Here is a 288358-nt window from a genome sequence, read left to right as displayed (position 1 = left end):
AAAAACATGGAGTTCAGAACTACATGCTGAGTGTTTGAGGCAGAGAGGGTTATGAAATATGGTTCCTGCCTTCAAAAAGCCCCAGTCTAATACACAAGATTCAAAGTTTAATACTAGCTCAAGACTCTCCTTACCTGAGAAGCCCTTCCCAGACCACCCCTACACCCTGTGTCCAGGATGAAGACTGGGCCCTACATACACGGCCAGCTTCTCTGTCTACCACGCCCAGGGGAGCAGGTAGGCCACGTGTTTTTCCCTTTCTTACAGACTTCAAGAGGTTAAATAACTAAGGGTCAGTGTCTTCGTAAATAACTAAACCAGCAGTAGAAAAAAAACTTCTGATTCTCAGAGCATATTTTCACGATTGTGGCTCCATGCCCAAAGCTGGAGGATATATTTTCCAAGTCAGTTAATCTTTAGTATTTTATTGCTTTATATTTATAATTAACTCCTGTTTTGTTTTTGTTTTTGAGTAGCTGACATTACAGGTGTGCACCACCATGCCCAGCTAATTTTTTTTTTTTTTGAGACAGAGTCTCACTCTGTTGCCCAGGCTGGAGTGCAGTGGCATGATCTTGGCTCACTGCCACCTCTGCCTCCCGGGTTCAAGGCATCCTCCTGCCTCAGCCCCACTAGGAACTTGGATTACAGGCACAGGCTACCATGCCCGGCTAATTTTTATATTTTTAGTAGGGACAGGGTTTCACCCTGTTGGCCAGGCTGGTCTCAAACTCCTGACCTCGTGATCTGCCCACCTTAGCTTCCCAAAGTGCTGGGATTATAGGCGTGAACCACCACGCCTGACCTTTACTTTGTATCTTTTATGGTTAGTACATGGGGATAAAAGTAAGGCAATCCTCCTTTAGAACTCCGAGTATTAAATCCATGACATCAACACAGAATAAATAAGATAGGCAACCTGCAGAAATCATCTAAACACAGTGGTCAGAGCCAACATGTGCTGATGTGCAGGGTGTGCACTGTGCAACCTTACACACTTCCAGTCACAACCTACAAACCACAGCTGGCAGGCTTGGGAGTGATTTTCTCTCAAGTCAGGGAAGGAAGACCAACCCTGTAAATCAAATCTAGGCTCTACAGAGTATAAACAAAGGCTGAAATTATCAAGACTGCTGAGATATCTGAAAGAAGAATGTGTGGCTGAAGGGCATGAGCCTCAGTTCCAATCCTGCCTTCAAGACTAGAAGGTAAACGCCTTTTTTACCAAGCCCAGGCTCAGTCTTTTTGATCCCCTATATTTTCCCAATAGGCCCTGCAGGTCATGACCTGCAATCAATGTTCAGTGATTTATTTTCTCTACTGGTGCTTTGTAAGAGGCAAATTTTATTTGGGTTAACAATAACCACAAAATAAATACAAGAAGCCTCTTTCAATTATAAAGTACTGGGAAAATACTAGAAAAATGCTATTAAAACACTCGGTTGGCATGTGATTGGAGCTCCATGTCCACATTTTAAACATGAATGGCTCTTAAGAAGGACAGCTTTACCCAGTTTGCTTGCCCTGATAAATAATTTAAAGTAATCTGAAAAGCTTCTGAGGAAGTTTCCTTCTAAAGAGAGGGAAAAAAATCAAGTTACAAGTTATGACACAGCTTTAAGTAACCGTGTAATACAATTCAGAGTGTTAAAAGACATGTCTTCTCCACCACACCTCTGGCTGTTTGCCTCTTCCTGGTATGGCAGGCATTTTTGTTGACTTTTTCCTTGAACAGCCTGTCAGTGAGAATCCCCTGAGAATACAGGAAAATTTTATCAAACATTTCCTCCAACTCATATTTGCCTTCAGAAGGGGGAAAAAAAACTGGGAAACAGTAATTGCATTTTCAATCATAGTCATTCAGCTGCAACTTCTAGAGTCAAGGCTGGTTAATTCTTATTTGCTGACATACAGGTCTTAACCAAGTTCATATTTCACCCACTACAAAAAAAAAGAAAAAAGCAAGAAATGTGTGGGCTCATTAAGCCCTCATTACTTTTCAGACATGACACAGTGTAATTTGTGAAATGATCTAACTTCACTGAACCCAAGTGGTGAGGCCGGGACATTGGCTCAGCACTTGATTTTTACCCTTCTTTTGGTCATGACTTAGTCCAATCTGATTTTGAGACTGTCTTTTCCATTCATAAAAATTAGCTATATCATCTCAAGAAAAAAATGCTCCATAATCAATTCGATTCAAACACATCTTTGGCGCTTATTTAAGCATATAGCTCTTTGCTCAGCCTTTAGAGAATGCATATAAGATATGGTTCCTGCCTTCACGGAGCATACAATTTCCTTAGGAAGGCAACACACACAGACGGAGAGTGAAATAACAGTCGAGGGCAGTATAGACTGAGAGCCAGTATAGGCAAAGAAGAGGGCAGATTCTGAACCAGATTGTTTTGATTCAAATCCGAGTTCTACCATCCTGTGCCCTTGGGTCAGTTACTTAACCTGTCTGTACCTCTGTTCTCAACTGCAAAATGGATGTAATAGTTATACTTACTTCATCTGATTGAGTGAGATTAAATGAACTAAGAGAGACTTAGAACAATGCCTGGCATATAGTAGTTACTCAGAAAGTAGTGTTATTCTATGATTAAGAGCCAATTCATGGAATGACAAGTGCTTTATACGCCCAAATGAGAAACAAATAGCTGTGGGTTAATCAAAAAAAGTTTATTCAGAGAAAATGCAATGTTACCATCTGGAATAGGAATTGAAGAACAGAGCCTCATTCAACATCAGCTCCCATGAAGGAGAGAATAAGCCAGAAGAATTAAAAAACCAGAAGTAGGACAATCTAGTTACAAAGATTTCTTTCATTGAAAAATAAAAGGAGATGAGGTTGAAGGATGAATGGCAAGTCCATTGCAGAAAAGCTGGTCACCGGGACAAAGACTGTGAATTTTACCCTTTGGGCAATAGGCAGCCCCCAAGGGTTCTTGGACAGGAACATTACAGAATAAGAGTAGTATTTTTACAAGGTTAATTCTGTGGCACTTGGAAGTGAGGTGCGGAGGGGAAAAAAGACTCAAGGCAGGAGCCATTCATGAGACAATCATAATGCTCCAGATGTGAGGGAATCAATTAAAAAAAAAAACAGAAAAGAATCAGCACAGATGTTATTATGAAAGAACTGTCAAGGGGCCTCAGTAGATCAGATGAGAGAGACAGAATTGGAAGACCACATGAGTGACAAGAATAAATGTCATCAGAGATTTTGGCCTCTTTTCCAATCACAATGGCAGTGACACAAATCACAAATAGGTAAGTCAGGAGACCTAAACTCTTTTGGAGCATGTTGGAGGAAACCAGAATTCCATTCTGGAAATAAAGATTTTGGGGGAACAGAAAAACATCCAAAAAGAAATCTCAAAAGGACAGATGGAAATAAATTATTGCAGAAGAGAAATTTGGGCTTGAAAAATAGATTGGGGATCTTCAGCTCATAGAAGCCAGAAGAGTGGATGAATTCACAGAGTGAGATCCATAGATACAGATGCTCCTCTACTTACAGGGCAGTTATGTCCTGATAAACCTAAGCAAAAAATATCATAAGTCAAAAATACATTGAATGCACCTAACCTACCTAACATCATAGCTTAGCCTGGCCTACCTTAAATGTGCTCAGAGCACTTATTTTAGCCTACAGTTGGGCAAAATCATCTAACACAAAGCCTATTTTATAATAAAGTGTTGAATATCTCATGTAATTTTTTTAATCCTTTGCCAAAAGTGAGAAATGGAATTACTGTTTACCCTCGTGATCACCTGGTTGACTGGGAGTCACAGCTCCCTTCTGCTGCCCAACATTGGGAAAACTATCCTGCCACCTATCACAAGCCCAGGAAAAAAATCAAAATTCAAAATTTGAAGTGTCATTTCTACTCAATGTATATGACTTTCACACCATTGTGAAGTTGAAAAATCATGAGTCAAACCACCAAATGTTGGGGACTATCTGTACTAAGAATGACTTTGTAAAAAAGTCATACGTGCAAGAGAATAGCTTCCTCAAGGAAAGAGTTTGGGCCTTTTTTCCTGCCACAATGGTAATGATGGAGAACGACGCAAAGTGATTGATATGGTTAGGTTCTGTCTCCTCACCCAAATCTCTTCTTGAATTGTAATCCCCATAATCCCCACATGTCGAGGGCAGGACCCAGTGTGTGGTGATTGGATTATGGGTGCAGTTTCCCCCATACTGTTCTCATGATAGTGAGCTCTCACGAGATCTGATGGTGATGTAAGGGTTTGAAAGTTCCTCCTACATGCAGATTCTCTCTCTCGTCTCTCGTCTGTCGTCATATATGACATGCCTCTTCCCCTTCCGCCATGATTTTAAGTTTCCTGAGGCCTTCCCAGCCGTGCAGAACTGTGAGTCAATTAAAACTTTTTGCTTTATTAATTACCCAGTCTCAGGTATTTCCTTATAGCAATATGAGAACAGACTAACACAATGATGAAGGATAACAATTGATGCTTATGTTTTGATCTAAATCAATAAACAAATGTGTGGAGGGAAAGACTCTGAAGTGAAAGTTACGAGAGCAAGGAGTTCTGTAAAATGACAGGTATGTAATTAACACAGAGGGGCCCTTTCAACTGTAAAATTCTATCTGATTCCTGTTATTTCTAGGTGTATTATTATGAATAACTTTAATTATTCCTTTTGGATTATTTTTGTTTTCCAATATATCTAGTAAGAATGTTTAACTTTCTCAAAGAATGAGAAAAAGTATTCTAAAAGCTTATAAGACATCTGTCTATAGGAATAAGTGTTTAATAACTTGCAAAGAAAATGTACACTATAGTTTATATAAATATTTATAGAAATAGGTAAACTATAAGAAATTTACATACCTAATTTATATAACTAGTCAATATAAAGAGATTTGCATATTTTGCTATGTGCATTTAAAGAAATAAAATGCATACCCATTATTTATTTATATTTTTAATACACGATATGCTTAAGGCAACAAATTACTTCTTTAAAGAAAAAAAATAGGCCTAAGGCCTTTCCGTAAATCTAAAAATACTCAGACCTTTCATTTATTCAGTCAGTCAGTCAGTGAATACTGAATGAATTGGTAAGAAAAAATTAAAAAGTGATCCTCTCTCTACACAGAGCAATGATAATTTTTTTCCTCCTTGCCATCTTCTCCTTCATTCCCCACTGCCTAATATAGCTTAGTTGTGTATAACTGACTTTGAAACAGGGTCTCACTCTGTTGTCCAGGATGGAGTGCAGTGGTACAATCTCAGCTCACTGCAACCCTTATCTCCTGGGTTCAAGCAATTCTCAGGCCTCAGCCTCCTGAGTAGCTGGGACTACAGACTTGTACCACTATGCCTGGCTAATTTTCATATTTTTAGTAGAGATGGGGTTTTGCCATGTTGGCCAAGCTGGTCTTGAACTCCTGGCCTCAAGTGACCCACCCACTTCTGCCTCCCAAAGTGCTGAGATTATAGGCATGAGCCACCACATCTAACCAGTATAATTGACTTCTATTGACCACTCATGTTTAAGGGAGGAACATTACAAAATAGAAAGCATAAAGCAGAGTGTCACACATCACCATCTTAAAACCTCTTTAGCCATACCTACCCCTTGGAAATTCTCACCAGCTCTCTTCCTCCTCAGACCTTAGCCTCCTGCCATGTTGCAGGGCTCCTCTCCTCTCTCCAGGAATCTTCCTCTGTACCTGACCTTCCCAGGGACATAACCAGTCTTCCTATCTCTTCCACCTGCCAATAAAAAATTCAAAAATCCTTTTTTTTATTATGCCCATGATACTGTGTCATTTAGTTATCCACCTCCCTCCCAGACATGGATTAGCTTGCATGCATTCTACATCTAAAGTCCTAAAATTTGAACACATATTAGCATCATGAGAAGGGTTGTTAAAACCAATATTGTAGGGCCTCATCTCCAGATAATTTGCATTTGTAATGAATTCTCTGGAGCTGCTGGTGATCTCTCACACCCAGAGCCACTGCATATGAAAGGTCATTTAACAAGTTTTCCTAGCAGTAGAATCTCCTACATGTTCCTGGCCTCATCATTAGCCATATAAAGGAAAAATTGGAGCTTTCAAAATAAAGTCTTCCTCCTGGATAAAGAAAATGTCGCACATATACACCATGGAATACTATGCAGCCATAAAAAAGGGTGAGTTCATGTCTTTGCAGGAACATGGATATAACTGGAAACCATCATTCTCAACAAACTGACACAATAACAGAAAACCAAACACCGCATGTTCTCACTTATAAGCGGGTGTTGAACAATGAAAACACACGGACACATGGACAGGTAAGGGAACATCACACACTAGGGCCTCAGGTATGGGGAGCTAGGGGACGAATAGCAGGGGGTGGGAGGATTGGGGAGGGATAGCATTAGGAGAAATACCTAATATAGATGATAGGGCAATGGATGCAGTAAACCATAACCATGGCATGTGTATACCTATGTAACAAACCTGAACAATCTGCGCATGTACCCAGGACTTAAAGTACAATAAAAAATAAATAAAGTCTTTCTCTATCTCAGACCTGGGTAAGACACTCTCCCCTTGAAACATTTTCTGAAAGTGGAAGCCATTCTTAAATGTTCTGCCCTCTGTCCAGAGCATTCCTGTAATGAAGATTAATTCCATTGCTAAATGTTTGACTGTCAACAGCTGTTAACCTTCACCTTCCTTTTTCCTCTTGTTTCCCACATCTAGGCAAGCTGATGAGAAAGCTTGGGGGCTCCCTCCTTTGGCATTGGTGGGAGATTCACACCTTGCAATCCTCTTTGCAAGTGAACCCTCCCCTGCACAATAGGGAACCATCCCCTAACAGCAATAAACACCCATTCCAGTCTCCTTTCCTAGCTTTTGGAAGCCATTTAGGATCTGCTTGAATGGTCTGCCCTGCTCTTCCTAGAGACCTCAATTCTATAAGTAATAAACCTTTCCATAGCTTTTTTGGTATGTATGTGGCATCATCAGTCTCAACATCTGAACCAAACTTTGTGTTGGAATCCATCCTGCTTTTACAGGGTGATTATCACAATTCTCCCAGAGCTCAAAGGTCCCCACTCACTTCTCTTTACATTGAAAGAACCTAAGAAAAATCATCCCATGCAATTACATGGGTATAATTAAATAAAAGTTTACATATCAAAGTTGAGGACCCTTCCCCTCCCCGTTACTGAAAAGTGGGTACAAACATACCAGGAAGAAGATTAGAGAATCTAGAATTCTATACGCACATTATTGAATAAATGTCAGAGTAAAAATATTTTCTAATAGTGTAAGATAATCTAAATCTGGAAATTTACACTTGCTGAAGAAAAAAGTCTTAAGGATACTGATATAAAAAGATGGTCTTATACTGATATAAAAAGATGGCCATGACAGCCAGTCTAATTTACAGGCATGAACCTTCCAATGAGCTTTTTAATGTTCCATTTAAAAATGAGTAGACATGTAATGATCACCAGGCATATAAGGAAAGTATCTCATATGAAATAGATCAAAGAAACTGAAAAAAAAGGAACCTACAGGAGATAGATGCAATACAGGAAGAAAAAAGTCTTCAAAAAGCATCCCTAAAATTCTCAGAAATAAGAGAATGTATTACATCCATGAATTAAGAATAAGACACTAATAAAAATATATGTAGAGGACAAAAAAGAGTTCTGAGAAATCAAAAATATGATAGCACAAATGTATATAACTCAGTAGAGGGAAGGAGAAATCTTCCAGAAAGCAATATGAAAAGACAAAAGGATAGAAAATAGAAATTCATTTAATAAAAAATAGAAAATTAGGAAAGTCCAGTAGGTCAAGGATCCAAATAACAGAAAATCCAGAAACAAAGAACACAGAAAAGAGAGAGTAAATAGTTAAGAAAGTAATATAAAATAATTTTCCCATAATTGAAGAAAATTCATTTTCACATTGAAAGGGACACAATGTTCTAATATAATGAATGAGTATAGACCTCAATGAAGGCATATCATTGTGAAATTTCAGAACAACAATAAAGCAGAGAAGAGCCTAAAAACATCAATGTTCTGTTCTTTTTGATTAAGAGGCAGAACAGCATTGCATATTTCAACAACACTAGAAACTAGAACTCAAAATTATAAGGGAACAAGATTTCCAATCTAGGATTCTATATCTAAACTATTGAAAAAAATTTCCAAATAAAATAAAAATATTTTCTGATAATGTAAGATCTGAAAAGAAAAACTTATTTTGAAATACACCTTTCTCAGAAAGCTACCAAAGGACATGTTCAACCAAAAAAAAGGAGTAAACTAAGAAACTGGAAAACAAGGGAACCAAAAACAGGCAACCTACCATAACAGAGAAATTTTAAAAATCTATAGGAAGATGGGGGAACTCCCAAGAATATAACTCTGGACCAGGTCTTAAGAGCAACTAGGAGAGTTTAGGACAAGTTGGAAGGCCCCAAGAAGAATTTTTTCAAGAAGATGACTAGACAAAACTTAATGTTGCTGATTAAATTTGGACAACTGACAGAATTTGAGGTTGAATTCGTGACAAACATAGAAAACAACTAACTAAACAATGAGTATTAACTCCAAGGAAAATAAAATATTTTACAAGAAAGGAAGAGTCATCATAGTATACCACATGGCTTATATGTAAATAGCATTTTTATAGTCAAAATAACATTGAATATTGATCGAACCAAAATTGTGCTCTAGCTTCATTGGGAGGGCTGGAAAGGAATGAAAGTAAGCATGTATGATAGGTCAAAAGAGAAGCTGTGAAACAAAGGGTATCAAGCAACACATTATGACTAAAACTACAAAAGTTTAGTAACAATAAAGTTGTAGCAAAAGCAGTGACAATATAAATCTGCTATATAGAGATATGGAAAGAAGTATTGTTAAGAACAGCTCTATGAGTTGAAAACGCTGCAGAGGAGTAGAAATTTGGGAGAATGGATAGGAATACCAGTGAATTGCTGTTTTTAGTTAAAATCCCTGTAGAGGAATTTCTGATTTCTTAACCTATGGGCATATGTAGCTTTAAATTGTTTAAATATAAAGTACTTATTCTCTTTAAAAAATAATTTATCCAATGAAAAGATCACTAAATCAGTTTTCTTACCATGAAGAATCTGGACTTCTCTTACCATGAAGAATTCAAAGTGGATATCAAATATAGTATATACACAAAAAGGTAAGCACAAATTTAGAAGAATATCAAGAGAAAGGAGAAAGAATACAAGTTTCTTAAAGAATTACCAAACTTATAGTTACACTTTGTCACTTTATTTTCTAAGCTGAAAGAAATGAACACATAATAGCTACTGTGATTTTGTGTGAGGTATTTGTTTAGTGTTCCTTTATTTTTATGGGAAGGAGATCTCTGTATTTTTTTTTAATGTTAAAAAGCTGTTCTCATATTTCCAAAGGCTGAGAACCACTGAGCTAGAAAATTGTTTATGACTCACAATTTTGAGCTGATCTACTTTTCGAAAGTGACTGCATCTTGTAAATGTTCACATATCAACTCTACTTCTCCCAAAGGACAACCACACAAAATAGAGGCAGTTTTTTTTCTGTAGGCCTCGGGGTGTTTTTAAAATATATATGCACAAGTGGAATGTCTCCACTAATGCTACTAATCCCGGGTGCATTTCTGCAAATGGGGATTTCTGTGAGTCTATTCCTCTGAGAAATAAGCATTTTTACATCCACTGTGTTTTCTGTTTGTCTAAATTATAGATGTAAAAGCCTAGGAAACTGGCAAGGATTTGTGTTATGGCTTTTAAAAAAATAATATTCAAATTACATTAGGTACACTCTGAGCTCCTAGTAGTGTGCCGTGTTTTGTATTTTCTAACATTCGCATTTATTAAACCAGAAGCTTAAACTGCAAATGCCAAAGACATGAATTTGAATTTAAAAGTTCCCAGGTTTTTTGGTTCTGAGTCGGTTTGTTTTATTTTCTAATATTTGTATTTTTCTTCACAAATAGCTATGATTTACCTAATAGGAAATTCACCAAAATATTAAGGGACATTGTTCATTTCTTTATGTAGAATCTGCATTTTCTAATACATACATTTGAGACGTCTGCATCATAGAGGTTGCACTTAAAGCCAAGAAGATTCCTACAGTCACTGAAAGCAAGAGAACACAGTGAATAAATAGAAGCTCAAAGACTGAGGTCTAAAGAAATGGAAAACTTAAAGGACAGGTAAAAGATAAGGGAGACTCCAGAAATGTAGGAAGGAAACAAGGAAACCATGATGCTCAGGGTATTTCATGAATAAAGGAGTATCAGTCCTTAGATTCACTAAGAGGAGTTGAAATTGCATCTGAAGTTGGCATACATATCAAGCACATAAATAATGGTTGAGGTTGACAATCATGAATTGATTCATAGTGCTGTTATTCTACTGGATTGTGGTTTTCTCCGCCAAGGTTAGAAACTGACAGAGAGTAAAGAGTTGGGGTCATTCAGTGTTAGGGTTAGCCAGGCAAGTGACACAAAAGAAAAGTAGACAGAGGAACAAAAGTATTTACAAGAGAATGATTATAATAATACATTATAAAATCTGGCCTGGAAAGGAACAAAGAAAAAATATATTTTTCACTTTGGACAGATTGATATTAAAAATAGCCTAGCAAGAAACATCTTTTGTTTATTATTTTTCTTCATTTTTTATATTTTCTCCCTTAGGATACATTTCTAAAAGTAGAATTATTAGACCAAATGGTATAATTTTTTTTAATTATTGATGCATCTTGCCAAATTGCTTTCAAAAATGTTCATGGCATCTTAAACTGATCAGCAAAGTATAACATTGCCAGTCTCCAAAAACTAGTCGAATTCAAGAAAGTTAAATATACATAATATAAGAAGAATAATACACAAGCAGGTTTGATTGACTTTAAAAGTTTATCATCTTTAAAACCAAGTAAATAAGCCCCTACACTTCCTTTACTCTCTTCCTACCCAGGCATTTCTCTTTCTTGATATTTTTTAGTTTCTATTATAAATTAACATTTTCCACATTGAGTAATTTTGCTTCAACTCAAAATCCTTAAAGTAGCTGTAAGTACTTTATTCAAAAGAAAAGTTGAGCAAAAAGTTTTGAAAGATGATTATATGAACAAAATAACTGGTTTTATTGCAACAAACATTCTCCCTCTTCTCCCCCACTCCCTTCTTTCTCTCTCTCTCTCTCTCTCTCACTCTTGCTCTCCCTCTCTTTTACACACTCTCTCTCTCTCTCTCTCTCTCTCTCTCTCTCTCTCTCTCTCTCTCTCTCTCTCTCTCTCTCACCCTCTCCCTCATATTTTCGGTCACTAAGAATTTAAGAAAGAAATAACTACAAGTGACTCTCACTCTTCTCTCCCTTATGGCTAATTTGAGTCAGCATTTTCCTAACAGACCTAAAAGTTTTATAGAGATCCTTAGGTCCAGAGCTTATTCCTAAGTGAAAGAAGAAAACCAGGATAGAGGCAAGGAAACCATGTCAGTCAGCCCATGCCTAGATTGCCGAAGAGTTTTTATAAATTAACATATGATGATGTCTTCTATATTCATATGTTGTTCCAAAAAATGATTACCAGTTCTACGGCTTGCATAACTTAAGAGAAAGACCCTTATTCCCTGCAGACTCTATAATGATCTATGGAACCAAAGGATGATAAGAGGAATAAGATATCATATGGCTCAAAATCTCTCCTTTTTTTTTTTTTTTGAAACAAAGTCTCACTCTGTCGCCCAGGCCGGAGTACAGTGGTGCAATCTCAGCTCATCGCAACCACTGCCTCCTGGGTTCAAGTGATTCTCTTGCCTCAGACTCCCAAGTAGCTGGGATTACACACGCACACCACTGCACCCAGCCAACTCTTTGTATTTTTAGTAGAGATGGGATTTCACCATGTTGGCCAGGCTGGTCTTCTGCTCCTGACCTCAGGTAATCTGCCTGCCTTGGCCTCCCAAAGTGCTGAGATTAAGGCATGAGCCATGGCACCTTGCCTCTAAATCTCTTAAAGAATTAGAAACTAAAATCCAGAGCAGTTAAGTACCTGGTTCAGGAAACACACCCACTCAGTAACGAATTTCAGGTAAAGACCAAGTCACTGTCTCCTGAGCCAGTTCTGCTCTTGCTGTCCTCGTATTAGGTAGATGTAGGCAAATTGGTAGGCAATAAAGATGTTTCTAGGTATAAGTGGTGAAAACATCAATAACCTCACATCAGATGTTACAGTACAAGATAAACTTCTCTATATTATACTATCATGCTAAGAAAATTTCATTTCTGAACACTGAAAATAACTAGTTGAATTAGCCTGTTCTCATACTGCTAATAAAGACATACTTGACACTGGGTAGTTTATAAAGGAAAGAGATTTAGTTAACTCACAGTTCCACATGGCTGGGAAGGCCTCACATCATGGCAGAAGGTGAACAAGGAACAAAGTCACATCTTACATGGTGGCAGGCAAGAGAGCTTGTGCAGGGGAACTCCCATTTATAAAACTGTTAGATCTCATGAGACTTATTCACTACCAGGAGAACAGTATGGAGGAACCCACCCCCATGATTCAATTACCCCCACCTGGCCTTGCCCTTGACATGTAGGGATTATTCCAATTCAAGGTGAGATCTGGCTGGAAACACAACCAAACCATATCACTAGTAGTTTCTAAATATGTGGTTCCAGAGAAAACAACTGTAATATTAAACTGTGTGTTTAAATTGTGAGTTTAAACACAAATTAATATTTAATACCCATAAGTACCCTAATACTTAATACCCATAAGTACCCTAATACTTATGGGTATTAAGTGCATGTGCATGTATGTATGCATTCATGCACACACACACCATAGCACATGTGTGTGCATATATGCACACATACTAAATACCCATATACACCAATGAGGCCACTTACCATCTACATGGATGCTTCTCAGTGACAAGATGGCCACATATTTCTGAGTGGATTGCTTGACCTTTAAGGATGGCTATATTTGTTCTGTCACTTGTGGAATCCAAGTAACCTTAAGTGTCTCTAGAGATGTTGCTAGACACTAATACAATGTTAATAGAAGCAGAAACCAGAGAAACTGACCTCTTCATGTTGGTCACAGACAAAATGTTTTCTTCAGATGTAGCTTCTTTCCCATGAAAAACTTCCAGAGTTTTGTTTGGTTGCTGGTGTTAATTCTAACAGCCAGGCACTGGCTCTGCTTTGGATTTTAAGAGGAAAGATATGTGACACACAGCTTCTAAAACTATGCGGAGTGACAACATTCATTGAACAATATTTGCCCACCATGTTGGTAAATACAATTCTAAGGCATGAGAGCATCTTTAGCAGAATATTTTCACTCTCTGCCATATTTCATTCCACCCCTTCAAGCATTCTGCCCCTCATGAACGGTCCTCCTTTCCACAGCTCCATCCTGTCTGGAAGAGAGATGCCTAGGTGCAGTTCCTTTTTTTTAATACATTCAAGTTTCAAGTTTTCTAGGTATTTTTAAAATTTAGAATACAGGCCCCCCCAAAAAAGGATTGCTTAGAAATAGAATTAATTATTTCATTAAACTTTTCAAAGGTAATTATTTGGGGAAATTTTGCTGCCTTTATGTGCAGAATTTTTAAACCTAGAGTTACCAAAATGGCATGCAATCTACTACAATAATCAGCAAACAGTTTTAAAAGCTAGGTAATGCTGAGAATAATGAATAATGATAACCATAAACTTCTTTGAGATGCACAGAAAACCACTATAAAGGAAGCAACTTTCTTTCCAAAAGGGCTTGCTTCGTCTTAACAGTGATGTCCTGTAAGAAACAATACTATCCCAACTGACCATATGCAATCTAAGAAGAAGATAGATGTCTAAATCCTCTAAGATAAACTTTAGTATTAGATCAGGTATTGGAAAGTTCAAACCGCACTTAAAAGATACATTTAAAATGTTACAATATGCATGAATACTGTTTTATCAGGGGATTATTATTAATTCCTCTGCATACAAATGGCCAATATTTTCACCATTATGTCACCAACATTCATGAGACTCATTACATGAATTAGAGTAGTTAAATGATATTCTTCCCTCTCTCTGCTCTCTTGCTAATACTGAGCGTATTTACAGGCCCATCTGCAGGAAGGCAGGTCTTGATGATACCACGGCAACATGCTATCAAACCGAAAGAAGACCAGTCCTGAGAGAATGGAGAGAATCAATGCAACCCACCACTAACTAGAAGAAAAAGACTCAAAATGATAGCGAGGCAATGCTACCAAATCCACACCACACTTTTTGGACCAGAACTGGAAGTACATTTCTTTCATTATTATTTAATTGCATAGCTGCAAAGAGAAAGGTCTAGAACTATTTTTTTTTAACCTAGTATAGTCTATGTTAAAGGAAATATTCTGTCTGTTCTGACATGGGTGATCTCTTTCCTTGGCTACTTGTTCTTGACTGACTCTTCTGTTTTTCATTAGCTGATCTGAGTTTGTCCGGAAAAAAAGCATAATGAAAATGTTTCTTTCCCTATAATGAGTTCCAGCGGGAATTTTGCAAGTTAGCTCTTAGGAGATTTCAGAAGCCTCTTAGCCACGTCCTGAGAGGACAGACAGGACCAGGTGATTGGCCTCCTCACTAATATTATCCTACACGAAGTGCTACTGACACCAGACCCAGCTGAGGCTGAGGCTGAAGAGAGTTTAGAAGACTTGCGGAGAAGTGCCTGTTAAAATAGAAGTGCAGATGTTCAGGGTCCCTTACTCACAGAAGGGGAAAACAAGGAAAAGAATTCACTGATTTTAAAAAGTTCATCTTGCCATTTTTCCTTCAATGCCATTAAATCACTGGATCATATTTATAAAATACCTGAAATTATATTGTGCCTCAGAGGCACCAAAAACATCTCTCTGGACCTTAGAAGAGTGAATGGCATTTCTTCACTCAACATGGAGTCCTTGAAGACTGTGTGCAGATCCCCACCAGGTACTGGTGACCCAGCAGGGGCAAGGAAGGCAGGAAATTTGTATGGGCCAGTATCTTCCAACAATCCCATATCAGGGCACTCTTATCAGTAGATACTCCTCTTTTTATGTGAAACACGTAAGTAGGGGCTTAAATAGTGAAAGTTCAGGCTGAGTCCCACCTACAGATGTATTAAATTCAAGTAATACAAATTAAGCCTGGCCTTCAGCAACAACACTGGTAATCTGTGACAACACAACATGCACCATCCGAAACAGACCCAGGGTCATAATTACTGAAACAGATTGTGGATGTACTCGAAGCACTGAGTCTTTCACGCTTGAGAATTCCACAGCCAAGTATGCAATGGCGCCTGCTCTACTCATCCACATTCCTTTCAGCATCAGATGAAATTCCAATCTCTAAGACATTCTACAGCCCAGTAGTTTTTCAGCTGCAGACTTTCAGATGCCTATGAAGATATTTTTTAGAAAATATAACTTTTTAAAAAAATTTAAAGTTGTGCTTTCATCTCAAAGATGGTCATGCTGAAATTGCTTAAAGTTGATGAAATTCCAGAGAATCTACATAACAATCTCCTCGAAGAATGTCCCAGGCTATCCCAGCCTTGCTCTTATGTCTCCATGATAATTAAATCAGCAAAATATATGCAAAGCACTTAGACTATACCATGAACACTGAAAAAACTTTACAAGTATGACTTATCCATTTCACACAGTATTGTCTGTCTAACTTGTACATCTGATTTAGTTTTATAGCCATATTACACTTGTGAGTACATAACTCATACAAGGAGTATATAATGTCTTATGTTTGTATATATTGATTAAATTTAAATCAAAACATTGTCTAGTCGACATAGGTGAATGAGAATTGTTTTAAAGAGTTGCATACACTACTCAAGTTTTTACAAAATCTTTTCCTAGCTATCACTTAATCCGTAAGCCTCATATGTTGCATAATGAGGATAGTATATTCTAGTTTCTGGAGGGAAGTGTGATTTTCCTATCAAAGGCAACCCTGATAGATGATAACCAGGGATTCCTCAGGCAGTTGCATTCTCCCAGATACCTCCCAAATTAAACCAATTATGGACAACCTATCATCCTACTGTGATTTTGAAATATAATTCACTGAAGGAGCCACATAAGCTTCTAACAGAAAAGTCTCTAGTGGAGATGGAAACTCCTTCCCAGACATCTGAGAAGAAAGCAGCTATGACCAACACCCTGAATTTATGTCTTGGTCATTTGAAAAAACAGGTCAACTGATCCCTGCATCTTTTGGTTCCATCTCTGACTGGCCTAGCTTAGTTTCAACAAGAAGACTGTAACTATGTAGAAACATGACTCCTCTGCTGGATTAGATGTGAGAGGCAGTTCCAAGGAAAAGGGATGAGGAGAAGGCAGACCCCCTACACTGGACCTCATATATTCCAAAATCACATTTAGTAAACAATATTAATCAATATTGAAACAGCATGCTGATAAAATAGAAATTCTAAAAATTAATAAGAAAAGTAAAATGCCCAATGTAAATGTTTTTAAGAATATGGCTAACATCTTGATGCAGCAGCAAAACCAGATATAAGACAGAGAAAGAAATCAGAGAGGACCTTCCCTCGCTATACAAACTGTGTTATGGAAAGATTTGCTTCTTCTTCTGGGAAATAAACAGACACTTGAGGTTTTGCAAAAGGAATTTTAGTAAGTGACTAAAGTAAACATGACAAGGCAATAAAAATACCAGTTATTAAAACAACTGAATACACACAAGGTAGCCAGTATTTCAAGCAAAGATGGGTTTTCGTGAGAATATAATGAATATAATGCCAAAGAGAATACAATGCCACATTTATCTAGATAGTGATAAAAGAGAGTTTAGCTTGCCATGGAATTAGCAGGAATGGAGAAGCTTCAGTCCCTTATAAAGCCACTTCTTCTGTAATTAACAAATGCAAGAGCCTACCAGTGCTAGACTGCCCAAGTTGCATAGTAAGCCCATGCTTAGAGAACGAGCAAAGCAAGAACGCATATAGAAAACACGATGGTCAGGCTGCAGTGGAGGACTTCCTGCTTCATAGAAATGTAATCATGTTTCTAAAATGGGAAAAATCTAAACTTGGATAGGCTTTTTCATGCATATTTTTCAGGTTTGTATTATTTTATTTTGAATCCTATGTGACAGATGGGGATGAGGAGCAATAGATACTTTCAGATGATAATTTAGATGTTAGTTTTCTGTGTTTCATGAGCATCTGTGCCTACAGAGTACTATACTAATGATATTTGCTGACAAAAGTGAGAAGACCCTTGAAAGGAACTTACAATGACATAGGGATCCACCCCAAGCTACTTTTTTCCTTCTTGTCTATATTTAATTGTGAAAGTGTTCAAATATATTAAAATGTTGAAAGAATTATGCAATAGACACCATATACCCATGCTATAGACTGAATGTGCCCCTCCAAAACTCGTATGTTGAAATCTGAGTCACGAAGTGATGGTATTAGGAGGCTGGATTTTGGGTCGCTAATTAGGTCGTGAGGGTGGAGCCCTTATGTGTGGAACCATTGCCTTTATAAAATACACCTCAGAGAGCTCTCTTGCTTTTTAATCTGATCTTGATCTCATATCTTGATCTTGGACTTCTCAGTCTATAGAATCAAGAGTATCTAAGCCCCAAGAGTTGTTCACCAGGAGCATTTAAGCTCCAAGAGTTGTTAGAGAGAGAGGTGACCTTTATAAAGCATCAGGGACTGTGCCTCTGTTTCCATTGAGATTCCCGTTAGCTATCTACATTCCTTTAGAAAACTTCTCAAGGTATTTTGGAGAGGCTGCTTCCTGGTCATCTTCTCACAGTATTGATTCCTTTTCAAATGAATCAACGGAACTCCATTTCCCATCTTCCCACCTTCACTCCTTTCCCATTTCCTAGGAAGTACCTCAAACCAGGGTAATACATCCAGAGATGTATATTTACAGAATAGAGAGCTTTCTGGAATTATTATTTTTTAAATGTAACACCTAGAAAAAAAATGTTTAGAAAGCCCAACAGAACAATGGTGGAGGTAGATGAAGAAGAATGAAGGATTACTACAGGACAGCCTGTGTTTGGTTTAAGCTCTTGGGCTGTTGAGTCAGCTGCTTAGATCTCAGTTCCAGTTTCACCACTTACTAGTTCTATGATCCTGGGCAAGTTAGTTAATCTCTCTGTGCCTCAGTTTTCTAATTGTGAAATGGGTTCTTTTTCAAATACAGTGTTCACTCACTCCCAGTAATATGACTGCTAGACATGAAGTGAAACCTTACCTGGCAGAGCTTACAGAAAAATCTGGAGAAAATCAACTGGCCAAGCACCAGGGCCTGGAGAATGTCTGGGCCCAAGTCAGGAGGGACACATAGGAGATTGAGCAAGAGAATCATGACTTTCAACGCTGAGATTCTCACATCTACAGTGAGTAAAATAGAGCCTCTCCAGCCTCCCTCCCTCATAGAGAAAGCAAGTAGTAATAGTCGCCTGGCTATTTTTCCCTTGTCTCTGGTAAATTGATTGGAGTGGGTCAATCTTTTCTGCAAAATTATTAACTACAATCTCACAACAAAATGGGTTTGGGTCTGGAATTCACAGTACTTGCATGATTTCTGCAAAGCCACAATATGAAAATTTAGCTTAAAGAGATCCCTGACCCAAGTACTTCAAATTCAGAACCTCAAAGATTTCCCACAGATAAAGGTTTAAAAAAAATCAGACCTTACAATTAAAAAATGGAAAACACAAAGGAAGTAAGTCACTTGAATGAGAATCAGCAAAGTGATAAACCCGAAGAGAAGACCCATAAACACTTCAAATGCTAGAATTATCATAGAAAATCAATGAAGTGAGACTTAGATTCGAAGAATTTATCCCAAGGCCATCAGAGAGAAATAAAGTGATGAAAAGATATGAGGAAAAGGTGAGAAGACACAATAAGTAATTCAGAAGGAGGCAATTGAGAGAATGAGGAGAGCGACACTCAAAGATAGTACCTGACAACTTCCTAATACTGATGCAAGATTCCAGTCCTCCCATCAGGAAGCCACGCAGGCTGAACACAGAGAAATGACACTTAGATTATGTTATCATGAAGCTGTAAGACACTAGAAGAGGAAAAAGATACTAAAAGCTGTTAGAGAGAAAAGATAAGTTATCTACCACGAATTTACAGTTTGATTAATAGCAAACTTCTCACAGAATAATGAAGCCAGATGCCTGTGATATAATACCATCAAAGAGCTGAAAGAAAATAACGGTCAATCCAGAAACCTAAACCCAGTGTTCAGAGCTGGTGCACAGTAGAACAGCTATAACAAACATTAAAATGTTGAGATCTCTGTCCTTACTGGCTGGTACAGAGCTGCCGAACTGAGGCTGCCCTCTGACCAGGCACCCACCACATGACGACCACTGCCCCCTTCCTGGGATATCCTCTATCTAGCAACTAAACGTCAGTGGGTCGTACAGTGGGGGGCCTCCAGAACCATTACACCCTCACTGGTCCTCTTTCCTTGGCTCTCACTTGTCCCTGTCTGTCCTTATCCACTCCTGACTCAAGCAAGCCTACTGCCCTGGGGAGAAGATGGCTGCCTCTGTGGGATGCAGGCAATTCCCCGGGGCCTTTATCGTTCCCCAGGCTGCAGCTGCCCACCGCTAACAAGCTCTCTTTCAGAGCCGCTCTTCAGTAGCCACTGGGGGGAGCTGCAGCCCCTGTGGATTTTGTCTCCAGGAAAGCTGGAAAGGAAAGGAGGACAGCAAGGTAATAACGGCCTGCCAGCTGTCACACAACTTGGACTCTGCCGGTACAGCAGGCACTCCCATGGTGAGGATCTTTAATGATGGCAGATCCAGCCTATAAATTAAATCAGTAGTCACAATCTTCTCACAAAGAACACACAGGACCCAGAGGGCTTACAAGTGAGCTCTCCTGAGTATTCAAAAAACACCAAGCTTATACTAGTTCTTTCAAAGAAAGAACAACAGGAGACACTCCCCAACTCATTTAATGAGGCTTGTGTAAACGTGCTGTCAAATCAGACAAGAACATTATACGAAAGTTAAATTCCAGGCCATTTAAGAATATAGATGCAAAAGCTCTAAATAAACATCAGCAAATCAAGTCAATAAATGTATAAAAATGATAATGCATATAATCAAGTTGAATTTATTCAAGGTATAAAATTGGTTCAACATTAGAAAAACCTAGGCATGTAACTCACCACAATAACAGATTTAAAGAGAGAAACTATCTGATCATCTTAATAGATGCAGAATAAGCTCTAATAAAACTCAATAACCATTTATGACATTTAAAAAATCTCCGGCCGGGCGCGGTGGCTCAAGCCTGTAATCCCAGCACTTTGGGAGGCCGAGGCGGGTGGATCAGGAGGTCAAGAGATCGAGACCATCCTGGTCAACATGGTGAAACCCCGTCTCTACTAAAAATTACAAAAAATTAGCTGGGCATGGTGGCGCGTGCCTGTAATCCCAGCTACTCAGGAGGCTGAGGCAGGAGAATTGCCTGAACCCAGGGGGCGGAGGTTGCGGTGAGCCGAGATTGCGCCATTGCACTCCAGCCTGGGTAACAAGAGCGAAACTCCGTCTCAAAAAAAAAAAAAAAAAAAATCTCCTAGCAAACTAGGAATAAAAGGGAATCTGCTTGATCTGATAAAGCATACCAATTTTTAAAAACATGCAAATATTTTGCTTAGTGCAAAACATTAAATGGATTCCCTTTAAAATCGGAAACCAAAGAAGCCTAATTGCTATTTCGTATTTATTGTATTGGAGATACTTGCCAGGGCAGGACAAAAAATATAAATATATACTGTAAGGTTCAAAAATAATGAAATCTCTCACTGTTTGCTAAAAATATAATTATCTCCATGGAAATTCAAAATAATTTATATATAAAAAGCTAAAAATTAATGAGTTTAGCAAGTCTGCAGGGTAGATGATTGATGCATAAAAACTTATTTTATAAAGCCATCCACAAATAAAAAGCATTTTAAAAGAAGATACAATTGGGGACTCTGCTTCTAATAAAAGCAAATAAAATGAATTTAATTTTCACTAACCATCCTCTTAAAATAACTAGAAAATCTGTACCAAATATACAATGTTATAGCTCGTAGGGAAATAAAATAGTAAAGGGTTCTCCGCAAAAATATTTTAAAAATCTGGCAAACCATAATAGTTTCCAGGAACAGGGATTCAGGAAGACAAAATGAGAGGAAGGAAAAACCTTAGTGTGCCCTATTAGTATCACACAAAGTAGACACTGAAGAAAAAAAGACTTTAAGAGGCAAAGAGGGACATTCCATAATGATAAACATGTATTTAATGAGAAAGAGTGAAGTTTAAATAATAATATGGACTCACGTTGCTGCCTGATTCCATTTCTATAAAGTGCTAAACCGTATTATTTAGAAATTCTTACAGAAGTGACAAAATTGTGGAAGGACAGGAGGGATAAAAGGAAATGAGGCAGTTTTGTAAGGTCTGAATAATAATTGTGTTTCAAATAGAGGAATTGGGTTGTGAACAGGGAGAGGCATTCTGCAAGCTTCAAGCAATGTTCTGTTTCTTAACCTGAGCAGTGATTATATGCGTGTTTATAATAATTCATTAAGCCATGCAATTGTTATGTATGTTTCCTATCGACACTTGTAATAGCGGCAAAAATAAAGCTTTGCAGAAAATTACAACTCTATGAAAAGGTATTAAAAAGGCCTATGTAAGAGGAAAAACATGGACAGAAAGATTCAATTTTGTAAGGCATCAATTCCACCCAAATTATCATATAGGTTTAATGTAATATACATCGAAACCCAAACATGTATAAATTACAAAATAAACCTGATAAGTTGATTTTGTAATTTATATGAAAGAGAGAAGAATGCATAAGTCAAGGCTCAAACAGAGAAACAGAGGAAGAATATATATACATATATATTAATATATACGTGTGTGTATACATACACACACATACAGAGAGAAATGCAGAAACAGAGAGGCAGACATAGACAAAGAGAAAGAAGGAGAGAAGGAGAGATATAGAAATTTATTGCAAGGAATTGGCATACATGATTGCAGGGGCTAAACAAGTCCCACATGCACACAGAGAGTGGTCATGAGCACAGTGAGACTTCACAGGAACAAGTCACAGCCTTCATCCACAGGTGGAATTTTTCTTTTCTTTCTCCTGGGGAAACCTCAGTCCTGCATTTAAGGCCTTCTAACAGATTCAATCAGGCCCACCCAGATAATCCCAGATAATCTTCCTTACTTAAAGTCAACTGATTAAGGGCTGTAATTCCATAGGCAGAATTTTTTCACAGCAGCACCTAGATTATGTTTGCATAACTGGCCGTTGACTGGCCAAATTGACAGATCAAAAGCACCATCACAAACAGACAACACATATCTGCCAAAATAGGTAGGCCTAACTCCCCAGGTATCCAGGCTTATAACCCTATGTTCATCAGGACTATAGAATGCTTGATGGACTACCAGTAAAGAGATACACAGATGCACTCTGCTGGCATGCCAGGCTTCCTGTCCCGAATCCTGGTGCCAGGACAGCCAGCCAATTCAGATATGAAATGTGTACATAATCCTGCATTTTGAGTATCATACATACAAACACACACACAAACATTCACACACACACACACACACACATTCCATGTGGATTAAAAGACTGAAATGTTAAATGTAATTTTTTAAATATTTAGCGGAGAATTGATTTATGACTTCAGAGAAGGGAAGGATTTCTTAATGCAAAACATAAAGGAGAGCATTGGTATATTTGACCACATTAAATTTTTAACAACTTCTATATATCCTAGTCATCAAAGACATCACCAAGTTAAAAGACAGGTCACTAACTGGGAGACAACATTTGCAATACACTTGACAAAGTATTGCAAATTAGAAATGTCTATTACATAAAGAGAACAATAAACTCTATAAAAGCGGTCAAGACAGGAATAGGAATTTCACAAAAGAGGAGAAGAGTACCTACAATTCCTAAAAAGATACTCACCCTTATGAAGTCAGGAATTGGATTAGTCAGAAAATGCAAATTAAATATTAGGTATAAGTTCATGCATTTATTGTGAGAGATCAGACATCATTTTACAAATATATCATGAAATATGCATATACAGAGAGAGAGATTTCATACCCACCAGATTAATAAAAATGTAAAGTCTGACAGTACTGACAGTAAAGGATATGTAGCAATAGGAATTCTTAAGCTCTGATGGAGTGATTAGTAGAAAAATATCTCGGTGTCCCCTAGTAAATTGGGCATGCATATACTCTTCCACTCAGTAATCCTATTGCGAGGATTGTAACCAAAGAGAAACTCTTTCAGAAGCACTGCAGAAGTCCTGTTCAAGAATGACCATAGGCTGTTTGTGGTGGTTTACAACTATAATCCCAGCACTTTGAGAGGCTGAGGTGGGAGGATTGCTTGAAGTCAGGAGTTCAAAATCAGCCTGAGCAACAATGTGAGACTCCCAGCTCTACAAAAAATAAAAAATAAGAAAAAGAATAATCATAGAAGCAGCATTCATAATAAAAAAAGGATGATATCTTGATGTCAATCATGAGTAGAACTAATATATTAGTTTTGATATATTCATGCTAAAGAACATTATACAGTGGTGAACAAAAGGCCAACTACCAATATTAACATGATGAATCTCAAAAATGTATGTATGAGTACAAGATACGAAAGAGCACAGACTATATATTATATAAACCTCAAAAACAGGCCAAACTAAACAATGTGTCAATTAGTAGAATATGTATATGAGGTAAAACTAAAAAGAGAAGCAAGAGATGGATAAAAATTCTGGACAGTTGTCCCAACTGGAGTATGGGCAAAGAATGGTACATGATCAGTTAAGGCAGACAGAGGAATTCAAACATTGGCAATGTTCTATTTCTGGAGATGGATGGATATACATGGGTGCTTATTATATTTCTATTATTCTTTTACATAAAGAATAAGCTATGCGGGCATTATATTTTAAAATAACTTTGAAGTTTAGGACTACATATGCAAGTTTGTTATACAGGTAAACTTCTGTCATGGGGGTTTGTTGTACAGATTATTTCATCATGCAGGTATTAAGCCTAGTGCCCATTAGTTGTTTTTTCTGATCCTCATCTTCCTCGCACCCTCCACTCTCCAATAGGCCCCAGTGTCTGTCGATCCCCTCTATGTGTCCATGTGTTCTCATCATTTAGCTCTCCCTTATAAGTGAGAATATGTGGTATTTAGATTTATCTTCCTATATTAGTTTGCTAAGGATAATGGCCTTCAGTTCCATCCATGTCCTCGCAAAGGACATGATCTCCTTTTTTATGGCTGCATGGTATTCCATAGTTTGTATGTACTGCATTTTCTTTATCCACTCTACCCTCATGGGCATTTAGGTTGATTCCATGTCTTTGCTATCATGAGTAGTGCTGCAATGAACATATGCATGCATATGTCTTTATAATTAAACGATTATATACCCAGTATTGAGATTGCTGGGTGGAATGGTAGTTCTGTTAATAGGTCTTTGAGGAATTGCCACACTACTTTCCATAATGATTGAACTAATTTACACTCCCAACGACAGTGTAGAAGTGTCCTCTTTTCTTTGCAACTTCACCAGCATCTTTTATCTTTTTCTTTTTTTTTTTTTTTGTTCTTTATTTTCTTTCTTTTTTTGTTAATAATAGCCATTCTGACTGATGGGAGATGGTATCTCATTGTGGTTTTGATTTGCATTTTTCTTATGATCAGTCATGTTGAGATTTTTTTCATATGCGTGTTGGCTGCATGTGTGTCTCCTTTTGCAAAGTATCTCTTCCTGTCCTTTGCCCACTTTTTAATGGGTTTTTTTTTCTTGTAAATCTGTTTAAGTTCCTTATAGATGCTAGACATTAGACCTTTGTCAGATGCATATTTGCAAAAATCTTCTCCAATTCTGTAGGGTGTCTATTCACTCTTTTGATGGTTTCTTTTGCTGTGTAAAAGCTTTGTTGTTTAATTAGATTCCATTTGTTAATTTTTGACTTTGTTGCAAATGGTTTTGACATCTTTGTCATGAAACTTTTGTCTGTTCTTATGTCCAGAATGGTATTGCCTGGGTTGTCGTCCAAAGTTTTATAGTTTGGGGTTTTATATTTAAATCTTTAATCTATCTTAAGTTGGTTTTTGCATGTGGTGTGAGGGAGGGGTCCCATTTTAATCTTCTTCATATGACTAGCTGGTTATGCTAGCACCATTTAGTGAATAGAGCGAGTCCTTTCTCCATTGCTTGTTTTTGTCAGGTTTGTCAAAGGGTTGTAGGTATAAGTCCTTATTTCTGGGCTCTCTATTCTGCTCCATTGATCTATGCGTCTGTTTTTGTACCACTCTCATGCCGTTTTGGTTACTGTAGCTCTGTAGTATAGTCTAAAGTTACATAGCATGATGCCTCCAGATTTGTTCTTTTTGTTTAGGATTCCCTAGGCTATTTGGGCTCTCTTGATTTCTTAAAAATGTTAAAATTGTTTTTTCTAGTTCTGTGAAGAATTCCATTTATAGGAATAGCTTTGAATCTATAAACTGCTTTTGGCAATATGGCCATTTTAATGATGTTGATTCTTTTCATCCGTTAGTATGGAATGTTTTTCATTTCTTTGTGTAATCTCTGATTTCTTTCAGCAGTGTTTTGTAGTTCTTATACAAGTCTTTCACCTCCCTGTAAGCTGTATTCCTAGTATTTTATTCTTTTTGTGGTAATCGTGAATGAAATTGCATTCCTAATTTGGCTCTCGACTTGATGGTTGTTTGTGTATAAGAATGCTGATTTTTGTACCTGATTTATATCTTGAGACTTTGCTTAAGTTGTTTGTCTAATCAAAAAGCTTTGGACTATGGGATTTTTTAGGTATAGAATCATATTTTCTGCAAATAGAGATAGTTTGACATCCTTTATTTCTACTTGAATGTTTTTTCTCTCTTTCTCTTGCCTGATTCCTCAGGCTAAGATTTCTAGTAACATGTTGAATACGAGTGGTGAGAGAGGGAATTCCTGTCTTTTTCTGGTTTTCAAAGGGAATGTGTCTAGCTAGCTTTTGCTCATTTGGTGTGATTTCAGCCATCTCAGCCTGATTCCGAACCCTTGCTAGAGAAATGGCATGGTTGTTTGGAGGAAAGAAGGCACTCTGACTTTTTGAGTTGTCAGAGTTCTTGTGCTGGTTCTTTTTCATCTTTGTGGACTGATGTTTCTTCAATCTTTGCAGTTGGTGACCTTTAGATGGGTTTTTTTTTAATCTTATTTGATGACCTTGAGGGTTTAATTGTGCTATAAGGTGGTGAGTCAACTGGCTTCATTTCTGGAAGATTTTAGGGTACCAACACTCAACTTCCAACTCCTGGACTGTGTGCTCTAACTCTGGGGAACTTGTATGAAGCCTGACTTTGTTCTCTGGCTCCTTGAGGTTAGGAATTACCTGCACTATGAGAGCCAAGGTGCTCTTGGACCACTGGTCACTACATCTCAATGTGTGGTGTCAGCCAAAGGGTTTTGTAGTGTAGTGGCAGCTGGGTTCATCCCTGTTTGCATATGCCAGCAGCAGTGGGAGTGGTAGCATAGCACGGTACACTCTCACTGGCTGCAGCAGTGTGCTACTGGGTGCCAGGGTGCCTGCCTCCATGTGGGCACTCACAACAGTGGTGGAGGCAGCATAGCTCAGGGAGCAGGGTGCCACTGCTGGTGACTGCCCACAGATGCACTGGGGGTGATGCTGGCACAGGGTCAGAGCATTGGTGGGCACAGGTCTGTGTGTACTCTCTGTGAACCATATGCAGGGGTGGTCACTCAGAGATGGAAAGAGTCTGCTGTTCTCTCTTACTAGTTGCACTCTTGAGGCAGTGTTGGTGTAGGGATGGGGTAGTGGTGGGAATGGGGCTGGCTGGCTCTGTGCCTACCCAGTCTCCAACCGCAATGGAATTCCTCTGGAGAAGGGAGTGCACTCCCACCACAACAGTGGCAGGACAGGGTGCATGCACGCATGCACATAGGCAGCATAGAAAAGGCAACCCCTTTGCCCCCCTGCATACACACCATAGCAAAGGAATGTGAGGGGTGTCCATGGGCCTGGGGGAAGCTGCAGCAGATGGAGGAAGTGGGTGGGCTAGTGCATGGCCATGGGGGCCACCCCACTGGAGCTCTCTGCTTGTCAGACACTGTCTGCCAGCACAGGAGTTATGATGCAGGCCCTCAGAACACCTGAAGCTGCCTGACAAGCAGGTGTGGTGAGCCTGGGGTCTGGGGAGAGGCCAGCAGATCACGAGTGCTCAAGTTGGACTGGCCCCATCTGATAGGCAAGACCACGCTACAGAGTTCAGTTTTGACAGTTCCTCTACAGCCAGAGTCTCTTCTGGGAGCAAGTCAAGCCTAGGGGGATGGGTGTCCCTGGATGTACTCTGCTACAGATGCTGCTGCACCAAACCGTTGGGCTCCACATCAGCTGGTGTGCTGCCCCTACCACTTCTCTAAGCAGTGTTTGCCAACTCTGTGCGGCAAGTATCTGTGGTGGTCAAGAGGATTCCTCCTGCCAGGATTCCAGAGGCCTATGGCAAGAGTTGGTTGCTCCTTACCAGTTCAACTGACTCATTCCTGTGGAGCCATTGTAGACCAGGAATGAGTCCTGGTACGTGGTAACCCCATGCAGAGTTCCCAGCTTCCTCCACTTTCAGCCCAGCTTCTGAGTCTTCCCGTCATCAACTCTCAGTGCCTTCCCTCTGAAGATTTGCTAAAAGTGTGCTAGTCATCCGGGTCCCTCAGTGGCAGCTGTTCCACCTGTCTGCATAGTCAGCTATCTTGCCCACTACCACCAAATATTTCTTGATATAAAAATAAGTTTAGAGGTAAGATGTATGTCTTAGAAAGGATGGGTGTTGGTAGGCTCCAGAATCAACATGCTAGAGATAGAAGAGGCCTCCTGTTGCATTCTCAGAGCATGGTGGGGGTGGTGTAGGCCTGCTGCAAACAAGTAGCCCTTTCACAAAGCTGTTTCTTTCTGACTCACTCCCACTGAGCCTGCTTTCTAAAATCAAGACCTCAGTTCTTGAAGCCAAGCTTGCCCATACTTAATTCCATAGCAACAGGAATATTTATTCCACACATACCTTGTAAAAGGAAGGCATTTTGCAATTGATTTGTGGCAAAATGAAGGTGATGTTCTATCCATTGACATCACTGTCACTCCCAAACCTGTGCAGCCACCAGCAAACCTCAGCTGTAATATTCCAGGTTGCCGGTTTTCTTCCACTTGGCTCCTTTCAGCAGCCCAGTTAAAGCTAGGTCTGAAGATATTTTATCCTCTTGGCATTTTAGCTTAAAATGGATTTCAAATCAATACACTTTGCCAGGGAGAACATGGGGCTTAAAGCCAAACTCCTCAGGAGGTTTTGCTCTTAACCAGAGTGTCTTCTGTACTTCATGAGATTCTCACTACCTGCATAGATTCCCTGTGATTCTTTTTGCTTTCCTCTCCAAAAAGCTGCAGAGGAGTGAAAAATAACACATATTCCTAATTTTGAGATGTCTGAAGTGTGAAAGATACTTTTATGAAATACTATTAAAGTGTATGAGAAAGTAGTTAACAAGAAAATAGGCTCCGTTCTGACTTTCCCTGCATAGTTTTTTTTTACTCTTAGCAAATAATGCCTTTGTTCCCAACACAACCTCAGTTCTAACAGCACATTATTTTGCCTTCCATCTTTCTTTCCTTTAATTTTGGCAAGAAATTACTGGGAATAATAAACACGTTACTGTCTTCACAAGTTAAAAATACAGGTGAAAAAATTTAACTGATTGAATGAACAAGCCTGATGCAGGGAAATGTAATCATAAAACAGTTTTATGTTTTTGTTCTGTGCTTCTCCCAGGCCCTTGGTGAAAATACAGGCTGTCCTTATGATTTTTCTGGTCACTCATAGTGAATGCAAACATCCTGAATGCAGAAATCTGAAACTACAGGACTTTATCAGAATCTAAGCAGGCACAGGACATACAAATTGTGCCTTCTCCCTTTCCTCCAGCAAGGCCTGGTCTTGGGCTGGACTCCAGTCCTGCAGAAAGGGCAGCGTCAGCATCTCTCCCTTTCACCAGCCAGCGTTTCTCCTCTGCTTTTGCCAGATTGCTTGCCTGGTGTTGGACTCCCCTCTGTTGCTGAAGAGAGAGGGAGGGGAGGTAAGCGGGGAAGGAAAGTTCTCCCAGTTGGCACTGCTGTAAGCTGGCTTCATGCATTCTGAGCCTGGCAGTGATGTAGAGCTGACTGTTTCTCTTGCTGGTGCTTTTGTGGAAGTTTTTGGCAACCTCCTCATCACTGTGGATCTCTCCCTGCAGTTCTCTGACCCAGGCCTGTGCATCTCTATCCCAGCTGGTTGTCTGAGGTTTCTAGGAATCTAATTCATCTACAGCTTCTCTCTGCAGAGCTATATTAGTCTCTCCAGGTAGCCCCCTTAGATAAGACTTGAGGTGACCCCCCTGCTGCATCTTTCATTTGCACCTGGTTATCGTCCAGGGAAAACCGCCTGACAACCTCTGGGAGGTCTGGTCCAATCCTGATGCTGCTCCTCTTCATACCTCTGCCCAGCCAGTCTCTGGACCTTTACTCAGGAGAGTGTCAGTCTTCAGGCCATGCTGACCCTATAACTCTAGGAGATACATATTTGGCTCACTGGGGGTGGGCCACTGAAGCTTCTGCAGGGCTTGGAGATGGGGCAGGCACCCCTCACTCCTCCTCCCTGGTGGGGTTCCTGGGGGAAGGGCAGACTCACAGCACATTTACACAGGAGCTCTTTGTACACAGGCTCCACAACTCTCTTATTTCCTAACATCTCACCCCCTTGGTGTGTGAACAAGGTTTAGAAGTCATCAATCTAGCTCTGACCCCTCACTTTTGACAAACATTATAAAAGGGGATGGTCTCTCACACAACTAACTTCTAAAAGTATCTCAGACAAACATTTCACTTAACATCCCATTCCACCCAGTCCACCCAGTAAAGAGCAAGGTGACTGTCTTTGTGCAGAGCAACTGGACACACAATATAAGAAAACAAAAGACAGAGTGAGATTTCCTCTAAGCAGGATGTGGTTTGGGCAACAGTGTTTCAAAGAAGACCATTGCAGACATGAAGGCAAAAGTGAGTAAATACAGAGCAGAGGATTTTTGCTGTAGAGATGGGCAGAAGGAACAGATGCTGGAAAGGAGGCGGGTAGGTTTTCACAAGTGGGATACAAAAATGAACAAATTATAGATAAATACACCTTGTGCAGTACAGTTAGTCTATGGGCCTCCTTTTATCCTTTCCAAATAGAATGACCTATTCTGCTCTCTGATTTTATAAATAATACGTATTTCCTAAGTAAAGAGATCCTTATACTCTTCCGGAAGTAAAGAGGTGAGGAAAGAGGTGCTCAGTCATTCAGGTATGTATGGAGGTTGTTCTGTGCTAGATCTAGAGGAATGAAAACCTAAAAGATACAGTCTCTGCTTGCAGGTAGTTCATTTCTTAGCAGGGAGAGAATCTAGAAGGGCTGTTAGAGGAGACCTGGAACTGAGCTGTGAGAGATAACTGAAGTGCAATGAAAAGCCCTTGTTGGGAAGGCCCTTCCAGCCAGAAGGGGCGGCACAAACAAAAACCTCTCTGAAGATTAGCGTTGCCTGTAGCATAAACTGAAAAGGTAGACAGCAGGTAGTTAGATCAGGGTCTCCTCTGGCTCTCTCTCAGATTATATTTCAGTCTTTGCAATGAGTAAACTCAGAGCATTTTAAGAAGGAGAAAATGAGAATATTTCTTGAAAGGCCCATCTTGGTGACAGGTTGAAGAGTGAAACACAGGATTTTGAGACCAGAAGCAGGGACACCAAGTGAAGACCACTGCCAGATTGGGTGAGATTAGAAGTAGATGAAAAGTTGGGCCAGTTAAAAAACTTCTTGGGGAGTTAATCCATAATGAAGTCTGCATTAATTAGTATGTAGGCTAAGATGCTATAACAGGAAGACCTAAAATAATAGCTTAAATGTCTCATAGTACTCCAAACTTCTGTGAATGGGCTAGGGCAGGGGTCATCAGTGACAGGCTGGGGGTCAAATCCAAACTACTGCCTGTTTTATAAATAAAGTTTCATAGACTTTGGGAGGCCAAGGCGGGTGGATCACAAGGTCAAGAGATCGAGACCATCCTGGTCAACATGGTGAAACCCCGTCTCTACTAAAAATACAAAAAAAAAAATTAGCTGGACATGGTGGAGCGTGCCTGTAATCCCAGCTACTCAGGAGGCTGAGGCAGGAGAATTGCCTGAACCCAGGAGGCGGAGGTTGCGGTGAGCCGAGATCACGCCATTGCACTCCAGCCTGGGTAACAAGAGTGAAACTCCATCTCAAAAAAATAAAAATAAAAATAAATAATAATAATAATAATAATAGAAACCCAACCAGGCCCACTCATTTCCCTGTTGGCTATACCTGCTTCCCTTCTACATAGCTAGTTGAGTAGTACGACCATGACCTTATGGCTAGAAAGGCCTAAAATATTTGCTGCCTGACCCTTAGCTATCCAGTAAACCCCTGGTCTGGGACAAACAGTTGTCTCTGAGTTTCATGTCATCCAGGAATCCAGGCTAGGGTGGTGAGCTCAACTGTCTCCAGCCAGGACCTTCCACCCTGGGTCCAGGTGGTCACCAGTTCCCAACCAGGGAACCCCATGCCACTCTCAGCCTAGTAAGTCACTCAACCCTACACAGCTACAGAAAAGACTGGGAAATGCAGACTCTAGCGACTTGGCCATAGGTCCAGCTGAAACATCACTGCCACTGTCTACTTTAAGACACACATATTCACATTTTGATATCTCTGAAATCAGCATTCATTTTACAGTCACTGAGCCTGGACTAAAGTTGTGTTTTTCCAGAGTTTCTTCACATCTGTTTCTTCCAGTAATCTGGGGTTATTCCCAACATGGGATGACTTTAAACTGCATTCTCTGGCTGACAAAAAAAAAGTGAAGGAACAGGGGGCAAACTAGCCCTTTTATAATAACATTCAACCCACCCATGAGGACAGTGCTGTCATGGTCCTATCCCTTCCCAAAGCTTTCCCCACCTCATATCGCCAAGAGAGCAATCAAACAAATTTCAGATGAGTTTAGAAGAGGACAAACATTCAAATCATAGCAATATCTAAATGATATAAGATTAGTATCTTGAGGAGATGTCTGCACTCTCATGTTTAGTGCCGCATTATTCACAATAGACAAGAAATGAAAACAACCTAGGTGTCCATTAACAGATGAATGAATTTAAAAAGTGAGATGCGTATATATATATCTATCTACCTATCTCTCTATCTAATAAAATATTACTCAGCCTTAAAAAGGAGGAAAATCCTGCCTTTGCAACAACATGGATAAATCTTGAGGAAATTATACTAAACAAAATAAGGTAGTCATAGAAATACAAAACTGCATGAACTCACTTTTATGTGGAATCTGAAAAAGAGTAGATAGAACTCACAGTTACAGAGAGTAGAATGGTGACACCCCATGGGTTGGGGAAATTGGGATTACTGATCAAATGGTAGAAACCTGTTGTTAAAAGATGCATAAGAACTGGAGACTCAAGGTACAGCATGATGATTCTAGTTAATTATGTCTCGTATACTTAACCCTTCCTAATAAAAAAGATCTCAAACAAACCCACCTGTATTAGTCCATTTTCGCTTTGCTGATAAAGACATACCTGACACTGGGCAATTAACAAAGGAAAGAGGTTTAATTGAGAACTCACAGTTCTGTGTGTTTGGGGAGGCCTCACAGTTATGGCGGAAGGCAAGGAGGAGCACGTCACATCTTACATGGATGTCAGCAGGCAAAGAGAGAACTTGTGTCCCATTTTAAAAACCATCAGATCTCATGAGACTCATTCACTATCATGAGAATGGCCCAGGAAAGACCTGCCCCATAATTCAACCCACAACCACCTGGTTCCTCTCATGACATATGGGAATTGTAGGATGAGATTTGGGTGGGAACACAGCCACATCATATCACCACTACACCAAAAGAAAAAGAAGAGCAACTCAATGAGGTAATTGATGAGCAGCAGGTGGTTTGGGCAACAGTTTAATAACCTTCCTTGTGGTAATAATTTCACAGTGTATAAAAACTATGTGTAAGGTTGTGTACTTTAAATACATATAATTTTTATTTGTCAATCATACTTCATTAAAGGTTGTAAAGATTAACTGTAACCAAGCTAATATGTGTGTGTACATTTTATTTGAATCCATTTAAAATAATTTGTAGATTAAATGTAAAATCCAAATTGACATAATTGTCAGTCAAAAAAGTTCTACTGAGGGAGCATAGTGTTAAATCTAGAATTAGATATTTAGTTAGCGAAAATGCTTTTAACAAATGAAAGTAAATTTAAATGTTTTCAAAAGTTAAAAGAAAGAAGAATTGGCTCAGGGTTCTTGGTAGTACATTCTGTTTTATTTGTGTGTGATGATTTGGACAACATAGATGAAATTGCCAAGAGAATTAATTTATATAGTCTATGCATTCATAATCAAGACTTAAAATCTAAGTACACTGAATTAAATGGTATAAATTTTATCTTTCAACGTCTCTAAGAAATGGAAACAATCACCCTCACTTTTTAACCAGTACTTTTTCTTACAATCAACCATAAATGATTTATAAAAGTGTCCTGTAATAATTCAAGATATCTTGTTCCCAATGGTGATTTTAAAATGAATACCTTTGTGGATAGGTAAGTGAATGCATTTGTAAATAATAACAGTATTCAAATAAATTTGCAAAAATAAATTCTCTGCTTGGGATTTTTTTTTAAAAAAAACATAGTTAGTATGAATTCAGACCACAAATCTAAATGACTAAGAACTCTTAGTTTAAGTTCTCAGGGGAAATTTTCCTCTTTCATATCTCTACCAATGTAAAACGTGTTTTTTTCTTGCCTCTGTTTTTCTTCTGGTGGATGGCAGGCATACTTTTGTTTCTCCTCCTCTGAGGTGCAGCCTTTGATGTACCATCTTTGTTTGGGGGTTTTTCTTTCTTACTGGTGAAATAAAACATAATGCATCTCACTGTAATGGTATCTCTGATTTTTAAAAACATGGCAAAAGAATAAAAAAGGAGAATGTATACTAGTGGGCAGTCTAACAGTCTACTCCAGGTGTTAATACATCCACTAGAAGTTTTATAAGATGGGAAGAACAAAATATTTACCCAAACTCTTCCCAGAGACAGGATTAAGTGAAGTTGGAACAAGCATTTGGAGAACGGCTGTGTAGTGAGGTCCCTGAGGGCCACGCTTGAACCATGAACTGCCTTCTAAGGTATGTATGGGGGTGGTCTGAGTTTATTGCTGGATTTTATTGTGCTAAGTGGGGTATGGAAAAGTGGAGCACCATGTAATGGCATCAGATCTTACAGCAACCATGCATACCAACAGCTCTCCTTCCTCCACTCCTCTCCCACACAACCCCATCCTCTAAAACAAGTGAAAATAGATGTGAAATAACCGTTAGTAGGGTCCCCAAACAGCTCATCGGCCTGTAGTGGCCACATATCTGAGTGTGGTCTTGAATGAGAGGTGATGAGGGCAGGAACCAGGATGTAGTGCTGGAGATGTCGAGGCAGGAATGAGAGTGGAGGAGGTAAAGGTAGTAGGATGGATAAGCAGAGATAGTGGTGCCCTTGGTTTCAGGCTGGGGTAACTGTGTGTGTGGCAGTGCTATTAACTGCACAGAAAACACACTCAGAAAAAGAAGCAGATATGGGATATTGTGTGTAGAGAAAATTTGACGTTTGGGGGTCAGACTATATTTGAGGTATTTGCTCATTCAACAGGGAAAGGAAGCAAAGATGCCAGGAAATGCACACCCTAAACACACTGAAAAAAAAAACCAGTTTTTGTTTACATGCTAAAGATCATTCAATAATCAATTGGGAATGGATGGAGGAAAGGTGACATCCCTGAGATTTAGATACAAATAGCATGCTGAAGTTAGTCAACTGAAAATATTAATAAAATTAGAAATGCCATTAATAAATAAGTGTGTCATATGACATATGTTTGTCATTCCTACTCCAAGAACTCCATATGATTAAACACTATTGTATCCTTTGTGGAAAAGAGGTTCCAAGCTTTCAAGAAACTTGTCAAGGACACTATAGGTCTCAGCATTATCACCACAATGCTTAGCACATAACAGGAACTCAGTAAGCATCAGTTAACTGACAGCTGCATAATAAGAAACTAAGCCCCGATTTGGACAGATGTCAGAACTCATTCCACCAGCCAGACTGCCTCACCTGGTAGAGAGTTGCTCTTTTCTTAGCACCATTTATGGTCTTGGTCTCCAGGATGTCTTCTGCTGTTTATTGTTCTCCCAAGTTTCTCTGTCTTTTCCTTCACTTCTCCTCCTGTTCTTCCTATCCTTCTTCCTTGGTTCCATAGCCATATCTTGATCTACTAACAGCTTCTTCTCTTAGAAATGACCTAAAATGATTTATACATCATGGAATTAGCACAGTAAAACATGTTTTAAAAAAACAAACAATAACAAAAAGAATCAAAACAAAAAAGTGAGATCTTAAAATAAGAATTCATTTACTTCAAAGCTTATATAAGACAAGTTTAATTTTTCAAATAGAAACAAATTTACATGAGAGAAAATGCTTTCCCAGAGCATGATATATAAACATTGTGAACTGGGAGCATCATCGCGATGAGGCTGATATCACAATGTGGTTACAATCTTCTCTGGGTATACATTTTTTTTGTTAATTTAGGGTATCCCTGTTTTACTGCTGATTAGTTCTAACATTTTACAGAGAATTTTCTCTTCAATTATAATGGCCATTATTGGCCTTCTTCACAACATCTTATCACACTTCTGCTTCGAATTTTGATTTGAAGAAACATTTTCTAGCATAAGCACCATCACGAAGCCCATATTTGTATAATGTATTGTTATAGGGATATAAAATAGATTTAACCTTGTTAATAGGGACAGTGGTCAGCAGAATTCCCTACACTGTGGTTCACATGATTGTGCTTAGGAGAGCAGTTATTTCTGTTTACAAGATAACTTTCACCATGAAATGAAAATAGCATGAATGTATTTAATCAATTAGCTAGCTTTTTTGATAGGGAGAAAGCTAATGGATAATTAGAATCACTTCCATTTTTGAATATAAAGTAAAACTTAATTTCATGTGACATTATTTGACATACACTGTAACTACATACATTTGATAAAAATCAAGGGGGTCTTGCTTTTCAGGACTTTTCAGGAGGATGAAAAAGATTATTTCTCCATTCTCCTGGCATATCTCAAGCAAAATGTTGAATGTACACACTGTTTTTTTTAATTCAGTGATGATGGGAGAGCAGAGAATGTAGGAAATTAAGGAAACATGGGGTCAGTCAACTGTATGCCATCTTGTAAGATTACTTTCTAAAAATATTCTCTGAAAAAAGGAAAATAATCCTATTTTTCCAGCCATCTGATTTACTAACACTATTAATAACAAAATGTACCATCAAGGGTTTGGTCCTGCAAAGGCAAAAGCCTTTACTGGATTAGAAATTAGACAATGTAACAAGAAAGATGGGGAAAATATAAACTATGCACTTCAGGCTCACAAGATAAATTATGGCATCTGGAATCAGAAGACAATTTAGTTTCACAAATTAATAATTCCTAATCTCTTGTCATGAACAATAAATACTAATAAAAAGTGAGGTTTTTACATTTGTTGAACTACTTTACACTCCCACCATCATATAAGTGTTTCTTTTTCTCTGCAATCTTGCCAGCACCTATTACTTTTTGTCTTTTTAGTGACAGCCATTCCGATTGGTGTGAAATGGTATTCCATTGTGGTTTTGATTTGCATGTTTGTAATGATCAGTGAAGTTGAGCTTTTTTATTTATATGCTTCTTGTCTCCATATATGTCTTCTTTTGAATAGTGTCTTGTTCATGTCCTTTGTCCACTTTTTAATGGAGTTGTTTTTATCTTGTAAATTTGTTTAAGTTTCTTATAGATGCTGGATGTTAGACCTTTGTCAGATGCATACAGGCAAAAATTTTCTCCCATTCTCTAGGTTGTCTGTTAATCTGCTGATAGTTTCTTTTGCTGTGCAGAAGCTCTTTAGTTTAATAAGATCCCATTTGTCAATTTTTGCTTTTGTTTCAATGGCTTTTGGTGTCTTTATCACAAAATCTTAACAAAACCCCATGACGCAAGTTTACCTATTACAAACCTGCACATGTACCTGTACGACCTGAACTTAAAAGCTTAAAAAGTTGGGTTTTGTTTGTTTTGTTTTGTTTTCGATGGAGTCTCCCTCTATTGCCAGGTTGGAGTGCAGTGGTACAATCTCGGCTCATTGCAACCTCCATCTTCCAGCTTCAAGTGATTCTCCTGCCTAAGCCTCCCGAGTAGCTGGGACTACAGGCACACTCCACCATGCCCAGCTAATTTTCATATTTTTAGTAAAGACAGGGTTTCACCATGTTGGCCAGGATGGTCTCGATCTCTTGACGTTGTGATCCACCAGCCTCGGCCTCCTAAAGTGCCTCACAGGCATGAGCCACCATGCCCAGCCCTAAAGTAAGTTTAAAAAAAAAAAAAAAAAAAGTCTTAGAAGAGAAATTGTTTGAAATTTAATACATGCTCAGAAAATAACCAGATTTAAGATGACTGGAGTGGACTAACACATCTGTAGTGCACACTGTAATGTACAGCTGAGATCCCCTTCAGAACTAAGGCGCTCATTCCCCCAGCTGTCAAGTGAGTCGGCTGCTCATTGCTCACAGAAACTGCTGTCTACCACAGGAAATGGCCTTGCCCAGGTTTGTGCCTCCTTTCCAGTGGCAGTCTACATCTAATTATTTGTTGTAGGGTGCAGCCTGCTTTCTTGCCTCAGCTGGGATCCTGAGCTCCTTATTAACCAGCTGAAGCCTCAGTTGCAATTGCACTGCAGTTCCACTTTCCCACTGCCCAGTTTTGCTTTCCTCACTCCTTACCAGTGTTGCCGAGAGCACTCCCCAGTAAACCTACTGCATCCAAATGGGCATCTCAGAGTCTATTTCCCAGGGACTCAAGTTACAAAAACAGTAAAGCAAAAAGTAAATTGGTTTTTAGAATAAGTCTTCATGTAGTAGATCAAAACACAATTTCCCTATTTTCCATTCAAAGATTACAAAGAAAATACTTGAGACAAAGTCAAGTAATAAGTAACCACAAGGATTTAGAAACAATGCCTATCAGGGCCAGGTGCAGTGGCTCTAGCCTATAACTCCAGCTACTTAGAAGACTGAAGCAGAAGGATCACTTCAGGCCTAGAGTTCAAGACCAGACTGGGCAACATAGTGAGACTCCTATTTTTTTTTTTTTTAATTAGCTGGGCAAAGTGACTCACTGCAGTGAACTATGATTGCAGCATTGCACTACAACCTGGGTGACAGAGACCCCATCTCAACAAAAAAAAAAAAAAAAGGAAAAAGAAACAATCCCTTACATTTGTTCAATCCTCAGAAGAGGGGGCTGCACTGAATCTAAAAAGTTAACTGGCAAGTTTATCTCAGCTGTAGTACTGGAAAATCCAGTTTCTTAGGCTGATCTGTTCTCCTTGAAATACTGTCAGCCTAAGAAGCACACAGAGTTCTCCAATGATTAACTAGATGTGATGCATAAATGCAGTGGAGAAATCTAGTCTGGAATATACTGTCAAGTGGCAAAGAAAATGGGGATCTCTACTGAAAATGCTCCAGCTTTGGTGACGTTTCTTCATCAATCTTTAATTGGGCAGAGAAATACCATATGTGATTCTTATTTCATATTAATACAATCTCTTTCTTCCAAAAGTTACAATAGACACAATGAAATAATATTTCCACTTTGAAAGTTAATTTTCACAATAGGCCTGTCTAGCAGGCAAATTTCTGTCTCCTGCTTTTGTAATCATCCTCTTTACCTCCCTACATGTTCTATTTACAAACCCAATCTTCCTTTCATCACTGCCCTTTTTCACCCCATCAACACCCACGAACACCTATTACATCTCATTTTTCTTTACCTTCCTCCCACTCTGATCCAAGCTAATGAGTTTCCTCCAACACAACTTCTTACAGCTTAAACTGTACGTTCGATGCTAATCAACTGATAAGAAGCTGTCTAGAAACTTCCTTACTCATTACAGAGGAAGGCGTGTCAAAAGTGTAAGGGTTCAAGCTGCAAGACATGACCTGTTAATGAGTTATGAAATTAATTTATTTGATTTTTATGAGCAATGAAAAATAATAAAATTGGAAATATAAGAATTCCCTTGCACATAAAGTACTATGTTGGGAAACTTCAGTTTCAGCTGTGTACACGTATGTGTTCACTGGGTTACTACCTAACAGGTTCCTTTAAGAATGCTGAGTAGCAGTCAGAAAAATTGGAAAAGCACTGAGGTAGAAATGTTGAGAAGAAGGGAGCATTCCACAGAGTCTAATGCAGCAGACAGGTCTAGAAAGGCAAGAACTGAATCAGTGTCCATCAGATTTGGCCCCAAAGAGGTCTGCTGACCTGGCTAGAGCTGTTCCACCATGCTGTGTATGAAAGGTAGTGCGTGAAAACTTAGAAGTGGGGAGAACAAGAACAGACCTGTCTTAAGAACCTTTGCAGAAAAAAGTAAGGAAGACAACGATGGAGGGGACTTAAGAGTCTATTTCTCGGGGACTCAAAGTTAAAAGCAAAAAGTCAACTTGTCTTTAGAATAAGTCTTCAGGTAGTAATCAAAAAATAATTTCCCTATTTGCCAATTCAATTCCCTATTCCCAATTCAAATATTGTAATGATGGTGAAATGAAAACACGTGAGACAAAGTTGAGTAAAAGCCACAAGGATTTAGAAACAATGCTATTAGAGCGGGGTGCAGTGGCTCTAGGTTTTTGAGCTAGGTGATCAAGTCTTTTTGCTCATTTAGAATGGGACTCAAACATGTTTATAGAAGCTGCTGAAATACGGGATAAAATGGATCATCAGTGGAACAAACTCTAAGAAAAAAAGGATCAGAGAGTGGCTGGAAGAGCTACCTGGGATAAGGAATGAGGTCTGGGAGAGGAGAGATCCATCAAAGGCATTCTGTGGCTGTGGGTAGTAGGGAATAAAATCTGGCAATTCACTCATGAAAGCCTTTATTTCCTCCATAAGATAGGGCTGACATTCAGTATCTAAATGTGCAATGTGCTGCCTTAGCTATTCTTAAAATATTGCATCTCTTCCTACAGGATGCTAAATAGTTTCAATCACGGGGTCTACACATCATGCTATGATGTTGCTCAGCCAGGCATACAGCCCATCCTTTAAGACAATTGAATAGCAATGTAAGATAACTGTAGGGACCCCAAACATAATAATAATGGGATCCAAGAGAGTGTTGATGGTGTGCTCCAGCTCCTGAGCAGCCTGAGAAGGGGGTGGCCCCAGGCATTTGCTGCAAAGCATCCTGATGTTGGCAGAGCAAGTGGCAGGGCAGGTCATGCTGTTGGTAGGGAACAAGGAACAGGATCTCTGAGTCCTGCCCATTTGGAAAGCCTGGTTGTTCAGACAGGTGTCTGGCTGTGATTACCAGGTGACACATCCATCGCCCTCTGGTGGCAAGAGGTAGCAGGTTGCACCTATTGACTAGAGGCAGAAACTCCTGCAAACTGTCTATAAAGGATCAAATAACAAATATTTTAGGCTTTGAGTGCCATTTGGTCTCTGCATATTTAAAAATGGACATGGCCATGTCCCAAGAAAACTTTATTTATAAAAACAGGCAATGGGTCATTGTTTAAGAGCCCCTGGACTTGAGTATTTCCATAGGAATACTATCATAAGTTTGACGTTGTTCCTCACACAAATAATGGCCCAGGGAAGGGCATCATTTAGATAGCAACCACCTAGGTAAAAGAAGCCCTAAAGTTGCAAAAATTATCTGAAAATTAAAACATGATTAAAGATTAGAACTACTACTCAGATCTCTAGGGAAGTAGTTTTATGATACATATAATATTGCTTTAGATAATAAAATGGGACACTTTTAAAAATGTGTTTATTGATCTATATATTACCATATATTTCCATACCACTTTGCTATTTTGAGGATCATCCTTAGGGTGACAAGGGGATAATGAATTTGGAGAGAGTGATGAAACCTTGGAACAGTTGAATAAGGCAACTTTTTTTCCTAAGGACACTGAAATGATTGTCATGCTACGTGCAGAATACAGATGAGGTTGGAGATCCTGAGCCTGGGTGTCTCCCAATCTAAAGTACCAAGATTGGAAGATTTCTCCCAAAAGTCCAGGTATAAGGATAGATTGTGGGTTGGGAGGTTTTTGACCTGAATGTCCAGCACAGACATGCAAATGAATAAGATTTGGTTCCTGCTCACTGAAAGTTCAGTGTGTGGGCTGATACGACATCAGGCAAATCAGGAAGGGGTTAATATATTCTAAACACAGCTGGCCATCTGCATTTTCAGTCTTTCCCTTGGGCACTCACCCAGAGGTCAGCATGCTTTCTACTTCTGTTAGCACTTTCTCTAGTTCTATTAGCTTGTATAGATTAGCAAGAAGAGCCTAAAGGTCAGCACATGGCTAAGGAGATCAAATGCTCTTATGCCTCCCCATATGGAGCAAATATGATGTGTTTCAGGAGAGCAGAAAGAGTGGCAATTGCTGAAAACCTTTGATGTGCTCTGTCATCTAATTCTCCAGAAAGTCTTGAAGTAAGTATTATTCCCACTTTACAGATGAGTTCACTAAGACTGGGAAGTTAAGAAAAACCTTTCAAGGTCACAACATTAAGTGCCATAGCTGGACTTAAATTCAGGTCTGCTTAACTCCAAAGCTCCTGCTCCCTCCAGCACACTAGAGCAGTGGTTCTCTAAGCATGTTCCCTGGACCAGCAGGAGCAGCAGCACATAAGAACATGTTAGAGATGCAAATTCTCAGGCCCCACCCCAGACCTATGGAATCAGACTCTGAGAGTGGGGTCCTGCAATCTGCTTTAGCACTGCCCCCGGGGATTCTGATGCATGCTCAAGTTTGGAAACTACTGCACAACAGCCTTCAAGAAGAAGAGGATACTCCAGTAGGTGCCAGGCTACATGAGAGTGAGCAAGACAGGCTCAGCCACACTGAGCAGCCCTGGAGTTAAGGGTGGAGATGGCTCTTCTCCACCTGTATGCCTGACTGAGCAACATCATTGCATGATGCGGTTTTTCTGCCCCTCACATTGTACTGGTTCTTTAAAGAGTAAGTAGTGATGATAGAAGAAAAGGAGCATATCAGAGCTTCATATTTGGTTGTCAACATCATTTCTTCTAGAAACCTAACTGCTACATACATTTGCTATTCTTGAGATGTGGAATAAAAGGTTAGGCAATTTACCCAGGGTCATGTGACCACAGGTGACAAACCCTGGGTTTCCCGAGGATTGCTGCTACCCAGGTCCCAAGGGCAAACCCCTTTTACCTGTTGGCATGCATCAAGACGACAGGCAGCCACTGATGGGGAGGAAGTCGACATCAAGCTGGTTATCTCATATAGCTTGGGATTTTCCTACACTGAACACCTTCCAGGTACCTAAGTGAGAACACAGCATGCATGAGGCCTTACTTTACATCTGTCAGAACCCTGGCAAATACCTTCCTGGGTGCCTCTGCCATTCTCTGTGAGAAAGAGACAGAGCCAGAGCCTGACAACTCCCATAGCCATCGATGGCAACTCTCCTGACCCTCAGACATTCCAAAAGGATTAAAACCAAGAGCAACCCCAACCTAACAGACCCAGCCCATAGCTTCTTCTCGAAACTTCCCAAACTAACACCGAAACTTGCCCCACCTATTATGCCTCTGGGCCAATAGGCAGGACCAAAATTCAGGAAGAACATTCACTGCCCAGACAAGTAAGCCAGTTGTTTTGTTTTTCCAAGCAGTACTGAGTGAGGTTTAAACAAACAAGTGCTCACACCTACAGCCAAGGAAGGGCAAGAAGCAGCTGCCAGGTGTGTGAACATGAACACCAGACACTCGGGATCCAGACAGTCTCCTCGGAGAGCCCATTTCCAGTGAATATTTCCTTCAGGTGCTCAGTTAAGTGCGTGTGCATGGGCAACTTTTGGCAAGCTGCTTTTTTTAAAGCAGTAAGACCTCATTTATGACTTACCTTGAGACAGCATCAAAAGAGAGGCATTTGCAGACTCTGCATTACATGGCATCAGGTGTGGGGTGTCACTCTACTACACCCTGTTACACGTCCAGTTTCTTGCTATGGGAAGACTCCATAGGACCTCCTCTATCACCAGGTGTTGGAGCAGTTTCAAATAATAGTAAACATTTCTTAGTCACACAAGTTTTCTATTCTTCCTGTTTTCTGCTTCTTTGATTAAATGAGAGTTCCTAAAGGAGCAATGATTATTTGTCAAATCTTTCACAACAATGCTTTATAAAAGGAGGATTTGAAATAATAAATTATGAGTCATCTTTCTTATTTCCCCCAAATGGCACAAAGGTTAAGTTGCACCATAGATTTCCAAGTGTTCAGGATCTGTCTTTCCTCCAAGGGTAGGCTATTAAAGGTAGTGAGTATTAAAAGTCATTCCTGACTAATTAGCTCACTCTCGAGCTCACTGCCAATTTTTGGAACATGTTGAAGCTTTCTCAGAGCTGATTACCAAACTGTCACTCTAGTTAATGTTGAAAATATCAATTTTTTTCCCACTAGCCAAATACTTTATCTCCCAAGTTGCTTAGTATTTGCATATAGTTTGAGATGGTAGAACAAAGACCCCATGAACATTTCCACAGCACTTAACCCAGGACAACACACAAGAAGTGAGTGAAGGTGGCGGGAGGGTTAGAGCAGGGATTTCAAACCTTTTTGGCACCAGGGACCAGTTTCATGGAAGGTAATTTTTCCACAGACCAGTAAGGGGGAATGGCTTCAGTATACGTGCATTACACTTACCATGCACTTTATTTCTATTGTTATTACATTGTCATGTATAATGAAACAATTACACAACTCACCATAATCAGTGGGAGCCCTGAGCTTGTTTTCCTGCAACTTGATGGCCTCATCTGGGGGTGATGGGAGACAGTGACAGATCATCAGGCATTAGATTCTTATAACGAGCGTGCAACCTAGATCCTTCGCATGTGCAGTTCACAATAGAGTTCGTGCTCCTATGAGAATCTAATGCTGCAGCTGATTTGCCAGGAGGCAGAGCTCAGGTGGTAATGCTCACTCATCCACTGCTTACCTGCTGTGTGGCCCAGTTCCTAACAGAACAAGAACTGGTTCCTGTTCCTGGGGTACAGGTTGGGGACCCTTGGGTTAAAGAATGCAGAGTCATAGTGTTAGCAACCACTAGGCACAAATGAAGGCCCAATTCTGCATCAATTTCATTAAATTTCACTCAGTTCCATGCCAGTCTTTGTCTATAACTTTGGCCTATATAATTTTGATAAAAACAGAACCATCACCATTATGAGAAATACAACTCTAAATGTAATTACAGGTTCACAGTGCTTTGGCAGGGGGAGGGGAGCAAAGCAAAATAAAGCAAAGCAAAATTTCAATCCGTTGATTGAAATGTCAATGGAGATGTGAATCTGAATTCCAACTTGTCCCTTACTGTTTGGTCTTGGGCACATTCCTAAAACTATTTGAGTCTTAATTATCTGCTGCACACAATGAAATCCCACCACCTGCCTCATGGTGGTGTTCTGGAAAGTTGAGGCTGTGTTCAGCTATGTCAGTGTGGGGCACGTAGTAAGTACTCAGTGAATGGTTACTGTAGTTCATAGTACTAACTTACCATAAAAACGGCAGCTCGTTTTTTGTTTAGAAGTTAAATATTGATGCCGCAAAAGAAATCTTCTGGGGCCAGGCACAGTGGCTTACGCCTATAATCCCAGCACTTTGGAAGGCTGAGGCAGGTGGATCACTTGAGGCCAGGAGTTTGAGACCAGCCTGGGTAATATGTCAAAACCCCATCTCTACTAAAAATACAAAAATTAGATGATAGCATGCACCTGTAATTCCAGCTACTCGGGAGGTTGAGTCAGGAGAATCATTTGAACCTGGGAGGTGGAGGTTGCAGTGAGCCAAGATTGTGCCACTGCACTCCAGCCTGGGTGACAGAGCAAGACTCTGTCTCAAAAAAAAAAACTTGGAGAATCCACCAGTCAGATTCTTGTCCAGTCAGAACTCAAGAGCCCTTGGCTAAAATCCATGCCTGTCACAATGACTGCCCACTCTCAGAGTTGAAAGTTACACTATCCTTCTGGCCAACGGCCAGACACAAAACCTTGTCTCCAATCTTCCACACAGCCCACTGAACACAAGTAACAGATCAGGTTCTTCTGGTTTCCCTTTCCCGCCAGCTGTCTGCTTTTTAAGAAAGAAACCACTCCAGCAAGATGGGAGTGTTCTCTACATGCTCCAAGTCAGGTTGTACTAACTAATTTGTTCCAACAGGTTTTTCTCCCTGGATGATCCATGTCTTAAATTGACTCATGCCTCCTGATACATGAAACCCTCCTTTGAGAGAAAGAAGAGAGAACAAAGCAAGAGGTGAAAAAAGAGATGTTATGCAAATGCAGGGTGATTCAATCCAGAGATAAGGCAAAATGAGCACCAGAGACCTGAACCTAGAAAACCGAGGATATGACCAAGACGGGGACATTTTCTGGAAAAGGAGACCCTTTTCTCAACTAGCTGTCTAATGGCTTCCTGGTTTGATCTAGTTTTACCTTAAGGATAGCTAGTTAGTAAGCCTTGTGAAAATGAGTAGGTTACCATGAGACCACTGCTACACCTACCATTACCTGCATAGGTAAGCACACAGGACTAATTAAAATCACCATCCATTACATAATGCAGGAGTCTATATATAAAACCACAGGTGAAACAGTTTTCAAATAAAGTTTCTCCATCAGAACTAGTGTGGGTCCCCATTCCTGAGAACACTACCCATCTGATGATACACTATTGGCTTGGCAGCAGGAACTGCAGAGCTTCTAATAACACTACTATAACAAGAACAACAGCACGACCTGTAATAACAGCAGCCACCCACTTCCTGAGAGCTTGTTTTATGTATCCACTTAATCCTCACTCTAAGCCTATAAAGAGTATTACTGCCCCATTTTAGAGATGAAGTGCCTGAGGCCCAGAGGGATTAAACAGTTTGTCCAAACTTACGTGGCAGGGCTGGATTCAATCCTATATCCATATGCATGATTCCAGTGGCATGCTATGTTGACTCAAAAACTAACTCCAGAGCAGTTTTAGAAAGCATATTTGCTCGCTTTTCCAGAGCTTTTTAAAAAAATGCTGCATTGTGCAGTCACTTTCTTATAGATGTATTTTAAAACATGATATATGTTTTAAATACATACATAACACATTTGATTCCTTATAAATGCCTTAGTCTTGTGTTGCTAATTATTGAAGGTGAGTGATAGCTATAGCAGGTTCAATGATGATTCTACTTCTGTTATGTTTTGAATTACCTTTTTTTTTTTTTTGTACGTTTTGAATTTTCTATGATGTTACCTGGTTTTTTTGGAAAATTGGATGAGGGTAAGACAACAATAATGATGAGGTGAGATTTCAGGTCTCCACGGATGTCAGTGAGCAGCAATGTCCCTCATCACCTTCTATTAATAAGCAGCTGCAATGCACAGTCCCTCGTTTGACAGCGCTGCTGCAGCCTTGCCACACACTAGCAGCACGCCCAGAGCAGAGCGTCAGCCATTTTCTTTTTCTTTTTTCTGAGATAGTCTTGCTTTGTCACCCAGGCTGGAGTGCAGTGGCACAATCTTTGCTCACTGCAACTTCCGCCTCCTGGGTTCAAGCAATTCTCCTGCCTCAGCCTCCTGAGTAGATGGGATTACAGGTGCATGCCACCATGGCTAATTTTTGACTTTAGAAGAGATGGAGTTTCACCATGTTGGCCAGGCTGGTCTCGATCTCCTGGCCTCATGATCCACCTGCCTTGGCCTCCCAAAGTACTGGGACTACAGACGTGAGCCACTGTGCCTGACCAAGCGTCAGTCATTCACCAGAGTAGAACTGGCTGTTCAGAGTAACTCTCAGAATCCGAATTTTCCCAGCCTCCACCCTACTCACTAAGCATGTCTTGTTGGGTGTGGTAGATTTCACAGGTGATGGCAGAAGTGCCGCTGTGTGAGGCTGGTGCGAGTGATCAACTTGCCTGCTCAACTCTTTGACAGCCAGCTAGTATGCTTTTAGACAGAAAGATTGGGTCGGTCAGGACCATTACTCCAAACTTTCCAGAAAACAAATATACAAACAATATCCAGGCAAACATTTTATAATTTCTTACCAGTCCCTCTTTTCATTATCAATGACTTTGATTATTTCACTTTCTTTCATTTTTTGGCTATTTTACCCACTGAGACATAATTTTCTTGCTAAAAAAAAATAACCAGCTATGGGGAAAACAAAGTAGTTGAGCAGATCATACTAACCTCCTTTCCTGCTTTCAACTGTCACTCCCACAAGACAAACAGCTAGCCATACATACACTGTACTCCTCCCTTTCCTAAAGGAAGGGCTGGATGGAGTTGGGGGGGTCACTGACAGAGAAAGGTATCCTTTCACACAATCAAGTTTTTCTTATAACTACGAGAGGGTACTTCTTGGAAAAGGCTTGGCCTGTTCTCAAGGTAGAACTGTCTGGTTGGTGCTGTTTCCACTGTGAAGCTTCAGTTTGGTTCCAGCATCCTGAAGTTCCAGAGCATTGCAGTGTCACCAGCATAAAAGATTAAGATGAAAGTGACATTTCCCTCTCAAAGGAAGAAGGGAAACAAACAAAATCTCCCAAACTGAAAACACAAAGCAAATCAAGTGAACATGAACTAATGGAGACAGGCCAAAGGAAATAAACTAGGTACACGACATTTCCTAGGAAAACTTAAGCACACATACACACCATTCTGACTCCGGTCCACTAAAGCCATGATGAACTGATAGCAAACGATGGGCTTTATATAAAAACAAACAAAACACACCATGCATGTTCTAGTTGTTCTTCCACATCAAGACAATTCTCATTAAATAAAACCAATTTGCTTATATATAATCAGCCCATGAGTTAGTGGCATCATCTTTATAAGCATAAAACAAAATAGAGGATGTCAAAAATCTTAAAATAGAGACAAGAAAACTGGCATACACAGATTACGGAACAAGTATAAAACTGACTAGCCGAAACTCACATACATGTTACATACTTTCAGCTCCATAGTTAAAAAAAAATACACACATATTTACATACACACAGCCTAAACATCCAAGTGAACCCAACAAATAAATGTGTAGAAGTAAAAGAAAGTATTGTATTTGGCTGGTTGAAAATGGGTTTCTAAGAAGTACAATTGGCCAGATAGTCACAACCCAAAGTTACAAGCCAGAGTCAAAGGTAATTCTGGGTTCTGCCCTGTGTAAATGCAAGTTCCACAGAAGGCTACTCATAACCGATGGGTAATTTAGATATTTAATAAACCAGAGCACATTGTCAAAGAATTTGGCTACCTGCTATCACTTGAACATACAAAGTAAATTTTTAAAAAGCTGTATGGCCAATGTCCAGGATGAATTTATTTCATGGAGAAAAAAAAACAGAAAACAAGAAACATGATTTTCCTAGACAGCACACAGTGGCTGGCACTTTTCATTTCTCTTTTATCACAGCATACAAAAAAGAAACCAACAGAAACCCAAAACTTATCCCAATATCCCTTAAATTAGCAGATTTAAAATTAAATATTGAAGCAGTATTTTGTGATACATTGATTCGAACTCTATTTACAAATTAAATTGCACTTATAAAGGTAGCAACATTTCTATTTTGATAGTAGGTTATTTTGTTTTATTGTGGCTGTATATCTGGATATAAAACTTTTAAAGCTTTCTCGAATAAAAATCATTATTTTGCAGTACATAATTTATATGCCCACTGAATGTCTGAACCAGTTTTCTCTTTTTGTAGTTTTCTGCTCTATTTTATTTTACAAATGGCACATACCATCAAAGTAGGCGGAGTCTGACACTGAGCTCATGATGAGAGACTTATTCAGAAAAAGTTAAAGTGTAAGGAGTAAAATATTAGCAGTCAAATCCTTTGGTTCATCTTTAAAAAAAATCAACCAATATAATTACAAATCATGGATAATTCATCTTTTTGGTTAAAAACAAATCCACCAGGTGGATTACTGATGAAAATGCAACACTGCTTTAAAATACCACATTCCTATTCTCATCGCACTGCTGAAAGATGCCATTGTCTACAACCGATTGGACAGGACACGGGATACAGTAAGGCACAAGTGGATGGTACAATAAAAACGAATACTTTAGGACTTGTTTTTCTGCACAAATACTAAAATACGTACCGTTTTTAAGATAAAATAACAAAAAGGAAATACATATTTTTGTTATGAAATACCTATACAAAATTTTAAAATTTACACCATCTGAGCTGCCAAAAAAGGTTTAAAAAGTATCCATTTTTTCCCCATACATAAAACTATCTCTCATCAGTAGGTCCAAGGGAACTTGGGCTCAAAATGTCCCAGCACTTTATGGAAGGGAGGAGGATAAAAACTCCCCTTCCTGCTCTCCCTTACCCCAACATAAGACAAAAACAAAGGTCGGATGTTTACAGTAGTGTATTCTACTTATTACAAACAACTGAAATTAAAAAGAAAAAATCACGCCGGGAGACCACTGATGCGCTGACTGGTTGCAGGTGGAGTAAGGCACTTCCTGGGAGACAGCAGCTTCCCCACACTCCACGGGAAGATGGCGCGCTGGGGCTGGTTAGGACAAGGAGCACTTGAGGCTCCTCAGAAGAAGACAGGAACGTCTCGACAGCAGAGGAAGACACAGGAGGTAAGACTTGGAGGTGAAACTCTACACAGAAGTGGTCACTCGGTCAGTGGCATGATTGACCTCGTTTTTGTTTGAGTCCAGTCCTTTAGCAGCATTCATGTCATTCCGTAAATTCTCCACCGTCTTTTTCATGTTCTTTAACTCCCCTGGGTGTGGGGTGGCTCGCCTTAAAAGGGTTCTCTAAAAACAAACAGTGGAGTGAGTGCTTTGGTTTTATTCCATTACTTTTTCAAAACAGTCAGTTTCAAGACATTGGCATTCCAATACAAATGTTACCTTCTTAGAAATTAAGAGTTAAAGTAGGTGGAAAAGCTTTCTTTGGAGTTATGTAGATTTATCAACTGCTCACTGGTGTAATTAGAAAGGGAAAGTGTTCCATATAACTTATCTAGTTACAACAGAAGGATTACTTTTAGAATACAAGAACACTTTAAAAAATATGAAATTACTGTGAAATAAAAATAAGTCTCCATAAATAGCAATAACATTTTAAAATTTAGGATATAATTGTAGGGTGTGGGGAAAGAAAAAGATAACAGAGTAAATAAAAATTTCTAAATTAGAGTCACTATAATGTTCTACTATTACCCAAAGCAATTCTGGCTTCTTTCAACCCTTGAGTCATGGGAGTTAAAGAAAAAGGAAAGCAAGAGGCGAGTATTTCTTTTCCTATTTTGCTGTTGTGTATATTATTTCTGTGACCTACTGATGAAAGTTCTCATTCTTCTAATAAAGACTGAAAGTTAAGTAACAGGGTATGAGTAATTTAAAAAACATTATTTAATATGTTGCATAATCTTTCATAAAACAGCATGTACATCTTTTAAATGGCCTATTCTAGTTTGCTTTAGGGGTAAGCAAACTAGGTTAACAAAATGCTGGAAGAGGCAAGGAAGTAACTGATGATAATCACACTCTTGTAAGTCTTGAGGTAAGCATAAAACAGTCATTGACAGTGAAGTGATTTTGTCACTCCTAATTTGCGTATTGCCCTTTACTACTGTAAATGCCTAAAATCCCATTTGGTGACAGCTGGAATAACAAAGCTATAGGCAATAATACAAAAAACTGCCTTTGTTTTGGGGGCTGCAAGTGTTCCCTTTAAGCTCTGCTTATGAAAAATCTCAATGAGTACAAGGAATTTAAGAAGCCAAAGTCAACTGCTAGGAAGAAGTCAAGCTTTCTCACCAACACCTAGAGATGCGGATGTCTGAGAGACATTTTCGAGATGAAAGTAAGGGTGACCGGTAATTTCTAATTTCTGAACAAAAACTTGCTAAGTAATCCAACTAAGATCACAAGCCCTCTGTAAGAAGGCTAAGGGGAGCTGGTTATATGAAGAAGACACAGAGGTCTGGCACTAAGCCAAACAGTGGTGAATCAATGGAGTCAACATGGGAAGAGACAGCATTCACCAGGAACAATAAAAAAGATTCTCCATGTTAAGAAAACAGTGGGGGCCGGGCGCGGTGGCTCAAGCCTGTAATCCCAGCACTTTGGGAGGCCGAGGCGGGTGGATCATGAGGTCAACAGATCGAGACCATCCTGGTCAACATGGTGAAACCCCGTCTCTACTCAAAATACAAAAAATTAGCTGGGCACGGTGGTGCGCGCCTGTAATCCCAGCTACTCGGGAGGCTGAGGCAGGAGAATTGCCTGAACCCACGAGGCGGAGGTTGCGGTGAGCCAAGATTGTGCCATTGCACTCCAGCCTGGGTAACAAGAGTGAAACTCCGTCTCAAAAAAAAAAAAGAAAACAGTGGGATGGGGAGGGGAAATTATCACAAATAAAGGAAAAGAAGCACCATAAAGGCAGCACAACACAATAAAAGGCCAGGTGCAGCGGTGCATGCCTGTAGTCCCAGCACTTTGGGAGGCTAAGGCAGGTAGGTCACTTGAGTCCAGGAGCTGTAAACCAGCCTGGACAACATGGTGAAACCCTGGTGAAAATTTTTACATTTTCACCTTGGACAACATGGTGAAAATATAAAAATCAGCCAGGTGTGGTGGCAGGTGCCTGTAGTACCAGCTACTTGAGAGGCTGAGGTGGGAGGATGGCTTGAATCCAGGAGGTCGAGGTTGCAGTGAGCTGAGATTACTCCACTGCACTCCAGCCTCGGCAACAGAGGGAGACCCTATCTCAAAAAAGGAAAAAACAAACAAACAAAAAACCCAAGAGTTCTGTTTGCCTCATTTACCTTTTGTGACTGAATACCTAGAATTACCTAGTTTTGTCTTGTAAAAAATTCCTAAATGCTGAAGGCAAAGAAGAGAAGATACGAATTGAAAATAAAGAATATCCTTATTAGGTGCCATTCTCAATCTTAATTCTGAACTTCCACAGAATCTCCATTTCCATACCGTCTCGTTGTCTTCTTCATCTTTCTCATCCTCTAAAAATCGGATTGCACTGACTCTGTTGACAGCACGCTCATTCCAGGCTTCATCAGAGACATCATTTACCAAGCTCTCCAGCGCACCACAGCGAGGCAGATTCTCTGCAGTGACAAAGACCACATCAGCAGGGAACTGCAGTTCATGTGATGGGTAAATGCTATCAGCTTTGAGGCTGACAAGGCAGAATCTATACGGAGGACCAGGGGTAGAACACCAGAAATAAGGGGAATCAAGTTTGGCTTTAAAAAATAAACAAATACAAAATTCAATAAGAAAAAGAAAAAGGCCTGGGACAAGGTTGCCCCTTCTTTTTTAATGATGTATAATTGTATTTGAGATCATATCAAATATCTGCTAAATTAATGTTTAATATTTCATCACAGAATGTCATAATTTAGAGCCCCTTTTAAAATAATTATTTTATACAACTTCAAAAGTGTTCTGACAGTGATGTGGCTGCACATGTTGGACTTTGCTCAGTAACACACTCTACATGTTTCTCTCTAGGACCTGAAAGTCCTCCCCCTGGGACTCCCATTCCCCCAGGGCACTCCAGTTCTCCTCCACCAACCCCAGCTCTCAGCAAAGGGTTTATTACCATTTTGATGTTAATATGAATATTCTGTTTTACCACGCAATTTACAAAACAAAGATACAACGACTCAAAATAATTCACTGGCTTAAAAACGGTATGCCAGTGGTATTAAGACTAATCCTCTGAACTATCAGTTTGGATTTTAAGAGACTCAGTTACCAGTTTTAGAGTATTATATTTTCAGCCTTAGCTATAACTCAAAACCAAAAGGCTGGTTATGGAATTTCAGACATGATAAACAGATATGAGCGGCCCTTCTTCTGCAAGGATGTAGGGTAACCTTCCCAGAAGAGTCCCACAATGGCCTCACCTGAGCTGGCTCTAGGTGCAGACTGGAAATAATACAATCACATGTGGAAGTAAGAGGCCTTATGGACAGACATTATGTCCTACTCATTCTCATGGCCCCATGCATACTGTCCTTAAATTAAATTCACCTTGACAAGTAGGTTCAGAAGGCAGCTGAGGAAGTAAGACACAGGTTAAAACCTTCTCTCCTGTGGTGTAGTCTGTGTCTGTCTGGAATGTAAGCAGAGGCTGGGACTGGTTGTCAGACAGCCACAGAGCCTTCAACTTCAAGGCAGTCAGGGATAAAGGCAGATGCAACAACCTAATTTTTAAAAAGAGGAGACATCACAACCTCAAATTTTGTAATCAAATCAATCCCAATGAATAAAATCAGGAAAAAAATTTAAAGGACCTTCCTGAGATCGGATTCAAAATGCAAAAACGATGTTATGTTAAGACACTTGACATACTCTTTGCAAGTGGACTCTTCAGTAGGTTCCTGTGCTTCCCTTTTTCTGCTCTCACTTCTCCCATTAGAACCTCCACATTATAAGGCAAAAAAAGGGGGGGACATTATAGGACACATTTTTAGGGTCTTATTCTAGGTTTCAATGTTAAGAGAGAAAAAAAAAGTCAAGGTGATTTTGGAAGGAGGGATGAGTTCTCTACTTCCGATGGCCACAGCCTCCCTGAAAGGGCTAGTGTGAAGCTGTGAAATCACCTGTTTCATCAGGAGCACTTGATGAATCAGGCCAAGAGGAAGGAGATGCCTGGGGTGCTAAAGAGTTTAAGTTGCAGCCGAAATGAAGATTAAACACCATTTTGCATGGACTCCATTTGTTTACTCTAGGGAGATTATTTCAGGTATTCCATTTTAAACCTTTATCTCTCAGTTTCTAGAGGCTCTTACTTCTCAGGTTCCTAGGTGATAATTAATATCTACATCAGATTATTTCAGTTTCAAATGAGGTAGTACATATAAAAGTACTTTAAATGTTATAATGTGACACCTAAAGATTAGTTTTATATTTATGTTTGCACAAAGATTTCACAAACTGGCTGCAACCAATAAACTCTATTTAGTAAAGATCGTTGCCAGAAATCATAGGTGCACCTATATCCAGTTAACATTAGCAGGAAATCTTATACATCTTACCAACAGATTAATAGTGAATTATCAGACACACATACCATCTGAATTGACAGAACTTATGGGAAATAAACTAGAACTCTCTAAAGATATGGAAAGAAGCTGCATTCCAATAATACAAACTAATCAGAGTAAAAGCGAGGCATAAATGGGTTAAATTACTTGAATAAAAGAAGTTTAAAAAATCAAAGAGTGCATAGAGAGTATTAACAACAAATGCATTATTAGCAAACTGTTCACAGTGACAATACATTTTGCAAAAGATTTCTGGGTTAGTTTCAAATCTAAGAAAATATTTTCTTTTCCTTAACAATCAGTCCAGTAAAAGCTTAGTCCATCTCATGCATATGCATTGGGTGCAATACTGAGGAAGTACTGTGAAGCTGTAACTTAAGTGGGAGTGAGGTTCTTAAGCCAGTGCATCCACGAGAACTGCACATTAGAGTGCCCTTGGAAAGACCATGAACTGTACAATATTTCACTAACAAGAGCCATATTGGGTGAGAAATACATATTTTTAAATCCTAGGATCCACCCAGTGCCACCATGTGCTCATACCAAGAGAAGAACACCTGAGGGAACCTAAGGGAACAGCAGATTCACAATTCTATTTCTTCTTACTGTGAGACATTTGTTCGTTAAGGGATAGAAATGAACTATCTTGTGCTTATACAAAAATTCTTTCTCCTCCTATCCAAAGGATGCTGCATACATATAAATTCAAATGTAAGGAAGTTAAAAATATGTATTTTCCAGGTTCTGTGGCAGAATTTTTTTTTAAATAGTCATTTTACACTGTTAAAGCTTCGAGTACATTAATTAAACTCTTTCATTTTATTGAACAAAAATATAATTTCTTTTCACTTTTTCTCCTATATATTTTAAAAGAGGAATCAAGCTACCGCCCACTAGAATGTTTAAAGTTTCATCTATTGGGCAAGACACAGTCAGCATCTCTACCTGTCTTACTCATGAGAACATAGAGAAAAAAATCAAGACCTGAAAGCTGGCACAAAACACAGATACTCAAACATGGTCATTGTAACTTCTCAGACTAATAACTGGCTTCCCAGTTGAATGTTAAAGCAAAGTATAAATAAGAGGCTAAAGAGAGCATCAATAATATTAACAAATAACAGCTTCTAAGGATGACAAACCATATGACAAAAGCCAAATAAATTACTAGACTCTACAACAACAAATCTTATCATCATATTAATGAGTTGCCTGAAATACCAGTCTTACTGCAAAGAATCAAAGTGTCAGCTTAAATGTGACTGCTGTGACTGAATCCACACCACACATTAGCTGCCCACTGTCTTGTGGACAGAAGCATTGCCAGTGGTGTCCAAGAGAAAAAAAATGCCCTCTTCCTTGAACAGTCTGCGCACAGAGATTCTGCAGGTTGGCTGATCTTCTCACTAACTCACTACAGCCTGGGGGCAAAAAAAGACATACACATGCTTTTCTGTCTCTCTTGGGTAAACCATTCCAGCTACAAGTCAGGAAATAGATGAAAAATATACTCCTGTTTTCCAAAGGAGCTAATAATACATTTTTGGTTTATTCTGGTACCTTCTGTACACTATACAATCAACACACAAGAAACCACAGCCCTTAGGCATCTCTGTGTTCTATTTAGGACCACATCCCCCCAGAAATAAAAAAAATGTGTGGTTACTATTCACACCAGTGGTACAAGGACTAAAGCAAATGAATAACCATACTGTCAGTCTCTTGTCTCCAGTTATATCCATGACCAGCCCAGCCCCAAGTGACCTTCCATGCCTGTGAACTACTACAGCAACTGCTTTCTCAAATGTATTTAATATCTAAGCACAGCCTACTGATTAATATTAACCAGTGACTGAATATATCTTACAATGTGATGTTTCATTTTTCTGTTACCTTCTGCTAGAAGTTTTAGTCTTAAGCAAAGTTTTCAAAAATGTTTAAAAATATACATAAATTGAGAACATAACTGGCAAAAAAATTAAATAATACTATAATATCTAAAATGAAAACTCCCTGCAGCCTCAAGTCTCATCTAGGAGAACTACTATTATATTTGGGTATAATGCACAAATAAGTGATTTTCTTTTTCTTTTTTAGGAAAAAAAGCCCACCAAAATGACAGCTCTAGTGTTGAATATTTTCCCCTTTCACTCAGTATCTTGGGTCTCCTTTTGTGTCACTATACAGAAAAATAATATCTCATTCTTTGAATTCTTAGTATTCCACAACAGTATGCTGTTGTCTTTTAATTTTTTTAATTTAAATCTTCGGATTGGGTAAAACATACATACATAGTACAAAATTCAAAAGTGTAAACTATTTCCTATTTTCTAATTAACAGCCATTGTTTCTAATATTTGGTACTACTAATATTTCAAGTAAGGAAGATCCTCAAATACCCAGTTTTGCACACTTGGTGGATAGTCCTATGGGAGAGAGTCTAAGTATTAAGGAATTTTGTGTTCTGTGGCTGAGTAACTGATAATATAAGACATCTTTCCCTTACCGTCACAGACAGTTTAATATTTGGTTTCCAAGTGACAGGTTATAGTCATCCTTGCTATAATTTATCCTACCAAACTGCAAAAGAAAGTTTCTGGAAACTCACAGTGTAGGCTTCCAGCTGCCTTGTGTTATTTTCATATACTTGAAAGAAGAGGCAGAAGCTTCTGTTGTAGTTAGTATGATTTCCCATGGTATGACATTTCTGCAAGCTAAAAGGCTGACAAGGTGGCCCTTTTATAAAAAATTAGTTTCTATACTGATACTTTAAATAACTAGTGATTAAATATTTTAATGGGCTTAAAATTTGGTTATGAATCTATATATGCATGGACGAAATGACACACTTAACTGGCTCAAATGACAGCTATGTAACTCAACTTATGTAACTCAACTTTTTAATTGGTTTTTCTCCACCCTAGGCCAGGCATAATAAAAATTTAACTTTCTCTTTTTCTGAGAACTGGGAAAATGAGGCTTTCACACATATAAAAACCGTTTTTCAGCATCACAGCCATCTTTCTGCTTAAGAATTAATGATGCAAATTCATGCTCACTAGTGTGTGAAGAACCAGCGAATGTGGACTCATTGTTTCTACTGCTAAAGATGAGAGATAGGAAAGAAGTACCCTTCTCATGTCTCTTTACCTTGTAAAGGCTCATGTTATGCTTACTTCAGCAGAAATCTGAGGTTCAACTCAATTTAATCCTGGGTTCCAGCAACCAGTTAGTGGTCTTAAGAATCTATCAAGATGTCCTGAAAGCATTAACTTTTAAAAGGTGAGCACTCCCTGAGGCTATAACTCATCTCTAGATTCCAGCTGAGAACTGCTGTTTATTTAGCCCTACTGTCTATAATCCATTAGCAAGAATAAAAAATGGTGGCCTGTGCCTGACCAAAATGACCAGCTAGTCAGCACTCAGGAGACAGCTAGCTGCCCACTCTTTAGACTGCTGGCCTTTACCATTTAAGGTCATTGATCATCTTCTCCCGAGCAGTTGAACGTTTTTCTCCTCTCTAACCATATCACACTCAAAAGCAATTTTTAATTCCTTTTGGCAAGGAAGTCTGTGATATAAGCCATTCTGCAGTGGCCTGCTAGTCATCCAGTAAAACTATTAACATTTTCACTCCACTGAAAATATTTACCGGGCATCTGCTATGTGCCAGGTACTGTGATGGGACGAGTGATACAATGACACATAAACTAGAGTATCTCACTTTAGGTAACTTCAGGCTTAGTAGGGTTACCCACATGACAACAGACAATTCTCATATGGTACTGTGACTGCCACGGTAGGGGAAATTCCCCAAATGCAGATTCAGAAAGGAGGCATTCTGGAGAAAACAAAGCTTGAGTGAGACAGCCAAGGAGCCAGAGAAGAGGGCCCCTGATAAAAAAAAAAAAAAAAAAAAAAAAAAAAAAGCCTGTTTCTGTTCACAGAGAAGGCACATATGACATTTGGGGTGCTGAAATAGCTCAGAATGACTGAAACAAATGTATTCCATGAAGATGAAGAACAGGCATATTCTAGAAACTGGCATTCCGTCCAACATGACCTCTGCTCTGCGACTTGAGAAATGGTGATGCTGTGGCCATGGGGATACTAGTACGGCAGCTCTGAACTTTTTTTGGATTATGAATCATTTGAAGATTCCAACATTAGCTGTAAACACTTCCCTAAATACAGAATTTTGTTTGTATTTTCAGGGGGTTCAGAGTCACCAGCAGATTATATCAAGATCCCCTAGTTAAAACTGAGTTCAAACTCATTTGCACTCACTTTGAAGGTGAGGAAACTCTGAAGCTCATGAAGACTTCCAAAAGCTACTTAGAAGAGCTAAGCCACAACCCGAGTCTCCCCATTCTCAGGCCACAGCTCTTTCCCTGACATCATTGTACTGTTGTTCTGGGAAGCATTTCTACGAAAGTGTCCACTGACACTTTGCCCGGGCAAGGAAAACCACTATGCTCAGGTTGTCCCTGACCTTCTCTGCTCCACTGGGCTCAAGCACTCTACCTGTATATGAAGAACTCCCCGGGGTTTAGGGCATTTGAAAAATCGAGATTATATTCTGTAAGATGAAGCGAAGACAAAAATTTGAAAATGCACTGCAAAATTGGGATAGATGTATATTTGTTTCTCTCAAGCAAAGCAAACCACAACAGGCTTACCTGTTCCCTGCCAGATCCAGGACATGAAGTTCTGTCGCCTGCGACACCTCTGCAGGTATCCGAGTTAGTCTATTGTCACGCAAACAGAACACGGTGAGGCTGCAGCACCCTCCGATCTATGGTGAGAAAGAAAATACAGCATGTTTTTCAGTTTTCTGGGGGAGATGGAGTAGGATCAGAGTAACTCGTTTACCAAACAGTATAAAAAGGATGCATAAACTTATACTACATAACTCACTGGTCTTACTGATGACCAACAATCATTAAGTTAAATCATACAAAACACAGCCCCGTATGATCATAAAAATCTCTACAAAATGATAGACGTACATGTTCTAAATTAAATCAAGAAAATCAATGATACAGTTTAAAACTTTTATTCTTAAGAGGAGCTATTTTTCCACCACTGATATATAACACAACTGCGTCTGTGAAGTATGTTAACCAAACTATACAATCTGGAAAAATACTGTGTGGTAATATGGAAGTTTAACAATTCTAGTTTCAAAAGTTATGACAAAGGTGATACTGATGCACACATAATTCAAGACTTCCCCATTAGATTAACTTCAGCATGCTCAGTGTTCCTTTTTATTTTTCAAAAAAGAGGGATATCTTACAGATGATACAGTACATTAATTTCCACCATACACCTTTTAATAGTTTTTGGTCATTCACAAATTAATGTGATAAATTCACTTTTTTTGATGAACGTAAAATGAACAATATTTTCACAAAAAGTCAATTGAGTAAATCTATACATCCATTTCTCCAGCTATGTTCTGCTCACAAAAGCACACAAATCAACATCAGCATCCACACCAAATTTGATTACCCCCCCTTTTTTTTTTTTTTTTTTTGCAATTTAAAGGTAACTGAGCTTTGTATGTGTCTGGTCTTCAAAGAAGAACATAAGCACACACACACAACATCCAATAATTCTCTTGAACAAATTGGTGGTGGTTTTTACAGTCAGGAAAACTGAATCAAGAGGGTGGAAAAATAGCTCTGTCCCAGACACAACATTCTGCAGGACTCCATGAAGTACTACATTCTTCTTGTATTCACTCTCCTGACTACGGGCAACTGCTAGAAAAGGCTCATGAAGGAACCTATTGATGTCTCCCCAACACATGGAAAAATACTACTGCAGAGCCTCCCACTTGAGGAAGAGAACAAGACTTGAATGGTCAATGATATCTGAATATATCCTCTGCCCTTTTCTATTTATGCATGTGTTTAATATATGTATATAATATCCTAAAAAGCAGAATGCATATTTGTGAATGGCTACATAATAACCTTTTTACACAATCTTTTTATTTCCTCCCTTAAAAATGTAAAGACTTCAAAATAATGTATTAAACCACAATATTTAACCATAATGCATGTAAAAGAAAAATAAATACATAAGTAAATGTAGACTAACATTTGTCTCTGGTCATGCAGAAAGCACCCAGATATGTAGAAAGGCTTTTAGATTGCCCCCTTTAGTCCCTGCATTCACATATTTTTCATCCCAGCAAAAATGGTCTACTCATTATACTGTAAACACATTGTATATTTTTGATTTCACTGTTTTTAATAGAAACGCCTTTCTTTTTAAAGCTTACCAATGATCCAAAATTAGCTAAACATCCTCTATTCCTCCACAGAGTCTTCACAAAACCCTTTGGTCCACATAATAAAATGCTCTCTGCAGTTATTTCATTATTATGGTCTAACTCTCTGACAGCACAAAATACCACATGAAGAACCCTAAGATCATTTAACTGAGTTACTGTTGTTTAATTTATATATGCTTATGTACACTCAGGGTGCTTGGCATGTATAATATTCATCCTATCTACCCACCAAACACAGCCTCTCTGCCCACTAAATTTCTCATTTACATATGTTTATACATTTTATTTACTTACTTGTGAAAGACCTCTACTTAAAAGTTATCTGCCTCTGTATGTAGCAGCGAAGACAACAAAACTCTTTTTTGTTCCAGTAAGAATCACCAGAGTCGCCTCTCCTAGGTTTTATAAATGTGTAGCCCCAATATGGCGTCCTATAAGAAATGTGCAACTGGATTTTTCTACGGCTGAGCACATCCTCCCTCCCTTGAGGAAGGGAGTCATCAGTTCTACTCAGGTGACCAGAAATATCATGGAAGGAAAGCAATCAAAACCCTGATCCTTTTGACAATCAATATTAGTAGAGTCTCTGATAAATTTAGACAATCCTGACAAAGAGCTATTCATAGGAAAGAATGACTAGATTCCCCTGGCACACCCTTCCTGCACCCCTACTCCAGGTCGAGGAGCTTCTGAGGGAGGCTGGGGTTCAGGGGTATGGTTACATGCCCCGAGGGAGGGCTTCCAGGTCAGCATTTGGCTGAGGCTGAAGATCAGCCCCCCTAGCAACCTGACCTAGCTTTGAAGAAACAGGATTTATGTGATGACCCAAGGAAGGAAAGCAGATAATATTAATTATATGATCATCCGGATGGGACAATTAGCTCCTGGAAGGCATATGGAGCTGGGACTGCATAGTAATTCTGGACATCTTGTCATGAAGCTGTCCACTGCCCTCCCACCACAACAACCTGCTAAATATCTGTTTTGGGGCCCTACTGCTATACCATGTGAACATTTTCAATTTGTATCATGTGTACATATGCAGCCAAAAAATTAATTAACTTAATTAAAGTGGGTCAGAGGAAACTCTAAATAAATGTTCTGAACAAGCTAAGATCCCGTAATCATTTGGGAATATATAGTGTAAACTTCAATGAAGTGTGTGAACTGTCTACTGTGTTTATTGTTTCATTTTTCTTTTTCCTTTCCCACTCTAATCTCACACCCATTTGAGACATCAAGAGGTAGAAAACAATTGCGTACAAGAGCTTCTTTGGCCCTCTGGGTTGTCAAAGCAGGCAGTGTGACCTCCTGATCTCTATTGTCTGTGGATTTTTTTAAAAACAATGCCAACAAAGAGCACATGTTGTTGCAGAGTGTGCTAGGGATGCCTTAATCACCCGACAGAGGCACATGCTGTCCCAGCAAACATTCACACAAACACAGCCCTCTTTCCAAATCAGCCAGGAAGGGATGGTACAAACCTCTGGTTTTTAGAAAAGATTATTAAGCATTCAAACCCATAAATGAAAAGATATACTTCCTTATAGACGTCAGAGGGAGATATGGTATGATGGAGGGAGCAAATGCTTTGAGATCATACAGACCTGGGCTAGAATTTAGACTTAGTCATATGTTTTGCGGGTTTGGGTATGTTACTTTAACCAAAAGTAACAATAAGGAATAAATTAACTGAAACCACATATATAATTTGGTGCCTATCATAGTAACTGGCCTATTGCTGCTGCCAAATAAATGTGGTAGCTTCCCCCCCCCCCCCACCAGGAAGTAAAAACCTCAGATCCAAATGATGAGTGCAATCAACACCTGAATATCTTACTATGTTCTTAGAACTGTGCTGATGCTGGCAGTCTCTTTCTTGAACTTACCTGAATGTCTTAAAAAAACCATCTCCTTAACGATGTATCACAGTGACATTTTGTTTTAATAATAGTGAAGACTGACATGAGTTCAGCATTTTACACATCATTCATATATATTTTGGCTTTCCCTTTTGGGTTCAGGAGGCAGAGTTTACAGGTTCCTTAGTGGTCATCAGGACAAAATGTCTGTATCACTTAGAAGTTCTGGGAAGCAGAGTCACTGTTTAAATAACTTATCACCAGTTATATAGGAAGCTGATATTTTTAAGCCTCCCTTAAACCACATAATAGCACCTTCCCAGAATATGAGGGGTTGGACTTGGATTCTCTGAGAATTATAGAATATAGCTGAGAATCTTTGTCCAGCCATTTTGTGTTTCTCTTAATTCAAAATGATACTGTCCTTAGCTGTTAGGCACTGATCTAACCTATCTCAAGAAAATAGGATCTGCAGATTCTTGAGCAAACTTCTGCTCTGGTCAACTTTCACTAAGTATTAATTGCCTGCAGGTTAGCTCGCCCTAGGGGGAGATCATTGGACAGATTCAATGATTCCAAAAGGGAGCCTATGTTAGTCATCTTTGTTTATATTCCATTTTTTAAATGCTTACTTTAAGTGTAAGGGAATTTTCACTTTTCTTCAGTATATTCCTTCTAATATTATTTGTAACATAATTTAACTTACATTCCATTGGCAAAAAAAGAAAAATGTACAATAAGCAAAATCTGGCCAAAATGCAATTTGAATAGAAATAATATGAAGCATAATTTTAAAATCTCATCATCTATGGCATAATATTCAAATGTTCCCTACTTCATAAATATTTTTTGAAATCTTGTGGCTTTGGGATTCTTTGAATTCTGGGGCTACTGACATCAAAATATCTACTAATTGCTATGGAATTCTTTTTTTTTCTGATTACAAAAAAGTACCTCTGATTGATTAGAAAATAAAAACCAAACATACACACACAGGAAAGCACAATGGAAAAAAAATCAAATCTTACCGCAAAAGAATAATCAGTATTAACACTATGAGGTACAATCTTCCAGTACCACTTGCCATGCATTTGTGATTATACATATGCATTTCAACAATGTTTCTAAGAGGACTTTTACTGACCACACAGTTATTTCCTTCTATGGATGTATCACAGATTATTTAAGAAACTGCCCAGGTTAGACAATGATAGTTAGGTCTACTACTTCTTTGCTGTGTGATTCTAAGCAAGTTACTTAACCTCTCTGTCTTAGTTTCACAGTCTGTTGGGCATTGATAATGATTTACCTACACCTCATAGAACTGTGGTGATAATTAGATAAGAATAAGTGCAAAAGCCCTGGGCACTGTGCCTGGCACATGTTAGCTGTCCCTTTGCACACTTGGTATGGTGTCTGGAACATGAGACCAGTTCCTGTTCATAATGTGAGAAATATTCTTGTGCATCATTCTTAGTGTATATCCATGAATGTTTTCCTTGAAGTGGAATTGCAAAATCAAAGGGTATACATGTTTCTAAAGTTTTTACTGTTACTATATTCCCTTCCAGAAAGTCATAATAATTTATATTTACATGATAATATATACTTCCCTCCACCCTTGCCAAAATTTGGTATTATTAATTTTTTTTTTTGTGAATCCTGATGAGGCTGAAATTGTTTCACATTAGTTGCCATTTCTATTTGTTCTTCTGTTGATCACTTGCTGGTTTTTGTGAAAGTTTCTTTGTTTTTGTCCACTTTTCTATAGTAAGTACATCTTTTCCTCATTGGTATAAAGAACTTCTAATAGAGTAAATATAGATCTCTCATTTAAGATACTTAAATGTCTCCCAACCCCCTTTCGAAAAGGTAAAGGCTGTCTTACCTTCTTGAAAATCAGAAATCTAATTTTCCTGTCAACAAATCCATCAACTAGTTTTTTTATGATGTATTTCAAGTTTAGGAATGCCTTCTCCATCTTGAAATCTGATGGTCAACTATATTTTATCTCATATTTCTATATTCCATATTATGTCTTTAATCAATAATTCATTTTAGAATATAATGGAAACTTATACTAAAAGAATTTTAAATTGTAATAATAAGAAGGCAGAAAACTATCCATGAAGTGGATATCACCACCATTTCTGAGTATCATAGTAATATTTATAGGTAATTAATATTTACAGGTTGCCTGATTAAAAAAAACTTTGGTGAATGATCTGCAAATGCTATCTTGTCTCATTTGATTGGGTAAGTGTGGCTTAGTTGGTATCACTTCCATTTGGACTTAATGGAAACAAAAAGAGAAAAGGACTCTAAACTTGAATATAAGCTCAATTTCTTCTAGCCAGAAACTCTTTATGGTCTGGCTCTTGTTCATCATACTCATGCTCACACATATACCACCGACTCCATCTATCATGAATCAATCATACTACTGCACAGTGTGTTCCCTAACTCTTCTCTTCACCAAAACTCTGAGTTTTTAAGGAATCGCCTTTTCCCAGAAGTATATATATACTTAAGCAACAGGATGAAAAATATGAGACACAAATAAGTGACTTAAAAAATCATAGGCATGCCAGGTGTAGCAAATAAAGCAAATCTAGCCTTTCTATTAGAGACAGATTTGTGCTGACAAACTTACAATTTAGTGAAGACAGATGAGCTGCCAAATGATGCCTTTTAGAATTTCTGAATAACTTAAAATGTAATTCACAGAAAAGCATTCTTTTGAGAGTGAATAATCTGAACAAACATGAAAAACGACACATAACAAAATAAGGTTCCAGGCCATGCAGTCATTTAAAAAAAAAAAAAACAAACAAAACCGAATTTAGAGGAAAATGTCCAATATTTTACAATGAACAGCACACAAAGCTGTCAGCCGATTTGAATCTTCATGCATTTAAGAAGCAAAATGGAAGTTAGAGATGCAACTGTGGTCTGAACAATACTTACAAGATAACAAGTTTACCTGACTTTTCTAAATTTCCAAGCAGCTAACAATTAAGAAAACAAAAGACATTCATTGATTTGCAAATGTTTACTACAAATAACACCACAAAACACAAACAGAATCCATTATTGTGACCCACACAGTACAAATATTTTCCCCTCAATCATTTGGGGAACAAAATGCAAATAAATGCTGCTACAGACTAAGGAGCCGTGCCCTAAAACTGGCAACACACAATACTATAAAAAAACTTTTTTAAAAGAACAAACTATGGGAAGAACTACACAGCATACCAGACTAATGGCAATTAATCCAACTATGGGTTTTTGGCATATGAATTGAATCGGTCAGCATTTCAGTTTAGATATGAATGCAACTTAACTGTTGAAGAGAAAGCAATAAATTTTTGGAAGAATCCAATGGGGAAAATGCAAGATTTGATTTAATGGCATCAAGCTTGGAGGCAGAGCTAGCATACACACAATCACAGGGCCTACCACACTCACTGCATAGAGACTCACGACATGACAGTGCTGCCCGGGCCAACGTGATGCAATGAGAGGTCAGGAGCTCTCAGTGGTTTGGCTGCTCAGCACTGATGGTCAGAGGCAAGCACTCAACCATTTCTGCTGGGCATCAAACTGTGACCCTCAGGAGAATTGCAGACATGTGCTCAGCACGTTTCCTACTCTGGGATCTGAGGGTGTGTGAGTAGGAGGTGAGCCAGAAAAGATCCAATTCCTAAAAACCTAACATTGTCTGCTTTAGCAGAGAATTGAAGGGAAAGGCACAGACTATTTCTTTCTAAAACGCCAGAAGCCAGAAAACACCAGATGCCAATCATAATTTCTTAGAGAATTATTTCTAAAACGCCAGATGCCAATCATAATTTCCCAGAAAATGGACAGAATATAACTAAAATGATTAAAGTTAGAAATATTTTCGTAATAATTTTACTTTTCACATCATGAAAAATTGTCCTAGTAAATTTAGTGGACATATAGCATGGACTAGACATAACCATCTAATCAGAACATGTGTGTGTTTTAGTCTTTTAAAGTGAAAAGAGGACTGATGCTGAAATGATGGTGAAAGTTTTATGAAAGTAAATTTCCAGAGTTCTCATCTAGAACGTAATCTTGTGAAAGAGAAAGTCAGAGGGTCAGGGAAGCTGGGGATGGGAGGTAAAACTTGCTGGGAATTAACATTAAACCTAAAAGTGCTTTCCTCACAATCTGCCTTGAAAATACACCTGAAATGTATTAATTTTCTGTAGTGTCCAAACCGAAGATACTTTGGCCTTTTCTTAACAAATCAGGGGCTTGCCTTACCTCAGGGTCACACAGATGGAAAGGCTGGGCTGAGCCTGCGTTATCTAATGGTCACGTCTTAATTGGGAAACTCATCTTTGGAGTCAGGTTCTACCAACTCCTAGCTGTGTGAGCCATAGTAGGAAAAACTACTCACTGGCCTCATTTTCCTCACCCATAAAATGAGGAAATCATCATCACTGCAAAAGCTGTTGTAAGGATTCAACAAGTACAACAAATATTTGAAAGCATCTAGTACAGTGCCTGGCATTAAAAAAGAAAGAAATCTTTTCTACATCTATATGTGTATTTACATGTCCAATCTACTATCGATGTGCAAGTGCTATTTGGCAAGAGCAAATTTAATTGTTGAGAATATCAGTTCTGTATTTTGGTTTATTGCTTAGAAACTAGAAAACAACTTTTTTAATTAGTAGAATCTCTTAGTTGTGTCCCTGTTTAGCTGAGATCAGACTTAAGTCTTTTAACCAGAAACAGTTTACTTAGATGCCAGTGTTCATATTAAGGATGTTTTAGAATATGATCATGTTTATAGTAAATCGTCTCATGTCTCCATTTAGAAATACTGGCCACCCTACCCAGGGAGAAGACTGGGACACTGTGGGCAGAACATCAAGATGAGGAAAGGAAAGAGGAAGTTCAGATACGCTGAGACATGGCCCTAGGAAAATAAGAACCCCTCATGTTCTGACTGGTTGGACGGCAGCTTTGAAATTATTCCAAAATGGATGTTAGAAAGGTCAAAACAGAAATATGAAGCAAACTACAGCTGGCCAGTGATCACATCAAACAAGGAAATACCGTGCCTTTCTAGAGGAGGACCCAGCAAAGAAGAAGGGTCCAACAGCCAGTTTTAGGCCTTATTACCAATTAAAAAAAAAAAAAAATCAAGCTCAGTATTATCTTTCTCCAACCAAGCTCTTTTAGTGCCCAATAGAAACTATGCCTTCTTTTCTAAACAACACACTAGACACCTCCTTGTTTGACCCACTGTAAACTTCCTCTTCATTGTCAGCATTTCCATCTCCCTTGTCAGAATTTAAATGCCTTAAGTCCGCCCAGCTACTCTCCACAACAGATGGTGACGTCTCATTTTCTCATGCTTAGATCACTGACCAAAAAAAAAAAAGAAAAACTAGGAAGCTGGTTTTAGCCTCCCGATTCACCTTCCTCTATGTGTACGCCTTTGTGAATAGTTTGTTCACTCTCATTCATCCAAAACATGAACATGCCCAAATGCGCAATGTAAATCTCTGCCCAGATATTTGGTTGTATTAAGATCAATTTTTATAATTCCAACTGCTTATGTGACAGAGCTTAATTTTACATTAAATTCAAAAATCAAACCCAAAGTCATCCATTTCCTCTGCCAAACTCCCAAATTATCCATTTCTGCCAATGGTGTCACCATTCTCTGCATGTCAAGGCCAAGATGTCAATCTCTTTCCACCATTTAAAATCCTATCAATTCACCTTTCCTAACTCTCCTAAATGTTACTGATGACCATTCTTTGACGTAATTCCTCCAGTCAGCTTTATACTCACAGATTAGAGCTCACACCTTTAAAAAACAACACATACATCTTTGCAAAGCAGTTGACATTTTTGATCCTTTATGTATTATTATTTCTTCATAATTATTATCATGTGATTTCTCTAAAAGCACATACCTCTTTTGGTAAGGACACTAATTTATTTCTGTCTGCATTCAAGTTGCTCAACTTCTTTAGTTTTCCAATGCTTTTAGGTAGGGTCTGTTAAAATGACAATTTCATTATTAATTTAACACATATTTTTAACGTGGCTTATAGTAAATAAGATTTTTGCAAGGACCCAAAAAATATAATCTCATCCAGCAACAGAAGCAATAGTTCTTGCTGAGTATTAGACATTTGTAGTGTCCACTTAGGGGGTGCAACATTAAGAATTTTGAATTTTTCTTAAAATGATACTCTGTTTTAAAAGAATGAAGGCAAAAGCTGAGACCTGGGAAAAGGGAAACATCTTGTAAAGGGAATGAAATGCTGTTCAACTCAAGTAAGTGAGAATTTATAGCCTCAAGATTCATTCCTGCCCCACCTGCACCTTCACACTGGGACAGTGGCTTAGATGCCGGTGGAAGCCAGGGCATGGGAGCAACAGGGCAGGGAATCAGCACCTGGGGTAGGTGCCACATGGGCAGAGGAAGGTGAGGGCTATGGGAATGGGTGAAAGGTGAGCATCCTGGAGTGGGGAGCAGTGCTCTACCAGAACCAAGCTGGCACCCACATGGGGGACTTGAACACTCCAGTACAATTCAGGGGTGAATATTATTTTTAGAGTTGGTAAGCCTAAAGTCACAAAGCAGGACTGGAAGATTTGGTAGCTCCCACCACACCTACCAGAGCCTGGCTGCTTAAGCTGCCTGGGGACTGCCGGGCTCCCCACCCTCGTCTGTGCACTCCATCCTACCTTGCTGTCCTTTCTGCTCTTTCCACCTAAAAGAGCATTATTTACTCTATTTATAGAGAAAGGAGAAAAGTGAAAAGGCAAAGGCAAAAGAAAAAGAGGGTTAAAAAACAAAGTGACCAAATGAAGATGGAGAAAAGAAGAGAGAAAAGTAGGAGAATAAATTGAAGAAAAGGGAGTGGCTGTATGACATATGAAAGAGGGGGGAAGGAGAAGAAGAGACAGCTGAAGGACGAACAAAAACAGAGAGGTCTGCTGCCACCGTGCCCACCCACCCTTTGCCAGGGGGTACATGCATCACCCCTGCCCTTGTCTGGTGGAAGTCTGGTCCAAGTGGAGGACCCCTCTAGCCCCCTCCACTCCCAAGTTCTTATAAGAAGCAGCCTTAACCAGAGCCCATCAGATGCCATCCTCTAGCTCCTCGATCAAGAGCGTTTCCCAGCCCCCATCCTGCCAAGGCTTTTCCTGGCCAACCTCCATCTCTTTACTCTTCTCTGCTGCTCTTCCCATTTCTTCAAAGAACCCAGGAGAGGCCAGAGGAATCCTGACAAATATTCCCGGTAGTGGTCTCTGGGCACCACAGCTGGGGGGCATCAACACATCCGGCAAGAGCAGTTTATCCCCACAACTCACTGGAGACGTCTGTGAGGCATTTGTTCAGTCCCTAAATTCGAAGTACCACAACTGGGACACAGGCTCAAGAGGGAAACCTAAGCACCACTTTCTTTGCTTTAAGCAGGTTAAAAACTGATCTTTAGGTCATATATTTGCTTTCCAAGACCCTTTTGGGATGTAATGTGAGGAAATTTCCATGTAGTCCACTCAAGTCACAAGTAAGTAGACTCTGCTCTAGTAAGTCTTTATGATATATATGCAAACCACACTCACCAGGAGCTGATTTTCTGTAAGAACTAACTCAGTGAGACTTTCACAATCCCCAACTGCTTCAGGCAACTGTGTGAGTCTATTCTGATCCACCTTCAAGATTGACAGTTTCTTTAGTTTTCCTGGAAAAGCATTATTATTATTATTAAATTCATTAGTAACAATTGTTTTCCTAATCACTGCTTGGAATTTCCTATTTATGCTGTTCTTTCCATTTTAAATAGTTACTTATTTTTTCTTCATCCAGCTTTTCACATTATAAAACTGTATCATTTTCATTTAGATCACTAAAGATTGGGGGTTAAAATAATTTGTTTAGAACATTAAAAACATTCAATTAGAAACAAAACATTTAAAAAAGCATAAAAACATCACATCAAAGCCAAAAAAATTTACAGAAAAACAAAACAGCTTTCTCTGCATGGAGGTGTTTCATGCAGAGAGGAGACTTTCATTTTACTCCAAGAATTATCCTTACCATAAACAAAAAAATAAATAGTTTATTAAATCACCTATGAATGAAAATGACTCAGTGAAGATCCCTACAGTGAGGTATTTCTATAGCTGCAGAATAAAGCAGTAACCTCTGGAAAGCCATATTAAGGACAGAGTCTATTTCACTCAGGGCTGGAAGACTTGACGTCCTCGTGATACCCACTGTCCATGGGAAAGAAGAAGTCTTGGTGCGGCCTCCTTAGTCTTCACTAGCAAAGTCATTCAGATCCTCACTTCAACAAGTCACGGGATTAAGCCTACAGATCAGGTGCCCTTCATTCCCTACTGAGTGGCTAACACGCTGACACTTTCTCCACTACATCAGAAAACAGTCTCTTGGCTGAGTGGGGTGGCTCATGCCTGTAATTTCAGCACTTAGTGAGGCTGAGGTGGGTGAATCATGAGGTCAGGGGTTCGAGAGCAGCCTGGCCAATGTAGTGAAACCTCGTCTCTACTAAAAATACAAAAAATTAGCAGAGTATGGTAGCACATGCCTGTAGTCCCAACTACTTGGGAAGCTGAGGCAGGAAAAGCGATTGAACCCGGGAGGCAGAAGTTGTGGTGAGCCAAGATTGTGCCACTGCACTCTAGCCTGGGCAACAGAGTGAGACTTTGTCTCAAAAAAAAAAAAAAAAAAGAGAAAACAGCCTCTTTCCTAACACAGACATAAAGCAAAAAAGAAAAATAATGGAAGTTATATCTTGCCTTATGTGCAGCCACAGGGCAAGATAGGAGAACTAACCAATTCTTAAGCTCTTTATTTAGCATAATCACATAATCACATATTTAGCCTAACACTGTCATACCCTCACTGTCAGGAGACCCACTAGCATTTTCTGCAGGGTATACTGAATACCACAACCAAGCACCAAAACATCTTACCCCAACAGAGAAGTCTCCTGGCACATAGTCTTCTAGCCTCTCCTTGGATACTTCTAGTGACAGGGTACTCATTTTTTCACTATGCAACCCAAACTAATTTGTACCATATCTTTGCATTTTTTTTTTTTAATAGAGACAGGGCCTCTCCCTATTGCCCAGGCTGGAGTACAATGGTACAACCATGGCTCACTGTAGCCTCAAACTCCTGGACTCAAGCAATCCTTCCCCCACCCCATGGGCTTCTGAGTAGCTAGGACTACAGGCGTGTGCCACCCCACTTGGCTAATATTTTTATTTTTTGTAGATACGAAATCTCACTATGATGCCCAAGCTGGTCTTAAACTCCTGGCCTCCCAAAGTGCTAGGATTACAGACGTGAGCCATGCCCAGCCATTTTCGCTTTTTAAAGCTCTTTCTTAAATGAAACTGAGCTTCACAATCCTTTCATTTTGCCCATTTAAACAGCAAGCTGTAATATATCTCTTTCTCTGGCAGACAGTCCTTCAAACTTTTGAAGTCAGCCATCTCATGCTTGCTGCTGCCCATTCCAAGCAAAAAAACACACCCAGTCTCTACAACCCTTTTCAGATGCCATAAATGATTCTCAGTGAACATCTCTGCATAGAGTCAAAATCCCCATTGATTTTCCAGCTGGTTTTAACCAAAATGCAATGTCTGAATTTCTATTGAAATTTTCATCTTGACCACATACCATGCAGGAAGTGGTCCTCTGCCATACAACTTCTCCTACTACTAAACATCTTTCAAAAACTTCCTTTAATGTTTTGAATAAAAGTTAAAGACAGCAATCCTATGATAACTCCATGGTTAAATAGAGTCGCTTACAACTTCTAAGTGGCTTTGCTCCAACGGAGCTCCCAAGTCCGTATCTGTTTATACCTTCTCTGTGCTTATTTTCTCACATTGGACTAAGTTCCTTCACAGTAGAGAAAATGTCTGGATTGCTTTCTTTGTTAAGAAAATAGCACAGGATGATTAAAGAATTATCAATGTCCTAAAAACGCCTCAATTCAATTATACCACCCTTCCCTCAGCTGCACCTTCCCGGGGTCATGCAATAAGTCAAACTTATTTTCTCATAAACTATTTAAAATACCAAAGTAGAAATTTCTTAGTGATTGCTCATATGCCTTAAACACAGTTTATTATTTGGGGTAATCCCTCATGAAATCATTGAGAGAAGACACAGATGAAATAGAAATGAATCGATGATTAAAAGTAATCACAGCAGTAATAGATACCAACCCAGGATGACAGACACATCGGCATATAGAGAAACTTCTGTTGTAATAAATGCTCTTTGCTTTCTTTAAAAACAAACAGCAAGGAGGCTTTAAGGAGCCACATTCCCAGGATCTGAAAAGGGTGACCAAAGGATCAAATTGTGCTCCAAACACTCAAGACGACAGCAGGCAGCATCTTCAGCAGTTAGTTATTTCCAATGCTTACCAATGCCATCCGGAATAGTTTCTAATAAGTTCTGGGAAATGACTAAATCCGTTAATGAAGTCAGGCCACTGATTTCTTCAGGAAGTCTTTCCAACCTGTTTTCAGAGACATCTAAGCACAGCAGGTTCTTCAGATTTCCTATTTCCTATAACAACGACATGGAAAAATAAACACACGCTTAAACCTGCCACCGTGCAGAGGCATTTGTTCCAGTGATTTTTCACAATCAAATCCCAAGGCAGTCCTAAGGATGTTATCTTTAGCATGAATCCAAACGTGAAAGCAGGGCCAAATTCCTAGATTCCCTCCCAATGAAAGTGGGAAGTTGTACGAATCACAGACACAGAGCTGGGAGGGACGCAAAGCCCTGTATCTTTCAAGCAGGTCAGGAATCATTCCCACCTAATAGGTGAAGATACAGGAGAACAAACGGCTGCAAGGTCACACAATTAGAAAAGAAAAAGGAGGCTAGGATCCAGCTTTTCAAGTTTGTAACTATCTCTAGTAAGCAGCTTACACTGCAGGGTGACCCTGGGATTTCCTCTGCTAAGAATCTACCTGATTTGTATTTTCTTCAGGTAGCACTTGTTTGCACAAACATCAATGCAATTGCTCCCCAGCAAAACTGGAGCATACAGATCTATCCATATCTTTAACACTGAAAGAAATATACTGCCTTTAGTGAAAACAGTCTACCAGGATAAGGTAAAGTACCTTTATGAGTCTAACATTCTATTCAAGACCTATCTTTCCTTCCAGTCCCAAAGTGCAAGATTTCTCTCTTATCACTGCCCCTACTTTTCCATTCCACTTCCCAGTATTAAACCTTACTCTCATTACTCCCTAACCCTGACTGCCAGCTCCGTCTCTTGGGCTCTAGTCTTGACTCCCCCTACCTGAGACCATTCCATAAACTGGGCTCCCTCACTTCCTACCTGAAACACAGCTAGCTAGGTCCTATAATCAGACCACCTGTTATTCAAAAAACATCGTGTGGCTCCCTGATGTCTAAGTAAGTACAAATTCCTCCATCTATATTTAATTTGGTCTGATCTCTTTTTTTCAGCTTATCGTCTACCTGATACTGCCTTATGATCCTGTCCCTGCATTTCCTGTCTAAAGGAAACTAGACTACAGTTCGACTCATTTCCGGCCAGATCCATGAAGCTGTTCCACTCTTCATTAATTCCTTTTAACAATGCCTTTGTATCTTTCTCTTTCCATCATCATTGAACATAAGAAAAATCATTCTAATTATTTGAGTTTTTGATGTGTTTAGTGCTGATTTAACACAACTTTATACTATAGGAGCAAACGAGATTTATAAATAACCATTTATAGTACAATTGTTAGAATTTTATTTTCTTTGTGTTAAGAATATCACACTTTGCACAAAGTCATTTACACACATGTGAACATACATAACTCTTCCCCCTTTACGTCCCACACCTGATGTTTTATTACTTTCCTTATAACGTCATGGTATTTTTCTCCTATCCTTTGACTCCTAAAGTAAACAGCATTCTCTCAGTCAGGATTTCCCACATATTTCCTAGAGAAATCTAAGTACCAGTCGAACTCTACCCACCAGAGTTGCTAATCTGTCTCCTTTTCCCAACTGTAGCCAAGATCTCATCAACAGACTTAAAGTAGTTCCTTAGCTCCATTAGTCATTAGGTGACATTATGGTAACTTCAGTGCTATAACTATGACAACTAAAAATTTACTACAGCACTTTCTTCTAGTATTAGGCTTCCTTGCACTGATATGCCATTCCCCACTAAAAGTACAGAGCCCGTCACAACTGGTCAAATGAAAAACTGGCTATGACACAAAAAAGCAAAATTCAGTAACAGCTGGTAAAATACAAGAGGAAAACGCCTGTTGGTTTTTGTTTGTTTTAGGTTTCTCAGTTTCTGTCTCAGAATGTGGGCCTGTCTGCTAAGAATCCACGAGATGACTATGTGCACAGAAGTCTATATAAGACTCCACTTCATCTGGGACATGGTTCTCCACTTGGGAACAGTATGAAAAGCCTAAACCCTATCACATGCCAGCTAAACCATAGCAACATTTGGAAAAATATGAAATAAAAGCATTTAACATTGCTTTTACATGATCTATTATGGGGAAAAACGTGGTCAAATTATCCCAAAGCGCTTGGGACATCAGAGTGGCAAAAAGGTATATCATCAGAAACATGGGTCCTGGCAATTTACTAATCTGCTGGGCTTGAAGTAAGCTAGATGGGTAGCAAGCACAAAACAAAACACAGATTTCGCAAACTAAAGGAAATATTTACTATATTTAGAAATGGTGGGTGGAGGTTTTCAGTTTTTATATGGCAGTGGAGAATGATGAGCGCTCAACCAAATGTGCATTTGCATCAATGTTTTTGGTTTTCAAGATCCTTTTATAGCAAACCTTATGTGGCAGCAGGAAATACACAAAGCTGATTGCTGCTGTTTTATGTTTCAGGGAAATGCTATGAAATTACCACTTACCTGAGGTAATTCTGATAGTTGATTTCCATCCAACCAGAGATCTTTTAGACATAAGAGGGCTCCGACTGATTCTGGCTAAAACAGAAAAAAAGAAGTTATGGTAACAAAGATTCAAATTTCAGTCTTTCCTAAAGAAAGAAAGAATCTGAATTCAGCTGTTAACAACTGGGTACCTTAGCAGATGTTCATTGGTACTGCTCTAACATCAAGTCACCTTCCTCAAAGTGCCCAAACTTTCCCTAAGAATGCCAGTTGTTTCCACCTATGTTCATTATCTCTAGCCTTCCCCACCCATGAGTCATAATTCCTAACTTGTGTGAAATGAAGCTTGTTGCCTATTATTCCCAAGCTACATCTGTGGAAATACTGGCTTCATACGGATCCCTATAGGACTCCCCCAAATACTGTGTGATCACAACTAAAAACAACATTAAATGCAAATCTCTAATAGGGACTTACCAAACTATGTATTTCATTGTTTCCTAAATCAAGTTCTTCTAGTCTCCGCAGCTGGGTAAGAGAGCTACTTAAAAAAATAAAGAACACTTAGAGAATACTCAGAAACGGTGAGCAACAGAGTATCCCTCACCTGGACTAGCTTCAAAAAGATTCATTTTTATTTTTGTGGTAGAAAATGTTGCACAGAAAGAACTGGTAAGAAAAGGCTGGCTGGCATCCCCAAACTTCCCAACACATGAAACATTTCTGACATAATACTGTAGTCCTATTTTTTTTAATATATAAATTCATTCTGTACAAAATATCCTCTTATTTTCCCCAGAGACTCACTCAGGAAGATATGTAAGAAGATTCTCTCTTAGTTCCAGTGAAGTCAGGTTATAAAGACTAGAAATGAACAGAAGAAAAAAAAAAAAGAATATAAGACAAATTCCTGAGATTCTTCCTACTCCCCCCACCCATACACACACACTAGACAAGTTGTGTCCCTTAATAAAACCTAGTAGGTCACTTCTCAGGGTAAAAATACCTATCACCACCACCCCCTACACCCATTAAAAACAATATAATCTCTACCTCTCAAATTGTAATCTTAAGATATTAATAAAATAATTAACAAAAGAGTAGTGTGTCATGACTACAAGGCACCTTCATTCAAATGTGATATGCGGAAATAACTCTTCAGCAAATAAAACACAACCACTCTCAGGACTGAGACAGACGCCGAATGTGTGCTTCTAGACTTTCGAATGACAAAGATGCACTGTTACGTTTAAAACAGTAGCACCTTTAATCTTGGAGAGCTCAGAGCTCTTCTTCCCAATATCAGTGAGAGACCATCCGTGCTTTAAAGTAGGGAGCATCTCAGTCCAGAGAGTCCAAGTTGATCTACTTAAGATAGTAAATTCATGGAGCAAGCAGCAGCTGCACTAAGGAAGTAACTTGCACGTAAATGCATTCAGGATCACGTCATAATGCATCTCGCACAGTGCCCGGAACACAGACTGATTTAATAAATGGTAGCTATAATAATGTTGCTTTTAGTCTTATTGAACTCTAGAATGAGTCTCTCTTCATCAGATTCTCCAGCCTCTCCGGTGTAATCCAGTCTCTTAGCAGCGCAGTGAAATGGGACAGATGTTTGACAGATGGGTCAAATCTTGACAGGCAGTGGCAATTCTGCATCACCAGAAACCCTCATGAAGTTGTGTTGGCACTGGCAAAACATACTGATTCAGAAAATAAGTGACTCACTCTACTGCCCCTACAAGCACTGTACTAAACTACACCAACCAAAAAGTCACATTTTGCTAATATCACCATAGTAACGTCCAGATGTGGAGGAATTTCATTGCCGAGTGCACAGAACACAAGGAGTCAGACATTATCCCAACACTCTAATCTGCCTTAATCCTCCATTCTCCCTCCTTCCAGAGGGAGAAATGAGAAAAGCCAGAATCATGTGTACTAACAAAACTGGTTTCATAACATCTAGAAATATAAACTTAGATGAACAGTGTATATACATGCTTAAAACCTGTCTGCCAGAAAATATATTTTAACTGTACTATGAAATGTACATATCCTACATCTCCTTTTCCAATGTTACAAAACTAATAGTTTTCCTACTTAAAGCAAGAACAAAACTTTCGATCTTTTTTTAAAAATCAAACTCCCTGCCAATAAGTGACCAGGAGTTTAATACCAATGTTCAAATCAAATATAACTTGGTGCAGAATTGCAGTTCTCTGGTTCTACTTTTTTTTTTTACCAAGTATTTATGTAGAAGAAGCAACAAAGGGAGGGAGAAGAGGATGCGATGTACACCACCCAGTATCTCCTTCCAAAAGCAATCTGTAAATAATTGTAAATCATAATTTTACTTGAAAAGTAAAAATTTAAAAACAAAGGGCTTTGTTTTCAGTTTTAAATTTCCATGTAACATCTAACCAATTTTATCAAGAAGTCAGTAATCCCTTGGTTATTTTCACATTTAAGTTTTAAAAAACAATGTTAGGATGGTCATTTTATCTCTTCTATCCATGGCCTTCACACCTATTTTAACAAACCAAGGACACCCACTAAGGAAAGAAGGAAAGTGCCCTTCTTTGCATCACAAACTTGACTCACTGGGCATCATTGAAAGCATCTTGCAAAGCAGTTTCACTCAGTCTCATGCTGAGTGTTGTGCCAAGTTTCCACAGCCATGGTCTCAGCATCTCCTGCCTGAAATGTAGGCCACGGCATCAGGCGAGGAGCACACCTGCTAAGGCAGGAGGAGCTGTGCAGGGTGCCTTCTGTGAGCCATGTTATCTGGTCAGTAATGACCCACCAAGTTGATAATGCTACCATGACATGATTAGGACCGTGAGGTTTTGTGTGAGGCCTATTTGTTAGAAACAGACAAAACCACAATTCGACTCTGGCCAAATGCCAAAGCTCCTGCCCTCACCCTCACTGACTGAGGCATCTCCAGGTGTCTCCCTTCTTCAGAACTCTCTCATTTAAATTTTTAAAATACCTCTCAGTTTTAGGTACATAAGTAAGTCTTACCTTCTTAAACACACCAAGAGACACTGAAATTTTTGCTGTTTGATTTTAAGAATATGGTACACATTTTAAAAGTATCTTTAATTTTTGTCTTGAGAGCAAATGGCATAGGTCACATTTACTATAAGGAATCAACAATGGAGCAAAAATACTGCTGAAATGCCCCAGATTTGTGGCATAGTTCCCACCCCCATCATGCTAACACCCAGACAGAATATCCTGTTAAGTAAAAAGGTTCTGGCTACAAAACTTCTTAGTTTCTACCATTTGGGGGAAGTAAAGTAAATGTGGATGTGTGGGTTTTACATCAACAGCAAAAGATATATTTTTATAACTTTTTGAAAGTAAAAATTAACTTAAAGTATAGGCTAAGTATCCCTTATCTGAAATGCTTGGAACTGTTAGTGTTTCAAATTTCGGATTTTAGAGTATTTGCAATATACTTAATCTGCAATCCACAATGCTCCAACAAGCATTTTCTTTGAGCAAATGCTTGGCACTCATAGTTTCAGATTTGGGTGCATTTCAGATTTTAGATTTTGGATTTGGAGTGCTCAAACTGTATGTAAAAGGAATCCTTATATTCTGAGATAATACTTCCCCAATTATTTAAAACTATTTAAAATAAAGAAACTTGGCTATTATAATCAGACTCTATAAACCCACTGCTGAAAGCCACTCTAAAAAGAGCACATGGAATCTGAGGGGCCTGAGACACAGGCTTGAATCCCGCCTTCCCTCACTAACTAGCTAGGCTTGCTTGGCTGAGGTGTTTACTGCTGAATCTCGATTTTTCCCTAAAATAAATATAATCATATCTATTATGGTAATTAGGGCATACTACATTTTCCCTTCAACTTAACAAAGCCAATTCCTTGCCTTATTTCCTTAAGACAGCCTTTGACCCTGAGTGCAGCTGGGTACCTTACAAATGTGTGTGCCTTGAGTCAGGGTCTTCAGAAAGATTGCTGCAGATGCTATTAATCACGAAGTCATCTCCACTACTAAAAAACTCTTTGAAGGACAGGCCCTATATCTGGCATTGGCATATTTTTAACTTAACAAACATTATCTGTAACTGGACTGGAAGAAATAGAAAGCAAACAAAGCCTTTGACTACAGACTCCTACCTCCTATATGAGCCCAAACCTCACAGCATAATCTGGACAAATCAGTCTCAGTTCCAAGCATCATTAAGTGATTCTAGAATGAAACTACGGGTTTGGGTCATCACATCAGTAGCTTGCCTTGGACATTCCTATACCAAAATGCAGAATCCAACCAGCCCACTCTAGAACATGGTTCTCCAGACTGTTGTAGTGACAGAGTTGACCTAAAACAGATCAGCCTAAGAAACATGCTCCTGAGCAGCTTAGGGAGAGGGATCCGAACTTAATCCTGTGTGCTGAAGAGCCCAAGCTTTTAATCATGAGGTCAAGAGAGACAAGAAGACCCAAACTCCACAGGTCTTTATCCATTACTTCAGCTAAACATGGTATCACAGAGATACATGAAAGAACCAGGCATTTCTAATATTTTTACAAATGTGATAAAAAAATTAAACACTTTAATAGTTCTACTAATAATATTGGCAACTTACTCTATGACAGATTTTGTTGTAACTTCTTTATGAGCATTAACTTAAGGGATGAGAAACTAAGGCATGGAGAGGAAGCTTGAACAAGGTCTCACAAAGTTGTCAAGTAGAAAAGCCAGGATTCACTAGGGAATCTGCATTCTTAACCACCATGTGGTGCTGACTCTCACTCGAGCTTGTAAGTCAATTTTGCAAATAGGTAATAACATATTTATGTACACATCTGTGTGTGTGTATGTGTGTGTGTGTATGTATATATATGTGTGTGTATATATATATACATATATATATTTTGTGTATATATATATATATACGTGCATACACACACACACACACACACACACACACACATATATACACATACACACACACATATTTTTTTAAGACAGAATCTCACTCTGTCACCCAGGCTGAAGTGCAGTGGCATGATTCTGGCTCACTGCAACCTCCACCTCCTGGGTTCAAGCTATTCTCCCACCCTCTGCCTTCGAAGTAGCTGGGACTACAGATATGCGCTGCCACAGACGGGTAATTTTTGTATTTTTAGTAGAGATGGGGTTTCACCACGTTGGCCTGGCTGGCCTCAAACTCTTGACCTTAGGTGATCCACCTGCCTAGGCCTCCCAAAGTGCTGGGATTACAGGAATGAGCCACAACCCCAGCCAATTCATATATATTTACAACAATATATTCAGTAAAGAGCTCCTTCTGCCTTTTTCCCCCATCAATCCAGTTTCCTGCCACTAAACCATTATCACAGGAAATCACCTTAAAAATTTAAAAATTTCATATGGATTTATGCAAGGCTTTCCTCAGGTGTGAATGTATATTTTCTCTTTTTTTTAAACAAGAAAGGTAGCATTCTATATATGACCAGCACTTTGCTTTCCTCACTTGCCAGATTTTCTTGTTTTATTTCTTATTTATACAGACCCGTATTTTGTAAACAATTACACAGTATCTTACTGTCTACGGATACCTTAATTTTTTTAACTAGAACTCTATTAACACATTTCATCCTTCAGTTTTAATTTCTGACAAATTAATTTCTACACAAGACTATGGAATGATCTCTTCTTCCTCCTCCTACCAAAAAGATATGACTTTCTATCCTCTCTGTCAACTCCTACCATTTTTACCACCAAAGCAAGTTGTGGGCAGGGGGATACACCTAACAAGCAGGAAAAGAGTGCATGAAGTATTTCTACTCAGCACACTAATTCTTAATGTTTTACACTGTTCATAATAACAGGGACAAAAGTTGCATTCTTTTGTAAGTCAGAATGTAGGCCAACTGTATTTTTAGGATTCTATTTCAGGGACTGGATGGTTACTTTTAGGAATTTACATCTGTTCTCCACTGTTTTCAAAACCCTTTTTAGCTAACTTGTTGAGTTCACTGCTTTTCCATTTTAGTGGCCAAAATCATTAAGAAAATCAAGAGTAAAATAAATTAAGGTAGACCAAACAAACAAGTGGTAGTTTACTGTAAAACCATTAATATATAAAACAACAACTACTTATGGCAGCATTGTTTGATTGAGAAAAACTATTAATGGGGGAATGAGGAGTTGCTAATACCTTCATACTACTTATACTCTTTCAACATTAAATTATTATTCAGGAAACCTCTGGTTACAAATTTTCTTATGAAAGCTTTGCTCTAGAAAACTTTTTAAAAAAATCTTTATGTTTGTTTTTTAAATAATAAGTATTTTACAGTAATTCCCAGGCCTCAAAAAATGAACATTAAATATGGTAATATTTTAATTTTTTAAAGAGAAAAAAGAAAGAAAGGAAGAAAAGAAGAAAGAAAATGAGAGAGAAACAAAGAAAAAACAAGAATAAAAGAGAGAAAGAAAAAGGAAGAGAAAGAGGGAGAGAGAACGGGAATCTTCCTCTATTGCCCAGTCTAGAATGCAGTCTAAAAATGGGTATTAAAAACCTCTTTTATGCCAATAAATGTGCTTAACAATGGAGACAGGAAGGAATAAGGGAGGAAAATAACAAACAAGCAGCCAACCAATATTTCATTTAAACATGTGAAATGCTATGCAATTGCTGAGGAGTGATTTATTTCCAATTTTGTGGTCACTATTAGAATAGGTGTGATGTGATACTGAGAAAAATGTATGTTTTGTGGATTTGGGGTGCAGAGTTCTGTAAATGTTTATTAAGTTTACTTATTTCAGGTCTGAGTTCAAGTCCTGGATATCCTTGTTAATTTTCTGTCTCATCGATCTGTCTAATATTGACAATGTAGTGTTAAAAGTCTCCCATTATTATTATGTGGGAGTCTAAGTCTCTTTGTAAGTCATTAAGAACTTGCCTTATGTATCTGGGTGCTCCTGTATTGGGTACATATATATTTAGGATCATTAGCTCTTCTTGTTGCATTGATCCTTTAGCTCTTCTTGTTGCATTGATCCTTTTACCATTATGTAATGTCCGTCTTTGTCTCTTTTGGTCTTTGTTGCTTTAAAGTCCATTTTATCAGAGATGAGAATTGCAACTCCTACTTTTTTTTTCCTCTCTCCATTTGGTTGGTAAATCTTCCTCCTTCCCTTTGTTTTGAGTCTTTGTGTATCCTTGCATGTGAGATGGGTCTGGATGCAGCATACAGATGGGTTTTGGCTTTTTATCCAATTTGCCTGTCTGTGTCTTTTGACTGGGGTGTTTAGTCCATTTAAATTTGGGTTTGATATTGATATATATGAGTTTAATACTGCCATTTAATGCTAGCTGGCTGTTTTGCCCATTAGTTGATGTAAATTCTTCATTATGGTGATGCTCTTTACCTTTTGGTATGTTTTTGGAATGGCTGTTACTAGTTGTTCTTCTCTATGTGTAATGCTTCTTTCAGAAGCTCTTGTAAAGCAGTCCTGGTAATGAAATCTCTGAGTACTTGCTTGTTTGCAAATAATTTTATTTTTCCTTCACTTATGAAGCTTAGTTTGGCTGGATATGATATTCTGGGTTGAAAGTTCTTTTCTTTAAGGATGTTGAATATTGGTCCCCACTCTCTTCTGGCTTGTAGGGTTTATGCTGTGAGATCTAATGTGAGTCTGATAGGCTTCCCTTTGCGGTTAACCAGACCTTTTTCTCTGGATGCCCTTAGTATTTTCTCCTTCATTTCCACCCTGGTGAATCTAACAATTATGTGCCTTGGGGTTGCTCTTCTTAAGGAATATCTTTGTGGTGTTCTCTGTATTACCTGGAGTTGAATATTGTCCTGCCTTGCTAGGTTGGGAACGTTTTCCTGGATAATATCCTGAAGAATATTTTCCAGCTTGGATTCATTCTCTTCATCACATTCAGGTACACCTATCAAATGTAGACTAGGTCTTTTCACATAGTCCCATATTTCTTGGAGACTTTGCTCATTCCTTTTTAGCCTTTTTTCTCTAAACTTGTCTTCTTGTTTTATTTCATTAAGTTGGTCTTCGACCTCTGATATCCTTTCTTCTCTTTGATCAATTCGACTGTTAAAACTTGTGCATACTTCATGAAGTTCTTGCATTGTGTTTTTCAGCTCTATTAATTCACTTATATTCCTCTCCAAATTATCTATTCTCATTAGCATTTCGTCAAACCTTTTTTCAAAGTTCTTAGTTTCTTTGCATTGGGTTAGAACACATTCTTTTAGCTCACAGAAGTTTCTTATTATCCACCTTCTGAAGCCTGATTCTGTCAATTCATCACACTCATTCTCCATCAGGCCTCGTTCCGTTGCTGATGAGGAGCTGTGATCCCCTGTAGGAGGAGAGACACTCTGATTTCGGGTATTTTCAGCCCTTTGCACTGATTTCTTCCCATCTTTGTGAATTTACCCACCTGTCATCTTTGTAATTGCTGACTTTCAGACTTGGTCTCTGAGTGGACGTCTAGCTTGTTGGTGATGAAGTTTTTTCTATTTCTTAGTTTTCCTTTGGCAGACACCCCTCCCCCACAGAGCTGGACCTTCCCGGGTTCAGTTGTGCTCACTGTGAAACTCTCAATCTTCAGCGCCTCCAATTGCTGGTTTTTTGTGGGGGTACTGCGCCAGCTGAAACAACGGCATTGAGATTCATGGTGCTTTTCTGCCCAGGAATCTCCCAGTCTAGCTCCCCGCTCCAGTCCCTCCTTCAATCAGCTGAATGGGCGACTCTGCCTTCCTGGAGCTCCAAATGCCAACTAAAAGGACACCCAGTCCTGTACACTCCATACTGAGAACCGCCACACTGGGGCGCCGGCAAAACAGCTGCACCAGCCAAAGAGTCATGCTGGCGACTCATGGGGCTCCTCCTCTGGGAATCTCCTTGTCTGTGGGCAATAAAAATTCATCTGAAAGTGTGGTGTCCACTCACTCTCTGCGCTTTCAGTGGGAGCTACAATCCTGAGCTGTGCTAATTGGCCATCTTGGATCTCTCTCCCAACAGTTTTCAAAAACAAGATTTACTCCTCTTAGGCAGATGCACTTCTAATATAATATAGGTAAACTGTCCAGCACTAGGCCTTGTGAGTAGGGGCCACGTGGCTCACTTAGTTCAAGCTCACGTAAATTAAGGTCACCATTCCCAAGGGCAGCAGAATACATAAAATCAGACCCATATGCTCTAGTTCAATCTTTCAGAGAACCTAGGGTCTACTCACTTGTTCTACTTCTATCAGTGACTTGTAATAATTAAATGTTTATTGATAATGACCATTTAGTGACTGAATAACTGTTTTGTGTACTGGACTATTTTACTACCCATATTACATCTCCTCTAAGAATGCTATTTTTGGAGAAGACAATTCAGTTAAACAGGGCATAGAGATATTTAGGCTAACATACTTTAGGATGTTCATTTCTTTAATGGTAAAGGATATGGAATCTCATGGAAGGGTATACCAAGTTAAGACAAAGCAGCATGCTCCCAGACACAATCATAGGCTTCCCAGATCTTCAAAATTTTCCATCAGATGCCACTGGAGTTTTTGTGTCCTCTCGACCTCCACTCTCACTCTATGTCACTTGAGCATTTTAGAGACTCTGCCTATGTGTACCTGCCTGATCACCAGGAGCAAGTAATTAAACAAAATGATTTTGGCACATTACTTATAAGGTTACATTACAGAGTATATCCTGTAAAAATAAACTAGGTCCGTTTCCCAGGTATAACATCATCCTTCAGCAGTACCCAACTTCAAACTTGCCTAAGGTCCATTCTTTTTCCTGAGATATAATTCACAAACTATGAAATTCACCTTTGAAAGTGTACAATTTGGTGGCCTTCAATATATTTATTCAGAAGGTATATAAACATCACCACTCTCTAATCCAGAAAATTTTCCTAATACCAAAAAGAAAGTTCATACTCATTAGAAGTCATTCTTTATCATCTTCCTCCACCTCACAATTCCCAACAACCAATAATTTAATTCTGTCTCTATGGATTTGACTATACTAGGTACTTTGTAAAAAGCGAGCCATACAATATGTGATTGTTTATGTCTGGCTTCTTTTACTTAACATGTTTTCCAAAGTTCATCGAGGAATAGTATTTCATTGTATATGTATGCCACATTTTGTTTATCCACTGACCCACTGGTAAAAATTTTGGTTTTTTTCTACCTTTTTGCTATTATGAATAATGCCAATAATAACCCTGCTATATAATGCCAGTAATAACCCTGCTAGATTTTCAATTCTTTTGAGTATACATAGTTAGGAAGGGAATTGCTGGGTCACATGGTAACTATGTTTAATTTTAGGGAGAACCTCCCCAAACTGTTTTACAAAGGGGCTAAACCATTTTATATTCCCGTCTACAACACATGAGGACTTCAATTTCTCTACATCCTCAACACTTGTTAGCATTTATCTTTTTAATTACAATCATCCTAGAGGGTACAGAGTAGTATCTCATTGTGGTTTTGACTTGCATTTTCCTGATAACAAATGCTGTTAAACATCATTTCATATACTTATTGGTTTTCTGTATATCTTCTCTAAAATAATGCCCATTCGAATCCTTTGTTCTTTTACTATGGAGTTGTACGAGTTCTAAATATATTCTGGTAACCAGACTCTGATTAGATATATGATTTTCAAATATTCCCATTCTGTGGGTTATCTTTTCACTTTCTTGATAGTGTTCTTTGATGCACACAAGTTTTTTAATTTTGATGCAGTCCAATTTATTTTTTCTTTTATTACACAGACTTTGGTGTCATAGCCAAAAAACTACTTCCTAATCCAATGTCACAAAGATTTACCCCCATTTTTTGATAAGACTTTTATAGTTTTAGCTCTTATATTTAGGTCTCTGATTGATTATGGTTTAGTTTTGTCTGGCGTGAGGTAGGGGTATAACATCATTCTTTTGTATGTTCGTAGTCAGTTGTCTCAACAGCATTTGTTAAACAAAGACTGTTCTTTCCCCACTGAATGGTTTTGATACCTCTGTCAAAATCAATTAGTCATGTATGTAAATATTTTTATGGAGCTCAAGATGAGTCTGTAGATTTACCTGTAGAGTATTTCTCTATTAACAATATTAAGTCTCAACCCATGAACACACATTATCTTCTTCTTTAAATCTTTCAGTGATTTTTTTTTGTACTTTGCATGTACATGTCCTATATTTCTTCTGTTAAATTTATCCTAAGTATTTTATTCTTTTTGGTGTTTTGTAAATAGAATGGTTTAATGCTGATATATAAAAATTTAACTGATTTTTGTTTCGTAATCTTGTATCCTGCTATCTTCCTGAACTAATGGATTAGCTCTAATAATTTTTACAGATTCCTTAGGATTCTTTCTATATAAGATCATGTCATCTGAAGAGTAACTCACTTTTTAAAAGTAAAACACAAAGTGTGTGGCTTACTTAAATAGAACCTGAAACAACTGATCCCAAGAAAAATATTTTCAGTATTAAAATGTTCTTTTGAAAGACAAATTCATTCACACATTATACCAACATTTCAAAACTCCTTAAAACAAAATTATTCTTCCTGACCCTACCAGTGGAATCTTCCAAGTGTTTATAGTGATAGTAAAGTAAGAAGCCATTGTTCACTAGGCAGTGTTTTTAAGGGTATGTCTAAAATATCATATTTGTTTTAATTCAGATAGTTTACTGAAAGCCTGTCCAAGACTTGGACCTCGACTCAGTAAGACCACACTGCATGCTCTTCCATGCCAATTGGCAGCTGCAGTGATATAGAAAGTCATTCACTTAATTATACACCAACTTTTTCTAAAGGAGATTTAAATAAGGCTTTAAAAATTCCAAATACACAAAAAGGTTCATGAAATAATATTGGGCCATGAAAATTGGGAGACACTAATGTGTTCATTATGAGAAGCACACAGTCAAAAAAATGCAGCATCTTCAAGGAAGAAACTCAGTTCAAATACCAGCTCTACCACCCACAAGCAACGCACACCTGGGCAGATCACTTATCTCCATTTCACAGAGGAAGCTAATAAAGCTCAGGATGGGTAAAGCTAGCCTCAGGAGGAAGGGTGTCATGAGACAGTGTATGTGCCTCAAAGCGTCCCTACCCGACTGAGACTTTCAGCATCACCTCTCCCTTCATCGCACAGAAAGGAACATAGCTGCTCTCACTGGTCATTAGAATCAGCTTTAAGCTTACTGGCAACAAAGGCAGGAAAATAAATGTTAGAAATGTTATTAAAAAGGAAAAAGCTTACCAGTTCTTTTGGTAAAGCATTTGTTTCCCTAAAAATAATTTATTGTCTCCCTATATTAATAGACAATAATTACTTTTTGTTAGAAGGTTTTAGAGCAACATAAGCTGTTTTTTTAAATAGTTCCTTCTTAAAAAAAACTTTTTCTAGCATAAACTTCCAGAACCTGAACTTGATGACCTGTGTTGGAAGCAAGTGGAATGAAAGAGGCAATACTCTGTACCTTGTCATGTGTATTTGTTTAGTTTGTGAGAACAATACCAGGGTAGGTACAGACACAAAGAGAGCAGGACAACCAAGGTCCCTGCAGTATCAGAGCACCAGGTGATCCAAGTACATAGGCCAATTATATACATACAATTAAACAATGAACAACTACACTTCCATGTAAAGACAAAGGACTAAAGTACTTATTGTGTCAGGAGTATGAGGTAGGTCAGGGAACCTCCAAGTCTGGGATTTATTTCACCTGTCAGTCACTGGAAAAGGCATGATGAAAGATGTAAAATTTCAATCATTAAATGAAACACCCCAGCCAGTTTGGAAAGAGACAAGGTAGGCAAAAAATTTTAACATTCACCTGAACTGGAATAAGTGGGGTGGAAAATGAATAAATGAACACAAATTATTGTAAAATAAAAAATTAACAAGGTATACGAAAATCACACAAATGCACAAAAAATGATGCAGTACAAAAGTAATCAGTGAGCCTACCCTAGTCATGATTGTCTTTGAAATGCACCATAAGAAGTGCTCCTTAAAATTTTTGCTTTGTAAACATTTATTGCTTGATTTAACCTACCACCATTATAACTGCCATCCCTCACTGGTTCTCCAAAAATTAGGTAAATAATTACCTTATCTGTTTTTATTAATCTTTCTTAAATGTATGTATAGCTCATATTTATGTCAGTGTTTAATATTAGAAGTGTTTGGGGGTTTTATTTGGAAGTTTGATTATGTTTTTGTGATCAGAAATATGCCATAGTAACTTAACTCTTGTTTATATCAATTAGCCTATGGTAAACCTGGCTTCATAATACTTTGTTTCACTTAATGTCACAGTTTTCAAGAACCTATGGATGATGTTATGTGAGAACTTAATGTAAATAATTGGGAATATTTAAGAATGAAATAAAAATATGTATTCTTTCAACTTATATGTATAATTTTTTTCAAACAGCTACTAGGTTGTTAGGACATAATCACTTATTAAGATGATTGGACCTACTTAATGAACCATTAGATATTTCCAGGAGTACTAAGAGAAAGTTACTGAGCCCATAAGGGCCCTAGGAACTAACTGCCCTATGCCAATGGCAGGGTGGAGTATTAAAAAAACCACAGGACTGGGACCTGGAGAGCCATAGTCCAGTTCCAGCTCTGCCATCAACTTCTAAAAACTTCTTCAAATTAACTGACCATAAGCAAACCAAACACATGATAGGAGAGATGTGTACAGGTGCCCCCAGGTTCAAGGCACTGCAAGTCTGCTCACTCCATCTATATAAAGGCTTTTGCCCTCCCATCCTAGTCTGAGTATCCCTGCCGATCCTGAGGGGGCCCAAGTCCTTAAGATTGCCAAAGCTTTCCCAATCAATGCCAAGTGCTGTGCTAGGTGCCAAGAGGAGAATCGAAGTCCTGTCTTCACTGATGCTTGAGAGGCCAATGCTAATGTGGTTTACCCATTTGACCACATAAGCAGAGGTAATTTATACAAAGATTCCACCTCAGACTCCACAAAGATAACAGTAAGAATCAAGCATTTAAATGGCCATTCCATGTCCTTTCAAATTTTATGGAATATTAAATAGATCATCTTCTTTACAAAACAATTCTATCCCTGAGAAGTGCTGGTTACTAAATATTGGTTAACTAAATGTGTTAAATGCTCTAAAGAAACTATTAGAGAATCCTTTGAGAAACGAATGAAGTCTTCCCATGTGGAAAGCTTGCAAGTTTCAAATAATAATTTGCTTAAAATGCAGTACACTTATGCATATATGAGATTTCCTCAACAATTCTGTTTCAGCTGTTTCAAGTGCCTTTTCTACATGGTCTTGGACGCCAGGGGTGCCCAATCTTCTCAAAGAAAGAATCTGTTCTTTGATTGTTTCTTTCTGGTATATGAGAAAAGGCCAGTACTTGAGCACGCATGAATCATAAATCCAGTAGGAAGAAACCATAGTTTCTTGCTATGGTAACAAAATTATTAACAACTAAGAATAGAAAAGTCTCTCTTTTTCATTTCTTTTCACAAACTGACCTAATAAGAATCAGTTAATTTCAAGCTCAAAGCATTTCATTCAGTAAACAATTGGTATCTACAATGCTATAATAGTAACAGAAGCTGATTAAGTCTACAATCCAAACAAAACAAAACAAAACAAATCTTGAACATCGTTGACAAAAACAGGTACAGATATTAACAGAAAATATGTAATAATGAACACTGTAAAAGTTTATTCTAAAATAATAATTTCCTTTAAAATAGTACAGTAGATGGTGAGAGGGACACTCTGGTTTAATAACATATTTTATCTCAAAGCATTAAGGCTTTTCAAAACAACACAAAATGGAGGAAAAAAGGAGAGGGGCAGGAATCAGAGGCTAGAAAGGAGGACCATCTGACAGCTGTAGACTAAGAATGAATGGAAGGGAGGGTAACAAGGAAATTAAACTCCAGAGATCCTGAGGAGCAAGAGGAGGACAGTGTCTGCTTGGGTGTTTAAATGGCCACTATATTTAAGAATTTTGGCATGGGGGCGGAAAAGGGAGATGGGTCTTGCTCTGTCACCCAGGCTGGAATTCAATGGCACAATCATGGCATACTCCAGTCTCAACCTTCTGGGCACAAGTGATCCTTCCTCCTCAGCCTTCCAAGTAACTAGGACTGCAGGCTTGCGCCACCAGAGCCAGCTATTTTTGTTTGCTTTTGTAGAGATGAGTTTTCGCCATGTTGCTCAGGCTGATCTTGAACTCCTGGGCTCAAGGAATCCTCCCACCCCAGCCTCCCAAAATGCTGGGATTACAGGTGTGAGCCACCGTGCCCAGCACAAGAATTGTTAAATCATAAATATCCGACACTTGATGCAGCAAAAGTGAAGTGTACATGCACAAAATTCACACCACTGTTTTCTCTGCAACTGATACCACAAACCTAGAGTGTATTGAAGGCTTCTTGTTTTCTTCCCCCTCTGAGAGTTTAATGGCAGTTTTCAATTAGTAAGTCTAATGACATAAAGATAAAACATCAGTGTGCATTTCAGAAAAATACCAACTTGCAGGCTGAACAGGTGTCAGCTAGTTGTCTTCTGCCTTAAGTGGATGGAAAGGAGAGGGGAAAAGGTGTCTGCAAATACTCTCATACACCTCTGGAAAGAGGACTTTTGCAGAACAGACACATCAGATAGACTGTGCTCAACTGCTTACTGTGGTTCTCAAAGAGCAAGTTTCTGTTTTGTCTTATAACTTATGCAGGACAGGTACAAACAAGGAAAATCATTTATGATGCTTGGGAACACTTGTCTACCGGGTTAGGGCAGACCAGTCAGACTTCTATTTTAAGTGGTTAAGCATGAGCATCAACCTGATTTAACCCACGGTATGTCCTGGAGAAGTAAAAAAGGTCTGCAAAGATAATTCAACGAGTTCATCTGTGGGAATGTCTAACAGAAGACTTATTCACAGCAGACATTGTCTTCGGTGGATTCTACTTATTGCCATGGCTAGGTCCTCTACAGCCTCTAAGCAGGCAACATGGAATGTGTCCAATCATTCCATTCCTCTCCCAATTCCACTCCCGCTCTCCAAATACACGATTCTCATTCCCTATTCTTGGATCCAAAGTTCACAAATACTGTCTGTCAGACATAGCTGCCTTTAGAGGCACAGAGTTTATGTTTTTAGTGGAGTTGTTTGTTGGCTTTCTAGCATGGTTTAAAATTACTGAGTGGTTGTTTCTACCAGTATTTACTGGCCACCTACATGACACATAGTTCTTGGCTTAAATTACTACTTAGCCATCAATCGGTTTAAAGAGCACTTCCAAACAATTTAGGACTTTTACTAGTAATGAGTAGCAGCACCTTTTTAACCAATAAAATTTAGGGACAATTAGATGCAAAAAATATAGGTGGCTGGCTATAATCTTTCCATTGAAGTATGAGTAAATGGCTTTCTGAGTAGACAAACAGAAGCTTTAAAAGGAAAGGAGGTTAGAGCTGATGATATAAACCCCCTTTTACTCTGATACACCCAAACTTCACAAAAACTTACTTGCCAATATTTTCAGGTAGAGACTGCAGGGAGACGTCATTTACAGAAAGACATGTTAAATTCTCTAATTCAGGAAAGCTTTTTGGCAACCTAAAACAAAAAGACATCTGTAAATTAAAAAAGAAAAGTTCATGTACAGTACACACCAAGCATAAGTATAATGATTTATTCTATGTGCTAACTGAAGTAACCTCCTAAAAATGACCTTATATACAGTATGTTTGCCTTGTCTTCCTACAAATAAGATACTTGTAAGGAAAAAACGAAGACTTCATGTACATAATAGATCTACAGGGCATGATAAATACTTATGTTTTTATGGTGATCTAGAAATAACTAAAGTAGAAAGATATGCAAGCTCTAAGAATAAAGGCAAAAAAATGTTGAGACTACTGAACACTCTATGAAAGAAAATGATGAATTATTGCTGCAGCTAGAAGTGCCTAAGAGTAAAAATATTTTATTGATTAGCAGAAAATAAAGAGAAAGTTTCATCAGCCCCTGAGATTACAATAAAATACAGGACAGCTACTGCATAATTATTTTTCTTCCAGTAGTTTATAATATTCAAGGGAAAGCTACAGATTAGTTAGAATTGATCCGCTGACAGACAATTGCTACTTTCTTAACATTTTTCTTTTAGGTCTATTTAAGTTGCCAATCACTTGAAATCATTTTATGTTTTACTATGTTCTACACAAAAGGATATTTTTATATGTCCCTTAAACTCTACAGAATAACAGCATAATAATACAGAATAATAATTTTAAATAAATCATTATTTAAAATTTACAAAGAAAGTTTAGTTTTAATATTTCTATGGTTACTCTATTTATGGAGGGAAGAAAAACCTAACTAAAGACAAAGAATCTCATTGCATCTAAAATGCTGAAAGTTATTAAACAGATCTGCTAATACAGACAAGAGAACATGTAAGTATCACTTTCTCAGTGAGGGAGAGACTTCTGGCTTTAGTGATGGTCTCTATATTAGAATCTTTCATTTTTATCTTTCTAGGTTCCTTTTAAAAAAAAGTCTACATAACAGTTTGATATTTAACATAGGTTAATTCCAAACTTACAACCAAATCCAGACCCAAAAGATCAGGGTATTAACTGGAATATTTATAATCACTGGAACTGGTTCTGAGGAACAATTAACAGAGGTATGATTTTTACTTATAATTCAAAAGATGCAACTTATCTGTTATACCTGAGTTTTTACTGGAAAGTACATATCATTTTATAATTTAAAAACTAGCTAAGATTTTCTTAAACTTAAGAAAAATATAGTTTTAAATAGCAGATTTAAATAGCTGCTTTTTTTCTGGCTGTCATCGTAAGAACTAAACTAGTACAGATGTGACGAGGAAGGACAGACATAAGGTCAGGAGACATGAACTGTAGTCCAAGCTTCCCACTCATTAGCTGTATGATCCTGAAAGGTAATTTAACCTACATGTGCCTCAGTTTCTTTAGCCATAAAATAAATACTAAGCCAAACTAAGTAATTGTTAAGGTCCTTTCAACTTACAGATATCATCTTAATTCTTTAAAAACAGCACACCTACCAACTTAAAATGGCTTTACTTTAAGACACCTGCCAAATAGAAAGCCAGAATAAAAACAAACAAAAAACAGCTAAACCTCACACAATCCTGGTGTGTTCCAGTTGAGAGAGCACTGAAATAATAGTAAAGTCAAATGTCATCAGACATTAGAAAAGGAAAACCGAAGAAATAGAAAAAAGGAATAAGCAACTCAGTGGTTTTAAAAAAACTCAACAGCAACAGAATGAGAATTTCTCAGCTTGCCAAACCCTGTAAACTCCCTTAAGCTTAGTTCAGTTCAACAAACATTTACTGAGCACTTACTCCATTCCAGGAATGACAGTAGAGTTGAAGATACAATAATAAATAATAGAGACATACAAGCAACTTCCTCAGGTTAGTCAAGGAGTCTCGGTCAGAGAAATAACTTAAGGGTAAATTTCAAGTGTTATGAAAAAAGTACATATAGAGCATTATGGGAGCTCAGAAGAGGGGCCTGTGGGAGCAATTGCATAAACAACATGTGATGCTTGAACTGCATCATAAGGAAGATGAAAAGGTTGGTGCTGTCAGGAAGACAGAGGCATTAAATGAACTAACTAGAAGCACTTTATATTACAGCAGAGAGCGATGTCCAGCACAGGCAACTGAGGGCAATGAAGATCAAGAGACAGACCAAGGTCAGACAGAGGGGCAAGAAGAGGCTTGCACAGCACATGGAGGAGCTCTGACTTTATGTTACAGAGATGGGAGTTATAGAAAGGTTTTAAGAAAAGAGACAGTTGAATGAAAGATGATGAGGAAAAAGGATAAGGTTGGAGAGACAGTGATGAGTAAGAAAGCTATTAGAGTATAGCTTACTAGATAACTATTTTACAGTAATAAATTTTACATGTAACTTAATCACTACTATTCAAAGGAGGACAATTAGAAATAGTCTGAAAAATAAATGTGACCAGGTGTAGTACCTCACCCCTGTAATTCCAGCACTTTGGGAGGCCAAGGCGGTCAGATCATGAGGTCAGGAGTTTGAGATCAGACTGATCAACATGGTGAAACCCCATTTCTACTAAAAATACAAAAATTAGCCGGGTGTGGTGGCATGTGCCTGTAATCCCAGCTACTCAGGAGGCTGAGGCAGGAGAATTGCTTGAACCGGGAGGCAGAGGTTGCAGTGAGCCAAAATCTCACCACTGCACTCCAGCCTGGGTGACAAAGTGAGACTGTCTCAAAATACATACATACATACATACATACATACATACATACATACATACATACATGCAATAAGAAGGTATTGGAAAAATAAAACTAAATAGTGCATTCTCCAGCACTCCATAACCAAGAAGGCCCAAGCAGTTTTGAAGGGGGTGAGATGACTCAGAAATTTTAGTTTAATCTTAAGATTTCCTAGATCAAAAGAAAAAAGACAGAAAAGAAGGGAAGAATATATTTCCTCTGAGGTTCCTTTTAGACTCTTGAGAAATCTTATAAATGGACTCACCTGGCCCAAAGAGACCTCTAAAACAGACTCCCAGGGGCCATCTCTGCATTGCCATGTGGGCACAATTCAGTTACAATGGCAACAAAAAATGCCTGGAAGCCCGTGATCAATGGACTCATGACTAAGCCAGAAGCCATATGGAACAGCTCACAGCAATGCCACTCAGCCATGCCTGGGCAACAGACTGTGTCATACCAGGAAGGGTAAACCTGGAATTAGTAAAACTGACATGGTAGCTTTATTTGCAGGAAAAAACCCAAATAAATCCCCACAGCTATTGCTAAGGAAATAACCAGGTTGATAGGGTTTTTTTTTTAAATGGAGTATTAGAGAACAGTTGAGACAGTAAAAGATAGTAAACATGTTTCATGACTAAAGAACAAAAAAAAAACTGTAATATAACTTCTTGGATAACTTTGTTGTAAGTTCTCTGGGAGTTTAAACCGTCTTATACCACAAGACAGAACAGATCAATAGGGATTTATAAACTACTAAAATTCTTCACATTCCTTTAGAAATGCACTCCTCATCCTGTTTTGTACACTTCACTGTGCTACCCCCTCTCCCTACAACATCCTTTGAGGTTTCTATCAATAGAAAAGCATGCCTTTCATCGTACAGGGCTATTTATAAAGAAGTATCTGTGAAAGTCAACCATCCTTGATAAAGCCAGTGATCCCTCTAGGTACCTCCAAGATAGTTAACCTGACTGTGTTGTTTGCTTGGCTCTCAAAAAAGACATCCTTACTACTATAGATAGAAAAGTAAGCAGAAAGCTTACCTCATCAGTGGGTTTCCACTGAAGTCAGCGATCTGTAGTGCTTTACAGAATGAAATGCTTTCTGGAATTTCAGGAATATCTGTAGGAGTAGAGAAAATGTCTATCATTTGCCACCATTATGAACAGTTTTCATCATGTCAAGATGGATCACACTCACAAGAGAATATCCGGAAATTCCTACCTCCATTCAAACATGACCTAGATTTATAAAGTATTTTAATACATTTATATGTGCTTTTCTAACATAAGATATATTCTCAACAGAAGCACATTAAAGAAAAGCATTAAAAACATCAAATATTAAAAACAAAATTATAGCTATAGGAGCAGTAAGTTCTAGTGTTCTATGGCAGGGGTCCCCAACCCCTGGGCTATGGACCAGCACCTGTGAGGAACCAGGATGCACAGCAGGAGGTGAGTGGTGGGTGAGTGAACAAAGCTTCATCTGTATTTATAGCCTCTCCCCATCACTTGCATTACTGCCTGAGCTCCACCTCCTGTCAGATCAGTGGCTGCATTAGATTCTCATATCAGCACAAGCCCTATTGTGAACTGCCCATGCATGGGATCTAGGTTGTGTGCTCCTTATGAGAATCTAATGCCTGATGATCTGTTTCCCATCACTCCCAGATGGGACTGTCTGTTTTCAGGAAAACAAACTCAGGGCTCCCACTGAATCTACCTTATGGTGAGTTGTATAATTATTTCATTATATATTATAATGCAATAATAGAAATAAAGTGAGCTATAAACATAATGAGCTTGATTCGTCCCAGAACCATCCCCAACATTAGTCCATGGAAAAACTGCTCATATGGTTTGGCTGTGTCCCCACCCAAATCTCATCTTGAATTCCCATGTATTGTGGGAGGGATCCAGTGGGAGGTAACTGAATCATGGGAGCAGATCTTTCCCATGCTGTTCTCATGATAGTGAGTAAGTTTCTTACAAGATCTGATGGTTATTACCAGGGGGAGTTTTCCTGCACAAGCTCTCTTTGCCTGCCACCATCCACTTAAGATGTGACTTGCTCTTCCTTGTCTTCTGCCATGATTGTGAGGCCTCCCTAGCCAGGTGGAACTGTGAGTCAAATTAAACTTCTGTCTTTTGTCAATTGCCCAGTCTCAGATATGTCTTTATTAGCAGTGTGAAAACGAATTAATACAACTTGTCTTCCAAGAAACCAGTCCATGGCGCCAAAAAGGTTGAAAACTGCTGTTCTATAGCACTGTAAGATGACTACCGCTAACAATAACATATAGTAAGGAGTTTCAAATGGGTGCAAGGAGGATACTACAGGTTCCTAAGACAAGGAAATAATAAATCTTTAGATGAATATGCTAATTACCTTGATCAGATCATAATATATTAAATGTATCAAAACACCACTATGTAGCCATAAATATGTACAATTATTTAACAAACCAATTAGATAATAAAATAACAAAAACCACCACTACCGCCATCAAGTCCCACCATTCTATCAAAAGCACTGATGGCATTCTGTTGTAATTACCCTTAGACTTTTTTTCTTATGTTTTCATGTGCTGGCATCAGTAACAGGTGTTCTAAAGTAGTGTACTTTTAAATTATTTTTTTTTCTGATTACAAACATAAGTATTTGGAAAATATACAAAGAAGATAATAAATACCACCAACACTCTCATCACCTAGAGGTAATCTTTTATTGTGGTTTTTTTAACAACCTGTCACACACACACACATGTGTGCACATACATATGCACACAAAGAATGTGTATACAGATATTTTACAATACTAAGTTAATGATTATTTTTTTCACTTTATAAGCTTTTTTCTCCTATCATTATTTTTCCAAGTAGTTTACCATTCTTAATGGCAGAAAAGCACATTGTATGATATTTCCATACTTCATTTAATCAATCCCCCATTGCTAGCCATTTAGGTGTGTCAAAGTTCCTGATGTTAGTATTATAAGATGACTACAGTTAATAATAACATATTAAGTTTCAAATGGGTGAAAGGAGGATATTGAAAGTTCCTAACACAAAGAAATGATAAATGCTTTAGATGAATACGCTAATTACCTTGATCTGTTCACAATACCTTATATGTATCAAAACATCCCTATATACCCACAAATATGTACATTTATGTGCATTCCCGATTATTTCCTTAGGCTAAGTTCCCATAAGTAGAATTACTGTGTCAAAGGCATTAATATCTCTACAGAGCTTGAAAAATATTGTTAAATTGCTTTTGCAAGGAGGAAGTTACGCCAGCTTATACTTTTATCAGCCTGTACAAGATGCCCTATTCAACATCTTTACTCCCCTTTTCTTTCTTTTACATTAAAAAAAAAAGCCAATTGTATTGGCAAAATAGTATTTTATTTCACATTCTTTTATTACTAATGCAACATTTTATTTCACATTCTTTTTATTACTAATGTGGCTGAATATTTCTCCTCATATTTACTGGCCATTAAATACTGTGATTTTTAAATGACCAAAATTGTCATTTTAAATTCCTCTCTTGATACAAAACTTGAGGTTATAGATTTTAGGCCTTTAAAAAGGTTAGTTTGCAACATTTAACTTCAAATATTCATTTATTTTGGACATTTTAACATTGAGAAGGGCTAAAATAGAAAGATTTCTCCTGGTCCCTGCTGTTTCTTTCACCAGTCTGACTAATGCAGTCTGAGCCAAAATATGCTGAATGTTTCTAAATTGTGGCTGGTGGGGAAAGGGGAGAATTAAAGGAAAAAATGGATGTCTTGCTCCAACAACCTCACAGTAATCAGACGCTACATGAAAACTTTCAGTTCAATTTAAAAGTGTAAAACATTTGGATGTATGCCAACATTTTCCCCACACTATTTTCTGTCTTGCATGGTCAAATGAGGTAGCGAAAAACAAACACTATGGTCCTAGTTTATATAAATATAATCACTTATTTATTAATGTAATAGCATAAATATGTGGGCTGAGTCCAAATTCAGTTATAGCACTTTTATACACATTATCTTATTTAATCCCCTCACAATAAATTATTTTACCTTTCATTATACAAAATGGATACAAAGGCTCAGAGAGATGAAGTGACTCATCCATCACTATAGGTCTATGTCACTGAGTGTTGGCCCTCCCATGCTCAAGTCATGGCATTGTCATGCTTAAGAATAAACAAATTCATTACAGGATTAGCATCACTGTTCAGGCAAGCGAGGCAGCGACATGCCATTGGCTTGCCATGGTCCGAAAAGTACTGGTCATACTCCAGATAGTCTCTCTTCTTGTCACTATTTCTGGTCCTGAGGAGCAGTCTATAAGGCTCAAAAGAGGTACCTCATTATCTCAGCACAATAAAGGCCACATATGACAAGCCCACAGTGAACATCATACAGAAAGGAGAAAAGCTGAAAGCTTTTTTCTAAGATCTAGACAAGACAAGAATATCTACTGTCACCACTTTTATTCATCATAGTACTGAAAGTCCTGCCCGGAGATATTAGGCAAGAGAAAGGAATAAAGGGCATCCAAACTGGAAAAGCAGAAGTTAAATGGTCCTTGTTTGCAGATGACATAATTTTACATATAAAAAACCCAAAGACTCCATAAAAAACCTGTGAGAAGTGGTAAATAAATTCAATAAAGTTGTCAGTAGCATTTCTTTATATACCAATTGTGAACTACCTGAAATAGAAATTTTAAAAAATTAATCCCATTTATAATAGCTACAAAAAATAAAATACCTAAGAATAAATTTAACCAAATAGGTAAAAAATCTCTACAATGAAAACTATAAAACGCTGATTAAAAAAAAATTGAAGAGGACACAAATAAATGGAAAGATACACTGTGTTTATGTGATAGAAGAATTAACATTATGGCCAGGCATGTAATCCCAGCACTTTGGGAGTTTGAGACAGGAGATCACTTGAGGTCTGGAGTTCAAGACCAGCTTGGCCAACATGGTAAAACCCCATCTCTACTAAACATATGAAAATTAAGCTAGGCACGTTGGTACATGCCTATAATCCCAGCTACTCTGGAAGCTGAGGAAAGAAAATTGCTTGAACCTGGGAGGTTGAGGTTGCAGTGATCCGAGAATGTGTCACTCCACTCCAGCTTGAGTGACAGAGCAAGACTCTGTCTCCAACAAAAAAAAAAAGAAAAAACTTGTTAAAAGTATCTATACTGTCCAAAGCAATCTATAGATTTAACGCAAGAGCTATCAAAATACCATTGATATTCTTCACAGAAATAGAAAAAAAAAAATCCCCTAATTCTCTTTTTTTTGTTTTTGGATGGAGTCTTGCTCTGTCATCAGGCCTGAGTGCAGTGGAGCAATCTTGGCTCACTGCAACCTCCACCTTCTAGGTTCAAGTAATTCTGCTGCCTCAGCCTCCTGAGTAGCTGAGAGTAAAGGCATATACCACCATGCCTAGCTAATTTTTGTATTTTGAGTAGAGACAGGGTTTCACCATGTTGGCTAGGATGGTCTCAATCTCTTAACCTCATGATCTGCCCTTCTTGGCCTCCCAAAGTGCTGGGATTATAGGTGTGAGCCACTGCGCCCAGCCCAATCCTCTAATTCTTACAGAACCACAAAAGACCCCAAAGAGCCAAAGTAATGCTAAGCAAAAAGAACAAAGCTGGAAGCAAAAATACTACCCAACTTCAAAAGGATGCGAGAAAAGGAAATTCTTATACACTGCTGATGACAATGTAAATTACTATGCTACAAAGCAATAGTAACCAAAACAGTATGGTACTAGCATAGAAACTGACACATAGACCAGTGGAACAGAATAGAGAACCCAGAAATAAATCAACTCACTACAAATTGGGTTCAGTGTACACTGCTTAGTTGATGGTTGAACCAAAATCTCACAAATCACCACTAAAGAACTACTCATGTAACCAAATACCACCTGTTCCCCAAAAACCTATGAAAATAAAAATTATTTTTTTAAAAGAAAAATAAATCCACTCATTTACAGCCAACTGATTTTCAACAAAGGTGCCAAAATCACACATTGGGTGTGCTGGAAAAACTAGATACCTACATGCAGAAAAATGAAACAAAATCCCTATCTTTCACCATATACAAAAATTGACACAAAATGGGTTAAAGACTTAAATGTAAGACCTGAAACTATGCAACTACCAAAGGAAAACAGGAGAAATGCTTCACAGCATTGGTCTGGGCAAGGATTTCTTTGGACAAGACCTCAAAAGCACAGGCAATGAAAGCAAAAAGCAGGTTAGGTGCAGTGGCTCACGCCTGTAATCTCGGCACTTTGAGAGTCCAAGTCCGGCAGATCACCTGAGTTCAGGAGTTTGAGACCAGCCTTGCTAATATGGTGCAACCCTGTCTCCACTAAAAACACAACAATTAGCTGGGAATGTTGGCACATGTCTGTAATCCCAGCTACTCAGGAGGTTGAGGGAGGAGAATCACTTGAATCCAGGAGGCGGAGGTTGCAGTGAGCCAAGATCACACCACTGTACTCCAGCCTGGGCAACAAGAGCAAAACTCCGTCCAAAAAAAAAAACCAGACAAATGGGATTTTATCAAACTAAAAAGCTTCTTCACAGCAAAGGAAAGACTCAACAGAATAAAGAGGCAACCTACAGAATGACAGAAAATACATGCAAACTATGTATCTGACAAGGGATTGTTAATATCTAGAATACAGAAAAAACTCATTAGCAAAAAAGAAAAATCCAATTTTTTAAAATGGGCAAAAGATCTGATCTGAATGACATTTCTCAAAAGAAGTTATACAAATGGCTAACAAGTATATGAAAAAAATGCCCAGCATTACCAATCACAAGGGAAATGCAAATCAAAACCACAATGAGATATCATCTCACTCCAGTTATTAGAGCTATTATCAAAAAGACAAAAAGATAACAAATACTGACTAGGATGCAGAGAAAAGGGAATTCTTATACACTGTTGATGGGAATGTAAGTGAGTATAGCCAATATGAAAAACTATGGCGGTTTTCAAAATGTAACTACCATATGATTCGGCAATCCCACTATCGGATATATATCTAAAGGATATGAAATCAGCATATCAAAGATATATCTGCACTCCCATGTTTATCACAGCATTATTCACAAGAGTCAAGATATGAAATCAACCTAAGCGTCCCTCAGCAGATGAATGGATAAAGAAAATGTGGTATATTTCACACAATGGACTACTATTCAGCCATTAAAAAAAAAAAGAATGAAACCATGTCATTTGAGACAACATAGATGAGTCTGGAGGACAACATGTTAAGTGAAATAAGTCAGGCTCAGAAAGACAAGTATCACATAATCTCACTCAGATGTATAATCTAAAAAAGTTGATCTCATAGAAGTAGCAAGTTGAATAGTGATTAAGAGAGCCTAGGAAGTACAGTGGGGTGGAGGCATGGGAAAAAGGTTAGTGGGTACAAAGTTACAGTTAGATAAGAGGAGTAAGTCCTTGTGTTCCATTCCACAGTATGCATTGTAACTAGAATGAACAACAATATATTAAATTCAAAATAACTAAAAGAGAAGATTTTGAACAATCTTACCATAAAGAAATTATCAATGTTAAGGTCACAGATATGCCAACCACCCTGATTTGATCACTACACATTTTATAAATGTATCAAAATACCATACCCGCACTTAATAAATATGTACAATTATTATGTGTCCATTAAAGATAAAACTTAAAAAGGTACCTCCTAATAAATTATGGCACTGAGAGAGAAAAATTTGAAAAGAGGTATCTCACAAGTACTGAGGAAGAAGATGAAGCCATACATTAAAATATAAATTTTACAGTGGCTTACTACTATATCAATGAAAAAAAAAAATCAAAGAAACAGAGGGTAAAGACAAAAGGTATGTCTATTAGAAGCCTTTAATATTACTCAGAATATCAGATGCATCTCTGAGACCTGAAAAGATGGGCCAACCAAGAAATCACATGAATAGTGGCTGTAAGAAATTCTGGTGGAGCCGGTCTGGAATTCAAGGATCAGAGGATAACAAAAACAACTGCCACAGAACACAGCTGGACTAAGTCCAGACACAGCTGACCTAGAGGTCTGCTTAATAGGAAAGTGAATTCTCTCTCCAGGCTAAATTGCTTATATGCATAAAGTAGCAGATAGTAAAGAGAACGCAAGTCTCCTGACTCCCAACACCACTCCTTTCCATCACATGCATGTTTCTAACTTGATCCTTTGAATATATTTGCCTGTAAAATTAAAACTTTAGACAAAAAAGGCAATAGTGTTTTTTTTAAAGTCTTGATTGGTTTGCTTTGAGCAAGATGCTTACTCTGAAATAAATGTCAAATCCTCAGGGACACTTTCCTTGAAATCCAAGATTAGACTGGGCTTTCCAGCTCTCAAGTACCTTGGGCTTCAGGTTTGTAAGATCTGTTACTGTTTTAATTAACTAATTGTTTGACAATGGTAAATCTCTCTTACTAAACTCTAAGGTCCCTGGGAAGAGAGACCATGTTGACCTTGTCAGTTGCAGTTTCTCCAGAGCCCACACAGTACTAAGCATATTGTAAGCAGTTCATAGATTCTGAAGGAATGCATGAGAAACTACATGCAACAAAGACTGTATGAGAACATGGTTCTTTCACGTGGTACATATTATTTCTATTTTACCACTAAGAAAACTGCTTAGTGCCAGATCTCTTACAACAGATACTATACAGCTTGCGGGTTATTCGCAGCTGAAATCACTTTTAACTGATACCCAAATATTCTGCTGAGGATAAATGTAAGGCTTCAAGGTCTGAAGAAAAAAATATCTCAGTGAGGTCTTGCCTGACCACAATACCCCATTAAAAATTGTAATTTGAACCTTTTGCCCCAGGCTCTACCATTCCCCTCTTTGACATTCACATCCAATTTCCAAATCCTTTTGATATTCTCTAATTATCTTTCCTATCCATCTTTTTCTGTCCACTCCTATTATTATCAAGCTAGTTCAGGCCTGGATCATCCAGATGATGACAACAGCCTTTTAAATGGTGTCTCTCTGTATTCAACATATCCTCCATCAAATCCGAACAGCTAATAGAGTTTTCTGCACTTACTAGGTTGGTGCCCCTGAGGAAACTACTTAACCTATCTGTGCCTCAACTTCCTTATCTGTTAAATAGATAATCGACAAGTATTTTTAAACAATGCTAGTATATCATAATGTAAGTGCTGCAGAAGTTGAGAACGAAAAAAACTAGGCAAAGAAGGACCCCGTTATGCTTTGAATCAAATAAGAGCAAAGGAGAAGCACAGGTATGAATGCGACATTTGATGCACAGTGAGGAGAGGGTGATCCCTAGGGAAAGATGGTACAGTCTGCCTGCAACAGCAGGATATCAGAATGAGAGCATCTGAAGAGAAGGCTGGAAAGATCTCTTGATAGCAGATTACCATATGCCAGCTTGATCTATTTACAATTAATCTAATAGGCAAAGAGTTCCCTCTCCTATAAAGAAGATGATACACCAACTTACAATCTAAGTAGGATAAAGGGGCGTAAAATAAATGGCACACTAGAACACTGAGGGAGGGGATCAACAGAGATGACCACCGTTTTCCATCCAAGGCCAAATAATTTGAAGAATAGCATAATATTGGCTGGGCACAGTGGCTCATGCCTGTAATCACTGTACTTCGGGAGGCCAAGGCGGGTGGATCACTTGAGGTCAGGAGTTTGAGAACTCCTAGTCAACATGAGGACACCATGTCTCTACTAAACATACAAAAACTAACTGGGCATTGTGGAGCATGCCTGTGATTCCAGCTACTCCTCAGGAGGTTGAGGCAGGAGAATTGCTTGAACGGGAGGCAAATGTTGCAGTGAGCTAAGTTTGGGCCACTGCACTCCAGCCTAAGGGACAGAGTGAGACTCTGTCTCACAAAATAAATAAATAAATAAACAAATAAGTAGCATTACTAATAGAAATAACATTTAAAGAATTTTTGCTAGTTTTAACTACTTGAGAAGCAATAATGTTTAAACTCTAAATAAGCATCTATGTACATAAAAGTATTAGAAATACTTATAGTTAGTATCCTAATAATACTTGGAACTATTAATGAGATTTTCATCTACTCGTTAAGGAATGCAACCTGAAACTACTACACGCCAACTCTCAGTTCAAGCTTTTACATAAGGTGAAACAAAAAAAATAAATAAATAAATTTTTTTTTGAAGACATGGTCTCATTTTGTTGCCCAGACTAGAATGCAGTGGCACAATCACGGCTCACTGCAGCCTTGATCTCAAAGGCTCCAGTAATCTTCCTACCTCAGCCCTGCAAGTAGCGGGGACTACATACAGGTGCATGCCATCATGACCAACTAATTTTAAAATGTTTTGTAGAGAGAGGGTCTCACTGTCTTGCCCTGGCTGGTCTCAAACCCCTGGGCTCAAGCAATCCTCCTGCCTAAGCCTCCTAAAGTGTTCGTATTGCAAGCATCAGCCATCACTTCTGGTTAGAAAAAAAAAATTAATCATATTTTTCATTAATGCAAATTGGGCTTATTCTACATACACCAAGAATAAAAGCATAAAATTCATTTTTTTATAAAATGTCTAAGAATGATTGTAAAATTAATCTTTTCCTGCAACTTTCTTAAGCTAACCTTTAATTCTGACCCATTCTAAGCTATCATTATTTTTGAATTAGAATTGCTTTGAATTAGTGAGATTTATAGTCATACTTTAAAAATAAAAATATGAGGCTGGGTACGGTGCCTCACACCTGTAATCCCAGGCCTTTGGGAGCCTGTGGCAGGCAGATCACGAGGTCAAGAGACCGAGACTATCCTGGCTAACACAGTGAAACCCTTTCTGTATTAAAAATACAAAAATTAGCCAGACATGGTGGCACGCGCCTGTAGTACCAGCTACTTGGGAGACTGAGGAAGGAGAATTGCTTGAACCTGGGAGGCGGAGGTTGCAGTGAGCTGAGATTGCGCCATTGCACTCAGGCCTGGGTGACAGTGTGAGACTCCATCTCAAAAAAATAAAAAATAAAATAAAAAATAAAATAAAAATAAAAACATGAAATGTGTAGTTTAACAATATAAACATTATACAGCCTATACACACACATAAAAAGTCATCATGAGCCTTAAGCTCTGTCTGTGCAAAGTGTCCTTCAACATCGCCAGGAGAACAGTCCTGTCACCACTTACCAGAGGGTTTCTGAGATAGCATATAGCTTTCACAGCAGATATCATCACTTAAAAAGTGATTTAAAAGAACATTCCCTGCCCTCCTGGCACTTATATTCTTTCCTCAGCAGCCATTTTTGAACATTCCAAGCTGAGATTCCACCCCACTCAATCCTAGAAGTAATGCCTTAGATTACTTTTCTGTAAGAAATTAGGGCATTCTTCCCACATCCCAGAATCCTTATGGTGTATCACGACCTTTTCTGAAAAGCTATCAACATTTTAGAGTCCCTCCTGTGATGGAGGCAGACTGGATTAAGTGACTTCTCAAGTTCCTTCTACGTGTATGTGAGTTTATAAACTCCTGGTCATTTCCTTTCAGGAAGGACTATGGGCAGACAGCATCTCTTTGGTCTATGACAGTATAATAAATTCTTTTTGAATAAATCAATTACTCACTGGCATCTCTTCTTGTTCTACACAAATAGTCTCTCTTCTCTCCTGGCTTCAAGACCCATCTGATGCTAGCAAATTATTATACTATGTTCCTTCCACTGGGAATACCACGGAATGCAAAGCAAAACAAACTTAAGTCTTACATATTTTTGTGGCTATTCTCTAAGATCATCAAACATTTTATGGCATTTGTCAATAGAAAGTTAAGTTAAAAAAAAACTAAAATGGCTTAAAGAAAGCAAATTATTACCTTCTTCAAGTAATGTGTCTTTCTGTAAAATCACAAAGGATAACATTTAAAACCTCAGGACCTATGATATGGAAGGTAAGTTGAAGTTTTACTACTGAAAAGGGGCCAAGCGCTGTTTAAGCAACTATTCACACTTACTGCATTGGCATGACTCTCCCCACAGGAAGATGCTGTGTTCGCCTAATTAGTACAAGGGGCTAAGAAGGCCAGGGTCCTGGATTTGGTCCAGGCATAGACCAGTTTCTTTCTCCTGGTTCTAGCCTCACTGCACTCAGAGGGCCCTACACCACCTTGATCATAAAACTGCAGTGGCAGAACTTCACTGAGACTTAGTGTGAGGCAAAATGCTAAACACTTTGCACAAATGAACTCATTTAAACCTTCACAAAAACGTTAAGGTGGTTCAATTCTCTGAATCAGCAAACGAAGGCACCAAATGGGTAAGGGCCTTGCCCAAGTTTACACATCTAAGTGGGAAGGCCAGGATTTGGCCTTATGCCATCTCAGTCCTGACCCACAATCTTAACCATAAAGCCATCTTGCCTCTGAAAAGAACAAGTGAGGGTCAAGAGACACACCACCTGCCAAAGCCAAGGATGACAATGCTGTCTCTGAATCTTCAGCAGCTCAGTCTAAGGGAATCAGGGAGGAAGTGGATCATCTGAAATTTTTTCTTTACTTAATTCTTCAGATTAAACTAGCCAAAATAAGATTCATTTTCAAGATACATAATTTTAAAAATCAAAGTAACAAAGAAGAAACTTAAAAAATTTGAACCCTATTTAATTCTTAATATGATGAATCTTTATCAACTTTGGATCACAACTTAGTATTTCAGTATACAATGTTAAAATGTTTCACAAGTATTTCTTAATGTAGCACTACAGGCAAAAAGGCACTATAGTGTCTTATATTTTCAGTTAAATTTTCCATGAATCCCCCAAATAATGAGGCCTTCCATGGTGCCCAATAGTCCTTGTTTGAAGCATTTTTCTCAGCAGTGATTATCTATAGAATCTTTTCAATAACTTTCCCACTAGATGTATCCTCCACTACATCAAGAACCAGACCTATGTTGTTCTCCACTGTGCCTCACCATCGCCACAGTGTGGGGCCATGGTAGGCATCCAACAACACATACTGACTAAGCCCACAGGGTCCGGAATCAAGACCGACTCCACAGCCAGCATCTTCATTTAATACAGGTAAACTTCTACCATTTTAGACTTCTGTTTCCTCATGAAAAGGATTTGGAATCTCTCTCTCATCCACCTCACAAGCCTACTGAGAGGTAAAATGAGAATGTATGTTATAACTTGGCAAAGTACACAAATGTATAGGATTAAAAGAAGGGAGAGGAAGGCAACCTTCCCCAGGTGGCCCAGGATGGTTTTTACGTGTGGGTCATTTTTCATACCAACTGGTAAGGCCTGGGGCATATGCCTTGTTGGTCTCCTCTCAACCTGGACTCACTCAAACCAGAGGAAGGAAATATCAAGAACTCTGTCAATATAGAAAGAACTGAGTCTTTAAGTACATTCCCTGTCATTAGGATCCAATATTAGATCTTTAAAAAATACGTAACTATGTAAGCAATCAAGAATTTGAAGACAGTACCTCACTGCCACATCACTGATGTTAAAACAAATCAGAGGAAAAAAAATAATATGGCATAAACAAATAGTACCCTCACAAATAAAACTGCTCCACAAACCGCCCCACAAAGAGGTCCAGATGCAGAGGCAACCCTAACAGGAATCAGCAATTGCATGTGGACATCAAAGACTAACAACCTTCTGCACTGACATTCTTTACATCACCTCGGGACTTGTTCAAGATAACCAATTCCCCCATTTCAGTCTAATTACATTTGTGTTTTGATTGTTTAAAGAGAAAATATTTAAGATGTTATCTACAGGTAAGCCCACTTGGGTTGTCCTTCTCATGCAAACTATTAACATCTGTACTGAGCACCTTCTATATTTACCAATATTAAAGTGCTATGGATAATGCAAAAGAAAGATTATATAGAACTTGATCTTCTTCCCATACAATACTGTCCTATACTATGAGAGGACAGGAATTAATCCAGCAGATTAATATTCTTGCTAGCACACTGAATTCTCGAAATGTTAGAGCAAATCCTGCTAAGAAGATGTGCACTACGGCTCTTCCCGGCCTATGCTGAGCTGGCACCTGTGCTCTCGGTGGCTGCCATGGTATCAAGAGTGCAAATGCAATTGCCTCCTTTCAGCCATATGGACACTTCATATTGTTTAAGCACAACATTTCTATTTCCAATGAAAATTTGGAATTGCTTTCCAACTATCGATTGCTCAAAAAAGCTTTGTCGAAATTATAGTCACCCGATAGCTGGTGTCACTGCCACTTTAGACATAAGTGGTAAGTCCTAGGCACTGGGACAAACAACAGGGGACAGGCTCAGCTCAGGAAAAGTGCAAAGAGGAATTACTTCCCACCAAGCCCTCTTTGACTATATAACTCCAAATAAGAAGAGTTGCCATTTTTGAGGGTCTGTTATGAACCAGGTATCGGGACTGACATTTTGCATGCATTATCTCTAATCTTTGCCACAAATATTGCAAGAGATAGCAGGCGTCCCATTAACAGATGCAGAAGCAGGCTTGGAAACATTAAATAAAATGTCCAAGGTCATTCTGCTGACATGTGAAAGAGCAGGGCTGGAAACTCCAGCCATCTGCCTCGTGGCCAAGGAAGACTGCAAAGTAACAGTTGAGGGTCTGAAGTCAGATTTGATTGGCTCCAGACACACTGCAGGAGTCAAAAATGCTGGAGGAATGCATACAGAGAGACAAAGTGAGGAGTCAGAAACACAAGCCCGAGGTTCCAAGATGCCATTTGGTACTCATTTTACAGGGATGGGAGTGGATGAGCAGTGTGAGGAGACAGGAAGCTAGTTTACAGGGAAGTGAACCTGCTATTATGAGGAGGGGAACGAGACACGGGCTTCTGTAGAGACCCAGGAGGCAGAGGGGAAGAGAAGAACTGCAGAGCAGTCCCAGAAGTCAAAAAGCAGAGACCCCCAGAGGGTGGATCACTGCGGCAACACAACGGGTAAACAGATGCAGGCCTGGCTGTCAGAAATTTGCAGTCACCTTTGAGAGGACAAGGGCAGAGTGGTTTGAGGGGATGCCAAACTATTAATACAAAGATTGAGAAGGCAGCGGATAAAGAGGAGGCAGACAGCGAGCGTAAAACAGTAGTTGTCAAATTCTAGTCGGAGACACAGTATTCATGGTTGGCAAAATGAAAGAACTGGAGAGAAAGGTTTTCTGATAATAAAGCTGAATTTATATACTTAAAAGAACTGTTGTTTAATCTGATATTATACCCTGACTAGTAGGTTGAAATTTCTTTGTCTTTTACTAAATAATGGTGATAGTTTTTATTAACAAAATAAAGAGTTAGCAATCCTGTGTCAAATCCTATTAAAAAATTACACCGTTCTATTAAATCTCCACCTCTGAGAACATGGGGTAGAGTATGCCTTCAAAAAGCCTGGCAATCAGAAGGGAAAAAGGGCAAATAGCTTGAGGAGAACACCAAGGTCAAGGGAAAGTCCATTCTGATGTGTCTGGGTTTGATTCATCTGAAAAATCTGAGCAGCTAGTAGAGAGGTAGACAAATGAAGTCCTTCTTCAGAAGGCAGCAAGGACAGTCATAGAGCTGAAGGAAGGACTTGATCATGAAGACTTCAGAGACCCACCTATGGGAGCGGAAGATCTGTAACACTGTAAGAAACCCCATACATCAAGACAGCAGGCTCTTGGGATGAGATTCATTCATCCACAGAAGAAGCAAATGGCAAAATCTCAAGATCTTAAGAAGGAAATGAGCTGCCACAATAGGAAACCCTTCTTGGCAAAAATGAACACTGCATCTACTTGGCAATGCTATGCGGAGGGAGGAGGGCAGGGAAGGAAGGGCCACATTGGCAGAAAGCACAGGATCCTATTATGTATGTAAACCAGGAATCCAGACCTGGCCAAGGATGGAATTCAAAAGCTACAACAAATAAAACAACTAGCAGTGAACAGAACAAGCATGTAAAAAGAGATGCTGACAGGCTGTAGTAAAATACTGAATGCTGCGACTCTGGGTACATTCAGTACATCATATTGCTTCATTTAGAATTATTTACTACTAGGGTAAAACAAAGTCCTTGTGTGCCAAACAGCCTCGCTGATTAAGACAGTTTGAATGCTGTGCTGTGGGCTGCTTGACTCAATCCTGCTTAAAAATATCTGGAATTGTCAAACAAGACTAAATATGAATGTGAGCCAAGTCTGCATTTGCTACCACAGCTGTTGTTCTGGGTGTGTAGGGAAAAGAAATGCTAAATGGAGAATCTTTTTCAAATGCATCCCATTTATCATATTATTCCAACCACCACAGACTCACTAAGGAGGCAGCCAGCCTTATAGACAAAGCCATAATTCCAAGCAGCCTTGACAGGGCACAGGCAGGCTGAGTGACATGGGTCTCTCCATAGCACAGAAGGGGAGGCAGGAAAGAGAGAGGTCCTTTGTAAAATGTTGTTTTGTACAATTCTTGGCACTTGCACTGGCAAAAATTTTTCCTAATCAAAAAAGTTTTCACCTAATTCCAGTCACAATTGCCAATATAACCCTTATACCTCAGCTTTTCCTCCCACACAAAGTTGGCTTAAATAAACATGTCTTGGGGTACAAGATGCTGATTCACACATACAAAAAGCAAAGATGAATTTCAGAATATTAAATGCTAGGTTTTGTATGGGATAATATGCAGAAAAAAATGTGGACAGTTTGGCACTTTTTACTCTTCTTCCAAAACTGTATATATAAACACGTATATACACACACACACACACATACACATACAAACACACACACACACACACACACGAATCATATTATTCAGGTTAATGGCTACTTCAAAGAAAATAGCAATCAAATATCAAAAATGAGGGGGGAAAGTTATATTCATCAGATACATACTTTTCACTCAAAATTACATCTCATTTTAATGATTCCCATTTAATATGGCCAAAATTACAACCACTGGTATGTTTACACCAAAATTCTCTAGAGAAATGAAGTTTTCCAGTAGATGAATGCTTTGATGCAGAAATGAAGTCTCTAAATTTATCCCAAGTTTTCTCTACCTTCCTTAGGCCATGGGAATCTTTTCCTCCCCTGTATTGCAAATAAGCCTTTGTGGTCAGGCTTATCTTTCGGTATGAATTCTATGGTACCAGCTTCCATGCCCTCTGTGCTGCCTTTCTAAGCATCACTTAACTTTCCAAATAGGATTTGTAATTCTTGTCAGCTGGGATAGACATCCTACTATGTGTTCTCCTCTCACATGCCCATACCATAGTGTTTGTCAATTAGAGACTCAGCCACAGGCTTAATGACTCGTTCAGACACTGAAAACATTCTCTGGGCAATATACAGAGTAGGTGAGAGGAGGGTGCAGGGCCAGGAGTGAATGCACTTTTTCAGAAAGGCACGAGAAGCCCTTTGGCCCAGATAAACTAGCTAGAACACTGATTCTCAACAGTCTCACCAATGTTTTCCAAAGCACATCCCTAATCCAGGTTTAGTATAACTACTGGGGATTCTCAAACGTCAGAGCACAAAAGAAGCATCTGGCCCACTGAAAGAATGAATGGTCTGGTCCCACTCCTAGCAATTGATTCAGCAGATCTAGGATGAGGGGAAGGAATTTATACTTTAACATAGCATTACTGGATATTCAGATAAAGGAGGTCTAATGGCAACCTCTAAAAAACATTGAGGCATTTAACTTCAGTGGTTGTCAGCTCTGGCTGAGATCAGAGTCATCTGGGACCACCATCACCTGAGAGTTGGAAAAGTCAGCCTGGGGTAGGACTTGGCACTGTTATTAAAGGAGAATAACAAAACCTACATGCAAGTAGGTGAATCTAACACGCAGTTCAGAACGACTGCCAATGAGGACCTGGCCATTTTATCTTGTTTTTATTTGTGACTTTTATTTTAGGTTCAAAAGGTACACATGCAAGTTTGTTACATGGGTAAATTGCATGTCGCAGAAGTTTGGTGTACCAGGTAATGAGCATAATACCCAATAGGTAGTATTTCAATCCTCACCCATCCTCCTACCCTTCACCCTAAAAGTGGCCCCAGTCTCTACTGGTCACTTCGTTGTGCCCATGTGTACTCAATGTTTAGCTCCCACTAATAAGTGAGAAGATGCATTATTCTGTTCCTGTGTTAATTCCCGTAGAATACTGGCCTCCCACTCTGTCCATGTTGCCCTGCCCATCTTAGTGTGGTATCTGACAGTTACTCATGGCTCCCAATCCACACTTCACCCCTACAATAAAGCTATTTCTGCTCTTACATGCAAGCAGATCCAACTTTTACAGCCTGCACTGAAGACTTTGTTAAACTGCCTCCAATGGGAAGTAACAATAGCAATGTGACAAGGGAAAGCTATTTTGTTTAGTTGTGGATGGGGAAAGGAGGTGGTGGGAAAGGCATGAAAAGCAGGACTGTTTGGATCTAATTTAACTGCCTTCTCATTTTGAAATAAAACTGAATTTTTAAAAAAAAATCCTTCTTCAATAATACAAGCACACCTTTTCAACAGTAACCCTTTAAAAAAGAGGTTAAATCAGAAAATGGAATACAAAAAGCATTTTAAATAGAACTCAAAAACATGTTCATATTTTTCAAAGAAATACTATAAAGAGCTTAAGAGCTTAAAAATTATAAGTTGTCAACTGGCAGATGAAAAGGTAAAATATTTCTAATACATTTAAACTTCTTAAACATATCAGAACATACACACTGAAACTGGCATTATCCCCTTCAAAGTATTCATCAATGAAGCATGCACATACATTCTTCTGGCACTGCCAATGATTGAATGTTTTAGAGTCCTTTTTCAGAATTATCATGAGTGGTGCTTATGATGTACTGTTACAAGAAAATTTTGCAGAACCAGTGCTATCTTATGAATTATAGCAAATTCAATACTAACAATCAGAATAAAATATGTAGTGTGTTTCAGCTGAATCTCACTCTGAAAATGATATACTGTGACATATTGGATCAATTTCTATGTCCTAAGGCAATTCTCATAGACACTGTCATCCAAATTCAGGGTGAAAGGGAGAGAGAAGGTGAAATGCTTGCTTTTGCTAAGGTGGGAGTAACCAGTCACCAGTTCTCTCTTGGTCATCGGCTATGGTTGTGACTGGCATGAACTCTGGCCACTTCAGGCCTGCTGTTTCACGTTAAGTGTTGAGGACCACAGACAGATAGTGTTCCCCCCTTCTAAAATTCTAATATTGCCTTTATCCCATTGTGTTTCCAAGTTTATTTCACTCTGGAATTTTTTTTTTAAGTTGTAAAAGAAATGTATGGTCATTATAAAAAGTCAATAGAAACAAGTAAAGGAAAGGTCAACAACCTGCCCTTCCCATTTCCAGACTCTCCCTGCCCTGGCAGAAGGTTGCCAATGTTGGAGTCACAATGGCCTAGTAATGCAGGTCATTAAAATAGATGCTTGAATTCTGAACGGGGCAAAAATCATTTTCTGGATTTAGTAAAGCCATTGTTCCATAGATTTATCTGAAAAAGATCATAATGTAAAGACATCCTTTTGATCTAAATGCTATTTAGGGTCTTGACCCAGACAGGAAATGTTTAGATTCTGTCATGTTATTATATGAGTGGCTCCTAGCTGCAATTTAGAGTTGCATGAATTTTCTTAAAAATTAAAATGCAGACTCCTGGGTTCCTGATCTGGAAATCTGGATTGCATATTCCTTAGGTGAGGTAGAAAATAGCAATTTTACAAGAATTCTATGTAGTGGTGGTTCCAGAGCCCGCTTGGAGAAACAACTGCTCCAAATGAAGGAAACAGGCCATAATCCAAAATCTAAGTAAAAAGAATTCTCGCTTCCATCATTCCTGAATGTCCCCTTTTTCTCTGGTCTGATAATCTGCAGGACATTCTGATTTGCTGACCTTCGACATATTTTTCTCTATCTTTTTTTCAGAACGACAGAGGCAGCTTTGCCTGCATGGTTGGACTGTCTCTGTGAATAGGACTGTGTTTTGTCCTCTCTTAGCCAAGATTCTTCCTTCTGCTATACTTGTGATAATATCCCAGTGCCTGACATGCAGAGTGCATAGTAAAAGTTTAGTTCTAGACTATATAGAACTAATATAATTACTAATTATAAGATGTGATATTTATAATACATTTTAAGTTTTTTAAATTTAAATAGTAAATTAGTTCTAGACTACATAGAACTAATATAATAACTAATTATAAGATGTGATATTTATAATACATTTTAAGTTATTTTAAAGAGGCACTTTAAAAGAAGCATTTTTAAAACTTAAAATATATTACAAATATCACATCTTACAATTCCACAGATGTTCGAAGCCCATCATCTTTGATTTATTCTCTGCCAGTCATCTACCAGTTTCTAAATAAGATTAACTTTATCTACATAATTCAAGAATCTGTGCCTCTAGGCTGAATAAAGGGGCTATAGACCCTATACCTTGGCACACAGTGCCATCCATATAATAAGCTTCCTACAAATGAAAAAGTGACAAAAATGGTGCTCTCCTCTTGTATCCAGATTCTCCCTAAAATTACAATGAAAGGAATGAAAATGATGGTCCCAAGGGCAAAGCCTAAGAAATCAACCCATTCACTCATTCCATTCACTCACTCATTTATCTGATTATTTAAGCAATTGATATGTGATGGGCCCTGATTACTTATGTCAGGCCATGTGGCAGAAGATAAGGAAGTGAAGGTGAGTAAAAGAGAAATAGTCTCTGCCCACTATGATCTTATAACACAGCGAGGGGGAGGGTTGTCATAAAAATAAGCCTAAAAGAGTGTGACACCAACATTGACAACCCTCCACCAGGGCAGGGAGAGACTGGAAGCAGGAAGATCAGTCTGTTGACTTTCCTTTTACTTGCCTCCTTGACTTTTTCTAATGACCATATACTGCTTTTATAATATAATTTTTTTATTTTTTATTTTATTTTATTTTTTTAGAGATGAGGTTTTTCCATGTTAGGCTGGTCTCAAACTCCCAACCTCAGGTGATCTGCCCACCTCGGCCTCCCAAAGTGCTGGGATTACAGGCATGAGCCACTATAATTTTTTTTTAAATCCCAAAGTGAAATAAACTTGGAAACACAATGAGATAAATGCCATTATTAGAGTCTTAGAAGGAGGAATACTATCTGCCTGTGGTTCTCAACACTTAACATGGACTAACAGGCCTGAAATGGCCAGAGCCCACCTTGATCCTAACCATGGCCAATGACCAGACTCAGGAAAGAGATAACTGGTGACTGGCTACTCCCACCTTTTGCCTACTGGGTCTGCCTTTCAGTGGCAGCAGCAATGCCAGGACGGCTTACACCCATCCAGACACTGATCAAACACATACACATTATGAGCAGAGTGTTATGAAATTCATCCATTAATTATATCATTGTTAGCTGTCCAAGACACATACCGTCTGCATGATTGCTCATATCCCTTAGAACTGGCAGATCCAGCAGGAAACAGTGATTGTTGCTGTTTCCTCCAGGTAATTGTGAATATGTTTCAAGCCTTCCTCTAATCTCTCAAAAAGAGTCAAGGGAAAAAAACATAAAACAACAAGCAGTGTGTGCTGTGAACCACTTTTGACACTGTCTTTGCTGTCATAGATGACCTCCCAAATGCCAGATCCAACGGAAACTTTTCAGTGCATGTTTATTGACCGCGCTGCCCCATTTTACACCACAGCCCTTCTGAATGTGCTGCCCTGCCTTAAGTTCCATTATAAAAGCTCTCGAGAATTTCTTTGTTTCCCTGTATGCTTCTTCCCAGTCTGTTACTCAAGTTCCTTTCACCAGTCCTTTAACAATGGTGCTTCCCAAGGTTCTGCCTTTTTACATGCTATGCCTGGGCAGTTTCATCCATGACAACAGCTTCATCCATTAAACTGCACACTAGCTCCAGCCCATGCAGTCAGTCACCCCATTAAGGTTTAACATGACCTCTGCTCCGTCATTCTGTTGCTTGCCCCACACTGTACCCAGTCCCCACTGCTGACCAGTCTTCCTGCCGTTCCTTCTCAGAATTTTACAAGGGCCTCTCTTTCTCTGCTTTCCCTTGAGCAGGGATATTCTGCAAGCTCATCTGCCCTTCTGACTCCATGTCTTCTCCTGACTGACTTCATTCATACCTGTGGCTTGAACCATTACCGACAGATGGATGACTCTCAAACCTGTATGTCCTACTAAAGTTTCTCCCCTAAGCCTCAGAACTTTATATTCATCTACCTACTAAACAGCTCCATCCAGATACCCTAATGGCATCTCACCCTCCACATGTCCACAAATAAACTCATCTTTTCCCCTCAGACCTCATCGTTTCTTCAGCCTCTTCCATCTTGCCTGTGGTGGGAAGTGGGAACTTATCCAGACCCCAAACCTCTCCCTCCCACTCTAGCAAGCTACCGGCTAGTTGTACTCATGTCTGGTCCAGGGTCTTCTCTTCCCCTGATCCCCTCTCAAGTCCCTCCACCCCTCACATGGATGCCTGGCCTCCCACATCCAGGCTGTCCTTAATCAACGTCATACTCTTTGCTAGGGCCAGGGTGATATGTAAGCCACTCCCCCTGCCTGAAACCCTTTCATGGCTCCCCACAGCTTTCAAGAAAACATTCCTTAGCAAACACGCAGGCCTTTCGTGATCTTGCTGTTATCTCCCTCTCTAGTTGTATCTCCTTCCATCAGCTCCAGTAATGTCTTGCATTTCCCCAAACTCATCAGGCTATTTTAAACCTTCAGACACACATTCATGCTATTTCATATGCCCAGAAAAGACCTTCTCACACGTCTTTGTCTCTATGTGCAACTTGCCCCTCAGAGCCTAAGTGTCATGTTTTCCAGGAAGTCTTTTTGATACCACTTACTTCCCCAAAAATGATGAAGCATGCCCCCACAACCTCCCAGCTCCTTCAGGCATACTTCTGAGACAGGACTTCCTACACTGTCCTGTGTCATCAGGGATGGACATGGTCCTTCCATCCTTCCAGCCTAAATCCTTCAACAGTCACTGCTAAACTGATTTATTTCTAGCTCCTAGCACAGAACCCAAATTCATGGCACTGATTAAATGTTCACGAAAGAATAAAACTCATTCTAAAAATTCATTTTTGTCCCTATGTCCCTTATCACAATGACGCATACACTCTAGCCAAGACTTTCACTAGTGCTTGCTGTGCTATTCATAATGAAATGTGTGGCCTTTATAAAACCATTCAGGACATAGGCATAGGCAAGGATTTGATGACTAAAACACCAGAAGCATTGGCAACAAAAGCCAAAATAGACAACTGGGATCTAATTAAACTCCAGAACTTCTGTACAAAAAAAGAAACAGTCATTAGAGTGAACCGGCAACCAACAGAATGGGAAAATTTTTTTGCAATCTACCCATCTGACAAAGGGCTGATATCCAGAATCTACAAAGAACTAAAACAGATTTACAAGAAAAAAAACCAAACAACCCCTTCAAAAGTGGGCGAAGGATATGAACAGATGCTTTTCAAAAGAAGACATATATGAGGCCAACAAACATAAAAAAATGCTCATCATCACTAGTCATTAGAGAAATGCAAATCAAAACTACATTGAGATACCATCTCACGCCAGTTAGAATGGAAATCATTAAAAAATCTGGAGACAACAGATGCTGGAGAGGATGTAGAGAAACAGAAACACTTTTACACTGTTGGTGGGAGTGTAAATTAGTTCAACCATGGTGGAAGACAGTGTGGCGATTCCTCAAGGATCTAGAAATAGAAATTCCATTTGACCCAGCAATCTCATTACTGGGTATATACCCAAAGGATTATAAATCGTTCTATTATAAAGACACGTGCATACATACGTTCATTGCAGCACAGTTTACAATAGCAAAACCTGGAACCAACCCAAATGCCCATCAGTGATAGACTGGACAAGGAAAATATGGCACATATACACCATGGAATACTATGCAGCCATAAAAAACAATGAGTTCATGTCCTTTGTAGAGACATGGATGAATCTGGAAACCATCATTCTCAGCAAACTAACACAAGAACAGAAAATCAAACGCCACATGTTCTCACTTATAGACAAGTGTTGATCAATGAGAACACATGGGCACAGGGAGAGGAGCATCCCACACTGGGGTCTGTTGTGAGGGTAGGGGAGGGACAGCAGGGGGTGAGGAGGTTGAGGAGGGATAACATGGGGAGAAGTGCCAGATATAGGTGATGGGGGATGGAGGCAGCGAACCACCTTGCCATGTAAGAACTTTTCTTTGAGTTTATCTCTTTCCATCTGGATCCCTAAGGAAGGAAAGAACAGTTGCTAGCACAACTAGCACAGTAAAGAAGCATTTTGGAGATACGTATAAACTGAACTGGCAGTGAAAAAGGGCTCCAGAAGACCAAAGCATCTGCTCAGAAAATGCCAATGAACTGCAAAAAGGAGCCGTCTATACCATGCTACAATTGGTCAAATCTGAAGGCTGACTAGTTTGAGACAAGACCCAAGGGCAGGGCCCTGATCTAGAGGAAGAGCAGAAGGAATTTATCTTTTCCAATGAAAACATGCAGAACTCCCAAATAGAGCAAGGACCTAAAAGGGACTGGGGTGGGGTAAGAAAGGCTTTTTTTTTTTTTTTAAGATAGAGTCTTGCTCTGTTGCCCAGACTGCAGTGCAGTGGCACCATCTTGGCTCCCTGCAACCTCTGCCTCCCAGGTTAAGCAATTCTCCTGCCTCAGTCTCCTGAGTAGCTGGGATTATAAGTGTCCGCCACCATGCCTGGCTGATTTTTGTATTTTTAGTAGAGATGGGTTCTCACCATGTTGGCTAGGCTGGTCTCTAACTCCTAAGCTTTTGATACAGAGGAAGGCCTTCTTAAAGCAAAGATGCTCCCTGTGATTGCGGTAAAACATGTTTCTGTGGCATTCGACTCCACTTATGGCTAACTTCAAACAGGCACGGGTCCTTGCCATGCTGTGGCCCATCAGTTCCTACCCAAGTAAACAGGCAGACCACAATACAGGCAGCACATTCAATGTAAGATGAGGAAGCAGGAAGTTCCGAAGACTTCCTCAGGTCCCCAGGTGCTTGCTGCTGTGCTGACTTCATTTAGGCCTCTGTAGGGAGATCTCAGTCCTCCTCAGCCCCTCAGGTGTTAGTTACTTGGGTTTCCCCACTGTCTCTCGGCTGCCTTTTGTGCTGGGCATGTGTTGAGTTACTGCACTCAACCTCCCAGTTTTGCTTAATTTGCTCAGACCCACTTGTTCATCTTCACCCAGCACTCATTCATCTACTCCCTGAATGGAAGGCCTGCTTTTTAACATTTTGTAACTCTGTTAAACAAAGGTTAAATACTTCAAGACATCAACTGTTAATGTTCATGGTATAATACTTTCACCAAGCACCTCTACAAGCAGAGTGTATTGTTAGGTAAACACAGGCCTGATTGCTTCAGAGTATCTTTTAAAACCTACGCATTTGTTTGGCCTGCCTCTGGCCACATTCTTTCCCTCTGTACCTACATGGCCCTGGGGGTAACTGCCTCCCTAACTTATTTCAACACAAGAAGCCCAAATCAGGTAAAGACTTCGAAACTGCTTACTCACCTCTTTCTTCACTCTGTGTGGCTGACTTTTAACTTACCACAACCTTCTGGAAATTCCCTTGTCTTCTCGATTATATACCATACACCAGTCTTTGAAACCTAATAGCTTCCTGCTGGTGTTCATGTTATAGAAAAGGCAAAAGTTATTGATTAATCTGCCTTTTTAAAAAACTTGTGCTTAAGTGCAAATAACGACACAAGAAATGCTTACAACCTATGTTAAGGTTGAAGAAGAAAAAGCAAGACAGGAATATCTGTTTGTTAAATGATCCCAATTTTGTAAAACAAATGAAAAGAGAAAAAGATAAATAAAATGTATAAAAACATTGATGATTATTTCTGGGTAGTGGGATATAAATGTTTTTATACTGAGGAGACAGAATTACGATTTTAGAGTTCAATAAACTTGAGACCAAATACCAGTTCTACTACTCATGAGTCACACAACCAAAAGTTTCTAACCTAAGACTCGGATTTATCACCTGTAAAAAGGAGATGGCAAGCTTATTTCTTGGAGACAGTTTGAAGATTAAATGAGATAATATACTACGTATCAAGTACTTAGCCTCATATCTGGTACACAGTAATTACCTAATAAATATGTTGATGAGGAGGATTCACACCATTCTCTTTGCTTTTCAGCAATGTTTCTTTATATTTCACTATTAATTCTCAACAAGGAACATGTACTTTAAAGAACATAAACCAAAAAATACACCATCCTAATAACTGATTTCTCTACCCTTCTTAGAATGCTCTTTGTAGTCTTCTCAGGGATAGGCCAAATGTAACTCACTTCGTTGACACCAAGTTAAAACAAGGAAACCTGCTGAATTAACGCTGCTCTATATTGCAGGGAAGGACTTCAAAGAGGGAAGCTCACTGGCTGCTTGAAACAGAGGTTCACGTAATATACCACCAGTGAGACAAAACTTAGTAGCAAACCAGGTCAGAGTTAACCAGTTGCTAAGTCAGTCAGTTTGCCCAGAGAAGATAGGACTATGGAAATATGCCATACTAAGAAAATTTCTTTGTGACTGAATGACCAATATGAATGCTAATGGAACTAGGTACTGATGTCACCACATCAGCATCTCAGTTCTCCTCAGCATCCATATCCCAAAGTTAGATAGATGTCCCATCACAGTGCTTACTGAATATCCACACCCTGAGAAAGGGGATAATTTCATCATCGCTCATCAGAGACGGACAGTCATCTTCATAGAAGAGAGCTATACCTGCTTCCAAGTGACCTGGGATACTCATGTTATCAAATCTCTTTACTTTTCCTTCAAATGTAAAACCCATACATTCCTACTTTTTGTCTTTCCTGAATATCACTACACTTATGGGAATGTTTCAGTCTTTTGCCAAGACAGCATAACAGTTACCTCTGAAATGTTATATCAGATCTTTCTGAGAAAGCTCTTCTACTTTGTATTGGACGATATCCCATTTCTAGCCATAAAAGATTTACAGGCCATGTTCGGTGGCTCATGCCTATAATCCTAGCACTTTGGGAGACCAAGGTGGATGGATCACCTAAGGTCAGCAGTTCAGGACCTGCCTGGTCAACATGGTGAAACCCTGTCTCTACTAAACATACAAAAATTAGCTGAGCGTGTTGACGGGAGCCTGTAATCCCGGCTACTTGGGAGGCTGAGGCAGGGGAATTGTTTGAACCTGGGAGGCAGAGGCTGCAGTGAGCCGAGATGGTGCCATTGCTCTCTGGCCTGGGCAACAAGAGCGAAACTTTGTCTTAAAAAAAAAAAAAAAAAAAAAAAAAAAGGATTTACGAACCACCTGTTACGACCTGAATGTTGGTATTCCCCAAATTCATCTGTTTAAACCTAATACCCAATGTGATACTATTAAAAGGTACAGCCTTTGGGAAATAAGTCATGAGGACTCTACTCTCATGAATGGGATTAGTGCCCTTATAAGAGAGGCTCAACTAGAGGAAGATGGAGCAATAAAAACAAAATAAAAGGGGGTAACACAACCTCCCCTGCTTCTTCCACAATGTGATGACACGGCAACAAGGTGACATCTTTGAAGCAGAGAACAAGTCTTCATGAGATGCCAAATCTGCCAGCACCCAGATCTTGGACTTCCCAGCCTCCAGTACTGTGAGCAATACATTTCTCTTGCTTATAAATTATCCAGTCTAAGGCATTTTGTAATAGCAGCCCAAACAGACAAAAATATCACCTTTGGGCCACTTCTACAGGTGGTTGAACTCATTCACTAGTGGTTTTGTGGCTTTTTTTTTTTTTTTTTTGCAAGTTTAACTGTCTTAGAATAACGTTTTCCAGTTTTTATCTTCAAATTCAGCGGGAAACTAGTCTATAAACTGTCTATCCTTTCTCTCAAAATAGAATAAAACTGACAGCTCTGCCTTTATCATCTTCAATAAACTCCAAAAACAATGAAAAGCACCACTCCTCCTGGGTTCCTTATCTCAGGTCTATCAATAACTAGGAGTATGATTTGGGGCACATGAAAACTTCTTCAATGCTCAGTTTCTTCATCAGCCATCCCTGAGATGCTAATAGCCACACCTCACAGAATTCGTGTGTGGATTAAATGGCACATGTGGTGAAGCAGGACAATGCCTAGCATATGGTGCACAGTATCTAGAAGTTGTCTTGAGGCAAAACCTCACCTGTATCACTCTGTAACTCATGCCTGCTTGTGTCCTCAGCCACCCTGCATTCTTGCTTGCACAGTCCTCTCGCAGTCTTAGTTCTGATTTTCATGACCCAAAATGAAAGATGATAGAATTACAGTACCTATACTGAGTGTTCATTCTATACAAGGCACTGTTCTGTTTATGTTAATTTTTCTAGCAAAAACATACTTTGAATTTAGTGGAGGTATTTACATGCACAGCCTCTTTTGAGAGTAAAAAACCCTCTATAAAGTTGGTGCTATTAAAATCATTTTACAGATGAATAAAATGAGGCAGACAGAGGTTAAGTAATTTAACCAAGGTAGTGATCCTTGGGCTCACACACTTATAATGACATATTTCCTAAAGTGAAGTACTTCAAGGATTCCTCAAACATAAACCTCTAGTTTCTAAAATATATTTTTTAAGAATGCAGTTTCAAAAACTTCAAATAAAAAAGTCACAAACACTTACACAGGTTTTATGCTATTAACTTATCAGTGTCCATCAATCATGTTAATTTATGTCTAGGTTTATGCATTTATGTGCAGTTGTGGAAAGGCAGGCTACCCCCTCCTCTTTGGACAGGCATCTTGAGTTTCTTATAAACATGTTACTCACTAGGAAGTTGTGAAAGTGCAATGGGATTGTGTGTGTGTTTGTGTGTGTCCATGTGTGTCTGTGGTGTCTATGTTTACTAGATGTGATGGTTATTTTTATGTGTTAATTTGATTGCACCACAGGATACCAAATTAAGCCATTATTTCTAATTTCTAGGTGTGTCTGTCAGGGTGTTCCTGGATGAGATAAGTATTCAAATTGGTAGACTCAATAAAGCAGACTGCCCTCCCCGATGTAGTGAGCACTATCCAATCTGTTGAGAACCTGAATGCAACAGACAGTGGAAGAGGCAGGAATTTGCCCTTTTTGCTTCATGCTTCCCTGTTTGAGCTAGAACATCATCTTCTCCTGCCTTTTGCCTGGAATTTGCACCCCTGGCTCCCCTGGTTCTCAGGCCTTCAGACTCACCCTGGAATTATGCCACTGGCTTTCCAGCAGAGGGCAAATCCTGGAACTTCTCAGTCCCCATAACGATATGAATCAATTCCTATTAAATCTCTCAGAGAGAGAGAGAGAGAGATTTATTAGAAGTTGATTCATATATATCATATATATGACAATATACATGAACATATATATTGTCATATACATATGTATGGTGTCCTATTGGTTCTGTTTCCCTGGAGACATTTAATACAGTAGGCTTGAGTGTGATCAATGGCATAAAACCATACAACTCCAGCATTCAATTAAGTGCCAGGTGCAGCAGATGATCTACTGGTCATTAATGGTCATAGTTCTTCTCCTCTTGTAGCTAACTGAATTTCCCAGCTCCATTCAATTAAGTCAGGGACATGAAATTGGCTGTAGACTATTGATAGAAATGATGTATACTATCTTGTTGGCATAGTTCATAAAACATTTCCTATGTGCAATTCTCCGTTTTCTTCCCCTCCCATAAAGACCTTATGGCTTCTAGTTGAATAAAGATGTGACATCACAAGAAGAAAGAAGCCTGGATCCCTGAAGGACTATATGGAGCACAGCCTCTTACCACCTACTTCCCCAGGTAATAAACACACACACTCTGTAAATTGTAAACTGAACAGCAATAAAATTCCTCACTGTGTTAATCCACTGATATTTTTTAAACAATAGTTAGTCTATGCTAATGCACAGAGCTTAACATTTCACCTAGCAGAGCACACCCTTTGCAACACAGTAGTCAGCTATACAATAAAAAGAGAAAGAATCCCATGACAATTTATACGACTTTAATTGTTATTATTATGTACTTGTTATACCGTACCGAGCATAGAAAGTCAACACCATACAAAAGTATGACAAATTGCAGGGATTATTGCCAGCGACCACGGAGGACTCACGTCTCTCCAACCCATGGCTGAGAAAGAAGGATGACAAGACCTTTTTATACCCGTAAAACCACCTTGGGAGTGGGGGTGAGGAGCGGGGATGGGGATGAAAGGCTTCAGACATTTCAAGGGCTAGTGAGTTCTATAAATCACCTCCTGGGCCGGACATTCCAAGGGCCAGGGGACTTTTGTCATTCCGATTGTTACTTAAGTGGTTTACAGAAGTCAAGATAAACATTAGTGTATACATTATCTGGGTAGGGGTACAAATTTTAGTTACTTATTACAGGTTGCAGGAGCCAGGATGGAATTATCTTGGGCTGCTGATTTTGGTTATTACTGGTAAGTAAAGGCTAGCAACTCTGGCAGTTACTGATAAGAGAAGTAAGCAGCTTTACCTCTTTGCATTCTGCAAAGTAAACTAGCAGTCTTATTTACAGAAGCCAAGGCCCACAGTTAATGGGGCAGCCTTTACAACTTATTTCTGAAAAACAGCTGTCTTTTATAAAATGGCATTGCTCAGGTTCCAGCTATAGCACATACTGAGTTTTAGTTATGTTCTTTGATTTTTTTGATGAACCTTAAAATTTTCAGTAAATAGTTAACAGAGAACCACTAAGATATTTGCATTTATATTGTTGACTCCATAAAGCTACAATAAACATTTGAAATGAATTTCTAACAAACAACAATGACAACCCAACTGAGAAATCCACTCATTGACTCCCTCTAAATTTGCTACCAAAGTATAAGAACTGTTAGACTGCTTCTTACTGGCATGGAAGCAAAAACGCACTTTCCTTCTTTCATGTCTTTTTCACATCAGTTGCTACTGATACTAGTTACTGACACTTTTCTGAACATAATGAGCACTTCATTTATACCACAATATAACAGTCATTATATTTGTCTGCTGTACCTATGGAGTTGTTATTTTCTTAAGGGATAGAACAATTTAATTGTTCTATCCCTTACGTTTAGTAAGTACTCAAACAATATTGCTTGAAGTAAAAAAATATATGTTATCATTGAGATGGAGTCTCACACTTTCACCCAAGCTGTAGTATACTGGTACAATCTTGGCTCACTGCAACCTCCACCTCCCGGGTTCACACGATTCTCCTGCCTCAGTCTCCCAAGTGGCTGGGAATACAGGTGCACACCACAATACCTGCCTAATTTTTTGTATTTGTAGTTGAGACGGGATTTCACTACATTGGCCAATGGGTCTCAAACTCCTGATCTTGTGATCTGCCCACCTCAGCCTCCCAAAGTGCTGTGATTACAGGCATGAGCCACCATGCCCAGCCAAAAAATTATTATTATTATTAACTACAGTTCTTAACAGTAAGGATTTCGTAAAGTACCAAAGTTTTAGGCTTTTTCAAACTGAAAAGAATACAGAATCTTTTTTTTTTTTTAGACAGAGACTTGCTTATCACCCACTCTGGAGTACAGTAGCATAATCATAGCTCACTGTAACCTCGAACTCCTGGACTCAAGTGATCCTCCCAAACCAGCCTCCCAAGTAGCTGGGACTATAGTCACACACCACTATGTTTTTAACAATCATTATCATTATTCACTTTGAGCCGACACCCTAGTTAGATCAAGGGCTTATTCAAAAACTTATAAAGCTAATTTTAAAATCATATCATTTCTATATTTAATCCTCAAATTGCAGTTCTCAGTACTGCTTTTCATTCCCTCTTTCCCTCTCGACTTATGTCCCTTTCCAAGAATTGTTTTTTCTAGCTTAGTAAGAGGAGAACACTGTTTGCAATAGTGCGAGCATGTTGCTGTCACCATCCTGACAAAAAGATGCCATCTAGCCTTCATCTGCCTGGAGGCTCAGCACCATTTGGCTCAGCCAGATTCACATGACAAAATGAGTGACCTCAAAATCCAAATGATGCGAGCGCTGTGACTGGAAACCATCAACCAGATACCTACAGAAATTGCCTGATTAAAAAGTAAGCAGAAATTATCATCCCATATGTTAGGGTTTTGTTTTATTTCAGAAGAAAACACTGCAATTATTTTTCCTTCCATAACTTAGCCTGTTTGGTTTTAGAAAATTCAAGATCTAACACAGAACATAGCATGTACAGATAAAGTGAATGAATGAGCTAGGGAGAGATGGAGGTAGGAAGATAAGGAGCTATTTAAAATAGATAAAACATTTAGAGAATCTGTAACTGAATGAAGAACTTCTTGACCTGAAAAACATATTCAGAGGTGCTGTTCTCAAACTCAGATCTATTACAATCTTGCCAATTAAAAAAAAAAAGAGTAAGAGACAAAAGTTATATAACCTACAACTTATTCACCAGTCACAACTTTTCTGATTACAGAATATTAATATTAACAGAATAAAGAGAAACAGTAGTTTACTCTTCCATATACATGTTCTGACGAAGCAAATGGATGGAAGACCACTTGACCCTTTGAAGGCAGACCAAAAGACCCTTCCAGATTGAAGCAGAAAAGGAATATGAAATGGCAAGAAGAAAATAGGTAAGAAGTGTAAAATATACTCATCAAAAGAGACGTATTTGTAAAGTTTATCCCAACTTTTTCAAGGTTTGAAATGGCTTCCATATATCTTCATGTTTAAACAATGCTCACTGAAATTTGCAGAATGGAAAGGTGATTAGAAAACATCACAGAAGCCTGATTCCTCTTCACCCCCACTTTAAAGATAATTATAATCTGTAATTAAAATGTGTGTAGAAGGCAAATATATATTTTTTTCTATATTAACTCTTCTTCCTAACAAAAGAGAAGGAAAGGCTGGGCACGGGGGCTCATGCCTGTAACCCCAGCACTTTGGGAGACCAAGGCAGGCAGATCACAAGGTCAGGAGTTCAAGACCAGTCTGGCCAATACCGTGAACCGCATCTCTACTAAAAAATACAAAAATTGTTTGGGTGTGGTGGTGGCACGTGCCTATAGTCCCAGCTACTCAGGAGGCTAAGGAAGAAGAATCACGGGAACCTGAGAGGCAGAGGCTGCAGTGAGCTGAGATCACGCCACTGCACTCCAGCCTGGCAACAGAGTGAGATTCCATCTCAAAAAAAAAAAAAAAAAAAACAGAGAGAGAGAGAGAAGGTAAAAGTTAAGGCTGAGAGGAGGCTCACAACGGGAAAGCAGATGTACTTGCAAAGCAAGAATGCAAGCTCTGGGCTTAACACTGTCCAGCCGGCCAACCTAAGGTACACTGAGCACAGAGGCATGCTCTCTTTACTGAATGTATCCTGTGATATTTTAACAATGGTAGTAACAAGGAAACTCTCCTACTGTAATGTATGAAGTCCAGCCACTGGGGCAGTTTGCAGAAGGAAGTGCTAAATTTGGGCCCAAATTAGGCAGCAAGAAGGGAGAGAACAGTGGCTTAACTGTGGCAAGTCTGAAGTCCACATGGGTAAAAACTCCCTTCTATCACACTTCTGGTGTGTGTATATAAGTATTACAAACAAACAAAAAAGGCTAATTGATCACAACTAAGTAGGAGGACTTTTAGGCACACTAGAGTTACCACTTGCCAGAAAGGGCTCTTTTCAGGGCATAATCGGAAGTACCACAATTTGATGCTATCATTTCAGCAAACCTCAAGATTAGTTTTAGATTTTATGAAACAAATCTATGGCTACGGACCAAACATTGATCAGCATCTTGTGGTTGAACAGAGGACAACTAACTCAATCATGTACTTGAAATCCACCTTATAGAAGAGGGTGAGACAATGTGCCTACTGGTAGGCAGTCCACTTAGTCTGCAGTGCTGTACTGGTGCTAGTTATGACTGTACTAAAACTATCTTACATTTAAGTTCTTGTTAACTCCAGTTGACAAAATAATTGGTGAAAGTATGCAGTCTCTGGACATGTTTTTTCTATCTGCAGTTCTATTTGCCCCATAAGAGAAAGAGACTCATGACCTCTTTGGTATGTCATGCTAATACTGACAAGTGTTTCCTTAACTTCAGCCATCCCTATTCCACCTTCACAATTTTGGCCATTCTGGTGCAGCCCCTGCATTCTTTATTATTTGCCTCATTCTTTTAAACTAACTTTTAAAATTTGGATGAGATTTATTTTTAAAGGAAAATTGTTTTAAATCACTAACATGAATTCAAAACTATTATCAACACTAGATATAGAACATAAATATAACAGATACAATATGGTGTTATCAAATTTTACAGATGCAATCCAAAAGGAATAAAATTGAAAATAAAAGGATAATTTTCTCACCATGACTCAAAATTTAAAATTGCTGTTTTGCAGTACCACTTAAAATCATCTCCAGCAGTGCTGGTAGTATACGCCTTACACTTTAGGAAAAACTGAACTAAATGGATAATAATATAGTACTGTGATGTAAGTCAAATTACAGCATAGACTATAAAATTCAAATTACTAACCCTTGAGGCAGGAACCATGAGGCATTAATAAAGTCTGCCCTAGATTCTTGAAGAGCAAGATCCTACTATGTGATAATATCACTTCTCACACAATCAGAGGTCATTTTCCTCAAGCAGCTAATAATCAGTGAGCAGAGAAAGCACATATAAGGTCCAAGCATTGAGGGATATGCATTTCACCACAGAAAACTGCTGCAGAACTTAATTCTAAGTCTGTACACTTTTGTGAGATGAAACGTTACCAGCCAATTCAGATATCTAGTTCATATACTCCAATCTATGTTCAGGGAAAACACCTAGGTTTTTTTTTCCCCCTCTCATACATATTTTAGACATTTGCCTGTTTTTTAAAAAAAACAAAAAATTCACCAAGTTAAGACATGAAAAGTGTGTTGCTTTCCTCAAGTCTCACTGGGCTTGTACAGGGAGCAGGGTCTTGTTCCACTCCACAAAACAAGGCCCAACAGCATCAGAAGGGGCCTGCCCAAAGTTACCACGTGCTGACAGCAGAGCCAGGGCTCCACGCCATGGTCCTCTGTGCTGAGCACATCTAGGCATTCTGGGGATTAAATTACATGCACTGTGCCCATCCCACAGCACTCTACTTGTCCCTAAGGAAAAATATATCCTCACAGCCTAGATAATCCATAAGCACTACCCTCCTTTTCCCTAAACTCACGCTTCTCTTTTCCAACACAGCACACGATTCCCTTGACTTTGTGCCTGAAATGTCAGAAAACAAAGCCACAAAAGTCAGTTTGGAGGTCTTGGCAGTCCTTCTTGGCCCAGAAAATGAGCCTGTAAAACTTCTCTCTTCATTTACAAACTTTTTTAAAGAGAAACGCAAAACCTGACTTTTCTCCTCACTTGAGCAAAGACACATCTGGAAAGGTAAAATTTTGCTTTTAGAATCAAAGCAAACTTGAGCTAGAGTCAGCTCTAGCATCTGATCCTTTAACCAGGTATGGAAGGATAGAATGGCTGGAAGATCTCCCACCTTTCCACATGGGAGGGTGCAGGGGTGCCTGAAGGGAGTGAATGTGGGCTCCTAACCACAGGAATCCACTGAAGGAAAGTTAGCAGCAAGCCTTCGGGTGGTGATGTCTAAGATCTTTCTCCTCGGTGTAGTTGGGGGACCAGCAGGGTTGGCATTCCCCAGGAGCTTTTTAGTGATGCAGAATCTCCAGACCCACTCCAGACCTACTGCATTAGAATCTTCATTTTAACAAAATTCTCAGATAATTCCTTGCACATTCAAGTATGATAAGCATTAATCCAATGAACTTGATACCAAATAACCTTCCCTTCCTCCTCCATGACCAAAGCAATGCAAAATCAAAAACTAAGCAAGGTCCTATTATGACAGTGACCAGCCCTGGTTATAACCCTGCTACAAAACACTTGGGCTAGGTAGGGACCCAAAGGAACAGCCTCTGTTCAGAAAGTGGGCACTGTCAGCTGAGGCAACAGAAGACCAGAGGCCCACACAGGCCTCCAGGCACCAGCCACAAATCCTCACAAATGCCTGCACCTGTACAAATTCAGGATTTCACATTGCCTCTCCAAATCCAGGCTTCGTGACTTTTATTTGCCTGCTCAGTTGCCTAGGGTATTTACATTGATATGATTTTATCTATCCAAAAACTGAGAGAGGAAGCATAGTGAGATCTACCTGACCACGAAATGGCCTAAGCCTCCTGTACCTGTTGGTTACAGTAAATGGTGACCTTTTTCTTCTGCACTGTCATCTGTGCAGATTCATTCATTCTTTTAACAACCTCCAGGAAAGCCCTGAACCTTCCATGTCTTCCCTTTTACCCCAACATCTAACACACACATCATGCTACTGAGCCAGAGCCAGGCCCTGGCAAGAAGGGAAGGGAACAGTTAACTCCCTCTCAACATTTCTAAGACAGCAGTATAAGAAGGTGAAAGTGCTGCAGGATCCTTCACAAAACTCCAACACTTGCAGCAGGAAAGGTTGAAACATGGCAAAAAAAAAAAAAAAAAAAGCAGGGTAGGTGTCACAAGGAACAGAAACATTTTTGGGTCCTGATACTGTCTTCAGCGAAAGCCTAGTTTCTTTTATCAATGTGCTGGAAGGTAAAAGTGGACACACAGGAAGAAGCATGCAGCCCTTTCTAGCTACAAATATCTGCAAAGAGCTGATATGCGAACTGATGAAACTGGCGACTGACCAGCGCTGACTTCCCAAGGAGCATCCCATTAGAGTTAATTATGGACTGGGAACTTTTGAGTTGTATGGTTTCTTTCCTCCTGAATAGAGCCAAAACTTTTTTTCTTAAGTTTTTCTGGATCTCTGTTTATTTCTAATACCCATTTCAAATTTGCAATGCATTTCTTCAGATTTTGTGACTTCCGTGACCATTTTACAAAGTCACTGCTTCCTTGCAGAGTTAATAGCTAGTCATTCTTTATAACTTAGATAACTGCTAAGACAAGAGAAACATTTCAATCATGTATACCTTGGGTAAGTACTACACAGGCTAATTTCTGAGGCAATTCTGGCCTGGCCAGACCTCAGATACCCACCTCACCCCATACTCCAGTGTAAGCAAAGCTGCTCATCAATAACTTCTGTGCTGACAGGCAGGGCCATGCTTTGTACTGGTTGCCATCCACCTCCCAGGGAAGCAAACCCTTAGAGTGGATGGTGACCTGACATGTACCCTATGTCTTATGGTTGGCAAAAAGAGGTAACTTGGATTAACTTATCTTACCCATTCCTCACTGAGAAATCCTTCACTGGCAAACAAATGCTACAGCAGGGGCAAAATCTAACAGTACATAAAGAGAAGTTATAAAAAGAGGCCACAAGCCAGTTCCAACAGAGCAGGTCAGTGAGGAGGGAAGAACAGAGGACTCACAAACAGAGGACCCACAAACAGAAGTAGACACACTGGAAAAGAGAGGCCATGAAACCCACAAGATAGTGTCAAATGCAAGCTTGGTGCCGCTGCTTTTGGTGTATGTTAATTCCACTTCCTTCCTTACATTCAAATCCACTTTACCTAAGTAGATCTGGGTTCCCTTGCAACCAAATACACCACTCTAAAACAAGCCCCCACAGCCCCCAAAAAAAGTTTTGTTTTGTTTTGTTTTTACTTTTTCTAGTAACTTCAAAGTAAGAAATAATTTTCATGCAAAATAAAAGCATGTCACGATCACATGGCTATGCCAAAAGACAGTTTTTAATTTTTGTAATGTAATAGATAACAGCAATTTAAAACCTACTAGAATTTGGCAAAATAAAAATCATTTTTTCTTCACTGTGTTTTCAACCAAGTATTGATTACCACTGCTGCATTATAACAATGATCCACAGAAGAATACTACGTCTGGGACCTGAGGTTTCTGTCAAAGACATCAGACTGAAACATATAGACCTAAAGATAATTGATTCAGAAGGAACCTATAGAATTTTGTAGGAAAGCAAAAGCAAAACACAAAATAAATCAAGTGTATAATAGTAGAGAAATAAAGGAATTACTTTTTAATAAATAATTCAGACCATATTTGAGACTATCCTGAGGAAATTATACCAGGGTCCTTATAAGAATTAAATTCCATCACTAGATAGGACCACTGGGAGTTGCTTCTTTAATTTAATAAATCAAATATGCTATAACAAGGAGCAGTACCTGCCCATGTGGGAAGTACTCCAAAGGGTATAAAACTCAGGGTTAAACCAAGGTACCCATTTAGAAATGAAAGGCATTTGAGTATCCCGTTAGGGTATCTATTAGGATGCCCTATTCAAATGTTCAGTAAAAATGAATCTATAGTGGGATCTGGAAACTTACAAATATACCACACAAATTGAAGTAGGCAAAACCACCAGCAGCCTAATTAGAAACAAATTAAGACAGAAGATGCCTGAATGCAAGCAGTTCTGTTCACTACAGGGAAAGCATACCAAGCAACCAAGCCACAGGTAAGAGAAACCAACCCTTCCCCAGGACAGGTTTCCCTTGCCATAGCAGCACCCAAGCACTGGACAAAAACCATGCCACCAGTCCACAATACCATGTTCAGCAAAATGAGTGGGCAAGGTTAAATGGTTTCCCAGACCACTCTCTAACTCTAGGAATCAGATTAAACTTACTTGGAGAAAGCCATCTCCTAAAATTTGTGTTACAATTTTTTTTTTGAAAAATGCCTAAAATTTAACTGACCTATTGAAAAATGGCATTAATTTCACCCCAAGAATCATATAGTTTTCCCAAAACTATCAGAGAAAGCACTTCCAATAATATTTATCTAGCTATATTTACTAGCTATATTAAAACTGCCCCCAGCATCTGAAGAGACAAAGGGGCAACCCAAGTGGAATCTTTCTTACCATTTCGAGACACGTCTAGTTCCACCAGCTGCATGAAGTTTGCTATTTCTGGAGGGAGCCGCTGAATCTCATTATCACTAAGTCCAAGCTTTCGTAATTTGACTAGCTGGAAAAATTGCTGAAAGACAAAAGAGTTTCATACAGATTTCACATATATTTGTATCATAAACTTTTGGGCTACTACGAAATGTAAAACAATATATTTTAAAAACTAATGAAGATTGTACCAACATCAGTTTCCTAACTTTGACTGCCATACTGTAGTTGTAAAAAGATGTTACCATTGGAAAGAACTGGGTATAAGGTACCTCTCAGTACTATTTTGAACTTCCTATCAATCTACAATTATTTCAAAATAAAAAAGTTTTTAAAAATTAATGAGCAACTTAATGAGAAGAGCAGACACTCCTTTAAGCTATCCAGTAGACAGAAATATCGACTTATGAAAATTGACATTAAATCTGCAATATCAAATAGACATGTAAAAATGTCTTTTAAAGTATTTTTTAAATACTTAAAAATATTAAAATATTTTAAAAAGACATTTTAAAATAAATTATTATACGTGAAAAAGTATAATAAATATTCCGCAAATGTGTACAGACAAAAAATGTATTTTTGACCAATGTAAAAAAGTCTTTACTGGATACTTCCATCAACCATTGCAGACTGAATATGTGCTCTTTCCCCACACTTTGTAAAAACTCTATTAAAATGACACAAGGAATTTATAAACAGATGAACATAAACGTAATGTGAAATAAGCCCATGAAGACAAAAAGTACAGAAAGCAAACTAGATACACAACAAAATCCTTTAAGCTAGAAAACAGAGGGATGAATGGTAACTAATAAACAAATCAAAACAAAGCTGAAATTTAAGCCTGTGGGAGTGAGTAGCCAGTAAGAAACTAGGTCTAGGTACCTCTGAGGAAAGGAGAACTGATTGAAAATTTATATAAAGAACAGTTAAACTGCCATATTCTCTTCTCCACCCTGGAGAGCCAGGCAGGAGCCTGGAAATTTTCCCTCTATAGAAGAGTTAAGTCCAAACACAGCTAAGCACAGCTGAAGGCAGGGGTAATGTAATCCTGCTAAAAACAGGAGACTGAATCAAAGCCTGGTCAGTGAGATCCCACCCTCTCTTCTCCCCACAGCCTGGCTCTTGGGCAGGAGCACAGACCTGCAGACACTGATCTTCCTATAGAGAAGCTTCAGGTTATAAGCTTCAACAACACATGGAGATTCCCAACAGGCCCACCTCACCTCATCTACAGCACCACATGCAAGAAAAAGAATGTGTGATGTGTGTACACAGACACACACACACACACAGACACACAAACACATACCCCACATCTCAGAAGAAACAAATATGATGCAGGAAGCAGGGAAAAAACTTCTTTAAGCAAAAAATAATATCCTCAGAGAAATCACAGAAGATGAAGCAGCACAATGCCATAAAAAACATAATTCAAATAATTAGAAATACGATTTCAGAAAGTAAAAAATATTGTAGCATTGATAAAAGAATCCCATAAAAGAGGCAAAAAATAAAGTTAGTAGATCCCTCAAAGGTGGAATAAAAAGATGAAAAGATGGGAAAATGGGAGAAAAAAGAGAGGAAAACTAATGGACCAGCTCACAAGGTACTACAAAATAATTCATAGTTCAAGAGAGAAATACAGGGAACTACAGGACATACCTTTTCTGGTTTGAGAGGGCCCACCATGCGACCAACAAAATGAATGAAAAAAAGTTCATTCAAGTATTCAACTAATACTATAAAATGTTGGAACTACAGAAATTAGATTCTAAAAGCTTCCAGAGCCTGGGAAATAAAGGAAAAAAGTCATAACAAATAATTGGGTATCAGAATGGTACTGGACTCAAAAGCAACTTGAAAGTAAGAGGGCAATGAAGCAATGCCTTCAAAATTCCAAACAATCGTAATTCCCAACCTAAAATTATATACCCAGCCAAACTATCAATTAAGTATGATTATAGAATAAACACATTTCAGTCACACGGTCTCAAAAAGTTTAGCTTCCCTAAACCTTTCTCAGGAATTCATCAAAATATGTAAGTAATCTTAAAAGAAAAACAACCTGAGATCCAGAAACAGAGACTCAATAAAACAGAGAAAGGCAAAGGAAATTCCCAGGATAAAATCATGATGGGAATTACAAGATGTTGCTTGAACATCAGGCCCCAAGAGCAACCCATCTACACTGGAGCAAAATATGACAGCTCCCAGAGGGAGGTTTTGAAAAAATAAATAAAAATACACCCATGGAATTATCTGATATGTTTGGAAGTATCCAAGGAGATTTACAACTCTTTCAGAACATTTAGTGATAATTTAGAAACAGGCATAGAGAAAACAAAGCAAGCAAAAGGAAAGAAGGTAATTAATTCCAGGGAGAATATAAAGTCAAAAATATATAATCACAATATAAAACTTGATTAAGAACAATACTTACAGTCATAACATTATAATATCTATATCTGTAAAACCAAAATTTATGTTATGTCAATATTGACAGAATGGGAAAGAAACTAAGAACTAAAGCCTCATCTTCCATAAAAAGAAATCCATAAATAATTCAAAGAAGAAAAAAATTAAGCTGTAAAAGTACGCCATTTAGCAATATGGAGGCAAATATTTGTAGAAATGGCCAAAAGCCAGAAACTGGAATAGGGAAGGAGGCAAGAGGCTGCTGTTATTCATTGTCACACTAAACAGCTTATTAGATTTTTTAAACTATTTGCATACATTACTCTGCTAAAAATAGAAATTGAATTTACAAACAAAGAAGTCTCTACTGAGGTTACAGGATGCTCCAAATGTTAATTTTGTAGGATACTAACACTTAATAGACTTCATCTTTCTTTTTTTGTTTTGGTAAAGACCGTATGTTTATATAATCATACAATTGCCTTTTGGAAAGCGATTGGGCAATATGTAAAAGAAAAAAACTTGTCAAGTCCACTGAAATATTTCTGGGCATCTGTCCTCATAACTGAAAATAATGCACAAATACATATTTACACTATTATGGGTAAAAATAAAAAGCTAGAAAACATACGTTTCAAATAAGAAATGATTGCGTATTAGTAAATAATTCAGTATTATACAACAACAAAATAAATATTATAAAGACCATAGAGTTTGAAAAAGATTTGCCATGCAAATATAACTAAAAAAGAAAACAAAATTGCAGATACACTACATTAAAAAAGCATGGGTGCATGCGGACTGACAGGAAGAGAACAAGGAAGAAAAAAGCAGTTATGTTAGGTGGTAAGGATAATGCATGAATGACTTTACTTTTTAATTAAAAAACCTGATTATTTAAAAAAATAAAATGAACTATAAATCTCAGCAAATGAATGCTACCAATTAGCCATACAAGATAATGAGGAAAGTGCTCAACAAAAGGACTAATCCTTTGGATTTCTTTACTCTTGCAGTTGAGATTTAATTTCTTAAGGAAAGATATTGAAGTGTCTTTATGCTAGCTGTACTAAAGCATCAGCCAGCACAAAAGCCATTCAATAGAGTCACATATTTGAATAATTGAGCTTAAGCCAATTGTTCAGAGTCTGACAGTTTCATAATACATCAATGTGTTTACTCAAGCATGAAAAGCTCACTTTGTTTTCCAGGAAAGGCCTAATACCAAAACTACAAAACCCATCACCATTTCCATACATCCTGGGGCCATTCAGAAACAAGACAAGAAATCAAGTCAATAAGGTACTTAGAGGTGCAGTGAATAGTAAGTTCACTTTACGTCTGTGGAAACGATAACCTACAAATCCTCACATTCAACAGAAGTCATAACAGCACACAAATTTAAGGTTTGGTTCTGCATGTTAACAGCATCCTCCACTAGAGCCTGTCACAAATACTACTTTATTCAACTTGGGAAGTACATGCCAGATGTAAAAACAACCCCATCTGATATGATCCCAAATGAAACCAGTAATTCCTTTAATCCTTCCCTCATTATCCTGATGTGATCTTAATATGGTATCCAAAGATCAACACAATGCCACGGAAACTGTATGAAATTCTCAAATATTCAACTTCCTTGGAGAGTCAGGAAAAATAACTCACGAAGCTATAAACCCTTCTGCCTTGTCTTTGAGATCAGCCAGAGCACGTGAAAAACAATTCCTGTAGCTGTCTTGGCAGGATGCCTCAGCACAGTGAAACCATGTGACAGAACACACAGACACCATTCTTCAACTCTACCATGTTTGATTATAGCTCACTGACCCACTTAGAGCACAATTCTGTACAATTATATGCAAAGGAACCCAAATTGCCTTGGGTTGTTATGCTACACCCATCTTCTTATAGCCACCATTGGTTTTAGTAGATACAGCCTTTAATTTGGCTAAACAAAACGTTCTCCCATTCTCCATATCTGACAAGATTCCAGTCCTTCTTTTCTAGTAGAGTGTTAGTACCTCCCTTCTGCTTTTTAGAAAGGCACAATAAAAATCTGTCCTAGAAGAGCTGTATCCTCTTTAATTATCATATGGCCAAGGATCAGTCAATTATTCCTCGGTTGCCCCAACTTCTCCTACATAATAGAGAGAAACATAAACCATTGTTACAGATTCACTTGGAGAACACTGGTGTAAAGAATGCTATCAATTCCTGAAAAACTGTGGGACTCCTAAGTAAAATGACACCAAATTTACTCACAGATTTCCTTCCCAGAGACATTCTAATCCATCACATAAATCTTGACCCCTTTTCATCCTACATAACCCTCATCCCAACCCTACTCCTATCCCCATCAACCTAGACTGCCTTTTTGGTCAACCACTTATATGTGGTTGTATGATAAACCAATGGTTCTAATCTCAAGGTAAGTTGTACAATATACATCATTTATACCATCTGGTATTGCTCTTTTCTGTGAGACTTGCAAAAAGTGACTGTGACTTTATTACCCAGAAATTGTACTACTAGGTATAGATCTTTTAAAAAACATATATTTTTCCAGAATACATATATAAAACTGTGCTTGAATTATTTATGATACCCCCAAACTGTAAAAATCCAAACACCTATAAATAGGAGCTCTGATAAAGATATTATACATTATTACAATAAAATCCTACACAGCAATGAAAACGAAAGCTTACATTAGTCACAATATGAATGAATCTTAACAGATAATGAATAAAGCCAGACACAAAAAAATGCATACTATATTATTTCATTTATATGTTGAATAAATCACCTGAACTATTTTGTTTACAGATGCATACAGAGGCAATAAAACCTGTAAAGACAAGCAAAGAATGATTCCTATATAATCAGGTTAGTGGCTACCTCTAGAAATAAGAGGGGAGAATTATGATCAGGAAGAGCATACAATGGAAGCAGAATACACAATTTGATGCAAGTGTTTAGAGTCATGGTAATGCTCAATTTCTTAACCTGAATGGCAGTGACAGATGTTCACCTTATAATTTGCTGTAAGCTGTACATTTATGCTTTAAGGACTTTTCTATATGCGTGTTTTATTTCACAACAAAAAAACTTTTAAAGTTGTAGACTACTTAATCATCAGGGAGGAAAATACCACATAGTACCAAGAACATCCAATTATTTAATTCATCAGAATTAATAATAATAAAAAGCAATGGCATTCGATATAGAGGAGGAGGAGGGAGAAGTGACCATTACAACCAAAGCAACAATGATACTGATAATTATACAGCTATCTACTGAGGGACACTATTTTTGGCAGTGAAATAAAGACTTTACGTGGATTACATTTCTTAATCATTCCAAGGTTGCCACAGTGCTGATACCTACACATACAAGTTAGCTTTTACTGCATAACAAACCATCCCAAATTGGGTGGCTCAATACTACATGGATTTTTTCTTATTTCTCACATTTCTGTGAGTCAGTTAGGCAGTTCCCCTGCCACTCTCACTTGGACCCATGCATCTACGTTTGCCTAGTGTCAGAAGGGCTGGAAGATCCACGCCAGCCTCACTCTTACATCTGGCAGTTAGTGCCAGCTGTGAGCTAGAGCTCCTCTGTGCTCCCGAAGGCCTCTGTCTTCCTCCCTTAAGCTAGAGTGGCTTTCTTATATGAAGCTCTCAGAGAAGCATTCAAAAAGGGCAATGGTAGAAGTTGCAAGGACTCTTGGGGCCTAGGCTTGAAATCTGTATGATGCTGTTCTTTCTGCCATATTCCACAGGTCAAAGCAAGTCACAAAGTCAGCCCATATTTAAGGGAGTAGAGAAATCGTTTTCATTTACAGATGGAAGGAATGGCAAAAATCACATAAAAAGAGGGAGGGGGTAGATTAAATGAGATAGAGCCTCAGATATGCCACAGAACACACATAAAAACTAGGTAGATTATGTACAGAATTCTGTGGTTGATTACAGAGTAATGGCTTTTCTAAAGCAAATTAGAAGAGAAAATACACTGAATAAACTTTGGCTAAGATTCTTTATATATGAAAAAGATACAGACAAAAAGAAAAGGCCAAAAAATATTCACAGAATAGTGAAAGAACTACTTTGGTTAAGGTAGAGAATTCAAATAATCATACATCACATCCAGAATTTGAGTTTGAAAGGGTTTTAGCAAACACTCATAAATCAGATGTATTAAATAAGTGTGAATAAGACAAGTTTTTTCAGTGTGTTTGGTAGAGGTGTGAAATAGGTAGAAATATCCCTGGGCGAATCAGTTAACTTCCCTGGTCCTCTTGTTTTCCCGTGTAAAAAATAAGCATTAAATGATAAAGGGCTCTTTGTAGCTCTAAAAATTATAGAATTGCATTTCAAAATGCTTTCCATGTACCAAAAGAAAAATGAAAATCCTATTAGCACACAATATAACATTAAGCATGAAGTTACAATGCATAAAATTACAGAAAGTAGATTAGTGGTTGCCTAGGAAATGAAAAATGACTGCTAATGGATAGGAGGTTTCTTTTCGGTGACAAAAATATTCTAAAATTGATTGTGGTAATGGTTGCACAACTGTGACTACATTGAAAACCAGTGAATTGTGCACCTTGGGTGAATTGTATAGTATGTAAAATTACATCTTAATAAAGATGTCAAAAAATGCACAGAATTGGTAGACATTAATGAAGAAATTCCTATTAGTAAGAAAAGACTGGGCTGGGGATACACAGATACTTTCATTTAACTGAATCCCTTTAACCAAGTGAGGTAGAGTTTTTTTTTTTTTTATCTCCAGCTAAAAGATAAGGAAACTGAAGTCCAGCAATTTTATTGGCTTCCCTGACACCAGTTAATAATATTCTTTAAGAAAAACTCCCAAACAGAGCCTTGCTGGAGAATCACAGAGTACAAATCCTCAGTTAACCACCTGATAAACAAAAAACACTGGTGTGAAACTACGTTCTAATCAGCTAACCAGAACTAACTCATGCTGGGGGTGGAGGCGGGAGGGTAAGCTGGGAAAGAAATAACTACCAAAATCACCAATGCTGTCAGATTTCATCTTGATTGACAAGTTGCAAGTGGAAGAAAAGAACATGCTAATGAAACCTACATGTGAGAGCACATAAGTGGAGTTGCTGCCAATCCAATCCAGCCAAAGAGAACAGACATGCAAGAAATCTAGACAGATAAGAATGAATCAGCTTCTAGAGGATCAGAGGCACAGAGACATAACAAACATTCAGATAAAGCCTTGGGCAAGGGAAGGCTGAAAGAAACAGGGAAACAGAAGACAAAATTTGATACAAGTTTATCATATGATACAGCAAAAGGGCATACAAAGAAAAAAGCATCAACTAAGTCTAGTTTCTGAAGGCAAAGTGGGAGGTATCACAGAGCACCAGGGCAGTCCTGGTGAAACTCAAAAAGATGACACTGTTCACCTGGGAATTCGAATTTTAATAATGCTGAACAATTTTCAGAGACACAGAGTGGAATTCAAGAGAATCACAAATACTTAAGAATTTGAAATACTGATTCACAAAATAAAAAGTTTATATTCATATACTAATAAATATATGATTATTCATTAGTAATAGACAATAAATATGAAATAAGATAAAGGGTTTAATCTCTGAATAAAACTAACCATTTCTTCTATAATCTGAAACAGAAAGATACATTTTTCCCTGCCCATCTATTTGCCCAAAAGACAAATACATACAATAGATCACAGGGGGGAAAAAAGCCTCTTCAGATCTCAAATATAATTTTTAATAGGTTCATGTTTCAGAGGCACAAGTACACTTTTCTTGATGCAACAAAGAATGCTGACTCCCTTCCTTTCATGGTACTAAAAAGCTGCTGGTGAACCAAATTTCAGAGAAGCAAATTAGTTTCCATTGAATGTTAGCATGTGTGTGCTTAAGCATTTATAATAACGATACTTCCATTTATTTTGTTCAAAACATTTGTTCAAAATATGTCTCCTTCTAATTTTTCTGGCCTCCCCTAATGATTTTATCTTCTCATTTGCTGGTATATTTCTTTTTTTTTTTGAGATGCCTTCTCGCATTATTAAGCTGTCACCATTAATGATCCCAAACAAAGATACAAATGCCCCAAGCTTGCCCCCATAATTAAAATAGCTCAAGGGTGAATCACTCTGAAAATCAAGAAACCAGGCATGTTTTCTGTATTGTGCCATAATCAGAAGGGTGGACCCAGACTGGTAGTGGCAACTGCAATCACTTAGAGAAAAGAAGCTTTTACTAAAAGCAAGATGAATCAGGACAGTTTACCAGATTACTTTACTGGTAACTTGACTGAAGGGATGAGCTTTGACCTGGGAGAACCAGACTGATGGCACAGATGGGGAACCGGTGAGAGCTGGTCTAAGCAGGGTTGCCACCGCAGAGGGAAAGATCAACTATGATGAGAGAAAAAAAGATATTGAACTGAAACAATAGGGAAATGATTAAACACAGGATGGTAAATACATACAATGAACTATTATATGGACATTAAAAATCATGTTTCTGGAGAATATTTAATAATATAATAAATATGTTCTAGGGTTAAGAGAAAAATGTAAAATTATATATATGTACAGTATAAATCCTATTTTATTTAAAAATGTAATCAAAATTTTAGGGGAAAAACTGTTTTAAAAAGATAAATCTGCTGAGAAAAAAGAACTTAAGCCAGATGACTAAGATCATTCAACTTCTTGGTATTGATGTTTTGTACCACAGAAAAATCAAAGATTCTACTTATGTAGAAAGGGCTGTTTTTCCTGCACATTTTAACCAAATGTATCATCAAGTAAAACTTGAAAAGTGGGGGTATAATCTGTTTACATACAGAAAAAAGAAGTTCTTTCAATAAGCAGTCAAACAGATATCCAATAAAGTTTATTAAAGTGTTTTTATATTTTGATGTAGGATTTTCGATAAGGTTGCATTTTTCACACGTTGTACTCAGGAAAGCATTATATGACTCAAATGGAATAAAATTTTGTTTAGTGGGCATTGTGCCATGGATTCAATACAATTTAATCCAAGCTAACAGCCACAACAAGCACTACATACATACTGTGCCTACTATGTGCAAGGTTTGAAAATGGAAGAGATTACAAATAAAAAGTAGTCCTTATTGAAAAGGACATCCAGGAAATAACGTAGGACAGGTGGATCAATAATTAAAATACAAGGTAGAAAATGAAAATCATAATGAGGCACAAACTGCCATAAAAAGGTAACAAATGGCCCTGGTCATCATAAATTATATCTGTTATGCTTCTTCCAAGGAAAAAATAAAAGTCAGTTAGACTATTTTATGGTCAGTTACATCATACCAATAGGATCAAAGATTCCTATGAGGCATCAAATAAGAATGGATTGTTCAGAGGAACTGTGTTAGGAAGATTCTTTCTGAATTTTCTCAGCAAATACACCGACATTAAAATCAGGACTCTGAGTACCTTCTGATGTGACAGGCCTAGCAAAGAAAAAACTTACATGGTCAACACTGACAAGTCCTGATCATAGAATACTTTAGGATTACCTAAGCAATATGTTGATAGCACCTCTAGTCAAGGTTTGATGTTTCTGGACAGCAAGCAGGAAATGCAAGTGTCAGGCACTGATACAGTACTTCAAAAATTAATCTGAGTTGACAGATTACAATCACTCTAGAATGGCCCACAGGCTGGGTGCAGTGGTGGCTCATGCCTGTAATCCCAGCAATTTAGGAGGCCGAGGGGGCAGACCACAAGGTCAGGAGTTTGAGACCAACCTGGTCAATACGGTGAAACCCCGTCTGTGCTGAAAATACACAAATAAGCTGGGTGTGGTGGCGGACTCATGTAGTCCCAGCTACTCAGGAGGCTGAGGCAGGAGAATCACTTGAACCTGGGAGGTGAAGGGTATAGTGGGCCAAGATCATGCCACTGCATTCCAGCCTGGGTGACAAAGCAACACTCTGTCTCAAAAAAAAAAAGAATGGCCCATAATTTTCTAAGGCAACATTTAATGGCACTTTGAGTGCATATAAATTGTGAGTAACAGAAGAAAGAAAAGGACTTTATCTCTTATTCTGAGTAATGCTGAAGATGACCTAACTGTTTTAAACCATTATCAGGAGATCTTGAAGGGTCAGGGAGGGACCTGACTAACCAGTTAATTCAACTTACTGCAGCCAAGAATTCATCTCTTAACAAACTGCAAGATGGATTAAGCCCAACAATGGTAACCATGATACTGCTGTATTTATTCAGAAAAGTTTGTTTCAAGGAATGCCAAAGCACTTTTCCAAAAGGGGAGGGAAGGTATGATCAAGCAATAGAATATAGCAAACACTAGGAGAACAAAGAACCCAAGCATCAGGTGCATAAAGACTAAAATCCCACAGAATTCCAAACAATTTGAATATGCAACTTGGCTTTTTGCATTTACAAAGAAGTCACGTGAACCAGATTGACTGTGTAATGCTGTTTGTTCAGATTGTTAGGCCCTAACCAGATTTCAGGTATTTAGAAATATAATGATCTAATTACAACTACTATACAATTTAATAGTGGAGAAGGGCTTACCTTGCCTCAAAATATCTTCTAACATATTATAAATATAAATAAACCACAACATATACTGTGGTATTTCCATAATCACAATTTAAGACTAAAATTGTGTGATTTTATTATATTGGTGCAAAAGTAATTGCGGTTTTTACCATTGAAAATAGAAAAACCACAATTACTTTTGCACCAACCTAACTGCACAAGGGTTCCTCTCCACCCAGATAGGTTTACATCCCGAAGTGTTTATAGCTCCTCTGAGAGGCAGCCTTGTACCTTGAAAATAAATCCTCTCTTACATTTAAATTCATGCTAAATTCACAGTTTCCTACTGGTTTACCAAAACAGTTCAGCAAAAAGGCAAGATGGAAAAAACTGAGAGTATATTTCCTAGCAACTCACAAACAGTTATGCAAAAACAAAACAGATCTCATGCTGATCACCACATTTTGGCTTCACAAACAGAACTTAAATATTAAATTCTAATATTAATCCAGATGAAGAACCACAAAGACAAGGCCTAACTGCAAAGTTTTTGAATTGCCCTACTGTTTAAGGAACAAAACAGACCATTCGTATCCAACAAATTCTACTCAACTCCCATGTCCTGAAGTTCCATCTGATTAGATGGTAACGTCTAACAAGTCTGCTTTCTTTGTGACAAGAGAAGGCAAAGCTCTTTCAGAGCCACTTCTTTAAACACTGCTCCTTTCGACAGTCTTTGAATTTGATTTTTACTGTTTACCAACAACTTAGGTAAGAGGTGGAACTAACACTCTTAGCTTTCACCTAATGTAAGAATGTGCAGAAATGTTGGGTAGTGGCCTGCAGGCCACCCAGTGAGCCATCTCACTACCACAGCATCAAAGGACACAGTTCTTTCACTGCAACTCAGCTCCTAAAATACACCCTGGCAGTGTGCTTATATTGCTGACCTCCATAGAAACACTATCTAGTGAGTACCCTGTTCAGCACATCCCCTCAAGAGTTCTCTGAGTCAGAAATCCCTCTTCGTGACAAGCAATCAAAAAGAATATTCAAGAAAAGGGGAATGCAGGAATTCTATTGGAAACTCCCAATCATAATCCCAAAGTAAAGCATACAAGAAACAGCACTCCCTCACCAGGAAGCAAGCAACAGCTCCCAGGTATTCAGACCAAAGGGCACAATCCATTCTCAGTAAGCTCCCAGGACAATCTGCTGAGGTAGCTCAGTAGCTCCAAGAGCTTCTTTGATACCACCTCCCCAGGTTCCTACTCCTAGCTGAGAGTCAAGTTTTTACCTAGATGTGTATAATAAAAGAAAACGAGATCATCTGTGTCATGGCTCACCATATCATATCATCAGTACCAACCAGAGAGAAACCTGGTCCTGGTACCATGGTCCCCTTTTCTCTCTTTACAGCACCTTCCACAGCCTGGTATTCCAGGCCCACGACTCATAAAAGATTTCTTTCAATGAAGAACATCTCATATGCACGAGTGAGAGCAATTTAACATTAAAATGCTTTGTTACTAGATGAATTTTGAAAGTCTAATTTTAAACGCTTTTACAAGAACTTCTCTAAAATAATGAGAAATGCCTCTCAAGTGCCAGATACTAGGCCAGGAGCTCTACATCCGTAATCTCATTTAATCCTAAAGGCAACCCTGAGCCAGGCAGTTACTTTGATTTCATAAATGATCAAACTAAAGCACAGAGAGATTACGTGCCTGGGTCCAGATTACATCAATGTGTCTGCACCAGGATTCAGACTCATGTTCAAAGTCCCAACATGTCTACTATAAAAAGCAGGGCAAAGAAGGTACACTATGGAGCACAAAATCTATAAGCCCAACTCCCCAGTAGACTGGATGTTTCTGTGACCTCATACAAGCTACTTAATACAGTGAATACAGGTTTTCAGAATAGTATGTGGCATATGAGAAATGCTTAATATATGTTAACCTTAATTATTACTATTAAATCACCACATACCACATCTTCCTATATATCCAGACTACTAAAATTTTTCAAGAGTAAAGAAATTAGATTCAATGATAACACCTTGTGGCCTGTGGAATATACTGCTAGGACGAGGCTAAGAGCTATACAAGAATCATGTCAACACATTTTAAGACTTCCTTCATTTTCAAAAACAAAGAAGGACCACAAACAAAAAGATATTAAATGCAGAAATCAACAGACTGCAGGGACCAACTGTTTAAAGGGTCTCAGGACAAATTAGCAAGTCTAGCAACCCAAACCAAGTATTCAAGCTACTATTCAAACATAGCATGTAAATTCAAAAAAAATTGTTTTTCATACTATTAAAAACAAAGCAACAAGTGAGCTAAAACAGACTTGAAGGGAATAGAAGTATTTCAGGGAAGCTCAGCAACTTAGCCAGTGCGAAGTCAGTCAATACTGAATGAAGGGTGGACCTAAATTGTGTACAAAAGGAACACAGGGAGAGAGGGGAGGCCTGGATCCTGCCCAGGAGAAACAGCTGTACACACTGGAGGATGGAGACAAGCCTGGCTAGGCCAGCCCCTCCAGTGTTAGCCTGCCTGGTTCAGAACCAGATGCGTGCTGCCCTGTGACAGGGCTCCCAGGTCCTGGCCCTTTGAACAACTAATATGGCACCCAATTTGGCAAATGAACTTAACTAGACCTCTGGACTCCCTTCCAGTGTCAACAACCTGTGATTCTCTATTCTCTAATTATGAAAAGAAAGGAAAGCAGGTAAGAGAAATTACTTGTTTCCTTTTTTGTTTGTTTGTTTTTGGCCTTTGAACTAAGGGCCTCCAACTCTCTAGTAGGTTCTGTTCCAAACATCCATTTGTAGGTCAAAGCTGGAAATTCAGAATGTACTTCCGCATGCATAGAACTATTATATATTGTGATTATGTCTTTAATTAAGCCTATAAAAGTCAGTCTGTCCCCTAATGCAGCATAAAAAGGTCTTCTCAAAGCTTTCCAATGGCCAACCACTGATTACAGAACAAAGTACAAACTCCTCATTCAGGGCCCTCATGACCTGACACATAATAATAATACCATCAACATTTTTGTAGGTTTCCAGAGCTTATAAAACACTTGCTCATATCTCACGCTACCAACACAACTGCCCAGTGAGCAATCATTATCACAAATTGAACTTTGAAAGACAAGCCATGTAAGATATCAGAGCCACACCTTCAACAAGCCTCTCTGGCTTCAAGTCCAGTGTCCTTTCTAACTTCTGCCCCACAAATATATGTGGTCTTTCTGACTTCATTTCCCACAACCACAGGCCCATGCACCCCATGTTCCAGCCCCAGTGAATCATTCACTGTTCATTATGCCTTCCCTGTTCCCAACAACCTTTTCCCAGCCAGCAGCATTTTACTCATCCTCAAATGCCATGACCTCTCTGAAGCCTTTACCCAATTACCTGGGCAAAATTAAAGGTGCTTCTCCAATGCATTTTGTCTCTGCTTCTGCAAGAGATTAATGAGCCCCTGCAGTAATAAGCCATATTACACACACCAAGGCATCCCTCAGAATATCCACCACAGTTTTACTCAATAGATAATCGATGCCAGTTGTCCAGTAAAGCAACATGACACTATTTCAACTGTTTTTTTATGAAAGTGTTTATTCAAAATGCATTTCAAGTTCCAGGTCAGGATATTTGGAGCACATCTATGCTTTGTAAGCAACTTCATTCCCTAACCCCACAACTTCTAGGCTGGAAAACAGGCAGAGAGAGTAGCTTTTGGGTCAGAAGAGAAAGAACCAAATCTGCCACGTTTTAAGAATTACGGAGGCAATTGTTAAGCATATGAAATCTTAGTGCATAGTCTCCAGGCACAAGGGTTTGGGAATACAATTGCTTAACAAGCACTCCCAGTTACTTCTTATGATTGAGTCAGGTTTCGGAAACAGTGGGTACAATCACTGGGTCATGAGCTTGCATGCACATTAGAGTCATTCGGTTTAAATACACCTCATGCAAGGTAGGGCTAGGGTTGGGCAGGTGGGTTAAAACATGTATTTACAATAGTTAAAACATGTATGTACAATAGGGGCATTATAGTCATCCAGAGAGGAAGACTAATGCGGGGAGGGAGAATGTTAAAAAAAAAAAATCACAGCTGGGCATGCTGGCTTATGTCTGTAATCCCAGCACTTTGGGAGGCCAAGAAGGGCAGATCCTGAGGTCAGGAGTTTGAGACCAGCCTAGCCAATATGGTGGAGCCCCATCTCTACTAAAAATACAAAAACTAGCCAGGTGTGATGGTATACACCTGTAGTCCTAGCTACTTGGGAGGCTGAAGCAGAATTGCTTGAACCCAGGAGGCGAAGGTTTCAGGGAGCCAAGATCATGCCACTGCACTCGAGCCTGGGTGACAGAGCAAGACTCTGTCTCAAAAAACAAACAAAAAAAAACACACAGCTATTACAATGGTTTGTGTTTGTTCAAAGGGCCACAGTATATATGCAGAATACAGTACATCAGTAATGTTAAGATTTCATAATGGAAGGGGAGATTACAAAATATATGTCTAAAGAAGCACGGACCGGGACCTAATGAAAATAAGGTTGAGGAACACTAGGTTAAGATGATGAAAAAAGTCAATCACTCTTGACATTTGCATAAAAGAAGATTTTCCCCTTACCCCAAATACTTGTCCTACAGTTGCTCTGAGTTGAGTAAAAATTTGCTAACTGAGAGACAGTTCAAAGATGATATGGACATGAATGCTGGATGACGACATGTGCACCTTCAGAACAGGGCACCTTATCAAATACAAGCTTTTAATATGTTATCTATGAAGAGTGACAGAGGCTGTCTGTTCCCCTTTTGTGGTCTCTCTTTAAGGGGGCAGTGGGACATCCTTTGTTATTTCAAGCTGGCTTGGAAAGACTGGGAAGGTTCCTCTAAAACATAAACCAAATTGAGGCCCTAGGTTTCAAGAAGGTATAGCCTCTTTAGGTTTACAAAAAAAAGTTAAAATAAAAAATTCAGATCTGTTTCAAAAGCAATGCCAGTACAGCTGTGATGATCAGGAGTCCAAAAAAAAAAAAGACAGATATGTGGAGGAGATATAAAGATCATGCCTCAGCAAGCCCACATGCAGGCAGAGTGCTGGCAGGAGTGTCTGGCAGCCCTAGCAAAAGGATGCTCTGATCTAGTGTGTTCTTTCTAGACACACTAGAAATGTGGACACAATGGTCATCACAGGCCAGAAAGGACAGGAATGAAAACTGTGAACATGTCATTCCTCTGCTTGAAAATCTTTGAGGACACTCAGCCAGTAAGTTACTCAAATGGGTAAAACAAGCCAACGATAACCACAGAAGGAAAGTGAAAGAACGCAGCAATGGAAAGAGAAGGCCATAAAAAAGCACAGACCATAAAAAGCAGAAAGAACGATCAAAAGGATATAAAAATAGTCATTTCAGGACCAGAGAGTGGCTTAAAGATTATCTAGTCTGTGGTACTAAAAGTTGGATCATCACCTGTTCCCCACTAGTGCCTGTAAAACCAGTTCTGAGTCTGCTCCATCATCATCAGACTCCTGGCCCCCACATTACTCAGTAGGTCTGCAGTGAGGCAATGCACTGCAGTTTACAAAGTTCTCCAGGTGACTCTCAAGAGCAGCCAAGTCTGGGATTCACTGTCAACTTTGGAGACAGCCCCCTTCCCTGTTTCTACAACTCCAGGAACATATAGTACACGTATAATGTTTATAAAATCCCTTATTTCCCATGCCAGTGACTTCTCTGCCAATTTCCAGTGTTAACTTTCAAAACAGTGGCAGTAGAGAGAGTTCATCGAACACAAGAGGGAGGGGCTGACATAGTGCCCAGGCTTCTTGGTCTAGCAGGACTGACCACTGCCCAGATTGGCAGGCTCTTACACAATTACATCTTTAAGGTGAGGCAGGCAAATTTTGGATCTAGGTCACTTTTCAAAGATTTATTCCTCTACATAGACCCACAAAACTCCACATCCAAAGTGCATACCTCCACCATGACATAGTCAATACTTGGAACCTCCTGCCATTACGAAGTATACCTAAAAACCACATGAACAAAATTTCAAAGGAAAATTCAATCCTCTCTCCCCATGCATGGTTTACTGGCAACACTGAGTAGTGCAGACAGGACACTGAAACACACACTGGAACACACCCAGAGAGCAAGGCTAGTGATGAGATTTCGAAGAGAAGATTTGCAGGGAATATCAAATGTCCTTTGAATATGTAAAATCTGTCACAAGGTGGAAGAATTAGACTTGCTCAGCAGGGCCAAATACCAGAAAACTAAAGAAAGAAAAATGTTCCCCTACATATGGAGCTAAAATGTGTCAGGGTCCTCTGGGGATACAGTGAATTCCCCATTCGAGCACAGGCCAGGTGACACTTAGTATGGTTTTACCAAAAAAACTAAAAAACTGGATGGTTGATCTAGAAAGTGCCTTCTTGACCCTAGGATTCTGCAAATTCAATTTCCATGCACATTCCCCTCTTCCTACTCAAAATTTACCAAGGTTCTTAGATAACAGCACCTGATATGCACTTTGGCCTAAAATTAACTAGCACCAAGTACAGCATTTGCATGAAGCAGAAAAGCAATCTTCAGGTTTTCTAGGTTCATAAAACAGCATCCAAAATTCAAGTTAACTGGAAGACAACCTTGGTAATACCATTCTGGACATAGGAACAGGCAAAGATTTCATGATCAAAACACCAAAAGTAATTGCAACCAAAGCAAAAATTGACAAATGGGATCTGATTAAACTAGAGAGCTTCTACACAGCAAAAGAAGCTATCAACACAGTAAACAGACAACCTACAGAATGAGAGGAAATTTTTGTAATCTATGCATCTGACAAAGGTCTACATGCAGCATCTACAGGGAATGTAAACAAATCAATAAGCAAAAAACAAATACCACCATTAAAAAGTGGGCAAAGGGCATGAACAGACACTTCAAAAGAAGACATACATGTGGCCAACAAACATATGGAACAAAAAAGCTCAGCATCACTGATCATTAGAGAAATGCAAATCAAAACAACAATAAGATACCATCTCACACCAGTCGGAATGACGATTATTAAAAAGTCAAAAAATAGGCCAGGCTCGGTGGCTCATGCCTGTAATTCCAGCACCAAAGAGGCTGAAGTGGGGGGATCATGAGGTCAGGAGTTCAAGACCAGCCAGGCCAACATATTGAAACTTTATCTCTACTAAAAATACAAAAAGGCTGAGGCGGGAAAATCACTTGAACCCAGGTGATAGAGGTTGCAGTGAGCCAAGATCGCACCACTGCACTCCAGCCTGGGCAACAGCACAAGATTCCATCTCAAAAAAAAAAAAAAAAGTAAAAAAAAAATAGGTGCTGGCAAGGTTGTAAAAAAAAAAAAAAAAAGGACATTTAAACCCTATTGGTGGGAGTGTAAATTAGTTCAACCATATGGAAAAAGGTATGGCGATTTCTCAAAGACCTAAAAACAGAACTACCATTCAACCCAGTAAACCCATTACTGGGTATATAACCAAAAGAATCTAAATTGTTCTATCATTAAGACACATGCAAATGTATGTTCATTGCAGGACTATTCACTATAGCAAAGACATGGAATCAACCTAAATGCCCCTCGATAGTAGACTGGATAAAGACGATGTGGTGCATATACACCATGGAATATTCTGCAGCCATAAAAAAGAATGAGATCATATCCTTTGCATGAACATGGTTGGGGATGGAGGCCATTATCCTTAGCAAACTAATGCAGGAGGATAAATCCAAATACTGCATGTTCTCACTTATAAGTGGGAGGGGAACACATGGACATGTAAAGGGTAACAACAGACACTGGGGCCTTCCATAGGTGGAGGGTGGGAGGAGGAAGAGGGTCAAGAAAAATAACTAATGGGTACTAGGCTTAATACCTGGGGGACAAAATAATCTGTACAAGAGTGACAAGAGTTTACCTGTATAACAAACCTGCACATATACCCCTGAACTTAAAAGTTAAAACAAAAAAAGTCTAAAATATGATGTCACAGTCCCTGGTTAATTAGGAGAAAAATAAAGGAAGCATTGACCAAGTCAAGTAGTAAAAACTCTAGCACTACTTTTCATGAGTATTAGAAAGGAGGAGAAAAGAAAGCTTTTGCAAGACAATTATCAACTTCGCCTTTTCATGAGGATCCATGCCACAATATATTAAGTTATTTAATAAGGGAATTCATGCACTCCCCTCATGAGTTACAAAGAACTTTTAAATATGAAATTTTGATTCCTATCAATATAGTCCACATTATGACAAACTTGTTTTATTTTTAAATTTAAACACCAAGCCTCACAGACAAGAATAGCATGTGACTGGTAATGACACGTCCAAGTGAAGAGCTGTGATGCCTCTGACCAATAGCATCCTATCCAAAACTTATACTCCAGAGTCACAGTGAGGATCAGGAGACCTGGAGAATCTTGAAAACCTTAATATCTCAAAGTTGGGAGATGTGTCCAAACATCCATGCTATTTTTATGTATTTGTGATGCCTCCGCTGGAAAAGCCACAAAGATGGTATCATATGACAGCGTTTGCTCTGACGACCCTTTCAAGGACAGGGGAGGGCATACACCTTAATGGGACTTGGTCTTCCTCACTCATGGGACTATGCCTACATCTCCCAAGAATATACATCTGGGTTAAATGTCTGCAAACAGTTGCAGAGAATGAATTCTTTATATAGACATTCTTCCCCCACACTACGAAGAAGCATATTCTACCAGGACCAAGAATGGGAAAAGAAATGAGTAAGAGAGAATTTAGTTACAGTCAGTGAGATTTCAATTCTTTGCCAGTGACAGATGAGGTGGCCATTTTTCTGGTAATCCTGCATGAACCACAGTCAAAATGCGAACCAACCATTTCACTGTCCACGAATTTATCAGGGCCTGGCCTACTGCCCAGCAACTATATGAGCATTGGAAACCTGCCCTCCCCAGCAACCATTAGTAAGACATCCTTTCACTGCTCCAAGTCACTTACTTATAAGATAATGGAAATGCCAACAACTTTCCTGGCTCTCAAAATGCTAAAGCTATCCTCCTGGGTTAGGCTATAGCAACACTGACGGAATAAATCTCACATTAGTTCTCCCTGACCTCTTCCCTTCCAAGAGTGTACTTCATTAAAATGTACTTTCTCTGGCTTCATGTGGACCTTTATTTCAGATGCCCATCTGTTTAAACACTAAAGAGGCAAGTATAAACTATGTTCCTTGGTCTCTCTCTGGCATCTGAGCCTTTGCTATTGCTGTATCCTCCCCAACTCCTCTGCAATTGTCCTCCCTCCATTGCTATGTCTTCTTGTCAAGGATCTGTACTCCTTTCTAGCCAACTGACATTTTAACACTGAAGGAGCTATTCTTACAGGACCTAGAAATACACAGCTAGGGTAACAAAAAAGAGAAACAGTCTTTCAGCACGTGACAAGTACAGTAATTATATTTTCTTTAACAAGTTTTATTTCAATATCACCACCACAGACAATGCCCAAATGCTTTTGACTGATCCCATTCAAAAAGCAAAAGAACATAACAATCTCACCACATTAATAAAAAATTTTAAAAATAACCAAACAGAAACAAACAGAGAAAAAGAAAAGGAAAAAAAAACTAGCATTACTAGCATTAGAAGGCAAAACATTAACCTTCAGGTCCTTTCCAAAGTCAGTTGCAAAATGCTGCATCTGTAAATGATCCAAAGCAGCTACTGAAAAAAATTCCCTTAAAGCCATCTTTCATAGTGCAGGAGCTCTGAGAATCTGAGAACGTCTGCCAGACAATAATAATCTGGGAAGGGGACAAGAGAAAATGTATTAAGAGGAGAAACACAAGTGATTACGTCTCAGATAATAATCATGATGGTCCAATAATCTAAGAGTAAATGAGGATAAAAACAGAGAGGTACTGCCATCATAAATCACGCACACCTCAGCATGCAAAGGGGGCTCTTTGTGACAGGCACTCCTGAGGCCCCAAGCTGAAGGACTTAGCCATTAGGCATAGAAAGCACAGTGCTGAGGGGCCCATGATACTTTCAGGGCCTTCAAACAATGATTTCTTTTAAAATCAAAATGAAAATAAATATAATAAATATTTAAAAATAACATTTGTCTAGTGCAGTAATAAAATATAACCCATAATTTTTTTTAGCAGAGAAAGGAGCCCATGAAGGAAAAGTGCCTATGCCAGGGTCCAGAAAAGTTGTATGCAGCTCTGTCTTCAGAGAGAAAGAAGATGCTAGCAAGGCAAGTTGCTTAAGGTCCAAGGCAGACACAGGAGAACCCACAAAACATTCAAATTATGTACAGCATTATCACAAATGCTTTTCTGCAGTGAGAGCTGAACAGTGAACCCTGCATATTACAACAGGCATAAAGGAAAGGAAAAAAATAATTGTTTGCTTTCCATTTTTCAAAGAAAGCAAGTTGTAAGTGACATATTCGCAAGTGCTCTCTGGAATAATAAAGAGAGAACAAGCTGTGATACCTGAATAAAGAACAAATAAGTCAACAGGTTCTTGAGATCCTCCTATGTGGCTGGCACTGTGGAACACTACAGTAGGAGCCCATAGTGTCCCCATAGTAATTGTTGACATTCTAGTATGTGGCCCTGTTCTTTTTTCTCCTAGTCATATCTGCTTTACTTTTAAAAAATATTTACCAAGTTTTCATTTTACATGTACACTTCAAATACCAAAAAACTAACAAAGAAAAAGTTCCCATTTTTCTCAGAGACTTCAATATCTTATTACATATGTTACATCACAAATAATTTCCTATGTCCTTAAATGGAAAATCTGGAATTCACTAAGGTAGGGGATAACCCGAAAACCCCTCTTACAGTATCCTGAACACAATGCAGAAACGTGGGCTGAAGGATAAAATGGGGGCAGGGAGGTTCAAAACTGGTTAGCAATCAAAGTCAATTCATAGAATGCTGATTAGTGGGCTCATGACTTAATGATCGGCTTGTTGGAGAGTATGGTGCAGGCTTCACATTGTTTGATATTTTAACTTGTGAATTTGATATTGACCAGCACTGTGCCTACCATGCGCAAAGCTCCATACTAGATGCTGTACACATACTGACTTATCTTACCCTGTTAACAAGCCTGTGAAATAGAGAATTCTCCACTTCCTATCTAGGAAAGCATATGGGGATGGAAGCTCAAAGAAGTTAACTTGCTGAAGAGTGTATGTCTAGCAAATGGCAGAAGTTTGAATTCAGTCTCCAGCTCTTAATTTCTTTCCATTGTATGACATCTTTATTTCATTTTCAGAGTTCCTGAAATTAGCCAGTAAGGTGTATGACAATCAAGTGGAAAAAGATCTCTTTAAAGGCAGCTGCAATGAAGCTAATGTGCTAATCTAATAAGATTAAATTTAAACCTGAGAAATGTGAAATCTTGCATTTAAATACAAAAAACCTAACATTCTGTACAGAATCATGGAGACCTGACCCAAAGGCAGCATGCATGAACATGCTGGGATGGATTTAACTAGAAACTCAAAGTGAATCCAAGAGTTATGCATACCAACTGAACTATAAACTCAACATGAATCCAATAGTTTTATGTACATATACATATATATACATACACACATGCGTGCATGCACACACACACACACACACACATTCATATGCTCTAGAACTGCATTCATAGAAGTATTAAGCCCAGGATGAGGGAGCTGACAGTTCTCTGCCCTGGCTAATACATTTCATTTGGGATAGCATATTTTAAGGACTTTGGTTAAATGTGGTATCTCTATAGTAGCATAGCCATACGAAATAAATGAACTAGAAAATCTTTAACTTTATATAGAATAGGGTAGGGTGAGTTCATGGGTGGACAGGATGGCGGCGTACATCGTTCAAATATATATAGAGCCTCCCAATGTGCTCTTTTCCTTCCCATTTGACTTTACATTCCTGTGGTCCACAGAGTGGAGGTTTCCTACTCTTTACAAATGCCAAGTAGACATAGTACCTCCTCAATCCAAGACTAAATAATTTAAGTTTCTGCTAACAGAAATATAGATGTTTCCCCAGGACTCAGTATGTATTCACTTAATAAGTATTTAGGCATTTCTGTGAATAGAGGGTAGAAACATAATGTCTTCTTCAAGTACTTTTCAAGGCCCTTAAATGACATGTACCTCCTCCTCCTCCCTAGTTCTACCTGCCAGAAGCATATATCCAAGTAAGGATCAGAAGATAAATGTGATGGGCAACAGGGGCTGTGTTAGGATGTAAACCCGGAAAGGATATGCTAACTTCCTTCCTCCAAAAGGCCTTTCTATTTTTAACCTTCATCGTGGCATCATTCTGCCACTTAACTCACCTTTCTGACAAGACACTCAAGTTATCATCTGACCCTTAACTGCCTCTCTCTCTTCCACAGCTCTTAGCATTTCTAGTTTCCAATCCCATAGAGCTTTAACTCAGGTTCTGATCATGCCCCACATGGGTAACTGCTGTCACCTCTCCACTCTTTCAGCCTGCAGTGCAGCTAACTGTGCTGTGACCCCCACAGTCCTGTACTCTTAGCTACTATGAAGGTCAGCGCCTCTCTGACAACTTGAAACTCAAGGTGCCTTCATTGTATCAAAGCATTTAGTTGCTCTACATGAGTTGTTACGCTCTGTTTTGAGTGATTCACACCCCAAAAGATAAAAGCATTTATGAAATGAAATTAAATGAGGTGAAGTATCCACCACCATTTCCTAGAAGTAAAAGGAAGTAGATTTGGCAAATCACTTCAATTACCTTGATACCTATTCTGGAGAAGATTCAAGGGCACATTTTTTTAGAATTTTAATTTAGAAAGCATTTTTTACTTAACCCTACCGCCATTATCCTTCTCCATGTTCATACCATAACTCCTCCCCACCGTTATCTCTCTCCACGTTCATACGTAACTCCCCCCGTTATCCCTCTCCACGTTCATACGTAACTCCCCCCGTTATCCCTCTCCACGTTCATACGTAACTCCCCCCGTTATCCCTCTCCACGTTCATACGTAACTCCCCCCGTTATCCCTCTCCACGTTCATACGTAACTCCCCCCGTTATCCCTCTCCACGTTCATACATGACTCCCCCCGTTATCCCTCTCCACGTTCATACATGACTCCCCCCCGTTATCTCTCTCCACCTTCATACATAACTCCCCCGTTATCCTTCTCCACCTTCATACATAACTCCCCCGTTATCTCTCTCCACGTTCATACATAACTCACCCCATTATCCCTCTCCACGTTCATACATAACTCCCCCCATTATCTCTCTCCACATTGATACTAACTCCCCCGTTATCTTTCTCCATGTTCATACCATCGTACATAAACATCCAGTCACACGCAGACTTCAGCATTGCTTTGTAAAAACAGAATTTCATGGAATCTTATCTGCCTCTTGCTTTTCTTACATAAAAATGTATCAAGAAAGTTGCTCAGTGACAAATAATAAAGCTTTATCTAATCTTTGTAAGGACTGCACCATAGCCATGGTAAGTATGCACCACAATTTATTCAACGATTTCACTGACAGGCATTCACTGTACTTCCTTTCTTTTTTCACATGACAAAAAATGCACTATTGATACAAAAATCCTTCCATTTCTATCTTGATACACTAGTATTTCTATTTATAAAATAGAATGCCATAACTGGAATTATTAGGCTAGATTTTTAATTTTAATAGATAAAGCCAGAATGACTTCCAAATGAGCCCTATCATTCACATATCTACCATTGCCCTACATCCCAAAGGCAGGTTTTGTTTTAAAAAAAAAAAATAGCCTGTGTGTATACAAGCATGAATACAGATTATCTTCGGAAGGATGCAAAGGTAATAAAAGAGGGGCCTTCTCCTTAGAAAGGAAGCACAGACCTGGGACAGGAATGTAAAGAACACCCACTTTTCATTGTACACGCACCTTTTGTGCTGTATACATGTCTTACCATGTCCATACAGTACACATCACACATGCAAAATATAAAATGCTCTTTAAAAATTTGTAGACATTTCATAAAAAGAGCCGATCATACAGCACACATAGCATTGGCTGTATCCAATTGTACAATATGAACTCAGAATGCATAGAATGTAGTTTAATCATTTTTTTAGTACCTACATTACACTAGATTCTAAGGATACAATGACTGAGGCAATCTGCAACAAGGAGAACATGATGTATGCTAAGTAAAAATAAACAAAACACAGAAAGACAAATACCACATGTCTTAACCCATTACGCCTATAGCATGTGGAACCTAAAACAATTCAGTTCATAGAAGCAGAGGGTAAAATGGTGGTTACTAGAGGCTGAAGGTAGGGAGAATGGGGAAACAGTAATCTCCATTCTTAAGGGGGTATAAATATAATCCCCATTCACCCTTAAGGGTACAAAGTTTAAGTTAGGAGAAGTGAGTTTTATTTTTTAGGTCAGTTGCACAACATGGTGAATAAAGCTAACAACTGAGTACTGTACACTTTACTATCACTGAGATAGTACATTTCAAATGTTCTCATCACAAAAATGTTAAATATTTAAAGTGATATGTTAATTAGCTTATTACTTTGAACCCCATAAATACATACGACTATAATCTGTCAGCATATAATTATTTTTTGAGATGGAGTTTTGCTCTTGTTGCCCAAGCTGGAGTGCAGTGGTGAGATCTTGGCTCATTGCAACCTCTGCCTCTTGGGTTCAAGTGATTCTCCTGCCTCAGCCTCCCGAGTAGCTAGCATTACAGGCATGAGCCACCACGCCCAGATACTTTTTTGTATTTTTGGTAGAGACGGGTTTTCACCATGTTGGCCAGGCTGGTCTTGAAATTCTGACCTCAGGTGATCCGCCCACCAGGGCCTCCCGAAGTTTTGGGATTACAGGTGTGAGCAACTGTACCCAGTCAATATATAATTTTTTTAAAAAAGAAAGAAATGAAGAGTCTCTTCCCTGAAGGAGCTTAGACTCTCACAGAGAAAAAGACCTGTGTGCCAGATAAGCACTATGCCACATGATGCTGGGGTGAAGGATGCCCCCAGGGCTCATGAGGGAGCCAGCAAGGTAGTATGCAAGTGGGTCATCAGACAACCAGCATCTTGGATTGAAATTAGGGGTTGCAATTTAGGTGGAGATTATGGGTGACTTTTTAGTTTAATGTCATTAAACATTTTTGTATTTGTCAGAGTTTCTTAAAAGGGTATCAGTATCATGTCCATAATTGGGGGTCAAAAATCTCTTTCAAAAATATCAGCCAAAATGAATGTTTTTAGCTCCTAAATTGAACCAATAATTAAAATTCCAGCTATCTTCTTTGTCTTAAGTGAAGCTAATGTGTTGAAATGTCTTAAAAGGGAAAGAGAGCTGGATTTTTAGACGAGGTTCTGACTTTCAGATTTTTCAGCATATATAAAAATATTCACAAGAAGTTGCAGAGGAATTAAAAATACAAGGAAAGAAGATGTGTTGTGCACATTTTTTATCCATCCCTCTAGCCCTCCATGTGATTATTTTGAAATAAATATTCCCTTTACAGAGTATCCTAGAAACTATATAACATCTTAAATAAGGAACTTTAACCTATGATTTATATATTCTGATTGCAAGAAAACTATATTCAAAGGCAATGACTACAAATGTTACCCTGTTTTGATTTGGGTAACTCTAAAGCAACATTAAAAGGCTTTCTACCGATTTCTACAGTCACCCGGCACTTAGCATTTCCAACTCAGTGATTTCTGTTTCCCACATGTTTCTTTTACATGAGATTCAAGAGGCTTTTGAGAGAGATACCAAGAGGGTTGATTTCAATCTTAAAATATGCCTATATATTCTGTCAGGTAATGAACTCTCAATTTTTAACACATAGTAAGTAGAGAACATAGATCCAACATCTATTACGTAGTCCAAGACTAAATTATCCTGAATATAATTACCGAGCCAAGAATCAGAAAATATACCACACAGAAAAAAGTGTGCCTTTTAGTACTGTGCTCACTGTAATTTACATACTAAAAATACCTAATAAATAGCCCAGTGTCGAAAGCACCGAAGATTAAAGCCTCTTTTACTTTTTAAAAAAGTGCCTCTGAAACTGGAATCATTTTAGACACACCTTCATGCATTTGCCAAAAGAACTCATGTTATAAATGCACAACTTTCAATTAAAATTTTAAATGATTAGCAAGAAAAGAATGCAGAGTTATTCTACTTCAAAAGTTGCAAAGGGGAGATGAAAACTAAAAGCAGCAACATGCTTGGGTACTCGTTAAACCTACTTATATCCTGGATACGGGAAGCATTTTGTTTTGACAGCAGTATGGGCCAAGACCAAAGAATTACTTTTCAGTGCTAGCATTGAAAACAAACAGAAAAAAAACATGTTTAAAAACTAGCCTGCCTCTCTTCCAGGAAGATCAAGATCATACTGGTCAAAACAAAAACTTTCACAGGGATGACCATCTTTATACAGCGAACTCTTATCTTCACAACTGAACGCAGGAGAGAGAGAACCTGCTCATGTTTGTCCACTGAAAACAAAAATGTCCTAAGTTCCCTACAGGCTCAACACGCCAGGTCAAATCTTACAGTCTGGAGAGTCTCTGGGCCTTGGCAGGACAAAACTCAACTGTCACCATGTTTCAATAACCTAACAGGAGAGGACTGGACCTGAGGCAGGCTTTGGGTACCAGGTCCTCAGGACAAGCTCACTGTACGTGCGTATGCAAGTAAATGCGGAGGAAAAGGGCCTATGGGTAGAGGAGAAAAGAGAACAAGAAAAAAAATCTCAAGAAATGGCCCAGGAAGGGGCCCAAGAAAAATTCATGACCTGGAGCTATAAGCCATGCTTGATGAAACCATCATTCTCACTTAAAGGTGAGAAAAATGAGGCTCAGAGATACAAGTAGCTTTGCTAGATCATATAACCATTAGAGGGTAGAGATAAGACATGAACCTAGGCCCATTCAACTCCAAAGCCTACTGACCACTGTTTCTCACAGTGTGGCCCCAGGACCATCAGCACTGGTCGCCTGGGGCACTTGCTGAAATTACAGATTCCTGGTCCGACTCACCACCCCCTCCCCCATCCCAACAAAATAGGTGAGAATTACTGGAGATGAGGCTCTAGAATCCATATTTTTTTAAAGAACTCCCCGGGTGCTTCTCGTAAAGAATCATGTCCAAACCACTGTGGTGCTCCCCACGCAAGTGACCAGCCAGAGAAAGACAGCCCGGTTACTTACAGGCAACAGGTTTGGCGGTAAGCCTAATTTACATGTGTGTTCAACAATTATGCTGCCACACAGCCACATGCACATCATTCTTTAAAATCATCACTTAGGGAAGCCCACACCCCAATATTCCCTCATCTACCATTTCCAGAGCTCAAAGCACCCAGAAAGACAGTAATGCAGGTTTCAAAGTCTATCTTAGTATTTTGAAGGCCAAGATAAATTGCACATTTATCCCCAAAAGACTAACCAAAGGTCTAACTAAAATGTCTGGAAATAAGACAATTTAACTCTTCGCTTAATAAATACAGCATGTTTGGAAGCAAGGTTTTCTAAGCCATGCTAGTAGCACATACTCCGACCAGGCTGCGCTGTGCAAGCATCTGTGCACCTCCGTGTTTGGACCAACCTTGAGAACTCACTCACTGCTGAAGAGAACAATAGACACTGTGTCAGTACTTCATAGTCACATCTCTTGCTGTTTAGACTTAGTTCTTGGTCTGTCTCAACCATCAAATGTAAACATCTTCAAAGAAACAAAGATTTCCAGACACCAGCAATGGATGGATATGTGTAGGTGCATGAGGATAATTCGCAAAGACATTCAATGGTGCTTTGATATTTGAGTAAAACCCACAAAGTGATTAATTTGAAGGGCAAAATACGTGTGTAAGCACCTTTTTATCTGCTAATTTTTTAAAAAAGTTTCACTACCATCTAGTAACAACTCAGTTAATTCACTGTTTAAAAACTAAGAAAATAGAAGATTTTACTAAAAAAAAATACAAAAAATATTTGACCTAGACATTACTTTAGCCAACTAAATTGAGCTGAACCCTATAAAAGATGAGTTAGAGAAGTAAATGAGCAATGAAGAGAAAAGCGAGTAGAGAAGAAAATGCTGTGAATGAGCAAAAAAGGAAGTACGAATCAAGAAACAGTGAGAGCCAAAGGAGACTGTACAGAGGAAAGGAGCAAGGATGAGAGGGTTTCAGAAAGAGCTAGCAAAATTTCCAACACAATCTGCAGTTCCTTTGAGTCACAGGCTTCAGATTACTATCATCACCTATTAGCTCTCACTGAAAAACTAATTTAGCTACTTGCTTAGTTCCTTATCTTTCAAGCCTCCAAGGGAGATGAGATGACCAAGAAAGCAAGGTGTTTCAAGACTGTTAGAATTCAATTCAAAATCACCTCTCCACTGCACCTCCTCGTAGGCCTAGGACCTGCAGAGGTATCTAAAGATTAGAGGGTGAAAACAGGCACCCCACAGAGTCAACCCCAACCTGTATACCTGATTCCTAAAGCTCACAGTGCAATTGTCAAATAGTTGAATAATTGTCCATTTTTAATTACTGAACACTTAAAAATCAGGAAACTGCATATAAAAACTGATTTTAGGAAAAAATAAAAATGAAAACACCGAGCGAGACAGCAACAGCAGCCCCACCTCCCACCTAGCAGTGTTGTCCTCTGCAGAGGGGGCATGCACTCTGGTTTGCACAGGTTTGTCTATAACTAGCCCACCCTATCCTACAATTTGCCCACTTGGCCCTGCCTCAGGTGTTTGATTTTGTGGCTCCTCATGGAGCTGATCCACCCAGCGAGCAAGCAAAGTAATTCCTGGGCTCCCTTAAGGGCAATGACCGTCACACCCATCCAATCCACACGGTCCACTCCTGAGTCACACCCCAGAATATGGCCTCACCCACAGCTGCTTCCTCTTATGAATCTTCAACTCCAGTATCCTGGATCTGGCCATGACCTCTCCCATCCACTATGCTTCTGTTCCCTTTTTCTCTCTGCCCACCCAACCCTACCGGAACTCCCTGCTCTCTCTGTCCAGCATCCCAAGTACTTTTTCATCAGCATCCTCAGTGGCCCCATCCCACCTTCTCATCCAGCCACTCCCTATTCCACAGGTAGAACCAGCACCCATAATCCACCTTTCTCTATCCTAAGCCTATAGAGTTCAGCACTCTAGAGGAAAAAAAAGGCAAAGCCGGGCACCACCAAAAATTCCTGCCAACACTAGCAATGTCCATTAGCTTCCCCTCTCACTCCTTCCCCTCTACCACTCCCGAAGCACCTCATGCTCCATCTCCACCTCCCTCACCTATACACTGCCCTATCTTATCCTGAACTGAGAAAACAAAAGCCACCAGCTTTGATCTTTTATTTATCCACAAGCATCCTTCCCCTCTTTCTTCAAATTCTGAAGGTGTAGGACCCAGTCACTCAAACCAATAATCCAACTATTATCCTTCACTCCCCCAACTACAGGACTCTCGGCTTCAAATTCAGTCATTCAATAAATTCTGTCCTGATTTGCTTTCTAAACATTAACCCTATCTCCTCCAGTCTTGTTCCCCTCAAATCCAACCAAAAGCAACCCTTAGGCTGAGCTCTCTAAATCAGTGTCTAACAAGACACTCCTCTACCTACAAAATAAAAGTCAAACTCCTTAACTTGGTATTCAAGGCTACCCATGACGGGGCCTTATCTCTTGACAGCCCCTCCTTAAACCCCATGCTTCCAACAACACTTGGCTTGGGTACCACTGCCTGTGCATGTGATGCCCTCTACCTCCAGAAAGATCTTGCTGTTAGCTTCACAACACAGGCTCACCATGAGCTGATCTGCTCAGGTGTCAAGGCAGGGATTCTGCGCTTACTTTTGCAACCCCAGTGCCTAGGGTTCACAGCAGGCCATCAATATGCATTCACTGCATGATGATTTCAAGGCTGCTACCCAATCGACAGAGCCTATCAAATTAGTACCTTGAATGTAAAAGCCTGGGCCTTTGTAGTCTAGCAGACCTGGACTTAACCCTATCCTGGGATTTTCCTAGCTACGTGACCCTAGGCAAAGTGCTCAGCCTCAGTTTTCCCATCTGTAAAGTGTGATTTAAAAAAAAAAAACCTCACACATAAGGCTGATGTGACGGCAGGACAAGATCTGTGTAAGTGCCTAGCTGTACATGTGGAATACTGTAGCCAGTAATAAAGAGCTGCTCTTGGTATTTTTAAAGTTATAACTGATGTTTTATTCAACCCTTCCTATCCTGTGTGTGAGTAGCTCAGGTCCTCTCTTTTGAGAGAAATCTCCCTGCCTTTTGGCCAATCTACTCCTCATTAACACCTCAACTAATAGGCAAGAGAGAGAAGAAACATCCTTCTGTCAACATGACTAATAACACATTATCTTTCCGTGCTACTGTTGACCCTCTGCCAGCATGACGTGCTGACTCAGCCCGCATCGGTGCGACTGCTCAGGTGGATAGCAAACAAATGTTAACACGCCTAGCTGGAGCCAGCGCTGTGGTCTGTGGCCCACAGAGTTCCTCCCGAGACGGACGCCCGGCTCAGACAGAAACTAAGACTGTGCTCCTGGCATCACTGGGGTCTCAGAATAACTCATTATACCAAGGCGCTAAAAAGGAGTGGTCAGACATAATAAGAATGTAGAAATAACTGAGGCTTTATGTATCCAAACTACCCCACACAAAATGTATTTTTAAATGAGAAAATACACTTTTTGAGTATTTCTGTGATTAAGGCACTGAATTTCCCAATGCCTGGGGCAGAAACACATAAGTAAGCCCCTGATGATAAGCGCATAGAAAACAAACAGATACACAGCTAAGTCCTGTCCTGATGAATCTCATTAGAAAAGTAAACCTCAAAGACTGGGGGAGCAGAGAGACGTGGACAGACTGTAGACCTGGGAGGGCTTCACAGAGGAGGCGGCACTGACATTGGAGAACAGTATTCTGAGCAGAGTAGACAGCACTGAGAAAGGCACAGAGGCTGAGAGAGCTAGTCCAATCACCAAGAGACAGAAATTTAACAAGTCAGAAACTAAGTGTACTGAGCACTCTACTTTTTATTATACCCTATTCACGTATGTTTTTATTCTCTCAAAACTTCTCACACAGGTAGTAAGAATGGAATCTAGGAAAAATGTCTACATGTACAAGCTTTTTTTTTTTTTAAGAATATTTTGAAACAGAAGTCATTCCTGCTAGAGATTTTTGCTGAGCAGATGGCCCTTATCTTTTTGGCAGAAAACATAGGGTTAAATGAGAGATATAACATTTATCTACTAATCCCTGATGGGAAAGAAGAGTATCTGCAAGAACCAGGCAGGCTCTCACCGTCTGCCTTCCTGCCTTCCTGCCTTCCTTCCTGCCTGCCTTCTTACAGCAGACACTGCAGAGTGCCTACCCCACATCCGTTTCCAAGCCCTTGTTCCAACTATTCCTTGCCTACCTGCTTCCTGCTACAGAGACAAAATTTAAAATAAAATAAAAAAGCCAGACACTGTCACTGTCAGCCTTGCTGGTGGCCAGGGCTGGCCTGACTCTGTCTATCCCTTTCCTCTCTGCTCAGGGTGCCACCATGGGAGGAAGCCATGGAGAAGTCACACAAGTGCCTGGCACTGCCCCTACCTTCAGGCTTCCTAATGTATGAGGTCACTAAATACGTGTTTCATTAAAGGCATTTTAGGTTGAGATTTTTGTTACTTGCAGTCTAGAGTATTCCACATACATTCCTCTGTCTCTCCAGGGCAGAACCCTCCACTAAGGAGAAACTACCAGTGAAGTGAAACCACAGAAGTTGCTTCTCTTGGACCAGATTTACCTTATACCTAAACCTGAAAATTGAAATAAACATTTTAGAATATATAAACCTTTTGAAAACTATATAAAGTACACATTGCAAGTAATTATCTTCTGCTATACCTACCTTACCAAAACCACCTTTATACAAAATTTCTCTTTAAACAGGAAGTTACCAAAGAGGGATGGTGATGGGGTAAGGTTGAAGAGCAGAGATCTGATTCACTTTGCTACTGGCCCCATCAATTTCAGTGAATCACTACAGTCAACAGCGGTGCGGGGCATAAATAACACTGCCCCCTTCCTCTTCCTGCCATTTTTCAATGAAATTATCAAAAAATCAAGGTATGAGAATCAGTGTAATATGTTATGAGGTTTGATGAATCTATTGTAAAATGCTTGTTTTCCCCTACCTATTATTAGCATCCATTTGTAACAGCACTGAAATATGCATAGTGCCAGAAAGCACATTAGAACCTCTTTATGTTACTGACCTTTACAGTCAAGACTAATAATTTCCTCATAAGCTAATCACTTAATAAACTTTGAGAACTGGAAAAAACAGTGTAACAGCTGAATAATTATGAGCAGACTTACAATGGGAGTGCTGCCATGAGATAACAAATGCTCACTGCTGTTCAGTGAGCTTCCTATTGTTTTCCCAGACGGATGTGCTTTGACTTTAAGTATGTATATAAAGATTCAACTGTAAGTTCCGTCCTGAAAGTAAGAGATCCAGCACCGAAGAATGAGTGTCACTAATCCTTGAAAGATCATGCTTGAATGAGCTCATCAATATTTACTGACCCCATTCTTTAAGTGATATTTCAGCCCAGTGCTTTTTCTTTTATTTGTATTTATTTGTTTTTGAGACAGGATCTCACTCTGTCACTCAGGCTTGAGTGCAGGGGTCATGGGTGTCCCTCTGTTCCCCTTCACAGAACAGACACAACTCATGGCTCATCAGGTGGCTTCTGGTACAGATAACACTGTCTCCCCAGGTCTGACCTTGAGGCAGAAGGTCCAGTGATAAGGAACACTGGCTCTGGAGCTAGACTGCATCACTTCAAATCACAGCTTTGCTACTCTGCTAGTTAGTAGCTGCGTGGCCTTTGCAAGTTATTTACCCTCTCTGTGTTCCAGTAGGCTCATCTGTAAAATAAACCTGTTTATGTGAAATACAGCTATGGTTGTAAGGATTAAATGAGTTAATCACAGGAAGTGCTTAAAGCAGACTGAGGCACATCGCTCATAAAATGTTGACTATCATTATTATAATTTTCAATCAGCCCCTAAAATCTAGGTCTCATAAAAACTTATGCCATGACTCAAGTACGTTACAGTTCCTATACTGCAGTTCCCTTTTCCAGTCCTCCCTACATCAACAAATAATTCTGCCACCCCCTCCCTATCAATAAAACCAAAAATCTACATCCTGCAAGTATTGTCCACTTTGCTCCCAAGCTATCTCACTATTTACTGCTACCCCCTTAGTCAAAGTCAGCAACAGCAAAACCTTTCAATAAAAGCCCCCTCTCCCAGCCTCCCTGTTTCTTCTCTTCCTCCCTACAGTCTAATCTCCAATCAGCAGGCAGAGTGAACTCTCTAACATAAACCAGGTATCTTACAGGCCTATGATCTGCCACGCTTCAACTGATGAAAACCCATCCAATCTCCTCACCAGACCCTCCAGGCCCTGCCAACATCCTCACCTGGATTTCCTACTGCCCATGCCACAGGCTCCAGCCGCACTAGCTTCTTTCTGCCCATAAACTCACTAAGTTCATCCCCAAGACTTTGCAGGAAGCTCTCCATATTGACATGGCTGCCCTACTCCACCGGTGCAAATGTCACTTCCTTAGAGAGACCTTAAATAGAAATCTCCATTTGCAACACTCTCTACGGCATTCCCCTGTTTTGTTTTCTTTATAGCTTTTGTAACTACCTGAAATTCGTATTTTCTTATCTGTTTTCCATCCTTACCTAGAATGGAAGCTCCATAAAGACAGAGATTTCTTTGGCTTTCTAGATAGAGCAATGCCTGAAGCGCAGCCTGCACTCAATACATGAAGGAAGGAGGAGGGAGGGTCTGTCAGAATCCAGCAGAAACCCATCCCTAGTCCCCATTGCTGAACCAAGATGCCTCTGAAGCCTGACACTAACATCCCACTAGATAAACCAGCTATTCAGCAGGAGACTGGAAAGCTATAGCCTTTGATCCTAACATACTTGCAAAGCCACCTCAATCTGACAGTGACCCACAGATATTTCTAATGGTCAGTCCCCAAACTAAGTTTCCCAAAATATAATCTCCCAGCTACTCAAACCAACACAAAGGGAAGTTTCAAACAACCTCCTCTGAATTGCTTGATTTCATTTAATAAGGACACAAAAGAGATCCCAGCCAAATTCATCCATTTTGCCTCATTTCAAAAACCTGGGAAAATGCATCTGACAAAGGAGAAACATTTCAGTGTTCAAAGGTTGTTGGGGGTTAGGGAGTGTGAGTGTTTTAACCAAAGAAAATCTGCTGATCTTTTTTCCTTAATTGGTTCTGGGAATCAACAACTGACCACAGGAGGGTAAGTGTTTGGAACAGCTTTTCCTTATTATCAAATCCTTGATTATAATGATTAAGCCTAGATTTGTGGTTCTACTAAACCTCACGAAGCAACCTCACAGAGTATGTGCACAACTGTAGCAACACTCATCAAAGGTTCACACTAGGACATCAAGTCATAAAATTAGCATCAGAGAAGGTCAACACACAGAGGGACCTTGTTGACACCACTCAGATAAGGAAACTGAGGCTCAAGAGAGTACATGATCCGCCCTAGGTCACAATGCAAGTGTTGGATAGGGCCAGGACAAGAACCCAGGGCTGACACCCAGGCCAGTGCTGTTTCCACTCCATCATGTTGCCACCCATACCCACAAGGAATACAGACAGCCGACTCTCCTTGGTGTCATCTTCGAGCTCTCCTTCACAGGTCTGGTTCAAAGCCATTACTAAATCCACTCCCCAAAAGGGCTGAAAACTTCCCCCAAAAGGCCCTTCAAATACGTATTCAGTGTCTGCTCTGTACTAACCACCCTATTAAGCAGCAGGAATGCAAAGATGCTTGGCTTTAAGAAACTCACTTTGATGAGGGGCAGAGATAATTACAAAGATGCAGCAATCAAGTCAGAGGTGTCCCCAGTGACTACAGAGGAGATGGGAGGGCTTTCTGGAGGAATGTTATCTCCTGAGCTCTGTCCAATTGGATGAGGAGCAGTGAGACAGGGAAAGAAGTGGGAAGAGTACTTCACCGAAGGCGGAACAACAAAAAACAAAGACCAAGAAGCATGAAACAATATGTCAGCAACTAAGGGCAGCTAACTGGGGCTGAAACACAAGGCTGAGGGAAGGTGAGGAGGCAGGGGTAGGCAGAGGGCAGAATGCTGCCAGACCATATCCTGCAGGTGCGGGGAAGCAACCAGAGCAGGCAATCTCTGTCGCAAAGATCACTCTGACCAAGTATTGAGAAAGAATTTGAAAGACGCACAGATGAAGTGTGGGCCTCTCCCACAAAAGTCAGTAGTTAGTACTGATAACAATTATCAAACTGTACTGGGTACTTTCTACCTCCCAGATACTGTTCTCAGCAGTGTCTACAGATTAACACATTTAATTTTCATACAATTTCATGAGGTAGGTACTATTATTACCTTCTTTTTACAGATGAGTAAACTGAAGTACAACGAAGACAAGTTACCTATCCAAGGTGTCGCAATGAAGAGGACAATCTCCTAACAACTATGCATACTTTATCTTCAAGTAAGGGGATCTGGCCTGAATGGAGACTTCAGTAGAAGATGCTGAGGTTGGGGTGCTGATCCATGCAGTCATCACAAGTTAATGCCCAAGCTTTGTGTCCCCAAAAATCCTGCACACCACCCTGCCCTCTTGCTCCAGAAAGAGAACCAAGTCAACCCAGAGTAAGAATCTATGCTCCAAACACAGCATGTCACCTCACATAAGCTCCCTGTCTGCAATGCCCTCCTCCCTCCCCAGCCCGTCTAAGCCCAGCAGCAGTGAAAGCTGGATCCTGCTTTCCTACACCTCAAATGCAACAAGCTTCTGACAAGGGCCCACAGCAACTCTTGGCATGCACGTTCATGTGGCAAGAATTAGATGTTAGTCTTCCAAAGATCTGGCACAAATACTTGCTCAACTGACTAAAGCCTACCCGAGGCCTTTTCTAGACCTATGGAAGAAAACTGCAGTCAAGAATAATGGACACAGAGATTAAAAAAAAAAAAAAAGATAGCCTCTAGGCCTATTTTTCAAGTTCTTCCAAGGATCACAGGACTTGGATGTCAAGAATCAGAAATGTGCAGTCCATATCTTCATTCTCCTTTAATACATGACTTTACCTCACTAGACTTCAGCTTTTTAGATGAAAATGACAAATGATTAGATTTGTACAATGTCTAGGCCTCCATCCAACTCGGACTAAAAAACTGAAAATCTAGCAATATTTTGTAAAGTACATATCCTTTGGTCCAGCAATTATAGTTCTTGAAATTTATCTTAAAGAAACATTTGCACAGGTATATAAAGTAATATATACAAGAACCTTTAATTTAGCATGGCTCATAATTGCAAAGCATTGGAAACTATTTAAATACTCAGTAGCAGGAGAATGGTTAAAAAATAAGTAACAGTGGTATATCCAATACAATGGAATACTACAGCACTCATAGCAATGCTATAATCCTTCTATATATACCTATATGGAAGATGTCCAAGATATGGTGTTAAGTAAAAAGAACAAGCAGCAAAGCCATTTATATAATGGGAATCCTATTTTTGTTTTAATAACAACAAATATATGGTGATGTATGATGAGGCAAAAAATCCATAAGAATACATCCTAAAAACAAAGGGAATTTTAAATGTCTTCACCACAGATAATAAATATGTGAGGTGATAGGTGTGTTAAGTAGACTGATTTAATCATTCCACAACATATACATGTATCAAAACATTACATTGTACCATATACATGTATGCAATTATTTGTCAATTAAAAATAAAATTAAAAATCTTAATATAATCAAATTATTAAGGGATGGTATCATTTCAAGGAAATCAAATGAGTCTTCTTTTTTTCTTGTTCTTTGAATTATTTTAAGCATCCAAAACATGCTACTCTTATAATAGGATAAATATAAGAAAATACCATAGCCCAAGGCTATGTGCACTAATAGCATGGGCCTCAGAGGCCTTTATCCAACATCTTCCAGATCAAGTCAAGCAGCCAGAGCCTATATCACATCCTGAGAGGTTTGAAGCCACTTTCTGGCCCTCACAACTGCTCATTTGATTCAGGAGCCTGGTTCCCACCACAAGCCAGTGGAGAGCGCTCCTGATTATCCCTTCCCAAAAGTGGGGGTGGACTGTGGAAAGAGAGGTGACTAGGGTGGCCAGATGGACGGAGTCCTCTCAATCCAGCCACACAATCAAGGAATCAGTCTAGAACATGCTGTAATTAGGTGTAACACCTCCTTCCACCCCCACCACATGGCAAATCCATTCCGTGAGGTTTTTAGAAACAAAAACACCAAAATCTTCCAACTGAGTCAACTTCCCTGAAATCTAAACATTATAGTCTAGATCAAAATAATGAGGAGGGAAAAATTTTAAACATTACATCTTATTTTAGGAGTCCAAGGTATTTTACACTATATGTACACTCTCTCTCTCTCTCTCTCTCTCTCTCTCTATTAGATCTTCTAAAATACCACATGTAATAGTAAATTACCATTGCTGTCCACTAAATTATACCCAAGAGAAAGTTAATGAACATCCAGAAGTTTCTCCTATGCATTTATAAAGCTCTGGCCCATGGTCTCATCACCCCTCATAACTATCTTATGAAGTAGAGGCCAAACATTTCTAGCCCTGTGTTCCGGGTAGAGTCCTAAAATAGGTGAACTTGCTCTAGACTTCAGTAAGCACAGTGAGAAGCCTGCAGCATTCACTGGATCTTCACCCAAAATGAACAAAACACCTCATTCCATGGCAGAGCAAGACCGTGTTTGGGATCTGTCATCATCGCAAAGAAATGTTTACACTGTTATTTCTGATACTCTTGTGTAAATCTCAGTAATGGCTTACCCCTAAAATCTCAAGTCTGTGGTAAAGGGTCCATTTTAAGAAAATGCCAAGTACCTACTTGTTACAGTACAGAATATGCAAAATTCTGGCAAAGGGGTAAATGTACTGGAAGCCTGTGAGGTGGAGTCAAAGTGCTCCCTTCCTGCTGGGAACCCCAGGAAAAGGGGATTGGGGGTTGTGGAAGCAGGCTCATTTTGCTGTTTTACCACACTGAAAGCATGACTCAATCTTTTGTCAACTCTCACAAAGTTTCATTACGCAGATGGGTTTGTTTTTCTCTAAGACTTGAGCTACTTTTTAAAAAGATACACAGGCAATGAGTTTTAAGTTACTCTAGAATAATAAATATCCTCCAAGTATTTGTCTTTGAAAGCATCCTCTACTCCAGCACAGGATGATGAAACTAAAATTCACCGTATAGAACAAACATAAGTATGAATTCACATTACTCAGAAAACTAGAACCCACAGGGTTACCAGGGTCACTGCTGGTACATTTTTATAAATTTAATGATCACATTCATCTAGATAAAACCAAAAATAAGCAAACTCTTCCCACCCATAATACATCTGGTTGCCCAGCTTCCTCCCAAGCCAATGCCTACATAAAAAACTTGCCAGGTTTTAGTGAGCATCTTAAAAGTTGAACACAAGGGCATGCCACAGTCAATGAAAGTATGTCTACAGAAAGGAGGACAATGCTTTGTATTTGGCATCCCACAAATTTGTGAAGCACAGGGCTTTGGATAGCTCAGCACAACACAAGCCGGCACAGCAGAAAGAGCGCCAGATGAGAAGGGAGAGGCTCCCAGTGGAGAAAACTTTAATCACGTCATCTCCCAGAGTATCCCACAGGTACTCTCCCTTCTCCTCCAGCCTACACCACTGCAACGGGCCCCTGCCTGGTCTCCCTGACTCTATTGGCCCAGAATGATCTTTCTAAAAACAAAGATCTTACCATACTTCACCTCTGCTTAGACACCTTCCCTGAGGCTCCTCTGCCTACAAGACAGAGTTCATCTCCTTAGCTGCCATGGCATTCTACAGAGGCTCTTCACACCACCATGCCTCCTTGCTCCTAGGCGGGCAATACAGCATACCGGTAAATGCACACATGTGGCAGGAGTTTCATGGTTGCTCCACAACTAACCTTGACCAAGTTTCTTAAGCCCTTTAAATAAGTTTTTTAAGACTCAGTTTCTGCATTTGCCAAGCTGAAATCATAATGGCTACAGTGAGCTGTTATTCCATTTGAAAGAAATTATTTATGTAGAGCACTTCATACAATGCTTAAAACTCAGTTAACCCTCATAAGCAGTGACAGCTATAATTATTATTAATACATCACAGAAACTCTAAATGTTTCTTCATTGAAAAGACTCGAATCTCTACTAACCCATTATAATTATTATTAATGTGTCACAGATACTCACCAAAAGTTTCTTAACCAGAGACTCTAATCTCCACTAACCTTAGACAAATGACAACTTCTCTAGGTCTCAGTTTTCTCACTTTCAAGTATCAGAGGTGAGGAGAGGTATGGGGTGAGGGGTGGGGGACTAACACAGAAAACAATTAAATGCTAAACTGTGTGATAGTAACAGGGTATCTGAGAAATGAGAAGTGTTTCCCTATCTTGAGAAATGTATAGATCAGCACTATAAAGGGGGAAATATTCCTTTGGATGCCCTTTCTCCTAAGCATTGACTTAAATTACATTTATTACAATGTTATTGAAGTACGTCCAAACATAAAACTAGGTTATGTCTTTTCTACGCTTTAGCTCTCACAAAATTGTAAGGTAAACACTTTTCAAATCGGATAAAAACACAAAAGAAAGCTCAACATTAATTTAACATGACAGATAACAATGATGCAATTTTACAGACACTGTATGGCTGTGTGCAATGTACTAAATACAACAGTAACATGGAACAGGTAGCCTGAATTCACATTCTGCTTGTTGACACCACTGTGGATTGAGACCCCTTCAGCTGCCCAACACTTTTGTCTAACAAATTGCCATGAAACCTTTGTTCATATAACCTTCAGCCATCTTCTGATACCAACTAATCATTTCAGTAATAAGTTCACGTCTGTTCTTCCCCCATTAGCTAGAGACAATTAAAGAGTTGCTCAAACACAGTCAATAAAGTCTTTGGGCACTGCTCATTTATAAGGTCATCAAGATGTCACAGAATCTGTGATTTTTTAAAAAAGGTATTATTGGAAAGAACATTAAAAATATAATTCTGGTTTTAAAAAATAACTTACAAACTCCCAGAAAAATGTCTTCAAACTCCAATTTAAGAAACAGTATTTCAGCCAGGCATGGTGGGTCTTGCCTGTAATCCCACAACTTAAGGAGACCAAGGTGGGTGGAACACTTGAGGTCAGGAGTTCAAGACCAGCCTGGCCAACACAGTAAAGCCCGTCTCTACTAAAAATACAAACATTAGCTGGGCGTGGTGGCAGGCGCCTGTAATCCCAGCTACTCAAGAGGCTGAGACAGGAGAATTGCTTGAACCCAGGAGGTAGAGGTTGCAGTGAGCCGAGATGGCACCACTGCATTCAAGCCTGGAAAACAGGGAGACTCTGTCTCAAAAAAAAAAAAGAAGAAGAAAGAAAGAAAGAAAGAAAGAGAGAGAGAAAGAAGGAGGGAGGGAGGGAGGGAGGGAGAGAGGGAGCGAGGGGCATTATTTTAAAATAAACAGATCTTGCAATAAAAACATCTTGCATCCAGAAAGATGTTAGGACATCTCAGATCTAACTCTGTGCTGACACTTTAAGTGCTTTACACATATTCTTTAATAACTATAACCCTATAAGATAAGCACTGCTCTAACACCTGAGGAAACAGAAGCTGAAGAGAGTCTCCAAGTGATGGGGCAGCATTTTGAACTATCTGAATCAAGCATCTTGGCTCTCTGCCCTTTCAAGACAAGCCCTAAAGAGCCTCGGCAGAAGACAACCAACAATGGACAATATAAATCCAGATGAAACCAACCAGATGGGAGTGAGGGGGTAAGAGAGGAAAGATGGCAGTGTGAAAAAAGAAATGGCAGGACTTGGCAACAAAATGGAGAGGAGAAGGAAGGATCTGAGGTAAGTCTTTGGACCTTTGAGAGGGAAAGAATGGCTGCCCTGCCCCCTAGAAATGGAACTTCTGGGAAGAGCAGTCAGTTTGGAATATGAGACGTAAATTGAAACATGGTTGGTTTAAGGCAAAGGGGACTTTACCACAAGTGGAGGTGGATATTCCCTTAACAGATCACAGCTGGAGATGTTAAACTTGAAGTCATATTTATAGAAAATATGTTTACAGTGCATGAAGATTCTTTCAAAGGTAAAGCAATCAGAGGTGTTCAGCACAGAAGACATAGAAAACAAAAACTGGCAAGATAAGAGCACTGGATTCTGAAAGAAGACTTTATGTCAACAATAGTTTCAATAGATTGGTGCACAAAAGTCTAACCATAGGAAGGGAAATTATGATGGCTAAGAAACATGGGCCACCTACCCATCTTAGGACTAATTCATGCATCTTTGTGCCCGCTATGTGTCCATTCATGAAGATCTCTGCCCTCATGGAGCTAATGTTTTAGTCAGGGAGAGAGACAAAGAAAAAGAAGGCAACTATATGGTCTGGAGTCAGGTGATGATATGTGCTCTAAAGGACAGGAAAAAAAAATGAGAAAGAATGATGTAGGGGGCAGGTATTTGAGATAATGCCATCTGTCAATCAACAAAAGATCAACTGAACTCCAAGAAGAGATGGCAAGGTAAATTCAATTTTTTAAAGCTACGAAGACTTAAGTATATATTCATTCAAAATACGTGCTGCCTACTACTACATGAAGCACTATATTGGTGCTGGAGACAGGAAAACACACATATTTGAAGGTATCTGAGAATTGGTACACACTGAGGAGAAAATCAATGGCATGTAAAAGGCTGAGGAAGTACAGAGGGTAAGCCAAGGTTCTTGCAGGGCAGGTAAGACAAAAGTGTCCCCCTGCGAATGAGCTTTTCTTCTGAAGTTGCTTCTAATTTGAAAATTCTGACTGTATTAAAAAAGAATAGATGCTGGAGCAGTGATATGCTTAAGGGAAGAGAAAGAAGCAGAGGAAGATTTTTATAAGATTCAGCAACATTCATTCAACAGATAAATAATGGTTTATTGAGCAACATAAATAACTGTTTATTGGTACTTACTGGGTGCAACTAGGCTGAGATTCTGTGCTCAGCAAAGGTAAGCAATAACACACAGACATCTCAAGAAGGTTACAGTGAGACTGTCTGTGTTAGCACAGAGCCAAAAAGGATAAAACTGTGGGTAGTGGAGGAGGAGTAGGCGGATGCAAAAGGGATGGGGTATCACCCAACTGGAACCAAGCTGAAGATGAGAGTTCTGATGCAAAAGGTTAAAAGATTAGGAAGGTAACCATCAAGTCCACAGCTTAGGAGTAGCTTAACTGTGGTGTCCTTTCCACCCCACACTAACAATCCCCACATCTGGATTAAATCCCCACATCTGGATTAAAATCATTTGCTGCTTCACAAAGCTGTGAATCATGCCTCCTTTAATCTCTATATTCCCAGTAACTTGCAAATAATGGAGGCTCAACAAATGCTTGGCTAACGTCAAGTTATAATGACATGAGTAAAATAGGAGAGACTAGGCTGGTCGCGGCGGCTCACGCCTGTAATTCCAGCACTTTGGAAGGCTGAGATGGGCAGATCACCTAAGGTCAGGAGTTCAAGACCACTCTGGCCAACATGGAGAAACCCGTCTCTACTAAAAAATACAGAATTAGCCAGGCATGGTGACACATGCCTATAATCCCAGCCACTCGGGAGGCTGAGGCAGGAGAATCGCTTGAACCTGGGAGGCAGACATTGCAGTGAGTCGAGATTGTGCCACTGTACTCCAGGCTGGGCAACAAGAACGAGACTCCATCTCAGAAAAAGAAAAAATAGGAGAGACTAAATAAATGAAGGTTTGATGGCTATGGGAAGCAAGACAGAAGATTCCTGCTAGGTGTCCAAAGCACATCTGGATGAACAGGACGCACCAGCAACTGCATCTAACTTGCTGGATAACCCTGAGAAAGTCACCTCAATTCTGAATCTCAATTTGTGAAATGAGGATATTGGCTCAAACCAGAGGTTGCAGGCCTTTCAGTGGAAAGAAGGTGGCTGTTATTACACGAAAGCCTGGAGAGAGTGCATATCTTTGCAGTCTGGGTAATGGGTACGAGCTTCCCCTTTAAGCTCTGCTTTCAAACAAATTATAGAGAGAACATATAGCTGGTATGGCCGCCAAAATAAGGAACTTTGAGGCTTATCAACAAAAGAGAACTGCTTTGATGTGGCAGGTAAGGAGACAGGGGTTTGGAGCAGGAGCAGCAGAGAGCAGTGGTAATAAGTTTTACAGATCTCAGAGGTGACACAACAGATAACCCAAGGAAAGACTGGATTAAACAGATACATTTGTTTTCAAGGTGGTTCTCATGTGTGGCATGTACAACCCAGGCACCAAGACACATAGTAAGTCAGGGAGAAATAGATTTTACACAACCTAAAAACTTTAATACTAATTTAAGAGCTGTTAGAGCAATAATAATCCATTAGCAAGATCACTTGTAACCTTTGAAAAGCTTGTTTATTTATCATATTTATAGAGTGCCACAGACTATATTTTGAGCTTCTGACAAGTTTCCATTTAGGATCACAGAAATACCTGACATTTTGGCTTGGCATCGGAAATTACATAATTTCCCATGCCAAACTGAATTCTCCAACATTACAGGAAAACCCACAAACCCTGCAGAAGGGAGTGAAAAGCCAATCCAGTCAAAGGAAATCTTCCAGTTCTACAAAAGAAAACAAACAAACAAACAAATACCACAAAGAGCAATGAATCATTTCTACTGAATAACTTCACTCAATCTTTAATAATGTCATTCTGAAGCCCCGAAAAGTATTAAATTACATATTCTATATTTCTGGTGATATCACTGCCTAAAATTATACAACTTAAAGCAGTGAATTAGCTGATAACTGTTAAGTGAAATCTTTAAAGACATGAAAGGCCAGAAAAAAAACATGTGCTTGAAAATGCCTTCAAAATAATAAAAGCCCAAGGGAACTGGATAGCTTTGCTGCTTCTAAGCTAAATAAAGCTTGGGGGGCTTTACAAAGATCCTAGTGAGGATAATCTCTATGATTACACAGAGCAAACATCCAATCAATTCCACATGAACCAAGGAAGTTAATCCAAGAACACCACTTAAAATATTGAGAAAAACACAGTACTGATTGTACTCCATCAGCGTTGGAGAACGTATCAGGTCATTCTGACAAGCCAGAACACTTGACTACTGTTTCTGTGACAATGATTTGGCTTGTGTTAACTAAAGGACAAGCAAGATATTTGAGTCCAACGCTCAGGCCTTAAACAGGTCCGATCCCGGACTCCCAACAGTCTCCCTACTTCCTGCACACCTTTGGATTATTACACACTGACTTCCTGTACACACCTGGGTTTGGGATACCTTCTCCCTGAAGGATTACTCTAGCTAAGTTCCCAAGGCAAGCTCAAGGGACTCTCCCTACTCTCGGCGGCAGTGGAGTGATTACTTTACGTAAAAGACTGAAAAGATAACGCATCACTACAAGGACAGAAGCAAGCAGGGTGACTGTGGCCGCTCCGGGAAGGGCGGCTGCAAGGCTGGCCCGCGGGCAGAGCCTCTGCTGACGTCCACCGCGGCTCCCACCACGCAACAGGTCCACGCAGGCAGGGCCCGGGCGGCTGGCGTCTGGGCACCTGCCCCCAGCGCTCCAGGCCCAGCTCTCCCCTGCCCCCAACCCGCGGCCACCCCGTAGCCACGGCAGGCCGGCCGGCCAAGCCCACCCGCGATAAAGCCTGGAGCACATTCCTCCCAAGATGCCGAGATAGTGCGGCCCGCTTGTGCGCTGCCCAGGTCACAAGGTCCTCCCCGAGAAGCCTCGGTCAAAGGAGAGGCGCGCCCGACTCTTGGTAGGGCCCTGGGGAGTGGAGTGGGGCGGAATGCGGTGCTCTGTAGCCTCCAACAGAAAAACAGCCCGTGTCGCCTGACTTCTCACCTGCCCGGGCACAAATGGCAGGTGTCAGTACCTAGACATGGCTCTAAGTTACTTAACAGTCCAGAACGTTTCTCCAATAGCACGAGCTCTAGTGACTACGCGAAAAATATCCGGTCACTTTGAATAAAATGAAAAAGAACTTTACTGGGGAAGGATGGAGACACGAGGAGAGGCCGGGCACGGGTGGGAGGCCGAGGCGGGCGGATCACTAGGTCAGGAGTTCGAGACCAGCCTGACCAACATGGTGAAGCCCCGTCTCTACTAAAAATACAAAAATTAGCTGGGCATGGTGGCGCGCTCTTGTAATCCCAGCAACTCAGGAGGCCGAGGCAGGAGAATCGCTTGAACTCCAGTGGAGATGCAGTGAGCCGAGATCGCGCCACTGCACTCCAGCCGGGGCGACAGAGCGAGACTCCGTCTCAAAAAATAAAAATAAAAAAATGGAGACACCGGGAGAAAGAAGCAGGTGAATGCATAAAACAAGTAAGGTTCCCTCCCGCCGGACCAGGAGGTGGAAGAGGCAACGAGAGAGGAGGGGAGCAGAAGGGACAGCAGACGAGCGGGCAGAGCGCGCAGGTGAGGCCGGACCCTCACTCACCTCGGGCAGCTCTCGGAGCTGGTTGGCGTCCAGCAGCAGCTCCTCCAGGCTCCGGGCATAGCGATAGATCTCCTCCGGGACGTAGACCAACGAGCAGTGGCGCTTGTCGATGGTCTCCACATGACGGTTGCACCGCCACAGGGGGATGCAGTGGAACATCGCCGCCCCCGCCGCCGCCGAGCCGGGTCCCGAGCGGCGGCGACTCGGGCTCCAAGCCCGCTCTGCCCTGCGGCTCGGCTCAGCCCGCTGCCCTCTCCGCGCTCGTTGTTGGTTCCCTGGCTCGCTCGCTCCTCGCGCCGGGCTTCGCGGTCGGAAGCGCTCCCAGGAACCTCGGGCGGGAGCCCCTACCCCGTCCCAGCACTCCCGCCCGCCAGCCGGTGCGTCCCCTCCCACCCTCCAGTCTCAGCCACCGCCACCGCCGCCGCCGCCGCGGGGAGCTTCCTACTCCTAGCCGCCGCGCAAACTGAGCATGCGCGCCAGTGGGTGCGCGCCGAGGGTGTTTCCCGGCCCGAGGGATGCTCCTCTCCGGGTTTTCCCGGCGACCTCGATCCGGAGAGGGTCGAGGGATCTGTGGGCCGGCTGCCCGGGGTCCTCTTACTCCGATGGGAACGGGGGCTCGTCGGGCCGTTTGAGGAAGGCAGGCTGTGAAAGGGCTTGGGGCAAGGATGAGGCAGAGTAGAGGCGGCCTGAGCAGAGCAGAACAACTTTTGATTTTTAGTTTTATTTAACTCGCACTCCCCTCTTTTCTCCCCTTCCCCAAAACAACTTTCTCTTCCGGGGTCAGGCAGGACCGCCCCGAAGCGTACCTTGCGCGCCGTGGGCGCCAGGCGCTACGGGATTCCGTGTAGTTTTGAGGTGTTTGCGCCGCCCTCGCTGCTGCTTTCGTGGCTGCCCTTATGCCCGCTGCTCACGGCTGTCCCAAAAGTGTGAGCGGGCCGCGCCTGGCCCTCTGGTCCTCGGGCACCGCCTGCAGGCTTTGTAACCTGGGAGCACTTCTTCGGTCATCACGGTTTATGCAGTGAGTGACAGTAAATCCTCCCCGTACCACCAAAGGCATAGGAGTCAGAGTCTGCGAGATTCTCACAGATGTGGATACACCCCGCCAGCAGCCCAACTGCAGAAATAAGCCGGCAGAAGTGAGTTTCTGAGCCGGATCCAGCCCGGCTCAGATGTTGGCCCAGGGGGTGCGGAGGGAGGAGCGAGGAAAGAGGGGCAGATCGAGGCTGCCAGGTGAGCATCCTCCATACAACTCCTGCTTTTCTGCTGTCACCCCTGTCCCGTCCAGCCCGGATGACCCAGGAGGCTTGCTATTGGGTTATCACGACCATTCCCTTGCGCCGATTGATTTACCGCGGACCACTTCGCCTGTAACTGTTTACAACACAATCCCCATCTCCGAATATCCAAATTTTCTCCTTTCACGAAGGGTTGCACAGGTCAAGGTCAATCACAATGATGAATTTTTCCTCGGGGGCTCCTCTGACTCCTCACTTTGCCGCCCCTTCGTCCCACACTTTCCGTTTCAAGCGTACTCAAACTTCAGGTTCCACCTGTGGCCTCTGCCACGCTGCCACGCTGCCACGCTGGCTCCCCCACCCTCACTCCCGCCTTCCAGCTGCTACAGCTAAAATCTGGAGCCACGGAGTTCACTTTTCTATAGAAGACAAGGCTGAGCATGCTCAGTAGTCAAGGCAAAGTTTGGTCCAAAACTAGTTTTTGCATTAGACTCTCTTGGCTCCAGACTCTCCTGTCCCATTGTAACTGAGCACTGGAGGGTTTCCCCGGTGAAATGAAGAGGAGGACACTTGGTCTTTTCGATTCTACTAAGAGGGTTCCTTTCTTCCCAGTCAGTAAGGAGGGGTCTGACTTTTCATTTCTACCCCAGCGTTATCACCTGAGCTCTCATTCCAGTCAATCCCTAAACTCCTGTTGCCCTATCCACTTCACCCTCTCTTTTGTTTGTCCTGATTTGATTCCTGCATTCTCACAGAGGGCTACCTGGACTTTGAACCTCCACCCGCCTTTTTACATTTCAGAAACATAAGATGCTCATTTCTGCCACCCTTCCTAGAAAACTATGGTTCCTGACAGAGACGTGTGGAAAGGTAAGCAAGTTCCTGTCTTCAAGTTTTCCAACTGCTTTAAAAAAAAATTTTTTTTTTAAGGCTGGCTCCCTTCATTTAATCTAATGTTGATTTCCATAGATTATCACACTAGATTATTTTAATGAACACCAAATGTATTTTAAAGATGTGTCCAGTCTTTAAAAAATTCAAATCTCCACCGGGTGAAGTGGCTAAGGCCTGTAATCCCAGCACTTTGGGAGGCTCAGGTGAGCAGATCACCTGAGGTCAGGAGTTTGAGACCAGCCTGGCCAACATGATAAAACCCTGTCTCTACCAAAAATATGAAAATTAGCTGGGCGTGGTGGCAGGTGCCTGTAATCCCAGCTACTGGGGAAGCTGAGGCATGAAAATGGCTGGAACCCGGGAGGCAGATGTTGCAGCGAGCCAAGATCCCGCCAATGCACTCCATCCTGGGCAACAAGAGTGAAACTCTGTCAAAAAAAATACAAACCTCAATAAGCACTTTTTGTGTGCCTCTCCATGGTGCTTCAGCTTCTCTGTGTTATTATTTTTGTATCACCTTAATCCAAAAGAGATTGTGACTTCTTAAGCAATAGGTACTGTCTTACTTGCTTTGTAGGTCTGGGAAACTGCCACAATGCAATATGCACAGTCAATGACTAACAGTTTTTGTTGAATTAATTCAGGTAGTCAGTGGGAGAATTCTTGAAATCCCTTGTTTCCAAGGATTTGCCAAGAATTTGAAACAGTTTAGTAAGAGAGAAAAAAATGGAACACCCCGAGGCGGGTGGATCACGAGGTCAAGAGATCGAGATCATCCTGGCCAACATGGTGAAACCCTGTCTCCATTAAAATACAAAATAAATTAGCCGGGCATTTGGCATGCACCTGTAGTCCCAGCTACTCAAGGCTGAGGAAGAATCGCTTGAACCCAGGAGGTGGAGGTTGCGGTGAGCCAAGACTGCGCCACAGCACTCCAGCCTGGCAACAGAGCAAGACTCCGTCTCAAAAAAAAAAAAAAAGGAACACCTTGTCAACTACAGAATAGGGAAGCAATTAACTTTCTATTCACCTGAAGAATTTTAGGGTTTCCCGCCTGATATAATATCTGGTTTCCTCCACCACATACAAATGAGTTTGACTCAATTTAAACGAAGTTTAAAAAGAGCACCTAAATCAATTTATTCTAAGAATTATGTAATTCTTCTATTCATTTATACTGTGAGCCATGTTTTCACAGCCTTTGGTGTAAAGAGATTTGTGTTTGAACTCTTGTTATGCCACTAGCTTTGTAGAAATTGACAGTTTACTTAACTTTATAAACCTGTTTTATCATCTCTCAAATGAGTATAATGACTCATGGGACTGTTATCTGGATTAAATGAAATAATATATGTTAAATGCTTAGTAGAGTATCAGACACACATTATTTTAATCAATAAATGTTCATTATGTACTTTATTAGCCAGCCTCCAGGAAGTTGGGGGCAACATCCACCATCTCCTGGTTGATCTGTGTAACGAACTTTCCCTCTCTCGGATCACTCACTTTGGGGAAGCCAGCTGCCGTGTTGAGCAAATCTAGAGTGCCACATGGCAAAGAATTGCAGACTGCTGACAACAACTAGCAAGGGACTGACAATTCTTGCCAGTAGTCATGTGAGTGAGCCATCTTGGAAGCCAACTATCCAGCCCTTGTCAAGCCTTCAAGTGACTGCAGCACCAGCTGACAGCTTGACTAAAACCTCATGCTAGCCTCTGACCCAGGACCACTCAGCTAAGCTGCTCCCCACTCTTGACCCTTAGAAACTCTGTGAGACAGTAAATGTTTGTTGCTTTAAGCTGCTAAGATTTGAAGTAATTTATTACACTGCAACAGGTAACTAATAAATGTACATACCTTGCACCAGACATTGTGCTTGATACTAGAAATGTGTAAGAAAAAACAAGACACATGTCTTAGCCTCATGAAGCTTACTCTCTAAAGTTAGGAGAAAGATAAATACTTAGTGATTTGTGGTTGTTTTATCATTATTTTTTGAGCATGATATTATTAATTTTCTTTAAGTAGAAGTCCAAAGTGGTAGCTTATAAGATAGGGTGAAAATGGGAATTCAGAGGTTTGGGCATGTGAATTTTAATGTAAGATACTACCACCTAACCACTAGAATGACTTAAAATTTTAAAAAAAAAAGACAATCCCAAATGTCACTGAAGATATAAAGCAACTCAGCCTGGCAGAATGACTCACACCTATGATTCCAGCACTTTGGGAAGCTGAGGCAGAATGGGGTGGGGAGATCGCTTGAAGCCAGGAGTTCAAGACCAGCTTGGGCAACATAGGGAGACCCCTATCTCTACAAAAAATAAAAAAATTAGCCTGGTGAAGTGGCCTATGTCTGTAGCCCAGCTATTCAGAAGGCTGAGGGGGAAGGATCACTTGAGTCTCCTAGTTAGTTTGAGGCTGCAGTGAGCTGTGATCATGCTGTTTTGGTTACTACAGCTTTGTAAGATATTTTGAAGGTCAGTAGTGTGATTCCTCTAGCTTGGCTTGCTTGCTTATTTGTTTGTTTCTTTTGCTCAGTATTAGTTTGGCTAATTGGAGTCTTTTGTGGTTCCATACAAATTTTAGGATTTCTTTTTGTACTTCTGTGAAGAATATCACAGGCATTTTGGTAGTGGTAGCACTGAATCTGTAGTTTGCATTAATATTGTCATTGTAACAATATTAATTCTTGTAATCCATGAGCTTGAGATGTCTTTCTATTTGTTTGTATCTTCATTAATTTCATTCTTCACCATTTTATAGTTTTCTTACAAAAGTCTTGCACCTCCTTGACTATGTTTATTCTTAGGTATTTTATTTTTTGTAGCTACTACAAATGTGATTGCATTCTTGATTTTATTTTCAGTAGTTCATTGTTCATGTACGGAAATGCTGCTGGTTTTTAATATTGATTTCGTATCCTGTGAGTTTACTAAATTTGTTTTATTCTGTTTTTTGATAGAGTCTATATGTTTTTCTATACATAAGATCATAGAATTTGCATACAAGGATAAATTGATTTCCTGCTTTCCAATTTATATGCCTTTTATTTCTTTCTCTTGACTAATTGTTCTAAGATTTCTAGAGGTATGTTGAATAAGGGTGGCGAAAGTGGACATACTTGTCTTCTTCCAGTTCTAAGAAGAAAATCTTTTAGCCTTTCCCCATTCATTATGATGTTAACTGTGATTTTGTCATATGCTGCATTTATTATTTTGAGATATGTTCCTTCTTTGCCTAGTTGATTGAAAATTTTTATTGTAAATAAATGTAAAATTTTTATCAAGTGCTTTTCCTGCATCTATTGAGATGATCATGTGGTTTTTAGTAGTCCTTCATTCTATTGATGTGATGTATGACATTTAATGATTTGCATATATTAAACCATCCTTGTATTCCTGAGATAAATCACACTTGATCATGGAGTATTATCTTCTCAGTGTGTTCTTAGATTGGATTTACTAGTATTTTGTCGGGGATTTTTGTGTCTATGTTTATTAGGAATATTAACCTGTAGTGTCCTTTTTTTGTTGTGTCCTTGTCTGTTTTTGGTAGCAGGGTTATGCTAGCCTCATACAATGAGTTAGGAAAAAATTTCTCTGCTTCATTTTGTAAAATAGTTTGACAAGAATTGATACTAATTCTTCTTTAAATATTCAGTAGAATTCAGCCGTGAAGCCATTCAGTCCTTGATCTTTCTTTGTTGGGAGATTTTCTGTTACTTACTAAATCTTGTTACTTGTTGCTGGCTTGTTTGAGTTTTCTGTTTTTTCTTGCTAGAATTTTGGTAGATTGCTTATGTCCAGGAAATTTTCTATTTCTTTGGGTTTTTAAAATTTATTGTCATGTATTTGTTCATAGTAGTCTCTAATAACCCTTTGTATTTCTGTGGTATCTGTTGTGACATCTCCTTTTTCATTTCTGATTTTATTTATTTGGATCATCTCTCTTTTTCATTAATCTAGCTAATGGTTGGTCGATTTTGTTTATCTTCTCCAAAAAACCCCCAACTTTTTGTTTCATTGGTTTTTGTACTTTTTTGTCTCAATTTTATTAATTTCTGCTCTGATCCTTATTATTTCTTTCCTTCTGATAATTTAGGGTTTGGTTTCTTCTCTCTTTTCTCCTTCCTTGGGAGGTACCTTTAAGTTATTTGAAATCTTTGTAGTTTTTTAGGTAGGCATTTGTTGCTATAAACTTGCCCCTGATACTGTTGTTGCCATGTCCCCTAGATTTGATGTATTGTGTTTTCATTTTTACTTATTTCAAGGCATGTTTATATTTTATCTTTTATTTTTTTTCTCCAGCCATTGGTCACTCAGAAGCCTATTATTTAATTTCCATGTATTTGTATAGTTTTGAATGTTCATCTTGTTATTGATTTCTGGTTTTATTCTATTGTGGTCTGAGAAAATAGTAGGTATGATTTCAGTTTTTAAAAATTTGTTGAGATTTATTTTGTGTTCTAATACATAGTCCTGGAGAATGTTCCATGTGCTGATGAAAAAAATATGTATTTACCAGATGTTGAGAAAAATGTTATGTAAATGTCTATTAGGTCCATTTGGGCTATGGTGCAGTTTATATCTAATATTTCTTTATTTTCTGTCTAGATAATCTATCCAATGCTGAGAGTGGGGTGTTGAAGTTCTTAACTGTTATTGGAGTCTATCTCTCCCTTTAGATCTAATAATATTTGCTTTATATATCTGAGTGCTCCAGTTTGGAGCACATATACATTTACAATTATTATATTCTCTTGCTAAATCAATCCTTTTATTATTATGTAATGTCCTTCTTTGTCTCTTTGTACAGCTTTTGACTTGAAGTCTGTTTTGTCTAAATATAGCTACTCCTGCTTGCCTTTAGTTTCTGCTTTTGTGGAATACATTTTATTTAAGCCCTTTACTTTCAATGTGTTTGTCCTTAAAGATGAGGTGAGTTTCTTTTAGGTAGCATATAGTTGATTCTTGTTTTGTTATTATTATTCAGCCAGTCCATATCTTTTAAATGAGAAATTTAATCCATTTATATATAAGGTTATTATTGATAGGTAAGGACTTACTGTTGTCATTTTACTGATTGTTTTTTAGTTTTTTTGTATATCTTTTGTTCCTTCCTCTCTTATTGTTTATTTTTACTATTGGGTAGTTTTCTGTACTGATAAGTTTTGATTCCTTCCCTTTCTTCTTTGTGTATCTGCTCTGTCAGTGTGTTTTATAGTTTCTTATGTTTTCATGGTGGTGGTTATTGTTCTTTTCATTTCCAGATGTAAGATTCCTTTGTATATTTGTTACAAAATTGGTCTAATGGTGATTTCCCTTCGTTTTCACTTGTCTGTGAAAGATTTTATTTTCTTATTTTACAATGAATGGCTTAGCTGGGTATAATGTTTGTGACTGCCAAGTATTTTTCTTTCACTACTTTGAATACATCATCCTGTTCTCCTGTGGACTATAAGGTTTCTGCTGAAAAATCTAATGGAGATTCCCATATATGTGACTGAAAACTTTTCTCTTGTTGCCTTTAAAATTCTTTCTTTGTCTTTCACTTTTGACAATTTTACTACAATTCTGCCTCAGAGAGGATATGTTCAGCTTTAATCCATTTGGGGTTCATTGAGCTTCCCAGGCCTGGAAACTTCTCCCAAGATGTGAGAAGTTTTCAATTATTATCCCATGAAATATGTTTTCCTCACCTTTTTCCATGTTTGTCCTTCTGGAACACCCATAATAGAAGCAACATTTGTTCACTTGCGGTATCCCATAGATTCTGTAGGCTTTCTTCATTCGTTTGTTTGTTTGCCTTCCTTTATTTCAGAAGACCCATCTTCAAGTTCAGAAATTCCTTCTTCTGTTCTAATCTGTTGTTGAACCTCTCAGTTGTATTTTGTTTTTTTATTATTGTACTTTGGGCTCTAGGGCACATGTGCACATCCTGCATCCTACAGGATTGTTGCATAGGTACATGCATGTCATCGTGGTTTGCTGTCTCCATCCCCACTCCACCCCTGTCACCTATATCAGGCATTACTCCCAGTTTTATCCCTCCCCAATCTCCCCACCGCTCACTATCCCTCTCCTTCCCTCCCCTCCACCCCCCTCACTTACCCCAGTGAGTGTTGTTCCCTTCCCTGTGCCCAAGTGTTCTCATTGTTTGTCACCTGCCTATAAGTAATAACATTTGGTGTTTGGTTTTCTGTTCTTGTGTCAGTTTGCTGAGAATGATGGTTTCTAGATTGACCTATGTCTCTGCAAACGACATGAACTCGTCATTTTTATGGCTGCCTCGTATTCCATGGTGTATATGTGCCACATTTTTATGGTTGCCTAGTATTTTATGGTGTATATGTGCCACATTTTTATGGCTGCCTAGTATTCCATGGTGTATATGTGCCATTCTATCATTTATGGACATTTGGGTTGTTTCCAGGTCTTTGCTGTTGTAAACAGTGCCATAATGAACATACGTATGCATATATCTTTATAACAGAACAATTTATAATCCTTTGGGTATATACCCAGCTGGGTCAAATGGAATTTCTTTTTCTAGATCCTTGAGGAATTGCCACACTGTCTTCCATAATGGTAGAACTAATATACACTCCCACCAACAGTGTAGAAGTGTTCCTATTTCTCCATATCCTCTCCAGCATCTGTTGTCTCCAGATTTTTTAGTGATCGCCATTCGAATTGGCGTGAGATGGTATCTCAATGTGATTTTGATTTTCATTTCTCTAATGACCAGTGATGATAAGCATTTTTTTATATGTATGTTGGCCTCATATATATCTTCTTTTGAACAGTGTCTGTTCATCTCTTTCACCCACTTTTGAATGGGTTTGTTTGCTTTTTTCTTGTAAATCTGCTTTAGTTCTTTGTAAATTCTGGATATTAGCTCTTTGTCAGATGGGTAGATTGCAAAAATTTTTTCCCATTGTATTGGTTGCTGGTTCACTCTAATGATTGTTTCTTTTGCTCTGCAGAAGCTCTTAAGTTTAGTTAGATCTCATTTTTCTATTTTGGCCATTTCTTTTGTTGCCATTGCTTTTGGTGTTTTATTGATGAAGTCCTTGACTGTGCCTATGTTCTGAATGGTGTTACCTAGGTTTTCTTCTAGGGTTTTTATGGTGTTAGTTCTTATGTTCAAATCTTTAATCCATATGGAGTTAATTTTTGTATAAGGTGTAAGGAAGGAGTCCAGTTTCAGCTTTCTGCATATGGGTAGCCAGTTTTCCCAACTGTCTAGCCATTTGTTAAACATTGCTTATTTTTGTTAGGTTTGTCAAAGATCAGATGATCGTAGATGTGTGGTGTTGCTTCTGAGGCCTCTGCTCTGTTCCATTCGTCTGTATCTCTGTTTTGGTACCAGTACCATGCTGTTTTGATTACTGTAGCCTTGTAGAATAGTTTGAAGTCAGGTAGTGTAATGTCTCCAGCTTTGTTCTTTTTGCTTAGGATGCTCTTGGCTGTGCATGCTCTCTTTTGGTTCCATATGAAGTTTAAAGTGATTTTTTCCAGTTCTGTGAAGGTTAATGGTAGCTTGATGGGGACAGCATTGAATCTATAAGTTACTTTGCATAGTATGGCCATTTTCACCCACTGATTCTTCCTAACCATGAGCACGGAATATTTTTCCATCTTTTGTGTCCTCTCTCATTTCCTTGATCAGTGGTTTGCGGTTCTACTTGAAGAGATCTTTTACATCCTTTGTCAGTTGTATTCCTAGGTATTTTATTCTCTTTGTAGCAATTGTAAATGGGAGTTTGTTCATGATTTGGCTCTCTGTCTGCTGTTGGTGTATTGGAATGCTTGTGATTTCTGCATATTGATTTTGTATCCTGAGACTTTGCTGAAGTTGCTTATCAGCTTAACAAGGTTTTGGGCTGAGACTATGGGGTCTTCTAAATATACAGTCATGTAATCTGCAAATAGGGACATTTTGACTTCTTCCCTTAATTAAATGCCTTTTATTTCTTTTTCTTGCCTAATTGCTCTGGCTAGGACTTCTTATACTATATTGAATAGGAGTGGTAAGAGAGGCATCCTCGTCTAGTGCCAATTTTTAAAGGGAATGCATCTAGTTTTTGTCCATTCAGTATGATATTGGCTGTGCGTTTGTCATAAATAGCTTTTTATTATTTTGAGACACTTTCCATTGATACCTAGTTTATTAAGGATTTTTAGCATAAAGGCTGTTGAATTTTGTTGAAGGCCTTCTCGGCATTTATTGAGATAATCATATGGTTTTTGTCTTTGATTATGTGGTAGATTATGTTTCTGGACTTGCGTACGTTGAACCAGCCTTGCATCCCTGGGATGAAGTCTATTTGATCATGATGGATAAACTTTTTGATATGCTGTTGGATTCAGTTTGCCAGTATTTTATTGAAGATTTTTGCATCAATGTTCATCATGGATATTGGCCTTTAGTTTTCTTTTTTAATTGTGTCTCTGCCAGGTTTTGGTATCAGGATGATGTTGGTCTTATAGAAAGAGTTAGGGAGGATTCCCTCTTTTTGTATTGTTTGGAATAGTTTCAAAAGGAATGGTACCAGCTCCTCTTTGTACATCTGGTAGAATTCAGCTGTGAACCTATCTGGACCTGGACTTTTTTTGGTTGGTAGGCTATTAATTGCTGCCTCTACTTCAGACCTTGTTATTGGTCTATTCAGAGTTTCAGCTTCTTTCTGGTTTAGTCTTGGGAGTGTGCAGGTGTCCAGAAGTTAACTCATTTCTTCCAGATTTACTGGTTTATGTGCATTCAGCTGTGTGTAGTAATCTCTGCTGGTAGTTTTTATTTCTGAGGAATCAGTGGTGATCCACCATTTATCGTTTTTTATTGCATGTATTATATTCTTCTCTCTTTTTTATTAGTCTAGCTAGTGGTCTATTTTGTTGATCTTAAAAAAACGGCTCCTGGATTTATTGATTTTTGAAGTTTTTTTGTGTCTCTATCTCCTTCAGTTCTTCTCTGATCTTAGTTATTTCTTGTCTTCTGCTAGCTTTTGAGTCTTTTTGATCTTGCTCCTCTAGCTCTTTCAATTTTAATGATATGGTGTTGATTTTAGATCTGTCCTTGTTTCTCATGTGGGCATTTATTGCTATAAATTTCCCTCTAGACACTGCTTTAAATGTGTCCCAGAGATTCTGGTATGTTGTGTCTTCATTCTCATTGGTTTCAAAGAGCATTTTTATTTCTGCCTTCACTTCCTTGTTTATCTTTTCATCATTCAGAAGCAAGTTGTTCAGTTTCTATCTGATTGTGTGGTTTTGAGTACTTTTCATTATCCTGAATTCTAATTTGATTGAGCTGTGGTCTGAGAGACTGTTATGATTTCTGTTCTTTTGCATTTGCTGAGGAGTGATTTACTTCCAATTTTGTGGTCAGTTTTAGAGTAAGTGAGATATGGTGCTGAGAAGAATGTACATTCTGTGGATTTGGGGTGGAGAGTTCTGTAAATGTCTATTAGGTCCACTTTGTCCAGATCTGTGTTCAAGTCCTGGATATCCTTGTTGACTTTCTGTCTCATTGACCTGTCCAATGCTGACAGTGGAGTGTTAAAGTCTCCCACTATTATTGTGCAGGAGTCTAAGTGTCTTTGTAGGTCATTAAGAACTTGCTTTATGTATCTGGGTGCTCCTGCATTGGGTGCATATATATTTAGGATAGTTAGCTCTTCTTATTGCATTGATGCATTTTACCATTATGTAATGCCCTTCTTTGTTTCTTTTGATCTTTGTTGGTTTAAAGTCTGTTTTATCAGAGACTAGGATTGCTACCCCTGCTTTTTTTTTTTGCTCTCCATTTGCTTGGTAAATCTTCCTCCATTCCTTTATTTTGAGTCTATATGTGTCTTTGCACACGAGACAGGTCTCCTGTATACAGCACACTGATGTGTCTTGACTTTTTATCCAGTTTGTCAGTCTGTGTCTTTTGATTGGGGCATTTAGGCCGCTTACATTCAATATTAATATTGTTATGTTTGAATTTGATCCTGACATTTTGTTACTGGCTAGTTGTTTTGCCCGTTAGTTGACACAGCTTCTTCATTGCATCGTTGGTCTTTACCACTTGGTACATTTTTGTACTGTCTGGTACTAGTTGTTCCTTTCCGTGTTTAGTGCTTCCTTCAGGAGCTCTTGTAAGGCAGGTCTGGTGGTGATGAAATCTCTCAGCAATTGCTTGTCCATAAAGGATTTTATTTCTCCTTCACTTATGAAGCTTTGTTTGGCCAGATATGAAATTCTGGGTTGAGAGTTCTTTTATTTAAAGATGTTGAATATTGGCCCCCATTCCCCTCTAGCTTTTAGGGTTTCTGCTGAGAGACACACTGTGAGTCTGATGGTCTTTCCTTTGTGGGTGACTGGAACCTTCTCTCTGGCTGCCCTTAGGATTTTCTCCTTCATTTCAACCATGGGGAATCTGATGACTATGTGCCTTGGGGTTGCTCTTCTTGAGGAGTATCTTTGTGGTGTTCTCTGTATTTCCTGGATTTGAATGTTGGCCTTCCTTGTTAGGTGGAGGAAGTTCTCCTGGATAATATCCTGAAGAGTGTTTTCCAGCGTGGATTCATTCTCCCTGTCACATTCAGATACGCCAATCAAGCATAGATTAGGTCTTTTCACATAATCCCATAGTTCTTGGAGGCTTTGTTCATTTCTTTTCACCTTTTTTTCTCTAATCTTGCCTTCTCATTTTATTTTATTGATTTGATCTTCAATCTCTGATATCCTTTCTTCTGCATGATTGATTCAGCTGTTGAAACTTGTTTATGCTTCACAAAGTTCTCTTGCTGTGTTTTTCAGCTCCATCAAGTCCTTTATGATCTTCTCTAAGCTGGTTATTCTAGTTAGCATTTCATCTAACCTTTTTTCAAGGATCTTAGTTTCTTTGCATTGGGTTAGAATATGGTCTTTTAACTCAGAGAAGTTTGTTATTACCCACCTTCTGAAGACTGCTTCTGTCAATTTGTCAAACTCATTCTCTGTCTTGTTTTGTTCCCTTGGTGGTGAGGAGCTGTGATCCCTGGGGGGAGAAGAGGCATTCTGGTCTTTGATGAATTCATCCTTTTTGCTCTGGTTTCTTCCCATCTTTGTGGATTTATCTCCCTTTGATCTTTGAAGTTGGTGATTTCAGGGGGAATCTCTGAGTGGATGTCCCTTCTGTTGAGGATGGAACTATATCTCCTGTGTAAGGTTTTTTTTTTGGCCTGTAAAGGCACTGCTGGACTCTCTCAGAGTCAGTCAGGCTGCTGCATAGTCTACCCTTGGAGTTTGTTTACGCAGGTGAGATTAGCGCTGCCTTCCCAGTGGTGGGCATCTTTCCTTCCCTGAGCTCGATCTTCCCAGTCGGGGTCAATTTGGTGTATTTGCTGCAAAACTCTCTAGTGCATGGGCTTCAGTTTGTTGGGTTTTGTGGGAGTGAGACCTGCCAGGCCATATGGCTTGTTTCCCTGCTTTCAACTCTGCCTTTTTCTGTAGGACTGGTAGTTCCGTCCCACTGGCGTTAGTCCAAACTTTCACCCAGGTCCCTGCTGACAATTTGCAGCACCAGGCAGTTCGGAGCTGTCTCTCAGATTTGCATCTACAACCCACGGTGCCCCTCAGTCCAGCAGGGCTCTCATGAACCATTGGTTGTAGGAGAGATGAGGGAAGTGCAGGTTCCAAATCAGAGTGCCAAGGCATGATGTGTCCAGCCTTCTGAGCCAGCTGCACTTTCCAGGTGGGGACATGCCCCACCCTGTCTCAGTTTGCCCTCCCTGGGCTGCCCTTGCCCTGCTTTGGCTCACCTTCCCGGGCTATTTTCACTGTCCTACCAGCCCCACTGAAATGAAGCCGGCACCTTGCTTGGAATCATGGACTCCTGTAGCCCTCTGCATCTCACTCACTGGGAGCTGCATTCCAGAGTTTCCTCCTCTCAGCCATGTCGGCAGAAGTTCCTCCGTTGTACTTTTTATTTCCTTCATTGAATTCTTCAGCTCTAGGATTTTTGTTTTGTTCTTTTGTATGATATTGATCTCTGTTGAATATTTCACTCAAATCATGAACCATTTTCCTCACTTCATTAAGTTGTCTGTTTATATTTTCTTGAATCTCATGGAAATTCCCAAAGATTTTTTTATTCTTTTTCTGGCATTTTGTATATTTGCTTATTATTGTAAGTGTAAAATTACTGTTTTTTTGGGGGGAAGAGTAATGTGTCCTTGCTTTTTCATGTTTCATGTGTTCCTATGTCAATTTCTATGCATCTGGTGAAAAAGTTACTTCTTCCAATTTTACGGAGTAGGTTTCATAAGGAAAGACTTATTCATATGAGTGGATCTTAGAATGCAGGTTTGGTGGGATGCATTGGCCTTGGTTCTAGGTGAATTCACTAGTGTAGACTTCATGAGTTTCTTCAGTTATAATCCACACTAATGACATGTTACACATAAATATGACATTATGTCGTTTGAGGATAGTTCAGCCAGGCTGGGCACAGTGGCTCACACCTGTAATCTCAGCACTTTGGGAGGCCAAGACAGGCAGATCACTTGAGGTCATGAGTTTGAGACTAGCCTGGTCAACATGGGGAAACCCCATCTCTACTAAAAACACAAAAATTAACTGGGCATGGCGGTGTTTGCTTGTAGTCTCAGCTACTTGGGAGGCTGAAGCAGGAAAATTGCTTGAATTCAGGAGATGGAGGTTGCAGTGAGCCAAGGTCATGCCACTGCACTCCAGCATGGGAAAAGCAGCAAGACTCTGTCTCAAAAAAAAAAAAAAGAATAATTCAACCAGTACCTGCGAAGACACCACTCTTTGCAAGTCCTAAGCCAATCACTATGTGAACTGATACAAGAGAGTTTAATCTTTCTCACACATGCTGTATCATAAGACTTGGGGAAAATTTACATTATAAGTACAATTTTCACATAGGATTTAAGGAAAGTTCACTTGACAGGCTTACTTCAGATTTTTTTAATGTCTTAAGCAATGTAGAAAATAAGAAACTTGAACTTAAACCAATTTGAATGTACCAGTAGTCGCAACTACTTGGGATACTGAGGTAGTAGGCTCCCTTAAGCCCAGGAATTCAAATCTGGCCTGAGCAACATAGCAAGATCCTTAACTCTAAAAAAAAAAAAAAGAAAGAAAGAAAGAAAGAAAGAAAGAAAGAAAGAAAGAAAGAAAGAAAGAAAGAAAGAAAGAAAGACTACACTTATTAATAAAAGCCACTGAATTATGGATTCAGTGAGTCTCAGTCTTGGCACTTCAACAAAATATCATTGAATCTCATAGGATTTTCCTCATCTGTGCATCTCCAACAAGAGCAGATGGATATAAGGTCCCTGACAACTCTTAAAAGGCTATAGCTCTTCTTCTTTCTCAAAACATTCTGCTAGGAATACATTTCAGCATAAGTAAATGGCATAAAGTCCACCACAAGTAAATTATCCTGTCAGGTTTTCATTTTTGTAAGCATTTTGTTTTGCAATACATGGCTAGGATACCTCTGTTTTTCCACTGTTATTTTTTCCTTTCCCTGTTCCCAAAGTAGCTGTCGTCATCAAATCCATTTACCTCAGAATATTCACCTGTCCATAGTATTTTATCTTCCTTTTTTTTGTATATTCATCTGGCTCCCTATTTCTTTCTACTGAGAAAGAACAATGCAAAAGAAGAATTTGTTTAGGATGGAAAGTTATAGACACTCTATTGCTCTAATAAAATAGATTATTTGTAATTCAGAGAAATGGAAGAACATGAAATATCATATTTCCACTGTTGCATTTATTACTTATATATAGACATAGATATAGCCTGCTTGGAGATTAATATCTATCTATATATCTATATATATACACACACACACACATACAATATATATTTTTAATAATTATCAATAAAACTTTAAGGTATATTTAAATATTTTTGCTGCTTATATCTTACATACTTTAGTATTTATATCATATTTATTATAAACCTGAATGGATATAAATACCAAATTTGATTAATTTCATCAGCTTTAGGGAGGGTAATGCAATTAGGCAGTGCTATAACTAAAGGCAGCCAGCAAGAGAAAGGGGAAAAAGGAGAGAAACTAAATCATAGGCAGGATATTTTGCTCTGTAGAGCTAATTGGAGCACACTGTGGCTTAGTTGGGAATAACAAACAAGTTTCCCTTTTGGTAAAGGCTGAAAGTAGTATTTTTATTTCCTCATGACTTTCTACCTAATCTTTAATGCTCCCTGAGGAAGGAAGCTGGGTATGTGTGTGTCTATAGACTGAAAAAAAGGAAGTGCAAAATGTACCAAGGGGGTAGCCTTAGAAGAAATGGTTTTTAAAAAACAAATGAATCAAAGAAAAAATACAGTTTTAGATAGAATAGGAATGGAAAGATAGTGTGATAACTTCTAAGTCTATGCAAAAGAAATCATTATCACTATTATCATTATTATTGTTTTCTAGATTGTATTGAAACTCTATTACTGGTATAGCATATTAGCCAGTTTAACAATATTTATGTTCCAAAGGTATGTAAGTCCCTTTTATAAGGGCAAGACTTACTTTTCTATAAAAGGAAATAATGGCCAGGCATGGTAGCTCACACCTATAATCCCAGCACTTGGGGAGGCCAAGGTGGATGGGTCACCTGAGGTCAGGAGTTCGAGATCAGCCTGACCAACATGATGAAAACCCATCTTTACTAAATATACAAAAATTAGATGGGCGTGGTGGCGTGTACTTGTAATCCTAGCTACTGAGGAGGCTGAGGCACAAGAATTGTTTAAACTTTGGAAGTGGAGGCTGCAGTGAGCCAAGATCATGCCACTGCACTCCAGCCTGGGCAGCAGAGTGAGATTCTGTCTCAAAAAAAAAAAAAAAAAGAAAGTTATGAAATGAGATTGGATGGCTCACAATCCTCAGATTAACTTTTTTTTTTTTTGAGATGGAGTTTCGCTCTTGTTACCCAGGCTGGAGTGCAATGGCACGATCTTGGCTCACCGCAACCTCCACCTCCTGGGTTCAGGCAATTCTCCTGCCTCAGCCTCCCGAGTAGCTGGGATTACAGGCACGTGCCACCATGCCCAGCTAATTTTTTGTATCTTTAGTAGAGACGGAGTTTCACCATGTTGACCAGGATGGTCTCGATATCTTGACCTCGTGATCCACCCACCTCGGCCTCCCAAAGTGCTGGGATTACAGGCTTGAGCCACCACACCTGGCCTCCTCAGATTAATTTTTTAAGACTATTGAAACCATGTAGTATAGGCAGACTCCAGTGTGGTCCCTATGATCTCTACCTCTTAGTATTTATGCTCTCGTAGGATTCCCTCCCCTTGAGTATTGACTCACTTCTAATGAATAAAATACAGTAAAAGTCATAGGATGTCATTCTCAAGACTAAATTATAAAAAGACTGTGATTTCCATCTTGGGTTCTCTCTCTCCCCCTCTCTCTCTCTCTCTCTCTCTCTCTCTCTCTCTCTCTCTCTGATTACTTGCTCTGGGGGAAGCCAGCTGCCATGTCCTGAGATAGCCCTACAGAGAAGCCCACAGGAGTAAGCTTAGAGCAGATTGTTATAATTTGGGTATAGTTTGCTTGTCCTCACTAGTCTCATGTTGAAATTTGATCCCCCATGTTGGAGGTGGGGCTTGGTGGAAGGTGTTTGGATTGTGGGAGTAAATCCCTTATGAATGGCTTTGTGACATTCTCACAGGAATGAGAGAATTCTCACTCTTAGTTCCCACAGAACTGATTGTTGAAAGAGCCTGACACCCACTGCCTCTCTCTCTCACTTTCTCTCTCCCCATGTGATTTGCACACTTTTGCTCCTCTCCCCCTTCCTCCATGAGTGAAAGCAGCTTGAGGCCTTCAACAGATGCAGACATGAGCAAAAACAAAACACAAAACAAGCAAAAAAAACCTTTCCTTTATAAATTATCCAGCCTCAGTTATTACTTTATAGCAAAAATGGGCTAAGATACAGATCTCCTAAAGCATCTTAGCAGCAATGTCAGTGAATTTGGAAGCAGATTCTCCCCCGAGGTTGAGCTTTGAGATGACTGTAGCTCCAGCTGACATCTTGACTCTAACATCATAAGAGATTGACCTAAAACTACCCAGCTAAGATGGTCCCCCAAACCTCTGGCTCAAAGAAAATTTGAGATAATAAGTGTTCGTGTTTTAAGCTGCTAAGTTTAAGTAATTTATTGAGCAGTAATAGAAAACTAATGCAAACCATAGCAGATAACATGTAATATAGCTGAAATGCTGTATAAGATGTAGTAGGAGAGTCAGAGTCAAGGTGGGCGGGAGAGAGATGAAAAGTGCTCACTGAACACCTATGTTGTGTGAGACACTATGCCAGGCACTTTACAGACATAGCTTATTTCCATTACACCATTGCACGAGTATCATTATCCTCATGCTACACATGAGCAAGCTAAGGTTCAGAAGGGTTAAATAATTTTCCCAGCATTACACAGCTAGTAAGTAGCAAATGCCAGCTTTGGAACTCTGGTCTATCTAAATCTGAAGCCCCTACTTCTATTACAACCCTAACTGCAATGAAAAGGAGATCAAATAGTTTATAACACTGGTAATGAGTGAAAATGTACCCAGCTGAACTTTTCAGATGCATACCAAACATTTTACATGATAAGAACTGAAGTAGGGTATGAAGAGTGCTGTAGGAATGTGAAGAAAGCAACATCTCATTCTGTTTGTAATATGTGAGGGGATGGAGGAAAACCCCCACAGAGAGGATTGCACAGGAAATTAACAGCTCAGCCTCTCTGTTACCCCTGGGAGAAGTCAAGCTCTGAAATCAGATTGACATAAGATGAGGCTCGTTACCAGCTCTGTGGCCTGGGCAAGTTACTTCTTGTATCATCCTTTTCTTATCTGTACTGATTAAGTTAGACGATGCACATAATTGCTTGGCAGAGTCAGGTATATAGCAAGCATTTAATATTCATTCATGGTCGACAATACTATTGTTACTGTTTTCTCTCCAGAACTGATTCTTTTGATAAACGTGTAATTACTAACACTGTTTTTTTAATGCTTATCAGTCAGAGTGACTATTTTAGGGAAGAAAAAAATATTCCCCTATAATAATTGGGCAAAAGTTGAGGGAAATAAAGAGACAGAGAATATAAGAAAAGGAGAAGGGGTAAAAACAAAAGGTTGGTGTTTGTTAGATAAGATTGAGGCAAATTAACAGGGCTGAGAGCAGAGGAAAGGAAGGATTCTGGCATGTGGACTCTCTGAAGAGAGCAAAGACTGTACGTTTTATTCATATTCAGGTTGCCAAAACAGTATCAGGTTCACAATCATTCATTGAAAATACAATGAACTCATTCATTCTTCCGTTAACTAAAATCCACTATGTGCCATCTTGCTTCCATGAGGATAGCATTGCAGAGCTTGTGTTCTAACAAGGTAAAACAAGCAATCAAACACACTATACAAAATAAAACTACATATGTAAAGTGTGAATATATTTGGAATAAGATAACCGCCAGGAAGACGTTAAAGCAGAAAAATTGGTTGGAAGAACATAGGAAGATGGTGTGCTGCTTTAGCTAAGGTGATCGGGTAAGTCCCAGTTAAGGGAATACCAAGAAATACTGGAGACAGCACACCCCTTTTCAGTGCCCTCCCCTGGCCCTGGCCAGAAGCTGTAACTTACTCACCCCTATGTTGAACTGAGGGAGAGGAAAAGAACGAGAGAACTCAGTGTTGGTTACTTGAAGAGTATGCCATCTGAAATGTAAAGGCTATGATTTCTTTTGCAGACAGTTAAAAATGCAAAATAATCATTTATAATGAAGAAAGAATGTGCTTTACTTATCTACCCAGGATTCCAAACATGCAGTTCTTCATCTACATTGATCTGTAGTCTCCCTGTATTGTTGAAAGGGCTGCCTGGGACTACAGGGAGGCAATTGAGGAGCCTAGGTTGTACTTAGATGACCCTGAGAGGGAGTGCCTCCTTAAATGTTGTACCCTAAGCACCTGACTTGCCTCACCTTAGTCCCAGCCCTGACTGATTGGTTGGGTGGTTCTGTTGGATGGCTGAGTTTTGCTTTTGTATTGTAATTACTTTCTTTAAATTATGTGTGCCTATTTCAAATGTCAATCAATACAAAAAATTTAAGAAAAAAGTAATAAAGCATCCCAATTCCTATCATACAGAAACAGCCAGCATTAGCAATTAGCAAACATTGTTATAGACTTCTTTCTGTGCATATACAGAGACAGCGGTTGATAAATGTATGAGCATTGTAAATAGTCAAAGAGATAAACAGATATAAATAGAAATTATTTTATAAAAACGTGGTGTACCCTTCTGCCTTTCTACAGAGCAGTTAGCTCTTCAGTGTGCTGAGGTTTGAATGTATGTGTCCCCCAAAATTCATGTGTTGAAATCTTAACCACTAATGTCGGACTATTAGGAGGTAGAGGCTTTGGGAGGTAACTAGGTCGTGAATGTAGAGGCCTCATAAATGGGATTAGCGCCCTTCCGCAATCTATTATATGATGTGTCACCAGACACTGAATCTGCTCGTGCCTTGATTTGGGACCTTTTAGTCTCCACAACCTTGATCAATAAATTTCAGTCATTTACAAATTATCTAATCTGGGTATTTTGTTGTAGCAAGCTGAGTGAACTGACACAGTGCCTTAATTTTAAATATGAATGGACAATCAAGAATCACATGACATTTCAGGAATGCCTTCAGTATTAAACAGAGCAACCAAGATTACTGGAAAAGAAATATGTTAGAGGAGGTAAGAAAAGAAGATAACTGGAATTCCACTTCTGACATAACAATATAAAAGATTCTATAGACCAGCTGCCCAGCAAAACTGCTGAAAATATTTTTTGTTAAAAAACTCAACCATTTAAAATCTCTGGAAATTATCCTAAGGCCATACAGCAAATGAAGAAATAGTTATTCAAGAAAACTACTGAAACTCCATAAGAACAGAAAGCCTGTGGTACTTGAATTAAGGCTCACCCTCTCCCCTTCCCACTTCAGACAGGTTCAGCCAAGAATACCGGTTTCCTCTCCCACAAGGTTGCAGTCAGAAGGTTATATTCCCAGAGGGGCAATACATTATTTTCCAACTCATTTCTGAGGCTGGTTTTACACTGATATCAAAAACAGATAAAGACAACAGAAGAAAACCATAAACCAATATCTCTTAGGAGCATGAATTTCAATATTCTCAACAAAATACTAGGAAACCTATAAAAAGACATTAAAAAGCAATGCATAAACATATAAAAATAAATTTATATATTAAAATAATGTAAAAGAATTATACATATGTAAAGCAAAATGTAAAGAGAATTCTATACCATGACCAAGTGGGATTTCTTATTCCAAGAACACAATGTTGTTTTAACATCCAAAAGTCAATTAATATAATATGCCATATCAATAGAATGGTTAAAACCACATGATCATCTCAGTACACATAGGAAAGGCATTTCTAAAATGCAACACCCTTTCATGATAAACGTACTTAAACTTGGGATACAAGAGAACTTCCTCAACATAATAAAGGCCATCTATTTAAAAAAAACACACAGAAAACATCATACTTGATGGTGAAAGAATAGATGCTTTCCTCCTAAGATCAGGAACAAAATAAGAAGGTCTACTCTTGTGGGCCACGTCTCTTCAACATTGCACTGGAGGTTCTAGCCAGAGCGATTAGACAAGAAGAATAAATATGATGTATCCATATTGGAAAGGAAGAGGCAAAATTTTCTCTATTCATAGATGGCGTGATCTTGTATATAATTCTAAGGAACTCACTAAAAAACTATTTGAACTAATAAACAAGTTTGGCGAGGTTGCAGAATACAAAACCAACATATGAAAATCAATTATATTTCTATACCTTTGTAACGTAAAATCTGAAAATTAACCTTCTACAGATGAAAGGCTGTGGTTTCTCATCTCCTGGTCTGCATTCAGCAAGACTATCACTTAAGTGTAAGGATAACAAGGAGACATTTTCTAGCACGCAAAGCCTCAGAAATTCTTTCCTGTCTTAGGAAATTTCTAGAAAATATGCTGCACAAAACAAAGTAGGACACCACAAAAGTAAAAAAAAAAAAAAAAAAAAACAAGAATGTAGGAGATCCTCAAGGGACATCTCATAAAGCAGAACTAGAAATCAACAGGGAGTGGTTAGTGGAGGGCAGAGGGCTCTGTGAGAATCTTACCCAAAAATAAAATGATGGCACCAGATAAATATGTAGTGCTTTTGAAAAACAGGAACAAGAAATAAACAAAAAAAGGCCAATAAAATTGAGCGATCGTTATAAAGAAGATACTGGAAAATAAGGGAAAGATACTTAAAAAGATGAGAAGAAATTTGTTAGCATACAAGAAAGAGTATAATCATAGGATACTACTTGGTTCTGCAATGACATTTACATAAAATTATTCTTTTTTTTTTTGAGACGGAGTTTTGCTCTTGTTACCCAGGCTGGAGTGCAATGGCGTGATCTCGGCTCACCACAACCTCCACCTCCTGGGTTCAGGCAATTCTCCTGCCTCAGCCTCCTGAGTAGCTGGGATTACAGGCACGTGCCACCATGCCCAGCTAATTTTTTGTATTTTTAGTAGTGACAGGGTCTCACCGTGTTGACCAGGATGGTCTCGATCTGTTGACCTCGTGATCCACCTGCCTCGGCCTCCCAAAGTGCTTGAAAATTATTCTTTATTAATTTAACTAAAAATGATGTAACTATATTGGCTAGATGAAATGGGAATATAGAAGAATAAAATTTTCACTTGTAGCAGAAGTTTTCTCAAATTTACAAACTGAGAAAATGTAATATAAACACATTATTTAAAGCTATGACAATATTTATTTTCAAAACATAGCCAAAATTGCTAAAGTTGACTATTTTGGGGAGGTAGAGACTGATAAGTACAAAAGTGACTGTACGGTATTATAAGCTTTTATATTAAATAATAAGCATTTTTACCAGAGTAAGCATATTTTGATAAAATGTTTCATTAATGTAGAAAAAAGAAAAAGTAGCCAGACATGGTGGCTCATGTTTATAATGCCAGCACTTTGGGAGGCTGAAGTTGGGCAGATCACCGGAGGTCAGGAGTTAGAGACCAGCCCGGCAAACATGGTGAAACCCTGTCTCTACTAAACATACCAAAAAAAAATAGCCAGACATGGTGGTGCACGCCTAGAGTACCAGCTACTCAGGGAAGCTGAGACAGGGGAATTGCTTGAATCTGAGAGGCGGAGGTTGCAATGAGCTGAGATTGCACCACTGCACTCGGCCTGGGCAACAGACAGAGACTCCAATCCCCTCCCCCCCAAAAAAAAAGAAAAGAAAGAAAAGAAAAATAATCTGAAAAATGATTATCAAATATATTAAGGATCTATAGCATTTGGCCAGGAGAATTTTCAATATTGGTGTTGCCATTCACCCATCACAACTGCAGAAGCATATTAATATGTTCTCTAATTTGGGGCAAAAAGAGGTTAATTTGTTGTTGTCCTATGATAATGACTTTGTCAGAGACCAGACCTATATTCTGATTCTACTTAACTCTTTTCTCATGGTGTTATTTTACTTGTTTCTTTACCTTTCTTTTGTATTTTCTGTAGAAATGAAGTTAGGTATAAAGGCTTGCTGTGGACTAAATGTGTTCCTTCAAAATTTATATGTAGAAGCTTAATCACTAATGTGATACTATTAGAGGTGAGGCTTCAGGAGATGATTAATGGGATTAATGACCTTATAAAAGAGATGCAAGAGAGCCCTGTTTTTCTTTTTGAGACGGAGTCTCACACTATTGCCCAGGCTAGTGTGCAGTGGCACAATCTCAGCTCGCTGCAACCTCTGCCTACTGGGTTCAAGCCATTTTCCTGCTTCAGCCTTCCGAGTAGCTAGGATTACAGTCATCTGCCACCACGCCCAGGTAATTTTTTGTATTTTTAGTAGAGACGGGGTTTCACTATGTTGGCCAGCCTGGTCTTGAACTCCTGACCTCGCAATCCACCCACGTCGGTCTCCCAAAGTGTTGGAATTACAGGTGTGAGCCACGTGCCTGGCATACAGAGCTCTTAGTCCCTGTTACCCTTCCATCTCTTTTACCGTCTAGTAACACAGCATATGTTCCCTCCAGAGGATGCAGCAATAGTGCCAGATTGGAAGCAGAAACTAGGCAGGCCCTCAGTAGATACTGAAACTGCCGACACCTTGATCTTGGACTTCTAGCCCCCAGAACTGTGAGAAATATATTCCTTTTGTCACACATGACTCAGCTCAGATATTTTGTTATGGGCAGCACAAATGGAATAAAACAAGGCTTGATTAGATTCAGGTTAAACATTTTTGTTAAGCATACTCTAAAGGTGGTGATGCTGTATACTTCATTTTACAACCACAGGAGATGGGCGATGCTAAATGTGGTTACTTGAATAAAGTGGTGGCCATCAGATTTCTCTATTTTAAGGACATATTTGTTTCTTTTTAAAAACTAAGTAATTTCGGCTGGGCATGGTAATCCTGTAATCTAGGCACTTTGGGAGGCGGAGGATTAGAGCTCATGCCTGTAATCCCAGCACTTTGCCAGGCTGAGGCAGCAGAACACGAGGTCAAGAGATTGAGACCATCCTGGCCAACATGGTGAAACCCCGTCTCTACTAACAATACAAAAATTAGCTGGGTGTGGTGGCACATGCCTGTAGTCTCAGCTACTTGGGAGGCTGAGGCAGGAGAATCACCTGAGCCCCTGGGGCAGAGGCTGCAGTGAGCTGAGATTGTGCCCCGGCACTCCGGCCTGGCAACAGAGCAAGACTTCGTCTCAAAAAATAATAATAATAAGTAATTTTTAGGGTGATTCAGGCACCACATTAATTTTCTGTTCTCCACCTCATAGTTTTAGCATTCATTGATGATTCTTATCTGCATCAGTTATATTTCAATAAGAACAGCAAAAAATGATTTTTTTGTATTCCTATGGTTCCTCCTAAATTGTTAGCTGGAATTCTTCTCTAAAGGAGAGCTTTCTCTCATTTCTGGAGATTAACTAAGATCACTGAACTTTAAAACTTCAGCCTTTCTTACCATTGCATCTTCACCAGAGCTGCTCCTTTATGGTTTTGAAGACTGTGCTTTGCACAACTTTGGGGATGGAGTGCCCTTGATATAGTAGTCACTGTAAACTTACAATAAAATTATGACAGTTTTCTGAAAAACAGTGGGAAAGTGTTTTGAGGATGGGGCCCCTTTCTGGTGTTCACAGAGTTACATTTGGATTAGTTACTGGAGCAGTTACTTGGCAGCACCCTTGTCTCTGGGCACTCACCTTGGAACCTTGGAAATCAGCATCTGGAAGCCATTCCAGAGTCTGATGTATTCCCTGGATGTGCCCCCTTCCCCAAGACTCTGTCCCACTAGACATATTTCCCCCATTCTTAACTTCTTACCTATAATCCTTCACTACCTGCTGGAAAAGCATTGAGGCAACATTGTCAACAATTTGGGGTATTTTTTGGTGTGGAGAAAGAAAAAGAAGGTACCTGTCATTTCCTGACCCTAAGGTCCCTGCTGTTTCATACATTCTCCATGTATTGGGCTCTCTTGACTCTCCTGTCTCATGTAAGAATAAATAGTATCCACTATTAGTTTCTTCTTATGTTTCTAACAGACTATAATTCTACAGTGCCATACATTTTGCAATGTATTTATAGGCAACTTAGAGAAATTGCACATCTTACTCAAAAATATTTGCACACTGAGTCAGTACTTCTTGGTGAGAATAGTTCACAGCTAGTGGAGGGGAGCAAAGTGAGCTCATTCCACAGGACTCATTAAACATCTGCAAGGTCACTCTATCGCTGGCTCACCTAGAGCAACTGTCTGCTTAAAAGCTGTCACATCCACCCACCCTTTGTGCTTTGTGTTAAAGCAATTCACAGAGTGACAGAAATTTTTCAAGTTTTTTTCATTCCCTTTTTCCCAGGGAAGTTGTTGGCAATTACAGCCTTTACTTGACAAGGCCTTTTTGACACAGCATGGCTGAAGGCAGTTGCCTCTAGGAGGGCTCAGTTGTTTTAGAGAGGGTGACAGTTACCTCCTTCCACTTCTCCTGGCTACGATTTTTGTTGTTAAAACTTTTCCAGGACTTTTGGGGGTGGTTATTTCTTCTTGTACCATCATGACATCTTCCTTTTCTCACCATGGTTGCTGTTGCAGTTAATTAAGCTCTGCGCTCCAAAATAAAGACAGAAGTGGTGGTTACATTGCCATCAGCGGAATGCCACCAGCTCTGTCCCTGTGCAATTGAGAGAAACTCCATAATGATTTTTATTTTTGTTTGCTTTTAGCAGAATTCAGTTCATATACCCATGAAGCATTTCAGTTTAGAAACTAGAAGACAGGTCTGAACCACCCTGGCTGTCTCTGTAAGTCAAGCGTTTTCAACCTTGGCACTATTCATGTTTGGGACTCGATGACTCTTTGTTGAGGGGGTGGGAGTGGGAGGGGTCCCATGCATTGCAGGATGCTTGGTAGCACCCCTGCCTCTACCCACTAAATGCCAGTAACACCTGTCCTCCAAGTTGCCAAGTTGTGACAACCAAAAATATCTCTAGATATTACCATATGTCCTCTGGGAATCACTGCTCAAATTGAGAAAATATTGGCATGGATTGTGTTCAATTTACAGCATACGTTTTATTGTTTCATTCTTTCCTTTGAAAGTCTCACAATGTCTCTGCCTTACTTACATAAATGTATAATAGAAATAAAGTTTTTAATCGAACTACTTTTCTAAAGAGTTATCCAAAGTGATTCCCAATGAGTTTAACCAACTAAAGGGGACACGGAGAAGAGAATGCTTTTATTTTGTATGGTATACTAAACAATGCCAATTTATCCTCAGTGGATGCCTTTAAAATGCCAAAAACAAATTGAGAAAAAAATAAAAACTTGTGCCATTATGCCGTAATGCTCACATTCTGTTAATTTGCTTTGAAAAGTAAAATATTTTTGGAAACCTTAGTTTAGCAATAGCAAAATATGTTGGAAACCTAAATGTAATAGCAATTTGGCCATCATTAAAATTAGCTTATTTTCAAGATTCCCTCTAAAATTTATTCTAGGGCCTAAGTTACTTCTTCAGTGATGAAGGTTGGTACTATCTTCCAGGCAGCCTCAACACAACCTCACATTTACAGCTGGGAACACTGAAGCACTTTGTGATAAAGCAGTTTGACCAAATAAGTACAGTGGCTGTATCAGGAAAGATCTCCTGAGCCCTGATCCAATGACTCTTTCTAGCTAACATCTGCTTCAGATATCTGGGAGTGGCAACAAAGGCCTAGGCTTTTTAAAGGGGGATGGGGTCCATGCCAAAAGGGATAATGAGAGGAGAAGGGAAATGGTATAGAGCTTTGTCATTTTGCAATTAGGCTCAGGCTCACACTGTCCCATTCTCAGAAAGCAGTTTTATTTATATCTGAGAGTTCACTGTTGATGTCCTTGTGTGTCTAGCACAGTGACTGGGACATAGTCAGCATTCAATAAATATTTGACAGATAACTACTGTGCTGCCAGTGCAGATCCTAAAAGATGGAGAAAATGGAAGAGGAGGAAGTGGAGGAGGATCTTTCAAATGCCAAAAGACAACCCACAGGAGGGATGTTCTGACTTTCTCTCAGCCTAACGGTCAATACAAGTTCAGTTGCCTGAAGCTTCTCTTGTTTTTCGAAGAGTTTAAGGATTCAAACAAAACTTGCAAGGATATCTCAACATAAGCCAGCACTGGGACCTAGAAAATTTAGCATCAGCTGCCATGTGTTTAACTACTATCTTAAACTGTCCTCAAAGCATAAAAGTTAATATAGGCTGATGCAATTAGATCTGGCTTTGAATCCCAGCTCCACTGGATGAATTTGGGCCAGTTATGTCAGGATCTCAGTGTTCTCATTTACAACATAAGAATAAAAACACCTGGGGGGAGGAGGCAGCAGCTCTGGCAGCGGCGGCAACAGTGTCGGCCTGACCCCCCCTCCTCTTCCCAGCAGCTCGCTCTCTACCCTTAGCTTAACGATGAAGAGGAGAACTGACCCAGAATGCACTGCCCCCATCAACAAACAAAAAAAGAGTTGCAGAGCTTGCCCTGAGCCTCAGCTCCACGTCCAATGACGAACCTCCTTCCTCTGTCAATCATGGAGCAAAAGCATCTGCTACAAGCCTTAGTGGGTCTGACAGTGATTCCGAGGGGAAACAACGCAGCTCTGACTCTTTTGATGATGCAGTCAAAGCAGACTCCCTTGTGGAGGGAACTTCTTCTCGCTACTCCATGTATAATAGTGTCTCCCAGAAGCTTATGGCCAAGATGGGCTTCAGGGAAGGTGAAGGAATGGGCAAATACGACCAGGGTTGGAAGGACATCGTTGAGACTTCCAATCAGAAAGGTCAACGAGACTTGGGTCTGACACTCCAGGGCTTTGACCAGATGCTGAACATGGACTGGTGAGATGATCCAGAACCCCGTGCCTGTGAGCAGGTGTCATGGTTCCCTGAATGTACCACTGAAATTCCTGACACTAAGGAAATGAATGATTGGATGGTTGTAGAAAAGAGAAAGATGATTATTGAAGATGAAACAGAGTTTTGTGGGGAAGAGCTCTTCATAGTGTTGCAGTGTAAGAGCATGTTGGATGTCCTGGATGGGGAAGAGATGCGGCAAGCTCAGACTCGGGCCAATCCCTACGAGATGATCCGAGGAGTCTTCTTTCTAAACAGGGCAGCAATGAAGATGGCTAACATGGATTTTGTGTTTGATTGCATGTTCACAAATCTGAGGGACTCTTATGGGAAGCCACTGGTGAAGGACTGGGAAGCTGAGCTTCTGTACTTTGCTGATGTCTGCGCAGGCCCAGGAGGCTTCTGAGAGTATGTGCTGTGGTGGAAGAAGTGGCATGCAAAGGGCTTTGGAATGACTTGGAAGGGCCCTAATGACTTCAAGCTGGAGGACTTCTACTCTGCCTCCAGTGAACTCTCTGAACCCTACTATGGTGAAGGTGGGATTGATGGAGATGGAGATATCACCCGCCCAGAGAAAACATCTCTGCTTTTCAGAATTTTGTCCTGGATAACACAGATCGCAAGGGTGTCCACTTTCTGATGGCCGATGGGGGTTTCTTAGTGGAGGGACAGGAGAACCTACAGGAGATCCTCAGCAAGCAGCTCCTGCTGTGTCAGTTCCTCATGGCGCTGTCCATTGTCCGGACAGGAGGCCACTTCATCTGTAAAACCTTTGACCTTTTCACACCATTCAGTGTGGGGCTTGTCTACCTGCTGTACTGCTGCTTTGAACGAGTTTGTCTCTTCAAGCCTATTACCAGCCGTCCTGCCAACTCAGAGAGGTACATGGTGTGCAAGGGCCTGAAGGTGGGCATAGATGACATTCAGGATTACCTCTTCGCAGTAAATATTAAACTCAATCAGCTGCAGAACACTGATTCTGACGTCAACTTGGTGGTCCCGCTGGAGGTGATCAAGGGAGACCATGAATTTACTGACTGCATGATATGGACCAAGGAGAGCCACTGTAGTCTACAAATTAAAGCTCTGGTGAAAAATTATGTCTTTGTTCAAGACATGACACTAAGTGAGCCTCGGCAAGCAGAGATCCGGAAGGAGTGCCTCCGACTCTGGGGGATCCCAGACCAGGCTCGTGCGGCTCCTTCCTCAGACCCCAAATCAAAGTTCTTTGAGCTGATCCAGGGTACTGAGATTGACATCTTCAGCTACAAGCCCACACTGCTCACCTCTAAAACCCTGGAGAAGATCTGCCCTGTGTTTGACTACTGCTGCATGGTGTCTGGCAGTGAGCAGAAGTTCCTCATTGGCCTAGGGAAATCCCAGATCTACACGTGGGATGGCTGCCAGTCAGACCACTGGGTCAAGCTAAACCTGAAGACAGAGCTGCCCTGGGACACTCTGCTGTCTGTGGAAATTGTACATGAGCTGAAAAGGGAGGGGAAGGCCCAGCGGAAGATCAGTGCCATCTATATCCTTGATGTCCTTGTGCTGAATGGCACCGATCTCTGGGAGCAGCATTTTAACTGTGAATTCAGCTTGCTGAGAAATTTGTGAAAGCCGTTTCGAAGCCTAGTTGGCCTGACATGAATTGCATCAGGGTGAAGAAGGTGTAAAGACTGGAAGAGATGGAGAAGATTTTTGTCAGGTTGGAGATGAAGATCATCAAGGGCTCCAGTAGCTAGACAGGGCGTGATGACTGGCACTTTGTACCCATGGGCCTCTACATCGTCAGGACAGTGAATGAGCCCTGGACTATGGGATTCAGCAAAAGCCTCAAGAGGAAGTTCTTCTATAACAAGAAAACCAAGGACTTTACTTTTGACCTCCCTGCAGACTCCATTGCCCCATTTCATATCTGCTACTATGGCCGGCTCTTCTGGGAGTGGGGGGATGGCATTCATGTGCATGATTCCCAGAAGCCCCAGGACTAGGGTAAGCTGTCCAAGGAAGATGTCCTCTCCTTCATCCACATGTACAGTGCCTAAGGGCCTCAGGATGTGCCACCCCTGCAGAGTGTCCTGTCATTCCTGAGATGGGGCCACCTGGGGCCCACAGTGCTGGCTCCTTCCCCTCTTGAAAAGGGACCCAGGAGCACTGCACGTGGCATGAGGAGTGGGTGGCCTCCTCTCCATCCCCTGAAGAGCTCAGGCAGGGCCCTGCAGAGGACACTCCCATGTTCCTACTGGGACACCTGCCTGGAAACTTTCCCCTGACAGGACTCAGCCTGAAGGAAGCTGCTCCTGAGGCAGGTGTGAGGTCAGTGCCTAGGGCATATGGGGCCAATGGAGGACACATCAGGGTAGCAGAGCTGTGGGCTCTCTGTTCTCTCCTGCATCCTGTAGACTCACTTTTCCGAGTTCCATGCACTGCCCCTGAGGGTAGCTATGCCCTTGCTTTGCCCAACTTTTTATTGGGCCATCCCTGAGTAGGTGGAGGCCTGCTGTTGTGAGCTGGCCAGGAGAACCTGCTGTAAAAAAATCAAGATTTTGTTTCTTTGAACTTACCGTTTTGATGCCAAGTTGGAGACGATGTTCTTGTCTCCTCCCTGCCCTCATCCTGGCCATCAATGATGGACACTGAAACTGGATGAATGTATACAGTATATGGCTTAAGTAGTGGAAGCTTTTATCATCATTAGGGAAAAAGCAAATGTAGGACTTGCCTATATGTGGGTTGTGGGAAGAGGAGACAGTATAAGAAAGCCAAGAAGGAACAGAGAAGGGACCAGGGACTCCAGCATCATAAGGAGAGAGTTTCCAGTGGAAGGAAGTGGTTAAGGGGATCCGTGGCTCTACAGGGGTCTTGGCAATTAGGATGTCTCTGATTAGCTGGAAAGGAGATATTTTAGCAGAAGTCAGTGGCAAAGGGTTGAATGATAGTTGAAGGTGAGGAAGTAGACACTGACGACGGCATGAGGAAACCGAGTGCCTCAAATAGGCAATATAATTGAAAGTACATAAGCCCTTTAGGATAAGAAAGACCTGAGTAATAGAACTGGAGACAGGAGACCAATGAAAAGGCAGGTAAGAGAAGATGCTATTGAAGGGAGCAGCAGTGGAGGAGCAAGTATGAGTTCTGAGACGGAAAGCATGGAAGGAGAAGATGAATTTAAAAAATTAAAATGCTGAAGAATTTGCTAAAGTGGCCTGGAAGGAAACTGATGCTCACATGAAACATCTCCGAATTCAGAGTAAAGTTGTGCTGGGGTTGTTTAGAAAGGGTGGGAGGCTATGGCTAGAAACTAGTAGGGTAAATGCTGTAGGGAGCATAGTAGGAAATCAAGAGAGCTGATCCAAGGATTGCTGACTTTGAGTCCTCAGCCTAAGCCACTGAAGATTAACTTTAGATACTTTGCTTCAGACTCTGCACAATTGAGTGTAAACATAGTGGGTAGCCACAGGCCACTCTTTAGAAAAGAGGCAGAACACTCAGCTAGCCCACTGTGTCTTGCAGCCTACACTCTATTTTGATGCTTATAGCATGACCCTTGGCCCTACTGGGCTCTTGTGGACCCAAGCCCTGCTCACGCCCTGGTACTAAGTTTCAGGTATTTATGTGATTCCTGGAATGTTCTCTATGGACTCAGTCTGCATCATTCTTGATCCACAGCTGAAATGTTGCTCGGGTCCTGGCCTGTTTCCTAATAGGTCTGTCTGTGTTTTCATAAAGCTGAGTTATTCTTTGAGCATTAGCTGCTTTTAACTGGTACCCATCAACAGCACCTACCTGGGTACTGGAGTTAACCTTTTAGGTGCTAAATAAATCTTCTAGCTTCCAGTGGATTGACTTCTCATTTTTATATTATTTTATCTAACAGTACCAGACACTGGAGCAGGAGGACAAAAATCAGGTGGTAAGAGTTAGGCATGAGGATGGGCAAAGTAAAAACTGAAAAATGTATGTGGAGTGGTTGGTTTCTGAGATGCTACCATAAAATTCTTGAAATAAGGGAAGCCAGAATATGGGTTATGGTCTAAAAGGAGAGAGAATGTCAGGATGAGTACAATGTTTAGTAAGATTTGGGAAATGTGGGCCGGGTGCAGTGGCTCACACCTGTTATCCCAGCACTTTGGGGGGCTGAGGTGGGTGGATCACGAGGTCAAGAGATTGAGACCATCCTAGTCAACATGGTGAAACCCCATCTCTATTGAAAATATAAAAAATTCACTGGGCATGGTGGCGCGTGCCTGTAATCCCAGCTACTCAGTAGGCTGAGGCAGGAGAATTGCCTGAACCCAGGAGGCGGAGGTTGCAGTGAGCAGAGATCATGCCATTGCACCCCAGCCTGGGTAACAAGAGCGAAACTCCATCTCAAAAATAAAATAAAATAAAATAAATTTTAAAAAAGATTTGGGAAATGTACCAGAAATAGCACAGGACTTGGAATTTAGCAAACATGGGTTGAAATTTCAGTTGTATGACCATGGATAATATACTTTGCCTCTGTGAACTTCAGATTTTCTGTACAAATAAATTTGGGTACTGAGTTAACCAAAGCTTATTAGTTTTCTTTTCCAGAAAATGAGATTAATAAAGTCTGCCTTGTATGGTTGCTGTGAAAATGAAATGAGAATGGATGAAAAACATCCAACCACCCTTCACAGAGTGGGTGCTCAAAAATTAGTAAGTATTAGTGTTGCTACAAAAAAGCATGAATGATCAGAGGAGGGGATTCTGAAGGTCTTTGATCTTGGCCAAAGTCAGTTTTGACTTCATTATACTTAACGTCCATTTGGACTAATTAAACGTGAGGAAGAAGCTACTAAACACATAGTAAACCAACTGCATGCAGTTCTCTGGATTGCCAAAGAAAGTGTAGTCTCAGCCAAATCACATGTTTATGTGGAGCAGGAAGGATGGGATTCTGCAGTTGTACCAGACATTGACTCACTAGCCTTGAAACGAACGCCCAAGTCCGGTTTAAACTTGCCCTGTCTGCCCCCTCAGATCAGCTTGCTTTCCCATTTCCCTGTTTCCCCTGCTGCTTCTACTCCTGGGCCATTCATGGTTAACTCCCCTCATTTCCCCTCCCAGCCACTGCATGCTGTGGATTCTCTCCAAGTCTTTTACATCCACTCATTTGGAATCATTGAAGTCACTGCCCAAGTTCATGTCTTCTGCCCTAGGTCTGGCGCTCCTTTCTACAGTCTTTCTGGTGGTCTCCTTTCTGCACTCTTTCTCCTCTAACATCCTTAAACATTGTTGCTGCTTGACAGTTCTCTCTGCAAAAACTTTATGTATCATAATACATAGCATGAAGTCTAAAGCTGTAGCGTAACATGAAGACTCAAAATTGGGTACCTACTTACTGCTTCAACTTGGTTTAACAGCACCTTCCAAAGTTTTGAGTCAAGGGTCTCTAAACTCCCCTTACGTGTTCCTACTTTCCTGCCTTTGCTTACAGGGTACCTGGGCATTGTTTTTATCCCCAGCTCTGTTCATCCTAAATGATGCCGATCTTATGAAGCTGTGCTGATTTTACTTTTCCTTCCTGAAATTCTCTCCCAATACAGTATTTCCATCCCAAATGATTTCTTCCCTCCTTAAAGCCTTAGCATATATCTTCTACAAGAGAATGTCCCCATTTGCTTATTAATATTGTAGAATATTAAATAAGTGTCACACAAATATGGGTTTCACATTCCAACCAAATAGGAAGTTCCCAGTTAAAAAAAGGTATGCAGATTGTATTGTGGCAGAACCTCCCAAAGTCTTCGATATGTTACTATGCATGAAGACTCCAAAAAAGGGCAGAGTATGAGTGTTTCCCCAACTTAATGGAACCACCTCACAGAGCATCTCATAGGACTAGTGTTTCTTAGAAGAATTTTCTGCACTGCTCATGCAACACATCATATGCTACCTTACATTTTACTCTTTGCCTTTAATTTCAACTTCCTTACTTCTGGCATATAGGAAACTATCGGGCGAGAATAAAAATCTAAGTCATATACCCAAGAGATGGTGTATAAATTTGCTGATTATTTTTAAAATATAATCAACATATCAGCTTATCTTTAATTTAGGACCACCACAGCTGATTGTGCAGACTGAGAACATAACAATTTTAGGGGCAACAGTCACCTTTACTACAAGTGAATTGCACTTCTCCACAGAGGGCACCATGTAGACAAATATACCCAGCGCTCTGATCTTCCAACTACAGTGCCCAGGAGTGCTGTCTCTGTGTTTTCTTTGCATCCACCAGAACATAGAACACAGCAAATCCTCACATACTCTCACATATTCTACTACACTGAAGTTTTTGTGGGAGAAAGAGCAAAGGGAGTTTATATCATACACCAGTGAACATTTTTAAAATTAGTCATTAGATATTTCCATTACTCTGAAGACTCCAGTTTTGCCACTGGTGGGCACACAGAATTTTCTCGTTTAAATTTTGATTTCTTTGAACCACTGCAACAATTCGTAGAAAAAGGAAGTAAACATCCGAACCACCACAGAAAGTCTTTATTACATCAAGGAGGAAAAGCTAATGTTTGAAGATTTTCAGGGATAAAGTAGAAATGCTAGCAGTAGAAACCAACATGGGAAACTATTTATGCTGGTAAATTATAACTATCTATACATATCAGTTGGCTCAAATGACACAGCATGGTAATGTCTATACAAGGTATTACAAACAATTCCTGCACCGAACTGATAGAGTGTGGTGTTCTACCTGTTTGAATGTATCAGCTTATAAATTGCTAATAGTAGCATAAGTGTATCCTAAGCACTTCCAGCAAGAAAATTGGGGTTGGGCTGGCAGAACCCCGTTAAGGGGCAGAACTGAGGGCTGTCCTTACCACTGAAACATGGGCAGAGAACTTTAAGGTTAATTCAGGCAGGTGCAGTTTTTACCTGAGGTCAACTAGGAGTGGGAGGTGAGGGTCAATCTGTGTCAGGAGCAGCTAATTTCTCAGCTAATGAGTCCAGAAAATAGTCCTCTCATACCTCTTGCTGTTACAGGCTTATTATGTGCTGTTATGGACTTATGACATGCTGAGAGGGTGATGCTTCAGGCTAAAGAAAGCTCAAAGGCAGAAGCCTAACAAAAGTAGAAACACCCTTCAGCTCTGAACCACTGGAGAGCCAATGGGGTCTTTGGACCATTTTATGAAGCAGTATTCAGTCAAACCCTGGAGCTCTGCACAGAAGGGGAGGGCTTTATGCTATATGCACTCTATTCACTATGTTACAAGTTCAGCACATGTTCCTCTGGCAAAGTCACTGAATTGCAATATAGAAAAGGCTGGCAAAATATACTATCTTGTACTGCTTAAGGCCTGAGCTGGTAATTAGTGCACATCAGCAAAAAATATTTTACTAAGTCTTTTAGTTACTCATGGGCTAATTCTAGCTAAAGGAAACTTCTCTTGCTTCTTTTAACTGTGTTCATATAACAATGAACTGTGCATGGCAGGCAGGGAAGGCATTGCAAGTTTGTCTAAAGAAGGATGCTGTCATTCAGAAGAGGAACGTGACTTCATCAAGTTTTCTCACCCCCTTCCACAGTGAGATCAAATAGCTGCAGTGTAGTTTTGGACCCACCCACGTACAAGAATGTTAGAAATCTCCTCAGTCTAGGAAAGCAGGGCTCTTCATAATAGAATGCAGTTTGCTGGCCTCTCTAGAATCCAGTAATTCCTTCCAAGGTTGTAGTCTTCACTTGGGTTCTATTCCCTGCTCCTTAGAGCTGTATTTCTCTCTCCAGCTCTGTGGGTTTCTGAAGGGCTCTTGTTTGGCCTGCATTGCCTATAAGGCAACCAAAGTGGTAATGTCGTTAGCTACAGATAGCAGAAAAAATTCTTCTCATTATATAAGTAACGCTAGCTCATTGTAGAACATCTGGAAGCTACGAAAGACTATTTTAAAGTATGCCTATACTCATGCTTTTTTGCAAGCACCACCCTCTAGCTGGAAGCCAACTGACACAGTTCATTACAGCATCCCCAGGTAGAATAACACTGTGCCTAGGAAGGAGAAAACTTGTGTGCGACCTCAGCTGTCACCATTGCCTGCACCACCCTGGCTAACCAGGAGGTCCTGAGTCTGTCTAGATGATCAGTTCATTAATACTACGACTGGCATTTAGAAAGCCCACACACTAAGGCTGTGCTAAGGAATATCACAGAGTCTATCAGAGCTGGTACTGGCACCCACTGCTGAAAACCTAAGGACAAGTCCCATTGCTGTATTCCTTGCAGACATTCCCTAGCACCAGCCTGGTAGCCCCACTAGGTGAGTAGACCCAGAGGAACAATTGTATTCACAGTAGTCTGGCTCTCAGGGAATCGTATTAAGGGAATATTAATGGAAGGGGGAATATGCTACATCAAGGGAACACCCCATACAACACAAGAATCTTTGAGTCCCAGATCTTTCTACTGATAGGAATTTTCTTCCAGCAGAGGCACAGTTGCAGTACTGGGCCCAGCAGGGGAAGTCTGTAGCTCTATCACAATAGTAAGGCAGCCCTGGTGCTCATAAAGGGTCTGTAGAAGGGTACTTCTTTTCTTCCTTGTCCACCACTGCAAACAAACCTGGGGCATTTCCCATGGGAGCTCAACAGGGGTGCAGCTATATACTACCTTTCTGGAATACTTCAGGGTGAATGCATCCCCACAGTAGAGCACCCTCCAGGTTCAGGCTTGCATGAGAGGTAGAGTCACAGTTTCTCTTTACTTAGAATATCAATATTCCTGCAGATGAAAAAGAGGTGCTTGTATGATCTGAATCAGCAGAACAGGGGGTCAGGAGTGTGTCTAGGAGGTAGATAGCTTTCCTGCTGGGCTGGCAGGGGAGCTGAGGTGGCGCCTACCTTTCCTCCTGATAAGACCTCAGTGTGTTTCACTGAGAGCTCCCCCAACCATCTCTATCAAGGCTAGGACCACTGTTCACCGTTGGGCATTGCATTTACCCAACTGCTTTAGCAATAGTTGGTTTCTACTCATGGACACTCCCCCTATTGGCCTGAAGTCTGAATTATTCAACCCAGTAAATAAAATACAGGAGGAAAAAATTAAATGTACTTGCCATGGGGCAATGGGATAAGCTTAAAGAGACCTCTGCCATTCCAATCCCATAGGAGATAGTGAAGTTGCTCATACACCAAGTACATTGCTACTGTAACCAGCATCTGAAAAAGCCATCATAAAAAGACTCTCTCTAACTAAGGAACTCATATAGAGTCTTCACCCCTGAAAGCACCAAGAGCCAAGTGAGGCCATCATAAACATAAACATTAAAGGCACATCATTAAGAGGATGGGGAGAATAATTGTTTTTAAATAACATGGTCAAATCAAAAATAAATTCAAGAATAATTAGAAGAAATACTCTACCCAGATGAGAAGAAACTGAAAAAATAATTGTGGTAATATGACAAAACAGGGTGCTATAACACTCCCAAAAGATCACACTAGCCCTCTGGCAATGGATTCAAATCCTGATGAAATCTTTGAAATACCAGATAAATTATTCAAAAGGTTGATTATTAAGCTACTCAAGGAGATACCAGAGAAAGGTGAAAACCAACATAAAGAAATTGAAAAACCAATCAGAATATGAATAAAAATTTTTTTTTTCAAAAGATAGGCATCTTTAAGAAAAACCAATCAGCACTCTGGAAATGAAAGATACACTTAGGGAATTACAAAATGCAGTGGAAAGCTTAACAATAGACAAGAACAAGTAGAAGAAAATTTTGGAGTTTGAAGACAAAGCTTTCAAATTAACCTAATCAGACTAACATAAAGAAAAAAGAATCAAAAGAAATGAACAAAGTCTCCAAGAAATATGGGATTATGTAAAGTGGCCAAGCCTAAGTATAATTGGTGTTCCTTAAAGAGAAGAGGAAGCAAAAAGTTTGGAAAATTTGTTTGAGGGAATAATTCAGGAAAACTCTCCTGGCCTTGCTAGAGATTTACATATCCAAATGCAAGAAGCTCAAAGAATCTCTAGGATATTCACTGCAAAAATATCATCATCAAGGCATATAATCATCAGGCTACCCAAAGTCAGCATGAAGGAAACAATTCTAAGAAAAGTGAGACAAAAGCATCAGATAATCTAAAAAGGATAACTATCAGACTAACAGTGGAGTTCTCAGCAGAAACTTACAAGCCAGAAAGAACTGGACTCCTATCTTTAACCTCCTTAAACAGAATAACTATCAGCCAAGAATTTTGTATCCAGCAAAACTAAATTTCATAAATGAAGGAGAAACAAAGTATTTAAAGACAAACAAATGCTGAGGGAATTTGTCACTACTAGACCAACCCTGGAAGATATGCTAAAAGGAATTCTAAATCTTGAAACAAAAGCTCAATATGCACCAAAATAGAAACTCTTAAAAGCATAAAACTCACAGAGCCTATAAAACAATAATAAAATGAGAAAAATTAAGTACCTAGTTAACAATTAACATAATGAGTGGAACAATATCTCATATTTAATATTAAAGTTGAACTTAAATTGCCTAAATACTCCACTTAAAAGATACAGATTGGCAGAATGGATAGAAATTATAAGCCAAGTATCTGTTGTCTTCAGGAGACTTACCTAACATGTAAAAATTTATATAAACTCAAGGTAAAGGAGGGAGAAAAAGCTATTCCATGCAAATGGACACCAAAAGTGAGCAGGAATATCTATTCTTATATCAGACTAAACAGACTTTCAAGTAGCAACAGTGGAAAAAAAAGACATAAAAGAAGATATTACAATCCTAACTTTATATGCCCAACATGGCATTCCAAGATTTATTAAACAGTTAATATCAGACCTAAGAAATGAGACAGAGAGCAACACAATAATAGTAAGAGACTTCAATACTCCACTGAATACAGCACTAGACGGATCATCAAGACAGAAACTCAACAAAGAAACAATGGACTTAAACTACAATCTAGGGCAAATGGACCTAACAGATATTTACAGAACATTCTACCCAAGAACTGCAGAATATACATTCTTCTCATCAGCTCATGGAACATTCTCCAAGATAGACCATATGGTAGGCTACAAAATAAATCTCAATAAATGTTTAAAAATCAAAATCATATCAAGTATCTTCTCAGACCACAGTGGAATAAAACTAGAAATCGACTTTAAAAGGATCCTCAAAATTATACCAATACATGGAAATTAAGCAATCTGCTCCTCAATGATTTTTAGATTAACAAATCAAGATGGAGATTTTAAAATTCTTAGAAATAAATGATAACCTCAGTAATACAGCAAAAGCACTGCTAAGAGGAAAATTTATAGTGCTAAATGCCTACATCAAAAAGTCTAAAAGGTCACAAATTGGCAACCTAATGTCACACCCCAAGGAACTAGAAAAACAAGAACAAATCAAAGCTAGCATAAGAAACAAACAAGCAAACAAAGATCAGAGCAGAATTAAATGAAATTGAAACAAATAAAATAACACAAAAGATCAATGAACCAAAATACTGGTTCTTTAAAAAGATAAATTGATAGAACATGAGCTAGATTAACCAAGAAAAGAAGAGAGAACATTCAAATTAGCTCAAATAGAATTGAAGAAATGAAACTGGAGACATTAAAACCAACACCACAGAAATATCATTTGAGACTGCTATGAACACCTCTATGCACACAAACTAGAAAAGCTAGAGGAAATGAATAAATTCCTGGAAACACACAACCCTCCTAGATTAAATCAGGAGAAAAAAAGACCCTGAACAGACAAATAAAAGTACCATGAAAAAATCTTTGTGAGGCCTGATGGTGTGCTATACCTTCAGTATTTCCATGAGTTCTGGTCCAAATTCAAGAAATTAATCAACTAAAGAGCTAAGGGGCAAACAGGAGTTTGACTCCTAGTCCATCAAGTTAACTCAAATATTATATCTCTAGTTCTTCTATCCAGGAGCACATTATATTTCTCCACTAATTTAAGTCTTCTATTAGATGTCTCAGTGTTGTTTTTTTCCTCCTCCTCCCCCGCTTCTCCTCTTCCTCCTCCTCCTCCCCGCCCTCCCCGCTTTGAGGCAATATCTTGTTCTGTTTCCCAGGCTGGAGTGCAGTGGCAGTCATGGCTCACTGCAGCCTCAACATCCCACGCTCAGGTGATTCTCCCACCTCAGCCTCCTGAGTAGCTGGGATCACAGGCCCACACTACCACATCTGGATAATTTTTGTTTGTTTGTTTTGGTAGAGATGGAGTCTCACTATGTTGCCCAGGCTGATCTTGACTCTTAGGGTCAAGAAATCCTTCTGTGTCAGCCTTCCAGAGTGCTGCAATTACAGGTGTGAGCCACCACACATGGCCAAGTTTTATCTTTTCCTATAGACTTTGCATATTTTAATAGAAATTTTTCATTTCTTTCCAAGCAGCTTTTAATGCTACTTTGAAATATTCTTTGTCCTTTGCACTAAGATCATTCTTACAAATAGATCTTATGTTACCTTAAACAATTTATTTCTTCTGATTGTGCTTGATTATGAACCTTGAGCATAGGAGGAAAATGAAGAATTAAGTCCTAGAAAAGGTTGCAGAGAAACTATAGAAAATGAGTATACAGTGTCTAAAATGGAAGCTCAGAAGGTCCCTTTAGGTGGGAGGCACAAAGCTCAGGTAGATCAAGTTTCTTATCATAACTTTGCTAATCACTTTTGGATATGAGACACAAAGACGATGTTGGTGGCCACTAGATCAGTGGTTTCTAAACTTTGCTGCACATTAGAATGATCTTAGAGCTTATAAACCTCCCCATGCCTTGCTCGTGTTGCACCCTTACCAATTAAGTCAGCTGGCTGGGGATGGGGACCAGGCATCAGTAGTCTTTAGGGATTCCCAGGTGATTCCAATGTGTGGCACAGATGAGAACCAGCATACTAAATAATGCATTACTTAATATAGCAATTATAGGCTCCTGGTTTAACTATTTAATAAACCCAACATTGAGTTTGCCAACACTGAGTTTCTTTGCTTACAGTGAGGCACATGTGTAAAGTATGTGAAACTACTAATAATTATTCTTTCTTTCTGTGTGTAGAAAAATGGAGACTTGGGGGGCCCCCACTCCAAACTTACTAGGTCAGAATCTGCAGCGAAATAACCTCCCCAGTTGATTCTCTCACACATTAAGATTTGAGATGCACTTGTCTGTCTCTCCCTCCAGGCTGTGACTCCTGGAAAGCTTGGACTACACCAGACCATCCTTGTTTCCCAGTGGGGCCTTAGAGGGCCTTGCAGATGGGAGAGCTTAAGAATTGTTTTCTGAATTGAATCATTAGTGAGTGTGCTGCTGGCTCAATGTCAAAGGATGGGATGCTAAGGGCATTGATAGTACCAAAGACAGCATAAACATTTCTTAAATTGCTTCCAGAGTGGCTAGTCCTTATTTAGGTGACAGACTCCTTTGAGAATCTCATGAAAGCTAAGGACCATTTTTCTGTCTTTACAAAACTCTTCATACAGGTGGTTCACAGAGTCTCCAGATGCCCATTACATGGACTCCCTATATACATGGCAAATAAATACTTGAGTCTAAAGTAGTTACTGAAATCTTGAGGCACGTATGCATCTTTCTATCATCTTCAGAATGGACAGCAGGTGGAGCAGGATATTTAAAAAGTACTGATGACAATTTAATTAAAAAGGCTAAACTGAAAATAGTTTTACAAGGGCATGGCAAAGGTATTTATTGAGGCTTTTGCACAAGTCTCAAATAAGTGTTTTGACTAGCACTGTGGTTTTCTTTTTTCTTTGTACTGCGAATTTCTTTGGTAACCTCCTTTTAACTTTAAATAAATCTATCATCTAGAATGACCGTGAACTTTAATATAAGAAGAAAATCATGACTATTACCACAGATACCCAGACCCAGTCTAAAACAGATCAGGCAGTCGGTTTGGAAAAAGAAGTGGAAACGTTCGCTTGCATGGTCTCCACACCCAGGCAATTAGTTCAGTTACTGAGGCATAAAGCACAGGGAGGAGAAAACATGTCAAATGCTACTGTAACATATGCGCCTGGGAGTGGGGTTGGCAAAAGCTTATAAATTGGGCTTGGCCCACAAACAAAATTTAGTTGAAATTGGCAATAAAAACATTTTCTAGAGTTTTGCTGTCTTTGCTAATTTGAATCATAATCTAACACATAGTATTTGGGCAATAATAAGCTTATTATTTACATCTCATTTTATTCCATACAACATGTAAATTGTATTTTATGGATTTGTATCCATAAAAGGAAATAAAATTTTGAATAAAAGAATGAAAAAAATAGGTAAAATGAAAAATAAGTGGAAAAATGATGAGATAAAAGAGAAGTCAAAAACTGCATGCTGTAGATTCTATATATCTGAGATATGAGAGCCATTAATTGCTAAGACATGAAGGCTACAATCTTGGCTGTAAGATTTCTTATATCAAAATAATGATTGTATTTCTAACTTCCTAAGAGAAAAACAAGTCTATTATTCCTGTAACTGGGATTAAAGAGAAAGTGCCTCATGTATCATCATAAAGAGGACCTTTATTGAAGCTGAAGCTGACTTCAATGACTTGACAATAAATTTCAAGGAAGAACAGACAGAGCACATTTATCTTATCCACTGCAAAAGGCTATCTGAGCTGCCACGAGACTGTCTCTCTTGACCCTGACTCTTGTAGGGACAGGGTCTAGGTACACTTCAATAAAGAGAGGTCTATGTCATCTCAAGAAGCCAGCCCACAGCTGAGGCCTTGGTTATTAGAACTGCAACTTGGTATTATTTCTAATATATTTTCCTGAAAATCAATAAAATATAGTAAAGATTAGTAATAGAATAACTATCAGCTCTCTGCCTATTCTGTGGGTAGAACCTCAGTCTAAGAAACTCAGATTGGCAATTTTTCAAGGCAGAAAATGTGGAATTAGCTAACAGGATTATAATTTATGAAAAAGCAAAAGGTGTTACTTAAAAAAAAATGTTCAATCAGTGAAGCCTCACTCACAGTGCTAACAGGATAAAATATGGGTGGGAGTTTGGGCCCACCATCTTGATGAGTGTGACACCATTCTGCTGGTGGGGAATCTCCGCCAGGTGCCACATTGAATTAGAGGTGAGATATTGGTTTGAGGGGTTTTTTTGTGTGTTTTTATGTTTTTTGTTTTTTGTTTTGAGACAGAGTCTTGCTCTGTCCCCCAGGCTGGAGTGCAGTGGCATGATTTTGGCTCACTGCAAACTCTACCTCCCAGGTTCAAGTAATTCTCCTGCCTCAGGCTCCTGAGTAGTGGGGATTACAGGCGTGTGCCCCACGCGCAGTATTTTTAGTAGAGACAGGGTCTCACCGTGTTGGCCAGCCTGGTCTTGAACTCCTGATCTCAGGTGACCTGCCCACCTCAGCCTTCCAAAGTGCTGGGATTGCAGGCGTGAGCCACCGTGCCCAGCCATTGGTCCGAGTTTTTACATTAATGGTGTTAATTAGTATGTCAGTTTCATTTTCTTTTGCAACTTTTACTACTGTTTATACTGTTAATTACTTAATTTTTTCTTGAAGTTGGCTTTAAAATTTTATTCATCCTAAGCAAAAAGTATTTATAATTTTTGTGTAAGATATAGTTTTCTAACACACATTATATACATATACATATACATATACATATATATATATATTTTTTTTTTTTTTTGAGACAGAGTCTCGCTCTGTTGCCAGGCTGGAGGGCAGTGTGACACAATCTCGGCTTACTGCAACCACTTCCTCCCAGGTTCAAGCAATTCTCTTGCCTCAGTCTCCTGCATAGCTGGGACTACAGGTGTGCGCCACCATGCCCAGCTAATTTTTGTGTTTTTAGTAGAGATGGGGTTTCACTGTGTTGGCCAGGATGGTCTCAATGTCTTGACCTTGTGATCCACCTGCCTCAGCCTCCCAAAGTTCTGGGGTTACAGGTGTGAGCCACCGCAAAATGTTTTTAAATAACTCCATGAACCATCTAAAGTTGTTTCTAACATCACATGCAATGGGAATCACAACTTACAAAATATGCCAACACTTTAGACGAAGCTTGGCAGTGGCTTAAAACTACAGACATTGGAAACAGACTGCCAGGGTTCTAATGCTGGCTCTGTTCCTTATTAGCTGTGAGACACTGAGCAAGTCACTTAATCTTTCTGTGCCTCAGTATCCTCATCTGCAAAATGGGAGTAATATTACTAATATTTGCCACAGAATTATTGGGAAAACTAAATGAATTAATATATGTAAAGGAGTTCTATCAGGGCTTGATACTTAGTAAGATACTTAGTGCCATTATCATTAAAACACAGTAAATAAGATAGTCTTTGTTCTAGAGAAGTTCAGGCTGTTGATTCTGTAGAACTGGGGAAAGTCAGCTTTTTTTGGATAACCCCATGAACTAATCCACTCCTGTTTCACTGAATTTATACCTGAGATGCCTAATGCTAAGAGTTATCTTCAATATCAAATTGGATGGACAAATTCCTGTCTTCACACATGGCTCTGTTACACCTAAATTTAATTAGATAATAACATATTTATAACAAGATTAAAAATTTAATTTTCCCTTGCTATTTGTTATTGACTGATAAATTGGCAGATGTAAAGAAAATGGGAGAAGGAAAGAGGAAAGAATAAGGATGGAAAGAAAGGACAAAGGTGGGAGCCAAAGGCCAGGCCTAAGAACTTCAGGAAAATTGAACCAGTAAGCTTCAAAAAGTTGTTACAGAGTTAAAATAACATGTGCAAGTGGCTACTTCCGGGTAGTAGGATGAATTTTATTTTCTTCTCTCTGCTTTTCTGTGTTTACTAAATTTGCTACAATAAGCAGAGTTTGTTTTGATAATGAGAAAAAAGTAGAAAATGTTTTTTAAATTAATAAAATGTATCATTAGAAAAATCTCTTTTTTCTTTCTTTCTTTCTTTCTTTCTTTCTTTCTTTCTTTCCTCCCTTCCTTCCTTCCTTCTTTCTTTCTTCTTTCTCTCTCTCTCTTTCTTTTTTTTTCTAAGTCTTACTCTGTCACCCAGGTTGGAGTGCAATGGTGTGATCTGGGCTCAGTACAACCTCTGCCTCCTGGGTTCAAGTTATTCTCCTGCCTCAGCCTCCTGAGTAGCTGGGATTACAGGCATCTGCCACCACACCCAGCTAATTTATGTATTTTTAGTAAAGACTTGTTGACCAGGCTGGTCTCGAACTCCTGACCTCAGGTGATGCACCAGCCAGGAAAATTCCAAATATAATGTTCAGGAAGAAAGGAATTCAAATGAATAATAATTGAATACATAGCAGAAGAGAAAGACTGTGACAGTGTAAAATTTGATGCTTATTCATTGGTGAAAGACTACCAAGAATCTCAGATGCATGACTTAGTCAAAGCATTCCCATCAAAACAACTTTCTCAGAATTTTCTGCATTATCGATGTTATCATTGCTTGAAAAGTAAGAGATTCAGCCCATGAAGATAGTTAAAGAAGTGGGAGGCTGTGGGTAGAAACCATAAATCTTCAAAGGCCCACCTTCTATTCTGATGGTACGCATGTGGGATTTGACCAGCAGTGTTCCTTTGGGAGATTTTACTTGTAGAGTGAATCATGAGCCCAGGGCCAGTGAGTGCCTACCCATGGGAATCTTAGTTGCTAGAGTCCTGGACCTGACCTTAAGGATGGGGCCTCTCCTACCTTCAAAATAAGTTGTCAGGTCCCAAAATGTGGTATGGTAGTACTTTTCTTGAACCTCCAAACCTGTATTGCCATAGAAGCTATGATATGATTGTTTAATAGGATTCTGGGCTCCTTTGGGTTTTCAAGGATATTTTGCATATTTTTTCTCATTTAAATCTGGTATAGACTTACTGATTTTTGTTTTCTTGATTTCTCATTGCCAAAGGGAAGAGTATTGACATCTTTCTATCAGCTTTGAGGAGGTGTATTAAAATATCCCACTGTGATTTAGAGTTTGCCAATCTCTCCCAGTGGAACCAATTTTTTTCTTTATAAGTGTCTTTCATGTCTCTGTTGTGAAGCACAAATAAGTACATGTTTGTTAGAGTTCTTGGATTATTCCTTTTATGACATATTATGTCTCTCTTTATTCCTTGTCTTATGCTGACGTTTTACGTGGGAGGTACAAGCCCAGGGCAGTGCAGGTGAGGAAGAAAGGAAACGAGATGAGTGAAAAGGCAGTGAGTTACCACGCTGGCCACCGCTTCTCAGCCAACTCAGAAAGCACGGTACTTGGCTGAGCACAGGTCTGTTCTCTAGCATGAGGGACTTTCTCCACAAAGGTTGCAAGAAAAGAAAGAATGAAGAGTTGATCTGTCTGGCTCCCCTTCTCTGTCTCACTTACCTTTGATTGAGTTTCATCCCATTCGAACCTCGTTCCTCCGCATTTCAGCATTGTGCCATCTGGCTCTTTGGAGTTTCCCCAGAAGTTGACTCTAATGCCCTGAAATGTGGTTGTTCATCCAAACCCAGAGTGGAGTGGGGTGGAGTGGAGGCATGTGTGTGAGGCGCCAGTCAGGAGAGCAGCAGGAAGCAGGTGAGAGAATCTGGGAAGGTAGGAAAGGTTTGTTTCTGGCTTATCGTTAATAACATATGTTCTCACCTAACAATATTAAAATACCCTGGAGTCAATTCAATAAGACTGTCACCCCCACGGAAAGATTGACAAACTCAGAATCAGTTTAAGAAGTATGTGTTGAATGCACTCACCATGTCCAAGTGACCATGTCGGGGCTATAAGGGGAAAGTGACGTGCAAGACGGGATCCTGGGCTTCAGGAAAAACAGGGAGCCTCCAGAGGAAAGACTTTGGAGTAAACAGATCTGGATTTGAATTTCTGCTCTGCCGCTTATGCTCTGCGAACTTGACAAAAACAAAAAGATTTAATTTTCTAAGCCTCAGTTTCCTGGGGATAATAAGAGTGTATGATAGTATTGTCACAAATTGAAATGAAATCACAATTTTAGAGTAACCGGTACATTTGATTAATGCTACATGCTGTTTCTGTCTCACAAGCTCAAATCTAGGGCTCAAGACAGATAACTACAAAAAGAGCCATTATAGGCAAAGGATGAGAAAAAAAAAAATGGAGCACCAAGAAGGGAAAGGATAATTCCAGCAGAGGAACACCAGGGAAGGTTCCAGGTCTGTGGCAAAAGAGAAAGAAAATTCCTTCTCCTTTCCTGATGCATGGTCAAGCCCTGAGCAACTTTATTTGACAAATTTGGTCTTTGGCACCTTCTTTCTTTGTGTACCCCTCTCCTGCCTCCATCCTTTGTTTCTTCTCCTGGCAGTAACCCTGCCTGCATTTCCTGACCTGGAGGAGCAGGCAGAGGGACCATGTTTTACCAACCCAACTCCCTTGCCTTTGGAGGTGCTGTGATTCGTTAGAGCACAAACTGATTATCCAAACCCAAATCAAGTTCAGGTGACTGCTGGACCTTTACCTTCCTCATATCTTGTACCTCTGCCTAGTTGAAGCTTATTTCACAGAGACAAATCTCTAATCAGAATCATCCTCCATGAGAATAAACTCGTTCAAATGGCTCCCACAAACTTTCCTGGTTTTTTAGGGTCTTTCTCTACTTTTAGAGCCATGGGCTCTCTGGAAGCTGTGAGAGTTTCCACAATGGCTTTTCTAGAGTAGTTCTGGACAGCTAAAAGTAAAGGTTACCTTATAGGTATTTGGTGTTTACAACTCAGGGACTGTTTGTCAGAAATCACAGTCACTCGAATTTCCATACTGTTCCCTCTACATTTTTCCATCATAAAACCTCCTCTCTAGCCCCATTCCTTTCTCAGCATTTTCCTCTTTGTCTTACCATGTGTTCTACATATTAAATATAGCATCCACATATCAAGTTTTTGGTTAAGGAGAGGCCAAGAGTAGAGCAAAGGTTTTAATTTCCTGTTTGGAAGAACACATTCTTCATGCAAAGGACATGTGAAAACAAACTCCTTGTTTAATCAGATAAAAGGGGTGAGGCATATAAAGAATTATGACACAATTTTCCTTCAGTTAGTCATTTCTCTTACTTTCCCGGCTCATCTGAATATTTCTCTACCTGAGTCTAATATGGAATAGCTCCTCCCTTAATGTTCTTCTCACCTGATAGTTCAAGAAGTCTGTTAGTAAGGAGTTACAAGGTAAGCCACACACATCTTAGAGGGCACTTTGAGTTTAATTTAACAGGACCTTCCAGTAATGCTACAGCCAGTTTCTAAAGACCCTGCTTCCCTGTCTTTTGATGGTGGTGGCAGATTTAGGAATGACCAGAGGCAGTGTGCTATTGTGGAAAAACACTGACCGTCATTGGGGCAATTGGCTGAACCACTTACTAGCTGTTTGCCATGGCCGAGTTACTTCGTCTTGTGCAGCCTCCATTTTCTTACATTTAAAAAGTAAGTGACAAATCAATGAGATCGTTTGGCTCATAAAACATTTGGATACCTGTGTTCCAGACACTGTGTTAAGCACTGGGGATACAGATTTGGACAAGATAAAGTCTTGCCCTCAAGTAGTGAAGAATCTTCTAGGTGATTCAAATCTCATAGGTGAGTCAAATATGTAAATCTGCATAGTAAGTGTAATTATAAAAGTATATTCCATAGTTATTCTCAAGATGTGAGATTTTATCAGCACACAGAGGGAGCTTTTTAAATTATACACAAAACCACACCTCGGATCGGGGCACAAGACTCTCAATAATTATCACTTCTTTAAAACTACCATTACACATATTTAGCAATGGAAGTCATGTGGTTTGAGTCAGCTGTCTCCCATTTTCAGAGATGGAAACTCCCACGTAACCCTTTCCTACCCCAACCCCTAGAACCTCTACTCCATATATTATCTTTGGGCAACATGAGTTACAACCTAAATTTCAACTTCTGCTTGCTTGCTAATGGCTCTGTGAAATCTGTATCTTCAGTCCTGATTGTTCTGCTGAGCTCCAAAACAACTGTCTACTAGTGAACAGTTGTCTTCTGGATGATCCACAGGTCCCTCTCTAGTGATAAAAGCAGCACTGAGCTCAGGGCCCTCCTCCCCTCTGCTAGTCAAGCCATTCCTCCTGTATTCCCCATTGTGGTGGCAGAATACAGGATTTACCAAATCTCTCTTCAAGTAAGCTTAGATCCCTTCTGTCCTCTGCACCATTTCAGTCAGCCACCAAATCGTAGAAGTGCTATTTCTGAAATTATATAAATAATATGTATAATTTAGATATATAATTTCTCTATATACACAAATGGATGTACATATATATTAGAACATATATAAAATATATATGTATATGTATACATATATCCAACTCTCTATTCTGGACTATTACAATGACCTTCTTGTCTACTTTGAAATATGCTATCTAAACTTGTAAGTGTTATTCCCACAGGTAAGTATCATCATGATGTCATTCCCAGCTAAACTTCTTCCAAGGGTTTCCTTTCCCTTTTCTTAACCCTAGCATCTCGAACTGGGTCCTACTCATCTTCTTGCTTGGTCAGTTCTGAGGTAGAGTGAAAAACTGGTATGTCCTAGGAAAGGAGGACATGTAAAATGAATAATAAATAATTCTTCCATATAAAGAGTTATAGAAGAAACCATCCCTCAGTGCAGTAATTTTTTATCTGTTTTGGAAGGCACTGGAAGGGTCAAATAACATAGAAGATATTTAGTGACCACTTATTGAATACCTATGATATGTCAGGCACCAAGCCAGTTGCTTAAGTTGCAATGATTAAAATATATGGTTCCCACACATGAATTGAGAAAATTATAATGAGTTTTGAGTTATTATACATGTGTAAAGTATTGCTAGAGCATGGAGCTCTGACAGCTTGAGTTGTAACTTGAAGTTTGAGTAGGAACTTGATGAGCTGTGGTGGGCTACATGAGGAGATAAAGGATCCAGGAGTTACAGCAAGAGGAAGCATGATGTTTGGGAAATGGAAAATACTGCGTTGCCACAGGACTGTAGAGTGCTCAGTGGAGGAGGATCAAAGGAGCATGAGTGAAGGGGTGGGCTGAAGCATTCATCGTTCATTTATTCACTTACTAACATGTTCATTAACAAATATTTATCAAATATCCTTTCCAGAGTCTCCTATTAGTTCTATCAGCCCCTTGGAGCTATGCCTGTGTCATGGCTTAAGTTGAGACCTTCAAAGTTTCCTATGAGTAGATAAAGAGTCTAAATGAAGTCATCACTTGTCTATTGCTTTCCCCTTCCTGGACCTCCACTTCCAGTTCTCCTAACATACCTTTAAGCTCTTAAACATTCCTCTGCAGTATCCTAGCCACAGATAAGAAATATCATCCTTTAAATGAATTAGAAGGAAGAGAAAAATACATTTAAAGAGAATAAGCCTCAGCAGTTACACAGAAGCCTCATTGCTACTATAAATATTTAGGACGGGAAGGCACATGGTTTAAGCCAACTCCCTGCCACACTCAATGTGTAGTTTTCATGTTTTAAACTATCAATGTTTCAATGTTCAATCGTTACTCTTGTGCTGGCAGTCCTTTCTTTGTGTGTGTGAGTTTCTCCCTATTAAATAAACCCTCTCTTTTGGAAGAATCCTTATGGCAATGACTATAATTACAAGCCAAAGCTGAGCTGTAAAATGCAATGATATGACAGCTTTTGTGATAGAAAGGGTGGAGAAACAATGAAAGCTTATAATTTTCTTTGAGATGTCTTGAAGTTTGACAGCAGCCCCGCCCTTATGATGTAAATGTGCAGTGACCTAAAGTTTCAGGACAGATGAAGCCAGAAAGACATGCCAAGTCACTGCCACAATGACCACCAGTAAACAAGCAAGGAAAGATTCAGTGTAATGCTGAATTCTCTGACTTCTTCAAAAGGAATAGTCTAGAATGGTATTCCCAACATTTCCAAATATGAGGGCTCTTTTTAATGCCAAAACTTTTCATTCCTCACTTGAGATGAGTTGTTCTTTTAATATCCATCGTTTGAGGACCTACATGATGATAATATGCAATTAATTTATTACTTTGAAATAAATTATTTTGCTTCATTAATCATAACAGCATTTATAAATACCTGAAAACAAAACATACATGTTTTTAAAATATTATTCAGTCTACCAACAAAGTTTGGCCCCTTTTGCATTTGATAACAATGGCAGCAATGCAGAAATTGTACACCTGCCCCACGTAACAGTCTCAGGCCTAGGACAATGTGTTCCTTGTATTCATTTATTTGTTCACTTGTTTAGTTGTTTCTTTTCATAAAAAAAGGGATCGGGGCCTACTATATTCTCAGCATCATGCTGGAGGTCATAGATACAAAATCAAGTGATACCTGGAGCCTGCCATCATAGAACTTAAGTCCAGTGGGGAGGACAGATATATAAATCTGTAAAAGTACAATGAGCACAAAAAACCATGGGAGGAAGTGGTTAGTTCTACTGGGTGAGAGTAGTTAAAAAGCATTTATCTGGGAGGTATATATATTAGTCAGCTATTGTCACAATAATGTTGTACAACAAATCACTCAAAGACATAGTAACTCAAAACAGTCATCCTCAGGCTCATGTCCTCAAGTCAACAACCAATCTGCTGGGCTGTGCTTTGTTTCAGGATTTGGGCTTCAGGCTCTGGGCTCCAACTGTAAGCTGCAGATTGGGATCAGATCCACTCAACATGGCTCTCATCCTCCCTGGACCAGAATATGTGCTCGTGTGGGAGCAGAATATGTCACTACAGAGCAAGAGCGCACAACTGTGCAAGAACAGTTCAGGTCTTTGCTCTTTCTACAGCCATAAAAATTCCATTGTTCATGGCAAATAACATGGCCAAGCCCAAAGTCAGGGGACAAGGACATATACTCCACCTACCTTCAGCCATGCATGAGTGTGAATCTACTGGAGGGAAGTGAGGAATTAAAACCAAAAATTCAATTTACCGCAAGAAACAACTCTTGATCTGAAAGATGATTACAAGTTTATCTGGTTTATCTAAACATCTGAAATGAGGATCAGGAGAAATAAATAAATATTAATACATAGTATTTGGCCTAACAGAAATGTTTTGAGGAAAAGTAGTTGGGTCTGTTGTAAAAGGTGCATGCTCAGTGTCTGTTATGAAATACACCAGGGCCATTAGTATATAGAGAGGAGCAGTCTATATGTGCCAGAGCTAAATAGATCTAGAGAAAATTTAATGAAAGACCTCATCCTGCTGACTGTAGGCCCGTATTGATCATGCAGAAGCCAATTGAACCCAATGTCTCCAATGTGATGACAGTGACATTAAAAAAAAAAAAGTAGAACTCACATACGATGCTGACTTCAGCACCAATTTATTCCTCATGCTACTGTCTTCAAAGTATTGAGGTTTAGTTTGTATAAATTTTCTGTTGTCCCCATAAACATATCAGCACAAACTTAATGGTTTAAAAGCAATACAGATGTATTACTGTACAGTTCTGGAGGTGAGAATTGTGAAATAAGTCACATGGGCCAAAAACAAAGCTGTTTGCATGTCTGCCTTTTTTTCTGGAAACTCTAGGAGTTAATCTGTTTCGTTGCCCTTTCTGGAGTCTAGAGTACAACTGCATTCCTTAGCTTGTGGTTCCTTCCTCCATCTTAAAAGGCAGCAGTGTAGCATCTTCAGATCTTTGAATCTCAACACTGCCTCCCTCTTCCACATTTAAAGGACGCTTATGATTATATTGCCTCCCCCAGATAATCCAGGATGATCTCATTTTAATAACAGCTTGTTAGCAATCTTAATTCCTTCTTGACATATTCACAAATTCTGGGTATTAGGATGTATGTATCTTTGAGAGGCCATTATTCTGGTTTTGGTTCTGGTGATTTATTCCAGTTTTTCCTGGACATGGCTCTTGGGGGGAAAAAATAACAATGCTTCATATTAGTATTATACCTTATTATAAACCAAACATTTTCTTTGTTTTTTTTTTTTTGTAAGCAGAGAACAATTTTATGGTGAACAAATGGAGCCCTAGATATGTTAAAAGACAATATAGTATAGCATAGTAGTTACTTGCTGCTTTTTCAATTGCCTGGGAGTATTCCTCATGTGCCTACATTGGTCTTTACCACATTCTATTGCAATTGCAGTAGCCTCCTCTTATCCGGGGATACCTTTCATAACCCTCAGTGGATGCCTGAAACTAACAATAGGCTAATGTCTACATACACTATGTTTTTTCCTATATGTACATACCTATGATAAAGTATAATTTATAAATTAGGCACAGTAGGAGATTGACAATAATAACTAATAATAGAACAAGTATACCACTATACTGTAATAAAAGTTATATGTGGGCGCGATGGCTCAAACCTGTAATTCCAGCACTTTGGGAGGCCGAGATGGGTGGATCACCGGAGGTCAGGAGTTCAAGACCAGCCTGGCCAACATGGCAAAACCCCGTCTCTACTAAAAAAATACAGAAATTAGCCAGGTGTGGTGGCAGGCGCCTGTAATCTCAGCTACTCGGGAGGCGGAAGGAGAATCGCTTGAACCTGGGAAGCGGAGGTTGCAGTGAACGGAGATCATGCTACTGCACTCCAGCCTGAGCAACAAAGTGAGACTTTCTCAAAAAATAAAGAAAGTTATGTGAACTCTTTTTCTTTCAAGATATCATATTGTACTATAATCACTTAATTTCAGACAGCAATTGAACATGGGTGACTGAAACCGCGGAAAGTGAAACCTTGGATGGCTGGGAGCAGTGGGGGTTATTAATATATTTGTTACATATCAGTATCACCACTTCAAGGCAGACATTTTATGCTCTGTGCCTTAGTAAAAAAAAGAAAGGTGAAAGAAAATAACATTCCTTAACCACTCACTATGTTCAACACATGCCACAAACTCTATATGTGATTTGTAATTTATTCTTCCCTAGGTAAGTAAACCTGGGCCCAAGGTCACAGAGCACGCAGCTGGAACTCACACCAAGACCTGCTCGACTTCAAAACCAGTGCTCTTTCCCCTGCTTGCGATGGGACAGGTGATCCTTCAGCTTACTCTTGAAGAGACAGTGAGGGCTACTGCATTTCCGTGTCTGAAATGAAGCCTTGTAGAAACAAGTAGCAGTAACCAAACAGCATTATTTTTGTTTGTTCATTTGTTTCCAAATGACTTGTGACTTTTCTAATGGAGAAAATCTTCAACCCAAATCTTAATTCCACCAACAATGAATGTGTGCCTTGGACAATTCACAGCCTGTCTGAGCTGGTTTATTTTAGAGTGAGCAAGTTGGAGTAGGTGACCTCTGAGTTTTCCTCTGTAGTTTGAGACATTTTGGTGTTCACACAGCATAGCACATGAAGAGCTGAGACTAGAATACAGGTTTTCTGTGTTCACAAGGGGAAGGCTTTTCCATCAGCCCTCCTGAGTCTGTGACATATTCCAGTTTTAAGGCAGAACTTTGAAACCAGAAGTAAATGATTAAGTTTATCTCTCTCTGTCTATGCGTATTCTAGCCCAATAAACCATGACACTTAAAAATAAAACAATTTCAATATTTCAAAGATGTAGAAAATTTACTTTAACCATTTTTATTGTTTTTATAAGTAAAAAATTATTAAATGATTGACATGTATTTTTTAAATGGGAAATAATAACATGACACGCATGTACCACAATACCAAGATTTAATAAATCTTTACATTATGCAATATCTGCTTCAATTTTTAATAGAAATAAAACATCACAGGTAAAATCAAAGTTTCCTAATCTTATATTTCTTCACACACTTCCCAGAGGAAAATGACTATTCTGAAGTTAGTTGGTTCTATTCCTTAATTTTACTATGTTTATTCATATTCATAAGACATTTACGTAGTATTGTTTTAAGTACTTTTGAAACTGATATAAATGGAATCATACAACAAAGTTTATTTTGCAACCAAATCATTCCTGCTGATTCCTCAGCAGTTTTTTTTTTTCACTGCATGTTTTGGTTGCAAGATTTATCCATGTTAAAATGTGTAGGTCTAGTTTATTAATTTTAATTATGTTTTATTGTATGACCATGACATTTATTTTTTCTGCCGATATTGAATTTAAATTTTTTTTCCTTATGTCAATCTCCTTGTTCCTGTGAGTTTCTCAAACTATGACCTGAAGATCATTACCAATTTATAACTAGTTAAGTACAGAAATTGACAATACTAATGTAGAAAATTTAATAGCAGTCCAACTGAGTGCTTTTATGTCTGTTAAATCTAATAATACAGACTATTGAGGTTTATATTTTGTATGTCTGTTTTAAAGTTTTATTTTATTTTATTTTATTTTATTTTTGAGACAGGCTCTCACTCTGTCACCTAGGCCAGAGTGGAGTGGTGCAATCACAGCTCACTCTAGCCTCAAACTCTCAGGCACAGGTGATCCTCTCACCTGAGCTTCCCAAGTAGCTAGGACTATAGGAACACGCTACCACACCTGACTAACTTTTTTATTTGCTATAGAGATGGGGCTTTGCCATCTTTCTCAGACTGCTCTCAAAATCCTGGGCTCAAGTGATCCATCCACCTCACCTCCCAACATGCTGGGACTACAGGCACGAGTCACTGTGCCCAGCCAAAATTTTATTTATTCATTTGCATTGCATTTTACAAACATATTGATCCTCATCAGGTTGGAAATATTTTTAGAAAACTTGGCTTTTTATTACAGATAGTTTGAGACTTTCTCCATGGTTTCTACCTGCAAGTGAAATTTCTGGCTTGATGAATAAGTGCATCTTTAGCTCTAAAAGCTATAAACAAATTGCACTCCAGAATGGTCAAACCCATTTTCAGTCTCTTCTGCAGTGTATGAGTTTCCTTTTCCAATAGTTACATTATCAAACCTTTAAATCTTTCTCAATATGGTAGCTGTGACGTAATGTTTTATTTTAATTAGCAATTATTTGATTAGTAGTGAGGTTGAATATCTATATATATGCTAATTACATTCCCAGTTACCTGACTTTAACAAGGCAAGTTTCCCAGTTTGCAAGTATGGGTAAAAAACATCTTTAAAAATATAGCTATAGCAGGTAAAGTATCACAACAGGTAAAACCGGTTTTTAAGAGGAAAAGCCTGGGAACAGCTAGTTTTGACTTGATGGAGGACAGGAAAAACCAGTCATAGCAAATGAGTGAAAGACAGATAACTTTAGAGTATACAGGTCTTTTCCAGTATTTTGGTTTCGGGACAATCCTTCCATCACCATTATGACATTTCAGTGGAGAATTTTCACTAAGAATTCTGTACCTGTTTTTTCCTTTTGATCATCAATGATTTTCTGGTGCTGATGAGATCAAGGGGACAGAGAGGCTGAGTACCTCCATGAGCTTCATTATTTTCCATGATCTGACCTCTCATTCTCTCAGCCTTTGAAGTTGGATGAAGGAAAAACTCTGAAAAAAAGGTGCAAGGAGGTAGGTCCAGGCCCTCCTTCCAAGTCACCCTGCCTCAGCCTGAGAGGTTTTTTTTTTTTTGAGACTCACTCTGTTGCCCAGGCTAGAGTGCCATGGTACCATCTTGGCTTACTGCAACCTTCGCCTCCCGTTTTCAAGCATTTCTCCTGCCTCAGCCTCCCAAGTAGCTGGGACTACAGATATGTGCCACCACACCCAGCTAATTTTTTTTTTTTACTTTTTATTTATTTATTTATTGTTTTAAATTGCATTTTAGGTTTTGGGGTACATGTGCAGAACATGCAAGAAAGTTGCATAGGTACACACATGGCAGTGTGTTTTGCTGCCTTCCTCCCCTTCACCCACATTTGGCATTTCTCCCCAGGCTATCCCTCCCCAGCTCCCCCCACCGCTGTCCCTCCCCTATTGCCCCCAATAGACCCCAGTGTGTAGTGCTCCCTTCCCTGTGTCCATGTGTTCTCATTTTTCATCACCCGCCTATGAGTGAGAATATGCGGTATTTCATTTTCTGTTCTTGTGTCAGTTTGCTGAGAATAATGTTCTCCAGATTCATCCATGTCCCTACAAAGGACACGAACTCATCATTTTTGATTGCTGCCTAATATTCCATGGTGTATATGTGCCACATTTTCCCAGTCCAGTCTATCATCAATGGGCATTTGGGTTGGTTCCGGGTCTTTGCTATTGTAAACAGTGCTGCAATGAACATTCGTGTGCATGTGTCCTTATAGTAGAAAAATTTATAGTCCTTTGGATATATACCCAGTAATGGGATTGATATTAGCCAGGATGGTCTCAATCTCCTGAACTCGTGATCTGCCCTCCTCGGCCTCCTAAAGTACTGGAATTACAGGCATGAGCCACTGTACTTGGCCACCTGAGACATTTTTTAAAATGCCAATCAGAACTTACACTTCCATGCTTAAAACCTATCAATATCTTCCAAAAGCCTAATAAAATTGGAAACACTTGGTGTGGAGCTTTCCTCCCTCTTCGACCTGGTCTCACCTTCCTTCCTTCTAGCCTGTATGAAATTGCCTGGAGAGTCCCAGTTTATGTCAAACTGTTTTGCACTTTCATTCCTCGGCTCAAACGCTTCCTCTTCCCAGGATTGCTTCTTGCCCTTCCCTGGTTGGCATGGTACACCTCTCCTCCTCATTCATAACTCAGCTATCAGGCCTGTCCCAGGAACAACTGATTATTCCCCTTTGTATGTACTGCTAAATTAAAATTTCAAAACATGTACCCCTTTGTAAAATGGACTTTTATTCAAAGTGCACAGTTCAGTGAATTATTACCAAAAGAATTACTGGTACAACCACTGTCCTAGTCAAAATAGAACATTATCACTCCCTCTTCCCACTAATTAGTTTTCCTTTATTTTTTTAGTACTTTATATAAATGAAATCATATCACGTGCACTTTCTGGGTCTGGCTTCTTTGGCTTAATGTTATAATGTTTACCTGTGTTGTATACAACAGTTCATGCATTTTCATTGCTGTATTGTATCTGATTTATGGCTACACCACATGTTGGTTTGTTTTTTAAGATTGCGGATGGATATTAGGGTTATTTTCATGTTGATGCATTACAAATATTGCTATTTTGAACATTCATACACATGTCTTCTGGTGCATATGTATGTATGCATTTCTGTTGGACATATACCTAAAAGTGGAATTGCTGGGCCATAAGGTATATCATATTCAAATTTAGTAGGTACTGACAGTTTCTCAAAGTGGTGGCTGTATCAGTTTATACTCCCCCCAGCAATTTTGCTTGTAGTTGGCTTTTAACTTTAGCTATCTTTTTGAATATGCAGGGGTATCACATTGTCGTTTCAATTTGAATTTTCTCTGATAAATAATTGAGAATTTTTTCATATAATATATCTTTATTGCCATTTAGATATTCTGTTTTCTGAAGTGCCTGTTTACATCTTTTCCCCTTTTTTCTATTAAATTATCTGAATCTTACTGATTCTTTAGGAGTTCTTTATAACTTTTTTTTTTTTTTTTTTTGAGACAGGATCTTGCTCTGTCACCAAGGCTGGAGGACAGTGGTGCAATCTTGGCTGACTACAGCCTCTGCTTCCCTGGTTCAAGAAATTCTCCCACCTCAGCCTCCCAAGTAGCTGGGATTACAGGGGTGCACCACCATACTCAGCTAATTTTTGCATTTTTGATAGAGATGGGGTATCACCATGTTGGCCAGGCTGGTCTCAAACTCCTGACCTCAGGTGATCCACCCACCTCGGCCTTACAAAGTCCTGGGATTTGTGAGCCACCATGCCTGGCCTATAATTTTAATGTAGTCCAATTTATCAGTATTTTCCAGAAAGCCCACAGAATCATAAGAAATATATTGTCATTTTAGGCCACTTAGTTTGAGGGGTATGTTGTAGAGTAATAGGTAAGTGAAGCAGAAAAGTACAGAGAAGCTTGTATCTAAGAGAGCTGATTTATCATTTGATTTCTCAGAAAACAACAACATTTCCAAAAGAACTGTATCAGCTTGAGCTGAAAGAGATTGAGACAGTTCAAAATGAGAGAAGCTTCTGGGTCCTCGAACTTCTGTGGGGAGTAAGCAAGTTCAGAAAGTTTCTCAGTTGCAAGCATGGACTGTTTCTAATGAGAAAGGCAGGATGTCACAGAGGGCAGAGGCAAGAGCCCCAAAGGTGTAGCCAAGAGCCATGGAGAATCACTCCCAATGTAGCAGGGCTGGCAACATGTGCTCAGAGGATTCCTGGGGAATGGGTGACTGCTCTGTGCCTCCTATTCATGCCCCTCTTTTAAATGCAAGTGTCTACTTGTTTATCATAGCCCTATCTTATGAATATATGTTGTATGTATATATATAGGAGTGTATTTGGGTGTTGGTGGTGAGGTTTGAGAGAGCTAGTCTTTTTAATTCACAATCTGTACAATTCAGTATCGGCATCCAAGGAACCATACCCAAGGAGTAGTGCCAGAGGGAACACATCTGAGGAGCTCCATCTGGATCTGAACATGATTTAGTTGACAAGATGCTAGACTTTGAGCTGGTGCCATAATGAAATGAGGCTTTGGGAGTCTAGAGGGAGATAAGTGTAAGTATATTTCACCGGTGAAGAATGTAAAACATAAAAGGCCAGGACATGAACTCCGTAGCTAATCTCCAAAGATGGCTCTCAGTGAACCACACCTCATGGAATTCATGCCTTTGCGTAGTCCCCTTCCACACTGAATCTGGGTTAACTTTGTGACTTTCTCTCACAGAAGTGACGGAAGTAACAACATAATGTATCCCTCTGCTTAGTTAGATCATCTTTAATTTCTCCCAATAATGTTTTGTAGGTTTCTGTGTAGAGGTCTTACACATTTTTTAGATCGATTCTTTGACATGTGACTTTTCTATGCTGTTGATATATGAGATTTTGTTAAAAATTTTTGTTTTCTAATTGCTTCTTACTGGCATATAAAAACTTAATTACATATAAAAACTAACTACAGGACTTTATTTCTTGAATATGTACTCAGTGGCCTCGGTTAATTTCTCTTTCAATTGTAATAGTTTTTCTGTCAGTCTTTTGGATTTTCCTACATGTATAATTATATATGAATAATGACAGATTCATTTCTTCCTTTCCAATCCTCTAATAGGGTTTCTTTATTTATTTTTCTTGCTTTGCTGCACTAGCTAGAACCTCCAATATAATATGGAATCTTTCCCTTGTTTCTGATTTTAGAGGAAAAGCTCTTAATATTAAGTATGATGGTTTTAATGGGGTTTTTCTAGATACCTTTGTGAAGGCCAGAGTTTTTTAAATAAATGAATCTTGCTTTTCTTAAAAAATTTTACTGCATCTATTAAGATGGTCATATGATTTTTAAATTCTATTACTGCAGTAAACTACATTGATTTTTCAATTTAAATAACCATCTTACATATCTGAAATAAACACACTTTGGTCATGGTATAATATTCTTTTTGTGTAACACTGGATTTTATTTATTTATTTATTTTAGAATTTTTGCTTATATGTTCCTAAGAGACAGTGGCTTGTTATTTTTTTTCTTGTGTGTTCTTGTCAGGTTTGAGAATCAAGGATATGTTGATCTTAGCAAAATTACTTGGGAAGTACTTGCTCTTTTTCTATTTTCTGGAGAAGTGTAAATTTGATGTGATTACTTCTTTAAATATTTGGTAAACTTCACTAGGGAAGCATCTAGAATGGAAAAAATTTAGTTATGGACTCAATTTCTTTAATAGATGTAGAATTATTCAACTCTGTCTGTTTCCAATACTCTTATTTTGGCGCATTGAGATTCTCTATGAATTTGTCTATTTTATGTAAGTTTTCCAAATTATTGGCATAAAAGTCACATGGACCTCTTAGGATTTTTCTAAATGAGCCTTTGTTCTTGAAATTATGTATTTGCACATTTTCACTGTCTCTCTCTTCTTCATCAGACCGGCCAGATGTTGGCAATGTAACCTTTTTTTAAAAAAAGAGATACAACCTTTGGATTTGTTAAACTTCATTACATGTTTGTGTTTTTTCCATTGGTTTCTAGTTTGCTGTTTGTAATTTACTTTATCTACTTTCTTAGAGTTAAAATTTGCTGTTCTTTTCGAACTTCTTGAAATGGATGCTTAGATAATTCATTTCCAGTTTTTCTACTTCCCTAATAGCTTCATTTAAGCCTATAAGTTTCCCTTGAGGCATAGATTTGGATTCAGCCCACCCATTTTGATATGTTACATTTTTAATATGTTAAATTTAAAATGTCTTCTGATTCGTATTGTCATTTTTGGTTTGACTTATTGAATAATTTAGTAGTGCATTATTAATTTCTGAAACTGTGATGTTTTAATATGGCATTTTTGTTTTTTATTGCTGGTTTACTTATGTGTGGTCCAAAAACATATTCCATATTACTTCAGTTTCTTAATGTTTGTTAAGGTTTCCTTTATGGGCAAGCATATGGTCAAATTTTTTAATAATATTGCAAAGAACATGTACTTGAAAAAAATTCTAGTCTGCTGTTGTTGGGTATTAGTTTTCAACATGTATATATCAATTAGATCAAGTTTGTTAATCATGTTCTTCAAATCCGTACATTTTTGCTGGTTTTTGGTCTGTTTATTCTATTTATAGTCTTTACTGAAAGAGGAGTGCCAAAATCTCCCCTCGTGATTGTGGATTTGTCTATTTCTCCTTTTAGTTCTGAAAATATTGTTTTATATATTTCAAGGATTTGTTTCTAGATGATAGCTGCACCCAGTTTGGGTTACACGTGATATTGAAAAACTAGAGTGATAGGATTCCAGAGAACCATTGCTGTGGTCTGAGTGTTTGTGTCATCCCATAATTTATATGTTGAAATCCTAACCCCCAGGGTAACTGCATTAGGATGTAAGGCCTTTGGAAAGTGATGAAGGCTCTGCCCTCATGAATGAGATTAATGCTCTTAAAAAAGAGACCCCTGACAGCTGCTTTTCCCTTTCTGCCATGTGAGCACACAGTGAAAAGGTCCCATTCATGCACCAGAAACTGAGCCGTCACCAGACACCAAACTAGTTGAGCCCTTAGTCATTAACTTCCCATTCTCTAGAACTGTAAGAAATAAATTTCTGTTGTTTATAAGCCACCTAGAGTTTAGTACATTGTTATAGCAGCCCGAATGGACTAAGACAGCCACTCCACTAGGCAAGCCTGTGTGTAGAGTCATCAAAGACAGCTTGGAGAAATGGGCAGATTGCTGGCCTTGAGCACCCACATAGCTCATTTTTGCCCTGTGGGAGCTAAAAAATATCTCTTAGATGCTGCCGGCCTCCCTCTGGTTTGGTATATGCTTAGCACACTCCTGCCTCAAGGCCTCTGCATTTTCCATTCTTTCTCCCTAGTATACTCCTCCAGGTAACTTTGAGGCTTGGATCAGAGATAGATGTAAAGCACATGAAATAATACCTAACATATATGGTTACTGAAAAAGAAGGGAAAAAATGTAATGAGTTCAAGTGAAAGAAGAGCTCCATGAAACGTGGTTAGGATTCACCTAGAGAAAAATGGATTTGTGTGGGGGATGGAGAAGAACATATTATCATCAAGTAAACAAACGCGTGGAGCTGTGAGGGTGAAAGTTTCTCTAGACACCTCACAATGAGTCCAGAGTTCAAGGAGGAAAATGGTAGGTGGTAGGCGATTAGGTAAGAAAAGTAAGTTGAATCCCAAAATAAAGGGTCATGAGGAGTAGGCAAAGGGTTTTGGACTTTGCATCCTGCCTTCTACTCCTAAACTCGTGACTTACCTCCTGACTAGAACATGAGATTCCTCAGGGCCTGTCCAGCATGATGCTTTGCACGCAATCTGCAAGCAACATTCCATTTATTCGTGGCTAAACACTCAGGCCCTGGGGTGAAACTCTCTGGGTTCAAATCCTGCCCCATTACTTCCTGACTGTATGGCCTTGGGTAAGGTAGTTAACTTCTGTACACCTCTGTTTCCTTATCTGTTATTAAAAGGGGAGGGGGTGCTAATCAAGGTAGCAGGTTCACTGGGTACCTTGATTAGCCCCCCTTTTTGTTCAGTAAAGGTTTGATGAATGTCACATATCAATCACTTGCTATGCAACCTGTCACAAAATTTTGTACAATCAAGTAGCAATGTGGCAATGGCTGGGATTTTGAAGGATGGATTGATTGAGATGGTTGGAAATCATATATGTGTTATTCTATAACAGTTTATTTTCCTGATTGATGTGTTTTGTAGGCAGCTAGCATGGGCTAAGTATGTTATCATCAAGCACTAAAGAGACTTAACTAGAGCAAGTAAAACAACACCCGAAATACAATGTACATATATCAGAATGCTTTTCAGTTCTGGGTTTGTGTTCTAACTTGCCTTTAAATGTGTGTTGAAAAGAGTTTGACAGATGGGCAGAGGCAACACCATTACTGAGAAAAGTCACTTGACAAATCCTAATATTTCAAAGAGCCACTTCATTTGTGGTACTAAGATTAAATTAAGACAGTGCTCTGGGAAAACACAACTATGCCAGGACTCTCCTCCTACTGAATACTTCTCATGTCTAAGCTTTATGTTTTCAATACTCATTTCTAGGTCTATTTTCAGTTGCTATACAAAGGATTAATGAAAATAACTCCATCGAATGTGATTAATGTCTCAGAAATCTATCTCATCCCAGAATTTATAAGACACTGGCTTCCTATAGAAAGGCCTTCAAAACAGTAAGGTAAAGAAAATAAAATCATATCTAAGTTTAAACATTGAAATTTTGATTTTGATATTGTATTTGATAATGAATTTTGGTCAATGCATGTTTATTTTAAAAGAAAACATGCACAACAGCTTTCCTACTAATAGTGGTAGAAAATAACATAGCTATTTAAAATACTCAATTTATACAAATTAAGATGCAAATGTTGGTGTTAGTCACTTAAAACAGAGATGAACATTTAACTCTTAACATGAACTTTTTTTTTTTTTTTTGAGACAGAATCTCTCTCTGTCACCCAGGCTGGAGTGCAGTGGCATGATCTCAGCTCACTGCAACCTCTGCCTCCTGGATTCAAACAATTCTCCTGCCTCAGCCTCCCAAGTAGCTGGGTCTAGAGGCATGCACCACCATGTCTGTCTAATTTTTTTGTATTTTAAGTAGAGGCAATGTTTCACCATGCTGGCCAAGGTGTTCTCGAACTCCTGACCTCATGATCTGCCTGCCTCGGCCTCCCAAAGTGCTCAGATTACAGGAGTGAGCCACCACGCCTGGCCAGCATGCACATTTTATACTTAATCTATTATCACTAATATATTCTGTTGCTTCACCATTATCATAAAAGGAAATGATTTCCTTTTCTGGCAAAGAAAGGAAATAATAGTATTAACCTCCCATGATTATTATGAAAATAAAGTGAAATTAAGTAAACAATAGTTTTCAAACTATTGAGAGGATGCAGTTACTCATCAGTAATATTAAAAGAGAAGGAATACAATAAAATTGTGTTTCTTCTTTTAAGACTTATAAATGCACATATGTGTACATATGTGTATATATACTTGTTAACTTGAGCAGAGCTGTATAGCTAGCTCTCTATATAATAAAAATATATGAAAATTCAACAATTTAGTATAGAGATTTTTCTAATGAAAAGCACTTTTTAAATTTCAAGCATTTGCTTTGTTTTCTAAAACCATAACAGCAAATTTTTGTTTATTATGCCAGAACATAATTAGTAGTTATTCAAGTGAGCACAGACAGGATTACATAAAAACAACAGGTGCAAGAACTCCTGGACAATCTCATTAATTGCAGAGGCTCTACGGATTTGGAGCAAGAGGTCCAAAATACCCCAGAAGCAGGTGTTCTAGGTCTTCTTATGCCTCATGTGGGCACTTGGAGGTATTTGATGTGGTAGATAACAGCTTGCTTAAAGACAAGGCTGAATAGGACAGCTGTCAAGGGCACTAGTGGTATGTGAGAGGTTGGGGACTGGAAAACAGAGAGCTTTACGGAGAGCCCCAGCCAGGGCCAACTCTGGCTAAGTTGATTTCTGTGTTCTCTGGTTTCTCTGTCTGCCCTGGTTTCTCACTTGGGTTTCCTGTGCTTTCCGCCCGCCGTCTGAATCACATTGCCTTCCTGTCTAGGTGCTGCTCCCTACTCTTCTCATGGCTAACTCCTTCTCATTGTTTAGGGTTCAGCTCAACTGTTACTTCTTCATGGAGGCTGATGCCTCCCAGTCTTCATCTTATAAGTGTGCAGCTTCCATCACCATCTGTAACAATATTACTCAATCATCTGTTATTCACTGTGTGTTGCAGAAGGTGAACTTTATGAGAAGGAACTGCATATCCAGCAGTTTCTGGGTCATACCTTGCATCAGGTAACTGATGAATGAATTAATGAACGAACCTCCAGGATTCCTTCAGTTTACCATATTCTGCTTGATTATCTGTTCCCTCAAAAGGCATTACAATTGTCCTGTATTCTCTCAAGCACCCTCTTATAACTTTTTGAGTTAGTAGCGTGTTTGCCAAGGCTAATCCTCTTTAGCATGTTAGCCAGCTATGACAGCCACCTTTTCACATAAGAAGATGATTTAGCCAAGTTATAAACTTCTTTGGGATCTATTCATAAAAGTATATCTAGGGGTATACATTTCTAACAATACAGAAAAATGTAGAGCTTCCCATTATAAAACATCTAGAAATACGGAAAAATTATACCAAACATACTTTTAAAAGCATAGCTGAGTTTATCAGATAGTATGAGAAATGTTCGGAGCTAAAACTGAAAAGATCACTGAAAACCAGAGCAGCACAGAGGCAGGAAGCCTGTGGCTGCCCTGGGAGGGAAGTGGGAGACAGGAAGGGGGCGCCATCGCACTAGCTCAGAGCCAGTGCATGCATGGAGATGGCAGATGTGGTCCTGGCTTCATGCATATATAAGGCTGGGAGTTGGAACTGAGAGGCCAGTAAGGGACTCTTGAAGGACTCTATTTTCAGTAATTGAGAGGTCCTTAAAATAAATCCACCCACTGACAGGGAGATGACAAGGTAGTTTGTTTATTTCAGTCTGGGTTCTGAGTGAGGAAAAAGAAAGGGGAGCCTGAGAGTCCTTTATCAGGACCTGCCCCCACATGGATTCAGGGCTTGTCTTTTATAGCTCAAGAACTCTCCATCAAACAATTCATGTAAACATGAAGCCTGGTTTCCTACCCATGGAGCATTCGACAGAGACAGATGTAAAACTTTGCTGCAGGATCACGCCTTCAATCCAGGCCTCACAGGATCCTCACAGATAAAGGCTCACTGTTGATAAATTCGCAATCTATATTTATGAAACACTCAAGCTACCAGGAGCGAGAGGCAGCAGATACCACAAACAGCATGACTGGATGCGTAGGAATTTCCGGTGAGTCAGACATGGGCAATAAAACAGGTATCTTTAGAATGGTTAAAGACGTAAAATGATAAAAAGGGAGAAAAACACAATTGCAAGTTGACAGAATAACAAATACAGTGCTTAGAAATGAAAAGTACATTAATTGAAGCTGAAAATGTAATAGACACACTAGAAAGAGCAAAGAGAACTGGAAGATATCATTAGCTGGAATATGCAACTGGAATAAGCATTAGCAAACTGGAAGATAGCTCTGAGCATGAATTCCAAAGAGAATGAGATGAAAAGCATGAAAAAAAGAAAGAGCTGTTGAGGATAAAATGAAAAAATATGCAATAGAAGTTTCAGAAAGAAAACATGGGGAAAAATAAAGGGGAAGAGGCAAAATTTAAAGATGTTACAAAGAACTTTCTAAAATTTTTGAAACACAAATGGTCGGGTTCACAAAGTTTAAGAAGTCCGGATCAAGAAAAGTAAAAATAAGTTGATTCCTGCAGACACTGCAGTGAAACAACAACATGTCAAAGACATAGATCTTCATCAGCAAAAGTCAGCCACAAATGAACAATAATGACATTGGTGTAAGCAACACTGTAAGTGTACTAATATCTTCCAGATGCCGAGCAAAGATAGTTATCAAACTAAAGTTCTACGTCCAACTTAACCATCATTAAAATAATAATAATTGAGAGTGCACCCCTAAAGGATCCTACTTAGGAGTGTAATTCAGAAAGAAGAAAGCTGAACTCAGAGGAAGGAGTGAGATGCAGAAAGGTACAGTAGGCAAGAAAACTAGTAAAACATAAATAAATCTAAATAGATCTTGATTATAAGAAGCAACGTCATAATAGTGATTGATTTTGTGGTTATACAATAGGATGGAATTAAAACCAAATGGAAGAGATTATTGGCTTAGAGTGTTCTAAAATCTTTCTGTTCTTTGGAAGGTAGATAGAGATATTTGTTAACTTTAGACTTTGAAAGTCACATGTGCATGATCAAACTGTAAGTATCACCATTAATAGAAACGAACTGCAATTTCCAAACCAGTAAAGTGCTCTTAAAATTCACTGTGGTCTAGTGCAGTTGACAAAGTATTTCACAGCATCAAAGCCGACCTTCTTCTACCTGTTTTATGAAAGATCCTCCCCCTCCTGCAAGCTGACTTAGAGGTTTTCTCCTCTCTGCTCTTGGGTATCTTGGCCAAACCTTTAGAGCAATTGTAATGGCCAATTACTTGGGTCAGTTTCCTGTGCCTGCCTCCTCATTGTGTCCCAGTGCCTGGCATATACCAGACACTCTCCTGTTGGAAGAAGAAATAGATATGATTTGCTCAAAATCACACAGGTATCAGGTGGCAGATAAAAAACAGGGACCTAGATTTTTGCTCTCCCAGGTTTGTTCCTTCCTTTGAACCAATCTGAAAAAAAAAAAGCATCTATAAAAAAGTTGTATTTTATGAACACAGTAGCTGCTTGATTAAAACAAAAAGAAATTGCTCTGAGATGAAAAGCAAATGAAGAGAAATACATTTCATGCCAGTAACCACTGACAGTCTTCTGTTTAAAAAAAAAAAGAAAAGAAAGAAAATCCACTCTTTGCAGGTTGTGCTGGTGATGGAGCCAAGTCCCAGAACAGGCTTTTGGAGTAACTGCCTTTTCCAGGGAAAACTTGACCACATTCACCTCAAGGTAGTCTCGACTGGGGCATGACCTAGGGAACTGAGAAGGCCCTCACCCACCAGCTTATGACCGCTAGGAATTAAAACTTTCAAATACCCCTTGTTGCAATACAGTATGCCTCAGGACTGGTGATCTGCTAAAGGGACGGAAGGTGGAAGGGCTGAGAGCTGGCTGAGAACTTGCTCATGGAAGATTCTGCATTGAAATAGCAAGGAAAGAAATTAAAGGGAGAGTAGAGAAGCAAAATGGTGAAGATAGCAAATGCTTGGGGCTGGCTTTTTTCAGATTTTCAGCTTCAGTAAGCCATATTTTTAAAATGGAAACCACATTTGACCTTCCCTTATCTCACATCAAGCTTGAAGACTAGGGAGAAAGTGGATCTCTGAGATTCTTTGACTAGCATGAGATGACTGCATTAGAGTCTCTGAAATGCAAAACTACGTGATACATATGATATTTTCTCCAACTCTTTCTTATTAGTTATAAAGCCAAGAGAATCAGATAGAGGAGGAAAATTATCCTGAAGTAAAATTTCCTTCAAGAGTAGAAAGGTAACAGATCCTGGTAAAGGGAGGTAAGGAATGAGGTCAGGCAGCTCTAGACAGGAGGGAAAGGTAGGAGTTGAGGGGGTTAGTTTGGGTTCATGTCTAAATTTACTAATCTTACAGTTACGGTGGTTCACATCTGTAATCCCAGCACTTTGGGAAGCTAAGGCAGGAGAATCACCCACGAGTCCGAGGCCAGCCTGGAAATATCACGAGGCCCCATCTCTACTTTTAAAAATATATATGTATTTTTTTAATGTTAAATAATAAACTTACTGATGTCAGAGCCATGTAACATCTAGGCATATGCCTTTAGCAAGAGGATTAAAATTCTTTTTTTGAGAAAAATCTCACTCTTGTCCCCCAGGCTGCAGTACAATGGCACAATCTCAGCTCATTGCAACCTCCGCCTCCTGGTTCAAGCAATTCTCCCACCTCACCCTCCCGAGTAGCTGGGATTACAGGTGCAAGCTAATTTTTTTGTATTTTTAGTAGAAGACAGGGTTTCACCATGTTAGCCAGGCTGGTCTCGAACTCCTGACCTCAAGCCATTTCCCACCTCGGCCTCCCAAAGTGCTGGGATTACAGGCATGAGCCACAGCGCCTGGCCTAAAATTCTTAAATACAACCTGTTTCATCCACTTAAATAGTCCTTTCTCTCCTTCACCTGTCTCCCATATAAAGAATCATTAGAAAGAAAACATACCCTGCAGAAAGACTAAAAGAAGTTCGACAGAGAGAGAGATAATGTGTTTAATGTGTTTTCAGGAGTGGACTGAGGAATTTTGGCAACAAGAATATGTAACATTTCTGCCACACCAGAGTGACTAGGGTTGATTTTCTACTTCAGCCTTCAACTTGGAGGTACACGGTGAAGTTCTCTGTTCTCAGGCATCTCCTTTGACACTTTTCATAGCATCATGGAGCTTTACCAGAAAGGGACTTCATAACTGTCATAACATTTTAATCCCCCCAGGCCTGGGACAAGGTGGAAACCTACAGGTTCCCAGGGAGATTGTTTTCATCATTCGCGTTTCAGCCAAAGCCTTAATGCTGCAAAAGGAAAGCGCAATGTGGAGCAAGAGTTCCTGCTTCAGCCTATTCTGATTCTTGCTCTCCAGAGCTCGGATGAAGTCCATTGTGATCTAGCATTTAAGAAAAGAGCTTTCTCTCTTAAGTCTTGCTTCAACCTGACTCAAAGTGCATAGTTTAATACTTGTAGCTGTGCATACTTGCATATTTCCAAAGACCTTACTGTACACATTTATTAGGAAAGTCTTTATATTCTCCCAAGTGTGTTTGAGGTGAGAAGAATCCAGTAAATAGTTATGCATTTCATCAGACCGGATTAGGGTGTGGATTGCTATCGTTTTTTGCCCAAGTGAACTGCTGTTGTAAAGAAGCTCTTTCCAAAACGTTACCTGTGGGACTGCTTTCATGTCTTCAATAACAACAGACACTTGGCATTAGCAAATTAACCACTGTGTTAATTAGAACTCAGACTTGCAGCCTATCCTCGGCTCAAAGAAGAAACAGTTTTCCTTTGACCTAATTACAAGATGGTCTTAAGCATCATCATTTTGTAAAAGAAACCATGACTACAAATTGCTTTGTGAGCCGTGCTCATCATTGGGACTCAAAATGTGTCTGCAATTTGGAGAAAGTGTCTGCAGTTTGCCAGCAAAAATGCGTTCCACAGGAAACAGTGCTGTACACAGGCAATGGGAATAACCTTTTTTCAGACATTACACACTTTACTTTCTCTTACCTTCTGCATCACATAGCCCCTATCAAAAAAAAAAAAGTTGTCAGATCAGAACCCGAATATCCTTTTAATTTGTCAACATATTTTAGTGGCAGATTCCCTACAGTTGCTGGTTTCAGTGACGTTTCAGATTAAATTGTCATTTCTTCCCCTAAGCCCTAACAGCTTTCTGTCATCGTGACCGATTAAAAAACCCAGCAAACAAATAAGCAAATTGCTACACCACCACTATCAACCACGGTAGAACTCAGAAACAAAAATATTTTCTTTAAGTCAAGGAGGGTTGATAAAATACCTCAGGATGTACTGTGGGTCAGGTGTATTGGGCCACATTGGGTCATTATTGTAGAATATTATTTGAATATTAATCCTGAGAGACTATAATGCCTAGAGCCTTACTCAGCCCTGATCTCCCCAAATGCCCCAGTAGCATAAGGAAAAATATCTAGAGGAAGCTTGTCCAACCCCCAGCCTGCAGGCCACATGTGGACCAGGACAGCTTTGAATGCAGCCCAACATAAATTCATAAACTTTCTTAAAACATTATGAGATTTTTTTTTTGCTTTTTTTTTTTTTTTTTTTTTTTTAGCTCATCAGCTACCATTAGTATAATGTAGTGTATTTTATGTGTAACCCAAAACAATTCTTCTTCCAATGTGGCCCAGGGAGGCCAAAAGAATGGGCACTCTTGATCTAGGGTATAAAAGATAAAACACATTTCAAGTGGCCTAGGGGATGCTGCCAGGACCCCCTCCGAAATTTCTAGTGCTGAGGGCTCTCTGTTCTTAAACACACAAACCTCCTTCTGGGGAGGTGTTCCTGCTGAATGTGACTACAGACCCGTGAGCAAAGAACTCTCTTATAGAAAACAGTGGCGGAAAGCTGAAATAATAACTGGATAATACACAGGTTGTTATACAGACTGGCATTCCGATACCACTCTGGAGAGCGTTCGCATAGCAGTTCCCACAATTTTTAAGTGTTCTGCAACAGGGCCACCGCTAGAGGGCAGAGCAGACCACTTCCGTTTTCAGACACTGTCTCCCGAGGGGAAATTGAAAGTTCCCTTAAAGGATGGGCTGAATGTTGAAGAGAGCTTCAGGCTTAAAAGCATCTCCTCCCCAGCACTTTACCCTTCTACAGGTTAGGCGCAGAGCGGTGAGAGGGCAGGCAAGCACTATGTAAATTGCACTGAAACAGGATTTCACTGGAAGAAGAGAATCTTCCAATGAAATCTGAAGTTTCATAACTTCGGTAATGTTTATTTATTAAAATATTTCAGCCCTTTCCATGTGCCAGAGACTGTGCTGAGCACTGGGGATATAAACCCAAGTCTTTCTTTGTTATTTTCCTCTCTGTGCTTACAGTGGAAATGGAAGACACGCAAGTGAATTAAATCAAGAAACTATAATGTCCCAAATGCAAGATGAGCTCAAAGGAGGGGAATTGGGATTTCAGGTGGGGTGAGCAGATGGGTTGGCTGAGAGTGCTGGAGACTCAAAGGCCAAATCAGATGTTACTGGAGAAAGACAAGAAAAAGAGGGATTTTTGTTTATTTTTTAAGAAAGTGTTTTCATCATAATAATATATAACAGAGAAAAATAATATCCAAATGCAAAATAAAAGAAAAAAAAGCCAATAGCTAGTACTAAAACGAACAAACATGTTGTCTTTTAACCATAAACTTCTTTTAACCATAAACTTGTAGTTTTTAGAAAGTTTGGGGTAAAAACAACTTAGGAAGAAAACAACATAACCTCATTGAGCTGAAATGAACCCATTTGAATATCATTTTTATTGTGTAAGCAGAGAGACACCCGGGAATGCCACGGACCTGACTGGGTAGTCCTCTAGGAATGATGAGAGCTGATGGCTGCTATGTGAGGGTGGTCTCCTCACAGCAATCATGCTGGAATGTCCCCATTCCTCTGACACGCCACCAAAGGTACCTGGAATAATGAACGCTAATATGGTTCTCAATCCATGCTACACTTTCACATCAATCAGGCAACTTCTAAAAAATACAGATGTTCAACTCTCTCTCTACCTCCCTGCTCTGATTCAATGCTGGGGAACTCTCTAGGTTATTTTACAATGAGTTCAGGGTTGAGGCCTACTGAGTTATACGCTGACAATATTTCACAGGGGAAACATGAGATGCCAGTTAGGGATGCAGAGAAAATCATTTTCTTTTAGCACCAGGAAAGAATTGAACTTTACTTTTATGTAACTTTTTTTTTTTTTGAGATTACAGTCTACACCTCAGTTTTGTTTTGTTTGTTTTGAGATGGAGTCTTGCTCTGTCACTCAGGCTGGAGAGTGGTGGCATGATCTTGGCTCACTGCAACCTCCACTTCCTGGGTTGAAGTGATTCTCCCACCTCAGCCTCCCTCCCTAGTAGCTGAGCTGGCAGGCCCACACCACCAAGGCTAGCTTTTGTATTTTTAGTAGAGACAGGGCTTTACCGTGTTGTCCAGGCTAGTCTTGAACTCCTGACCTCAAGTGATCCACCAGCCTTGGCCTCCCAAAGTGCTAGAATTACTGGCGTGGGCCACCACACCCGGCCTTAGTAAGTTTTTAACTTGCACTTCAACACCTGAAACATTTTGCAGGTAAAGTCTGTTATCACAAAGAAAACAATATGAAAATAGAAATGCTTAATGTTGCAAGATGTTTGTTTTTACTTTTTTCGTGAGGCACTTTATAATTTTTAAAGGGTCCCCCTCAGATAGGCATTGGAAAGCCCCTCCTTTGGTCTCTCCCTTCAGAATCCACTGGGTGCCCTTCTGTCCTTCCTTGAGAGTCCCAGCCTCATCTCTGAATAACAGAGACAGAGTTACTGGCTCCCGAGGTCCCTCTTGATGGCAACCCCGTCTGTACTTTCTTATGAAGGACGTGTGCTGACAGTTAGCAGTTTGGAATTCTTCATCTTGGAGCATCGACAAGGGTGGGGCATGGTGGTTCACCCCTGTATTCCCAGCACTCTGGGAGGACAAGGCGGGCGGATCATCTGAGGCCAGAAGTTCGAGACCAGCCTGGCCAACATGGTGAAACCCCGTCTCTGCTAAAGTATATACAAAAATTAGCTGGGCCTGGTGGTGCATCCCTGTAGTCTCAGCTACTCAGGAGGCTGAGGCAGGAGAATCCCTTGAACCTGGGAGCCTGATAGGAGGATGGAGAAAGATGTGGTAGGAAGTGGCAGTGGTGGTGGTGAATCTGGCCCAGCCACATCTATTTTCAGCTCGCCAAGGATGCTGAATGGGAGGCTGACGTCAAAGGGGCTGCATTCCCAAACAGTTGGTCCAAACTGGTGTACTGTACACAGCAAGATGTCTCTATTTCGGGGGCACTTTGACTCAAACAGTTTCAAGAAAGCTGCTGACCATTCAAGTTGATCCTCTTCTGGTCAAGAGGCCGAAGCGAGGGAGAACTCTAGCAAGAAACAGGAAACTCGAGGCGGAGAAATGGTGAGAGCTGGAGGACTGAATACGGGCAGTCCCTTGCGGCCGAAGCCCGGGGAGCCACTGCTCTGACACACTTGTGACGCTAGAGGGCAGCGCAGGGCAGAGCAGCCCGCAAGTGCACGATTTGGGGAGCGCAGGATTTCAGCAGTTCGAGGAGTATCACACGGAAGTCGTTCGTAAAACAAGTGTAGAACAAATTATCCAGCAAGCAAGGTTGCTTTGGAATGTGACCAGGAAATGGTAGACACTAAAGGCAAAAGGTAACATTTGCTTTAATAACTTTGAGTAATAAGACTTTTTTTTTAGATGGAGTCTCACCCTGTCGCCAGTCTACAGTGCAGTGGCGAGATCTCGGCTCCGCTGCAACCTCTGCTTCCCAGGTTCAAGCGATTGTCCCGCCTTAGCCTCCAGTAGCTGGGACTACAGGCCCGCGCCACCACACCCGGCTAATTTTTGTATTTTTAGTAGAGACGGGGTTTCACCATGTTGGCCAGGCTGGTCTCAAACTCCTGACCTCAAGTGATCTGCCCGCCTGGGCCTCCCAAAGTGCTGGAATTACAGGCGTGAGCCACCGCGGCCGGCCGAGTATTGAGACTTTTCTGCAGTGAACACGGAAATAGGCTTCTTCAGAAGTAAGGAGAGGAGGGAATTGTGAGATTATTTGAAATGGTGATTTATCTCAGTAGAGACATGGCACATGTCCACTTCAGGGAAATAAAATGAGCTAATTAGGGGCTGCAGCGGCCTTCCTAAGTCTCATGAAACACTTCTAACAATTTCCCATGCTGCTTTCCCTAATTTCATGCAGCAAACTAAGAGACACTTAGGGATTGGGATTTGGTTCACATGATAACTAGCCCAAGAACTAGCAGGTGGACCAAGCAGCACCTCCAGGAGTGATAGACAGTATTCAACCTCCATCGTTTCATTTTGATGAAAATAGGGTGAGTTTAAGGAAGGCTTTTGGTGAGCAAAAGGTTTTCTGTCTATTTCATAATGCTGAGATTTCTATCAGTCTTTGTCGAATATTTCTCCTCTAAATGCAGAGAGAATGGAAAGCACGAAAAGTGGACTCTAACTCTCAAAGAGTTTCCAGAGTCCTGAAGAAGCTGGAAACTGATTCGTTCAGGTTTCTAACAGGAATCAGATGGTGCCCAAGTTAGGATCATTCCGGGATGGTTTACTGACCAGTGCATGGACCACGTGCTGGGGACCCTCATGAGATGGCGCAGGAAGTAGCTCAGAGCTTTAGCGGCACAGCTGTTACTACCCCTGAATCTGAGGGAGCGAAGTGAGTACTCATGGGATTGCTGAAGAGAGAGCCCTGGAGAAAAGACCAACTTGTGAGGACAATGATCTAAGGTTGCAGCCAGCCCCAGGTGACCACACAGCCCTTTCCTCCTCCCCTCCCCTCCCCCTCCTCCTTTCCTTTCCCCTCCCCCTCCTCTCCTCCCTTCCCTTCCCCTCCCCCTTTCTCCACCCCTTCTCCTCCCCTTCCCTCAACTCTCCTCCCCTCCACTCTCCTCCCCTCCCCTTCCCCTTCCCTCTCCTCTTCTCCCTTCCCCTATCCTCCCTCCCTTTCTCCTCTTCTCCCTCCCCTTCTCCTTTCCTTTCCTTCCCCTTCCCTCCCCTCCCCTTCCCCTCCTCTCTCCTCCCCTTCCCCTTCCCTCCCCTTCCCTTCCCCTCCCATTCTCCTTCCCTTCCCCTCCCCTCCCCTGCCTTACCCACCCCTCCCTTTCCCTTCCCTTCTTTCCCCACCCCTTCCCTCCCTTTCCCTCCCCTTCCCTTCCCCTCCCATTCTCCTTCCCTACCCCTTCCCTCTCCTTCCCTCTGCTCTCTTCCCCTCCCCTCTCCTCTCCTCCATTCCCTTCCCCTCCCCTTCTCTCCCCTTCCCTTCCCCTCCCTCCCCTTCTACTTCCCTTCCCCTCCCCTTCTCCTCCCCTTCCCCTCCTCTTCCCTTCCTCTTCCCCTCCCCTCCCCTTCTCCTTCTCTTTCCCTCCCTTTCCCTTCCCCTCCCCTCCCCTTCTCCTTCTCTTCCCCTCCCTTTCCCTTCCCCTCCCTTCTCCTCCCCTTCTCCTTCTCTTCCCCTCCCTTTCCCTTCCCCTCCCTTCCCCTCCCCTTTCCTTCCCCTTCCTTTCCCTTCCCCTCCCTTCCCCTCCCCTTCCCCTCCTTGCTCCTCCCCTTCCCTGTCTCTTGTTCTCAGAAGACAAGAGGGTTGGTTGATACAGTCCTTTCAGGTCAGCCTTCCAGGGGAGACATCAAACTGGACATAATAACACTCACCTGAAATAAGACATGAATTCACTGCTACTATTTGTGCAGAGGTACATCTGGCAACACTGCAGGCCCATCTAGGTGGCGTGCACAGAATGACGAGGGCTAATGGCTGGCATGTAGGAATTTGTTCCTCACAGCAATCATGGTAATAAAATAAAGTTGATCTCCTTCTAAATGCAGTTCTTTGTCAATATGTCTTTTCTCTGGCTGCTTTTAAGGGCTTCTCTTTATCTTTGATAACATGAAATTTGATTATGATGTGCTTTGGGGAGGATTTTTAAATTAATTAATTAATTAATTTTTTGCTTGGGGCTCTTCAGGCTTCCTGGATCTACGGAACAGCACACCACATCACATTATCATACCACTTTCGGAAAACCTTAGCTAGAATCTTCTCCCCCCATTCCCTTTTGTGTCCTTCTGGAACTTTAGTGTTAGATCTCCTTTTTTTCGTTTTTGTTTTGTTTTTTTAGCCAGTTCATGATATTTTCCATTTATTTTGTGTCTTCATACTGTAGTCTGTAATTTCTTCAGCTAACTCAGTACATGGAGACACTCTCTGCCTGCACCTAATCTGTTGTTAATCCATCCACTGAATGTTGTTTCCATGTGTTTTCTGTGAGGGTGGCTGGAGGGGTGAGTGTACAATACATTTCTTTTGAAATCTACCTAGTCAGTTAACACTCTCTTCCTGGCGTGTAATTCTAATTTCCTAATTTCTTCCTCAAACATCTAAATCATTCATATTCTGCAAACATAAATATTAACATCTGAAATCTTTGTAAATGTAATTCTTCTGCAGGTTTTCTTAACTAACTCCTGCTTATTGAACTTCGTTTCCTTTAAAAAAAAAGTATTTGATTCTGTGGATTCATACTTCTTGGAACATTATCTGCCGGAATGCTGTGACATCCGGGTTGTCTTTGGTTTCCCCAAAAGGAATTTCTGTTTCCTTTGGTGGGGAGCGTAGGGGAAGAGAGTGCTGGCTACCAGCCTGGTACTACTTAACCTTCCTGGCTTGGGATTTAGGGATGCCATGCAAGCAGTGTGAGCTGGAGCCCCAAACATTCATGGGAGCTTTTTGTTTGTTTGTTTGTTTTGTTTTTTTGAGATGGAGTCTCACTCTGGCACCCAGGCTGGGGTGCAGTGGTGTGATCTCAGCTCACTGCAACCTCTACCTCCTGGGTTCAAGCAATTCTCTTGCCTCAGCCTCCCAAGTAGCTGGGATTACAGGCATGAACCACCACACTCAGCTAATTTGTGTACTTTTTAGTAGAGTTGGGGTTTCAGCGTGTTGGCCAGGCTGCTCTCAAACTCCTGACCTCAGGTGATCCACCCACCTTGGTCTCCCAAAGTGCTGGGATTACAGGCAAGAGCCCCCACGCCTCGCAGGGAGCTTCTTCTTATTACGCATTCTTAGGAGAGGTGGGTTTTGTTTGTTCATTTGTTGTTTTCCATTTTACTTAGAAGAAAGGTCGAGACCAGCAAAGGTTCTTACTTTCAATCTTTGTGGGCAGCCCTTTGAAATCATGGCTTAAATGGGGCTTTCTGAACTGAATATCCACCTTGCAAGGTCCCTGCCTCACATGTGGCCATGTGTCCCATGTGGCTCTTGAAATCAGAGTTCTAGGTCCCAGTGCGTGGAAAGATGTCCTTTGAGCCATCTGTGGGCTCAGTGCCGTTTCCTCTCTGCATCTGTGCCGCATATGTAGTCATACGAGAACTGCCTTTGAAGATTTACCTTATTCCCTTGGCGCTATGAACTGTCCATTTTAAAAGATTTTTTTAAAGTCTTTAGCATTTATAGTTAGGTTAGCAGTGATATTTTAGGATGTTTTCTGCAATATTCTCAGAAACTCTCAGATCTGAAATAAGAGATCTATGATAGTAGCTTTTTAAAAATTATTATTGCTTTGTGCTAGATACTGGCAAAACACTGAATGTCTTATCTCATTTAATCCTTGAAACAATCATATGAAGAAGGAATAATCAATTCCACACTTTATAAAGGAGAAAAATAAGGTTCTGAGAAGTTAAGCTGCCTGGAGTTATGCCATAGTTATAAATTGATAAAACCAGTTTGTCTGATGACGAAGTCCATGTTTTTATCCACAATAAACACAGTTATTATGATGCAATTTTAAAGCCTTGGAGATTATTTGGTAAATGTTAGCATGTCTCTTCTTCCCTAAGTGCTCAACCAAGCTCTATTTTTTTTAACCACAGCAAAACTTAAAACAGCCCGTGTCAGTTAGAGTTCAGACAGAAAAACAGAGCCATTCCAAGTCTTATAGGGATATGAGGTTTCATACTGAAATTGGAGCTCACAGAATGGGAGAGGAGCTGGGTAGTACAGGAGGTCTGGATGGAGAGTTGGAGGATCAGAGAAAGTCACTAACTGCCAAGGGCTGCAGCAGCAGCGGGGTGGGAGGGCGACAGCTTGTGGAAAGATGTGGAGAAGCTGTTTGCATGGGCCACCAACATGGGACCACCAAGGAAGAGCTCACAGAGAGGCCTGTGGAAACTTCCACCGCCACGGAAACGCCCAGTGCTGTGGGTCTCACCCAAGTGCTGTTTGGTGGGCTTCGGCTGCTGTTGCTTGGTCAGATTGCGTGAGAAGACAGGCTGGACAATGAGCAGAGAACAGCTGGGCCAAGCTCGTGCCTGCTGGCCCCTCTGTGTCTATAGGTCACTGCGTGAGCGCCACAGCCTTCCAGGAGTAATGGCCTCTTGCCCACATCTGCCGTCCTTCAAGTTCTTCTCCTGTGGCAATTCTTATCCAGAACCATAGACAGAAGAGGATCACAGGAAACAGCCCCTCGCCTTAGGAGAGGCAGTGCCAATCCGTCTGCAGACAATCCAGCACATGGCTCTGTGGTGTCTAGATCAGGTGGCCCTTCAGATGATCGGGACATAATATAAATACATGTTTAAAAAAATAAATAGACGGGACCTAGGTAAACTAAAAAACTTCTGTACAGCAAAAGAAATAATCATCAAAGTAAACAACCCACAGAATGGGAGAAAATATTTGTAAACTATGCATCTGACAAAGGACTAATATCCAGAATCTATAAGGAACTTAAACAAATCAGCAAGAAAAAGAAAACGAATAGGCCGGGCACGGTGGCTTACACCCATAATCCCAGCACTTTGGGAGGCTGAGGCAGGTGGATCACGAGGTCAAGAGATCGAGACCATCCTGGTCAACATGGTGAAACCCCATCTCTACTAAAAATACAAAAATTAGCTGGACATGGTGACGTGTGCCTGTAGTCCCAGCTACTCAGGAGGCTGAGGCAGGAGAACTGCTTGAACCCAGGAGGCGGAGGTTGCAGTGAGCCGAGATCGCGCCATTGCACTCCAGCCTGGGTAACAAGACGGAAACTCTGTCTCAAAAAAAAAAAAAATAAATAAATAGTCCCATCAAAAAGTGGGCAAATGACATGAGTAGACATTTCTCAACATAAGATATGCAAATAACCAATAAACATATGAAAAAATGATCAACATCACTAATCATCAGGGAAATGCAAATTAAAACCACAATGAGATACCCCATAACCCCAGCCAGAATGGCCATGATTAAAAAGTAAAAAAAGAAAAAAAAATGTTATCATGGATACGGTGGAAAAGGGATGTTTATACACTGCTGGTGGGAATGTAAATTAGTACAACTTCTGTGGAAAACAATAGGGAGATTCCTTAAATAACAAAAAGTAGATCTACTGTTTGATCCAGTAATTCCACTACTGGGTGTCTACCCAAAGGAAAAGAAACCCTTATATGAAAAAGACACCTGTGACTGGGTGTGGTGGCTCACACCTGTAATCCCAGCACTTTGGGAGGCCGAAGCAAGTGGATCACCTGAGGTCAGGAGTTCAAGACAGCCTAGCCAATGTAGTAAAACCCCATCTCTACTAAAAATATAAAAATTAGCCAGGCGTGGTGGCACGCGTCTGTAGTCCCAGCTACTTGGGAGGCTGAGGCAAGACAATCGCTTGAACCTGGGAGGCAAAGGTTGCAGTGAGCCAAGATTGTGCAACTGCACTCCAGCCTGGGTGATGGAGCAAGATGCTGTCTCAGAAAAAGAGAAAGAAGAAGACACCTGCACACATATGTTTATCACAGCGCTATTCACAATTATAAAGATATGGAACCAACTTAAGTGCCCATCAACCAATGAGTACATAAAGAAATGCATATAGACACCATGGAATACTACTCAGCTGTAAAAAAAAAAAAAAAAAAAAAAAAGAACTAAATTTGTTTTTTGCAGCAACTTGGATGGAGCTGGAGGCCATTATTCTAAATGAACTAACTCAGGAATGGAAAACCAAACACTTTATGTTCTCAATTATAAGTGGGAACTAAGTTACGAGTGCACCAAGGCATACAGACTGATACAGTAAACTCTGGAGACTCAGAAGTACAGAAGGTAGAAGGGTGGGAAGGAAGTAAGGGATAAAAAAAAACCCTATCTATTGGGTGTAGTATACACTACTCAGGTGATAGATCCACTGATATCTCGGGTTTCACCATTGTAACCATCCATGTAACCAAATACCACGTCTTCTCCAAAAGCTACTAAAACAGATAGACAGATGGATAGACGATAGACTGATGCATCTGTATCTCCCCCTATGTATAATATATAATATAATCTCTCTGTAATAAATACATGTTTAAAGCACAGTGCTACCTTTCAAATTTTTAAAAATCGGTGAGCACAGTGTTTGAAAATGCATTTGATTTGATATCAGCAACAGAATTATGACACAAAGTTTAATACAACTTTTGGACTTAGGCCCAGTATTTATCAATCAGCTAATTACCATTAGGCTGCAAGACAGTCTTGCTGTTGTCTAAGAAAAATTCAGGAACTACACGTTCAGAGACTTCTTAACACTGTCATTTGCAGACTCAAGATAACTCCCATTTTGAGAACCCTGAAATGAGTTATAGTTTCGTCTAACAAGATCCATAAAGAGGTCACCTCGAGCTAAAATCATTATAGGCAAATATTTTTACTGTGGATATCCTGTGTCCCTATACCCTGTTCATGTTTTGTTTTGTTTTTTAATGCTTTCAGCCATTTGGTCTTCATAGAAACAAGTTCCAAAAGGTGAAATAGTATTATCTTAAGTATTATCTTAAATACTTGAGTCAAATTTCCTATTTGCCTAAGTTAAGCCGCCTTAGCTACTGTGTGTATCCCAAAATATATACAACTCGCCTGCATCTGGTTAATCAGTGAGAATTGACCGCATCATGTTCAGAAGTCAAGAAAAAGGATTCAAAATTGAGAATAAGTCTCAGATACCTTCCCAACTTAATACTGCCTTAGGGAAAAAAAAAATCTTTCAAGACTACGTAGACTCTTCTAATTTATTATCAACTTGCTGATGTTTCTCGAAATATTTCTCGCTCTGCTTTCTGAGTTATCTTTTCTGATGTTGAGAGACTTCTGAGTGAATTGCTTTTTGAATTTAGCTTTTCATGAGGAAGACTCATTTCGAAACCAAAGTGTAACAAGTGGTTGTTAAGGTAAATGACTGAATAGCTAAGCAACAGCAGGTCCCAGTGTTTTCCGTCGCCACAGAAACATGAGCACAGTGACCTCTAGTGGACCCACTAAAGCCAGAAAGGCTAATGCTCAAGGGGGAGGTCATTCATTGAATGAATCATAAAAGCTCTTTTATTTTTTCTTTTGATGTGGAGTTATTGTCAGATTCTTCCAAGAATCATAACTGAGGCAATGTGAAAAGTGACCCTTTCTCTCCATAATTCCTCTTCAATCTCTTTTCTTCATATCAATCAGGAACTTTTATTAATGAAAACTCTCCAGTGTGGCTGGCTGTCACTCCATCACGGGCTCCTCATTTCCCTCCACCTGTGCGGACTGCACCAACATCTAACTCAGTAAGGCAGCGGCCTGGCAGGTGCTTTCATTACTGTGGGGCTTAATGAAAAATAGGTGCTAGTTTTGCCCTGAGCCGACTGAATCGGAATCTCCAGGCGGGGTCTGAGAATTATTTTCAGAAATCCACATATGAGTCTAATACCCTTATAAAGGTCAAAGCCCACCATTCTCTGCCTACACTATTTTACTTTAATTAAAATATTTTTTATTTTAATTCTTAATTTAATTTTTTAACAGATAATATAGTTATGTGATGTCAAAAACAGAAAATAAACACAAATATTTTTGTATCCAGCAGAACATTTTCCTACAATTCTCTCATCTGTCCAGTCCCCCATAGACCAGTGCACTACGGGGCCATTGTCCAGGATGGTGTCCTGTCTGTCCTCTTAGGGTTTTTCTCTGCTGCTACAAGTGAATGCAAATATAAATTACCATATTCCCCATTTTTATACAAAAGGTAACATACTATACAAAGCAAAGAATACTATAATGTACAAAGTTTTTATACTTTGCTACTATTTCTCTTTTAGATCTTTTCACATCAGTGCATAGAAAGCTTCCTCATTCTCCTTTTCTAAAGCTGCGTATCATTCCTTTCTATGGGCATATCATATATCCAAACCAGTTCCCTGTTGAAAGATAATGTTTTCCCTACCCTTTTGCTATTGAACAATGCTCCAGTGACTGACCTTGCACATAGATAATTTCATATATGTGCCAGGAAAATAACTTCCAAAGTGGAATTGGTAGATCAAAAATAATTTATAATATAATTTTTTAAAATAAAATAAATAATAATTATTATTTTATTATGGTTTAATTAAAAAATATGTTTGATCTTTGTACCTGTGTTCCTGGCTCAAAGCTTGGGAATTTGGAATTTCCTGGCAGGAGGATATTTGGTTATTCATAACAAGCCCTTTTTGACTGTACCTGAGTTTGTGGTAAAGAGGTGACTCATGATAAGGCCCCATAGCTTCCAGATGGGAGTTGGTCACCAGAAAAGCCAGGCAGGTGATTCGGGGGTTGGAACTTTTAACTCCACCCTCTGACCTGTGGGGAGGGGAAAGAGACTAGACATGGAGTTCAGTCTTGTAGCCAGTGAGGTAGTTAGTCATGTCTACCTAATGGAACCCATGTATAACCCTTGGACCGTGAGACTCGAAGAACTTTCCAGCTGGTGAACCCATCATGTGCTAGGAGCCCTGTGTTCCCCTGACCTCATATTGAGCTCTATCCATCTCTTCCATTTAGATATTCCTAGGTTGTATGCTTATTATAAAACTGTAGCATTCTCAGCGAGTTCTGTGAGCCATGCTAGTGAATTGTTGAATGTGAAGGAGGTCACATGGGATCCCCCAAATTTGTAGTCAGCTGGGCAGAAGTATAGGTAGCTTGGGATGCCTGAGATTTGTGGCTGGTGTCAGATGTGAAGGCAATTTGGGGACTAGGTCCTTAGCATGTGGGGGTCTGTGCTAACTCTAGGTATTTAGTATCAGAGTGGAATTGAAGTGCTGGGCACCCAGTTGAAGTCATAAAATCAGTGTCAGAACACCATTATCACAATCCAATATGAGGAACCTTTGTGGAGTGATGGAAATCCCAAATCTTTCAGTTCTTTACTTACCTGATCCCTTTGCAGCATTAGACACGGCTGACCAGTCTTTACTCCTAAAACCTTCCTCTATTGGTTTCTGAAAACCAAACTTTTGGCTTTCCTTCTACCTCTGACCACGTCTTCCCAGGCTCCTTTGCAGGCTCTCCTTTATCTTTTTGTACCTAAAATAGTTCTCCAGGTATCTTTTCCCAATCTCCGTGCATTGATGACTTCTACATTTGTAGAAGGTCCAATCTCTGTGCATTGATGACTTCTACATTTGTATCCCCAGTCCCCCAGACTGCTGATGACCGACAGTCTACCTAATTTTTGGTCATTGCCTCACAGATGCATTGAACTCACTAAAAGGAAACTCTCATCTCTTTGCTTTACTTCTGTGCTCTCTGTTCCAAACCTGCTCTGGCTCATGTATTCCGGTCAAGGGGAACTACAGCTATACCCAAGCAGACACCTATTGGAGTTGTCCTCTGTGATTTGCCCTTCGTTGAAGACATCCTAATTAGTGCAGCCAATGTTCTGCCAAACAAGAGGAATTGCCTCTTGTAGAAAATGTAAAAATAAAACAGAACATTTAAATGCAAATGTAGAAGATTTAGTCATGACTGAAGTGCACAGGTTAGGACAGTGCTCTCTGGTGGACCAAGACATTAACTTGGACACTTAAGTCATGAAGCAGAGCCTAAATTGACTCACTTTTACAGAAGACTCACGTGCTTCTCCCAGAGATGGAATTAAGAGAAGTTCAAAAACTTGGAGGCTACCTATTCACCAACTGTTTTTTTAAAACAAAATTATAATTTCTGCAGGATGCCGATGTGATCACAGTGCTAAGTGATTTATATACATTGTTTCATTATTGCTCACAACAGGGCTGGGCACGGTGGCTCATGCCTGTAATCCCAGCACTTTGGGAGGCTAAAGCAAATTTTCACTATGCTTTCCAGGAATTTGGGACCAGCCTGGCCGACATGGTGAAACCCTGTCTCTGCTAAAAATACAAAACATTAGCCAGGTATGGTGGCACACACCTGTAATCCCAACTACTTGGATGACCGAGGCATGAAAATTGCTTAAACCTGGGAGGTGGAGGTTGCAGTGAGCTGAGATCACACCACTGCACTCTAGCCTGGGTGACAGAGTGAGACTCAGTCTAAAAAAAAAAAAAATTCTCATAACAACCCTGTAATCTAAGTGTTGTTTTCTCCCAAGGACGATCTAACTTGTCAATTCAATGGCTTGAATTCGAGTCTACCGCTAAAACCTGTAGCCTGAAACATGACGGTGACTAAGGTCTTTTTTTCTTTTTCTTTTGGTCACAAAGGTAGTCCAAAAAGTTATCTGACAAATGCTACCTCCCTCTGAGTTTTTTAGGCTGAGCCAAGAGCATCATTCTAACTGCCCCATGGTTTTTATTCTGTTTTATTATACAGCAATGATTCATACAGTTAGAACTCCCCAGAGTTAAATTCCTTTTGGTATACTATTTTAAGACACTGGGTCTCACTCTGTCACCCAGGCTGAATTGCAGTGGCATGATCATAGCTCACTACAGCCTCGAACTCCTGGGCTCAAGGGATGCTCCTGCCTTAGGTTCTGGAATAGCTGGGATTACAGGCATGCATCACCATGCCCTGCCATTTTTTTTTTTCTATTTTATTACATACCAAGTTCTCGCTATATTTTCCAGGCTGGTCTTGAACTCTTGAGCTCAAGGGATCCTCCTGCCTCAGCCTCTTGAGTAGCTGGGATTACAGGCAAGCCACTGTACTCAGCTGCTTTACATACTTCTATGTTATTTACATTTTAAAATTAAGCATATTTTGTGACAAACCATTTTAAAAGATATAATGGATATATAATGGATATATATGGGGGGAAATACTTATATGTGAAAAAGCAAAAGGTAAAACTGTATATATAGTATAATTACATCTATAAGTATTAAATATCCTATTTAAGAACATACACTAAAAAATGAACTGGTTCTTGACATGGTGCTAGGGGCCATTTCATATACTGTCAGTCCACTCTAGTGGTACGTATTTGATTCTGCTGTTTGGCTTGCTTACTCCTCGTTCAGGTTATCTGCAATTTACCGGTAGAAGGGAAGATCAAAAGCCCATAGAAAACATACTAACTCCTAAGTAAGGCCTTAGGCTGTGAGCTCATGGATCAAGTCCAGGCTGGCATTATGCATTGGGTTAACGCTCAGTTTCTGTCATGGTAATACCAACAGTCCTGGGGAGGTAAATGTCCTCAGAAGAGTTGGAAAAATTGAAGACTCTTGGCACTATTTCAAAGGCTTGTGGTTTATTCTGAAAACCTAAAATTGTGTCTCTAAGGTACTAGAAGTTTGATATATGAGTAATCTAGTGTTGAGAACATGCTATTGATCTTTCTCACTTTTGCTTCTAAGGCTTATGATGACGGGTTTACATACACATGTTTGAAAAGCAAATCTAAGCAAGCATCTTTTGAGATGTTCTATGTCCTTTTTTTTTTGAAAATGGAACTGTTTAACAAATGGATACCTCTGTAATTTAGTGTTGAGAACATGCTATTGAATGAAATTTCTCATCTTTGTTCTCAGAAACCATCATGTAAAACGTTAAAATATTTGGTTTTACCTAATATTGGCAATTGTATACATTTAATTTTAATCTCTGCAGGTGACATCCAGCCATGAACTTGACCAATTGAGCCTTTTGGTAAACATCGCACCCCAAAATTTCTCCAAATTTTATATATTTCTGTTTCACTTGATAACATACTTTCATTTTTGAATCCTCCAATCTCCTGCACCTCAAAATAGTCTCTCAAGCAAACCATTTGTTCCCTTCGATTCTATTTTTAAAATTGCTTTCCTTTGGACAGGGCCATTGAGCAGCTGCAAGAGTTGCTGTTCGTTCATGCATGGCAAAAAGTCTTCACATGTGAGGGACACCAAGGCCCTCCCTGAGCCACTCTGAATGCAGCCCTAAGCAGGTGAACCCTGCAGATAGAGAGATGGAGGGTCCCCTCTCAACCAACTGGTGCCAGGTTTAGAAATATTTACAATAAATTTGTGGGTACAAAAAAGGAATAATTTACAGCAGTTAATATTAAAAATTACTTTTTAATGACATATTATCTGATAACATGGAAGTCTTAATAGAAGTGAAGAATCTGTTTATGCTTGTGTTAGGTTTTAATTAAAAGGGATTTAAATGTGGATCCCACTCTTAGGAAGTTGCTAGGATGAGACAGAACAAGTGATACATGTTATATGTAATACTTAATATTTCTGCATTCTATGTACTCTCACCTGCTAAGCACTTTCACCTGCTTTATCACATCCTCTCAACTACCCGATGACATGGGTTTCTGGGAAAACAAACAAGAACAGCGAGAATTGGTCACCAGCAGATTAAGTGATATTAAAACACGTGAAACGTCATTTCATCATTTCCTAGTCCAGGGCTATGTAATCTAATTTTAAACACCAGTTAAATGGAAGCTCAGGGGAAAAGAGGACGTTTACTCCCCTTGCTGGGTGCTTGGTAACCCAGCCTGCACCTCTCTCCTGCCAGCAGCAGCCATGGCAGGCCACCTGTGCTGCTGAAGTTTATCCACAAAATCCATGACTCTTCTGGGCATCTCCTCCAAATGGCCACAACCGGCAGTTTGAGTTTACGAGATGAGAGAGGAAAAGGCCAGTCTGGAGTTAGAAAAGCAGGTAGTCACCAAAGCGTGCTTCAGAAGAGATCAAATATTTGGCCCCACTCCCAAGCCCATGGTAAGCAATTTTTAAGCCCTAACTCCATAAAAGGACCCATATTTCTTCCCAGAGAATTCAGGCATGGAGGATCTGGCTTACAATAATGTGACCTCAACTTATATTAAAATACTTTAGAGTCTTGAAGGGTTTTAGAGCAGAGAGTTGTCAAAGGATGCAGCCATCCATATGCCTCTGGTTTTGATGGTAGTGTTTAGATCTTGCTTCCTACATAAACTTGAGAAATAGGTTAGGACTAGAGACCCTGCCTTAAGTCCTTGGTGCCTCCCCAAACACATGGCAGTACTGGGACACAGTGCAAGTTCAATGCATCTTGGCTGAGTGGATCCTAATTGTTAATTCATCATGGTGCATTCTAATGTTAAGACAGAATTAAAAGACATCCGTGTAGAGAATGTGTTCTATTTTTTCTGCTTGGCAGGCAGAGAGTGAAAATTTCCCTTTACACTTTCCCTTCACACTCTTCCCTCCCCCAGAGCCTGCCATCTGTTCTGGAATATCAACATTCATGCAGGGTTACCCCTAGTGAGCCTTTTAAGACAATGTTTTGTCATGAGCTATAACTAGCAATGATCTAGAAGAGAGATTAAAGATGAATTTACTAATTCTCCTCCCCATCCCACCTGAGCGGTACAATACAGATATGCCACATTTAGTCATAAAACTGAATAACCCCCCAAAGAAGTGCTTGTGAAAAAGTGCTGTATGTAAATTCATAATGCCAGCTTGATCACTCTTTCAATTACCTGATCATCTTCACTCACCAACAGAATCCATGTGTGTCACACAGGAAGGGTTTACTGGGCAGCTTCTGTGGGCAGGTACGGTAAGCAGGTACAGTGGAAGATGAATAAACACTGACATTCTCCACAGACTCTACAAAAGGCATGGAAGATGAAACATAATTACAATACAAGGAGGAAGTGATAAGTGCAGAAAGGAAGATACACACACGGTGATATAGGAATTCTTGCAAAAGACCAATTCCTATGTTTGGGAGTCAGGGAGAATGTTTTTGAGGCATCTGAACTAAGCCTTGAGAAATGGGTAGAATTTCATTATATAGAGTCAGGATCCGGTAGGGAATAGCAGAAGCAGCATAAAAGTAAGAAATTGCATGAATATGGGCAAAAAATAGTGAATGAGTAATCTGGTTTCATCACCATGAGGGCACATCAGGAGGAACAAGAGGAGATAAAAGTAAGACTCCTGCTAGATCAGAAGTCAGATTCTGTTCAAGTACAAGCTATAAGTTTAGGCATTATTCCATGGGCATCTTTGTGTACAGTAGTGACCTTAGAGCTTTGTTTGAAGAAGTCTGAACCAAGTCAGGCATGGTTGCACATGCCTTGAATCCCAGCTACTTTGAAAGCTGAGGTGGGAGGATTGCTTGAGTCCAGGAGTTCAAGGCCAGCCTGGGCAACATAGTGAGTTCCCAAAAAAAGCGCCTCAAAAAAAGTAAAATCTTAACAGGTATGTGAGCTGATCTCCAGGTATGACCCCGCGTGGAAGCCAGATGACAAGGAAGCCTATTGATGCCTTTAGGAGCACAGAACAGGGTGAAGTCCAAAGCAACATCTGGCAGAGCACATGCAAGATGTTTGGCACAGTAGATAGTAGAGCCCAGTTTGATAAATGAGCAAATTGAGGCAGAGAGAGACTAAGTTGTCTAAAGCTATGTTACTGTCAAATACCAGAGTTAGTATTTGAACTCAGGGCCATCTGACTCCAAAGCTGTTGCTGAAAACCGATACTAGCTTCAGCATCATTGGAGAAATGTTGATGTCTTTTTTGGCAACGTAGAAATGCAGCTTAGTTCTCATGGCATGCACTCCATTTCAGCAACCAATCTTTAGGTCAGGGTGGTAGAAGATCCAGAGTGTTGGAGACTGTTCCTATCAAATGAGGGTTGGGTTCCAGGACAGGTAAGGAGAAAAAAAACAGGTGCTGACCATCAACAAATATAGTGAGGGCCAGGCACAGTGGCTCACACATGCAATCTCAGCTATTTGGGAGGCTGAGGCGGGAGGCTGATTGAACCCAGGAGCTGAAGGCTGCAATAAGCTATAATCACTGCACTCCAGCTTGGGTAACAGAGCAAGATTCAGATCTCTAAAAAAATGAATGAATGAATCAATGAATAATAAATAGGGGTTTCAGTGCTGGAAGATAAATAAGAAATAACAGTACTACTAATAGCATTTTAGTAATGATTTATATGGATCGTCTCAATTTTCATAGCAGCTCAATGAAGTATATGTAATAATGACTATCTAGAGATGGCTTCTTCCAAGGTAACATGTATCCATTATGTTGAGTCAAAGTTTGCTGACTTTCAATTGGCCTCCATGAGCTCTCCCGGATGGCCTCCCCACCAGCACAATGTTGTTAGCCCATGTGCCTTCCCCATCTTAGACCCCTACAGCTACCTTCTTTCTCTCGTGCCTGGAAACCAGCAGTTCTGGTTCTATTTTTTGGCTAGGAACAAAAAGATTAGGTTGCTTGAAGCCGGAAGTTCAAGGGCAGACTAAAACATGTCACTTTTTTTCTCCCAGTAACTGGATTTTTCTTCCGGTGGGTTAAATGCTTATTTAATTTGGAAAAATTCCATCTCTCATAGCACCTCTCTATTTTGAATAGGGATTGCTTGATGTTGTTTGAGGTTTATGGTGAGCCAGGCATGGCTCTTAGTTCCTTATCTCTGTTTAAGCTCATTTAATCCTCTGAAATAACTTGATGGGATGGTATTATTGCCTGCAATGCTGATTGGGAAACAGGTTCAGAGAAACTAATTATCACTTGTTTCCTAATTAGGTAAATGTTAGAAGCAGCCAGAACATGTATTCTTGAATCTTGGGTTTGAGTTAGGGCTTGTGTATGAGCCCTGTTGAGTTCCACAATACAGAATATTAATTTCATGGTTGTCTCTAGTGCTTGATAGATAACATTCCAAAATGCATGGAAACACACTTAGCCACTTTTAAGTCAGATTTGCAGACCTGCAGGCTTATTATCTCTCTGCCAGGAGCATCATATCACATGAGACCTATTACATGACCCATATCACTTGCAGGCATAAGCAGCACAGTATCCACGCTACTATATTGCAAAATCATATTAAAACAGTTGCCTCAGGCAGGCAGTGATTTCTGACTACCAAATAGCATTGTAAACAACAGGATCCCCTGAGACATTTGGTTCAACTGGATTCGTTTAATTTTTAAATATTTTAAAAATATTTCTACATTATCAAAAAGTTGCCTTATCATATTTGGAATCAATCCAGGTATTGGTCAAACTAACAATGATTTATTTGTAGTAAGGTGTAAGTTCATCAAACCACAGCTCCCCAAGGAAGCCCAATGACTTAGTATTGCCTTTCCATGGGCATTAAATTTTGTGATTCTTTTAACAAAATGAAGGCCCTATGATCCGAATGTTTGTGTTCGCAAAAATTCATATTTTGAAATCCAAATCTCCAAGGCAATGGTTTTAGAAGGTAGGACTTTTTGGGAGCTAATTAGGTCATGAAGAATTAGGGCCCTTATAAAATAGACTCAGGGAAGCTCCTTCACCTCTTCCAACATGTGAGGATACAGTGAACCAGGGAGTGGGCTTACCAGACAATGAATCTTCCAGCACCTTGATCTTGAATTTCCCAGCCTTAAGAACCATGAGAACTAAGTTTCTGTTGTGTATAAGCCATCCAGTCTAACGTATTTTAAAGGGAATGGGTGACACACAAACACACACACGTGCGCGCACACACACACACCTGAGATTACAGTACTTCATTCTAGATATGAGCAAAAAAAAAAAAAAAAAAAAATCTATTCAGGTAAAATAAATTGATTTGCATACTAAGAAAGAAAATTAAGAGGAATTCCTTCACTAATGGGGGAAAAAATAACTTCTCTTTTGTGAAATTCTCTTTCGTGCAAAGTCTAAATGATACTATCTTTGTGCTTTCTTCTGATTGTTCCTTTACTGTAAGTTCCTAGCAGTGGAACTGTTGTGTCAAAGGGTGTTACTGGAAGGCTTATAATACACATTCCCAAACTGTCCCCCAGAAAGATGTGCCCCAGCTTTCTATGGGACCACTGGTTTCTGATACTCTTACCCTGGCTGGTATTATCCAAATGCTTTTAATTTTACCAATAGGAAGTGTGCTTAAATTCTGCTTGGTGGTGGAGGGATAAAAGTTATGCTTAGGAGTAAATTTCATGCTAATAATGTAGAATTTTATTTTTCTGTCTTGAGAAAGACATTAAATAACATAAAAACACCATGACAAGAAGAGAGAGAACATGGAAGAAAGGAGCTTTATCTGAACCTTTCATGGCACTTTTCCCTTTGAACAATGGGCCCTGCATTCTCATTTTGCTCTGGGCCCCACAAATTATTGAAGCTGATCCTGTCTCTGCCTCTTCCCCTCCATCCTCACTGCTACTTCCACAGTCCAGGCCAAAATCTACCTCCTGCACAGGCTCAACAGCTTCTTACCATCTCTCTACCTCCCATCTTAGCACCCTTCCACCACAACGCAGTCTCCAGTTTGCAAAAGTAATCTTTAAAAATGCAAGACCTCCTGGCATCTTCCATGTGCAAACTACATAATAAAGTTTTAGCGACCAGCTCTCCAGCCTAGCAAGTCCTTGTAAGATCTAGCTTCTGCCTTGCTCCAGCCCTATTATTTTCCAGTGACCCCTGTGCCCAGCCACAGATTTCTTTCACTGCCTGTGCATTCCACAGTCTCCTGATGCTGGTTCCAGCAGCGCTCCTTCCTCTGCCTTAAGTGCTCACTTCCTGGCATTGACTCCATATTAGGAGCTCACCCTTCACATGTCAGCTCAGGTGATCTTATCTGGATTGCCTTCTCAGATGGGCAGTGTGCAATGTGCAATTTAAGCTGTGCAAATGCCAGTTTTACATACAAATATGAGCATTCAATTTTATGTAGAATCAGCAAAATCACACAAGTTGTATTTTGTGGCTTATCCCAGCAGGTGCCTGGAGCTGGCCAAAGAGACAACTATAGGTCAGATTCAGGAAGGTTGGAAGGAAGAGAAGAGGGTCCCAAGGCACAAAGGTGGCCAAGGGAACACTCCTGGGCACTACAACACTTGTGGGGCTAGTGCAGATCTCCACAGCTACCCAGGGGTCTCATCCCACAATGTATAGCGTGAGTGTGTGTGCTCTGTCTGATAGCTTCTGGGTCCCCCCTCCCACCAGCCAATGAGTCAATGTGCTACAGCCATCAGGGTTGAGGTCTGGAGAAGTCAAATCAGGTGGCTGCCTTTCCCAGCAGCCTACAACCTCAAACCCTGGCACACAAGTAACTCCCAAGGATCTTAAATCTCCATGCCAGGAGGGGCTGGGTACTGGATGGGGGTAGGAGGGAAGCTTGCTCCCACCTAGAGACAACTTCCAACTGCCCACCATGGACCTGCTAGACTAGACCTGCTAGCCTGTAACAGGGACAGCAGCCACAGCTTGTGCCTGACCCATCTGACCCTGAGCAAGAAGGTGAAGGCTGGGCAGCTAGGGCACTAGGAGGAAGCACAGGAGAGGACAACCCCAAACCCATCCATTGAAGATGGTAGGAGGCTGGATCATGCATGAACCCAGGCTCCTAGCGCCCTGGCATATGCTCCATTGCCCCACTGAACTTGACTTAGAAAGCAGAAATGTGAAGAAAACATTAAGTTTCAAGATAACTGCAGAGCATTAAACCCCAAGTATATAACATTGCTGAGAGCGGGGCCCTGTCCAGGTGCACAGGTTGGATGCCTGTGAAGCTGGCCCTGGACAGAGATAAGAGGTACTTAAGAGGTAAGGATGATAAGGTGTGGGGCTTCATTGTGGATGAGTGTTTGGTGGGAGGCATGAGGTCTGTGAGGAGACAGAGGATCCTATGATGACAACCAGTAGTTTTCTGTCTTGGGTGACAGACGGATGGTGATGCCATTATCATTACCCAGATGGGGAATGCAAGGAGGAACAAGAGTATTTTTGTGTTTAGCTCCTTCAGAGTTTGGATTCTCTACTTACCTGTTCTCCACGGACACTTCCATATTCTATGGACAATTGACTTTCAAAGAAAAACAAAAGATTCCTAAATAATATGTGAGACTTGAGCATGTAAAAAATTCCATGGAAATCTCTTGACCCAGACTGACACCGGAGTAACAGAAAAATTAAATTAAGCTATTCTTTAACTTAACACTAAAATTAAATTTTGGAGAATTTCCCAATGCTTTTAAAAGGAAAGGAAGACATCTTGCCTTGTGTGGCTCTCCTATTTCCTCGACATACTCAATAGAGACTTATTCAGGTTCAATGTCTGGGTCATAGCAATAAAGTAGCTGAAAATAAAATTTCTGCTGAAATATTAAGCACGGAGATATTAATTCACAATGACTTGAGGTGAAGGTTTTCTGAAGCTTTCTGTATTTTAAAAGTAGGCATCTAAAACATGAAAGTAAACATGTCATTCATTCATTTATTTATTCACTTAACAAATATTTGTGCTGAGAACGTACTGTGTGCCAGTATAGAGGTATAGAGCAAAACACAGAGCATTGGCTGTTCTGGTACAAGAGCATTCTCGTGGTGGGAGACCTAAAAAACGGAACAAAGCAAAAACCTGAATACATTAAAGTAGTTATTTACACCTAATTTACACCTATATTTTGCTGAAATACAGCTCTGGAATCAGCCATTTCTCCAAGGAACCCTGATTCCTTTTAGTAGAATTTAGAGCCTTCTTGCTAAAGGAGTGCCGCTGCTACTGGGTTCTCAGTAAACAGAGCTCTATCTATCTCGTTATCTGCACAGGCACACAAAATAATTTTACATCAATAATGCCAACTCTATTCAAATACCACAGGGTTCATTCTGTTTGTCTCCCTTTCCATAGTCATATCCCTCTTCACTGACAGTGAGAAACTTAGCGCCCATTATTTCTGATCTGCTTACTTACCTAATTAATCCCTCCCTATAACCAAGTTTTGATTGCTGCTGTCACCCTCCCTTACCACATATTCTCCCTTCAGGCCACCCACGCTGCCACATCCATGCTAGGCCCCACTGGTGAGTGGGAGCCCTCCTCACTCTGCCTGTGCCCTGATGGCCTACTGAGCCAGCCACTGCATGGGCACCCTCCTCACCCTGCTTTGGCATCAACGCCCTGAGTCAGGCTGCTCTCCCGTGGGTTCCTCTTCCTTCCACTTGAACTCCAATGTGAACCGAATAACAGGCCACTTACTCTTCCAGGTGGTCAGCCTCCTCACTGGTCTTTGAGCCTGCAGTCTTATCTACCTTGTCAAACACGTGATACAAGCAAAGAACAAAGACCAGCCAGCTAGCATATGCATTATTTAAGGGAATAGAGCAGGAGAGGAAATTTTGCATGTCAGACAGCTCCTGCCACAAAGCAATATTTCACTCTTTAACTTTTCTCCCTTGTACCACCCCAGTTTATTAAAGACATTCATCTTCTATTAATCAAATTGAAATTTAACTAACAGCAGTGATCATTGGTAACCAGGGCAATAAGTTAAAGGACATTCTGTTGTACCCCAAAGATTTTTTTTTTTCAAACCAAAAATAAGCCAGGTTTAAGTATCCTGTGTTGCTGTTTTTCAGAAACTTCCTCTGGGGTCATGTTGAGCTACAAAGAAAGTAAGTTCTACTTCAGTCAGCCCCTTGTAAAGGTCTTTCGTTTGGCTGGTTTTGTTTTATTTTTATCTGGAAGACTCCCCAGAGCTTATTACATAAGGAGAATAAGTTAAAACTTACTAAAAGTAGACTGATTTATGGAACCCTGAGAAATAAATAATCTACTGACTTTCCAAAGATCCTTTAAGGTAAAGCAGGGTTCTCTATTTAATGACATTCTGTCTTTTTGATTCCTTTCGCTATAGTCATGCTTGATATGAGTGCCTGAGAACACTTGCCCTTGACTTTTTCCCTTGACTTTGCTTTCCAACCTAATCCTAGATTTCCTTCCTAACATAATTATAAACTCTGGGATTCCCCTTGAGACCCAGGATGTAATCCTAGTGTAATTGACAATCTTCAGTGCCCAGACATCATCTGTCACAGCCTGGAGCACATATGGAGAAAAAGAATGGGGTGTGCATGCACAGGTATGTGTGGAGAGCCCACAGTGAGTAGCCAACCTTCTCTCTCTCTCTCTTTTTTTTTTTTTTTTTTTTTTTTTGAGATAGAATCTTGCTTTGTCACCAAGATTTGCTGAAGAGCAGTGGCATGATCTCAGCTCACTGTAACTTCCACCTCCTGGATTCAAGCGATTCTCATGCCTCAGCCTTTTGAGTAGCTGGGATTAAAGGCGTTTGCCAAGTCACCTGGATAATTTTGTATTTTTGGTAGAAAAAGGGTTTTATTATGTTGGCCAGGCTGATCTTGAACTCCTGACGTCAAGTGATCCTCCCACCTCAGCCTCCCAAAGTGCTGGGATTACACCATGCCCAGCCAGCCAGCCATCTCTTCCTATCATTGCCTGAGTCACTTTAAGTCCCTTATTTGCCACATCCTAGGCATGACTTTGAGAGAAAGAGAAGATTACTTAGAAGCCTCTTTTGCTCAGGACTAGACCACAATTTAAATTCATTATAGATGTGGTATATGTTACCCAAACATCAACCCCAAATCTGAGGGTTTATGTCAGGATTCTCTCACTGGCTCTATGCGCTGAATCCAGCCCCTTAAAAATGTTTGTATGTGTCCAGCAGAGCATTTAGGAAGTGAATGTGAATGCCACCAGCAGAGTGTGCCCTCCTGAGGCTGGCCCAATGGCTCCCATCTCTGCTGTCCTGCAGCAGCCACCACACCCTTTCTACATACATTGTCTGTTGCAGGGGATATGACATAGAACCACATGCATGGTTTCCTTTATTTATTACACGATCTTTTCACCCATCCCTGTTGTTTCAAGAGGCCTTATAATGCTTTTTTCTCTGCCTCTCCTTCCACCTTTTATCATGCATTCCTTTTTACTGTTCACTTAGCCACAAAATCCAATTGTTTTAGAGCCTGGCTCTGTCCATAGTTTTTGTAGACAGGGAGCCAGATTCAATCATGATACCTGACTTTATTCTAGACTCTGCCCTGATGGGTTGAGTGGCATTGAGCAGGTCACCTGGAACTCCAGCATCTACTTTCCCATTCCAAAGTAAAGGGACGGGAACAGATGATCTCGATTTCCTACCAAGTGCCACATGGTGCACTCTCAGATTTTTTTTTGGCCACAATCCAAATAAATGAAAACAACAGAGAAAAGGTAACATCTACTATATTCACTCAGCATCTATTAGTTGAGAAAAAAGTAAGTGCTGGGGATACAGAGATGAATAAGACAGATAAGTTCACTGTATTAGAAGGACATAGCACACAAAAGACCAAAGAACCGCAGGACAATAGTTAAGTGCTCTGCAGGGAGTAAAGCATGCTAATCTGAGGAAGGGTGACTGAGCAGGGACTGAGGAGGTCAGGGAGGGCATGTCCAAAGAGATGACATTTGAGCTGTGACCTGAGTGAGAAGTAGCAGAAAGCCATACAAGTAATGTTCAAGGCAGAGAGAACACCAAATGCAAAGACCACGGGGCCTGTTACAGGAATAAAACTAGGCCAGTACGTCTGGAGTGCATTAGACAAGGGAGGAGAATGTACAAAAGGAGGTGAGCAAAGGAGGCAGAGATTGGATCATGAAGGGCTGTGTGGACACTGAAAATGAGAATGACGTGGAAATTTCTATGTGTCTGCTAAGTGCATATGAATGGCAGCAGGGAGTCTAAGGCAGTGGAGATGGAGAAAATAAACTGGTTATATTTTGGAGGTAGACCTGGCAGGACTTGCTGAAGGATTGTTGCTTTGGGGGAAGAAGAAGGTGAGTCATTCAGAATCACTCTTGGGTATGAGGATTGAGGAACTGAATGAATGCTGTTCTTACAAGGGTTGGTATTAGCAGAACCTCCAATCACAGGCATTAAATGCAATACCTCTTCCTAACTTCTCCTTGCGTATCTCATAAATATCAAAGCTTTATTCTCCCATCCAACATATATTTATTAGTTGCCTGTATGTTTCAGGCACTATTTTAAAGTAACATAGCTATTTGGTTAATTTTAGTGTGGTTGTTAAAAACAGCTTAAATTGGAGCCTACTTAATTGGTAACCTAAGCTACTGGTGAAATGAATTCTTTTTTTAGTATTGGCAGGCATTTGCAACAAATGAAGATGCCTTAGCTCAGTGCCAGCTGTGAGCAAATAGTTTTGGTTCTCAATTTGTGCTAATCTAGAAATTCACAGAAAATAGCCAGGATAAGGCCTGGCAATGTCTTGTCCTTGTTAAACTCTGTCCAGCTGTACTGCTCAGCAATCGCAACTGAAAATTTTACTTGTTGGAGAGGAGTGGCACAGATTCTACTAATAGCCTCTTCTGGAGGCTGCTAGTGGGGGATGTGCTCAGTCCAGTCAGCTCCTTAGAAATGATTACACTCGTTGCTGCTTTTGTAGATTACAGCTCTGAGCATGCTCTATGCAGTGTTTTTAGGTATGCAGATCTAAAGCTCAGCTCACCACTTATTAAACCTCAAGTCATATGGAGTTACACTAAGAATTGAGACCCTTTACAACTGAAACAAAAGAAAAGTAAAAGCCTGTTTAACCAACTTGAAGAAAAAAAAGACTGCACACAAACCCTGACTTATTCAACTGTGTAAATATTTCTGCTCTCTTGGGATTATAATTTTAAGATTCTTGTGATAAACAGGTGCAAAGCCATTCATTGAGGCTGGCCCACTTCCAAATGGTAAAAGCCCCATCTAAACAGAGCATTTTTAGCTGCCACTTGCAAACATTTCAGCTCATTTCCACTTAAGCAAGGCCCAGGCTCACATCCAAGTTTACTCCTAGCATTAGTCCCTTGTGTAATTGCAGCTACATTGTAAAGTTGTCTACTTTTCATGCTCAAATGACCCACAAACACTTCCTCACACCCCAGATTTCACCCTCCCAAACTCTCAAAGTGATAGCTATTATACCAGAGTAATAGGTTATCGGGTAAATGCTTTCTCCTGTTGTAGAGAATTTTGCTTAGGCTCAAAGAAGAGGGAAAAAGGCACTACTACAACCTACATTTAGTATGTGAGGCCAGCCACAGATTTGATAGAGAAACACCAATTGAAGAACCAGTTCTTTGTACCCCAACTCACCCACCCATATCCCAGTCATTATAAGAAGACAATCAGGCAGCAGAGAGGAAGGTAGTCTCTGCTCCCCAGACTCTGGGCAGAAAGGGAGTTTTGCGTCCCTTTCCTCTGTTTCAATATGTCTAGCCAAGCTGAATCAGGGAAAGGAGAATTGAGAGAGATGGCAGGGCTGAGAGGGAGCAGCAGAGAAACCACCTACACATCCACCATTTGGCATGGCAGGATACATAAGTATCCCTTGAATGGTGGGGAACATGGAAATTTACTAGGACTGATTGTCTTTCTGATAGCTCTCTCGAGAGACAGCCACCCAGTAGCAAGAGGTAGCAAGGGGTGAAATAGAGAAAGCGTTGGAAAGGACATCATAGGTATTAATTTTATTGCAATGCAGGTAGTCCTCAATAGCCTCGAAATACATAAATATTAGAATATGGGGCTTCTCTGATATCTACAAAGTGGGAGGATAAAGAGTGACTAGGACGAAGGAAGTACTTATTGATATTTCAATTAGATGGTTCAAATAATTTAAATACTAAAGAAATTGGTATAACATTTTATAGATAAGAGCATCTCCATACTCACCCCTAATGGTTTTGTACATGATAATGAGCAAGTGCTATTTATTGGCAAATAATTTTCCCTTGTTACCAAGGAACTGAAATTACCTTTACCAGGATAAAATTCTTCTTGAAGCTTTTTACTGTGTTTGAACACATGAAACACCTAAGATTTTCTCTTATGACCCCGTTAAGAACACTCTGGGGTTAAATATGCCCTTTGAAGGTAAGCTTTTCAGGTTCAAACTTTCAGGTGACAATGGCTTCATGCTACTGCTGTTTGGTATCAATGCAAAGATCAGACAAGCCCCACTGAAAAACACCTTTTCTGTAAATTGGATCATCTCTCAACCATATACGTACAACTCTATATGCATGTTGGAGTTTTTTGTATCATGTCACTGCCATGGGGTTGACATCTCATTCATCATAGACTTGTCACATTCATTGGGTTATGTCTATGGACAAATTAAAACAGTTTGGATATCACATAAATTGTGAGTTGGAGTCAGGAACGCAAGCCATGCTCAGTATGTAAAAATCATGGGAGTGCGTATGTGTATGGAAGAATTTTATTATAGCATTTATTTCCACATATATTTGCAGAAACAGATTCTATATGTTTGTACAAATACAGATTTGAAAATAATTCACACCAAAATATTCTCATTTTAACCTTTCAAATTGATTTTGTGGTATGGACCAATATAATGTTTACCTCATCTAATGCCCACTCTGCAAGTAAGGCACACTTTTGTCTTTTTAAAAAAAAATTACCAACATTTTCCCCATATATCCTTTTATGTAGACTAAAAAATAATCACCAGTGCTTGTATAATAGAACGGGATTTCTTTTTTTTTATTGCATTTTAGGTTTTGGGGTACATGTGCAGAACATGCAAGATAGTTGCATAGGTACACACGTGGCAGTGTGTTTTGCAGCCTTCCTCCCCTTCACCCACATTTGGCATTTCTCCCCATGCTATCCCTCCCCAGCTACCCCCTCGCTGTCCCTCCCCTATTCCCCCCAATAGACCCCAGTGTGTAGTGCTCCCTTCCCTGTGTCCATGTGTTCTCATTGGTGATGACCCGCCTATGAGTGAGAATATGCGGTATTTCATTTTCTGCTCTTGGGTCAGTTTGCTGAGAATGATGTAGAATGGGATTTCATCAGTAGCATGTGATAGTTAGGAGAAAGCTTGGGTTGAACTATTGTGTGTGCCTACCTAAGTTTCTCAGTAACTAATATTTCTTAGTCTGGCCCTTTTAATATATATGATTTCAGAACTTAGATACTATGTTCTTAGTGTGACAGTCAGTCTGCCATATGGACTAATAATTTTGATTATTTAAATTTTATGAATGATGCAAGGGAGACCAAAAGAAGGTTTGAATAGTAACTAACCTCTTCAAAATATATTTAGAATCCAACAGATCCTTCAAAAGCATTCTTTTTTTTTATTGCATTTTTGGTTTGTGGGTACATGTGAAGAACATGCAAGATTGTTGCATAGGTACACACATGGCAGTGTGATTTGCTGCCTTCCTCCCCATCCCCTATATCTGGCATTTCTCCCCATGCTATCAAAAGCATTCTTAAATTTATTGCAGATGAATGGGAAAAATGCTGAAAGCCATGCTTTGTTGTTGTGATTGTCAGTTGCATTACAGCCATGAAAGCTTTTTTTTTTACAATGCAAACTACTAATTTGTTTCACTTTCCATGTCAAACAAATTAGATTTCATGGTGTACTCACTGTCAGTCATAGGTCTGAATAAATCCTACCCCACTCCATGCCTTCTTATCCCCCTTGCCCTATTTTATTTTTCTGTATAGTCTTGAACACCATCTGACAGATGACAAGAACCACCCACAGGGCAAGAGGACCCCAGAGCAGGGCTTGCTGTTCCACCTTCCCGGAATGCTTCTTCCACATGGCTCCTACTTGTCATTCATTGCTCAGTCCAAATGTCATCTCCGTGGAGAGGCATTTGCCCCTCTGGAGCCCACGCTCAGAGAAGGAGTATTGACATGAATGTGTGGGGGAATGAGGGAAAGGGCAGGCTCTGGGGTGGGTTGTATTTGTTTATTACATGTTATTTTTCTGTCCTCTGCATTCTCTTCATGGGAGATGTTTTTGCTTGTTTTATTCATTGTTTACCCTGCCCCTAGAACAGTGCCCTGTCTGCAGCACCAGAGACAACCAGTAAATAGTTGTTGAGTTCACGTGGACTTTACTACCAGAGACAGGTTTAAGACCAACCTACCCCACTTACTTGTTGCGAACTGGATGAAGTTATTATTTTTATGTTGGAAATATCTTTTCATTTTTCTGATCATAAAAAATGATACATCTTTATTATAAGATAGATAATATAGAAAACCATAAGGAAAAAAAACCACAATCCCAATTCTCACCCAAAATTTGTTAATGTTTTTAGTATTTAACCTGTAACGTCTGAGCTTAGTTCCCACACGTGAGAAATTCGAATTGTAGCAATTAATTTGCAGAACTGTTGTGGAGAATAGAGATAATGTATAAAAAATGACTTTCCCTAGGTGCTCAAGAAATTAGTTGCTATTATTTGTCTAGATGGAACACAAGCATATATTTACCTCCAGACCCATGGGAAATACTCTGTAATTTTGAGACAAATTCAAAAAACTTTAGCTCAATTTTCAGAGGTTTATAGGAATGAATATTGTCAAAAACAGTTACCATCAGAGATTATCAGATCCTAAGCGGGAACTTCTAATGCTGCTAGTGATTCTAAGGTTGGGGAGAGGGGTTATCTTGTCTCCTTTAAGAGAGGAATACATGTGCAATAATTAAAACTAACATTTTCAAGTGTTTACTATGTACCAGGCTTTATGCTAAGTGCTGTTTTCTGGTACTTTCTTATTTAAGCGCACAGTATCCATGTGCAGTAGTTACTATTATTATCCTTGTTTTACAGATGAGGAAACTGAAGCTTAAAGAGTTAGGTAGTAACTTGTTCAGGTCATAGGGCTTGAAAATAAGAAAACCACAATCTAAAACCTGGATCTGACTCTAAAGTCCTAATTCGTGGAACATTTTGGAATAATATTTAGAACGAATGTGTTATAAACAGGTGGCTGTCTACATACAGCCTGGAAGGATGCCAAAGTAGGAATAATGCCCAGAGGATCAGGGGGTCTGTGTCATGATTAATAGACATAAGCATTCTGTTCCACCCTGCTATACATTTACAGGAGGATTAATCAGCCAGTGGACTTTTATTCATATGAATCTGGCCTGTAAATCCTGATCACCACTAGATAAACTGACAAATATATCATTCCTCAGACTCCAAGGTTCAGTTTCAGACTTTGAACTCATAGCAACTCCACTAAGGTGCAGGTTTCCACTGAGGCCAAGACAGAGCCTTTGCCCTATCTCAGCAGCAGTGTCAGTTATATCATCGGGAAAGCAACAAAGACGATTAGAAAATGTATAGTTATGGTCAAGAAAATGTTTTAATGCAGTGTTGAGAATTGAATTCCTGATGTGTCAATCAGCCCATAGTGCTCTCATGGAAGGATTCTTTGACTGGCTGAGCATGCACAGATCATATTGATAACCAGTCTGTTTGGAAGCCAGAGCACTCAGAAGTACCCCAAATGTATCCTCCTCTGAACCCTACCCTGCTTTCACCCTTGGGCCTCTGAACTCACATTCTATTTATTGCTTCCTACTTCACCAAGATTCCAGTATTCTTGTTTCTAACATCAGTCCAAGGCCTTGCTTTCTATTCTCCATAGCTCCCTTTTCGTGAAGCCTTGCTCTTAGTATTCTTTACCTTAGACTGTATCTCATTCTACATTAATGCAGAAATTGAACTTTGTTGAAAGTGCACACTCAGAAAGAAGAAGTATTGCTGAAAGAAATGAAAGGACTTTGGTGCATCAGACTAACTTGGATTGGAAGCTCCATTATTGACTGGCCATGCAGAGTTGACTAAGTCCTGGGAACCAATTCTTTTTCCTGGGAAAATGGAGGTAATTACCTCTTATCCTGAAGGCTTATTGGGACTAAATAAAATAATGAATGAGCAAGGGCCTATGGCAGTGCTGAGATACTTTAGGTTCTTAATAGTCATAGCTTTTTATCTCAGAGCTGTTTACATGACTGTCTAGACCAGGGGTCAGAAAACTATTTCTATAAAGGAGCAGAGAGTAAATACTTCAGACTTGTGAGCTCATATAGACTCTGTCCCAACCACTCACTCATGCCAGTAAAGCTAACTGGGTATGTAAATTTGGACCAGGGTTGTAAATGACTTTTGGATTTCACAATGAAATTGCAATGCAATACTAGACTGACTTTAGTTCAGTCACTAAGAAATTCTCTAACTCTTTCTGTGTCTCCTGTAGTCTTACATACAAACATAAATCAAAAAGCTTCTTTGTACCTCATTCTGCTTTTAATTTAGAGGAAAATCTGTGCTGTCTCCAAAATGGCATAAACCTTCCTTAAATCTGTCCAGCTTACCATCTCAGGAGTGAGTGGGCAATGTATAATAGTTTCCTGCTAGTCTTAGAATAACTCCATGTTGCACTATTCTAGGCATAAATTCTGGTCAGAAAAAAATAAAGAAAAGTGTGTCTATATGCCTTATAAGTTTCATTTTAAAATATTACAAAAAAAATTTCACATACATGTGTGACTTGACTTTTTACCTTCAAAGAGCCTGCGTATATGAAAATCTGGTTGCACAACATTTCTTTCCTCAGGCTCTGCTGAAATGTAACCCTAGCCAAGGTCAACAGCAACTACTCAAAGCATTTCTTTCTTCCTTCTTGATTAAACAATCCATCATGACTGGCTAATAGCCCTGGAGATATCACTGGGGCAAAGAAAAAAAAAAAACAATGTCATAAGCTTTGTAAAATGACAAGAAGCAGTGCTATCAACCTTTTATGGAAACTCTTACCAAGGACCTACAAAGTGTCATTTATCCTGTAGAGGAACTCTTCAGAATAGGTCATCCCATTTTATATTTAAAGATGCCAGGGTCAAAGGCTATAGACAGCTGCCCAAGTTCATCTAAATAATAGTTAATCATACCGAATTTAATGTCGGGGACATCCCAGCTTTGGATGATCTTGTTGCTTACACCACAGCAAGATGCTCCTTTTAAAGACTGGGAGAGTAACTTTATTTATTTATTTGTTTTAATAGAGATGGGGTTTCACCGTGTTCGCCAGGATGGTCTCCATTTCCTAACCTCGTGATCCGCCCGCCGTGGCCTCCCAAAGTGCTGGGACTATAGGTGTGAGCCACCATACCAGGCCGGGAAAATAATTTTATGGTGAGAAATTTTGAAATCTCCAACTTTGAATTTACCCTATGTTTTCTACTTAAAACTGCTTTTGCTTTACCATCAGCATTCATAAACCACTTATTGAATTCAATTCTGCCCAGTTTTTTTTTGTTAAATATTTCAGCGACAGCATGGGTTATATAGGCTCTCCTGAAAAATCCAAATGTTTCTTCCCTATGATAAGTCTATCAAATTCTCAAAGAAACTGATATATAAATATACATATAGAATAATATTCAATTACATATTAGGGACTCCCAATGTCAATGAGTAAATATTGCCAGAACATTACATAAAATATTATTAATAAAAAATTCTTCATTGCATTCACATTTGCTTATTTCATTATACTTTTAGGAATTCTGGACAGCTGCAGTTTATGATTAAGAGAGATGGGAAAGTGAATTAAAATCAATGTCAATTATAACATTGGCTGTACTTTGGAAACAGCTAGAGTGCTTTAAAATATACTGTGTCTTGCACCTAGAGATTGGGATAAAATTGGTCTGTTTGAGGCCTCAGGATCAGGATTTTTAAAGTGCCCCCTTTTTATCCAGGTAATTCTAAAAAGCAGTTGATAATGACCAAAAATAATGTGTTCATTAATTTAGTGGTAGGAGAAGTAAATATATAGAGAAATACCACTAGGAAAATGTTTAGTTGAGGTAAGAAGAGAATATTAACTTGAGAAGTTCTTTTAATTTTAAACACTTTTTACATGATACATGAAAAACTTTTAAAAAGGGGTGACTACTATCTGCCTGGACTTTTCTAAGTGCCTGACATATCTCATGTGAGCAAAATTATGCTTAAAAAAAAGTATGGCTTTAAATATATGTACACACACACACATATGTGTATATACATACAAGGAAAACTAAATACAAATGAATCCAGCACTAAATTTAAGAAACTGGAAAATAGCAACAAATAAAATCAAAGAAAGAAGATAATGAAGGAAAAAAATAACAAAGATAAAAGCAGAAACCAAGCAAATGGGAAATTTAAAGCAAAAAATGAAGAACAATTAGTGAAACCAAGATTTGAAAAGAAAAATGCCATAGACAAATCTAATCCAGCAAACATGATCAACACAGAAAGAAACAGAAACAGCATTAGAGCTTTAAACAGAAGAGTCTGTAACTACAAGTGCAGTGGAGAATTAGACAATTATAAGAACATACTACAGTCAACTTAATACCAATAAGTTTATATCATCTATAACATTTTTCTTAATTATCTATAAAACCTTAAATTATTAAGATCAACTCAAAAAGACAGAATAGTAATAAAGCAAAAACCATAGGAGAAAACAAAGGAACAACTGCTCACCTACCGCTATTAGGAACGCCCACTTCACAATGAAGCGTGAATTTTTTCCCATTAAAGGAGACTTCCTAGAAGTCTCACTGCAAACTTCCCAGAACAACTCATTTAGTCCCATGGTTAAGAGAGTTTGGGAAAGGTAATCTTTTAGTTGGAAAGGAAAAGAAAGGGTGGAAAGGAAGAAGAGAATAGCTATTGGGAGGCGGCTAGAAAATGTGCTACACCAGCAATAATCAACTAGATAAAGTAATGGAAGAAAGATACCGTAGTAAAAAAGTAAAAGTCACAAAACCACACCAATAGGAAATGCACATTGTATTATTTTAATTATGAAATTTTGTTGAAGAACAAAAGGAAGATCTAAATAAAACCATTGGCTTCTTTAATATTAAAAAATGTCAACATGTCACCAATTAATCAGTGAAGTAAACACAATGCCAATCAGAATTATAAGAGTTATTTTAGAGAATTTTTTAAGATAGTTGTAAAGTTCACAAGGAGGATAAAATTCACAAGACTAGACAAAGAAACTCTGACAGAGAAAAAACAGTGAGGTATCAATTGTCCTCCAGATGTCATAACACACTCTAAAGCTATTATAATTAAAATAGTGCGGTAGGCCAGGCACGGTGGCTCAGGGCTGTAATCTCAGCACTTTGGGAGGCTGAGGTGGGTGGATCACCTGAGGTCAGGAGTCTGAGACCAGTCAGGCCAACATGGTGAAGCCCCATCTCTACTAAAAAAAAATACAAAAAATTAGCCAAGCATAGTGGTGGGCACCTATAATC

General features: G+C 39.6%; 1 protein-coding gene, 1 long non-coding RNA gene and 1 pseudogene across 4 annotated transcripts; 2 read left to right on the top strand and 1 right to left on the bottom strand.

Annotated features, from left to right (window-relative positions):
* Positions 1 to 48723: 48723 nt before the first annotated feature.
* Positions 48724 to 181468, bottom strand: LRRC1 (leucine rich repeat containing 1). Of its 3 annotated transcripts, XM_078370703.1 has the most exons (15): positions 181004 to 181327; positions 179104 to 179153; positions 134163 to 134280; positions 96125 to 96203; positions 92291 to 92380; positions 76515 to 76571; positions 76185 to 76248; positions 75726 to 75800; positions 73222 to 73366; positions 70378 to 70496; positions 68712 to 68795; positions 59259 to 59374; positions 53564 to 53736; positions 52496 to 52632; positions 48724 to 50314 (listed from the first exon to the last, which is right to left on the bottom strand). In XM_078370703.1, the coding sequence occupies exons 3-15, from the start codon at positions 134194 to 134196 to the stop codon at positions 50156 to 50158; spliced, it is 1332 nt and encodes a 443-aa protein (XP_078226829.1). In that variant the 5' UTR covers positions 134197 to 134280; positions 179104 to 179153; positions 181004 to 181327; the 3' UTR covers positions 48724 to 50155. The 3 variants fall into 3 exon arrangements, with proteins under 3 accessions (XP_078226829.1, XP_008992837.1, XP_002746706.1); XM_008994589.5 differs by lacking the exon at positions 179104 to 179153 and having other exon boundaries at positions 76185 to 76251; positions 181004 to 181468; XM_002746660.7 differs by lacking the exon at positions 179104 to 179153 and having other exon boundaries at positions 181004 to 181468.
* A 332-nt stretch (positions 181469 to 181800) lies between these two features.
* LOC128931778 (uncharacterized) lies at positions 181801 to 236446 on the top strand. The gene is made up of 3 exons (XR_013534820.1): positions 181801 to 182139; positions 183040 to 183108; positions 235623 to 236446. It is a non-coding gene; the product is annotated as an uncharacterized LOC128931778 (long non-coding RNA).
* On the top strand, positions 209211 to 211849 carry LOC103787228 (cap-specific mRNA (nucleoside-2'-O-)-methyltransferase 1 pseudogene; annotated as a pseudogene).
* Positions 236447 to 288358: the final 51912 nt, after the last annotated feature.

The sequence above is a fragment of the Callithrix jacchus genome, chromosome 4 (assembly GCF_049354715.1).
Source record: "Callithrix jacchus isolate 240 chromosome 4, calJac240_pri, whole genome shotgun sequence".
NCBI classification, from domain to species: Eukaryota; Metazoa; Chordata; class Mammalia; order Primates; family Cebidae; genus Callithrix; species Callithrix jacchus.
This window is presented reverse-complemented; position numbering and strand designations above follow the sequence as displayed.

Excerpts from the sequence above, each read along its gene's own strand:
- LRRC1 (XM_008994589.5), bottom strand. The coding sequence starts at position 181,162 with ATGTTCCACTGCATCCCCCTGTGGCGGTGCAACCGTCATGTGGAGACC. Across the intron at positions 75,801-76,184 it reads ACAATGAAATACATAGTTTG|CCAGAATCAGTCGGAGCCCT; the intron begins GTAAGTCCCTAT and ends TTTCTGTTTTAG. Across the intron at positions 50,315-52,495 it reads ATGAAGAAGACAACGAGACG|AGAACCCTTTTAAGGCGAGC; the intron begins GTATGGAAATGG and ends GTTTGTTTTTAG.